We start from the raw sequence: 288,358 nt of genomic DNA, 5'->3' as shown, positions 1-288,358 counted from the left end.
TTTATTCTATTCCCATTTCTCAGCACCCTTGATGAGCGAACTCAGTCTCCCTTTTTCGAAATGCAAAGATGCATACTTCAAATAATCACTGTGAATTCAATTAAATAACTAGGACCTGTATGAGCTACATAAACAAAGCCACAGAGAGAACGTGCTACTCAGTGATTCTCTATAGTGAGAGAGTAACAGTCTGCAATGGCTTATTAATTAATCAAAGCAAAACCAAAGAGGATGAGGGACAGATTGTTGAACATTGCAAGCACTTAACCCCAATCAACTGATCTGGGTTTAATCCATCATCAATCTTTAGCTCACTCCCCTTTGGTTTTGCTTTGTTCGACCTAAGTTGGCAGGGTATGCCCATATGACAGTCCCATGCTCACTTTGCCACTGGATTCAAGCTAGCCTGGCTGATGATGGCTGATTAGGCAGAAACCGGTCCCAGGATGCTTGTTTCCGGTCCAGGGAAGACATACCTTGGCAGTTCGGACTGGACTGTTCCCATGAGGCACAGGGTCAGACTGATTTGCATATGGCCATGTCTGAACTGGGGTGGCGGTGTGAGTTAAAGAATGATGATGGATTAAACCCATATCAGTTGACTGGGGGTGAGTGCTTGCAATGTTCAACACTCCATCCATCATTGCCTTTGGTTTTGCTTCTTAATTAATCAGCCAAAGTGAGCACCTGATGAATGTGATTAGATAGCTGCACCTGCCTAGCAGAAACTAGAAACTGGATCACACAATAGTATACCAATATAATCTTCACTAAACATAACTTACCTCTAGGCATGGGAAGCAAGATATTCTGATTTTCTTTTAGCATTGTAGCGCACAAACACAACAAATAATTAATACTCTCTGAGTCCTGAAATCTCAATACCGAGCAGGTCGAGCAGGTTCTGTTCCCGATCGAAAATATCAGCCCAGCAGTGCCCCAGCTGGTGGGCGGTGTGCCAAACATAGCTGGTATGCTGCATGCACCAGTACACCACCTCCCAGCACTGCCAACACTCCTGCAGTGATTAGCGGCTACCAGGCCTGCCGCCTGCTGCCAGCATAGACGGGAGGTGGTGCCGCACATAAAAAACAAGTGCTGCCACCTCCTCCTCTCTAAAGATAATCCAGGGCTTCACACCTGGGCATCAGGGCCACCGGCATAGAAACCGACCATCTGCCATGGATCTAGGTTGGGAAATAATAAACTAAGAAGGGAAAGCAAAAATAAAAGTGATAGGGAAAGAAGAGGAAATAAACCAAGTAAGACAAAGTCACAAAAACACAAGTAAATGTAAAGAAATATGTACAATACACAAACACAAAGATGCACACTATTGTAAAAAGTAAAAATGACGGGTAAAAAAGTAATACGGGAAGAGGATAACAAAGCTCAAGAAGAGATTAAAATGTAGGCCCAGCACCATAACAGAGAGCAGAAAAACAAGTTGGCCGTGCCATTCAGACTGCTTGGTGGTGTTTGCATGTGATTTAGAAAGTGAGCACACTTCAGAATACATAGTACCGTTCCCACATGATTTTGGAGTAGGCGGATGCACTCCATGTCCCCAATGCAACATGAACGGGCATGCCGGCAAACTCTACCCAAATGTGGAACTCCACGTAGTGCATCAGAGTTTTCTTGTGACTCCAAAGTACTCTGCATAGTAGGATTTCCCGCACTCCATCCACCCCTAGTGAGTAGGTACATAAGTGGATATGTCACTGCGTAAGAGGCTGTGTAAATGTCTGAGTATGGATATATAATTCAGTATATCTGTGGCTGTGTGGGTTAAAGTGGCATCAATTGCTGCCAACATCCAGACCTCATGATTGTGCACTGTGGTGGCAACGACTTAGGCACTATTACTAGGTAGGACTGGAAAAATCCTAAAGAAGGATACCTTTGGTGAATTAATGACACTTTTCCCCCATACTTTCTGTGATGTTCTCCAACATTTGCCAAAGACAAAAAGTGGCAGTGGACCACTGAATTTTGTCCTTAGATAGAAAAAAACAAAAAGCATGTCAATAAAGCTGTTTCTGCATTTCTCCAAGAACACAACATGAGCTCTATATACAATAACAACTTTCCTTTGACATGGATGGACTATATAAAAAAGGCAGAGTCCATTTCACAGACACAGTTCCACAGACACAGACACAGTTCCTCAACAACTTAAAAGACTGCATTCTGTTCTATGTGTAGTTATCATCAACTCACCATAAACACAAAAGATATTTTCAGAGCCAACCCTTTCCCCAAATACTGGTTGTTTTTGTTTTTAAATCCTTCCTTTCAAATTTCTCACTTGGATCCATGGATCCACATTGGATCCTCAGGCAAATAAGGGGTCTGCAAGCTATGTTGCAGGGGGGTCTACAGATCTGTCCCCAACTAAATGCAAACATTCAATTTAAAACAACAACAAATTTAATGGAAACATATCCTATTACAATTTGCATTACTGACTTGGTGCATGGATGTATGAGTAGTTGTTTGGGGGTGTGAGATAGTGTGTGAGTGAGTGATGGGTGGGTATATGAGTGGGGTGTAGTTGTCTGTGTGGGTCTCTGAGTGATATGTGAGTGGTTGCATTGGTGTGTGAGTAGGTGTGTCAGTGGTTTTGCTGTATAGGACAGTGAGAGGGTACATTAGTGGCTATGTGAATGTATATGTGGCAATGTGGGTGAGTGTGTAAGTGCCTGTATGGGTCTGTGAGTAGTTCTCTTGGTCTGTGAGTAGCTGTATGGGTGCTTGATAGGTTGTTTGAGTGACTGTATAGGTGGGAGAGTGTGTGTGAGTGAGTGTATGGATGTGTGAGTAAGTTTGTAAATGGCTGTGTAGGTGTGTGCTCGTGGGTCTGTGAGTGGGTGTATTTTTTATAATTGCGATGTGGATCTGCAGATCCTCTGCAGATTCAAAAAGGCCCATTCTGAGCACCACAATAGATCTGTGGAATGTCATGAGCCAATTTGTTGCCCATGAGGGGTCTTTCAGATACCCCATCATCAGTCGCATGAGGTTAGGATACCACTTTCCGGACCCCTTTTATCCTATTTTTACTGCACTCCCCCCAGGAACCATTTCATGATTGCCAAAATGGCAGCCTCAAATATTCCCTCAGTTTGCGGCTAGCCAATCATGGCATTGCTGTTGGTGCATGCATCCAGGGTGGCACCTCAAATCTGGGTCTCTAGATATACATAAATATTTTTTCTTTAATGACTCCAAAACTACTGGACAGATTAACACCACTTTCCAAAAACAACTCTTTCTGGACCAAGATGTAGCTTTCGGCTAAAGTTGGTGTAATTTCTTTCAACAGTTTGGGATGTAGTTGTCTCTAAAATCTCTATGGGAAATTGCATGGGGAAAATGTATTTTAGGACCTAATTTTTCTCAGCCCCTACCTGGCGAATCACCCAGAAACTTTATAGACAGCATCTGAAGTAAGTGGCAAGCTAGGTTTGTGAAGATTTGTCAAACGGAGCTAAAGTTATCAGGAAAAAAAAACTTAATTGTAAAAATCTCCCATTCTTTTACAGTTTACTACTAGGATTTTCATATCTGGAGAGGTCATGACCTTTGATGGGGCCTCTCTGTTGAACTTTTTCAGATTTTTGTTGTGACTGTAAAGCATTCCTAATGTGAATGGGTCACCATTCAAGGACACCGGTATGGCCAGGAAAGTCCTGGCAATTTCCGCAACCTTATTTTGGACAATCCTCTTAATTTGTTTACCTAGCAGGATGCCCATGCTCCCCTCCTTATAGGGGCCTGAGGAGCAGTACTGCCCAAGGAACCACCTTGTTCTCAAATGACTACAGTCAATTTAGAGGAAGTGGGTCTCTTGCAGGAAGCAGTTGTAAAGTTTAGACTCTGTTAGCAAATTAGGTATTACCAGGCACGTAGCAGGAGTGTTACAGTAAGTTAGATTTTAATTTAGTAACTTAGTCATTTTTGTCACCTGAGTGAGGGGTACAATATCTACCATGCCACATCATCCTATCCATAGAAACCAATACGGTGTAATCACTAATGGGGGTGAGTTAGGTAGTGAAATTGAGAGTGTATGCTTTGAGGGGTTCCCAGTATTAAAACCCAAACTCAAAACAATATGTGAACTGTAGATCAAAATTTTAAATGGTTGTCTCAGAAGTGGTCTAGTGGGATAGAAATGGTTCTTTTATTTTTGAACTTATCATGTGGTGCCTTCCTTCAACCTGACACTATCATGCTAAATATTGATAAGAAGGCTGTAAAAAAAAGTTTATTATTTGGGTGGATGGCAGTCGACATCAAGAAGTGAACTGATTAACATGTTAGGTCCGAGCAAAGGTTTCAATAGTTTAAACCTGGGCTCAACGCCCAGTAGTTATGACACAGAGTAGACAGGCATAACACAACAAAAATGTGGGAAACATTTAAAATTAACATATAGTATCACTGTCTGACAAGGATATTCATTCTCTCCTACTCTCATATGATCCAACACACTCTTCCACCACAACAAACAGGCACCAAATTGAAGCAATCCTTAAGGACCTTTTCAGGGAACCTAGGCTAAACACCAGTGCCTTAAATGTGAACAACCACACTTTCTACCACCCTTGTCTCTAATCCAACACTTAAATGCATGGGGCCCGATTCACATAACTAACTTAAGACAAAATCCTAAACTTACTACTTTTGGTATTCACAGAAGTTAGGATTTTGTCTTAAGTTTGTCTTAAGACAGACTTAAGACAGATTTATGTTAGGATTTTGTCTTAAGTCTGTCTTAAGTTTGTCTTAAGACAAACTTAAGGCAAAATCCTAACTTCTGTGAATACCAAAAGTAGTAAGTTTAGGATTTTGTCTTAAGTTAGTTCTGTGAATCGGGCCCATGCTTCTCAACTGCAGATCCGCAGTAAGACAGTTGCTGACAAAATCTGAGACTAGCGTAAAGACTGTGGAGATCCTGTCCCTCCCTTGAACATCTCAACCAGCTGAGATCCTTAAGAAACATCCATAACAAACGCCTCAGATGTTCAAAAGCCATCTTTTTCAGAAAACAATTAGAACAAGGAAAAAAACGCCTCAAAAAACTGTTCAAGCTCATCAAGCATCAAGCAAACAGTCATTGGGCTGAGGTCCACAGCCTAACTGCGAACAATTAGCTGTTTTCTTCTTGGATAAGACTGCTAAGAATGAAACTGGACTACGGTCAGCCTTGAAACACCTGTTGATCATCCCTCCCAACACCCTCCTTTCTCCCGGGTCAGATCTTGTCCTGCCAGTTCAGCTTTGTCCCCCAAAAACAACACATCTGTGAGCATATTCAAAACCTTGGATGAGAGCAAAATATATAAAATGTAGGTTACTCTAAAACCATCTAAACATTTCAACGACCCCCTGCCATCGAGCCTCTTCTCTGAAATCAGAACCTCTGTACTCCCACTCCGGACTAAGATTGTCAGTGCTTCACTTCTGCAAGGTGTTATCCTGGACTGCCTACAATCTGGGCAAGTTACCCCTATTCTAAACCTTCCACAGATCCTGCTGACCTACACAACTTCCACCCTATTTCTAACATCCCCACGTTGGCAAAGCTCCTGGAGAAATGTGTGCACGTCCAACTGTATAACCACATTGATCAATTCCAACTCTTGGGCCAATTTCATTCCGGTTTCCGCCAGGGTCAGAGTATAGAATCTGCTCTCACTCACATAGTAGATGATGTGCTAAGATTGCTAGACAAAATTAATCTTGCCTACTGATTTTTCTGACCTTTCGTCAGCCTTTGGTACTGTTAAATATGATAACCTAATTGACCTCTTGGAGCATGTAATGGGGCTTTCTGGGCTTGTACTAAACTGGTTCTCCTCATTCCTCCAGTCCTTATCTCATCCTTCTCCGGTCATGCTGGGGGGTCCATAGGGATCTGCGCTCTCACCCACACTCTTCAATCTGGTCATGGAGCCTTTAACAGAAATTCTGAAATCATCCAACATTCACAATCATATGTACGCAGTCAATAGTTTTGGCTGTTACAGAAAAGAAGATTGCCATTCTTAACAGAGGAAGTGGGTAAGCAAAACCATGTGTGTTATACAGTGAGTGAGACCTTCGAAAGCTCTTGTGAATGGAATAGTGTACGTTTGTCAAGGTAATATGCTTCCCAGAAAGGGCCCTCTTCTGCACTGCCCTTAGCCTGCATTACATTCTACGAACCTACTGACAATCTCTGTTGCAGGTCCAGGCGTAATGCTGCATCGGAGGACCTCCCCTTCTCTTAGAAGACGCTCACTCACAGGCACATGTACCCATCCACCACCGTTGGAAAAGGTGATGTAAAAGTGCCAATTGAAAGTGATGGAGGCACTCACAACTATACCATAGTTTTACCCTCTGTCTTGATGTCTGTATCCTTCTGGCCATGGTGCTACCTGAATCTTGTGGAATAACACCAGTGGAACCTCGATTCAACAGTCACAAACTGGGTGGATGCGTCTTCTCTGTCTTTGCTCCCTCAGTATGGAGCTCTCTATTTTTCCTAATGTATTGCCATTACTTTGCTGCTCTGTTCTTTTTGAGCCTTAAAACGTCCCTGTGCACGAGTACTTTAGAGTTGTAAGCAAATGTAACATAACACACAATACCTAAATATAATGGGGCACATTTCTTAAAAAGTCACACAGTGAAGCAAGCCACCTTGTTACACTGTACGACAGAAAAAGGGCAGAAATGTACAGAATTCAACATAATACGGTGCATTTCTATCTTTTCGAGGTACTGACGCACAAAGTGCGGCCCAGTGCCAGCGCAGGAACCCTTGTATCTGCATTGTGAGCAATCCTCTGATGCACAGTGCAGCACAAATAGAATGAGGGAAAAACTAGGAGAAATTACATATTTTTCCCCATCATGACTCACCTGGGGATAAGTAGCATTTTTACACATTCCCAGGTCAACCAGTAATGGAAAATCTGGGAATGCGCCAACATCCATGGATTTTGCACTGGAACACCCATGCATCACCCATGGAACTCGTCTTTGCATTGCATTGCCTTACTCTAGGTTTTTTACAAGCCACTCAGGGTCACGCAACAAGGCCTTGCGTGGCTTGATACATCTTACTTATGAGTTGTGTCGTTGTTGCATGGCACAAGGGCAGCACAACTCGTTGGTAAATATGGCCTAATATTCTTAGATGAGAGATCTCTACCTATGGGGTCAGAGTTTAAATGGAATAGATCTTACTGATTCCTCATGCTTCTTCAGTTTCTTCTTGTGTCCTAAGCAATGAACGGGCTAATCTCAAATAAATCACTGCACCCACATTTCTAGGAGCTGTTCTTAAGTGAAGGTTACATTGTTGCTGATACTTTCAGTGTTTTCATGCATGTATTTCATGACTCTAACCACTGGAGAGCAGTGTCATTAAACAGCTCAAGACCATTTCATTTACTTTGTGATAGTAATTTTCTGTGTCATTGCCCTGTCTCTTTACTGTACTATTTCAAAAAGTTTTTTGTTATATCACCTAATAGAGGATTTCTGAACATCCACACTTTCTTCAGTCAGGGGCGCCGCATAAAACCTCCAGCCACTCGCACAGCAAACAAAAAAGGCTTGACCACCAGACTCATGCCTTGATCATCTGGCCTTGCAGTAACAGGTGGGCTTTATTCTGCAGTAAGCTAACACATAGGGGTATATTCTTAATGGGATTGCATCGCGTTTGCACCATGCAGTGTGGTGCATGTGTGACGCAAGCCCAGAATATGATTTATGAAGTCCCGCATGGCCCTGCATGGCTTCATAAATCTGGAGTAAATCAAAGGAGCGCAGATCACAGTGTTGAATTTCTCTGCCCTGGGAAGGCATTCCATGGGGGTTGCATCGGTGTACCAATGTTTTCTGACTCATTCCCATATTTAGCAAAAGTGGTATTCATTGGAATGCGTGAAAAACATACACCTTCTCAACGGAAGCGTCACGAGGAGACATTTCTTTATTTCTCTATTTCTCATCATTTTGCAGCACACATAGAAAGAGGAATCTGCCTCTCAGGATTGTTTTTATGCATAAAGGTGTCCCTTTCCTGCACAGAAGCTATTCTGCATGCAACACAGGCACCCTTGCAACATGGTGCAAGGATGCCTGTGTTAGGACTGATGCAAAAACAACAGGTGATGGACAGAATGCAGAATAATGTCATACATTCACCCCAGTATAGAGATCTGGGCCTTAATCCATCGTTTTTGCTCACCATGCCATTCCAGTTTGAACACAGCCATATGCAAATCAGTCTAGACCCTGTGCCCCATGGGAACAGTCCAGCCCGAACTGCCAAGCCAGGTCCTCCCTTGACTGGAAACAAGCATCCAAGGACCGGTTTAGGGCTTTCAGCCTTCATCAGCCTGGATAGCTTGATTCCAGTGGCATGGAGAGCACGGGACTCACGTCTGAGCATACCCGTCCCACTCGGGGTGACAAATGCAAAAACAACAGGTGATGGACAGTGTTAAAAATGGGAATTTCTGGTTGGCTAAGGCTTGCGCCAAAGCCAGGCAGAAACCACCACTCTAGTCAGGGCAAGGGAGTTACACGCCAAAGATAACCCCCGCTCACCCCCTTAGTAGCTTGGCACGAGCAGTCAGGCTTATCCCGGAGGCAATGTGTAAAGCGCTTGCGGGCGCACCCAACAACAACACCCAAGGCCCACCACAAAGGAAACTCCACACAAGATTATATATAAATAGCTTTGTATTATACCAAACACATTAGATAATAAACACACAATTTACACTGTGCCCACTGGCACGGGCAGAATTTACTGGGGATTATATGCACAGGACAGGGCTAATTGGACCACTGTCAGGAATAAGCACTTGGTAGAACTAGCACTTCGTAGAAATAACACTTAGCACATAGAATAATTGTAGCACCAAATGTAGCACACAACCAGTAACCACTGGTAAAACACAACCTCCTAAACACAGAAACACATTTAGAGGTATAGGCAAAATAATTGCATAAATCACATTAGGCAAGTAATCACATTTGCGCAGAAGATAACATGAGGCAAAAACATGTACCCTAGCGATGGCACAACACATGAACCTGTCCCCAGGCCAATTTGGCCTCTATGGGGCTGAAACGCCCTGTGTCCAGCAAAGTCAGGGCAAGCTGCGCAGTCAGCAAACTTAAGGGTGCCCAAAGGTTCACGCCTAAACAAAGCAGCTGCCCACTAAGTGCTGGGCAGCTGTAGGAACTGAGCCTGGCACCAGCGTGCCTCCTGGCTCTCTTCTGGGGCTTGAAACAAACAATATGGCCAAAACCACGTGTGAGCCTTGCAGGCTCTGTGACCAAAACAACTGTGCCCCCAGGAGCCTTGTGGGCTCGAACTAACTGTGGGCCCGGGAGCCTTGTGGGCTCTGAAGAACAAATGCCCTCTGGAGCCTTTCGGGGGCTCGACAGAAATGCCCCCGTCATTGGAGTCCCCCCTCGGAACCAATGGAAATACCCAGGAGCCTCACGGGCTCGAATAACAATGCTCCCAAATCCGGTGGAGCCTCGTGGGCTTGAGAAATCAAGGCACCCTTGGATCCTCCTAGGCTTTAAAACAAATATGCCCCCTGGAGCCTCGCAGGCTCTAATTAGCAATGGGCCCGCACCTCAACGTTGGAGCCACGGGGCTCGGAGTCGCCTGAAAATGCGCCCAAACACCGTGAAATGCCCCCGCACCATTGGAGCCTCTCAGGCTCTAGATACCGCACCGGCAGAAGGGGAGGGGCGGGTACCGGCAATGTGCCCCGACGACCCCTCCGCGACACTGAACACTGGCCACTCACCGGCTGCTCCGGGGCTCCTTCTGCTGGTGCTGCTCCTGGGACGGGGACGTCCTGGGAGGCAGGGTGGGCTCCCGTCCTCCCTCGGTACCAAGGACGCTTCTCCTCACCTCCCTTGTCCACCGGAGCGCGGGGTGGGCTCCCGTCAGCTTCCGGTTCTAGCCTCGGGCTGGCAGCCAATCACAGTGCGGCCCGGGGAATGATGTCACGGGGGTGTCCCGGGACGGCGGGGATTTCTCTTTCCTTCCAGATAGGGGGTAGGCTCCCGGAAAACAAATATTGAAGCGGGATGGACAATCTAATTTGGTGAAACAAATACGCATATAGTCCCTGGCGGGGTGGGCACCCGTCAGGGGCACTAGATGGCATCAAGGCAGGGGGATCCCTACACCGGGGACTCCCTCTGTTGGACGGTCGCAGCTCTGTGCTGCAATTTAAAAGCAGAAGCGCTCCCTGAAAAGAAAAACACAGCGCTTCCCAGGCGCTGTAAGGAGGAATAAAGTGCTCCAAGGCACTACAGGGCAAAGTCCTTCAGGAGGTGGGGGGGCAAAGGCTGGGCGCAGGGGCCAGCTCACAGGGCCGTACAGGCCGGGAGGCAGACCCAGTGGCGGTCCTCCTGACGCCCAGCAGCAGCAGCAGGCCCCCCTCAAATTAGGATCAGCAAGAACATTTTGTAAGAGCTCACAGACCCTTTTTATACACAGAAATCCTTTTTCTGTGTCTGTAGGGTAGGGGAAAAATTAATTGCAGCTGATTTTGGAGCACTCTGATGTGCTCAGCCCCTCTCCCCATTCCCTAGTCAGGCTAGGGTCATCAGTCGCACCAGAGGGGGTGGAGCCAGCATTTTGTGGGGAAAGCCCAGCCTTATTCAGGTCCCAGGTGCACTCCTTCCTCACACCTGCACTCCCCACGCATCAGGATCTACCAGGGACACATACATTCCCCATGCATTCCTATGGGAGGGCAGGCCAACCTCACCACATGCACGCACTTTACCCTGGGACACAGTGGTAAAGTGCGCAGAAGCCAAAAATAACTAGCACCACGTCACAATTAAAAGCAAAAAGTTTAGGGGTGAACCTGTCAGAAGGGCCAAGTCCAACACAACCCCTTCCAGCCAAAACGCAGGGTAGACCAATCAACACCGTGATGGGCTTCCCTGATTTGGGCGATAGAACACGGACGCGGGCCCGCAACTGCAGGGACACCCTCCTGTTCTACTCCCCGGTGAACCCATGGGGTTCCTTCTAAAAACACTGTCTGGAATAACTGGGCTACCCCACTGGTACTCCCAAGCTGTCTGCGGCCAGGACCAGGTCCTGGGCCACCCAGGTGCCACTGGTCCTTGCCTATTCACAGAGTGGGGGGTAGTAACCCCTGGCACATAGTAGCCATTCTCCACTCTTCATCTCTGCAGGACAGGGCTAGACTGCAACTGGTTCTCCAGCCTAGGGTCTACACCCTCAGGTGGACCAGGAGTCACAGGGGAGGCTCTCCTCCCTCTACCTCTACTTCTAGGGTTCCTCCTCCTTTGAGAGGTACCCTTAGAACACCATTCTCCCAACCTAGGGCTTAGCCCCTCAGGTTGCACCGGGGTCAGAGGTGGGCTCTGCCACCCTCTGCACCCCCTTCCAGAGTTCTGCACCCTCCCAACTGGAGTGGTACCCCTGGAAGATGAACCTGTCAGGACACTGGTTACAGACGTCCTTCCCTCCAGGTCAGGCAGATCCTGAACCTGGCCTCCCAACCTCTGGTCTAAAATCTTTGGCGGAATACTTGCCTGGCACTCCAGGACTTCTGGGGACTCACAATGAATCCCCCTGAGGCTAACACATGACTCATATGTTGTGTGACCGTCTGTCTGGTGCAGATCTCCCGCCCCCTGTCTATCTGACAGTGAACGAAGATCCCCCAGAACAGAAGTGGTGTCACCTCGGTCACTCCAAGCGAACGTAGCCCAACTGCCTAGTCCCTGACCCCCTGGTTCTTCCACTGGGGAACACATCCCCCATTCACTCCTCACTTCGGACTTCCGTGCCCTCCCAACTGGAGTGGTACTGCTGGACACTAGAACCACGGGAGCACTATTTACAGACACTCCAGGTTCTCTAGACGCTAGGAGATCCTCCTCAAATGGACTAACAGGACAGCCTAGGTCCCCAAGCTGGTGTTCCCTTAAGAAACCATCCAGGTTCTGAGACTGGGTTTCGGGCACCTGGGAACACTCAGTCCCACACTCACTCCTACTCCACTGAGACAGGTCATGAGCCCCTACACCCCTCTCGCTACACTGGGACCTAGCTGGGCTACTCTGAACCTCTTCCACCACTCTGGGCTGGAAGATACTTGAAACTTTTGGGATCACTCACCAATGCCTCTTCGGAACCGAAGGTGCACCACTTGTAGATCATTTCAAATTCGCTGCACATCCCCCTGAAAGTCTTCGATGGGTGGTGTTAGAAAAGGCAGTACTGGGACCCCGTGGGGGCAATATTTCAAACATTCTGAATATACGTGAATTAAAGTGGATGCTCTTTTTTGATTCTATTCTGACAGGTCTGAATTAACATGACAGTTCTTTTTCCCAACTGGCAACTCTGCCCTAAATATCATCCTGGGATACACTATATCTTTAAAATGAATTGGCCTATACCCTCGTGTGAGAGGTATGCCATACCTTCTATATGTTTAACATTGACCAGCAGGGTCATATAATACATTCAATCTGAATTGGCTTATACCCTCATGTGAGAGGTACGCCATACCAGTAATAACCTAATGTATATGTACACGTTCTGAGCGACAATTATTTGCATCCATAAATGTGATTATGTATCTAATCAAGTTACTGACATAATTTCCATTACTGTAAAACATGGTATTAATCTAACAATCCTAAAGTGCTGACTATGCGGCATCATGATTAGTTTCATGTATCCAATACTCAATTGGCTTCCAATGCTATGGTCTTACTATCTTATATTATACCAATACTTATTGTAGATGGTCCTATTATGGCAATCACTTGTATTACCATATGCCCGACTGATATAGTCACATTCCCTTGATCATAATCGTGGTTATCAATAATCCTAAATCCGATGTGTGTACCGCAATAACAAGCACAGTAAACCCCGCAATTTGTGATCTCCAAAATTACCATGAATAATAAATATATACGTGGCAGGAATATGGCAACAAATAGGTCGCCCACTTCGATAGTCTTTCTTCCACATCCATACTTGAGTTTAGTCACGTGAGACTGTCCCCATAGTAACCACCTAACCAGGAAGCTCGGTTCGCCGTTCCAGCAACTAGCGGCACTACACGCCAGATCCATTCGGCACTTGGTAAGTCCATTTTCACTGCGATCCCGGACTCATCCACCTCCGCAAATGTGATCTAATTCGGTGTGCATGACCCAATCTCCGTATGTCTTTTCAGGTCTTACGGAGAAAACCCTTGTGAACCACTACATTCGACCCCTGTGCCTTTGTAAAAAAACGAGGGTAAGCCCTGTTCGATTTGGTAATGATGTAACACACTAATCCCATACGGCCCCTCGGTCCTAACTAAGATACCTGTTTTGTTTTAGACATTGCCATATTCAATATTTGAGCCACATGATGCTTCTACCATAGCAACGGCCCGAACCAGGAAGACCCATTCGCGGCTGTCGACGCAAGCGACAATTCGCATAGCGGATGGTGAGTCATTTCCCCTGATCTTGGCCTTAGATGATTCACATGTTCAATATTTTCAACCATATGTGAACCGCTCTACGTGTTCCTTTCAGACACTACGGAGCGATCCCTTAGACACTACGGAGTGATCCCTTTTAGAATCAATCATACCGTGAGACTACTCTACTTATACTCTGGGTAAGCCCAATTTAACTTGCCGATGTTACAGAATAGATCACTCTCGCATGGCCCCTTATTGTACCTAATAGCATCATCCTGTTTCAGACATTGCCATGCCCATCGATCCCGGACCGGTATCGATCTCCTCCGCGCTATTATTATATCCTTTTTGTAAGTCACTTTTTGAACATATATACTGTCGATGTCAGGCATACCATGCCTTTTAATTAAACAAACAATATGCTCATTCCTCTATTCTCAGACCTTTGGTCTCCACCTACCAAGTGAATTCTTTCCTCCCTTTATTCCATAGAACTAAATAATCTCACGGGCAGGCATATCCTGTCCTCCTTTTATGATAACAGCATTAACCAATTTGGTATGCTTACTATCTGCGCATAATTTTGACTTAAATATAACTTGTGTTGTCATGACCATTTGATAAACGTCTACATGAGCCCCCTCGCGACCATCGCACGCCAACACAACCTCAGCATAATCTCCTACGCCGACGACACCCAGCTGATCCTCTCCCTGACCAACGACCCCGCCACCGCCAGAGCCAACCTGCACGAAGGGATGAGAGATGTAGCCGAATGGATGACGACCAGCCGCCTGAAACTGAACTCGGACAAGACGGAGGTCCTCATCCTGGGCTCCTCGCCCTCCGCCTGGGACGACTCCTGGTGGCCCCCCGCCCTGGGCACCGCACCCAAACCGACGGACCACGCACGCAACCTGGGCTTCATCCTGGACTCCTCCCTCTCCATGACCAGACAAGTCAACGCCGTCTCCTCATCATGCTTCAACATCCTGCGCATGCTACGTAAGATCTTCCGGTGGATCCCCACCGACACGAGGAAGACGGTCACCCAGGCCCTCGTCACCAGCCGACTGGACTACGGCAACGCCCTCTACGCCGGAACCACTGCCAAACTCCAGAAGAGACTCCAGCGGATCCAGAACGCCTCGGCGAGACTCATCCTCGACATCCCCCGACGCAGCCACATCTCCGGACACCTGAGAGATCTGCACTGGCTCCCGGTCAACAAGAGAATCACCTTCCGTCTCCTCACCCACGCGCACAAAGCCCTACACGACCAAGGCCCGAGCTACCTCAACAACAGGATCAACTTCTACACTCCCAAGCGCCTCCTCAGATCAACCAACCACGCCCTCGCCGCCGTCCCCCGCATCCGAAGAGCGACAACAGGAGGAAGATCCTTCTCCCACCTGGCCGCCAAGACCTGGAACTCACTTCCGACCGACCTGCGCCTGACCCAAGACCACCTCTCCTTCAGGAAGAAGCTCAAGACCTGGCTGTTCGAGCAGTAATGGCACCCCCCCCCCACCCAGCGCCTTGAGACCCTACGGGTGAGTAGTGCGCTCTACAAATGACTTGATTGATTGATTGATAAATCATTAAAATAATTCTACTTACAATATACATCGATTAGGTTGCCTGCCCCATACCCTGTCCTGAAGAAGACCCCCCAGCAAGGGTTCAACTAATCCCTGCGATACATTGAGGGTCGAAACGTCGACAACAGCATCCCGTTTGTCAACTTCACACCAATATTTTGACATTAAATGTATTTGTGAAGTATGACATTTGTTTATTTACACGTGGAACCAATGGTCCTTCTATCTTGTGTATGAAAACTTACTTACCAATGCATTCTCGATAATTGGTTGATTTTACTGTCACAATTCCCTTCGATCACACCATCCTCACCTAATCACTCCCTCCCTTCCCCAGGGGCACTGTATAACCTACTATATTGTGCAATTGAATTAGTACTATATTTAATATATCCATCACCATTGTGAATAAAACAATGCAGATTCATTTATTGTGTTTTTTGACTTTTTTCTAATTTGTATATTCGTTGTTTCACCTACGCTGGGAACCCTTCCTCTCAGTACTTCTAGAACCCAGGTCCCAGTGACTATGTTTGGGTAAACCCCCCTATATATACATTTCTTCGGAACCTCTGGGACTTTCCCAGCGTTCTGCTTCCTTTGCAAGGTCCCAAGGATAAAAATAGTCATACCTCAACAGGTGTTGGCGCAACTCCGGCACAAAACTATTGAGCATGTGCTCTCTGATAACCAGGTTGAGCAGTGCATCAAAATCAGGCTCCTCATGAACCTGTATCCAATCACGCAGTGCATCCCGACAATCATCCTCAAAATTCTCCCAATCCTGGTGAGGCAGTTTCCCACTGCCCCTGAACTTCAACCTGTACTTTTCCTCTCGGGAACGAGGTACCATTCTTTAGGGACTGGGAATGGGACTTCCTGCACTGAACTCTATTTTGCTGGCACCCCTGGACTCAACCCTCCCTGGGGAATCCAGAAAACGATAACTGCGCTCAGGGGATAATCTACCCTCCAGAGCTATTTTCTCCTGCACACCCAGCTGCGCTATCTCCTTGGCATGCTCTAACCTGAACTTCTCCAAAGCCAGCTGGTGCTCCCTTTCTTCCCTCCTATCTACCCACTCATCTGGGGACAGGGAAAGGGATGGGGTGCTGCACCGGACACTGGACCCAGGAAGGAACTCCCTTTCTATGGGGTCTTCACTATCTACTGACGTCCATGGCCTGTCATCTTCTTCCTCCTCTTCCTCCTCTTCAGGGCTCCCCTCAGACCCACCACCCTCATGGCATGCGGCCCGGGCCCTCTCTTCCTCACTGCGCTCACGTTCCCAGTCCTCCTTCTGCCATTGGATTAGGTTATCCCTAAGCTTGGACTGGGTATCTGACTCATTCAATGCGATGTCTCTCTCTTCACAAAACTCTACCAACTCATGCATACTGTATCTAAACAGACCACAGAAATGAAAAGTAGACTCCATCTTGGCAGGATGCTCACAGACACGTGCAACCCAGGGGACCTAACAGTCTGAGCTGAAGCAACAGTACACAATCTGAAAATGACACTCTTAGGAGAAATAATAAAACTCAAAAACAATAATCCCCAAACATGTGATTATCTAAATGCAGAGCTTGTAGTGCAACCAGTTGTCACTGTGGTATTGCGCAAACACAAGACCTATCCTCACCGCTGATCACCAATGTTAGAAATGGGAATATCTGGTTGGCTAAGGCTTGCGCCAAAGCCATGCAGAAACCACCACCCTAGTCAGGGCAAGGGAGTTACACGCCAAAGATAACCCCTGCTCACCCCCTTGGTAGCTTGGCACAAGCAGTCAGGCTTATCCCGGAGGCAATGTGTAAAGCATTTGCGAGCGCACCCAGCAACAACACCCAAGGCCCACCACAAAGGAAACTCCAGACAAGATTATATATAATTAGCCTTTGTATTATATCAAACACATTATATAATAAACACACAATTTACACTGTGCCCACTGGCACGGGCAGAATTTACTGGGGATTATATACACAGGACAGGGCCACTTGGACCACTGTCAGGAATAAGAACTTGGTAAAACTAGCACTTCGTAGAAATAGCACTTAGCACATAGAATAATTGTAGCACCAAATAGCAAATGTAGCACACAACCAGTAACCACTGGTAAGAGGTAAGTACACCCTACGCAATCCAAAACACCTTCTGCAAATATCACGCAGGGAACCAGGAACTCACTAGCATAACTATACACAACCTCCTAAACACAGAAACACATTTAGAGGTATAGGCAAAAACATGGCATAAATCACATTAGGCAAGTAATCACATTTGTGCAGAAGATCACATGAGGCAAAAACATGTACCCTAGTGAGGGCACAACACATGAACCTGTTCCCAGGCCAACTTTGCCTCTCAGGGGCTGAAACGCACTGTGTCCAGCAAAGTCAGGGCAAACTGAAGGGTGCGCAAAGGTTCAGGCCTAAACGAAGCAGCTGCCCACTAAGTGCCTGGCAGTTGTAGGAACTGAGCCTGGCACCAGCGTGTCTCCTGGCTCTCTTCTGGGGCTCTGAAACAAACAATAGGGCCAAAACCACGTGTGAGCCTTGCAGGCTCTGTGACCAAAACAACTGTGCCCCCAGGAGCCTCGTCAGCTCGAACTAACTGTGGGCCCGGGAGCCTCGGGGGCTCTGAAGAACATATGGAGCCCCTCGGGGGCTGACAGAAATGCCCCCGTCATTTTAGTCCCCCCTCTGGGGACTCGGAACCAATGGAAATGCCCAGGAGCCTCTCGGGCTTGAACAACAAAGCCCCCAAATCCGGTGGAGCCTCATGGGCTCGAGAAATCAAGGCACCGTTGGAGCCTCCTAGGCTTTAAAACAAATATGCCCCCTGGAGCCTCGCAGGCTCTAATTAGCAATGGGCCCGCACCTCAACGTTGGAGCCATGGGGCTTGGAGTCGCCAGCCAATGCGGCCAAATGCCGTGAAATGCCCCTGCACCGGTGGAGCCTCTCAGGCTCTAGACACCGCACAGGCAGAAGGGGAGGGGCGGGCACCGGCAATGTTCCCCGACCCCCCCCTCCGCGACACTGAACACTGGCCACTCAGCGGCTGGTCTGGGCATCCTTCTGCTGCCGCTGCTCCTGGGCTGGGGACGTCCTGGGAGGCGGGGTGGGCTCCATGCACTCCCCACGCATCAGGAACTACAAGGGAGACATACATTCCCCATGCATTCCTATGGGAGGGCAGGACAACCTCATTACACGCATGCACTGTACCCTGGGACACAGTGGTAAAGTGCGCAAAAGCCAAAAATAACTACGGTGAACACCATACAAGATTAAACCGTTGGTTTCTCTGTCAACTCGCCTGTCTTACTACCATTCTTCAAAAATCTGCTGCCCTTAATTAGTCTTGTTTGTCTTTTTATGAGCTCCCTGTCATTGCTCCTATTTTGATGTAACTATGACCTGCAATTTTGTAGGGGTCTCTTATAGTATTATATTAATCATTGACAAAGCAGCCTTTAGACAGTAAACTCGTGTTGCCTGTTTTTCATCACAAACAATATTTGTGTGTGGATCCATGCACTATTCCCTGTTGGTGTGCTATGTACTGTATACCAATGTTATCTAAGGGTCAATGAGTAATATATTCTATAAGGTAATATATGACAATTGGTACTACATACCTTTGTTATGTATGTTTTTATGAATGCAATCAAATTAAAGTCCGGAAAAAACAGAGGTTATGTACCATGTGGAATCCACCTCCTTAAGAAATTATGAAAAACAAAAGAAGTCCACCCTAAATCCATGGAAAACCTTTTCTCAGGAAACTACTGTCCTTCCAGTGATTACTATAAGTATTACCAAGGAAAGAATGGTAAGCTTCCTTAGGGAAAATTATGAGTTCTCTTAAAATAACACTCACCCACCAAAAGGTCCCTTGGTGGCATGCTTCATCATCGGGTTCTTCCCGCCCTGCTGCAGGACGGGGCGTGCTATGACCAACGAAGACGTGGGAGCACTTTTGTGAAGTAAATACTATGGGGCAGATTTATGAAGGCCTTGCGCCGCCGGTGCGTCACTTTTTCCCATGTTAAAAATGACGCACCGGCGGCGCAAGGCCTTCATAAATCTGCCCCTACGTGTTAGTATGAGAATGGAAGAGTCAGAAGAAAGAGTGAGTCTAAAAAATACCTGGCTACGTGGAAGCTACACTTTATTAATTCCTGTAGCTGGTAACGTTAAAATGGGGGGAGGAGAAATATGCACTATGATGAGTATATTTCTCCCTGGTCCACATGTTTCAAGCCTTCCCTAGGCTTTTCTTCAGGACCAAAGTAAATGATACCTCTAACCACTGCTGTTTAACCTATTCGGTCCCCCGGAATAATGTCACGGTATAAGGTGCACTACAAATGCATGAGTACAATACCCAATATGTATAACGTTTCTATGCAATCCAGAAAGTTAAAGTAAAACATGTCACAGGTTATTATGAGATTATATACACTTCGGATAATTTTATCACCAAATTTGTTGAAGGAAAAAACAAGAAGAAAGTGATATATTTTTCACTCATGCACGACTGCTCATATCAATAATCTCTGAGTGTTGTGCTACCCTTTTTCTATATGTAATAACGAAATTTGACAAACAATACATATAACAGAAATCACCCACTCTATAGGGTTCCACTTCATGGGATATCTCTTGATTCTGAAGTTCTCATGGTGTTACTGATGTCATAAAATCTAGGAGGGACTCAATGTGGCACGGTAATCAAGATACTGAAAAGGATAATAAATAAGACTTTTTGAACCGTACATGTTTGTTGCCTAAATAAGGCCCCATGAGCTTTTCACGGGAGGGTAGAGACACTAGTAGTCAAACACTGTGGAAGAAAGAAAAATACATTGAGATTCTGAGGAAAATAGAAGAGTCGTTTTATAGCCTCTTAGGGAATGCTCATCGCACAGAGTGTGCACTGAATGTGCACTCCTGGCTTGGAAGGGTTATCACCCACACAACACACCTTTACAGATATATTCTTTAATTGAAGAACTAGAAAATAAATGATCAGCAAAGGGCACTAGAATTCTATTTGGGCAATGAGCTGGGATGTTTCATACGATTGTCAATATATCATGATATACAATAGGTCAGAAGCTTTCCACTGAGAACGGAGTTTAGGTTGGCCCGACTGCACAAATTACCAAAATCGAAAATGAAGAAACTGATCTTTGGTCAAAACTTTGTAATTGTGAGTATTAGGAATGTTGTGGACCTCTACAGTGTTCACCTAGGTAATAACATAAGACTTCTGTAAACAATAAAGGAAAATATAAGGGATGAGTCTCTCCAATACCCATCCAATAATGAACATGGAACTGAAGGAACAAAGTACTTGCATCATCCATGTCAGTTTGAAGAACTTGACCCTGGGTGGAGAACAGGAGAAGGCCTGTCCCTCCATCTTCTGTTTTTGACACGTATTTGTCCAGAGTCTGGTAATGTGGCTACTGCTGGACCATCCTTGGACTGCAATCATGCAATCCTGAGGACGGATGCTGTTTGAAATGCCTTGACTCTGAAGACCAGGATTTTTTTGTGGTGGCGATATGTGACTTCTTTTCAATGTACAATTTAAATCTGAAGCTTCTGTTAATGTGCAATCCTAAGATCTATCACTCTCATATAGTAAAACAGCTATTGATGTGCAATTCTAGAAATGTATCACTCTTGGGTAGGCAAGCATTGGAGCTGTTGAGGTTCATGGCAAACTACTTGCTTCAGTGATTGAGTACCAGATACAGCTTGAACCAGGGACAGCTCCACCGCTATGGCGGAGGAGTGGGTCAAAAAGGAAAAAAATCAAATGATAAAAGCTCATAGTATTTATCATTTTATTTTTCCTTCCTTGGTCAGCTGGGTAGGGGCGTGGCTACTCTGCTCACAAAGCAGGACGGGGAGGAGTGGTTTGCGACTCCAAGTGTGCATGATGCTATGGGTGGCCGTCTCAGGCACTTTGCATGTTCTCTCCCCATGCTGCATTACAGCCTTGGTGGGGAACATGCCCAGGCTCCCATTCCCTGGCTGAGCACTGAACCATGGCACGCGGACCAATCACAATGCTACATTGCAGCCCTGTGATTATCTATATGGAGCCTGGGAGCAGGGCACTTCCTGCCCTGGAGTCCCGGAAGTGTGGGTGAAGAGGACTGAGAGGCGGTGGCGGCAGCACACAGGTAAGTGTTTGGTTTATTTTCCCTTCCTTCCCCCAAGCGACCCACATTGAGGCATGGATGTGAAGAGAAAATCCTACAGCCAGGTACTGTCATTGGCTATTCAGAATTTGATGTAAAGTTGCACATCCTTTGTATAATAATGAATTGTAATAGTCTACTTTCCTATAGATATGTGAAGGTGCACTGTTATATGTCACAGATCACTGGGGCACCATTGCAGGAAGTATTGTTGGCTCCCATTTTGGAGGAAAGGGTATAGAGTATATTTTGATACAGGGCAATGTCTCCAGCTTGAAGTATTTCTACGATGGGAAAATAACACAGCTTCATATTGTTCTGTATTCACAGACACACTCGTATGTCTATTGGTCTTGTAAAATAAGATTCTTCTCTTCTCATTCACAGATGAAAGTGGATTTCAAATGATGCTCCACACGGAAAACTAACCCCACAACATTTTCAGAGCTCTCCAGACCAGCATTTGTGTGTGGTTGCTCTGCCAGCCTTGTCAGTCTATTATTGCATTGTATGTGCTCTACTTTGGTTAATGCTGTTCTTGCCATGATGACTGTTGTGTTGCTGAGATAAATGTCAACCCTAATAGCATGATACATAACAGACACGTATGCTTATACATCCAAATCAAAAATAGTTCACATGCCGTGGAATATTGATCCTGTTGATAATATGACATGCATGATTTGTTCTTATTCATACATTGGGCTGCTTGAGCCAGGCGAGTGGCTATACACATATATTTCAGTTCTGCCATTTACAGACCATGGAGCCCAAAAATTGTTCAACCAGTAGCACCATCGTCAACACGTTTCTGCTACTTGGATTCCAGACCTCTCCTGCTCTGAAACCTCTTCTCTTCTTCATCTTCCTCAGTATTTACCTCTTCTCAGTAGTGGGGAATTCTGTGATCTTAGTGGCTATTTCAACTCACAGTCGCCTTCACTCACCCATGTACTTCTTCCTGGGGAATTTATCCTTTTTGGAAATATGGTACATTACATCATTAGTGCCCACCATCCTAGGAGGCCTATTGACACAGGGCACGATTATTTCCTTCACCTGTTGCATTGCACAGTGTTTCTTTGTTGGTTTTATGCTTTCAGCAGAGTGCTGTCTTTTAACAGTGATGTCCTATGACAGATACATCGCCATATGTTGTCCATTACACTATATAACTATTATGTCCAAAAAACTTTGCTTCCAGCTGGCAGGGAGCTCCTGGGTGACCGGCTCAATAATGGCATTGTTGGTCATATTTCCGGTGGGCCACTTACAGTTCTCATATATCAATGTACTGGACCATTACTTCTGTGACTTGGCACCCCTCCTGCAAGCTGCATGTTCAGACACCTCCCTTGTCCAAGTGGATATCATTGTGGTTTCTCTTTTTACCTTTTTCATTCCATTTCCGGTGATTATTGGATCATATTCTGCTATCATTTGCACCATTCTAAGGATTCCATCAGTCACAGAGCGAAACAAGGCCTTCTCTACTTGCAGCTCCCATCTAGTCGTGGTCCTGGCATACTTTAGCTCACTGATTATCACCTACTGCATGCCAAAGACAACCCATTCAGGGAGTCTAAGTAAAGTTTCTTCACTCCTATATACAATGGCCACCCCGGTTCTCAACCCCCTCATCTACACTCTGAGGAACAAGGTTATTAAGGAGGTTTTCAGAACTGGTCTAAATAAATACTTATGCCTGTGAAGGAGTGCAAATGTTATCAATAGGCTATTATTACACACCACCCCAAAAATACAGTCATTTGGTGGCTGTAGTTTAAAAGACATCAGAAAGAGTCAAATCCGAAAATGTGTCTCTGGTCAGCAACAGCAATCCAATTTGATTGAAACCAAAGGCAAAATATTAACATCTTTGAAAATAAACATTTTGGCACAAGAAGACTTCTTTAATAGAAGAAGAAGTTACTTTATTTCGGTTTGTCTGGACCATAAAAAGTACATAGTCCAAATAAAAACATGTTAAAATCTGTAGAATAAAAATCAAATCAATACGATACGTATACAATTAGAATAAGATCTCGATTCCTCACAATGCCTTCCTATTAAGACTAAAACCAAGCGACAAAAAACTTGAGAACAAAAATCGTTAAAATAGGCTTAAACCGGTCTGCTATGTCATCTGCCAAGCACAGTAGGTCTTTTACAGGGATTTACCTTTGACGAAAATGTGACTACAAGGCCTCCCCATCAAAACCCCACCTCTGGGAGTTGACAACCTGATTAATCAGGGGTAATTCTAACAAGAAAACAGTGGTAAGTATTAGACTTGTCCCTCAAGAAATTTCTAATGTGATACATGTTAATTCCATGACCACTTCGCATTCATGTCCTTGGGGTAAGTGACCTCTTTGCATCCCACCCTGACAAAAGCCCAGGACCGTTAAATCGGCCAATAGCGAGGGCTGCAACATATTGGTGTTTACTCTAAGGTCATAGGACCATCAGAAGAAGTGTGGCTCACTGGTTAGAGGAGGCAGACCTGGAAGCAGAGGTCAGCCCGGGACCAGGGTTCAATTCCCGGCTCGGCGGGGTCTTGAGTCCTAAAATGTCCATGGACTCGACAATTCTCGCTCCGGTGCCTACTCGATTCACGGGTTCACACTCTGTGACTCTGGGCAATAGCTTGCTTAATCTCCACAACGGCCCCTCGCGGTGGGATGCCTGGCTTTCACCTTGCGGATACCCTGCCGGGGTTATCTCACAGGGGAATACCAGGACGGGTTCCCTAAGCAAGCGCTTAGAGACCGCTTGGTGATTTGCGCTATATAAATTCCTGTACATTTACATTTACATTTACAAACCTTCGCAACCTACTATAGCCAATTTTTAACCTTCCCTCCCTACCCACCAACAAAGGATACTTAAGGAGCGAGATAGGAATTTTATCTCAATATACACAATAACTTCATAAGTGCTCCCTGAAATGTGATTGAGCCCACCCTGACCTTTAGGAGTTGAAGTGAGCCCTATGATAAAGCATGTCACTATTAGAGTGAGTGTGGGCTATAATAAGAAAGGGGTCTTCCTCCCTTCCCACCCTTTAATCAAGGGGGGTCACTAAACTAGGGATTCACAAACTTTCTAAGGTGAATTTCTCCATTGAAAACCCCTTCCTTTACGAGTTGTTTCTTTCCCCTCTCTTTCTTGTCACAAGGGAGGCTCCTGGTTCCAGGAGGGATATCTATTTGTTACACCAAGTATACATTGGGAGTATACATCCCTTTCCACCCACTCAGTGAGGACCACCCTTTCGGCCCCGAATTTTGTGAAAAAGACTAATCTATCTTCAACCAACTTCTTGAAAGACACTTTCTCGAAGCTACCTCAATGTTCTCTACGTATATGTTATCTTTGTCCGCATGGTTTAACCAAGGGGTAAGGTTTAAACAGGCACTCTGTGGGTAGTGATCACTGAGAGAGATTGAGTTTTTCCTAAAATCAGTAAAGACCTCCTGTGACCTAGACGATGCTAGGATGTAATCAATTATCATTTTGGTACCTCTACCATTAAACCTGCAATTAAAAGGGGAAACGTAATCGCTAGCAAAGGCAGGGTCGTGTTTATATACAATCTCATTCAATTTATTATTATTTATTTAAGAAGGGGCACAGGTAAATATTAAAATCACTGCCCCAAATAACGATAAAATCCTTCCTGATACGGCACAGGGACATAAGATTACTATCCAGATGGCATAGTACCATCAGAATCTCCATGGAAAGGTGCAATATCATAAAAATTAACCAGAACACAATTAAGTTTATGTGATATGTCTACTTGTTAAAAACTAGTAGTAGACCAGAGAGTAATATTGGGAAAGGAAAGGTAATTAGAGATGTAGCTATTGAACCCATCCTTTGCTCCACCAGCATTGGATGCTACCATAGGTTAGTTGAAAGTTGTATAGCCAATGAGGTGAAGGGACTCCACCGCCCATGTTTCCAGGACACACAGGATTTGAAATTTACTTAGAAAGGTGAGCCAGTCTAAGTTGTCAATACTACCACCAGGCCCGCCACATTCCAAAAAAGTACAATGTAACCGGTATAACAAGTCAAAGGTGTAGCTTCCATAACATCAATGAAACAGGTTGATCTATTGCTAGCAGAGAAAGTATGGGTTATTATTACAGCAGACAGTTGTGTTAAGCATTCCACTATGGTTACGTTGATGGGATTTGATGTGAGTGAATCTACTCTCTCAAGGTGCTCTTAAGGTGGGAACAAATTACTAACCGGGATGGGATGGAGTGAATTCTGGGATTGCATGAAGAGGTTCTTGATCAAACACTAGGGTGGGCAACAAGGCACAAAGGACAATAAAAATTGCCAAGCTGCAAAACGGAGATCTGAAAAGGTATGTTCAACAGAATTTGTAAAATTGACATCACTACGGACAGTGACCTAAAACTCAAAACCACACACTGTCCTGGAAGCTTTTAAAAGCTCCTGCCCACCCAGCTCACGCGTCTCACCATCTTAATGTCCCTAAAATGCAGCCCATGTGACCCCATTCTTTAAGCCACCCAATTCAAATCTTTATTTCTTAAAGACTCCCAAGACTCTGTAGACAAAGGAGTTAAGGGAGACATGGATACACATTTAGCCAAGGGCTCATGACCAGGCGAGATACCGGATGTGGATCACCCAAAATCAAGCCATGGTTTCCCTCACTTCTGCCCCTCCTTTTCCCTTGACTTCTTGAAGCATTCAAATTCTGGGTGCCCTGCAGTCTGACAAAAGGAACAATTGTGCTTAAAGAGGCGACTGGCCATTGGCCTCCAGTTGCTTCAGCTTCATACAACGCAACCAGGAATTCACATCAGTCTGATCCCAACACATGGATGGGTTTGTAGCCTTCTTTAGCCTGAATGTCCTATTATACTCTTTCCAAATGGACTCCCCAAATTCTTCGTATGCCCCTACAATCTTGTTGATATAATACACCATCTGCAGGCCCAAATCAGGGAATTTCTCCAGCGGGACAGACTGATAAATGGTGAAACCTTTAATCCAATTCATTATAGTTTCCTCAACTTTAGGTTTCTTCCATTTCTGAGTGCTGTCCTTATTTTCCTTAATGTCCTCTTCAGGTGGTTTCACAATGGTAAGTTTTAAAACATCAACATATGCCCCCTTTTTATCTATGCCCTTAGCTCCTCAGAAAGGTGAAGGCCTAACTGGTCTTTGGGGGAGAGCACCTGGTCATGTGCTCTACCAGATTGGGTCTTATCATTACCGATAGCTGCTGCTGCGGTCACCCATGAGGGCAGGGGAGGGCCCTGTGCAGGATTGATACTACCACCACAACTTCAGTCACATCCCCATTCACGTATGCTACCTCCTGCTGCTTCGATCCAGCTCCCTCAACCAAGCTTCTCACTGTAGCCAATGCCCCATCAATCGCCACCAGCTCTACCTGGGTCCTGCTGCCCAATTTAGACAGCCAAGAAAACACTGTAGCTAAGCTGCTTACTAAGGCCTCCTGGTCGGTCTGCTCGCCCACTGGCCTCTCCCCTAGTGCCCCACTGCTGACACATCTTCAATCACATTGCTGTCTGTGTGCTTGTCTGCTTGTCCTCAAGACTGGTGTTATGGGCTTTCTCCCTCCGAATCCTGGAAGCAGCTTTCTTAGCACACTTTGGGATGGGCGGAAATGCTGCTTTTGGCAGAACCCCAGTCCGTCTAGGAGGCTCCTCCCTATCAGTTAGTGTGCTAGGCAAAACCGGGTAGTCATCTGGTTGCTGATTAACCTCCTTCTGTATCAATGTGGCCAATGCTGGCTGAATGAGGGCAAGCACCCTATCTATGGCATCAAGTCACCCCATAATCGCCTCCATATCATACTCAGGGGAGAGAAGTTGGTCTAACGGCTAGAGTGGTCGACCTCGAATCTGGATAACCAGGCTCGTGTCTCAGCAAAGACGCTGAACATCCTGTGATTCTGGGCAAATCACTTAATCTCCTCATGCCTAACAAAAATTCATGTGCCCTCATGTAACGTAACTGGTGCTATGAAAGGTGCTCTGATACCTGAAACCTTCAGGTCAAGTTTGCGCTACATATAAATCCGTACAATAAAATACAAAAAAAAGGAAAAAAAATGCTTAGCAGGCATTCTTTTCACTAGCACCCTTGACCTCCTAATGTCGTGCCTGTGCACTGACTGGGATATGAGCATTAGAGACATGCACCCACCTAAGATCCCAATAACACCTTGAGATGAACACTGACCTGAATAATACAAATTAGGACATAATAATGTGTTGTTTTAAACCTTCCCACAAAAAGTGCTAGCAATACCCAATTATAAAACAGCTTTGCGAGCAAAAACTCCCACTAAAACATTATTCAGGCAATTGAAACAAGCATTTAGGAAACAAGCATTTGCAACGCAATCGGTCTCGCCTTTGGGACCTCATATGTATTTAGGGAAAACATCCTTTACGACGCAACTTTTACCACGCAGTGCCTTTACAACGCAGGTTTTTCCACGCAAGTCATTACAACGAATTGCACTGGGGGGTGCTCTATGATAGGTAATAGTTTAATTTACTATTCAACACCTTCCCTACTATCCACGGGGACTGGAGTTGGAATAGTAAATTAAACTATTCACTATCCAGCACCCCCCAACGCAAGTCATTGTAACGACTTGCGTTGAAAAACCTGCGTTGTAAAGACATGCGTAGTAAAAGCATGCGTTGTAACAACGTACATCCGTATTTAGCTATGCAGCACATTAGCCTGGGTGCTGAAACATCTCCTGTTCTTTAACATGGATGGAAAGTGAGCACCAAACTGCGTGACACGCCAGGTATGGGACCAAATGGAGAGAAATAGTGGCTTTCAGTATAGTCCAAAACTCTGTTTTTAATATAAAATCAGGGCCTTCGGTGGCCATATCACTTAAAATACAGGATTTTAAAAATATAATATTGTCTAAGGGTGCTTGTGGAAGACAATTTCTATGGACTGGAATCTAGAAAATGCTTACGTCTGCTGGTCATTTTCTATCAAGAAAGTTAAATAGAGGGGGTTCCAGAAAAATAAAACAAATAAAGTCCAACAGCAGAAAGCAATTCTGGTATTTTACTGACCTCTGCTGGCCGTTTGCTATCAAGACAGTTAAATACAGACAGTTGAACAGAAAAAAATTCCTAAGCTGAAGTATACAAGTCCTAGGACGGATCTCCAGAGCCCTCAAAGTACATACACATATAAATATATACTAAAGTAAACAAGCATTTTCAATGCAATAGGTCTCACAATCGCGAGAGTGTGAGCTATTGGCATTGTAAATGACAGTACCTGTTATTTATTTGTTTTAAAAACGACACATACATAAAAGGCATTGTCATTTACAATGCCAATAGATCAAAGTCTTGTAATTGCGAGAGCTATTGCATTGCAAATGCTTGTATGTTTATCCGCCATTTTGAGTTATGATCGAAACTAACTTCTGTTTTTCTCTGCAAAAAGCAGCCTTGGTGATTTTCATTTCCCTCAAGGTTGGGCCTCGCTGTATTAATGAATACACTGTTCTTATGAGCACATACCTTTCCCACTAGATAGAAGCCCAGCGATGGGCACAGGCAGAATGACCTTGGCATATATATGTGTGTGTGTCTAGTCTCAGGATCAAAACGTATCCCTCCATACCTTCTTTGTGTAACTGGCTCCAACTGGAAATTTCCAGTCTGGGAGTGTTTTATTGGTCCTGAATTGTACATAATGTATCGCCATGTGTTCTGATGGCAGTCCTCTCTGCAGCACCCCGAGAGACTAAGAGACTGGGCAGAGGAGAGTCTGCTTGAGTGTATCTGAATAAACATATACTTGGTTAGTATTCTCTACTGTCTGATCGACTCATCATTTCTATGGAAGGCTGACAGGTGGTTGCAAGTGACCCGGTTGGCCCTAATTGGATCACTTCTTTTAGTGTGCACATACTTTCACTCAATCACCAATGCATGCCAATAGCCTCACAATTACGAATAAACCCATGAATACTCACACAAGATAAATATACATGCAAATACAGATAAATACTCTCAGCAAAAAACAATACTCACACATAACGTTAATTACTAATATTCACATGTATACTCATGGAATTATCTCACACACCAATAACAATACGTATCAGTAGACAGACACATACAGAATTATCAGTACCCAACATAAGAATGACATTCACCCAAGTATAGATACCCACACACACAAACAATGACAAATTCTGATAAGCTTAAATACACCTATGGAATTTCCTATCCACTGATATATGTACATGTTTATCAGTACACATATGCACCGGTGCCCTCATAGAATTACCAATGCCCAACATTAGATCAGAAATTAAACCATTACAGATATACACAGACACATACTCTCACACAATTGGCGATGCAGCCACCTAAGCTCAAAAAATGTACAATACAATTATATTCTCACATACTTATCAGTGAAAATACATATATGTACTGGCACAATTATCAAGACAGAAGCCCAATTAGCATTGCACATTACTTCATCCGGGAAAGTAGTCTGACTTTGATTTGACTCTAGCTCCTGCATTGCTAGCACTGGATACAACATCATACAATTTCAGCCCCTGGCACAACAAGAAGATGGCGGCCATATTCATTTTAACGGCCATGGCTGAAGTAAAATCACAGCAATTATCAAAGTGCTTATGTTTTGCGCTCTAGATATGCTTCATTCATTCAAATCTTGTTAAATGCTAGCATTTGCCATTGCTTATTAAACCTATAAATATTCTATTATATTCAATATTATAGATGCACATTTAAATAACATACCTCGGAGCCAAGTATGTTGAAGCTTTCAAAGTTATTATGTAACTCTAGTATCATGATCTTCATCAGAACAAAGAACATATAAAATTCTGTACTGGACAACCAAAAGACCCGCAAGTGTTTTGTCATTAGTCACTCAAACAGGTGCGCAGATGTTCTAAAGTGCACACATAACATAATCAGCGAACTTATACACTACAACTCAAACCCCTCGAGAGCACCAAAAATCCACTGAAGGACATTTGAACGCAATTCATAAATAACTGAACCTAGGTATTTTACTATTGTTAAACGCTTACTCCTTATGGCGTTTTTATTGTTAAACGCTTACTCCTTATGGCGTTTTTATTGTTAAACGCTTACTCCTTGTGGCGTTTTACGGAACCGAGGGGCATATTATCAAGGGGCTTTATCTCCGCTTTTTTGGCTTTAAAAGCCAAGAAAGCGGAGATAAAATTATCTCCCTATTACCAAGCTGTCGCTAACACCAGTTAGCGACAGCTAATAGGAGATAGTGACCATCTTGGGCCCCGCTTTGCATGTCAGTGATATTTATCACTAATGACATGGAAAGTGGGCGTGCCAAGATGTTAGCGACTGAAAACAGTCGCTAACATCGCTATCTCCTATTACCAACTTTTGGAGATATTCGCGCTAAGCGCGAATATCTCCAAAAGCTAACACTTGCCCAGGAGCAGTTCTTAGCCATGTTATCCAATGGGAGGTGGATAACATGGCTAAGAGCATTTGCTCGATAATGCATGAATATCGCGGACTTTTCAGCGATATTCATGCATTGCGGCCGTTTTTTATCGCATTTGCGATAAACCTTGCTAATAGCAAGATTTATCTGCGATAAAAATCGCCGATTTGCGGCGATAATTTTTGTCTCTAAACAAGTTAGAGACAAAAATTATCTCTATTGATAATATGCCCCTGAGTTCGGATTACATGCCCATTCAATACTTGGCTACTTTGCTGAGACTGCCAGCAAGAATAAAGCAAAGTATTATGGCGATGCAGGGCTTAGCGGGATCCTGATGGAGATACTGCTGCAAGCTCCCATAAGTACATACCCCACACATAAAGACATACAGAATGACATGACTCCTGTAGAGATACCTTAGTTCCACACATACACACACACACACACACACACAAACACATCGGACACATACACATACACAAACACAGAGACATGAAAGCAACAACGCTCATTGTTAATGAGCAGTGGATTGGGTTTAAGTTTCAACTACAATTATGTGTGAAATAGAATGACATCAGAACCCGGTAACCTCCAACTCTAGAAGCACCTTTGCCCCTTTCAGACTCAGGCTTGTGTGCTTTGTATGTGCATCCTTAGGGGTGGCAATAAAAGGAGACAGGGTGGTAACAAAAGGAGACAGGGTGGTTACCGAGGTGGGAATAACGAGCCTCATAATGAATCAAATGCCAGCGTTTACCAAGGACAATGACCCCCGCAAATTTCAAATTATGGAGAAGAGTGGGTGAGGCTTCCACAGCACTTCTACATTTAACCCTACTACAGCATGCCTCACAAAGCGAGCAGTGCATGCGCTGCAACACTAGGCTTGACCTAAAGAAATGGTATGACACATTCTTAACCCAGTTTGTGGATATATTATTATAGAGTGCTCAATTACGGATCACTGACATAATATAGAATGAGAAAATATAGACTTACCAAAATATAGTCACCAAAATATAGAATCCAAAAGATCGAATTCCTATCTACAAACAGGTAAGTACAAAAATATCGAATCCAAAATATAGTCTGTAAAAAATATAGTCAGTCAAAATATCGAATTTTTTTAAATGTCTTAAAAGTAATTTAAAATTAATGAAATAATAAATATAATTAACTAAAACATACTTAATAATACTCATATAACCTTAAAATTAAGATATAATTAATTTAAGTTATTAATAAAAAATGTACAATATTTTACCGTAGGATAGCAGGAGAGTAACATTTAATATTATCACTCCAGTGAGTGCAACAGTAGGGAAAGCGTTGGATAGCGTAGGGGTACAAAATACTATTCCCACTCCAGTGAGTGCAACAGTAGGGAAAGCGTTGGTTAGCGTAGGGGTAAAAAATACTATTCCCACTCCAGTGAGTGCAACAGTAGGGAAAGCGTTGGATAGCGTAGGGGTAAAAAATACTATTCCCACTCCAGAGAGTGCAACAGTAGGGAAAGCGTTGGATAGCGTAGGGGTAAAAATACTATTCCCACTCCAGAGAGTGCAACAGTAGGGAAAGCGTTGGATAGCGTAGGGGTAAAAAATACAATTCCCACTCCAGTGAGTGCAACAGTAGGGAAAGCGTTGGATAGCGGGAGTGTGAAAATTACTATTCCCACTCCAGATAGTGCAACAGTAGGGAAAGCTTTGGATAGCGTAGGGGTAAAAATTACTATTCCCACTCCAGAGAGTGCAACAGTAGGGAAAGCGTTGGATAGCGTAGGGGTAAAAAATACTATTCCCACTCCAGAGAGTGCAACAGTAGGGAAAGCGTTGGATAGCGGGAGGGTGAAAATTACTATTCCTACTCCAGTGAGTTTAACAGTAGGGAAAGTAATGATTTAATATATTATAAAAAATAAATTAAATATCAATACCAATAAAACATTAATTGAAATTAATAACCAATTTAATATTATGTAATAATTAATTAGAAATACAACTACATATTAGTTATTAAAAATTTATAACCTATTCATAATTAATTAACAACGAATTAATTTTCAATAACAAAAACTAATTAATAATAAAAATTAATACCAATTAAAAATACACAGTAAATTAATTATTATTTTTAATATGTAATTAATTACAATTACATTACTTCCCACCCTATTCCTCTATAAACCCACATCCCACTACAGAAAATACATTAATACAATTATCATAATTATCAAATATTTAATTAATACAAAATAATTATCAATTAATAAAAATTATTTGCTAATTAATAGAAATTAATTACCAATTAAAAATTAAATAACAATACATTTAAAATCGATACCAATAAATGAAAAAAACTATTTACTTAATTACAATTAAATTACCTCCCACCCTATTCCCCTATAAACCCACAACCCGCTACAGAAAATAAATTTAGAAAATTAACATAATTACCAATTAATCAATTGATACAAATTAATTGGCAATTAATAAAAATTAATTACCAATTAAAAAATAACAATAAATTCAAAATGAATACCAATAAATAAATAAAAATATTTAAGTAATTACAATTAAATTACTTCCCACCCTATTCCCCTATAAACCCACAACCCGCTACAGAACTAAAAAGCAAAATTTAATTTAATTTAATTTCAGAACCAGCGGCAGCTTTTAACTTTCAAGGCACAGCACAGCGGTATTTTGCTCACCTCCTGACCAGCTTTCCAAGCCCACTCTTCGCCGCACCCGCTTCGCGGGTGCCGCTTCACAGGCTGCGGTCACCGGACAAGCAGAGCATCTTTTTGTGGCGGTAAGGCGGCTGTGGGCGCGAGGCGTCAGCGGGGCTGCGAGCGTGCAGGGACTTCATTTCCCAGAAGTCCCTGCTAGACCGACGGAGAGCTTCCGGTCCGCTCTCCCTGCTGGCCCGCCCCCCGCCCCCCCCACGAGGTGCTTAAGAGGAGTTTCCAACCGCCAAAGCATGGGACACCATTTCAGAACCAGCGGCAGCTTTTAACTTTCAAGGCACAGCACAGCGGTATTTTGCTCACCTCCTGACCAGCTTTCCAAGCCCACTCTTCGCCGCACCCGCTTCGCGGGTGCCGCTTCACAGGCTGCGGTCACCGGACAAGCAGAGCATCTTTTTGTGGCGGTAAGGCGGCTGTGGGCGCGAGGCGTCAGCGGGGCTGCGAGCGTGCAGGGACTTCATTTCCCAGAAGTCCCTGCTAGACCGACGGAGAGCTTCCGGTCCGCTCTCCCTGCTGGCCCGCCCCCCCGCCCCCCCACCAGGTGCTTAAGAGGAGTTTCCAACCGCCAAAGCATGGGACACCATTTCAGAACCAGCGGCAGCTTTTAACTTTCAAGGCACAGCACAGCGGTATTTTGCTCACCTCCTGACCAGCTTTCCAAGCCCACTCTTCGCCGCACCCGCTTCGCGGGTGACGCTTCACAGGCTGCGGTCACCGGACAAGCAGAGCATCTTTTTGTGGCGGTAAGGCGGCTGTGGGCGCGAGGCGTCAGCGGGGCTGCGAGCGTGCAGGGACTTCATTTCCCAGAAGTCCCTGCTAGACCGACGGAGAGCTTCCGGTCCGCTCTCCCTGCTGGCCCGCCCCCCGCCCCCCCCACGAGGTGCTTAAGAGGAGTTTCCAACCGCCAAAGCATGGGACACCATTTCAGAACCAGCGGCAGCTTTTAACTTTCAAGGCACAGCACAGCGGTATTTTGCTCACCTCCTGACCAGCTTTCCAAGCCCACTCTTCGCCGCACCCGCTTCGTGGGTGCCGCTTCACAGGCTGCGGTCACCGGACAAGCAGAGCATCTTTTTGTGGCGGTAAGGCGGTTGTGGGCGCGAGGCGTCAGCGGGGCTGCGAGCGTGCAGGGACTTCATTTCCCAGAAGTCCCTGCTAGACCGACGGAGAGCGTCCGGTCCGCTCTCCCTGCTGGCCCGCCCCCCGCCCCCCCCATGAGGTGCTTAAGAGGAGTTTCCAACCGCCAAAGCATGGGACACCATTTCAGAACCAGCGGCAGCTTTTAACTTTCAAGGCACAGCACAGCGGTATTTTGCTCACCTCCTGACCAGCTTTCCAAGCCCACTCTTCGCCGCACCCGCTTCGTGGGTGCCGCTTCACAGGCTGCGGTCACCGGACAAGCAGAGCATCTTTTTGTGGCGGTAAGGCGGCTGTGGGCGCGAGGCGTCAGCGGGGCTGCGAGCGTGCAGGGACTTCATTTCCCAGAAGTCCCTGCTAGACCGACGGAGAGCTTCCGGTCCGCTCTCCCTGCTGGCCCGCCCCCCACGCCCCCTATATTAAACCTTCCGCCTCCCGCAGCGCGGGACGCAGCCCGGGCGAAGACAGGGCAAAGACTGGGCCGTTTGAGGCCGTTCGAGGACGGCCGAGGACTGGACTGGCCTACCCTCTTTCGCCCATTTGGCTATATTGTTAAATTGTGGTTGGTGCTGCTAGTAATATTCATAATCCATAGGAGGTTTTATTTAGGTTTTATTGTCTATAAATATGTCCGTTAGGATAACCCGTAGCAAGACTGGTAAGGGAAACACTTCAATCAGTGGCCCAATGGATGATTTTATTACTCGTACCAACCTGGCCATTGATGAGGAAATTTCTAAACTGCAGACTCGTGTTTCTCTCGAGTTGGCAGCCGCTAGAAGATTATCGGAGGTAATTACTGTCTCAAAAAAATCTTCACTGGGGCATATAGCTACTGCTGTTACCCCGGAGCGACCTGCCATCCTCAAGTCATTAGTCGTGCAGGCAGAGGTTCACCAGGTGCCAACTCTACGACTTGCCTCACAGGTTGTGGAGTCAATTGCTGATGCCGGTGATACGATTCCACCTGTATTGTCTCCTGTGAAGAATGTTAGTTTTAATTTTTCTATCCCAGCAACTGCAAAAACTTTTGCTGACACGCAGGTCACCAGCTCTAATTTCCCCGACCCTGTAATTTTTAACTCATCTAGAATTAATTCAAATTTGGGTAATTTCCCAAAAAGGAAAAAGACCTCCCGGCATACCTATTACGGGAAAAAGGCAAGAGTTGCGGTGGCACAGAAACCAAAACCGCCCCTTGTACAAATCCCCAAAACAACTGAAGGGATAATCCCCAAAGGACAGATACATTTAGAAGGTGCCAAGGGGGGGTCAGTACCCACTCAAACCCTTACCACACTTCAAGAGGGGGGCTTAACTGTTGAGGGCCAGGAGGGGAAGGAAGGGAAGGACGGGGAATTTATAGGCATAGTTTGGGAAACACTCAAGAAACTACTCTCCCCTCTTGCTCATAGACTCTCATCCATTGAAAACAGTCTGTTGGAGATGGAGAAAAGCATTATAGCTTTGGCCACTCTTGGCTTGAGAAGTCTAGAAAATCAGGGCATTGTGGTAGAGGACTCGATTCCACAGGTATCTTCTTTTCCTCCACCTGCATTACCACCGGAACGTCCAGTTCCGAAACCACGAACTGTGGGTGTGAACCAAACTGCTGCATTTGTTAAACCTGTTGTCCCCTCCCGTTCTTGTTCTGTACCCATCCTAAACTCTACTGTAGTCCCTCCTACTAAACCATGCCCCACAGAATCTCGCCAACAGTATTCCCAGGGTACTTCTGTAAAGAATAATTTTAGAGGGGGTTACATTGATCTTCCCCCAGAGGCAAATGACTACGTGGTTGTTTTGACGGGTGTTTCTCAGCCTGAAAATGGCCACCACGAGAACCATTGGTCCCTGAAGAACAAGACAATACACTGGCTCAATGCGAACCGTGCAATTCCTAATGGTAGGAAGAGTAGAGTGCTGATGGTACGACGTGTTCCTTGGGTGGGCCCTACAAAGAAATCTGTGGTTGGAGATTGTGTAGTGGTGACCTTTGAGGACCCACATACAGCACGTTATATTTGTTCTTGTCGCAATGGGGAAGGTTCTTGTGTTATCCCTAGACTTTTGTCTTTTTTTTACCCTCCACCTCCTAAAAAACTACAGCACGATGGTTGGACCCTGGTACAGCGCCATCCTTGGAGGACTTATCCCTCCAATTACCAAGATTCTTTTATGTGCTGGAATGGTCTACCTACCCAGAATAGGTTCGGCAGCCTTGAGGAGGTAGACTGACTTTTAAGGCAACCAACGCCCAATGTAGAATCAATGGCTTCTGCAACTCTGATGGCAGGGCCTCTTGTAAGTCCCCCCGTAATGTCTGATCACAATCATGGACATATGGAAAGCTATCCAACTTCGACCCTAGCACATATTGATAATGTTGAGGATTGCGCTGGTGCTAAGACTAGCCTTTTATCCGGGGTACCAATTATGGACGCAGAAATAAGGTTAGATGACCCACAGCAAGATAGTGTAGCCCCCCCCTCGGCACCAATGTTTCTTACTGCCGAATTTGATTCCCCTGGCAGTGAGTCAATCCCACATCTGCTCTTCCTGTCATGGAACATCGCTGGAGTGGGGAAAAATCTGAAAGACCCAGAATGGGCAGATTATGTCGACACCAGCGATTTTTGCCTATTACAAGAAACTTGGGCATTAGATATCCCGCACAGGATGGGATACAAAACTTTTGGTATCAAGGCCACCCAGTCCGATAGGGGAAGGCCATGTGGGGGTTTGATCATATGGCTTAAAATTACTCTAGCCATAAGAGTTGATCTCATAGATACAGGAACCCCTGACATTTTGGCTCTAAAAATCGTATCGACCAATGGGGGTGAATACTACATTATTAATGTCTATAATAGACCGACAGGGCATTCCAAGGTTTCGTCCACCTTGGAAATCCTGGATACTTTTTTGAAAAGGGTGGTGGGTGAAGTCCCTGTAATACTAGGGGGAGACCTGAATTGTAATTTCGAACCGATCCTTGGGATTTCTGATGTCTTCCAAGATGAGGACCAAGCATATAATATCCCTCAGCTTGAGACCGTTAATTATGTCCCGTGTACCACTCTGGCGGTTCAATTACTGAGGCTAACAGTTGATCATGGATTTAGAGCGTGCAATGGTCGCCTTCCCTCAGATCTCATAAAACAACCTACCTTTGGGAAATCGAAAAGTAGACTAGATTTTATTTTTGTTTCTTTAACTATCTGGCATTTTATGATTGATTTTAAAGTATCATCAAGGGTCGAGAGTGATCATTTTCCCCTGGAACTTTTTATTGATCCTCATATAATTAGAGATACCCACGGTCCCGCCTTATGTGAGGTAGTTGCTGATGTCCAATGTGAGCAGGCACATACAATTAATAATAATAGACGTGCTTTAAAATGGCCACATCTTTTAAGTGAGGGTAAGACCCTGGCTGCAGTTTATTCATTGTTTGACAGGACCTTTACACCCCTTGTACGACAACCTTTGTCTACTGATAATTGTGACCACTTTGTTGAGCTACACAAGGTCTTTTTTAATGAATTAAGAGTCTATATGTCCAAATTGCCGAGGAAGAAACAGCAAAATGTACGCGTGGGATGCCACGGAAAACTTTGGTATGACCATGCTTGTAAAATGGCTAAGAGAAAGCTCCTATATGCGATCAGAAGTAAAACCCAAGATGATGTTAGACTCGCCAGGGAGGAGTATAAGCGAGTCCAAAGGGTATCGCAGAAAACATGGGAAGAGTCAATTTGGGCTGACATGCTGTCTGCTGCAAAACATAACGATAATGTTGGCTTTTGGAGGTTGGTTGCAAATGGGGGGCATGCTGGTAGACCTGTGAGGGACTCGTTCATTGATGAAATGACATGGGTGACGCACTTTTCCAATTTGTACAAACCATATGATAATGGTAAGGAAGAGGAGCTCCCATGTTCACTTTCACTACCTGTATGTCTTGATTTTACTCTGGAAGAAACATATAGGGCAATTAATGAACTAAAAAATAACAAAGCTCCCGGCCCAGATAAAATATCGGGTGACCTCTATAAACATGTACCTGAAGTTTGGGCACCCTATATTAATCGTTTGTTTAATGCTCTGTCCATAAGTTGTAATTTTCCTGATAGTTGGCGTGCAGCAGAAGTTGTCCCGATTTTTAAAAAGGGAAAAAGATCTGTTCCCTCTAATTACAGACCTATTAGTCTAATGGACATTCTGCAAAAACTCTACGCCAAGCATCTACTATTTAGGATAAATGACTGGCTGGAGGAGTCGGCTATACTTTCCAAATTTCAGGCAGGCTTTAGGTCTAAGACCAGTACGATAGACCAGGTCTTTAGATTTTGTTGTCTGTTTTGGAAGTATGTTCACATTCGGAAAGGTCATCTGTATGTAGCCTTTATCGATCTGAGGGCGGCATTCAACCTTGTTCCCCGCAATCTGCTATGGAGATCGTTAAACACAGCCGGTCTGCCAGAAAGTCTCTTGGTCCACATTATTGAATTGCACGCTAGAAATCACGCAAACATCAGGTGGGGTCCGAAAGGTGAACTGACGCGAGATATCCCGATCAAGCGTGGTGTCCGACAGGGATGCGTCCTGGCCCCCACCCTGTTCTCTATTTTTGTCAATGATGTGCCTGATTATCTTAATGCTTGCAATAATGACTCACCACAGCTGAATGGAGAGAGAGTGCCCGCGTTGCTCTTCGCGGATGATACCATCTTAATATCCCAAACCAAGAAGGGCCTCCAGGTACTCTTAAACTCCTTCAGCAGCTACTGTGTGACCAAAGGGCTAGAAATAAATGTTGATAAAACAAAATGTATGGCTTTAAATCCTATTAGACCGGATAGAGGGAACCTGACCCTGAATGGGGAAACTTTAGGTACTGTGGAGAATTTTACTTATCTGGGGGTAGTACTCGATTCTAAGTTAACATGGAAGGCTCAAATCGAAAAAAGTAAGGTGTCATACGCCCATAATGCAAAACCTATAATCTGTAGATTGAATGCTAGTACAAGTAAAAGTATAACTCCCGTACTTGAACTTTTTAAATTTAAAATTCAATCTGCAGCCTTATATGGGGCTGAGATATGGGGACCTTGGGCCAGGGAGAGTTTTCAAGGCCTTGATAACAAATTCATGAGAACAATAGTAAAGGTCCCAACCAGCACACCACTAATACCTCTCCATCTCGATTTGAACTTCAAACGAACCGACCACCTAACTATCATAAGACCACTAATGTTCTGGATAAGGATTTGGTCCACTCCGGAACTGGTAGATTACAGAAATGGTCTTCAAGAAGTATTGAATTTAGACTCTTTCAATTCCCTTCGGTGGTTCGGGCATGTTAAAAAATGGTTTGATAACCTGGGTTTGAGTTCGTTCTGGGAAAACCCAGAGAATTTACCAGCCTTTGCTAAAAATACGGTAAAAAGAGCATATTGGTGCTTTATGAACGACAGACATGTTCATGACAGTAGAATTGGCACCTTAACTAAAAAATTTTTAACCTTCAAAAGCGAACCATGCTTTGAATCCTTCCTGGACGAAATAGAGCCTCCTCTTGCCAAGACTCTCTTCCTGAAGTTCAGGTATGGGAATCTCATGCTGAATTCCAACATTGAGCGTTGGACAAATAAAAAACTGGATTGTCCTAATAGTACAAATGAGAGATGCCCTATGTGCTCAGATTTATGTAAGGAGAATGAGGTCCATATGTTGTTTATATGCAAAGGATACCTGAAAGCTCGAAAAAGATGGCTCAAACCTATGTGTGTTCTTTTAGGAACTAGATCATGTTCTACAGCGTACAGGATCTTAAAAACAAATACTGCACAGTTCATTGTATTTAGTATCAGTAGGTTTCTTCACTCAGTTTTTATTGTCCGAAAGAAATTGGGACAGGTGCTTTGAAGATGGATTGATTTTAAACAGTGAACCTTGCTGCTAAAAATTGTATTTCCTCGCTGAATGAACGATGTTTTTGATTTAACTGGTGAAAATTTATTTTGCATCCTATTATTGAAATTATTGTCTTAAATGATTTGATGCACGTATTCTGTTCTAATATATGAGTTAATGAATGTATATATGTGTGTCTTTTATGGCCGTTGGCCGAAATAAAGAAATAAAAATAAATTAAAAATTAATAATAATTGCTAAAAAATAATATTTAATTTAATATAATTAAATTACTTCACACCCTATTCCCCTATAAACCCACAACCCGCTACAGAATTAAATTACGCAAAAATTAAATAACATAAAATTCATTACTTAAAATACATTAAACATACATTACAAAAATGAATATACACTTTTCACACATATACTAACATACAAAACACTTTTAAAAAATTGATATTATTGAAAAATCGATATATTTAATGCCTATATGTATACTTCGATATTTTGACTTCTATATTTTGAAAATCGATATTACTTACCTTAAATTCGATATTTTTAACCACTATATTGTGTCCATTCGATATTTTGTCCATTCTATATTTTTACTGCGATATTATGTCCATTCTATATTTTGGAATCGATATTATGACTGTTTACCGTCAATTACGTATAGGTACCCTTTGCATGGGGCATAATGAAATGTGAATGAAGAAATCCCTTTGCCTCTGTAAATACCTGTATGACAGTGGCATGCATGAGGTACATTAATAGACAAAAAGGATAATAATGTCTCCCATACGAAAGGTGGTGGTGACCATTATTTATACCCCATAGTGTGACATTTTAAGGACATTAAAAGTCTCATCGATCCACTGAAAATCTCTTCATGGAAGTTTGACATGGTTTCCCATGCACAGACACAGTTGCAGTGCTACAGTGTAGTAGTGAACTACACTGCATGGTCAGCATCTGTGTATGGACAACCACCACCTGATCATTCATGTAGCCATAATGTTTTCTTCAGAGTTTGAATAAAATCTTCTCTGGATAAAAATCCATGAAAGACAGCAGGCATAACTTTGCCCACTCATTTCTGCAACAGCAATGCAATTAGCAAATAGATAGAAGAAAATTCAAGAATGTCTGCTATTCAATAGCTTTCAGCATATGAAAATTGTGGCTGTATTCCAGATTCCCACACGCTGGTCCAGCATTAATACTCTAATTGAAGTTAAGTGAACTATGATCACAAGGACCTCGTTGTACGTATACTCCACCAACATGGCACCAACCCATTGATGTCACTGAGGCTGTCCATCGGCGGATATCCAAGGTGCTGCAGAGACGATGAGAGATGGCCTTTGAGTAATCGACGGAGCCCCTAATGAAAGTGTTTCATTCCCCGGAGATGCTCCTTTCCTGTTTGTGGGCAGTTGCAGTCTCTTGGTGGTAACAGGCCTTGAGAAGTCCTCCTAGTTGCGGGGGCCCTCCGTGGTTGTGTGCGACAGATTGCTGCCTCCCACAACTACAGGCCGCTGTGATTTAATTGGGTCTTGAAACGGCCCCTATGACTGGCGCAATTTGAAATTGGTCCGTTGCTCTTTCTGCGGTTTCACGGAGGCAGCTGGCCATTGTGTGACATCCCTCCCGATTGGTCTCTGACTCAGGCTCTGTGGGGGGAGTCTTCTCCCCACCATGCCAGCAGAAACTGGACCGGCCCGCACCTAGCTCCTGAAGTCCCAAGGTCCAACAGAGCTACCTCGATAGTTCTAAGTGGGGCTGCGCTGCAGGCTATTGTTCAGCCTCAGAAAAAATAAACAGGTAAGGGTTATGCCCTCGCCCCTCCTGACCCATCCTGACTTCAATAGACGCTTTGTGGGCCCAACTCCTCAAATCTGCCTCTCACTCCCCCACAGTCATCTGACCTTGGGCTCTAATCATCCTACACTTGGTGGGTTAACAACACTGAAACCCATTTTGGGCTCCATTGGGGTCCATCCCCTGTCCCACTCCTCAAAATGGCAGCATAAAAATAACCTCATACATGGAAACAGAGGACGGACCAATCACTCCTGACACAGATTCATTGAATGCGACATAGGACTACACATTCACTTCATGCATCTTTCTATAATTCAGGAATTAACATGAGCTAGCACCCCACCCTGCCAATGGAAAGGGACACAGGTCTTCCTCCCAAAAAGAAAAAATACTTGGAAAGAGTTAGAGGATCAACCTCTGTCATAGTCATCATCTTTTAGTTATCTTCATATTTATTGTGTTTTGTTTACCTATTTAATTTGCTCCATATTAGCAATGTAACCTGCTTTTGCTATCTAATCTGCTCCTCTCTTTAATTCCCCGTCTGCTTACCCTACCTCCTTATCCTGCCCCTATTTTAATCATTATATTTAGATGTCTGTTTAACTAATTAATTTGCTCCTTATTTTAATCATTATTTATCGTGTTTGTTTAACTATTTAATTTGCTCCTTATTAGTGACGTAATCTGTTTTACTACCTATTCTGCACCTGATTTTCACTCCTCGCTTATTTACCCTACTTCGATATCCTGCCCCTATTTTTCTACCCTCTACTCTCCCAGCGCCCCTCCCCCCCACTTTTTGGTTACCAATCCTCCTCTCATCCTCTACCCCCAACTCCTTAAATTCCCTGGCTTCACTCTGTCTTCCTCCTTTGTCCGCCCAACATGCCCCAGCACAACACCGACCATCAACCCCTTGACCCTACTCTCTCCAAACATGGCCCCAACTCCTGGACCATTCTTTAACCCCAATCTCTCCAAACATGCAAGGAAAAACATCACAAATAAACTCCTTACCCGTAACCCTGAAACACTCATTGTTGATAACTACCTCAGCCTCACCTCCCCATTATCACCAACTACATCTTTTACTCCAAACGTCCTTCCAAATGGAAGAACATCTTCCTTCAACATCTCCCTATCTCTAAATCAACTAAAATACCATATGGATTCAAAATACCAGCCTTTCATGGTGAAATTGATATATCCTTCTTTAAAACAGGTAACATCCTCATACAAGCCACAGCACCCCACCTTTCCATCTTTGAACACCACTTCAGCACAATGTCTCTCTTCCCTGACCACTCGGTGCCTAACACCCCACCTCCCTAAATGATTTGTACCCCTCATACCACTTCCTCCCCCATTCCCCCTTGCTCTACCTCCACTCTCAACCAAACAGCTAACACCATCCTCCAACAACAGACCTCAACATCACCCTCCTTGGGCCTCTCCACTGCCAATAACATCCCCTATCCCCAATCACCTACCTCCCATTTCCCTCAAATCTCCCTCTCTACCCCTAACCCCCTGAACTCCCACTACTCAGACCCCTTTTTGAACAACAGTAGCCCCCAAATCTGGTCACCCACTCCTCATTTCCCTCCCAGGACCCCCCTTCCCCTTTGCCCCTGATCCCTCAACCTCCCTCCCCCAGACCCAACCACTCACGTACTCTACTGTCCTCTCCCCTCAATCACCTAACACAACACCCTACCCCCCTACTTCTACCCATCACTTCCACCCTCTTCTCCTCCCCATCCTTTCTATCCTCCCCACCAGACCCTACCTACTCCACCTCCCAACCCCTCACCCTAACCCCCGATAAACACGCCAATATATCCGTTGCTCATGCGCTTCATGCCCTTTTATCCTATCCGGCCATTTCTCCTGAAAGTCTGCGCCCCCTGGATAACCTAACCCCTCCCCTCACACATAACAGCTCCGTCACCCTTCACTCTACACCACCCACCCTATCTCCCTCCACACACAGTCGGCCACCATCCGCAACTAATCATGACCACTCCCTTTCCCCAGATAATATTCCTCCCTTCTCCAATGCCCCATCAATGCTTCCCTGTTCCCGGATGGATCCGAAACTACACAACTTCAAACTCAACCTACTGAAGTAATCCTTCAAGAACAAGAAGGTAATCCAAGGAATTGTTTGTAAGGTTATTTATTAAAAGGAGCAGTGAAAAGATACGTCTCTCTGAGCCAGGGCCAACCGCTATAACTGGAGCACTCGGAACACTCTTCATTCCGAGTGTTCCGAGTTCCATACACGAGCGTATGACACGAGGACACACGAGGACATCACACATCTCCCTCCTTAAAAGAAATAAAATATTAAAGAAAACTTTAAAGAACATTACATTTTTGATGAACTGAACAATCACGAATGAAACTAATATATTTTTAGACATCAAAATAAAAATAAAGATTGTACACAGAAATCATAAAATTATTACGACATAACATAGTCTTTGCACCATGCAGGAGAACTCTTTTTCCTCTGACTAAAACTATGTTGATTCCTCCATGTGTGCATGTTCCCATTAGAAAGCGAACTACATTGTGGCACTCTAACACGTGAAGAAATAGGAGAAGAAAAGGTATCCCCCTGACACTGTCGTGAACCAGAAGCATTGTCTGGCCTATGAACCTTCACAACTTTTGAAAGACTCCAAACATTGCAATCAGACAATTCTACTACTTGTCTTCCTACTCTAACAACGAGCAGAGGATCAGAAAAACGAGAATCACCAGATCTAATGAAACCAGATTTCCTAACACGCACCCAATCTCCAATGCTGCAAGGAACATCAATAGCGGAAGATTTCAACTTGGACATAGGTGTCGTGAACTTTCGACTAACCAGATCCCTCATCCATTGTTGGCTCATGTTACATATGCTTTTTCTGCCACGCATTTTCTCAAATGGAGATAAATCGCCATCACTCCTGGGAGTGTTCCTATAATTCCACAAAAGTTTTTTAACAGCGTCATAACAATTTTGACCATTGCATAAAGCTAGTTGTAAGCCTTCCTTCAAAACCCTAATCCACCTCTCAACCATTCCATTTCCCTGGGGATTATTATTATTATTAAAAGGGCTTATAAAGCGCCTGGTGACGCCTCCCGGCGTGTCCCCGCGCGGGATAATACACAGATGAACGTTTGTGAATGATACCATGATTGTTGCAAAATAACTTCATTTCAGCAAACGTGAACTGTGTACCATTATCTGATAACATGGAAATAGGAAAACCTTCTTTTTCAAAAATACTGTTAAGAAAATCAATGACAGTTTTTGAGGAAACATGAGGAACGAATTTCACCTCTGGCCATTGAGAAAATTGATCAATCAAAACAATGGCGTAAATCGGATTATGCCCAAAACTCATGGGACCAGCAATGTCAATTGAAACACATTCCCAAGGCCTAGAAGGTTTAGTGACACTGTCGTGATGATAGTTACAATTCTCTGAGACTTGTCACTAACAGTACATTCCACACAAGACCTGACTTTTCTTTCAATGCACCTATCAATACCAGGCCACCAAAACTCACACCTAATTCTTCTTTTCATACATGTCATTCCAGGGTGACCTTCATGTGCCATATCGAGTACATTTTCTCTAAGATCCTGTGGTACAACTAGTTGTAAACCTCTTAACAAAATGCCATTTTGAACAGACAACTCCTGTACAATCTGAAAATAAGGTAATATATGTTGAGACAACCCAGTTTTGTTGGGCCAACCATTCTTAATAAAAGACAAAACACACTTGTAGTTCTCATCATTACTGCATGCAATCCTCCAATCATCTTCCTTAATACAACCATTAGAAACTTCGCATATAGAGACCACCCTATCAGGATCCTCGTCACAAGCAACAACGTTATCATCAGCAATAGGAAGTCTCGAGAGACAGTCAGCTAAAACATTTTTTACTCCTGGAATATATTCCACATGAAAATGGAAATCTTGTAATTTATATTGCCATCTAGCTATTCTGGCAGTCGCTTTGTTACACCCCTTTGTTGTGAACAAGTCAACAAGTGGGCGATGATCAGTCCTGACAACAAATCTAGACCCATAAACATATTTACGGAAATATTCAATACCCCACCAACAAGCAAGGGCTTCTTACTCCAAAGTGGAGTATTTGTGTTCTGCATCCCGCAATGGCCTAGAAGCAAACGCTATGGTAACTAAACTCTCTTTCTGCTTTTGCATAAGCACAGCACCAATGCCAATATTGCTAGCATCTGAAACAATGACAGAATCACAAGTAGTATCAAATGGAGATAGAGAAGGAGCAGAAGCAATACATTTTTTAAGAAAAGTAAATTCTTCTTTACAATTAGAATCCCAAACAAATAATTGATGGTTTTTCATTAGATTTCTCAAATGTTTTGTTTTGTCAGCAAATGTAGGGATACATTTGGCATAGTACTCAGCTAATCCTAGAAAGGATCTGAGTTGATCCTTATTAATAGGTTCTGGTGCCTGTTCAATAGCTTTTACTAAGCTTTGCTTAGGAGAAATACCTTTGTTACTAATGGAATGACCCAAATAGTCAACTGATTCCATGCCAAATTTACATTTTTTCTTTGTTAAAGTTAAACCATTATCTTGTAACATTGATAACACTTGATAGAGAACCTCAGAGTGCTCTATGTCATTTTTATCAAAAACTAAAATGTCGTCCTGAAAATAAAGAACATTAGGTAGATCCTTAAACAATTTATGCATAATACGTTGAAAAACTGAAGAGGCTGAAACTAGCCCAAAGGGCATTCTTTTGTATCTATACGCTCCTTCAGTAGTAATAAAAGATGTCAGATGTTTCTTCATGCAGTGCTATTTGATGATACGCATTAGATAGATCTAACGTAGTGAATACGGAAGCCTCTTTAAGTTTTGAAAACATCTCCCCAATATTGGGAAGAGGATGTCTGTCTACCCATATGTTAGAATTTAGGTCTCTCATGTCGACACATAATCTTATTTTGCCATTAGGTTTGTGTGCGACGACAACAGGCAAAAGCCATTCAGAGGATTCAATCTCCTCAATAACATCCAGATCACAGAGCCTTTCGAATTCTTTTTTGACAGACTCCCTTACAGATAATGGAATATTACGAACTTTGTGCACTTTGGGAATAGCGTTATGTTTTAGTATGATCTTGTGTTGAAATTTCTTTAATAAACCTAATTTAGGAGAAAAAACATTAGGAAAAAATGTTTCCCATCTATTATCAGTGAGCACATTAACTTGACTGATGATGTCAGAATAACCCAGAACTTGTTGAGGGTGATTGGGATCCAATTTAATCATTAAGTATCTTTGTTGAGGCCAACCTAATAAACATGAGCCCTCTTTAGCAACATAAACCTTAGAATTAATGGTTTTGCCTTTAAAAGAAAGATCTGTGGTAAAATAACCTAAAACATCTATTGGTTTTTTACTATAACCGAGTAACCTTATATCTGAGGGAAGTAATGACACATGAGGAAATTTTTTTAACCATTCATCACCAATTAAAGTGTGTCTAGCACCAGAGTCAGCCATAACTTTTATAAGTTTGGAACCAATTTGTAACATGCAGAAAGGAGCATCTTTTTTTTCTTCACCAATCTCGTATACAGTTAATAAATCATCATATTCATCAATATCAGCATTAACTTCATGAATGTCAGCAGGTTTGGCACTTCTTTTGTCAGAAGAATTGTATTGAAACTTATTCCTGCTTTTGCACATTCTGGCAAAATGTCCCTTGGATCTACAATAATTGCATACTTGACCTATGGCAGGACATCTTTTGTCAGTTGCTACATGACCTGGAAAACCACATTTGAAACATGTTACGTCTTTTTTGAAGTTGAGGCTAGCTGGAAAAGAAGGTCTATTGTAGTTGTTATCAGAAGATTTCATTTTTACCACTTGAACTTCGGAAGTTAATAATTTTTTCTCAGAGGATTCTTTTATTTTGTTGTCAGATAGTTCCTTCATGCCCAATTTCATGTCTTCAAAACGATGTGCGATGTCGAGAGCTTTGGAAAGAGATAAATCTTTTGCGTCTAATAATTTTTCTTGTAACTTGACGTTGGCAACATTGTGAACTAATTGATCTCTTATCATCTGTTCATGAAATTCCTGATAATTGCATTTAGCGGCCAAAATTCTAAGATCTTTTACAAAAGAGTCAATGGATTCGTTAGGCACTTGAAGTCTGCTCAAAAATTTGTGGCGTGCAACAACCTCATTAACCTTCTTAATGTATTGTTTGTCAAGTTGCATTATAGCTTCTTCATATACATCGTTTTCTTCTTCACTAGAATTTTCCATAGCCAAAGGAGGTAGATGACTAAGGACTTGTCTGCCTTCTGCGCCAAGAGAATGCTTTAAAATTGCCAATTTGCGCTTATCAGTATAATTTTCACCTCCTATAGCTTCAAGGTAAGCCTCAAAACCTTCTCTCCATTGTTTCCATTCTAATGGAGGTTCTCCAGGAGAAACTAAAAATGGAGGTGGAGCATTGAAACTCTCCATGATAAAATACAGAAGTGAAAAAATTAAAAGTTTGAATAAAGCTATTGAGATATCATAGCTTTCCAATGCTAATTAGAACACAACTATTGTTAAATCAGGTAGGTATTGTGAGGTCAGAGTCATTGTACAGTCATTGGCAGCAAAAAGTAAAGAAAAGAGTCAAATGCATCATAAACACTAGGTTGCTAGGTTACAGGAATGCACTTGTCGAAGATCCGATGCGTCATAAACACTTAGTCGCAAGGAGACGGAAATGCGCTTCTACGAAGATTCAATGACATGGAGAATTGTGCGCATGCGTTAGGAGAAGTGTCACAAAGGTTAGCTGCGCACGCGCTGAAATATGATGTGCGCGAGGATGCGCATGCGTGAGCTCGCGTTGAGGGAGAGCGTTGGAAACACTCACAAACGTGAAACAGGATGAAAAAGGATTAAAGTCTCACCGCTCACGTTAGAATTGCGGAATTTTCGTGAAAATGTTCCTGGCGTAGTCCGACAGCACAACCGGCAAGGAAAATGTCTCTGGCGGTATTCGTGATCTGCAGATGCAGGGCTCCAGGCTCTGGATTTCAGCTGGTTCTTTACCCGATCGTCGCCAGTGAAGTAATCCTTCAAGAACAAGAAGGTAATCCAAGGAATTGTTTGTAAGGTTATTTATTAAAAGGAGCAGTGAAAAGATACGTCTCTCTGAGCCAGGGCCAACCGCTATAACTGGAGCACTCAGAACACTCTTCATTCCGAGTGTTCCGAGTTCCATACACGAGCGTATGACACGAGGACACACGAGGACATCACACCTACCTAATTTGACTACCGAACCCCTCACTACTCCTAGCCCCATCACCCCACACCTTCTACCCCATCTCCCCCTCACACACTATTCCACCCTCTATAAATAATACAGCCCGCGCCCTCTCTGTACCTCCCCTCACCTTATTTGCCCAGGTCCTACACAACATTTCTAATCTAACTACTGAATTTGCCCGACTCAGGAAATATTTTTTTCTCCTCAGCTCCAAAACCCTCCCTCGCCATAAAATCCCCACCCACCCTCCCTCAAAAGTTCCTTACACCACACACAACTGTTTGAGATCGCTCCTTCACCTCTGCCGTACGCACAGACCTCTCCGTACCTCTTACCATCTCTCCCCGTCCGACCTCGCCGACCTATGCAACTCCTACCTTCTTAATGTACCAACCACCAACCCTCCACTCCCCTACGCCCCCATCCCTGTTATCATAGGGACAAATAGAACCCCCTCCTCCCTCAGACCACCGCCCCAACTCACGTCAATCTACTCTTGCACACTCCATATACAACCCCACACCACTGAAGTGCATGCTCATCATCTGTCGCTCTGCTGTCCTACACGCCACAGAAATTTCGGAAAAAATCCTGAGTGAATCCATCGATATTGCATTCCTCACGGAAACATGGCTCAATGACCACTCAACGAGCACACTTGACCTACTCTCCCCTCCGGGATACTCTATTCTTAGAAAAGATTGACCAGGCAGAGTTCGGAGTGGACTAGCCATTATCTTTAAAAATGAGTTTCAGATATCCCTTGTCACTATCCCAGGCTACTCATCCTGCGAATACCTGGAAGCTGAACTGTTAACTCAAAACTCCCTCCCAATTCGCCTACACAACATCTATCGCCCTCCAGGACCACCACAGCCCTTCATTGAGGACTTATCTGATCTCCTGACGAAATCCGCATTATCCAACTGAGAAAATCTCTTTCTTGGGAATCTAAACCTCCATTGGAATGATAACAATGACCCTACTATTTCCCTCCTCACTACCCTTCTTGAGATCAGTGAACTCAAACTACTCTGCCTATCCCCAACACACACTAAAGGAGCCATACTTTATGTCATTCTGTCTAACAAAGATCTGACCTCCGTGACCAATCTCATCCCCATTGACTGGTCTGACCATCACCTTATACTATTCTCCATTGCTACCTCAGCTAGCCTCCCCGTCTTAAAAAGTAACAGACCTAAGAAGTTGACCAGAAACCTAAAATGTATTCCCCCAGATGTTCTCCATTCTAAACTCCAAGCTCAACTTCTTCTTACTCCCCCCTCACAAAATGCGAATGAGCTCACTGAACTCTTTAATAATACTGTCACTGGTATTCTTGACCAACTGGCCCCGCCTAAACTTAAAAACCAAAGAAACACCCCGTCAAACTCTTGGGTGAATACCGTGATGAATAATGAAAGACGGGCTCTCAGACTGTTGGAAAGGACCTGGAGACACCATCATTCACCCTCACATCTTGCACTTCTCAGACCTGCTAGATCCACTTACAAAAAACACATCCTCAAGGAAAAGGCATCCATCTTCGCACTCAACTTGATCGTTCCAAAAAAAACACCTAGGGAACTCTTCAAAATCATTTGAAACCAAACTTCCCCCGCAACTTCAAACATGACAGCCTCCTCAGCTAGATGTGAAGAAATTGCCCACTTCTTCTCGGAAAAAATTGCTAAAATTGATCAATCCTTCCTTCCCACACCACTACCCTCCAACTCGCTCCCTAACGACCCTTCTTACCCACCCATTTTCCTACCCCCAACCACTCCACTAGCCTCTCCCCCACCACTTCACCGATTACCAACTCCCCTAACTCACATTTAATGAACAATGCCTCCTTGCTCAACTTCCTCCCAGTCACTGAGCTTGAAGTCCTTAAAATAATTGACAATCTTAAACCGTTCTCACACACAAAAGACCCCGTACCCTCTAACCTTGTCCCTACCCTTAAGCACATCATCACGCCATTCTGGACCACAATCATTTACACCTCTCTCTCCACGGGCTGTGTCCCCACCTCCCTTCAACTGGGACAAATCTCGACAAAAATCAAAAACCCCAATGCTGACCCAAATGACCTAAATAATCTCCGCCCCATTACTAACCTCCCCCTGCTGTCGAAGGTCCTTAAAAAATGCATCTTACTACAATTAGACATACATATATAAAACTTCAACCTACTCAACCCCCTTAAATCTGGCTTCAGGAAAGGCTGCAGCACCGAAACCACAATGCTCAATGTCATAGATGACATCCATCAATCACTTGATAATGGCGAGACCTGCATTCTTATCCTTATTGACCTCTCCGCAGCGGTTGATACAGTCAACCATACAGCCCTACTTAATGTTCTTAGGATCCATTTCGGCCTTAAGGGTACCGCCCACAAATGGTGCATCTCTTACCTACAACGCCTAACTCAGCAAATAAAAATTCTAAATTGTCTCACTAACCCCGCTCCTGTCTCCCTTGGAGTCCCCCAAGGATCTATTCTCTCTCCTTCCCTCTTTAACCTCTTTATGGAACCCCTCACCCTCATTCTTCAACAAGCAGGCATCAACTACCACCTCTACTCGGATGACACCCAAATCTATTACAAGATTAAAACTCATGCTGCCATATTACACCTGAACAACACCCTCACCAAGATCCAAACCTGGTTCCACTCAAATCATCTCAAACTTAACCCTAATAAAACTAAAATCATTCTCTTCTCCCCGAAAAATAACCCTCTCCCCATTCAATCATGGATCTCTGACCTTAATGCACTCAACTGCTCACTCACACTGTCCAACTCCGTCATTTCTCTTGGCATTTCTATGGACAATACCCTTACCCTTAACATTCACGTCAAAAACTCTGCCAAAGGAGCCCTCTTCACTCTCCGTCACATCAAGAAAATCAAACCTTTCATACCCACCGATGATTTTTAACTTGTTGTTCAGTCACTTGTTCTTTAACGTATTGATTGTGGTAATGCCAGCTCAACGGAATCCCCAAGGTCCACCTTGCTCCAATCAAAGCTGTGCTCAACCTTGCAGCCAGGCTCATCACAGACTGCAAACGCTTCAATCATATCTCCCTAGCGCTCAAATCTATTAAATGGCTCCCTATCGAAGGCAGGACTGCTTACAAAACTACCTGAATTACTCATAAAGCCCTTCACCAAAACACTCTGAAGTACCTATCCAAGAAACTCCTCATTGCTGGCACCACTCGTACTTTGAGAAGCACCAACACCCTCCTCCTAATCCCACCTCTGCATAAAAAGAAAGCCACACAATCTCGCTCCTTTTCTGGCAATGCCCCTATTATCTGGTGTGGCCTCCCAAAAAATCTGCACTGTAACCCCTCCTATTACAGTTTTAAAAAAAATTCAAAACCCACCTCCTCAATTACTATTGCCTTATACTATCCTAATCATGTAATCATGTAATTATGTAAAGCGCTCTGATACCTCTAGCCAGCACTATATAAAACTTTTAAAATAAAATAAATCAAATATAATCAATAAATATTTTGTATATTTAGAGTCATAGGAACAATGTTGAGGAAGGTTAGAGGAGCTCACACAGAATGCAGAAATGTATATGTGGAATTTGTCATAAGCATTGCATCCTCTAATCAGGCCTTTGTGACACATGTGTGAGAATGTGGGCTGTGGTTTAAGCGGGGTGTTAGCCTTTTTCTAGCAATAGCCACAGTCCTTGTAGGGTGAACGTCAAAAAGTCACTAATTCAACCGGTGCTTAACCCTCTGGAAGCTTGGCACAAAAGCAGTCAGGCATAACTTAGAGGCGATGTGTAAAGTATTTATGCAACACTCAAACAGCAATAAATTGGCAACACAACATAAGAAAAATCGCACATCAATGTGGAAAAATAGAGTAAAGTGTCACAAGGTCAGGTTGACCGTGATGAAGTGCCTGGCCAGATATAGGGATCAAGTTAATCCTGCTGAAAAACATACTTTCTAAAGTCCAAAGTAAAAAGTTCTATTTGAAGTAGAGAAGGCTGCGTGAAGCAGGAAGAGTGTCGCAGATGGTCATTGCTGTAGCACGAAAAGCAGGCTAGACATTGTGAACAGTCATCGCTGTAGCACAAAGTGCAGGCTGGGCATTGAGGATGGTTGTCGCTGTAACGAGAATATCCCATCAGATGTCGCAGATGATTATTGCTGGAGCTTTGCATTGACGGTCACTGCAGGCTGTCAATGCTGTAGCACGAAGTGCAGATCTCGTGTTGCTGGTCGTCGTTGGCCAGAGTCTGGTTTACAGTGGGTCTGCATTGGTGATTGGCGCAGCCACCAAGATCTTGGCATGAATGGGCCAAGTTGCGAGACCCCAAAACCTCAGTATTTCTCCTTTTGTCTAAGGAGGAGTTCATCTGATTCCAGACCAAGGGACCAGACTAGAAGGCACTTCTTGTGGTTCAGGAACTCACTCAAGCAGAGGTCAGCAGGGATTAGGCATGTCCAGTGCAGAATGTCAGCTGGACAATTACAGGGGGTCCTCTGGAGCTTGTTGTGTCACTGTAGCTCAGAATAGAAGGACAGTTAACTAGCTCTTGGAGTCACTAAGGTGGCCTGGGATGAAGGTTTCAGGTCCAGTCTTCCTTCTCAGACAGCAGGGCAGATCTCGGGTAGGAGGGCAGTCCTCTGGCAACAGGTCAGTCCTCCTTCTGTAGCATCCACAGGTACAGAAGTGTATTGAAGTGTGGGCATGAGGGTGCCCTTCTTTTTATACCTGGAGCCTCCTTTGTGGGAAATGCTGCTGGAGTTTTCACTTTACAGAGGTGTTTGGAATTTCCTGCCTCCCTTTCCTGATCCCAGTCTGTGTGGTGGCACAAAAGGCTAATGAGTGGGCTGGGCCAGTTCATTTGAAGTACAAGTGTGGTAGGTGACAGCTCCATCCACCATCAAGTCAGGATGGCCCATCCTGCCAATACCCAGACCGTATATTGTATTAATATTTATTATATTTTTTGTGTTTAATAGAGCGCAAATTTGACCCGTGAGGGTATCAGAGCGCTTTACACCGTATACAGTGGTGGACAAACAAAATGTTTAAAATGCAGAGATATACCAAATCAAACAATCAAAAGGATGGTGAGGTGCCTGGGTGCTGAGAACATAGGGAAAAATAGGATACAGGTGTATGGTTACAATCAAAGTTGGAGTCAGTAAAAAAAAACAATGGTCCCATATATTCTCGGCAGGGAGAATAGGTGATCTGGGGAAGAAGCGATAGTCTTAGATTCATCTGGCACAGTGTGGTGGATGTGGTCAGGCATTTGATGAGGAATTGTGGGAAAGAGTTCCAAATTCATGGTGCTGCTCCAGTGAATGTCCCATTGTAGGTTATTTTTTTCCGAAAGAAGGCAGGTTGGCGTAAGAGGTTTCTAGCGGACCTGGAATTCCTGCTTCCTCCCGATACCACTAGTTTCTGTGCCAGATAAGCAGGGGAGTTTGTGTATAGAGCCTTGTGTGTAATGCAGGCCAGTTTCAACTGAACTCTGGCCTCTAGAGGGAGCCAGTTCAGGTCTATCATAAGTGAGGAGATGTGGTTGAATTTCCTGGTGCCTGTGAATAGTCTGGCGACTGTGTTGAGGCAGGCTTTTAGGGGTGCTAAGGAGATCTTGGGTAGTCCTGTGAGGGTGGAACAACCATATTCCAGTCTAAAGCTTTCTAGTGCTTGCACTGCCATACCCTCTGGGAGGAATACACAAAGGCCAATTGCCAACTACATCTATGCATGTGACACCGGATACAGGCTGCAGGCACCAAATGGTTCAGACAAGAAATTTGCAATGTTCTTAAGGTGGCATATTCAGAATTGTGACTTAAAATTGGACTTTACCATTAAAGACGGTTTTAAATTATAATTCTTCAGACACCAAACCTGACTTCCTATCTTCTCCCAAACAAATGTTATTGCTTATTAAATGTAATTAGGTAACCCAATGTTATCCTATGGGAGAGTTAGGCCTTATAATAGTAAAAAATGAATTTGAGAGTTTTTCACTACCAGGACATGTAAAACTTAAAAGTAATCTCCAACTTTTTAAATATAATGCACCCTGCCAACAGGCTGTTTAGGGCCTGCATTAGGATAATTTAAATGCATTAAAAAGGAAGGTTCAGGCAGGCTGATTGGCAGTTTAAAATTGTACACACAGGTGGCACACAGAGAAATGTTAAAAAGTGATACATAAGTGGTTAGCACAATAAGTGTTGCAGGCCCACTGGTAGCATTTAATTTATAGGCCCTGGGTACATGTAATACCACTTTACTAGGCACTTATAAGTGCATTAAATGTGCCAATTGGGTGTAAGCCAATTGTACTCTCTTTAAAGGAGATAGCAATTAAGCACTAGTTATCAGTGATAAAAGTGCACAGAGTCTGATTGGCTCCTACCAAGATGATATTCGCCTAGGACATTCATATCTATTATCTTAGAAAAGTCTAATATCAGCATCAGTGCACATTTCGCAACATCCCTTTCCCCTGAAACCTGTCCGTGAATATCAAAGAGTTTAAATGAAATTCCCAAACAGCAACTCATTCAGAGGGTTTCACGACACCTGACAGCACAAATCTATCAATATTAAAAATGAAATGTGTCTGCAAATAGCTTCTTGCACCTCTACATTTTTAAACTTCCATGCATTTTCCTGAAGATTAAAAAATAAACTTGTTTTTTTTCCCCATGTAAGATGGCTTGAATTCTACAACTCCCATTCCAGCAACATGGTTTTCGGTGTGTGTCTTACATTTGTCACTAATATAAAATGACAGAGCTCTATTTATGTATGAGAGCCCTGTGGTGAACCTGCAGCAGAACACAATGTAATGTACTAGGAAAGACTGCTGGTGCCATTGGAAATAGTCAGGCATGTATGTTGCTCACATGGATGAGGCCTATCAACCACAATTTAAATGAGAAAATCACAAGAGAAAATGTTTTCTTTCAAAGATGGGTCTTCTGATTTCATCCAGGAATAACGGGGCATATTACCAAGCAATAGCGATAATTATCGCTATTGCTTGGTTAGAGACAAAAGTTTACCGCTGAGCTGCGGCGATTTTTATTGCAAATAAACCTTGGTATTATCAAGGTTTATCGCAAATGCGATTAAAATTCGGCCGCAATGCATGAATATCGCTGAAAAGTCAGCGATATTCATGCATTACCGAGCTAATGCTCTTAGCCATGTTATCCACCTCCCATTGGATAACATGGCTAAGAACTGCTCAGGGCAGGTGTTAGTTTTTGGAGATATTCGCGCTTAGCGTGAATATCTCCAAAAGTTGGTAATAGGAGATAGCGATGTTAGCGACTATTTCCAGTCGCTAACATCTTGGCACGCCCACTTTGCATGTCATTAGTGATAAATATCACTGACATGCAAAGTGGGGCCCAAGATGGTCGCTATCTCCTACTAGCTGTCGCTAACTGGTGTTAGCGACAGCTAGGTAATAGGGAGATAATTTTATCTCCGCTTTCTTGGCTTTTAAAGCCAAAAAAGCGGAGATAAACCCCCTTGATAATATGCCCCTGCATTTTTCGCATAGTGAAGTCACTTTAGAACTCACCATCGTACCTAAAATTAGGATGGCACCACAAGCAAATGTCTGTTGTGACTAAAATGTGGAGTAATGCCTCAGCTTCATTTTTGACACTCTGGTTCCACCCTATCAATAACTTCGTGGGAGTGGACTCTCCCTTCAATAAAATGTCCTGAATCTCAAGTTTTTTAAGTCATATTTAATCCCTCACTCTCTATTATGAATCTGTAGTGAAAGCCGTCTTGCAAATGTGAAGAAATAAAGTCCTATTGAAAATCTTGGGTGCATATTATCAAGAAGGGGCGATAAAATTATCGCCGTTTTAGCGGCAGGAAACTGCCGCTAAAGCGGCGATAATGGGGTTGATAATTTGCTCTTGTGAATTCCCATATCAGCCCAGGTTCTGGTGTTAACCTGGGCTGCTATGGGAATTCACAAGGGCATATTATCAAGCCCATTATCGCCACTTTAGCGACAGTTTCCTGTCGCTAAAACGGCGATAATTTTATCGCCGTTCTTGATAATATGCCCCGAGGATCCTTAGTGCTTCGCTGTGGGTGACATTGCTGCCGGGCAATATGTTTTCGACCTTCCCCGGGCAGCACCTGCTACACAAATTCAAGCGCCATTCTTCAAACTTGTTATATATTGCTATATTTATTGCGCGCACAAGGAACTTATGTGTGTTATTAAGTGAACACACTAAAGTGAAATGTACAACCATGTTCCAATAATAAGGATTTGTAGATTTTTTAATGTTTCTAAATGTTCAATTAATTAATTACATTTGCAAAAAAAATCACCGGTGTCGTCTGATTCTTCCTTTACAAGTTACTTGTGGGACGGGAATGTGGAAGTTACAAATGCGATGGCCCTGCACAACCCAATCAATAGATGCGACATTTGAGACACCGTGACACGATGTATTTCTCACGCCCGAACTGTGCGCAAAGGTTCAGCTATGTATGCCAGGGTATTTGTGTAGTTTTTTTATGTTGAGACAAATTGAATTTTGGCTTATTTCATTCTAAAAGGAAAAGTATTGTTAGTTGTGCTCTGACCTAAGGAAATAATAAATGTGGCAAGGGCGTTTGTCAATTGTTTGGAGCAGTGCTGTTTTAAATCGCGGTCGGTTTGTTTTCAAGTAACCGCAGCAATTTGTAAGCCTTTGTCTTCACATCTGGTGTCAAAAGGACCTCTGCTGGCAGAAAGCAGTATTTATTTTTAATATCTTACACGAGGTTTTCAACTGAAGTTGAGATTTAACGTTTCTGCTAATAAACTCGTGGAATGGCTATATTATGATAGTATGCAATGTTTTCATATTTTCATTCATTTGATGTATACCTGGCAAGCTTAATTGATTTGAAGGACCATTATCTTCTTTGAAATCTTTGAAAGGGGGTATGGAGTCAATACATACACAGCCAAACAGGGAGGGCCCGATTCACAGAACTAACTTAAGACAAAATCCTAAACTTACTACTTTTGGTATTCACAGAAGTTAGGATTTTGTCTTAAGTTTGTCTTAAGACAGACTTAAGACAGACTTAAGACAACATCCTAACTTAAGTCTGTTTTAAGACAAACTTAAGACAAAATCCTAACGTCTGTGAATACCAAAAGTAGTACGTTTAGGATTTTGTCTTAAGTTAGTTCTGTGAATCGGGCCCGGAGAGTTTAGGAACACTTTAAACAAGCACCAGCTGTTGTGGGGACCATCATCCATGGGGTGTGGGTTGCTTAGAAAGTGAAAGCGTGCATGGCAAACGTAAGCACGTCATGATGTACACAGAAATGAGTGCTTACAAGAAGAAATAAACAAGCATTGGTAATGCAATAGGACTCGTATTTACGCGAAAGCTGTTGCATTTAAAACGGACATCAATATCTATGGGGCATATTATCAAGGGGGTTTATCTCCGCTTTTTTGGCTTTAAAAGCCAAGAAAGCGGAGATAAAATGATCTCCCTATTACCTAGCTGTCGCTAACACCAGTTAGCGACAGCTAGTAGGAGATAGCGACCATCTTGGGCCCCACTTTGCATGTCATATTTATCACTAATGACATGCAAAGTGGGCGTGCCAAGATGTTAGCGACTGGAAACAGTCGCTAACATCGCTATCTCCTATTACCAACTTTTGGAGATATTCGCGCTAAGCGCGAATATCTCCAAAAACTAACACCTGCCCTGAGCAGTTCTTAGCCATGTTATCCAATGGGAGGTGGATAACATGGCTAAGAGCATTAGCTCGGTAATGCATGAATATCGCTGACTTTTCAGCGATATTCATGCATTGTGGCCGTTTTTTATCGCATTTGCGATAAACCTTGATAATAGCAAGGTTTATCTGCGATAATTTCTGATGATGCTTAGCGTTAAAAAATTCATTGCTAAGCATCGTTAGCGATAAATATCGCTTAACGTTGGTAATATGCCCCTATGTTTTTGAAACCCAACCCCTTGGTAAGCCCTTTTGACATCAAAGACGGAAACAACACTAAAGTGGGTTTTGGGCCCTGCAGTATTCCAAAGCGAGACATCTTAATGACCAAGTGGGGAATAGTGTGGCAGAACCATAACATGGTTTCCTTTTCTACTGCACATCCATTATTTTTGGCCCATTTTATAGAGTCAACACCATGTTGACTCTTCAACAATACCATTGGTTTGACAGTGGTTGTAAGAACTGTGATGCTTAGGGTGGGTTTCCCAAACGTTTTTGCCTGCCTACCTCCTCTTTCTGCTGTTTCTTTTTGTTGGCCTTATGACTCTGCTAACCAGTGTTAAAGTGCATGTTATTCTCACCTAAATATGGTAAAAAAATGTAAATGTCGGAAATTGTAAAGCGCACAGCTACCTCCACCGGAGGTGTCCCGGCGCTGTCCGTATACCGCTTAGGAACCCTTCCTGGCTTTCCTGGGAAATGTCCACTCCTGGGCACCCCCCCAGGTGCAGCCAGGCATCCCACTCGCTTTTGGGGACGTTGTGGAGACTAAGCAAGCTATTGCCCAGAGTTGCAGCGTGGGACCCATGATCAGAACAGGTACTGAGGCGAGAATATCCAGTCAGGGGAATTAATGAGTCGGAGACCCGCCGAGGTGGGAATCAAACCCTGGTCCCTGGCCAGAGCTCTGCATCAAGGTCTGCCTGCTCTTACCATTGAGCCACAGTTCTCCACAGTGACATTGATATATACCTGACTAGAATATTTAGTTTACATGTAGGTTATTTGTAAAGATGTATACCATATATAGAGGGCCTGTAATCTAAAAGTTCTTATGGGCCTGTAGCACTGGTTGTATTACACACACAAGTAGGCTAATAAACCTGTATCAGGCATGCTATTTCAGTGCCTGTATGTGCAGTATATTGCCACCTCAATTTGGCACTTAAAACCACTTGCCAATCCTTAAGCGCCCCTTTTATTTCACATAGGTAGGCCCTAGGTAGCCCTATTAACAGGTTGCTGTGTAGCTAAAAGGTAGGACAAACAGCTGAATTCATTTTTCAATACTGTGAGGCCTACTCCTCTCATTGGCTTGCATTGTTAAATCGTTGAAACACTTTTAAGGTGTAATTTCTGATTAGAAAGGAGTAGCTAAATCTTGTTTCATATCTTTGGAATGATGATGATAACTCCTCTTTAGTGGTACAGTTAGATTTGGTATTACTGATCCAGCGGCCTATAGGAAATATGTCATAAGCAACGCTACCCAACTTCACAATACTCACCAAAATGTATTCATAAGCCCATAAACTAACATGACATATTTTGAACAACTGAATCATGTGACCTAATTAACCTATGCACAAAATATATACATTTATATACAACTGCAGTAAAACGAATTCATCACACCTTAACAAACCCTATGATTAATTAAGCCACTGTGGCGATAAAATCTGCTATTAGTAACCTAAACTCAATGGAAAAACAAGACCAGCTTGATTTTCAAAGAATGTTTTATTAACTAATATTTAGAAAGTGCATCAGGATCATTTATTAAAGCATTTTTATTAAAATCTTTATAAAAAGTAATGACAGTTTCAAATAATTCAAAAACATAATTCAAAATAGAAAATATCAGTTTGGCATCATCTAAATTCTAAGTTCCTGGCTACACTTGCTCTATTAAAAAAAAAGGGTAAAAGTCTTTAAGCCCTAGGTTCTTACGTGCTCCAAGAGAAGTCCGTCAGCACGACACACCCATCTAAAGATCAGCAAGAAGCAGCAGCCTCTTCCCCGGGGGAAGAGTTTTTTTACCTTTCTACGCTAAACTAATCTATGAAAACTTATATTTTTCTGCTCAAGTCGAAGTCTGATTGGCTGTCAAGTGACAGGCCATCCTGTCATGGCATTTTTCTGAACCTTAGTTCCGTCTCTTTCTTAGAGTCCATTGTCCTTTACTTTTCGAATTGCGAGGCTTCCTCTAGTTTGCAACATTATAATAACAGAATTCATAGCTTCCTCAGCTTGTCATACTCCTCTGCCGGTTCCTGGCCTTGGCCTTGCCTGACTAAAGAACAGTCAGCTCATCACGTTTCATTTTTCATCAAGTCAATGACTTTGGCAGGAGATTCGACCACATTTGGACTCTTGCTTTTCTCCGAGCAGAATTTTTTCTCAATCACGAGTGCACTAGGCCTCAAAAACGCTTTCACGTTAACTAGTATATAAACAAACATAAAAGAATAATTAATGCAAGAAATGAAATTCGTTCTGTTACCCACCCATCATTGCTAATGATTAACCCATTTAGTCTATATTACCTAACAGAAGCAAACAAATAAAGCAGCATTTATATCTACCATTCTTCATTTAGTCCAGCAGAATTCTCCGCATACCTGTTATAAAATAAAAGACACCACGTAGACAAAAGCATACATAAAATAGGCACATGCCATTAATTAAATAGCCGCAATTAATAAGACAAATAGACAAACAAACAAAGTTAATTAATTAGCTTTCAAAAACATACTTGCTGCAACATAAAGCACATAATGTTATACCCATGTGTTCGTGTGTGCAACTTTAATCTAGGTTGAATTAATAAACACACAAAACACATCATTATTAATATTATTAATTATTTATGGAAGTGTAACTTCACGAGCTGAAATGAATGCATTTCTAAAACTCACTCCATCAACTCCCTCATCTGGTGATTTCCAAATCACCACACCACACCCAAAATGTAGCAAATTTTATCTAGAATGAACATGATTTGATTTCACTGTGTTAGTATTTCTAAAGATTTGTTTAAGCTGTTTCTTTGCAACTATCATATTGAGCTCTATGACATTCCTCCAGCTCTATCTCTCTCTCCTGTTCCTTTCTGATTTTGTAAATTCTTCTCTTTTCTTTCATGTACTTCTTTCTCTTGTGTAACATGCAACTGATCTTAATCAAAACTATCACAAAAATTATTACAAACAAAGGTGTTAGAATCTTGCCAAGAACTGAACCACCAATTTCTTGAAACCAGGTTTTTAATAGCCTGAAATCTTTTGGAAAGACGTTCTGAAAAATCATCCTCTTCTAATGGGACTATTTCCGAATGCATCTCTGTGCTGTTCTTAATGTACATTTCAATGTTTCTGCTTTCGTCTAGGATATATGTACAGCAATGCTGGACATGCAAAATGCCACAGACTCCTCCCTCTTTGGCTAGGAGTATGTCCAGGGCAAGACGGTTTTGCATCACCATCGATCTAATTGCAATGACCTCGGTATCCACTAATTGGAAACCACCAGCTGTGTCAGTTGACAATCTGTCAACTATTGTGGACAATTTTCTGATTCTACCTGCATTCAGGGTAATACCTACTAACGGTATCACTGCCTCAAAAATGTCCCCCAAAATTTCTGAGAAACTTTCTCTTTTGTATCTGTTTACATGATTATTGATTTCAAATGAACCCTCTTCATTTCTGTCAACATGAAAAATCTTTGGGAACACAAGACCGACAAAACACGCCCCATACCAATGGTCCGGGAGATTATAATAGGCTTTGTCTCCGCAGACAAAACAAATTCCAGGGAAAATTGGGTCTCTGCCACCTTTGAATCCCCAACCCCCCATGATCTGATAAGTGTCTTCACAATTGCTAGCTCCCACAAAATAATTATCAAAAAGTGTGTTATCTCTTCTAATGCAAAGCTTGCCACTAATTGGTTTGTCTATGTGAATTGCAACATTGTCAAAAGATTTGCCATTAAACTTTTCGTCCTCCTTCTGCCAGAACTTGGATTTAGTCTGTTTGACCATCTCATTTCTTTTATAAATTGCCCTTCTCTCCTCAACAAGATTCAGGAAAGACTTTTCCTCAGCTCTCAATTTGCAAGTTAGATTATTTCTGTAAGCATACTCATAGGTAAGTTCGTTAGTAACCAAAAAGAATTCCCTCATCTGTTTAGCTTGTTTGTGTTTATTTAAAGCTTTCTCAATTTTCAGGTTAGCAAAAATCTCATCGTAATTGGAGTAGTAATACTCTAAACGACCAGTCTGCTAAAATAAGCTAGCTATCACACTGCAAGTCATGCCATAAGTAAGAGGAAGCATATTGTATGTCACTCCCTCAGAAACAGAAGCAGGCAACTTTACACAAATATAGCAATCTTTGACACCCATAACCTTAACATACTCCCCTAAAAGTCTTGAAAATGTATTGCTAGAAAAATCACCAACAGACCTGTCTTGATGAGCCTCTGGTCTGTGATCAATAACCTTGTTAGCTTTGCCTGTTGCACTATGTTTGTCTTGACTAACTAAAGCTTTGCTTGTCATATTGACCTTGTACATCTCCTTATCGATCCCGAAAGGAAAGATGACAGCTAAAACTAACCAGAGCAGAATTAACATGAGCACACACACCAGAGTCATCTTACAGCAATTTTTAAGAATGGAACATTTCGAGGTACTACGCTTCAGAACAACAGGCATTTTCACTAGCCTTATCTCAGAAAAAGAAAACACAATTTTAAAAATATGTCTAAATGTAAAACCTAAAATTTAAACACCCCCCCCTTTTTAATTTTTTTTTTTAAACCCTCTAACAACTTTTCTTCGACCTTGCATCACAAGCTATTTACCAACTAAACACAATTTCTTCGACCTTGTGTCACCTAACACAATTTCTTCAGCCTTATGCCAAAAACAGAAACCTAAATTCTAACAAATTAGTACTTCAATCATTGTCACTGTAGTCCTCAATTTCTTCCTGACTGCTACTATGTATCTCAACTACAGGTGGGATAATTATATAAGCCCACTCAGGAGACTTATATTTTTGATTTGGCCTCAAAATTCTTTGTTTTTCTAGAGACAACTTCTATTTTCTTTCCCACCTCTGCTTTCTTTTCAGGGTCCCCCTGACTAGTAATCTCATTCACCTGTTCTTTTGATCTGTTTATCAATCTGTATCTCAGCCCTCCTTTTTCACCTGGCCAGATATCACCTTTTCTTAGAATTTTCTTCTTTGGCTCAGTCACATTCGATTCGTTTCTCCAAGATCTTTTTCTCAATTTTCCTATTTGAGAATCTTCATCACTTTCTCCAAAGTCACTGTCAGAAATTTCAATTCTTGACTTAGGTATTTCTTTACTGGGCAGCTTCACTCCGTTAGGAACATTACTTCCCTCACTGGTACTCGGCAATTCGTCCTCTTCTTCAATTACCTTCAACTTCCCAGCTTCAGATTTATTGTTCCTGCTTTCAGAGCTTCTTTTCTGCTTTTCAATACTCTCCTGGTCCTGCTTCTGATCCTGATCAGACTCTTCTGCTTCTTCCTCTTCTTTTTCAGATTCTTCTGCTATTTCTCTTTTTAGCAGATCTTCATCATCCTCAGAGTCTACAACAATGACTTCTAAATCTTTTTCAGTCAAATCTCCATTCACAGATGTATTCTCCAGATGTTGACTTTCTTGTCGATCTTCAGAATCTGGATTTTCTTCAGCTTCTTCTTCAGAATCTGAATCATCTGTTGTATCACTTTCTTCATCAGAGTTTTCAGGTGTAGGTATAGGGGTCGTATGACTTGGATGAATCCACCTTTTTATACCTCTACACTTCACTGCATTTGTTGTCACAAGTATCACCTGTCTCGGCTTCTGCCACCTTGGCACCAGACAGTTCCTTCTCCGGTGAACTTTTGTCCTCACCCAATCTCCAGGTCTCAGATCATGCGTTTGCACTTTGTCTCTTGACTGTACTTCAATTCCCACCTGATTAGACACAGAAGTCACGACGTCAGACAGCTTCTTACAGTATTCCAAAATTGCACTGTCATTAATGCTCAACAGTTTTCCCACTGGTATAAATGCTTGTCTCATGACTCTGCCCATTAATATATCATGTGGACTCAAACCTGTCTTTTTATCTGGTGTACTTCTTAGAGTCATCAAAACAAGTGGAAGAGCATCTGCCCATTTTATACCTGTAGCTAGACACATTTTCCCTATTCTGTTTTTGATCGTTCCATTTATTTGCTCTCCAACTCCAGATGCCTCTGGTCTGTATGCACAGTGCAACTTCTGCTCAATGTGTAATGCTTCACAAATCAATTTCAACAATCTGTTATCAAAATGACCTCCTCTATCACTCTCAATAGTCACAGGAAATCCGTATCTCGGTATAATCTCTTTCAAAAGTAACTTTGCTACAGTAATTGAATCACTGTGACGTGTGGGGAATGCCTCTACCCACCTTGAAAACAAACAAACAATTACCAAGACATATTGTAACCTGTTGTGTTTGGGCATCTCAATGAAATCCATCTGCAACCTGGTGAAAGGACCACCCTCCCGTCCTATGGTTCCCGTTCCCACAACCGTCTTTCTGTTTGGGTTCATTTGTTGGCAAGTCAAACACCTCTGACAGAGAGATTCTGAAATCGTTCTAAATTTGGTATTAAACCAAGTTTCTTTGAAAAGCCTAATCATTGAATCTCTTCCAATATGACCTGGACCATGGTACATTCTGGTCATGTCAGCAATCATGCAATTTGGTAAAACTATCCTGCCATCTTTGTAAGTCCAAACTCCATCCTCATCCCGCTGCCTACTTTCTGCTTTCAACCATGTGTTTTTCTCCTCATCATCAGCTTCATCTTGCAAATCTTTGACTTCCTGCCATGTCTCAACTATTGATGTTAACATTAATGAATTCGAAGCATGTTCATTGACCTTTTCTCGATTAAGTGCAAAATTGTTTCTTGCACAGTATTTTGCAATTTCATCTGCATAAGCATTTCCTTTGGTGATAAAATCTTCACCTTTCTGATGAGCAGCACATTTTACTACTGCAATTTCCTTTGGCAACTGTATGCCATCAATCAATCTTTTGATAAATTTTGCTTTTCTGATTGGTGAGCCTGCTGATGTCATGTAGCCTCTCTGAGACCAGAGCTGTCCATAATCATGCACAACTCCATACCCATATTGGCTATCAGTTATTATCGTTATTCTCAAGCCCTTTGCTATTTCACATGCACGAATTAAAGCAATCAACTCAGCTACTTGTGCTGAACGAATTCCTTCAAGACATGATGCTTCCACAACATCTGCAACTGTGCAAACTGAGTAAGCTGCTCTTAAAACACCTCCTTCTGATCTTTAAACAGGAACCATCTACAAAGTAGACATGATCTGAAACAGGCAAAGGAACATCTTTAATGTCCTGCCTTGGCTTGGTACAGTATTCCAGAACATCCAAGCATTCATGATCTGCATCATTTTCATTTCCAATTTCAGTTACAGTACCATCAGGAAACAACGTAGAAGGATTTAAATTCACACATCTTGCTATTGAAACATTATCTGATCCCAGAATAGTTTTCTCATACTTCGTGAGTCTATTGCTAGTCAGGTGTTGCGTTTTGCTCCTTGTAAGGAGAATCTCAACTGAATGAGGTACATAGACCTTCACAGGAAATCCCATTATGATTCCTTCACTTTGCTCCAGACTCACACTAGTTGCTGCAACTGCTTTTAAGCAACCTGGTAATGCCTTTGCAACTGGATCAAGTACTGCTGATAAATATGGAATAGGTTTTCTCAGATTTCCATGTCTCTGTATTAACACAGACAATGCACATCCTTCCCTTTCACTGCAATACAGCTCAAAATCTTTCTCATAGTCTGGCATGCCCAGAGCTGGAGCTTCACATATGCTTCTTTGTAAATTTTCAAAAGCTTCCAACTCAGTTTCCGTAAGGACAATTGGATCTTTTATGTCTGATTTTGTCAATCTCTGCAGTGGTTTTGCAATTACTGAAAATCCACTAATCCATTGACGACAGTAACCAACCATTCCCAGAAACATTCTGACTTGCCTTTGTGTTTTTGGAGGTTGCATTCCCTGAATCATTTTAATTCTCTCAATTGTAACCTGTCTGATTCCTTTCGCAATTCTATGACCAAGATATTTTACTTCTTGTTTGCAAAACTGCAACTTTGCAGGAGACACTTTATGTCCCTCATCTGCCGAATGATTCAAAAGAGTAATTGTATCTGTAACACAGTTTTCTCTTGTTTTTGCTGTCACTAGAAGGTCGTCAATATACTGTACCAAAGTTGATCGACCTGGTAAATCTAGATCTTCCAAAGATTTCTTTAACAACTCATTAAAGATAGAAGGACTCTCTGTATACCCTTGAGGAATTCTACACCATGCGAGGGTCCTACTTCGGAATCTGAATGCAAAGATTTCCTGGCTTTCTGGATGCAATGGAACAGTGAAGAACGCATTGCAAAGATCAATGACAGTATACCATTCTGCATCATGTGGAATTTGGTAAAGAATGACTGCAGGGTTTGGAACAACTGGACAACAAGGAACAACAATTTGGTTAACCTTTCTCAAATCCTGAACAATTCTGTACGTTCCATTTGGCTTTTTGATCCCCATAATCGGTGAGTTACAAGGACTGCTCTCAATTTCTTTTAAAACACCTTGCTTAATGAATTTTTCAGTCACAGGAATGACACCCTCAATTGTTTCAGCTTTCATTTTGTACTGTGGAATGTTTGGAAATTCTATTCCCTGCTTTACTGTAATTTTGACTGGATCAACATGTTTCATCAAACCCATCTCGTTTCCTGTTAAATCCCAAATTTCAGCTTTAACTGTCTCTTTTAATTCATTAGGCAAATTTTCCTTATCAAATACAGGAAATAGTCCTGCTTCTTCTGCTTCAACCATTAACATTGTTAATTTGTACAGCCCATCTTCCTCCATGGTTTGTAATTCAATTCCCTCTGGTGAGCAATATATTCTGCAATTCATCTTGCACAATATATCTCTCCGCAACAAGTTTACTGGACTGCTATCGCAAACTACAAATCTGTGTTTGTCTTTAAAATTGCCAATTTCCACCTTAACAGGTTCTGTCAGATCTGTCTTGATTTGCTGATTACTTACGCCGACTACTTGGATGGACTCCCCAGAGAGAGGCAGGTTTTCAATTTCCACTGATCTAACAGTAGAACGGGTAGCACCAGTGTCCACAAGAAAGGTAATTTCAACATCATTCACCTTTCCATTTACATATGGACCAGACTGGTCAACCTCAAGAGTGGCTCCAATTACACACTCTTCCTCCTCTCTCGGACACCATCAGAAGCAGTCATCACAATCACTTCCTTGGTTTCCTGTTATTAAAAATTGTCCTGATGTATTTTGCACATTTGGTCTTTGAGCTCTTATTACCTGATCACCTCCGCTGAATCCTGTACTTTGGTTATACCTCTGACCACCCCCGCAGTTTGGAAGAGGAGGCTGTGGAATCTGACTCTGCTGATGTACTAACTGTCGCTGTAGCTGTTTCTGAAGACTCAAGTCGTTCAACTGTCGCTGTAGCTGTTGCTGCAGATCTACATCGTTCTGCATCTGTGGATTTAATGTTGCATTTTTAAAATTTCTGGGCGGGTTTTTACACTCGCGCTTCCAGTGTCCAATTTCGCCGCAATTAAAGCAAGGTACTTTCTGTTTTAATTCTTCAATGTTAACATTACATTTTGACTTGTTGAAATTATTTTTAAACTTTCCCTGACCCTGATTTTGGTTCTGAACAAAGTTTACATTTTTATTTTCAAGGCTTGCAATTTGATGTTCTGCTACCTTCACCTGTGCCCACATTGCCTTTTCCTTTAATTTCTTTTGCTTTGCTTCCAATTCATCACTGCAGTATTTTGCCTTTCTCAAAATATCATCAACTGAATTTGATTGCCATCTGACAATATTATTCCTGATCATTTCTCCAATTTCAGGTCTAAGACCATAAACAAATATGTAAATAAAATGGCTCATATCCTTTTCATCTAATTTTTCATAGCCACTGTACTGCTTAAAAACCAGTAGTAACCTTTCATAGAATGAATGAACTGACTCCTTTGGTTCCTGGTTCGTTCTGTCTATTTTTACCCAATCAACTACCTTTGGGGCAATTTTCTTTTTCAACCAGTAAATCCCTTTGTCATACAGATCCATGACCTCAAATGCTGGAGCACCTGTTTCTTTAATTCGCTCCGGTTCCACTTTTGGCCAATTCACAGCAATTTTACATTCTGTCCAAAGATCTGATGGGACAACTATGTCAAAAAATCCATCTAAATCAATCCACAGAACTTTCGAAACCTTGATTAATCTGTCCACCTGCCGATACCATTCCACAGGCTTCTCCCTCAGCCGAGGAAAATCATTTGTAAAAAGCAGAATATCTTGTCTCGACCATGGAACATGAACATATCCACCACCAGCAATTTCCCTCATTGGAAGCTGTATAGATAGTTTTTCTAACCTTTCATCTTCCTTCTTTTTGGGTCCACTTCACTCTCCATTTACTCAGATCACCTAACCTTTTGATGTACACAATCAGCTCTTTTATGTGCATGATTCTTCCCATTGTATTAAAGTTCGCAATGTCTTTCTCAGTAAAATCTAATCTGTAATGTTTTCCAAAATTTTTCTGTTTACTCAAATCAAAATCCAACTCTGCAGCTAATTCTTCCAACTGATCATATTTATTTTTTGTTTTCCATTCAATGCTTTTGCCGATGAACAGAAGTTCATCATCCCGATAATACTTCAAACTGTTAGGACCAATTGTGCCAATAATTAACTCCTCCAAATCTGCTTTTAGTTTTGCCACATCAAGTTTAGAAGTGGATTCTGTCTTTTCCGATGATTCTGTATCTGACTCTGCACCCATTGGTATTCTGTTTAATGAACCTTCATTAAAAGTTAAATCAGGCATTTTTGTTTTCTCACGATGTATTTCAGTTAATTCCGAATAAAAATGTTCAGCTACTTTCTGAATTTCTGCATTTAATGGAATTGTCAAACCTGGTTGTTTAATTTCTCCTTTATGAAAAACATGCTGGACAGGACCAATCGTTACTGGAACTGTCACCGCTTCCATTCCCTTTGATAACTGCGGAATTAATTCCTCTTTCGATCGTAAATAGTCTGATGTGTTTGCAACTTCCTCATCTCTCCCAGTTTCAATTACATTTCTAGGAGCTTCTCTTCTTATGGGAGTTTCAGAAACATTTCTACTCTCATTGTAGACACTAGAAATAGTTCTTGTTTCAAACCTTTCAGGGGTTTCAAAAGATTCGGAATTATTGGGATACAATCTGGATGATTCTTCATTAAGTGGAGGTGCACTTGGTGTGGTTCCTGGAGAAACCATCGGAGTGGACCATGAACAAGCTGGTTTTAATGGGTTCTGCTTTTTATTTGTGGTATAAATTTCTTCTAAAACTGCATCTTCCGATTCACTTTCTACAACAGCATTATTTTTCTTTTGAGTACTCTTTTCACCTGGTGTTCCAGAAACCCTTTCTCTTATTACATAAAGACCCTCACACATGCCTGCCTGTCTCCACACACGCATTCTATCCTCATGTGTTTCTCGTTTGTAAATTGATGTTTTAGGAGGTCTTATTAAGCCATTTGCTTCCTTCTGAAGTTGAAACATCTCATCCTCCCATACAACTAATGCTTCAAATTGTGTCGGTATAGGCTTTGGAACAAGAGCTGTCATTTTTTCTCTTAAGTTTCTCAAAATTCTCATGTTAAATGAACCATCTTCCGGCCAAGCTAAAACTCTGTCATCTTTGGTGTAATATTTCCAAACATCAAACCATAGGCAGGTGTGATAACCATATTCACCTTCCATATACGCTGCAGGTGTTTTGTACTTATGAAGTAATTTTCCACCTCGCGTTTCAATTTTCTTATCGGATGAAATAAAAATTTTAAATTTCTGAAACAACGTAGGCTTTTTCTCAACTTTCTTGTAAAAATAACTCATTTTTAAATCAAGTCCACTCAGTTGAAAACGTTCGTAAATATTTCCTGGTTGTTCCGCAACACCAGCCAATCCGTGCGCGAAACACACCAACAGACCAATGAGGTTCGAGCTACGTCACCACCTTGCTCAACCAATAAGAACAGAGCTTTCCGCAAAAGCCAATCAGCGTCTAGCTCGTCAAAGTCACATGAGCCAATCAAATTACAAGCTGTGACGTATGTTACCCAATCACAGCGCGGACACGTGACGTACACAGCCGCTGCGGTTTCTCGCGTCTCACTCCCAGTGCTCACCCCTCCTTCACAAAAACTTTTCACAGCGCCATTTTAAGAACACTTTTTTTTCAATGAAAACCCAATTAATAACGACAAAAAGAACAAACCATTTGTCTGTTTCTCTAAATTAACTCGCTCCATCATTACTATTTCAGTAATGCCACTTTTAGAAAGTGAAAGACACACAGATGATGGAAGACACACAGATGAAGGACGGAATGCGGAGCAAATCAAACATACTCCCCCAATCAATAGATCTGGGTTAAATCTATTGCTATTTTGCTCACCATGCCACCCCAGTTTAGAACCAGCCATAAGCAAATCAGTCTGGACCTTGTGCCCCATAGGAGCAGTCCAGACAGACTTCAAGCCAGGTCCTCCCTGGACCGGAAACAAGCACCCTGGGACCCGTTTTGCGGCATCGCCCCTCATCAGCAAGGCTAGCTTTTAGCAAGTGGACATTTCTCTGCTCTTCAATTTGATCTGTGCCTGCAGCCTGTCTACAATACACATCTGGGCTGGGTGATCGCTACACCTTTGTCTGCATTCTGGTAACCTTCCTGTGCAGGAAAAGGCAGAGGGAGCTCACACTTACATCTAAATAGGCTGTGTTCTATCCTCACCAAAAGGACTGATTACCCCCACAGATTGCCTGGCCGACAGGGCTGAGATGAAAGGGGATGTATTCACTTCAAGGAACTTCCTTGAAGTCATCTCCCGCTGCAAAGGTACATTTGGGTATGTGTACTGGGGCTCTGCCCCTACCAAATCAGGACACTACTAGACCTGATAAGAACTCTGCTGGAGTAAAGACTTGTGCTGTAAGAATTGCCACTTTCCCTTGATTGACTGTTCTGAGGTACTGCTTCTTTGCTTTGCTGAGCTGCCCTGGTACCTGCTGATCTCAGCCCTGCTGAGAACAGGGACTGGACCCATCTCACTTGACCCAGAGTGGCTCTAAGGGTTTGCTGACTTACCTCATGTATTCTGAAGTGTCAATGACCCAAAAGACTTAATGCATTCCTGTTGATGCTGCTGGACTCTGCCATCTTGAGTCCTACCCTTGCCCGATATGCCATCTCCAGTCCTGTTTAGCTCCAAAACTAGTGTATTGTCACCTTTGTGCCGATTGTGTGCAACATATCACCATCTGACCCCAATGCAGAGGATGTTCGACGACAGCCTGTAATGTCCGATGACGACACTATGCGTGGCTCGATGGCAATTAATTGCCTGCAATTTCAATGGAGCTTGACAACAACACACCAGCCTGACTGTGTGGAAAAGATTGATGCATCATTCACTTAGCATCACACTTTGCTCCATCCAAGGTACTTTTTTATTGGGACCTGTGTGAGTCCCGTAGCTTGCCTGCCCTCCATCGTGGTTGGACTGAACTTTGGTTTTAACCCGCTCCCTCCCAACCTCAATTAACCTTTCAGCACTATTACCTTCTAAGCATTCCTTTTTTATTTATACCTCAAAAATTCCTATATCGACTTCAACTGATTGGATTTAGTGCTGTTTTCATTTTTTTTACTGTGTATGTTTGTATGTGTGTTACACACATTCTTTACACATTACCTTTTAAGTTAAGTCTGTCTGCTTTGTGCCAGGCTATCAGAGAGTAAGCACAAGTTAATTGAAAGTGTTTATCCCCCCAAAAAAAATCGAGAAAGCCTTCTCTTGAAAAAATGTTATGTTATGTTATGTTATTAGTTTATTGAAGCGCAACAGCTGCGCCAGCAAAGAGGCGTCCTGGCACTAGTGAGCGGTGAGGTGGAGTGGATGGAGCAGGCCAGAACTAAGGGCAAAGCCTTAGGGGCAGGAGAACAGAAAGGTCTTTACAGCTTTACGAAAAGCAAGCAGGTTCTCGATGCCACGAATGGCAACCGGAAGGGAATTCCAAAGCCTGGCTCCCAGCACCCGAAAAGAGCATCCACCCATACGGCAGAGCCTGCTCTTAGGGATGATAGCAAGGTGCTGACCGAGGGAGCGTAAATTACGTTGTGGGACATACAGAGTCAAAAGAGGGCGCAGAATGGCCGGGCTCTGAAGTTTAAGGATTTTGAATGCCAGACAAAGTGCCTTAAATTTGATGCGAGATTCCATTGGGAGCCAGTGCAGTTTTTTGATCGTAGCTCTGGCAGAGCATCTTCGGGGAAGGCCAACCAGGGTCCTAGCAGCCGAGTTCTGAACTCTCTGAAAATGGGCAACTTCCGTTTTGATGGCACCTAACAGGAGGACACTGGCATAGTCTAAGCGTGACAGAATGATAGCTTGAACCACATGCTGACGCATAGCGGGTTCAACCCCAAGATGGGACGAAGGATCCTTAATAGGCCTACACAAGTCGCTGCTACTCTCTTGGTGCGGGTCTGGAGGCCCAAAGAGGGATCCATCCAGACACCCAAGTTTTTCACTGAGGCCTTAGGAGAAGGCATCGGACCTAAGGAGGGAGGCCACCAATGTTCGTTCCACAGGGTCGTATTCTTCCCCAACAGCAGAATCTCCGTTTTACCGGCATTCAACTGGAGACAGTTGTTGGTCATCCAGTGCGCAACTGCAGCTATTCCGTCCCTAAATCTTGTAGCATTGACAGATGGACTCTCAGAGAGTGTGACGACTAGCTGAGTATCGTCAGCGTACGATGCCAGCGTCAGGCCCCACTCTCTGGCAATCGCAGCAAGCGGCTGCACATACAGATTAAAAAGGGACGGACTAAGAGCTGAGCCCTGTGGGACACCCTGACCAATATGGTGGAACTTGGATAGAAAGGGGGGGCCGAAACCCTAAAAGATCTGTCCTGAAGGAAAGACCGAAACCATTTCAGGGCACACTCCCTAATACAAAATTCCTCCATGCGGCGGAGCAGGATCCCATGCGACACCGTGTCAAAGGCAGCGCTGAGATCAAGCAGGATCAGCGCTGCACTCTGACCGGCGCCGAGGATCTCTCGAAGGTGTTCGGTAGTGGCCAACACAGCAGACTCTGTGCTGTGACCCGGTCTGAACCCATTTTGGGATGGGTCCAGGATGTCATTTTGGTGCACAAATTGTTCAAGCACAGAGTTGGCATGGGCTTCAGCGAGTTTAGCCACCCAGGGGAGGAGGGAAATTGGCCTGAAGTTCTCCGGTCTGGATGGATCCAGGGTCGGCTTTTTTATAATCGGGGCAAAATCGGGGGAAAAAATTCCAGGGGCACGATGGCATATCTATGGGGATTGGTGGAGAGGAATAAACCTTTATACTTTTTTTCATAATTGTTGCACATCCCACACATCAATATCATTATCCATTGAAGGCCATCTAGATACTGATCTAACTCTTTGCTTCATCATGCTGGCACCCAAATGACCCTCATGTACCAGGTTCCCGTGACTACTGATTGGAGGTATCAACCTATCACCCCTCAACCCAACATGAATTTGCATGGTCAGTTCATCAGCAATTTAAGCAAAAGGTTGAAGCCAAATTGGAACATTTCTCTCTTTAGGCCACCCCCTCTTGATTATTGTTTTACCCCAGAAAGAATCACATCCTCTCCTTCTACACATCTTCTAAGTACGCACTAGATTTGAAAATAACTACAGCTGCTGTAACCCACTTATCTGCATCACCTTCCCCAGAAATAAGTTCAGGGTCATCTATGGAATATCTGGAAAGAAAATCATACCTAAGATTTCCATTTCCAGGTATGTTCTTAACTTTAGAGTTGTATTGTAACAATTTAGTGGCAAGTCCAGAAATGCGTGAAGTAGAGCTCTTTACATTTTGACCATTAAGTATACAATCAAGAGGGCTGTGATATGTCTGAGGAGTAATTGTAATGTCCCACATATAAATACAACATTTTTGTACAGTCCAAAAGCATGATAATAGTTCCTTTGCAATAACTGTTCTTAGGTAATTCAGGCTCTCTTAGGACCCTTGAAGCATAGCATATGTTATTTATTTATTTATTTATTTAAACTTATAAGGCGCACAGCTACCCGCAATGGGTTTCCCGGCGCCAAGGGATAGACTGGAGAAGAAAAAAACTACAAGGCTTCAGAAAGAGCGGGACAAACTAAAAAGACTGTTCTGAGTGAATATTGCTGGAAAAGCCAGGTTTTTAGACCCTTGCGAAACCTGACAAGATCAGTTTCCAACTTCAGCCCAACAGGCAGAGCATTCCAAGCTTTGGTGGCCAGGTGAGAAAATGAGCGACCGCCCATCTTCAACATCCTTACCCAAAACCCATTCCTATGTGTGAGAAAATCACTTAGACCATATTTACTTGCGTCAGTAATAACACACAAAAAACTGGGATGAGAACATTTTAGTTCATTAGTTTTCTCCCTTTTCTCACATTCAAATGTATTAAAAAAAATTGAATCCCAAACAAAATAAACAGACTTTTTCAACATATTGGTCAAACCTTTCATCTTTGTGGCATTATCGGGAATACATTTTGAGTGAAACTCTCACAGCCCCACAAATCAGAGTAAGTCCTCTTTATCAATTGGAAAGGGAAAATCTATCACCGCTCTTCTAAACCCTGTATGGGCATCAAAGCTTCACTCGAAATGAAATTACTTAAAAACTCAAAAACTTTTCTTCTAAAATTCACATTTGTGTTTCTTTGCAATACCTCTTTCCCAAAATAATTTGAGAACATTATCTTGTCATATAGTAAAAGTGCATTGCCATAAATCAGAGCATCGTCTTGGAGAACAGCAACCTCTACTACTGCACAGCTGAAGCAAGGCCAAAAAGAATACAACAGCACTGAAATGTGTGTATAGGGAAATTAAAACCAGTAAAATGCCTGGATGATTCTTCCAACATCACCTACTGATAAGCAGATGCCAGATCAATCTTTGAAAACCATTCAGCGCCACAATTGCTTACTAATAATATCTCAATTTTTCAAGAGAAGATGAGAATCTATCCAAATTTCCCTATTGTGACTACGGAAATCTACACCATTTCATTTGTGAGCCACAGCCAAGAGAGTTAACCACAAAAATGCACAACATGCACCCATTACCTCAAAACCATCTTTCTCTCATAACAACTTAAACTTCTAATCCAAATCCTCTCTCAAAGTAAAAGGCACAGCATTTGTTTTATGCTTAAATTTGAGAATTGTATCTAGGTTGCCAAAAATACACTCAGAATATCCTCAGTAAGTTTGTCAGCAGGTGTTTGGTCATTGGCAACTATGACTTGTTTCCTAGTGCCATGCTGAATAACCCATGTTTGTAACCATCCAAGTATATTAAGACCCTTAACAGTGACATATATCTTACCATCTACTCAGTGTCATTTGAACTTAAGAAAATGTTTATTTTTTAATTTATTATTTATATGGCGCCTGGAAGGCAGACAACATACTTAGAGAGTGATCATTCAAAACCAGGTTATGAGACGGTTCTTAAATTGTGGCAAATTGGGTCATTCTCGCAGATCCTCTGGCAGACTGTTCCAGTGGGCGGGGGTTATATGAGAAAATGCACACCCGCCCATCTTGGATTTCCTGATTCTGCCCGTGCGAAGCAGCTTTTGACTGCTAGATCTCAAGTGGCTCCTTGGAGTATACCATTCAAGTTTTTGGGTTAGATATACCAGGCTAAGAACAAAAATATGTGGGGGGTCCGAGGGGAGATAGTATTTATAGACCTGCTTGTATCTTGTCCCCCAACTGAACAATATACTGACGCACAAGAGATACCAAGGGACTTTTTGAAGACCCTTGGTATCTCTCGTGTGTCGGTATGTTAGATATGATAATGAATGTGAGGCTAGAGGGACTCTAGTCTCATCCCTTGATTGGCACACGCATTCACGATGTTTCTTTTGTTAAAGAAAACTACTTCCATTCAATGTTCATTAAAGTTCTTTAGGTTTATTTGATACTCATTTTGTGATATTTATTCCATTTTTTTTCATGATCAAAAAATCAACTTGAAAATCGGGCATTGATGGCATGCTCTTCATCAGGGAAATAGACACTAGGAACAATGATATATACAAATGTTAATATTAATGGTAATCGGTTTCTAACTTAACTGTTGCAAAACAACCAGCTATCATGCAGTATATGATTCATTATGCGTAATCCAGATACGAGGTCACGTTTAACTGTTAACCGCTAGAGTATGAGGTGATACACAACATGCGTGATATGTATAAAAGTGAGTAAACACAAGATTAAGTAAAATGCAATCGTTCGCTTACATGCCCTTCGTTGTCTTTTATCCTAGGAATCTGGAAAAAACGGGTAGACAAAAGAGGATTTGTCAATGCCTGTGGGCAAAGCGATAATCCATGGGGCATTTTGGTGCGAGTGCTAGTAAACACTAACCTGAATAGTAACGGGTAGAAGGAAGCTATCCAGGACTCATCTCCGAGAAACGCCGGTGAAGCAATGGCTTCCCGCGTTTCACAAGTTCAAAGGATCAGGTGTCACGTGGTAGGTCCCGTGAGATAGAGATGGTGAAAAGACTATGTGAATCGCTTTTACAGTATGGGTTAAAGTCCAAGGCTTGAGTGCTGCATGTTGTAAACGTGCCTTCGTGTTATTTATTTTAAGTAAAAGGTGGTTTCAAAATTGGGTTTTGGAAACAAAAAGTGAAAAAATAAAAAGTGGAAAAATAAACCATAAAAGTTGGGAGATCCTGGGATTGAACCGGGCTGTTGGCAGTGTTAGAATACTACCTGTGCTAATAGGCTTGCTATGGTGGAAGTGGGGCTAAAGCGACTACCTTAAGATGTGTAGTGTCTTGGTAATGAGGGCATACACAATAACAACAAGATCAGTACACAGAGCAAATCATTCATAAATAACAAGAAAATTCAATTCTTTCATTAATCCCCATGGGATTTTGGGTGGATAATTTGTGGATCCAATAGTTCTCACGTCTTAAGAGGAATTTGTTATTGTCTCTCCCTTCTTGTTTCTGTACTGTCTCAAGCACAATAAACTTCATTTGAGAAACATTGTGTTGTTTTTCTGTGAAATGAGCAGACAGTGCTGACTTCATGTTTTTAAGTCTAATGTTAGACTTGTGTTCGGTGAGGCGTATCTTGATGCGGCGCTCAGTTTTACCTATATACATCTTCCCACAGGGGCACTTTATCCCATATATCAGGTTATTGGTGTCACATGTTGCATTCACTTTAAGCTTGATGGGATTGCCTTGACTTGGATGATTCACGGTATTACCCCTGATGATGTTGTTGCAATGTCCGCAATTTAGACAGGGTTTAGTTCCTGCATAGGTTGTACTTTCCTTTGGTTTACCTTGTAAAATTTCTCCCAGGTTTTTCGCTCTGGTATATGCGAATAGAGGTGGTTGACTAAAGGCGTTTCCAAAATCAGGTTCAAGGTTGAGGATTGTCCAATGTCTCATTATGATTTGTTTGAATTTTTTGCTGCTGGTAGAATATTTTGAAACCACTACTATCCGTGATTGCTCAGGTTTAACTGTTGGTGTTAACAGTTTGGATCTGTCTGAATCCTCTATTCTCTTTCTGGTTTCTTGTACCAAGGTTGTTGGATAGCCTCTCTTTCGAAATTTGTCGGACATTTCGTTGAGTCTTACATTAAGAATAGTTTTGTCTGAAGCAATTCTTTTGACTCTTGCCATCTGGGAGTATGGTAAATTGCGTATCAAATTGGGTTCATGGAAGCTGGAGTGTAATAACATGTTATTCCTATCAGTGGGTTTGACGTACAAATCAGTAATAAATCCATTTGGGGTTACGGTAATTTTAACATCTAAGAAATTAACTGATGTATCCGAAATGTCCCACGTGAGTTCGATTCTTTGGTCAATAGAATTAAATTTATTGAGCGCCGTTTTCAATGTCTCTTCAGTGTCTGTCCATATGATGAAAAAATCATCTATGTAACGTAGTATCATTCTCAAATGGTTGGTCCATCCGGTATCTTTCAGGATATGTTGATATACCAGGCCCAGTCCCTGCAATGATTTGAAAACCAAACATAGGAGTTTAAAGACTGATCTTTTCCTAATAGGAAGCCAATGCAGTTGTTGCAACAGGGGTAATGATGAAATTTGTGTGGGCTTATTAAGGGCAAGGCCTGCTGCTGTATTCTGGACGACTTGCAGCCTTGATAACTGATCTTCTCTAATCTCTACCAGTAAAGAGTTTCCATAATCTAGTCTACTGATGAGAAGCGCCCGTGTATGAGGACTGCGAATCATACCAAAGCACTTGCCTGAGAAAGTTTTTACATGCTCCTCCATGGAAAGTCTGTCATCAATCACAATGCCTAAGTTCTTTGCCCGTTTATTTGGCATGGGACTTCCCCCGGTTCTACAGGCCACCTCTCCCCAGTCCATAACTCCTCAGCTATCCTAAACAGCAGAATCTCTGTTGTATTGGAGTTCAACTGTAGGAAGTTCTTGCTCATCCATGCAGCTATTTTTAACATGCAGCTCTTACATTTTTCTCTGAGCTGGGGCCTTATCTATGGGGACTATCACCTGAGTGTCATCCACATAAGATATTGTTTGGAAACCGCAAGATCTAATAATAGGGGCCAGAGAAGACACATAGATATTGAACAAGGTGGGGCTTACGATGAAACCCCCTTATCCACTGCTGTAGTCTGTGACACAAATGTGTCCAATTGTACACATTGTGTTCTTTTGGTCAGAAAGCTATGCATCCATTTTGATGCCGATCCTCTGACACCAATCTCACGCAGCTTACCCAAAAAGATTCTGTGAGAGATGGTGTCAAAGGCTGCCGACAGATCTAGAAGGACTAACATAGTAGGTGTTCCCTTGTCAAGCAACATTCTTATCGCGTCTGTGACCATTGTCAGAGCAGACTCAGTGCTCTGACTGCCAAGGATCGAGCAAGTTATTATGTTCCAGATAACCCGAAAGTTGTTGATTAATCAAGGTGTATTAAAACACAGTACAGCAACTTTCCTTCCTTCTTAGTGAGATGTATCATTTGATCAATAGAGAACAATAGTCTCAAAAGTACAAGTCTCATGTACGAAGTGATATTGAAATACTGGCACTAGTGTCTACTAACAAACATAACGTTTTACATCAACCATAATATTTTCATAGGGGTCAATGCACCCTAAAGGATTCCCGTTGGTAACATCTCCCTTTGAACCTAGCATTACTATTTCCCGTAAATCCTGTCTTAAACATTCAGGGAAGGGATCTGATCTATATCTTCAACAACAGTTGACACCTTGTTGATTAGGAGTAGTTCCACTTGACCGTTTCTCTCTTGGTGTTGATTTATATTTCTAGCCAGCACCGCTTACCATTGTTTGCATTAGATCTGTTGCCACACCTAAAACAATTGTTGTGTAGTTTAAAAAACACTTTTAAACATAATTAGACCCTTTATATTCATACTTACAGGTACTTTATCTTTCTGTGATTCATTTCACTCTTTTCCAGGTATTTGTGGGAGTTCAATACTCTTCTCAACCTTGATGACATCATTTAATGTTGGAACCCCATAGTGAGTAATCGTTTCTGCATATATTTATCAAAACAGTGGCAAATAAACTAGTCTCCAATCAGCTAATTAGTGAAATTTGGGAAACTTGCATAAAACTCTCAGATATGTATCAAAATATTCACCTTGTGCTTGAGATTGCTTGAAGAATTAGTGTCAGTAAAAAATAATAGAATAGGCTTAATGCGACATCCATGTTGCAGTTTCTTTACAACCTCCTGATACTCATACAGTTCTTCTCCATCAAACCAAAACCAGAACTGGGAGATGCTTAAAAATGTTCCTTTATTCAAATCCCAATTAATGTAATAATAATTTTGTATTACTTTCTAGGATGAACGTAGATGCCAATGGTACTCAAAGAAATCGCAAAAGCATGTTACTACTATTTCCCCTGAATAAGGGGCAGCCCTAGTGATTCTAGACATTGTGTAGGTGGATTTTACGGGTTGCGTACTACTAAACTTAATAAGCAAGGTAAAACTGAAGAATGTTAGAAGAGAAAAAAAAACACTTGTTTTGCTAGTGTGTTATCACCCATGTATGACATTCTGTGACACCCCAAAAATATGATTAGGAGTGTGTCATCATGTATAATTTCAAAGACCCCATGAAAAACTGTTCCAAAATGTTACCAGAATGATAATAGTCATGATTCATGAGGGCACTGTGACAACAATGCACTTTACTTCCTGTACAACCCAGTGTCCACAACAGTGTCCTTTCTTCATCCCTGGGAAACTTGCCCAATGTAGCATATGTTCTCGATTCACAGATGCCAAGTTTAGTGTTATAAATGACTTGGCTTGTGTCAGTATTATCACAGTCTCCTCTAGGTTAGGAAGAGGAAATATGCTCCCAAACTCCTTTTCCTCAATGCTCTAAGGTCAAAACAGGGAGGTATCTCACATTTTTTATAACTATAATCAGGGCAAACCATTTGTTGGACTTGAATACCACTATCAAACAACATTCAAATAGCCTTATCATCTCTTTTTTAATTAATCTTGTGACTCATAGAAAACTCCCTAACTTTAGAAATAACTGATTTGGCACCACACTCAAGCTTCATTCTGTGCTTTTTACCCACCAAACATCCTAAATATTTTACAAACACATTCTTAAATTAATCAACCTCCTACCTCAACCATTTCATTAATCTGAACAAGATGTGTAGAATTGGGATTCAACATCACTCCAGGCATGTATTTGCTTAGCCTACCTATCATTTTATCTCATTTTTTTTTAAATTCAGAAAAAAATGTATTAAAGCAATTTAAGACAAAAGAAGCGAAGTAAAACAATAAAGATATTACATAAGATCAGGCAATAATACAAATAAGAAATACAAAATTTCAGTAATAACAATGTCAGTAATGTTGGTTAAAAGTCACAGAGAAAAGGGGAAATCAGGAAAAATCATGAAAAAAAAAGACTTAGGGATACAACTGAACTGAACAGTTGTGTATAGGAGGTGGGGCCTGCTGAGTAGAAGAAGGATAACAGTTCCTCGTAGGGTCTGTTAATGCCCATGTGGCATTCTTGTGGGTTTGAATCCTCACAGTGTCTGCTTAGTTACTAGGAGGGTGAGAGGAACTGAGGAAGGAAGATTAAGAGTACCTTATGGAAACTAGAGTTAATTAATACTAAAGTCTAATTGCACATTCCAGGAGTATTCACAGATTGAGTGTGGAATAATAATTCTGGTGTCTGATTTAATGTAATGTACTGAAAAAGCTAATTGATAATTTGCTTAGTTGAAACAGGTGAACATCTCTGAAAGTGGAACTTTTGACATCTAAATGTAATGTACTGAAAAAGACTAATTGATAATTTGCTTAGTAATTTAGAAGGTATAATTGCTGATTCTAAAAGTAACCTGAAATGTCCTAAGCTATATATTCTGAGAACAAAGAGAATATTATTTTTATAAAGCAGTGCTTATTTTCCTATACTTTGGTGTAGTGTTGTTTTTGGTGTGCTATTGCGTGGATTTACTCTTGGGTGGTCTGCAACCTTAACACTGTGCCCCTGAAATATATGTCTTGCCCTAGGCCAGGCTACCCCAGGTTCTAACAGCCAGCCTCCAACAGATTCAAGGAAATATCATCATTAGAACAGGTGGACTGAGCATCAAACATCTCTGGGAGCTCTGGCAATAATCATGAAAATAATCTCCCTCTTATTAAGACTGTATTTAAAAGGAGGGACACAAATCAGCCCCATTGCTATCACACAATTATGCTGTTAGCATAAAGTACTGGTTAGGGTTATTTTAGCTAAACTGGAAAAATGGGCCACCTCGAATTAGGGGATTATCGGATGCCGCCAGTGTTAGGAACTGTGGAGTAAAGTCTAAGGGCCTGATTTAGATTTCTGTTGATGGGCTATTTCATCATAAAGGTGATGGGTATCCTGTCTGCCAAAATATAAATCCCATTATATCCCGTGGGCTTTATATTTTTGTGGAAGTTGTGACGGAGTATCTCAGGCTTCGAAACCTAAATCAGGCCCTTAATCTGTTTCTTATCACACCAACATTTGTATAGGAAACTAAGGTAATGTACATCTGGCCTCATAGATTTAAATGGTACATTTTATACCGTGTAATGACTGGTCATGGAAAAAATGGGAATAAATAACGCAATTATCCATTTACTTCATAGGCTTCATGTGCATACTACAGCCAAGATTTGAAATAGTAGGTAAGGTAATCTCTCAAATTAAATCAGTTCTGTTGTGGGGATGAGACAAGGCTGTGTATTGACTATGTTTCTTACTGTATTATTTAGCAACAATCTTGAAGACTATTTGTGATCTAGAAGCAACAATATGCCTAAGATTGGCTATTGCTTAGTACTGGTACTTTTGTACGCAGATAATAATGCTTATAGGAAGAACAGCTAATGGATTACACACTTTTAGAAACTTTGAATATGCTTATGGCAGAACCATTTTGTCTGACTGTCCTGCTTTAAATAATGCAATAGACATCCCATGGCTCGATTATGTAATTATGTAAAACTAAGCTTCATAGTTTAGGCCTTGCAGAGCTAATCCCGCTGATTGGTCATCACTTGAAGTTAAAGATCTATTAAACAAATATAGTCAATACTTGCGATTGACCAATTTGGGAAATTGGAATGAGGGACTTTTTAACTGAAATTCAAAGGGGAGCCCATCATCAGCATTGTATCTACAAGTAATAACTAAAGAGCAACAGAAATTTCTATGAACCAAATTTGGCCTAAATTCCCTCCATTTCATGTTGACCTTTCCTTACCAAAGAACATGGTTTTCATCTATTTTTCTGTGCCCCTGTGATGGTAGTACGGCATAAACCACACTACACTTTAATGTAGTTTGCCCGCTATAAATCACACAATTTTCTGCTCCAAGCATTGAGTAAATCCAAAGTAAGACACCACAAGCAGGCATTTGCACACTTACAATATTTAGGATGCCTTGAGACCTGTCCCACTGTGCTAAATTTGATAATAAGTGCTTTGTAAATTCACAATAAATATTGAGAAATTGTATCTGTGTTATTATCAGTATTCTTAAGTAATAAAGAACATATTTTATATTTAGACAACTATGTAATTGTGACATATATTTTAAAATGATGCATTAATATTGCTTTTTGCTGTGAACTATTATGTTCAGTGATATTTCATCAATTTCCTTCCTACAGTCTATCGTTAACTCTACCATTTTCAAAAATGAATTTACATCAGCTTGCAACATGGTTTTGTTTTATGTGACCTGCAATTTTTTATAAAGTCACCACTTTTCCCACATACATTACTCACCAGACTTATGGCCAGGCTTTCTCTTGAATTTGCCATATGCCCAATGTTACCACAAGAAAAACACTAGCCCTTGAATGCCCATTCTATGTCAGTGCCAAACATACCATCAAATCCAGTTACTTTGTTGGTAAGCAGACAAAGAATATCTTTTCTCATATTCCACACCCATTCCAACGTTCTTATTTTTGCTATGTTCGATTTCTCCAACAATTTGTGACATATGTTCGACTAATTTTGCAACAATTATCACTTTACTAAGAGGAGGTTTACTTTTAACCAGAGCTTACTCTAGTTTTATCAGCAAAAATTGATCACAGGTTCTTTCATCAGTTAAGCTCTCTGATTTTCCAAAATGTGTAACATGAACTTCTACTGATTTGTTATAGCTTAAGCCATTAGACAAAAATTATATTTTAGTCATGGTAGGCAAAGGATATCCAGTTTGTTAATGCAGATTACAAACCCATTGAACACTTTTGTTTCCTCAGTTGCAGTATATTTTCCAAGCCTCCTGACCCTGTGAGCATTGAAAATCTAATAGCTCTGATATAATTTAAAAACACAAGTGTTCAATGTAATTGTTGAATCACCTGGTGAAGTGAACAAAATAGATGGGTCAAAGTTCTACAGAGCACCAATAACCATGTTCATCTATAAATAGTTCCAAACATTGATTCCAGTTTTTGCATTTACTGCATTGTCAATTGGCACTCATCACTTAGGGCCTCATTACATTGCCAGTCAGACCAGCTACCTGTCAAAGGGGGTCAGACGGACCACTGGATTACAATGCAGCAAATATATAGAAATCAGTTCACAGCAGTCCTTCCAACTACAACAAGAAATTTGGACAGGGGTACTCCTGAAAAGGACCAATGGATGCAATCGGAAAGTGGAACAGAGAGCAAAGTGCCCACCCTATTATAATGCGCATTTCTGACGAGAAGACCGCGTCGGTCTAATCACCCCTTCAGAGTTGGTAGAAAGTGAGGCGCATAAGGCAGACAACCACCTCCACACAGCTTCACGTGTCCTGTGACGATATGGAGCCTTCCTTACGCATACTTCTGCTGCTGTACCTGCTTGATGGCGATAAAAATCTACAACTACATGGATGCAACTGCCGGTAAGTGACACACTTATCTCTCAAACATTTTCTGAGGGGCTGCAAAGGGTGGTCTGTAGTGAGCCCAGGGACAGCATTGATGGCAGCAGGATGGATGCGGGGCTTTGTGGGTGTTTAAATATTGCAGGAGAGAGGTGTGGCGCCGCGGCCAGGGCGACTGGCGCTGGAATCTGGGGATCAGGGTTCGATCCCCGGCACCGGCGGCAGGTTAGCCCAGCACCATGTGACTCTGGGCAAAAGCTTGCTTAATCTTCCCGACGGCCCCCAGCGCCTAGAGACCCTATGGGTGATTGTGCGCTATACAAATGTGGATTATTATTATACTTCATTAGAACTTTTTTTTAAGTTCAGTTAGCTTGAAATTTAAATATAACCAGTGTAGAGCAGCAATATCCTCAAATCTTAAGAGGAATCCAGTTCAAATGACCACAGTCCATAGGAAAAAACATTGTTTCACTAGAGTCACCTCCATCAGGCCAAGGTCATAAAGTCCCAACGAGACCCCTGACGCTGTATGAAAATAAAAAATAAAAAAATGCAAACAAACTCAGTTTCAGCCATTTTTCCTGCAGGTTCCTACCGGGGTCCACATATGACTTTCCAATGCTCTATGATCCTTTTGTTAACATTAGAAAATGCTCAAAAAAACATGTAACCATCCACTGGGACCCACACAAAACAGCCAACACTCTGGTCCTGAAGAAAGCCTTACGATTAGCATAAAAGGCTGAAACATGTTGACCTTTACCGAAGGGATGTCGAAGTACAATTTTATCTTCACTATATCTCGTCTGCATTTTGAATCATGTCCTAAGACCCATTTAATAAATGTTTTCACTTGGGCACTGGTTAGAGACATTTCTATCCTCATCTCTCGCTGAGTACCCAACTCACAGAGCACTCACTTCACTCATCAAAATCTTCTTCACTATAATCAGGCGTTGTAGCACAGCTGGGTTGTATTCGACAGCCCTACTAGGACCCCAATGATGAAGTATGCCACCAAGTATGTTTATGGGTGACGGGTCTTCTCACAAATCCACTTGATGTCTGTAATCTGCTACTGGATATTGAGTCACCTGAAGTGGTAACATTTTGGTGGGTTCGTCCACGTTGTTTCTACTATTATCTTGGGGAAGAGGACGCAGTACACATCTTTTTCCTTGCTCTCTTGTTCTTAGCTACAATTAAGTATTCCGTCATTCTGCTTCCTGAGGAGAACCCCCAAATTAATTAAGGTTCAAAACACGTCAACATTGTTGCACTCTATATAGCGTTTTGCAAAGGTATTATTGGTGGACAGGGATGGTGGACTATTATGTTCAGTGATATTTCATCAATTTCCTTCCTACAGTCTATCTTTAACTCTACCATTTTCAAAAATGAATTTACATCAGCTTGCAACATGGTTTTGTTTTATGTGATGATTAAATTGTAATGATATAAAGAATGTATCTCTGGTAACCCTGGGCGTAGTTTGCGAAGTAGCGCTACGCATAGCTATGAAAAGTGCACTTCGCACTACGCGAGCTATGTGTAGCACTACGCGAACTGCGTAGTACCCTGTTCGCACTGTGCAAGATGCCATTTTCAATGATTGCACAGTGCGGACAAGCATCCAGCACTGTGCAATCATTGAAAACGGTATCTTGCACAGTGCAAGCTGTAGTTTTCTGCCGTTCGAGTAGTTTTTTACTCGAGCGGCAGCTTTTTCAACGCAGACTGGTCGTTTCTCATCGCGAGCGGACACGAGCATACGTGACTACTCGCAATGAGAAACCTGACCTCCCCGTGTTGAGAATTTTGCCAGGAGTTTTTTTTCCACGCTCGAGATCGGCAACTTGATGTTGCTGATCGCGAACGAGGAAAAAGTCTCGCCGAGATGTCATTTTGCTTGCTCGTGGTCGCCAACTTGACGCTGAGGACTGCGAGCAAGCAAAAAATGACCGCTGCACTACGCTACGCTACACGTGTTTGCACTGTGCTACGTGCATTTCGCGTAGTGCGAAGTAGCGGAAACTTTGCAAACTACGTGAGAGTAGCGTAGTGCTTTTCCCAGGGTTAATCTCTGGCACCATTCATCGTCGTTCCTGGAGGCTCACCATCTTCTCCAGGGACGCCAAGCTGGGTTTCGAGCGCACCACAGCACTGAGTTGGTGATGCTCTCAGTGCTTGATGAGCTTAGAGTTATGGCTGACGGTAAAAAACCCTGCGCCCTGATACTATTAGATAGATTGGCCACGTTGGGTGTACAAGATCTAGCCTACCAATGGCTTAAATCCTTTCTGTCTGGCAGGACACAAAGGATTCAACTGGGGGATGTTACATCTGACCTAGGCTCACTCGACTGTGGAGTTCCCCAGCGTTCTGCATTGTCCCCGCTTATTTTTAATGTTTGTTTGCAGCACCTAATAACAACTCTGGTAAATATGGGCTGCAAAATTTTTAACTATGCGGATGACACTCAGCTCTTGCTTGGCATCGACAACACCGCTCCCACGCAGCTCCTAGCCCAAAACATCCTCAGCTATACAGTGAGTTGGATGACTGCCAACTCACTAAAAATCAACCCTGAAAAATATGAGGTCCTGGTTATCCCTGCAGCAGAATCCCCTTGGAGCGATCTGTTCTGGCCCCAGGACCTAGGTTCCACCCCCAAACCATATTCAACCGTAAAAAGTCTAGGCATAAAAATTGACCATGACCTTTCAATGGCTAGCCAAGTTTCATCAGTGGTGGGGACGTGTACAGGACTCATTAGACAGTTACAAAAACTAGTCCCCCTCCTCTCCACTTCTACGCTCCGTACGATAGTCTCAGCGATTATAATCTCAAGGCTGGACTATGGGAATGCTCTTTATTTGGGCCTTCCACAGGCATTGGTAAGTAGATTGCAGGTGGTCTTAAACGATGCAGCTAGACTGATTTTCAGGCGGCCAAGATGGACCCATGCCTCACCATTGTTGCGTAAACTGCACTGGCATCCCATAAAACAGCGAGTGAAATTCAAGAGCCTTTGTATAGCCCACAAAGCTATACACGGCCTAGCACCGATCTACATAAAAGAATGCCTGGAGGTCTACAATCCTGGATGCTCGTTAAGGTCTTCCGAGGCACAACTGCTGTCCTGCCCTCGGTATAAACTTTCCTCGAAAGGCGGTAGATCTTTCTCAGTGCTGGTTACCGGAACACCTCCGCAAAGAATTCAACCTGTTTTCATTTTGGAAATCACTTAAAACCCTTTTGTTTAAAGAAGCACTAAGTGTAGAGTAACCTTTGAAGATCCGTGCACTTTCCAACCACTCTGCAGCCATTTTCTCTCCCTCAGTTCCAAGCGCTAAGAGACCTGTCGGTGATTTGGCGCTATATAAATCGAAAATAACAATAACAACAATAACAATATTCCGGAGAGTACATAGGGAGGTTTCCTCACTATGGTGGCAGGGTTTGACTTCAAGAATAGCACTTAAAACACTTTAAAGGGGGGTCTTTGAGGGAGGGCTGGGAGACCCAGATGTTAGGATACACCACTGGGCCTCACAATTGCAGGTGGTTAGTGATTGGGCCTTTGCTGACCAGGGGGAGTCAGCCTATCATATGGACAGATGGGTTGATGTGTCAAGGTAAATCTGAACGGTTCCTATAAAATAAAGAAACTATGGGTAATCTTCTGACATAGGCCTGGATGTAGGTGACACATTCCCTGGAATGGACCAATAAAATAACATCCCAAACTCCGATATGACAAAGTGATGCGCTGAGTGAGGTGGGAAGCTTGAAGGGATTCACTAGTTGGGTAATGATTGGCATAGAACATATGGGGGATGTATGGAGAGGACAGTCCTTAATCTTTTGCAGACTTTTGTCAAGAATTAGCATGGCTGAAATTAAATACTTTAAGTATCTGCAATTGGGACATGCCCTTTGAAAATATATAATAAAAGGTGTACAAATACCTGAGGCTGACCCATTAGAAGATCACCTACTTCTGGATCCCATCTCTGAAAAGAGTCTTTCCTTGGTCTATAAGAAATTGCTAAACAACTCCCCGGACCCCCTTGAGAAACAAAGAGTGATATGATATGATAAAATTATTTATTAAGTGCACGTTCACCAACGGTTTCTTGGTGCTAATCGGGAGTGCGTGGACAGGTGCAGCAATTTTTTTTAAATTAAAAGCCTGGGAGAAGAGCCACATCTTGAGAGATTTCCTAAATAGAGGGTAGGAGGGGATTTGGCATAATTTAGGAGGGGAGGGTGTTCCAGAACTGGGGTGCCAAGAGTGACATGAGGAAAAGACCTAGGTGGTTTTTAGGATGAGGAGTGGTGTTGTGTAGTTCCTATAAACCTATATAAGATCTGCGCATTTAGACAACATATACTGTGGGATTGGTGTCCAGACTGATTGCAGACACCCACCATCCGGTATGTTTGTCTGTATACCAGCTAGCTCACAGTGCTACTGTAAAATTTCTTTTACCAAGGAGAGAATAGTTCTTGGCAGTTATCAAACATGACAACCCTGATCCCTCAGAAATGTGGAAACAGTACAGTACTTTTCGCTCAGTCACTCATGCTCACTTTGTCTCGGAGAGGTACACAGAATCAAACAGTAATCAATAAGAATTTATTGAACCAGTACCATTCTATATATGATCACAAGAACCAACAGAGAAAAAGGATGGTAGATTCCTACCATAGTGCTAAAACAATGTCTACAGGCAGGTATATAAATAGATGTGAGTATCAATACGTACTCCTACTATGCAACCCTAAATGTTTGTAGGTCAATAAGAGTATAACATTCCGCCTCCTAACCCGCGCACACAAAGCACTCTACGAACTTGGACCCGAATGCCTCAACACACGACTTTCCTTCTACACCCCCTCCCGTCAACTTCGCTCCTCCAACCAAGCCCTTGCTGCCGTACCTCGCATCAACAAAACCACCATGGGAGGAAGATCCTTCTCCTACCTGGCAGCTAAAACCTGGAATTCACTTCCCATTCACCTTCGCCTCACTCAGAACCACCTAGCATTCAGAAAACAACTTAAAACTTGGATATTCGACGAGTAATTCCCCACCCTTCCTCAAGCGCCTTGAGACCCTCTGGGTATGTAGCGCGCTATATAAATTATTCTGACTTGACTTGACTAGGTGTAGAGCCAAGGCTTTCCCTAAGCTGAAGCCAATCCCATTACCTGAAGTGAGAGACTGTGGGACCCCATCTTTGGCCTTCAGATAGATACCCTGCGAGGGATGTCAGACCACTGCAAGCTGGAGTGTCTGCTTGCAGGAACCTCAGCGTCTTGCGTTATTGTGTCAGCATGGAAGTCCGTTTTCACTTTTCCTACCTCAGCAAATATATGGTGTTTATATACCCAAAGTGGTACCCTCAGGGGATCTACCTTGCTGTGTCATGTCGGACTAGGCTGACGGAAGGCATGACCCTTATACATAGTTACTGTGAAGGAGATGGTAGTCTTCTGAGATTCTAACAATCCTCATGCATAATGAATGACGCTCGTTTTTAGAGAAAACCCCATATCATCATGTAAGCAGTACCATAACTAGGTAAAAGGTCAGTACCAAGAACCGTTAAGTAGTGTAATGGCTGGTGAAATTTACGTGAACGTTTTGGTTACTACCTGAGCCTATTTCGGGGTACCTGAATGAAACATAACAGTGGGTTGAGGCAATACAAAGTTCAAGAGAGGTCTACATCAGATTGCACTTTCATCTGATACAGCTGCACATTCTGCACAGATCGTATTACTCCAGGACAGTTTTGTTCAGGATGGGGAGGGCGGAGTCATTACTATGTGTTTGTGGGTGAAACCAAGACGATACTTTCTTTCATATTCTCTAGGACTGTCCGCATTTTCAAGAATACTGGGCACAGGTGGCGAAAATAATGACACAGGTTGTAATGGGACAGGTCCCACTGGATGCCAAGAAGCTCCTCCAGTGGGAGGACCCATGTCCTAAGTATCAGAATATGGCAGCAATGTTGGTAAAGAGGAATATAGCGAGGGTCTGTGGCCGGGCAGTTCTCCAAACAAGGGAGGAGTGGGAATCTGATATGGACTGGTGTCAGGCAGCAGAATAAGTGGTGTACCAGAGCAGGGGGTGTTCTGTAGAGTGGGAGAAGATTTGGGGTAGTGGCAGGCATACAGCAGTCTCTGAGTTTGAGAGTATCGGAAAAGACTGGAAACGGACAGTAGCGAAGAAGCCTTTTGAGCATTGTCATTGGACCTTCCCCGCCCATCACATATCTCATTGTCGAACAGGCTTAACCATTCAATTAACAATTTGGCCATAAAAGTGCCACTAATGAGATACATGACTAATGCTTGGATATTTGATGTTTGTAACATATATTTAAAGGTTCATAAGCAGTAACACTCTTCCACAAAGGCTATTCTGAAGCCAAGCTCTACACCCCCTCCACCTCATCCACCCTCCATGGTCATCCAGCCCCAATGTGGGGCACGTGGCAGGCCATCTCTCTACAGTTTACAGGTATCTAACTCCAGCCTTCAGCCTTGGATGTCCACCCCTGTTAGAGTTTCCATGAAAATACATTTACTATTCCATTAATACCATTATCACTATTCAAGGAATTTGCTTTATCTGTCAATTGGGGGGCCTACAAATAAGGGTTCCAAACAGACCATTTTCAATTTTAACTCACATAGGTATCCTTTCTCTTTGAATCAAAAGTAACTGCTTAATTAAACTACAACAAACCTGGCATGCAAATTTATTTATTTATTTATTTATTTTTAACACTTATAAAGCGCTGCTTATACCCTTGGGCGTCAAGGCGCTGAAACCAATATTAAAGAAAATGGGGGATGAGAGAATGAACAGATTTGACGGATGAGAAAAAAAAAAAAAAAAAAGATTACTGAGAGAAAAGCCAGGTTTTCAAAAGTTTGCGGAACTGGAACAGAGTAACGCTTTGTCTGATGTTAGGAGGCAAGGTGTTCCAGAGTCTGGGGGCCGCCACCAAAAAGCGTCGGTCACCCCAGGACACTGTTTTGGTGCGAGGGACAACCAGTTGGTTGAGAGTGGCTGATCGTAAAGCTCTTGTAGGTTTGTAAAGTTGAAGTTGGTCTCGTAGAAAATGTGGTCCTTGATTATTGATTGATTTGAAGACTATACAGAGTGCTTTGAAATGAATTCTTTTTTGTACAGTCAGCCAATGAAGATCTTTTATGTTTTTGGCAATGGATTCGAACTTTGTTTTGCCAGTAATGAGGCGGGCTGCTGCATTTTGTATAGTTTGGAGTTTTGCAGTTACTCGGATTTGCGCATTGAGAAATAAACCATTACAATAATCCAGGGATGAGAGGACAAGAGCAGAAACCAGTGTCTTAATAGCAGAGTCCGGAAGAAAAGGACGTATTTTGCGGATCATTTTTAGCTTTAAGTGCGCTGTGGATACTGTTTTGTTGGCGTGATTCATGAAATTAAGTCCATCATCAAAGATAACACCCAAATTCCTGACCCTCGAGGTCGGCGTGGGAGGAGTGCCGAAGGTCTCTGGCCACCAGCAGGTGGACCAGGCTGGGGAGAGTGGACCGAAAATGAGTACCTCAGTTTTTTCTGAGTTTAGCTTTAAGCAGTTTGTCGCCATCCAGTCTCCTATGTCTAGGAGCCCTTTCTTAAATTTTTCAGCTACTTGTTCTCCGTCGCCTTTGATCACCAACACTAGTTGGGTGTCGTCGGCGTACGAGGTAAGGCTCATCCCATGTGCTTTGATGGTCTTAGCTAGGTCCGACACGTAGATGTTAAAAAGTGTCGGACTAAGGGATGAGCCTTGAGGGACTCCGCAGGGCGCGGAGAGTTGGGCTGATTGAAAGGGTCCTAGGATGACAGCCTGCGTTCTATTGGCAAGGAAAGAGGCTATTAGGTTTTTGGCAGTATGACAGATGCCAAGTCCTTGGACACGGTCGACCAAGATGTTGTGGTCGACCGTGTCGAAAGCCGCTGATAAATCTAGCAGAACCAGTATGGCAGTGCCACCCTGGTCCCTGATAACCCTGATATCATCAGCGGCTTTGATCAAGGCTGTCTCGGTCCCGTGATATTTTCGGAACCCGAACTGCGTGTTATCAAGAAGCTGGTGTTCTTCAATAAACTCAGAAATCTGGGTATTCATGATCTTTTCAATTGTCTTTGCCATAAAGGGTAAACTAGCAATTGGTCGGTAATTTTTTAGCTCATTTTTGTCGAGCGAGGGTTTTTTTAACAGCGGTTTTAGTAGTGTATTTTTGAGAGGGTTCGGGTAATAGCCTGACCGCAATATTAAATTGCAGACCTGTGTGAGTGCCGGTATGATGACGTCTATGACTGGTCTGAGGACAGATAGAGGGCAAGGGTCTAGGGGTGAACCTGATTTGATGGTCAGTAGTGTGTTTTTTATTTGATCCTGGGTGACTGGTTGAAAGCACGGGAAGGCATTAGCTGGGGAGGAGGTAACGGATGAAGTTAAAACCGAAGGTGATTTGGAGGAGAATGCTTGGTAAATGTCATCTACTTTAGTGTAGAAAAAAGATGCAAGAGAGTCACACAAAGATTGTGACGGGGGGGCGTGAGATCCGGGGAATTGCCTGATAAAGCTTTGGTGATAGAGAATAGTTGTTTACTGGAGTTCCTGGCCTTCTCAATTTGGTCAGTGTAGTATTCTCTTTTAGCTTCTGCTATCATGTTTTTATATAGTGCTAAGGATTCCTTATAGGCAGACTTACTACCGGCATCATAGTCTTTTCTCCAGGTTCTTTCCTTGCTGCGGTTTATCTGTTTTTGTGTCCTGAGTTTATCGTTATACCAAGGAGCGGTGGGTTTAGCTCTGTTACTGGAGTGTTCCTTGGAAGGGGCTGATTGGTGTGTTGCCTGACCAATCCAGTCATATAATTGCTGGAGAGCTAGATTAGGGTCTGAAGCGAACCCTGGGCAGGTTTGTATGAGTGTAAGCTTCAAGTTTTCTAGATTTATATTTTTCCAGTCTTTAAACGATAGTTTAGGTACAGGTTGGGAATTGTTGTTACAATGATTGCTAGTAACAATATTGGCAAAGATTGCAAAGTGATCTGTCCACGACATGGGCAAAATATTAGTAATAAACTTTTCTGTACTGGGGCGAATGCATGACATTGTTCTGCATTCTGTACATAACTGTTGTTTTTGCATTTGTCACCCCGAGTGGGACAGGTATGCTCACACGTCAGTCCCGTGCTCTCCATGGCACTGGATTCAAGCTATCCTGGCTGATGAGGGCTGAAAGCCCGAAACCGGTCCTAGGATGCTTGTTTCCATTCCAGGATGGCCACTAAGATAAGGCAGTCCATTCGTAAACATTGGAATTTATTATCCAGTAATGATTTCTCAATGCCACCCCCGAGATTTACCTTTAAACGCTCTGGCAATCTAAAGGACAGGCTTTTCCATACCCGGGACCGGGTACCTTCCACAACTGAAACGACAACCATCCCTAATGGGCACTATCCCTGTGGGACATGCTCGGTGTGTCCACTTACTAAGAAATGCATCAGTGTCACATTGTCATCTGGAAAGGAATGGTTTTTAAATCAGTTTAGCAACTGTAACACAACGAATGTGGTGTACAGATTATTATGTAGCTGTGGTTTACAGTATATTGGACTTACTGCGAGAAAAATAAAAGTCTGTGTACAGGAACACCTAAGCACCATAAAAGCTGGAAAGTTGACAACGAAACTGGTTCAACATTGCCATCAGGAGAAACATGGTTTCACATGGACCGTTTTGGAGACAGTAAAGGGTAACCCCAATAACATTGAGGCGGTGTTACTAAGTAAAGAAGCAAGATGGATCTTTAGAGAAAAGAGTGACACACAGGGCCTGAATGAGATTATTGAGTGGAATAGAGTGAAGTAGAACCATCAATTCTCTCTGATAGCGAGTTTATGCTCAGGTGTACCCTCGGGATGTTTTGGGGTAGCTCTGGCTAGGGCCCCTCATTTTCCATTTGGAGTTGTATGCCACGCTTCCACATTTGTTAACATTGTGTCTTATCATTGGCTAAGCACCTGGTACATAATACTTGGAACGATGTAACCCCTTTTTCCATCTGTCATGTGAAGAAGGCTATGTGATGTACATTAGATGGTGTTTCCACTGTTGCCAGAAATGTCTGGTTGTTATACTCACTTATTGACAGTCACTTTGAAACATCACGTTCTTCAAATTGGGGGCGTGTCTGTTGAGGTGAAAGTTAGATCAGACATAATAATAATCTCACCCTTGCACACGTGGCACCATAATATTTTGCCATGGGCGAGTGTAAGGGATATGTAGAAATTGGTAATGCAGAGGACGGCCAATTGTGGGTTCTGGTTAATCTATACAGTATATATAGAAAAAATGGGTTGATCAACCCCGTTCTAAGATGGCGCCCGTAATAGTGGCTCCATCTAGGCATACGTCTAACAAACACAATATCCTTAATTTTTGTTTACGGGCCGCAATAATATGCGTGCAACTGCGAGTATAATACATGTGCAAAAATCATCAATGCAGTGGATGGTCGCTAAAAATTTAGTATTGTGTTTTGGCCTATCCACATAGAAAAAACGGAGATATGAACACCGTTCAAATATGGCGTCCGGAAATTCGGATGGATCTGTGTATTTTTGCTCCATCACGTGATTACGTCGTTTCGTTGTTGGAGAGAAGGAGGCCACTTTAAATGGCGCGTGGTACTCCGCCGCGATGTTCCTGGGATGATTTGACGTCTCGTTGGATCAACTGTATGGTACGGTGAGGAGTCGGGGGCTGTCAGCATGATTTGTGCCTCCGTGCGAGGGCTTAATAGCATATTAGTAAGATCACCTGGTCGCCTACGTGGTATCGGTGGGTAGAAATCCTGTGCTTGTACAATGGTTGTGTATAATGACGAATGCAGATACTTATATCTGTTTTGGAAACCCACATGGAGACCATATGCTGTATATTGAGATACATGGGTACAGACACAGCCACTGTATAACAATCATGTCAAACATCATTTGAGGGGACGATTGGTTATATGTTGTGATGATTAATATAGATACGTGCCTAATTACGGTTGAATAACCTTAGAGATTGATACAACAATCTACATTAGGGCTGAGTTACCCCTCGCCAGCTGGTATGAGAAGATGTGGCTGGTTGAGGGTAAGGGTGCATTTGTATTACATTCCAGCATTTAAAACATTGTGATGCATGCGAGGAGAAGGTTGTTGTGAGTGTTCTTTTATATTGGGCTTTGTTTCAACTCGACAGTTTCCAAAATAAAGATGTCTTGAATTGGTGCGGTGACCGACTATAGAACCCTGATGAATCTGCTAGAAAACAGATAAGGCAGTGAAACATGTTGGTTACAGGTAGTGGTATGCGACAGTAAGCTACCAGCCTTTTTACTTCACCAGCATGCACCAGATTTATTAATAAAGATGTATAATTGGTGTGGCTGTTGATTTTAATCACTGTGTTTGGTTGGTCATATTTTAGCACTTTTTTTGCACTTTTTTGCTTTTGGACATTATTTTCTTTTCGAAAAGGAATGGCAACCGATGATGAGAAAGGGGCATAGAATTGGTAACATCTGCCAAGTTCCCCGAGGGTTGTTCGCCCGTGAGGTGCCTTCCTTTTCACCACACATTTTTTTGTATGATTAATTTTTTTTTTGTCTGATTAATTTTCACTTACATGTGGGTGGATGTATTGTCTTAGTAGGCAGACATCATTGGCTGTGTCGAGTTGAACTTCGCCCTGAACTTCCTATTTTACAGTTCACAAAAATAGTTGTGATGCGGATGGATAGGCATTAGAGGTATTATACCTCACCACGGATATAGAGGGGGTTATTTTGGATGTTAATAATATATCTCCGATTTAGTAGATTCTCATGCCTAACAAATCAACATTAACCATCCCTCGGGGACTGGGATTTGTGTATTGAATCCAGTCCAGGAAGGACCTGGCTTGGCAGTATGGGCTGGACTGTTCCCATGGGGCACAGGGTCAAGACTTATTTTGCATATGGCAAGGTTCAAACTGGAATGGCATAATGAGCAAAAAAACGATAGATTTAGGCCCAGATCTCTGTACTGGGGTCAATGTATGACTTTGTTCTGCATTCTGTCCATCCACTGTTGTTTTTGCATTTGATTGTGTGTACATCAGTTAATTTTTTAGGCATTGGCATTTTAAAAATCTTCCAGTCCGAAGAGGTTAATTTAGTTAAAAATGTTTGGGTGAGTGACCGGTTGTATGAATATCTGTATTCATCTCTCAGTTGGTGTCTAAGTGGTTGTATGAGTGTGTGAGTGGGCATATGAGTTTCTGTATGGGTGAGTGATTGGTTGTCTCAGTACCTCTATGGGTACATGAGTGTCTGTGGGTGATGAGTGAGTGGCTTTGTCAGTGGCTGTATGGGTTGGTGAATGCATGAGGCTGTATGGGTAAGTGAGTATAGGTATAGCTGTGTCAGCGAGTAAGTACATGTGTCAGTGGTGTATGGGTGCGTAACTGGGTATGTGAAAGGCAGTGTGATTGAGTAATGGGTGTATGAGTGACTATATGGGTTAGTGAGTGAATGTGAGAGTGCTGGTAGGGTGAGTGAGTATGCATTAGTATCTGTATAAGCGAGTGTGTATGTGTAACTGTATGAGTGAGTAAATGGCTTTTTGATTTTATCAGGTGCCTGAGTAGGTGTGTGGGTAGCTCTATGAGTTACTGATTCTGTGCGTCGTCAGTGGTTATATGAGTGTATCAGTGGATATGTCAATGCCTATATTAGTGAGTCTACGTATGAGTGGTTGTATGGGTGAGTGAGTGGATGTGTGTGTTGATCTATCTGTGAGTGCCTGTGTTAGTTCTGGATTGCGTGTGTGAATAGATAAGAGAATGGTAGTGTGGAAGTTGGAGTGGCTGTATAAAATATTATATTGGGGATGTGAGTGGGTACGTCAGAGATATTGTGGATGAGGTCTTATGTGCTGTCACTGACCATATCATGAATGATGTAATATGTGATGGCATAAGCAGTGCACGGTTCACAAACTATAATGGCTAAATTTCTCTGGTTTTGCAGTAGGGACACCTGAGCCTAACTATAATGTCTCTGTAACCTTGATTTTTTTCAGCGAATTTTTACGGATTCATTTATCCCATTTCTTAACTATAACATCCCTGTACCCTTTGATTGTCTCCGTAATTTCTTTGTTTTTTAACTTTTAGTCACTTTTGTAGAGTTGGGAGAAATGAGGCAGGGCCTTTGACTACCTCTCAAGAATCCCACTGAGTAGGACTTACAGAAGGTACCAAGATGGCTTCTTTGACCCCAATGTCCCTCAAAACAAAAGAGTACTTCGTCTCCCAACCAGTAGTTTTGGGACACCCCCTGTTTATTGGCCATGCTTGATGGATCACCACCAAATTTTCATGACACCAGCTGAAGTGAGTGGCAAATTAGTTTTGAAAATTTCACGAAGGCAAATGAAAAAATGTCCATCGTATGGAAACTACATCATAATTATAAATAACTATGGTGACTGCCAGTAGGTAAAATATATGAGGTTCAAGGGTGGTGTCGGCAGAACTTACAGAGTTATACACCATGTAATTCTGTGGAATTTCATCAAAACTCTTCAAGATTCCCCAGGATTCTGTGAATAGGCAGAAATTGGCACATTCCACTGCTCCCACAGATCTTTAGCTCGCGGAGCTTGTTGAGCATTGCGAACAGCACCAGGTAGTGTGCCAGAGGGAGCTGTTGTTCAATTCTGTATTGCTGTCCCTCAAGTAGATTGTCTAGTCGAGTGGCAGTTGTGACCACCTGTGTTGGGAAAATCTTGCTGGGTGACCTCCTAGTGCCCGAAAATATCTTAGGAGAGGTGCAATTCTCACTCGCTGTTCTGCATGAGAAAAAACTCCACCACATGGCTGTTGGCACAATTTGACTGGAACTCCACGTTATATATGTAACCTTGAATGGTCAAAACTCCACCATCTCCACCAGCGGAGCGGAATTTATCACCAACGCCTAATAATAGGTTGCATAAAGGCTACAAATTCAGCTATTTTATATGTAGAGCTTTGAATATTGTCCTTGACAGTGTTACATATCGTAGCATAAATGAGGACATCCACCACGGTAGTTTCTCCACATAGCAAAACTGTTCTAAATTTTGTATTGTCCTGTGCATATATAGAGGACCTTTTTCTGATATAGCTCTCTTAAACATAGTATTTTGTATGGTGTGCTCAGCAGTTAGGGGTAGCAAAGGGTTATTTACCAATTCAAGAGCTGGTTAATGCAAGAATGATCTCCAGTTTTCTGATACACTGATCTCCAAGTCCAGCACGTAGTGACAACAGATTTAAACACACTCTGGGGTTTAGATATGTCTAACCAGGTCAGCAGTGTGCTCTTACTTTGATCTCAAGATGAGATATGGTATGCGGGCATTTGGGTTATATCACAATTTGGCATAATTACATTGTGCTACTAAATAGTAGATTTCTCGGTAGAGAATTTCAAACCAACCTCTTGTGTTTGGGGGTTGCTCTATTTGCCCAAATCAGTCCAATCAATTTTGTTCAGAGCGTAGTAAAGAAATATTTCAGGAGTACAATCATTTTGATTAAGACAACTTTGCCTGCTAGTGATAGAGGCAGTTTAAGCCAGGTTACCACCAAAAATGCCAGTTTTTGATTACTGAACAAACATTAAGCTGGATGATTTCCTCTCCTATGGATGATATCCTCTTCGTATAATTATACCGAAAAATGTACCAGAGTCAGTGACCTAATGCATGGGGTATTTCAACTCAAACTGCTTAGTACTAAAAGTTATAGGAAACAGTGCCATCAGTTTATAGAGATGCCAGAATGTTTCCCAAATTGAATGATCGCTCTAATCAAAGGTACCACATTTGCCTCAGGGTTTTTTCACAAATATAAAAATAACATAGGCATACATAGGCAAGAAAAGAAATCAATGGCTAATATGAGGAGTAGAGATGATAAATTGCAACCTTGTCTTGAGCACATTGTAACTTAAAATGTGTCAGATGTGAAAATGCATAATTTCTGGACAGGTCAAGTACACTAAAGCAACAGGCATCCTTGACCAAGCTCAGCATATCAAGTATGCCTGGCAAGGGATACCTATGAACCCAAAATTTACTGTACAGGTCAAGTAGGTCAATACGAAGCTGAATGTCCTTTCCACTGGATTTAGTATCATTATCAATAGAGGCCAAAGACTCAGAAACACTCAGAAATGTTCTAAAGGTTCTAATAAAATGTCTAGATCTGCTTTAAGAGGTATATGCATGAGAAGTGATTGAAGCTTAATGACTACTGGTTTGGCATAGGATTTTAGGTTAATGCAATGTTGGTACTGAGACATAACCCAAGTCCATTAGAAAAAAGCATCAGTAGTATACATCTTCTCCACAAGAAAAAATGTAAACTAATAAAACAGTGTAAATTTCATGAATGTCTAGCTTGATTCTTAAAGTACTTCTGATTTGCCCTCTGAGTAAGTTTGACCCTTTCTTGGCTACATAGACGAAGACCTCCCATTAAATAAAATCTTAATTTGCATCATGTCTTCTGATGGAATGAGCTCACTGTTATGCCAACGAGGATTGATATCTGGGAGCTTCAGCTCATAACTGTCCTCCTCTAAAAGAATAGTGACATATCTGACTAGCCAATAAGGTGAAGAGAGAGCATGCATACGCATGGAGACAAACTTATGATTCTGCTTAATGTCACAACTTGACCGTCTGAGTTTATTTCCAGTTTCACCTAAATTAACTTGGATACTGGATTGATCTTTACACACTTTGGAAAAGTGACCTATCTTTCCCCATTTATGGCAACAAGAATAGATTGGGACAGATTTACAAGCCCCTTGCACCTTCCTGCCCCACCATTGCGTCACTTTTGTGACACAACGGGAGCACAAACTATGCAGCCTATTTACAATGTGACACATCTAGGGAGTATGCACTGTGGGCGTTCCCACGCAGAAAGTCCTCGTAAAAGTGACGCAGTCTACAAGATTTCACTGCGTCACTTTTAGGACACCACTGCATCAAAACCTTATGCCTGCTTGAAGCAGGCATAAGGAGTGACGCAGTACAGTAAGTATAGGCCTCAAAATACATTGTTGGAGTTGCGGCGTGTTGCGACACAACTCCAACAATGCGTGTCTTTTGGGGCAACAGATGCGTCAGAATTACTGACGCATTTGTTAATCCTTGCTCCATGAAGCACTGTATTATAAATACAGCGTATCCTTAGTGGTGCAAGGACTTTTGACGCTGGCGCAAGGAAACTGGTGCATCACTGCAGATGCGTCAGTTCCTTGTAAATCTGCCCCTTAGTTTGGCAACTGGGGTATTTGCAAAATGATTTCTGATCCCACAGTGAACACATTCACTTTTGTCTGTTATGTGTATGTTACAGTGACTAGTTATCTTTCATAGCATGTAAGATGCCTGGCTTTTTTTTATTTTCTTGATAGCATTAAGACCATAATACTAATAAAGTGGTCCTCGAGTTTTCTGAAGGTAGCTTGTAAACCTTCCTACAGTGTTCTCCCTCCATCTGTAAGTGGAATTACATTTGTATTTTCATCTGTTTCATTATGGGTGAGGTGATGCGCAATGCATTTGGTGAGAGAGGTATGATCTGCACAGCTGTTTTGTGAGTTATGGATTGTGGTCCTAGCCCTAACTGGTGAATTTTCAGTTGTTTTAGTTTTCAGTTAGTATTCATAACAACATTTATGTTTCTGTAGTTGAAATACATATACCTACTTGTGCCACACATCATGCTCAAAGCAACACATTTGCAACGTTACAGGAACCAAAAAGACAGTTTAAGATAACAATGTGGTTCAAATGCAGTTGATGCAAGTTAAAGCATGTGTTGTGTGTGCTGAAGACCTTGATTATCAATAGTTTATTGTGTTTGAGGCAAAACTAAATCACTTTTTTAATGAATTTTATTCAATGATTTTGTTCTTATACTTTACTTAATTTTCAACCCCCACTGTACACAGCCTTTGACTGGGCTCAAAAAGAAATGCCCATACCGTCTGGCATGTGGCCAGGCTCTGCTCCTGACCTGCGGCGGCTGTCCATTTCCACTGGGCTAGGCTTTTGTCTATGGGCAGCAGGGTTTAGAAGAGGGCCCTACTGCACCCAACCTACCTTAGTTGCCCAACACCCGCTGCACATGACCTGCAGCCAGACTCTGCACTTAACCTGCAGAAGGTCCTGTGCACTCATTTTAGTATTTGACTTTCGTTGTGCTTTGCTTTTTTTAACAACTGCATAACTTTGCAAGCTGGATCTGACTTGAGAGTCAGGGATAAAAGGATGGTGAGATCCAGAACATAAAATTGGCAGCTGTTGAGTTTTGAAGTTGACTCTGACTCGTAAATTTTGGCCAAAAAGGAGGCACCTTACATTTTTTAACATGAATATCTCAAAAACTATTGAACAAATTTACAACAAAAATAAATAAAAAAACACGAATTATGAGTAAAGCTCTACTTTCCTGCTAAATTGTGGGTAAATCTGTTCATCGTCGTTTTGCTTAATTTTTTAGCAATTGTTTCTATGGTAGCTAAAATGAGAAATCATACACTCATGGACGGATCTCATGAAATATTGTATAGGCCTGATCAAAATGTATATTATGCTGCACAATTTGCACACTTTTGGAAAGTTGGTGTTATGCTTGTTACACGAAATTCCTGAAATACACTATTATGGTGCTTTGCGTAATTGCGCACCATTCACATGAGAAATGCACAGATAACATGACATTCATGGTACACAATGTACAGCAAATGCACTGGCACACCAAAATGTGAGCGTCTGTTGAGAGAGAGAGAGAGAACTCATACACGTTTTAAAAGTGAATATACAAGTAGAGTTACAGTCATATAGATTGTGCATATGTGCTTTGGACATATTATAAAGATTTTTGAGGCCTGCTTGTCAGTAGGAATGTCAGTCATGGCTGAAGTATGAGAGATGCACGTCAAATATTCACTTTCTATTTTACAGTTAAAAACATCAAGATAAACGTTCATCAAATTGACAGTAGCAGGAGAGAGCCTGATAGGTCTCCAAGGATTGAATCTTGAAGTGAAACTGTAAAACTTCATAATGAGTCTCTCTGTGCCTTGTTAGGAAAAACAGAAATACAGCATGTCACAACCAGGGAAAATGAAATGTTTATGTGCACCCTGGGTTCAATTAGCTTCTGCAGCGTAATAACTCTCAGAGACAAACAAGATAATAGTACGGACCTTGAGGGCATTAGACATTGAGGAATTAATTATTATTAATTGCAATCACTAGCATCCTCATTATGCTGCAAATTACAGATTGTGTTACTTAGAAAGATGCACCTTAGAGGCAAATACTTATTAGTTCTCACTTTAGCAACCTGAGAATACATTTGGTAAGAAATCCCAGGTCACGTTTACAGTGTCAGTAAAATGTATGCAGAGAAAAGTTATTTTGCCTTTAAACTGTATACAAAAATATAGTGTTCACTGACCCTATAGAAACGTTTCATTGTTTTCATCCACCTCTCCTTTTCACAATGTAGAGACTATTGGTGATCCCGACTTGTTATGCAATGTTTGCAGTCAAAATACATTGCATCCACTGTAGTGACATAGGGGAGAGGTATATAGCATGTACGCAAAATTTGTCCATAAGAGTCTTAGGGCCCCACGCATAAACCTAAAAACCGTTCGCAAACAGGCAGATTCACAGAATGTGCCCCTTTACTACTGGTATTTTTGCATTTTGGATGCATCATACCAAATCCAAAAATCACTATTAACCCTTTAAGTGCGCTCGTCGGCCAACGGCCGTCGCAAGCCCTACCTCGGTAGTGCTGTGCACATCCGTTGGCCGACGCGGCCCCGCCCACTCAATGGAACGCTCTACACCGCGGCCAAATTGCCGCCGCTGTAAATAGGTTAAAGGAATTGCTAAATTTACGATTATTTAAACTGCTTTTGCATTTAAGGAATCCCGATTTCGCTAATGAGAATCACAAATTACCTCAATCTAAAGTTGATGGTAATTTTCGAAGTCACATATTACATACACTCATGCCCTTTGGGCACGTGTGTGTGCAACATGTGGTTAAAATGTAATTTCAGGGGTGCAACAAGGCATCCTCTTAGAACTCTTGCACCCTTGAAATTGCGTGCGCAATTTGCGAGAACCTATTGGGTACTCGCAAATTGCGCATGCAATTCTCATTGATTCTTCTGGGCCTCTGGGCCCATAGGAATGAATGTGAATCAATTCTTTAATTGTGACTCGCAATTTGCGAGTCGCAATTAAGGAATTTGTAGGAATTGCAAAATGTTATGCGATTCCTACATGCATAGGAAATAGCGATTCTTCAATTGCGATTCCTTAATAATCACACTTAAATAATCGCTATTGTCTATGTTGATGCATGTACCCCTTAGATTGTAATTAATAGAAACCTATAAAACAATGGGTCCTACACACAAACTGCACTTTGTAATAAGTGAAGTAGTACTTCATATAGATGTGAAACTGTGAATTCTGGGGGTGTTTTTTGTACCAAACGGACAAACCTCTCTTTTATTCATGATGTGACACATGCTACGCATATCACCTAAAATCATCTGCCTCTGCTTTCAGCTGATACGCAGGGGCAGAGTAGTAATGTGGAAGCCATACATAACTTGGCCTCTCGGCTCTGCGACCCACCCCACCACTCTGTGCCTTTTATTCCATCTTCTCCAGAAGCTGGGCCCATACTATACAGCACTGCTCTGATAGGCTCCATGAAATCCCTACCACAGCAGCCAGGAATTCCTTTATGACATATCAACAGTGCGTAACAACTTTGGTTAACCACTATTGCTACATCGTGGTGGTTAATCTAGCACTAAAGCTACTTGTTCCCAATCAGAATAATGCACCACAGTATTATTACTCTCTTACTAGAAAAATTATATTTTCTAATTTATAGTGATAGATCTCTGCTTTGGCCTCTCTTATTGTTTCTATTTGGAGATCTCGCTGAAGTCGCAGAGATCCCTGCCATGTCAGCATAATTTTTGTAGTGAAAGTTGTTGGAGATAGGTAGTGGTTGGTAAATGGAGAATAATTACTTCAAAATACACATGGTTTGGGCAGGGGTAAAGGATGGTTTTAGGGAGGGACCTGCAAATAAAACACCAACTCTCAAAAGGGTAAGACCATTGCTTTTCAAAGCGACTGTGGCTATTAACAAAAGTGGCTTACACCTATGAGTAAGTTACATGTGTACATTTACTTTTATACTTTTGAGTAACTACTTTTGACTATACACTATTTACAAGGGTAAAGTTAATGAAACATGTAGACTTACATATCTCCATCCCCTGAATCAGTGGTGGAAACAAATTTACAAGTGTAAGGTACAACAGTCAACAAGCATTAGCAAAGTCAATAGGTCTCACCTATGTAAGATAGCCTTTGTAGGCTTTGGCAATGTGTTTTAGCGAGATTTACTACCAGCATGGCTAAAAGTAACTGTTCTAGAGGGGAGTGGCATGGAGTGGAGCTAATTAGCATAGAGTGGAGCATCGAGGACTGTCTGAGTGAAACAGTGTGCCATAGAGAGTCCTACAATGTCACGGACTGGAGTTTGCTGGTGTGTTGTAGAGTGGAGTAGAGTGGAGTGTCATGAAGAAGGGTGAAGTAGAGTGGTGTAGAGTGGAGTGATGAAGATTGGTTTGTAGTGGTGTTGAGTGGAAGGGTATAGCTTGAAGAGGCATACAAGGAGGGACATAGAAGGGATTAGAGTGTCTTACAGTTTTGTGGCATAGAGTGGAGTAGACTGTTATAGAGCACAGGGGCATAGAGTGAAGGGGCATAGAGTGGAGGAGCACAAAGTGGAATAGAGTGTCATAGAGTAGAGTGCTGTCATAAAGTGAAGTGTCATAGGTTGGAGTGGAGTGTCATAGAATGCTGTAGAGCATCATAAAGTGGCGGATCATAGAGAGATGGTCATGGAGTATTGTAGAGTAGAGTTTTGTAGATTGGATTGTCATACAGTGAAGGGCCGTAGAGTATTGTGGAGTTATGTAGGGTGAATTAGAGTAGAGAGGCATATTGGAGAAGAGAGTGGAATAGAGTGGAGTAGAGTATTGTAGAGTGGGGTGGAGTAAAGTGACATAATGTTCATGGAATAGAGTGGAGTTTCGTAGAGTAATATGTTGTGGAGTGATTTGGAGTGTCATAGATGTTAGAGTCGCATGGGGGGACATTGAGTGGAGGGTTGTAGAGTGGAGAATCATAGAGTGGAGGGTCATGGAGTGACATAGAGTAGAGTAGAATGTTGCAGAGTAAAGTGAAGGGATGCAGAGTGGATCTGAGTAGCGTGTTGTGGCATAGAGTGCATTAGAGTGGAGTAGAGTGGAGTAGGGTAGGGTGAAGTGTCATAGAGTGGAGTGTCATCAAATGGCATAGATTGGAGTGCCAAAGAGTGGAGTGACATACATTGGCACAGAGTGTCATTGGAGTGGAGTAGAGGGTCATAGAGTGGAGTGGCTTAAGTGTTGCATAGGTTAGACAAGAGTGAAATAGAGTATAGTAAAGTGTAGGGGCTGAAGAGGTGTAGAGGATGGTGGGGACCCCCACCATGGAAGTAAATCAGTGCTTCCCAAAGTGTGGGTTGATGCCTATACATTTTGTATTTATTGTGTTACATTTGCTGGGCTTCAAAAACAGAGTTCCAATTTCAGGCAATATCTTCTGCATCTAAATATTTCAAATGGAGACTGGTGTTTATGAACTCCTGTCACTTTGCAGTCAGAAAAGGAAAAATAAAGTGAATTGTGTGACAATCCTGCTGGAGTACAGGAAGTGTAAAAGGAAAAGTGGATGGTGTGATTTTTTCCTAGGACACAAATAAATGGAAACCTGTAAGTGAACTGTGCACATTTAGCAGTTAGGAAAGCAAATTGAAGCTTTTTCTTTGTAATTCACAAGTATTATGGCAGCAAAGATTTTAGTAGGATCAGAACAAATGAAGACACATTACTTGGTCATACAGAAATACCAAATATTCTCTGAAACAAGATGTTTACACATTATCGATTGTGTGTAATATATTATCTACACAATTGCATACCTGTGGACATTTTGTGACTATTTAAATGGAAAATGTGCTCTTTGCAAATAAAAAAAGTGCTACCACACTATTTATTAAATTAAAAAACCATCCACCTCATTTCCAATAAAGCTATGTGAGCTGCAAAAGTGTGTCATACTGAAAGGTTGGTCATGGTTCTATAAAGTTTGGGAAGAACTGGCGTAGAGTGGCATGGTGTACAGTAGAGTGGAGTGGTCTGTCGTAGAGTGGAGTGCTTTAGAGTGGAGTGGAATGAAGTGGCATATGGTAGTATAGAGTGTTCTTGAGTGGAGTGCTGTAGAGTGGAATGACGTTGGGCCACGTGTTGAAAGTTAATCATTTGCAAAAATGGGATGCATTTTTAAAACAATGAAACGTTTTCTTGTAATGTGTAAGAGTAAGCAGTTGTCTGTAGGACTATTGACTTCTCTAAAGAACATGTTTACAAACATGCACAAAGGAGGAGGAGTCCTATTTATAAATGGGTTAACACATGAATTAGGTGGTAAAATGCAACTGTTTGATTGGTCACAAAACATTACACATACCATTTCAATTCATAGTTTGAAGGGGCACCCTAAACACACCCTTTCTTAAACCAAATCTTATTTGTGATTCGGTAATAGGCAACTGAATCACAAATAGGGCTTTGAACACATGCAAAACTGCCCGTTTGCAATCACAAAAAATATTGGTACATGTGGCCCGTACAGTGGAATAGAGTGGAGTACAGTGCAAGAGAGTGAAGTGATGAAGAGTGGAGGTGCATATCATAGAGTGGAGTAAATAGTCATAGAGTGGAGTGCTATATAGTACAGTGGTGGAGTGCTGTAGAGTGGGTGATGTACAGTGGAGTAGAGTGTAGTGGAGTAAAAATGGCATATATTAAATTGGCGTAGGGTAGAGTGTGATGGAGTAGGAAAGAGTGGCATAGCATTCCATAGAGTGGAGTGGCAAAGAGTGGAGAGATGTGGAGTGTTGTGGAGTGGCTTAGAGTCAAGTGGTGCAGATTACCATAATGTAGAGTGGGGTTTAGTGTAGCACAGTGTTATAGAGTGGAGTAGAATTTAATGGAGTAAAGTGTCATAGCATGGACTGTCATAGCATAAAGTGGAGTGTCGTAGAGTGGAGTGTTTCATGGTGGAGAAGAGTTGCAGAGTACAGAAGAGTTGCACAGAGTAGAGTAGAATGGTGCAAAGTGAAATAAAATTGTATAGAGTGGAGTAGAATGGCATAGAATGGAGTAGAGTGGCATAGACTGGAGTAGAGCAGAGTGGCGTAGAGTGGCACAGAGTTGAGTAGAATAAAGTAGAGAGTCCTGGAGTGTTGTTGAGTGTTTTGGAGTTGAGTGTCATAGAGTGGCATTTTCAATTCAAATGAGTATGACATTTGCACAGACATACACTTGTATTGATAAAAGTGTTCCGCATGCAAACAAGGTGACCGCTCAGCCCTCCACAGGGCTTGGTCGCCCCACTCACTGCTGCCGCTCCTGCCTGCCTTTGCCGCCTCCTGCCTGCAGATTCCTTCGCTCGCTGCCCGCTGCTCCTGGGAATTTCCCGCTGCCCGCTGCTTCTTGGAATTTCCCGCCGCTGCCTCCCTGCGGCCCCGCCCCCTGTGATTCCATTCGCCGCCCTGCTCCCGCCACCCAGCTGCTCCTCCCTCCCGGCTCCTTACTCATGACGCCCCCAGAGCGACCGTGCAGCGGACGCGCGCGGCGGGAGCACCGAATGAGCGCCGAAGGTGCGCCAAAGGTAAGCCCGTCTGCGCCCGTTAGCGCCTGGACCGCGCCCAGCGCCAGGACCCCTGGCCCTCCCCGCCGAGGCAAGACGACCCGACTGACCTACGACGCCGCCACTCTCAACGCACTCAATGCCGGACGGACCCACGCCTGCTGCCGAGCCACCCCAAGACGCACCCACGGACCCTTCACCTGCTGCACCTGCAAGTTCACCTGCCTCCGAACCTGCCCCACACCCGCCAAGACAAACACCAGCAGCAACCACCTCAAGTGCATCTTGATCAACACCCGCTCCATCCACAGACACGCCGTGGAACTCTGGAACCTCCTCGACGCTACATCACCGGACGTCGCCTTCCTCACGGAAACCTGGATGAACGCCTCCTCTGCACCCGACATCGCCATCGCCATCCCGGACGGTACAAGATCATCAGGAGGAACCGCATCAACCAGACCGGAGGTGGCATCGCCATCGTCCACAGGAACACCATCTGCATCACGACCGACGCCAACGACTCCTTCGCCGCAGCCGAACATCTCCACTTCCAGATTCACACCGACCCTAAGACGACCCTCAGAGGTACCCTCGTCTACAGACCCCCGGGACCACGCACACAATTCAGCAAAGACATCACAGACTTCATCAGCCCGCACGCCCTCCCCTCCACTGACTACATCCTCCTCGGGGACCTCAACTTCCACCTGGAGAACAGCAAGGACCGCAACACCATCGCCCTGCTGGAAAACCTCGCTAACCTCGGACTCAAGCAACTGGTCAACACCCCCACCCACTACGCCGGCCACACGCTTGATCCCGTCTTCTCTTCCAGCAAGTACATCACCTTCAGCCACGCCACCGGACTCCACTGGACCGACCACAGCTGCGTCCACTTCAGCTTCAAAAGATCCACGACCCACCACCACCCGCAACAGGTACCTCACAGGAATTGGAGCAAGATCACCGCAGACCAGCTCACCACCTCCCTCAGCCAGAGCCCACCCGCCAACACAACAGACCCCAACGAAGCAGCCAGCAACTTCACACAGTGGCTGACCGCCTGCGCCGACGACCTCGCGCCACTAAAGAACCCTTCCAGCAGAACCAGAAGCAAGAAGGGATCCTGGTTCACCGACGACCTCAAGGACTCCAAGAAGACCTGCCGCACCCTCGAGAAAGCCTGGCTCCTCGACCGGACCACCGACAACATGACCGCCCTCAAACACGCTACCCGCAAGCACCACCAGATCATCCGCACCACCAAGAAGAAATCCCTGAAGGAACGACTGGACAACAACGCCCACGACAGCAAAGAGCTCTTCACTATTTCACTATCGTCAAGGAGTTCTCCAACCCCAGCACCAGCACCAACGACATCACTCCGTCACAAGACCTCTGCGACTCCCTCGCCTCGTTCTTCCACCGCAAGATCGCAGACATCCACGACAGCTTCAGCGCCCCACCCACGCACCCAACCATCGAAGCAATGCCCCCCACCGCCACCCTTCGCACCTGGACCACGGTGACCACAGAAGACACAGCCCGCACGATGAACACCATCCACTCCGGATCACCGACCGACCCCTGCCCACACCACGTCTTCAACAAGGCCGACTCCACCATCGCACCCCAACTCCGGAACATCATCAACGCCTCCTTCAACACCGCCACCTTCCCGGAGAGCTGGAAGCACGCCGAGATCAGCGCCCTCCTGAAGAAACCTACAGCGGACCCCACCGATCTCAAAAACTTCCGCCCCATCTCGCTCCTCCCTTTTCCTGCTAAAGTCATAGAGAAGATCGTCAACAGACAGCTGACCGCCTACCTCGAGACGAACGGATCCCTCGACCCCTCGCAGTCCAGCTTCAGAGCCAACCACAGCACCGAGACCGCCCTCATCGCAGCCACCGACGACATCCGGACCCTGCTCGACAAGGGGGAAACAGTGGCCCTCATCCTCCTGGACCTCTCCGCTGCATTCGACACGGTCTGCCACCGCACCCTAGTCCAGCGCCTCAGCAACATCGGTATCCAAGAGAAGGCACTGGAGTGGATCATCTCGTTCCTCGCCGGAAGAACACAAAGAGTCCGCCTCCCCCCGTTTCGCTCCGAGGCCACCGAAGTCATCTGCGGCGTCCCGCAAGGATCTTCACTCAGTCCCACCCTCTTCAACATCTCAGCCCCACCCTCTTCAACATCTACATGAAACCTCTCGCAGCCATCGCACGCCAGCACAACCTCAACATCATCTCTTATGCCGACGACACCCAGCTGATCCTCTCCCTCACCAGAGACCCCGACACCGCCAGAACCTGCCTACACGAAGGGATGAAAGACGTCGCCGAGTGGATGAAGGACAGCCGCCTGGAACTGAACTCGGACAAGACGGAAGTCCTCATCCTGGGATCTTCGCCCTCTGCCTGGGACGACTCCTGGTGGCCCCCAGCCCTGGGCACCCTACCCAAGCCAACTGACCACGCACGCAACCTGGGCTTCATCCTGGACCCCTCCCTCTCGATGACCAGACAAGTCAACGCCGTCTCCTCATCGTGCTTCATCACCCTGCGTATGCTTCGCAAGATCTTCCGCTGGATCCCGACCGAGACGAGGAAGACTGTCACCCAGGCACTCGTCACCAGCCGACTGGACTACGGAAACGCCCTCTACGCCGGAACCACAGCCAAGCTACAGAAAAGACTCCAGCGCATCCAGAACGCCTCCGCCCGACTCATCCTGGATGTGCCCCGACGCAGCCACATCTCCAGCCACCTGAGGAACCTGCACTGGCTCCCCGTCGACAAGAGGATCACGTTCCGGCTCCTCACCCACGCACACAAGTCTCTCCACGACCTGGGCCCCAAGTACCTCAACGACCGCCTGACCTTCTACACGCCCACCCGCCAGCTACGGTCCACCAGCCTCGCCCTCGCAGCCGTACCACGCATTCGAAGAGCCACCGCCGGAGGAAGATCCTTCTCTTACCTGGCTGCCAAGACTTGGAACTCCCTCCCCATCCACCTTCGGCGGACTCAGGACCATCTCGCCTTCAGGAAACAACTCAAGACCTGGCTGTTCGAGCAGTAGCATACCCCTCCCCCCAAGCGCCTTGAGACCCTCCCGGGTGAGTAGTGCGCTATACAAATGGCATGATTGATTGATTGATTGATAATGTGTGGAAATGGCATCACCTAATGTGTTGGTTTGTAATGTTAGAAGCGGCTGTCTCTAGTTGGCAGAGATATACACTTCTGACAAATAGGGACACACCTTTTCTAGTCAGGGCAAGGGGATCACACACTTAGATAACCCCTGCTCACCCCCTTGGTAGCTTGGCACAGCAGACAGGCTTATCTCAGAGGCAGTGCGTTAAGCATTTATGACCACATACAGTAATAAAGTGAATACACTACAAATGGACACGACACAGTAGTATTATAAAAATACGGCTGTTTATATAAGGCTTAGCACAAGACCAAATAACGACAAAAATATACCACAATCTTAATAAATACTCTTGGAAGGAAAAATAATAGTTCAAGTACGGTTTCTTCTTAGCACAAAGTCTTTAGTAACAACAGCAACTCTTCGCACGACGTCGAGGCAAAGTTAATCCAAAGGTTCGGCGTTGACCGCGAGGAGCGCTACGTCGAGTCCGGAGTCGCAACAGACCCCCAGACACAGTACCTTGGAAAAGCGAAGCACACGATGATCAGCGGCGTCGAGATGTCCGGCGTCGCGTCTTCGGCGTCGATCGGGCCTCGGAGTTGGGGCGATCTGCAGCGGCGTCGACAGATGTCAGGCAGGAGCAGCGCTCACCAGGCGAAGCAGGATACGGCGTCGTCGTCGTTGTCGATGATGATGTTGCAAGAGTGAGCGTCGCTACTAGCGTCGATCGGGCCCGGCGGCCGGCATCGAAGGTGCGGGACACGGGAGCTGCAATCACGATGTCGAGCTGGGTTCGGCGGCGTTCGTCGGCGTCGAGATTGCAGGATTCTTCAGAGGTGCTGGATTTTCAGGTTCCAGCAACAAGCACTTTCAGCAAATGATGAAGTCCTTTAACCCTGTGACTTCAACAGGAGGCTGGCACTCTTCCAACCCTTGGAGATTTCATTGGCAAAGCTTGAGAGTACACACTCAGTTCCTCTCTCCTGGTTCCCTGGCAAAAATAAAGAAGCAACTGCAGGATTCCCCCAACAAACAGCACACTGGCAGAAGGGGTAGGCAAGTCCTTAGATCAGCAGGCTTCTTGTCCTTGGTTCAGGTTTCCTTGTCAGAAGTGATCTAAATTCTCAGTTCAGGGGTCCTTCTCTTATACCCCTTTTTGGCTTTGATCCCTTTGTCCATGCAGGGGAATTTCCCCCCATCCTGGGTTTGTTGTGGGTGTTACCAGGCCGAGGCACCTGGCCTATTCACGGTGCAGGGCAGAGTCCTCAGCCGCCCAGCAGGAAGTGGAGCCAGCATTGTCACTGGCAGGGGCAGGGCCATCAGTCACCCGTAGGAGGTGGGGCCAGGATTGTCCCTGGCAGGCACAGAGCCATCAGTCGCCTGGCAGGAGGTGGAGCCAGCATTGTGTCAGCAGGGCAGGCTATCAGGAGCTACTCTTCCCCTACTCTCAATGCAAATGCCCCACTCACCCCACACTGACTCATTCAGACCTCTGGAGCCACCCAGCTCCTGTCACACGCACACCAAACCAGCAGAGACCAGTAGACAGTCAGACAAGAAAATAGCTACTTTCTAAAAGTGCTATTTTCAAACACAGAGTCTAAAAACCATCCACCCAAACGGATGCGTTATTAAACCCTGAGTTCAGGGATACCAAACTCGACATTGCACCATGCTCCCCGAGCCCGCTAGGATTATACCATTAATAATCCTGGCAGCCCATTCTAACTTATGGAGAGCAGGTTACCTTACAATAGTGAAAAACGAATATGGCTGTAATTCACTATTAGGACATGCCAACCTCATCAGGATTGTCCTACCTTATGCTTACAATGCACCCTGCCCGTGGGCCTACCATAGGGGTAACTAACATGAAGTTAAGGGAAGGTTTAGGGACTGGCAAGTAGGGGTACTTGCGCAGCCCGCGTGACAGTCAGACTGCACATAGGTCTAGCAATGGCAGACCAGTAGACATACTTCTACTAGGCCGCTCTTGTGGGTGGCACACACGTGCTGCAAGCCCACGAGTAGCATTTGTATTTACCAGCCCTGGCACTCCTGGTGCACTCTACTAGGGACTGACAGTAAACCAAATAAGCCAAACATGGAATCCAATCAATAAATTAATTTCACATAGGGAGCACTTGCACTGTGGCACTGATCAGCAGTGGCACAGTGCCCAAAGCAATATACCAGCAAAAACATCGTAAACAGAGGAGGCAAACAGAAAAAATGGAGGAGAGACTCATGACAATGATGCCAGGTCTAACACGTGTCCCCTCCAGCTGAAATGTGGGGAGAACTATCCTTACCCTAGGGAGTCCTCATCACTAAGGCGGAAAAATCTGGACAGACCATCAGCATTGGCGTGCTCTGTACCAGGGCGGTGTTCCACCGTGAAGTCCATCCCCTGTAGGGAAATGGACCACCTCAACAGCTTTGGATTCTCACCCCTCATCTGCATCAACCATCTGAGGGGCCTGTGGTCGGTCTGAACCCGGAAGTGAGTCCCAAACAGGTAGGGTCTTAGCTTCTTCAGCGCCCAGACCACAGCAAATGCTTCTCGCTCTATCACACTCCACCTCTGTTCCCTGGGGAGTAACCTCCTACTGATGAAGGCTACAGGTAAGTCTCGTCCCTCTTCATTCACCTGAGCTAGAACAGCCCCCATGCCATGCTCTGAAGCGTCCGTCTGGATAACAAATTCTTTAGAAAAGTCGGGTGCCTGGAGTATGGGTGCTGTGCACATTGCAGTTTTCAGGGTGTCAAAGGCCGTCTGACAGGCGTCAGTCCAGATCACAAGCCTTGGCTGCTTCCTGGAAGTCAGCGAAGTCAAGGGGTGCACAATGTTACCATAATCCTTGACAAACCTCCTGTAGTAACCCGTGAGACCCAAGAAGGCTCTCACCTGAGTCTGGGTTTTGGGCAGTGCCCAAGCCTGGATGGTATCAATCTTGGGTTGCAGGGGGGCCACCTTGCCGCTCCCTACTTGGTTCCCCAAGTACACCACTGAACCCTGCCCAATCTGGCACTTCCTGGCTTTGATTGTGAGGCCTGCTCTGCGCAGGGCCAACAACACTTCCTGGAGGTGGCGCAAGTGTTCCTCCCAGCTGTCGCTGAACACTGCGATGTCGTCCAGGTAGTCGGCACTGAAATCCTCCAGTCCAGCCAATACCTGGTTGACCAACCTCTGGAAGGTGGCAGGGGCATTCTTCATCCCAAAGGGCATAACCCGGAACTGGTAGTGCCCATCTGGTGTGGAGAATGCGGATCTCTCCTTTGCCCCATCAGTCAAGGCTATCTGCCAGTACGCAGACGTTAGATCAAACGTACTAAGGTACCGGGCAGCCCCTAACCGATCTATGAGCTCATCAGCTCTGGGGATGGGGTGCGCGTCAGTCTTGGTGACTGAATTGAGTCCTCGGTAATCCACACAGAACCGAAGTTCTGGTGAAGCACCAGGCGCTGCAGCCTTCGGGACCAAGACCACTGGGCTGGCCCAAGGACTGCTAGAGGACTTAACCACCCCTAAGGCAAACATTTTGGAGACCTCCTCCTTGATGTATGCTCTGACCTTGTCAGTCACTCTGTAAGCCTTGTGCTTCACAGGAGTGCTGTCCCCGGTGTCCACATCATGGACACACCACTGAGTGACACCAGGAATCAAGGAGAACAGATCAGGGAATTGTCCCAACAGTTGGCGAAAATCTTGCTGCTGCTCAGGGGTCAGTGTGTCAGAGAGGACAACACCATCCACTGACCCATCTTGCGCTTTGGCATACAGGAGGTCAGGAAGAGGCTCACTCTCCTCCTCCATTCCAGCATCTGTAGCTAGGAGCATGCCCACTTCGGACCTTTCTAAGTGGGGCTTTAAACGGTTGACATGCAGGACCCGCAAGGGATTGCTGGGAGACTTCAAGTTCACCATGTAGGTGACATCGCTCTTTTTCTCCACAACCTCAAACGGTCCAGTCCACTTGTCCTTGAGTGCACAAGGTTCCACAGGGGACATGACCCAAACTTTCTGACCAGGCTGAAGCTCCACCAGAGTGGCATTCCGGTCGTACAACCGCTTCATCTCTTCCTGGCTGGCCTCCAGATTTGCCTGAGCAAGATCTCTGAAGCGCCTAGTCTGGTTCCTAAAGGCCAGCATGTAACTGTATACATCCTGGGGAGGTTTCCTGGGAGATTGCTCCCAGCCTTCTTTGACCAGACTCAAAGGTCCTCTTACCGGGTGTCCATACAAAAGCTCAAAGGGGCTGAACCCTAGAGACTTCTGTGGCACCTCACGGTAAGCAAACAGCAGGCATGGCAAGAGGACGTCCCATTTATGCCTCATTGGTTCTTCAAGACCCATAATCATGCCTTTAAGGCTACGGTTGAATCTCTCAACTAATCCGTTACCTTGAGGGTGGTAAGGAGTGGTGAACTTGTAGGTTACCCCACACTCCTTCCACAGAGACTTTATATAATTGGAAATGAAGTTGGTGCCCTGGTCTGACACCACCTCTCTGGGGAACCCCATACGGGAGAAAACACCCATCAGTGCCCGTCCCACCACGGGGGCCATCACTGTTCTGAGAGGGATGGCTTCCGGGTACCGTGTGGCATGGTCCACCAAGACCAGGATGAACCTGTTGCCCATGGCTGTCTTGGGGTCCAGGGGCCCGACAATGTCAATCCCCACCCGGTCAAAGGGGGTACTGACCACGGGAAAAGGTTGGAGGGGAGCCTTCTGCTTCCGCCCGCTTTTCCCACTTGCCTGGCAAGTTTGACAGGTTTTACAATGGATATCTGTATCCCTTCTCATCTGAGGCCAATAAAAATGGGTGACAAGCCTGTCATAGGTCTTGTCCTGCCCCAGATGTCCAGCTAAAGGAATGTCATGAGCCAAACCCAGTAGGAAGGATCTGAAGCGCTGGGGTACCACCAGCACACGGGCTGACCTGTGTGCTGACCCAGGCTCAGCAGCCTTAGGCTCGCTATACAGGAGGTCGTTCTCCCAGTAGACCAAATGGGACCCTGACTGATCACCTGTTGTCTGGGCTGAGGGCTGCTGCCTCATACCCACAAGAGAAGGGCACACTTTTTGTTCAGCACAAAATTCTTCCCTGGAGGGACCACCATCCTGCTGCCAGTGGGTCAGCTCGGGCAGGTCTCTCAGTTCAGCAACTTGTTCACCTGTGGGTTCCAGGGCATCCCCCTTAGGGTCTGCCTCCTCCTGGAACACGGTAACTATGGGGGCCGGTTTCCCGCGCCTCCTGCCACTTCGCTTCACAGCTGGGTCCTGGGCCATACTTTCAGGCTCCGGGACCCCATCAACACCCTTACTTGCTGTCATCGATCGAGTGGTTGCACACACCCACTCTGGCACACCCAACATTCTCAAATGTGTCTCCCTCTCCACCCTAGTCCAGGGGGAGTTCTCCAAATCATTGCCCAGGAGACAATCAACAGGCATGGCGGGCCTTACAGCAACCTGAAGAGTACCTGAAACCCCCCCCCCCCATTCAAAGGGAACCTGAGCTACCTCACACTCTCTCTGGGAGTTGTCAGCAGCTATCACGGGGTAGAATGCATGAGGGACCACCTGCTCTCTGGACACCAAGTGACACTTGACAGCTGTTACACTTGCTCCGGTGTCTCGGAGAGCTTCCACCCTATGCCCAATAATGGTCACCCATTGCCTATATTTCTTAGTGTTACTAGGCAGAGGGGGTGTAGGGACCATTTCCATGTCTCCTAAAGAGACCAGGGACATCTCTGCGGGACCCTCCCCACCAGGGGCAACCATCTCCTCCCCTCCCAGGGCTACACTTGCCAACTGACGGGGGGGTGCACGTGGTGGTGCATTAGAGTTCTTCAGGGGACACTGGGGATCATAATAACGGTGTCCCACCTGCTTACAAACATAGCAGGTCATTGGCACCTATGAACAGGTTTACCTGTCGGGCCTCTGGCTTCTTCACATGGGGAGGCTGGGAACCCTTCCCTTGGTTCCCTTGGGGATTACTTTGGGGCCCTTTCTGGAACTCTTTCTGTTTACCCTTGTCCCCCCCACTCTTCTGCTGGGGACCCTGCCCACCTTTGGCTGAGTCTCCCACTGGACCCTTGTTGACCCTGGTACTGACCCAGCGGTCCGCCTCCTCAGCAAGTTTTCTAGGGTTAGATATCTTGCTATCAATAAGGTGCTGGCGCAGCTCTGGAAAGCAGTTATTAGACAAGTGCTCCCAAGCAAACAAATCATAAAGAGCATCCTCACTTTCCACTTTGCTGCCCTTTACCCAACCATCCATGGCTCTGCAAAAAAATGACACATATTCGAACCAAGTATTACCGGGCAATTTCTTACATTCTCTAAAGGCTTGTCTGTACTTTTCTGGGGTTAGGCCATACCTTAACATTAAAGCATCTTTCATATGAGCACAAGACATCCTATCCTCAACAGGCATCTCTAACAGGGTATCTCTCCCCTCATTCACAAAGCGACCCCACAACCCCGCTCCCCAATCCTTCTCAGGGACCCGGTGGGCCAACAATGCTAACTCATATGCTTTAAACCATTGGCCAATATCTTCATTCTTATGAAAATCTTTTATCACATCTTTGGGAAAATAAAAACTACTTTCTGCAGGCACAGATGGGATGCTGCCACCAGAGGGATGCAATTCTAAATTCTTAGCTTTGAGCTCCATTTCCCTCACCATTCTCTCACGCTCAAAAGCCAACTTTTCTCTTTCAAACTCCAACCTTTTGATCTCCATGTCAGATTCCCTCCTGCTTCTTGCTTTTTCTAACTCCAACTGCCCTTCTATCTTAAGTTTTGCCATTTCTAACTGGTAGGCTCGCTCCTTCGCCCTGTCTTCCAATTCTTCAGGAGAAAGACCTTTAGCGGAAACACTGCTGCCGGGAGAGGACCCAAGCCCATTCACGGGCACCTCCTCTTCCCCTTCCCCTGACGGTACCACCACCGGAACAGAGGGATTTCTGGCCTGTAACCAGGCCTCCAATGCTTTGAGAACTTCCTCTTTGGTTTTGCAGCCTGTGGTAGGAACTTTCAACTGCTTGCAAAAATAGTCTAATTGCTTCCTCTTGTAATCTTTGATTTTGCTTCTATCAAATTCCTCCACCACAACAGGGGTAGTGACTCCGGCATCACTCATGGTCAAAACTGGCAGTTTCAAAAATCAAGCTCCAGGAAAGCGGAGAACAAGAATAGAATATCCAACCAAAATAGATTGTGGCTGCGCTATGGTCTGCTTTCACTATGTAGCGCACACTAATCACTGCACATGGGTCATAAATGCAAAGTTCAAATCCTCACCGCTGACCCACCAATGTTATAAGCGGCTGTCTCTAGTTGGCAGAGGTATACACTTCTGACAAATAGGGACACACCTTTTCTAGTCAGGGCAAGGGGATCACACACTTAGATAACCCCTGCTCACCCCCTTGGTAGCTTGACAAAGCAGACAGGCTTATCTCAGAGGCAGTGCATTAAGCATTTATGACCACATACAGTAATAAAGTGAATACACTACAAATAGACACGACACAGTAGTATTATAAAAATACGGCTGTTTATATAAGGCTTAGCACAAGACCAAATAACGACAAAAATATACCACAATCTTAATAAATACTCTTGGAAGGAAAAATAATAGTTCAAGTACGGTTTCTTCTTAGCACAAAGTCTTTAGTAACAAAAGCAACTCTTCTTCTTTAAATCAAATTTCTTGGCAACAATGTAACCCCACAGGAGTCACACGACGTCGAGGCAAAGTTAATCCAAAGGTTCGGCGTCGACCGCAAGGAGCGCTACGTCGAGCCGGAGTCGCAACAGACCCCCAAACGCAGTACCTTGGAAAAGCGAAGCACACGATGATCAGCGGCGTCGAGATGTCCGGCGTCGCGTCTTCGGCGTCTATCGGGCCTCGGAGTTGGGGCGATCTGCAGTGGCGTCGACAGATGTCAGGCAGGAGCAACGCTCACGAGGCGAAGCAGGATACGGCATCGGCGTCGATGTTGATGATGATGTTGCAAGAGTGAGCAGCGCTCACGGCGTCGAGAGGGCTCGGTGTCGAGGCGTCGGTAGCGGCATCGCTACTAGCGTCAATCGGGCCCGGCGGCCGGCGTCGAAGGTGCGGGACACGGGAGCTGCTCTCACGATGTCGAGTTCAGTTCGGCGGCGTCCGTCGGCGTCGAGATTGATGGATTCTTCAGAGGTGCTGGATTTTCAGGTTCCAGCAACAAGTACTTTCAGCAAATTATGAAGTCCTTTAACCCTGTGACTTCAACAGGAGGCTGGCACTCTTCCAACCCTTGGAGATTTCATTGGCAAAGCTTGAGAGTACACACTCAGTTCCTCTCTCCTGGTTCCTTGGCAAAAATAAAGAAGCAACTGCAGGATTCCCCCAACAAACAGCACACTGGCAGAAGGGGTAGGCAAGTCCTTGGATCAGCAGGCTTCTTGTCCTTGGTTCAGGTTTCCTTGTCAGAAGTGATCTAAATTCTCAGTTCAGGGGTCCTTCTCTTATACCCCTTTTTGGCTTTGATCCCTTTGTCCATGCAGGGGAATTTCCCCCATCCTGGGTTTGTTGTGGGTGTTGACAGGCCGAGGCACCTGGCCTATTCACGGTGCAGGGCAGAGTCCTCAGCCGCCCAGCAGGAAGTGGAGCCAGCATTGTCACTGGCAGGGGCAGGGCCATCAGTCGCCCGTAGAAGGTGGGGCCGGGATCGTCCCTGGCAGGCACAGAGCCATCAGTCGCCTGGCAGGAGGTGGAGCCCGAATTGTGTCATGCAGGGCAGGCTATCAGGAGCTACTCTTCCCCTACTCTCAATGCAAATGCCCCACTCACCCCACACTGACTCATTCAGACCTCTGGAGCCACCCAGCTCCTGTCACACGCACACCAAACCAGCAGCGACCAGTAGACAGTCTGACAAGAAAATAGCTACTTTCTAAAAGTGCTATTTTCAAACATAGAGTCTAAAAACCATCCACCCAAACGGATGCGTTATTAAACCCTGAGTTCAGGGATACCAAACTCGACATTGCACCATGCTCCCCGAGCCCGCTAGTATTATACCATTATTAATCCTGGCAGCCCATTCTAACTTATGGAGAGCAGGTTACCTTACAATAGTGAAAAACGAATATGGCTGTAATTCACTATTAGGACATGCCAACCTCATCAGGCTTGTCCTACCTTATGCTTACAATGCACCCTGCCCGTGGGCCTACCATAGGGGTGACTAACATGAAGTTAAGGGAAGGTTTAGGGACTGGCAAGTAGGGGTACTTGCGCAGCCCGCGTGACAGTCAGTAGGTCTAGCAAAGGCAGACCTGTAGACATACTATTACTAGGCCGCTCTTGTGGGTGGCACACACGTGCTGCAAGCCCACGAGCAGCATTTGTATTTACCAGCCCTGGCACTCCTGGTGCACTCTACTAGGGACTGACAGTAAACCAAATAAGCCAAACATGGAATCCAATCAATACATTAATTTCACATAGGGAGCACTTGCACTGTGGCACTGATCAGCAGTGGCACAGTGCCCAAAGCAATATACCAGCAAAAACATCGTAAACAGAGGAGGGAAACAGAAAAAATTGAGGAGAGACTCATGCCAATGATGCCAGGTATAACAGTTTGTTTTAATTGTATTAAAATATTTGTTTTGACGACAAATCATAATTACAAACAAAAGGTGCTTAATTTCCAAATTTTGAGACGTTCTAAAATATTTGCACAGTTCATTTACAGAGATTTTACATTTTGTTATGTGATAGAAAAAATAACATCATACAACCTTCTTCCAGCACACACTCAGCACCCAGCGTGATTGTCACATATATCTTCTCACTTTGAATTCAGTGAAAGTAAAGTAAACACTAATGTCCCTCAGAAGACATAGCCCAGCATTTGATCTCTGTCTTAGAATGCACAGCATATGTGACAAGATAAGAACAACATTTAAAGATGTATTTACAGAAAGTGAACAGTCATGGAAGAATACAATAAAATGGGTATGTTCCACGGGAGGGGCAAAAACATGCTGGACAGCCTAAAACAAATAAAGCCAGCAAATGGAAAGCAAGGAACTGAGGGGCATATAACCAACAAGTAGAGATATTTATCGCTAGAATAGACTTAGCGACGATTTTTTTATCGCTGAGCATCGCCGTAATTTATCGCTGAGATAACGTGCTATTAGCAACGTTTATCTCCAGAGCGATACATTTTCCGGCGATAGCGCCGAAATGCGTGAATATTGCTGAGAATACAGCGATATTCACGCATTAGTGACAAAATGCTCTTAGCCGTGTTATTTTCCTCCCATTGGATAACATGGCTAAGAACTGGTCTGGGCAGGTGTTAGTATTTGAAGATATTCGCGCTTAGCGCGAATGTTTCCATCGCTACGCATGCCTTGCTAATAGGCGATAGCGATGTTAGCGACTGTTTTCAGTCGCTAACAGTTTGGGTACGCCCACTTTGCATGTCATTAGCGATAAATATTGTTAACATACAAAGCGGCGCAAAACCGCTCGCTATCACCTAAAAGCTGTCGCTAACTGCTGTTATCAACAGCTTGCAAATAGGGCGATAAAATTATCGCCGCTTAGCGGCCGAAAATGGCTGTTAAAGCTGCAAAAATTCCCTATTGCCACCCTTGATAATATGCCCCTATGAGCTACAAAACACAAAGCAAATGGTAAGCAATGAGCAAACTGGATTCCCACTTAAGCTTTCGGAATGTCCCCAAGAAGTTTTTGCTAACTAGACAGCTACAATGACTGGTAGGTTTCAACCTATAAGGAGCTGTAACAAGTCCTGCGCCATACATGGTCAACAACTGACACTACAAAACCATCCTAAAGCAAATAATGGAGGCTGGGGTCAAGATCTCACCCCCCCGGTCTGAAAGAAAAACGAAATACACACACAATTAATTTACATAAAACATAATTAAATTAAGTAAATTTAAAGTTTGATTATTTGATATAAATTTTACAATGTTAACAGTTTAACGTTAAAAAGAAATTTGGGCCCAGATGTACTAATATTAGGAATAACAAAGTCCTACTTGCGATTCCCTCCGAATCGCACTTAGGAAACCGGTGTTCCTAATGTATGAAACTCTTTTGAGGTTCATTAGCGATTCCTAGTGGTAACAAATAGACCTACCTCATGCATATTAATGAAGTAGGTCACAATTTGTGACTCATTAGGAATCGCAGCCATCATTGGAATGATGGCCTGCTGAAGTCAGCAGACCACAATGTCTGTGATTACTTTTTAATAAAGTGAAAGCGTAAAAAAAATGAAAGATTTTTTAAGAGTATGTTGTGGTCCCTCCCAAGGTATAGAGTCAAAATATCGAGTTTTTAATATCGACTAGACATAATATCGAATCAAAAATATAGAATGGACATAATATCGACTATACATAATATAGAAAACAAAAATATCGAATTTAAGGTAAGTTAATATTAATTTTTATTTTTTGTGTATTATAATTCAGTAGCGGGGTTGTGGGTTTATAGGGGAATTATAATCAATTAAATATGTTATTTTATTTATTGTTATTTATTTAGAATTAATTGTTAATTAATTATTAATTGGTAATTAATTAAAATATAATTGGTAATTAATTTTAATTGATTAATTGATAAATATGGTAATTTTAGTAATTGATTTTCTGTAGCGGGTTGTGGGTTTATAGGTGAATAGGGTGGGAAGTAATTTAATTATAATTAATTAAATATGGTATTTTATTTATTATTTATTTAGAATTAATTGGTAATTGATTATTAATTGGTAAATAATTAAAATATAAGTGGTAATTAATTTTAATTGATCAATTGATAAATATGTTAATTTTAGTAATTTATTTTCTGTAGCGGGTTGTGGGTTTATAGGGGAATAGGGTGGGAAGTAATTTAATTATAATTAATTAAATGGTATTTTATTTATTGGTATTTATTTAGAATGAATTGTTAATTAATTAATAATTGGTAATTAATTAAAATATAATTGGTAAATAATTTTAATTGATTAATTGATGAATATTTTAATTTTAGTAATTTATTTTCTGTAGCGGGTTGTGGGTTTATAGGGGAAAAGGGTGGGAAGTAATTTAATTATAATTAATTAGATATGTTATTTTAGTTATTGTTATTTATTTAAAATTAATTGTTAATTAATTATTAATTGGTAATTAATTAAAATACAATTTGTAATTTATTGTAATTGATTAATTGATAAATATGTTACTTTTATTACATTATTTTTTGTAGTGGGTTGTGTGTTTCTAGGGGAATAGCTTGGAAAGTAATTTAATTGTAAGTAATTATATTTTTTTAATTTTTGTTTGTATCTAATTTTTATTTATTTTTATATTGTAAATTAATGTATTGGTAATTGGTAAATTATTAGTATTAGTAGGTAATTTTTATTATTAATTTTTATTTGTAATTTTAATTGATTAATTAATATATTTTATAAAATTGTAAAATATTTTAAATATTTTGTAATTGGTATTAATATTTATGTTATTTATATTTATATATGAAGTATTTACTTTCCCTACTATTGCACTCACTGGAGTGGGAATAGTAATTTTTACCCCTACGCTATCCAACGCTTTCCCTACTGTTGCACTCACTGGAGTGGGAATAGTCATTTTTACCCCTACTCTATCCAACGTTTTCCCTACTGTTGCACTCTCTGGAGTTGGAATAGTAAGTTTTACCCCTACGCTATCCAACGCTTTCCCTACTGTTGCATTCACTGGAGTGGGAATAGTAATTCTTACCCCTACGCTATCCAACGCTTTCCCTACTGTTGCACTCTCTGGAGTTGGAATAGTAATTTTTACCCCTACGCTATCCAACGCTTTCCCTACTGTTACACTCACTGGAGTGGGAATAGTAATTTTTATCTCTACGCTATCTAACGCTTTCCCTACTGTTGCACTCTTTGGAGTAGGAATGGTTATTTTTATCCCTACACTATCCAACGCTTTCCCTACTGTTGCACTCACTGGAGTGGGAATAGTAATTTTTACTCCTACGCTATCCAACGCTTTCCCTACTGATGCACTCTCTGGAGTTGGAATAGTAATTTTTACCCCTACGCCATCCAACGCTTTCCCTACTGTTGCACTCACTGGAGTGTGAATAGTAATTTTTATCCTTACGCTATCCAGCTCTTTCCCTACTGTTGCACTCTTTGGATTCGGAATAGTAATTTTTATCCCTACGCTATCCAACGCTTTCCCTACTGTTGCACTCACTGGAGTGGGAATAGTCATTTTTACTCCTACACTATCCAACACATTCCCTACTGTTGCACTCTCTGGAGTGGGAATAGTTATTTTTACCCCTACGCTATCCAATGCTTTCCCTACTGTTGCGCTCTCTGGAATTGGAATAGTAATTTTTACCCCTACGCTATCCAATGCTTTCCCTACTGTTGCTCTCTCTGGAGTGGTAATAGTAATGTTTACCCTCTCACTATCCAACGCTTGCCCTACTGGTGCACTCTCTGGAGTTGGAAGAGTAATTTTTACCCCTACGCTATCCAACGCTTTCCCTACTGTTGCACTCACTGGAGTGGGAATAGTAATTTTTACCACTACGCTATCCAACGCTTTCCCTACTGTTGCGCTCACTGGAGTGGGAATAGTAATTTTTAACCTTACGCTATCCAGCGCTTTCCCTACTGTTGCGCTCTCTGGAGTGGGAATAGTAATTTTTATCCCTACGCTATCCAACGATTTCCCTACTGTTGCGCTCACTGGAGTGGGAATAGTAATTTTTAACCTTACGCTATCCAACGCTTTCCCTACTGTTGCGCTCTCTGGAGTGGGAATAGTAATTTTCATCCCTACGCTATCCAACGCTTTCCCTACTGTTGCACTCTCTGGAGTGTGAATAGTAAATTTAACCCTCTCGCTATCCTACTGAAAAGATATTGTATATGTTGTGTTAATAATGGGGTCGATTCCGATCCGGTAAAATAATCCGGCGTACGAATCGTATCCGGAGCCGTTTCCGTACGACTCGTACAGACGACGTACGACCGGACGATTCCGATACCGATCGGCCGACCCGTACGCGATTCGTACGGTACACGTCGATTCGTACGGAAAAGCGCACGATCACCTACACACCGTACGGCGCGTACCCCCCATGATCGCAGGGGTACGCGGCGTACCCCTCTGGTCATGCGGGGTACGTGCCGTACACCCAGCGTACATGGGGTACGTGCCGTACACCCACTGTACATGGGGTACGGTGCGTACCCCATGTACGCTGGGTGTACGGCACGTACCCCGCATGACCAGAGGGGTACGCCGCGTACCCCTGCGATCATGGGGGGTACGTGCCGTACCCGGGGGGGGCGTTCTGTACCTGTTTCGGTGCGAACTCTGCGTTTACGACTGTTTTCGGCTCCTGTAGGAAAAGGGTCGTACGGCGCGTACCCGACACGAATCGTACTTGCTGGGTCGTAAAAACGTGCCGCGATGTCGCGTACAGCGGGTTCCGAGTGAGATTCGTATGGAGATTTGAGTCGTACGGAGTCCTGTACGACTCGTACGGAGTTCGGCACCTAGTACGGATCGTACTTCATCGTACGTACGGGACGTCTACGGATACGATTCGTACGGGGAAAAAACTCTCCGTACGACCATTAGGAGCGCATTTTACCGGATCGGAATCGACACCAATATGTATATATATATATATATATATATATATATATATATATATATATATATATATATATATATATATATATATATATATATATATATGTTTTAAAAATAGATATATTTTTTTTAGTTACATTACTTATTTATTAATTTTAAGTTTATTTAAGTATTTTAAGTATGTTTAAATTAAATATATTTATTATTATATTACTTTAAAATTACTTTTAAGATATTTAAAAAATTCGATATTTTGACTGTCTATATTTTTTCCTATCGATATTTTGGAGTCGATATTTTTGTACTTACCTGTTTGTAGATAGGAAGTCGATATTCAAATTCTATATTTTTACCTCGATATTTTGGCAAGTCGATATTTTGACTGACGATATTCTGTCAGTGATCCCCCTCCCAAATACTAAATTGTAAACAAAAATTGTTATTCAGTAATGTGTTATCATATCGCAATTGGAATTTTGTAAGTAAGTTAAGGTATTTTTTGCTGTTGGAAATGGCCTGATTGGCTGTTTCCAACTGCAAAAATGCTTCATATCTAAGGCCCCATGTTCCTAATAAAAGTAAAACAAATATCAGTTCATATCATTTAAAGTGATCAATTGATTTAATTTTCAAAAATGTAGTTATCTTAATAAAAATCAATGCTTACATTAATTTTAAATACATACGGTAAACCTATATTAAAATAAGCTAATACATGTTTTGTTTTCAGAAACTTTTTCTAACATTCAATAACATTTATTTATGTTTTAATTAATATCATCTCATTTAGTTTTGCCATACACCCTACGCATTTTATTTTAAACCCTTAACTCCATTATTTTCCATGGGAGAGAACTGTGTGTGGCTCTACACCTATTCGAGGTCTGAGCAAGAGTACAGTTACAGTGGGTCCTTTTTGGTTCATTAGGTCTTGCTAGAGCCAGCGTTAGCGCTGCTCTGGCGAGAAATGTAGTAGCTGGTTTTAAAAGTGCTACCCACAGGCTTTTGCCAATCACCAGCTTGCTATTACCTGCACAAGCGAGCGCTACATGAACAGCTGCCATCTGGCTTGCTGTAAGGGCTCATTAAGCCTTACGTGCTCGTGAATCCCCTCCCAGCTTAATTTTTTTTCCTTTCACTGCCGTGTCACTTTCACAACCCTTTTTTCATTTTTTTCAGCCGCTGATATTTAATACAGACTTTGTGTGTTTCCCGTACTTCAAACAAAGCCCATAAGTATATTTTTTTTCTTCTTCAATCAATCAATCATTTAGTTTGTAAAGCGCACTACTTACCCATAAGGGTTTCAAGGTGCTGGGGGGGGGGGAGGGGTGCTGCTGCTACTGGTCGAAGAGCCAGGTCTTGAGAGTTGTCTCCTGAAAGTCAGCAGGTCTTCGGTTAGTCGTAGGTAGAGGGGGAGGGTGTTCCAGGTCTTGGCGGCGCGGTGGGAGAAGGACCTGCCTCCGGAAGTGGTTCTGCGGATGCGCGGGACAGTGACCAGGGCGTGGTCAGCAGAGTGGAGTTTCCTGTTGGGTACGTTGACGGAGAGTCGACGGTTGCGATAGGCTGGTCCGGTCTTGTGGAGTGCCTTGTGTGTGTGGATCAGTAGTTTGAAGGAGATTCTCCTGTCGACGGGGAGCCAGTGCAGGTTCCTCAGGTAGGCCATGTAGACTTTGAACAGCGTCGGGCTGAGGGAAGATCCTTGTGGGACGCCGCAGATGATCTTGGAGGCCTCGGACTGGAACGGGGGGAGGCGGACTCTCTGAGTTCTGCCGGAGAGGAAGGAGGTGGTCCAGTTCAAGACCTTCTCCCGGATGCCTGTGTCTTGTGCAAAGTGTGCGGTGGCAGACGGTGTCGAAGGCGGCGGAGAGATCAATGAGGATGAGGGCCGCCGTCTCTCCGTTGTCTAGAAGGATCCTGATGTCGTTGGTGGCGGCAATGAGGGCGGTCTCGGTGCTGTGGTTGCTGCGGAATCCTGATTGGGAGGGGTCCAGGAAGTTGTTGTCTTCAAGGTGACGGGTGAGCTGGGTGTTAACTATCTTCTCAATGACCTTTGCTGGGAACGGAAGCAAGGAGATGGGTCGGAAGTTCTTGAGGTCGCTCGGATCCGCCTTGGGATTCTTCAGTAGGGCGTTGATCTCTGCGTGCTTCCAGTTCTCAGGGAAGGTGGCGGTCTTGAAGGAGAGGTTGATGATTTTGTGCGGGTGGGCTGCAATGGAATTGCTGGCTTTGTTGAAGATGTGGTGTGGGATAAGGTCGGACGGGGATCCGAGTGGATTGTGCCCATGGTCTTGATTGTGTCCTCGATGCTCACGTTGGCCCAGGTTGTCAGGGTTTTGTGTGCGGTGGGGTGCGGTGAGTCCGGTGCGGCGAGGTCTGCAGGGGTCGTCCGGGGTTTGAGACTGTCATGGATGTCGGTGATTTTCCGGTGAAATAAGGTGGCGAGGGAGTGGCATAGGGCTCGCGATGGTGGGATGTCGTTGGTGCTGGAGCTGGGGTTGGAGAGTTCCTTCATGATGGTGAAGAGCTTGTTGCTGTTGTGTGTGTTGTTGTCAAGGCGGTCTATGAAAGGAGGTCCTTTTGGCGGTCCTGATGAGGTGGTGGTGGTTGCGGATGGCGTCTTTGTGGGCAGCGCGGCTGTCCTGCGTCTTGTCGCTATGCCATATGTTCTCCAATTTCCAGCAGGTGCACTTTGACTCGAGGAGTTCCGGGGTGAACCAGCTGACTCTTTTGCTACGTTGCTACGGTGTTGACGCAGCCGTTCATCCAGCGTTCTGGGGTGAGTGCACCATCATCGGGGTTGGTGGGGTTGTTCCGAGGGTTGAGTGCGAGGCTTGTCTGTAGTTGTTCTTCAGTGACTTTGCCTCAGCAGCGGCGGGGGGTCTGTAGGGTGCGGTAGTGTGAGGGGTTTTCTGAAGGAGAAGTGGATGCAGTGGTGGTCTGTCCAGGTGATTTCGGAGGCATGGCTGAAGGTGATGTGGGGGCTTGAGGAGAAGATGGCATCTAGCGTGTGACTGGCGGTGTAGGTCAGCGTTGTGACGAGCTGTTTCAGTCCGAGGTTGGCGAGGTTGTTGATCAGGGTGGAGGAGTTGTTGTCGTTGTTGTTCTCCAGATGATAGTTCAGGCCTCTGAGGAGGATGTAGTCAGTGGTGGTCAGCGCGTGGTTGCTGATGAGGTCGGCAATGGGGTCGCAGAATTGAGGCTGGGGTCCTGGCGGTCTGTAGACGAGGGTCCCTCTTAGGGTAGTCTTGGGCTCCATTTGGATCTGGAAGTGCATTTGTTCGGCGGTGCTGAGGGTGTCGTTGTTGTTTGTTGAGACCCTGATGGTGTTTTTGTGGACGATGGCAATTCCTCCTCCGGCCCTGTTGGTGCGGTCTCTGCGGGTGATCTTGTACCCATCTGGGATGGCTATGGCGATGTCTGGCGAGGGGGCTTCGTTCATCCAGGTCTCGGTGAGGAAAGCGACGTCCGGTGATGCGGTGTCGAGTAGGTCACAGAGTTCGACGGCGTGTTTGTATGCCGAGCAGGTGTTGATCAGGATGCATCTAAGCTGGTTGTGTTCCATCGTGGCGGACGTCTCGGCGCTTACGAGGCAGGAGAAGCTGCAGTTCAGGCAGGAGAAGGGACCGTGGGTGCGCTTCGGGGAGGCCTTGCAGCAGGTGTGGGTCCTTCCTGGGTTGAGAGCGACGAGGGTGGTGGTGTGGTAGTGGCGGCGGTCCTCTGGGCTGATGTGGGGGCAGGGGTTCTGGCGCTGGGTGCGGTCCAGGCGTGGACGGGCGCAGATGCAGCGGCTGCCATATATGGGGAGGTGGGGAGGGAGGAGCAGCTTGGAGGCGGGAAGCGAGGGTTGGTTGGAGCGAATGGGTGTGGAGGGGGCGGGCCACAGGGGAAGCAGCGGTGGGGATGGGGGTAAGGAGACAGGCGCGGGGCACGGACTCGGGAAGGGGGCACAGAAGTCAGTACAAGGGGTACAAAATCAAAGGGGCACAGAAGTCACAGAAGGCACAGAAGTCAGTCGGTACAAAGTAAAAGGGGGCACAGAGGTTGGCGAGGGGTACATAATTCAAAAGGGGGCAAAGAAGCAAAGCGGCGCGCGGGGGGGCAGGGGGAACAGAAGAGGAGCGGGCAGACAGATACAGGCACACACAACAAGCGGCAACAAACCTAAGGCCACCACTGGCCACCAGGGATGAGGCGCAAGTGGATGCCTGTGGGTGGTGGAGGGCCTCGTTTTCACCGGCGGCAGTAGAGACAGCGGGGGTGCAGGCGGAGCTGCAGCAGGGGGGAGCGACCTACCAGGGAAGGTCAAGGGTCGCTCTCCTCACCGTGCAGCAGCCGCCATATATGGGGAGGTGGGGAGGGAGGAGCAGCTGGGAGGCGGGAGGCGAGGGTCGGGTGGAGCGAATGGGCGTGGAGGGGGCCGGGGCGCAGGGGAAGCAGCCGGGGGGACAGGGGAAAGGAAACAGGCGCGGGGCACAGACTCGGGAAGGGGGCACAGAAGTCAGTACAAGGGGTACAAAATCAAAGGGGCACAGAATTCACAGAAGGCACAGAAGTCAGTCGGTACAAAGTAAAAGGGGGCACAGAGGTTGGCGAGGGGTACAAAATTCAAAAGGAGGCACAGAAGCAAAGCGGCGAGCGGGGGGGCAGGGGTCACAGAAGAGGAGCGGGCAGACAAATACAGGCACACACAACAAGCAGCAACAAACCTAAGGTCACCACTGGCCACCAGGGATGAGGCGCAGGTGGATGCCTGCGGGTGGTGGAGGGCCTCGTTTTCACCGGCGGCAGTAGAGACAGCGGGGGTGCAGGCGGAGCTGCAGCTGGGGGGAGCGACCTACCAGGGAAGGTCAAGGGTCGCTCTCCTCACCGTGCAGCGGCCGCCATATATGGGGAGGTGGGGAGTGAGGAGCAGCTGGGAGGCAGGAGGCGAGGGACGGGTGGAGCAAATGGGCGTGGAGGGGGTGGGGCCGCAGGGGAAGCAGCCGGGGGGACAGGGGAATGGAAACAGGCGCGGGGCACGGACTCGGGAAGGGGGCACAGAAGTCAGTACAAGAGGTACAAAATCAAAGGGGCACAGAAGTCACAGAAGGCACAGAAGTCAGTCGGTACAAAGTAAAAGGGGGCACAGAGGTGGCGAGGGGTACAGAATTCAAAAGGGGGCACAGAAGCAAAGCAGCGAGCGGGGGGGCAGAGGGCACAGAAGAGGAGTGGGCAGACAGATACAGGCACACAAAACAATTGGCAACGAACCTAATGCCACCACTGGCCACCAGGTGGATGCCTGCGGGTGGTGGAGGGCCTCGATTTCACCGGCAGCAGTAGAGACAGCGGGGGTGCAGGCGGAGCTGCAGGGGTGGGGGAGCGACCTACCAGGGAAGGTCAAGGGTCAAAGGGTAATATAAAGTATTTGCTAATAATTGCAATTGCATATTTTGAGCCGACAGCAAGGCTCGAACACGGGTCCTCAGCTCCCAAGACGGAAGCTCTCACCGCTGACTCACAATATCTCTCTCCCACAATATCTCTCTCCGACAGCAGTATTAATTTTAAATGCTTGTTTGCTTCATTGCAGCTGGTGTTCCCGCAAAATGGCGGATGCTACCGCCGAGCCGTTTGCAGCGCTCGCTTCACGTCATTCATGCTTGTTTGCATTGGCTGTCTTTCAGGGACCAGTGTTTCTGGCAGTTTCTGCCTTCTATGGTGCACTTACAACTGCGCATATCTACTGATCATGGCCGATGTTCTCAATCCAAACTGCTAAATCGTGTGCACCATGCGATGTCATATGATTGAGTGCGCTGTATCTAAATATTCAGGCACCTCATCATCCCTTCAATAACAAAAGAGAGAGTGAGGGAAAATTATTTATGTGAGTTGGGAACTCCTGGTCCCCGGAATTAGTTACAAAAACAATGGAGGAGTATCCACTCAGAAACAGAGAAAAAAAGGTTCTCTGGACATGGGCTTATGTGCTCGATTCAGCACAGTGTGCCCCAACCTGTTTAAGGATAATGCATATCCTTATAGAAGACCCCTCACTCACCAACCTGGTTGGTGATATGCTTCTTCATCGGGGTCCCACCCCATAAGCCGAGTGCCTATAGGGTGTGCTGCGACACCTGACTACAGTGGAGCTGGTTAGTTTTTCTTTTATGTGTTCAGGGCGATCAAACAAGTGAATTTAAAAAGGGCCAAAACTACTCACTGCAAGTATTTATTCTTGAGTGCTTGAACCCTAGTTAAAAAATGTGTAACACCTATGCCTAATTAGGTAGACTTTGGTGTTAGAAGTAGTGTTTGATAAAAATAGCCAAGTGTGCTATGTGAAGTGTGATAAATGCTATTGATTAAAAAGGTCTACATGTTTCAACCATTGTATATATTCATTGGTTTTTGTCAGGACCGTGATATTGAACTGGGTGGTCCACAGGCGCTAAGGTGCATCCTGCCCTAGTCCAAGTTGGAGTGCACAAATTGTGAACTCGTGTAAAAATTAGTGCATTTTCTTTATTCAAATAAAAACCTGTAAAGAAACAGGAAAACAAAAAACAGGGAGGGGTCACATACAGGGGTTGACGAAACACATGTACTACATTTAACGTATATAGCCATTCTTTTCCCCTTTTGAGTCAATAGATGGGGTCGTGCCCATGTTTAAAACAGTGGAATCCATCTATTGCGCAACAGTACTACAGTGCTTTTACCGGACTGTGACTGATAGTTACTCGAACAGTGCCAAAGAAGTGGTGTCGACCTAGTTTTGGCATCTGGAAATAGCTAGTGAAAAGTAAGGGCGGCGTACTATGAGTGAGTGATCATACTGGTGTTGCGAAGTGGACGGCTGCCAAGAGTTGTGAGCAGTCGTGACGTCGCTATTGTGAATTGCGACTGATACATTGCTTTTTGCTTACGCTTCCTTGCGGTGCTGCCACTTCATGGGCACCAGCGCTTCCAAGACGGCAAGAGTCCGTCTCCTGAAAGTCGATAGACAACAAAAAAGAGAGAGATGCCCGGTTTTAGTTTCCTGGCTGTATTTAGCATTTGGTATCGCCAGCGGGCTCATGTGCGAAAAACGGGAGGAAAAATTGTTTCCTCATTCAGATCGGCCACACGTTACTTACTTGCAGCTTCTGATCATCAGACGGTAAACCTACTTGGTTCCGGCTGGCGGTGCCCCGAGGAGTGACCGGGATGTCTGTGAATGCCGGTAAAGTAAAACTCGAAGCGTTTCCTGGTTGGGCGTGGTCTCATCACGTGGTATGGTCACGTGGGTCGCAATAGACCAATCGGGTTCTCGAAGGAGGTGGAGCCCCCGGATGATGTCATAGTTATAGGAAACGAAGGAAAAACATTTTCCTTCGTTTCCTATAACTATGACATCATCCCTTAAGACAATAGCTACTTGAGTAGAAGAGTTTGACACGTGAGCCAACATGCTACTTGGCATTTTCCAAATAACTGGTGCTATGTAAAGCACTCTGACACCCGATTCGGGTCAAGTTTGCGCTATATAAAAGTATGCAAAAAAATATTAGACTGAGTAGGCCTCTTTGACTCAAAGTTCTGACCAAAATGAGATTGAGAGACATAGGCCTCTAGTGTTGATGAACAAGAAGAGCAAAACAATTTGAACAGTTTAATATTTGTGTTAAAGAAAATGACTGATCTCTGAGGAAGCTGAGAAAAAGAAGCTCAGGAAAGGTGTGGACCATGTAAGAAAAATTATAGTGAAGTGAAAGCAAGGCAATTATTCATCTGTCAGCCCCAAACATTACAAATCAAACGTACAAATTGGTTGATCATCCTCCCAGACACCACATGAATCATCATCACTCACTCAATAAATCACTCATGGATGCATTAGTTGCCTGTAACAAGTGTGGTGTAATTATCTTTCCAATGGAGCACAGCTAGTTAATGAAAAAAAGAAGCATAAGGATGGGAGGCAATGTCTTCATGACCTTTAGGAGAATGGGCAGGCTTCTTCTGTGTACATTGGTCCCTCAAACACATATGAATAGATTGGGCTGCATAAGTCAGACACCAACTATATAAATGTTTTCTAGATCAGTTTTTTTCTTTTTTTGTATGCAAATGTGTGAAGGTTCTAAAGTCGCCTACTAGAACTCAGGAGGTTCGCCCAGAAGTTGAAGAGCCAAGACATGTGAGTCTGACCAATCGCCCTCCTACTTAGGAATAGTGTAAACTTGTGGTATGAAGTTTTGGCTCATTTTTATCATGATTAATCTCTCCATGTTTTGAGGAAAGAGACTGGTCTTTCTGACTATGATAACTGCACCAGCTGCACTGAAAACACTGTGTACTAGATAACCAGGATACTTTTTTGCCAGACTAATGAGCTCGAGTTATTGTCACATCTTACCATACCAATAAACTAACAGGTTCTGATCCAGTTAGACATATTTTAGGTCATCCAGATAGTCTTGGACCATCCTCTGAATGGTCATTGATGCTGCATTTGCTCAACATGTTTTACCTTCAACCCTACACTTGACGTTAGCCCTGCCATTTTAAACCAAGCCATTGCACAGGTGGGGTTTGATTCCTCTGTTGCTGGTGCTGCTGGTGATTATGTGAATGGCTTTGAGACACCAGACTGCCCTCTATGAATGTTGCAGGATGTACAGTTGAGTGTATGCCCTGGCCTCTAACTTCTAGCAATTCTTCTTCCAGGTCTCTCTATGGATCAATAATCCAAGTCTTGTTAAGTGAAACACCTCCCTCTAAAAAGGAATTAAAGTGTATAGTATTTTTTGTACTGTGGATTTAGTATTGCGGCATATATGCACTCTTTGGAGGGCACGATCTCTCTTTGCAACTTGGATTAACAGCCAAGTGAAGCGTTGAACTCTGAACCAGCTCACATGCTTCTTTGCTCACAATAGTGAACATTTGCACCACCTTTTTCAGTTGATCATGTAGCAGATGCAAAATGGGATTACTTGGCTCATCGTACTGTCCTCCTTGCTGACTTTCTGTGTGAACACCTCAAAAGGCAGTAGCATTTGTGCTAGGCATTTAGCTAGCCCCTATTTGTCCATCTCTATTGTCATGCTTTTCACAGTTGCATCCCTTCCTCTTTGAGGGACTTTGTTGGTGATTTGTTTTTCTACTCAAACAGACATTGCAACATGTAGTAAGCCGAGTTCCAATGTTTTGGCACCTTCTGTATGAGGGCTTTTACCAGCACTCTGTTACCATGCTGCATGATCCTCAATAGCTTCCAAGCTTTAAAAGAATGACTCAAATGAGAGCAGATTCTTCAGCAGGTGGACAGTATGTTGCTATGTCTTCTTTTTTTAGAAAGTCCTGCACCACGAAATAACCCCTATCATCATGACCGTTACTATATAATTGCCATTGTTCATGGCAACAAATTGAATTCTGAGACCTCTTGGTCGAATCAAAAAACATTGCTGTTTAGGTCTTCCAAGATGTTTGCAGCTGTATTGGATTTCTCCATGGCAAGCATTGCTACTGATGCATGCCGCTAAACATCCTTAAACTTTCTTCAGTGCTGAGACCTGCAGATAGTAGTGCCTAATTCTCACAAAAAGAGATCCTGGGGCATATTTACATGGAGCCTGCTAATTGGCTGCATCACTTTTTTGATGCAGCACTAGCGCAGAGTGCAGAGCTATATTTATGAGGCTGTGCAAAGCCACTTTACATGGCTTGTTATAGCCTCGTATATGTGGAGTAAGGGAAAGCAGGGCAAGACAAATGGGTATTGCAGTTGGTGTTCCCACAAAACATCCATGGATTTTGACACATTTCCAGATTTGCAAGGACTTGTAAACTCGGAATGCATCAAACACCTACACCCTCCCAGGTGAGATGCAATTTACTTTCCTCTTTCTATATGTGCTGCCTTTTGCAATTGTAATGGGGCACAAATTGAAGACCACCACATTAAAATTCATGAGGTAGGTCTATTTGTGACACACTATAAATTGCTAAAGAAACTCAAAAGAGTTTCATAGATTAGGAATAGCGATTTCTAAACTCATGATTCCCAAAGAATCACAATAAGGAAATCGCTATACCTAACTTGCATGCATTTAGCCTTTAAATATGTCCTCACCTTACACAACATAAGCTTCAGTCTGACCCCTCACAGGTACTATTAACTGAATGAATATGCTAAGGAAGTCCATGCTTCACTTGAAAAGTCGAGAGGTAACCCTATTCTCCCCACTTAAGTCTTGATATCCACCTCCTACTGAAGGAATGAAGGCCATGCACTTCCACTCTCTGGGGATGCTGTCATCATCATCATCTATTGTGTGCCATACCAAACTAGGGGAATTAAAAAAAGTATCACACTGGCTTGATGTTAGAAATGGGGTTTCTGGTAGGCCAAGGTATGCTTTTTAGGCAGATACCATCACTCTAGTCACTGTAAGCTAGATATGCCACAAAGATAACTTGTGCTCACCCTCTGGTAGGTTGGTGCAGAACAGAAAGGTTTATCAAAAGAGGCAATGTATAAAGGATTTGTGCAGCACACACTCACAGTAACATAATGAATACACCTCAAAAAGATTCCACAATGGTATAGGAAGATAGTGTATCATATTGTGAACAAAACAAGACGAAAATGACAAAATATATGATAAGTACTTCTCAAGTTATCAATGACTTTAAATAACACAAATTGCAGGAACAATTACACAGCAGCCTGAGAAACACCTTCTCTTCCATGATTCTCTTTATGGTAGATATTCAGTGCAAAAACAATGATGCAGGTTCTCCCTGTAAGGTAATTATGGTAATGTCACACTGGGGAAGAAGAGTACTTAGTCATTCTGGGCTTTGGTGCAGTCTTCCGACCGATCAGTGAGTACCAACACAGCTGAGGAAATAAGGCAAGGCGAGCCAGAGCTGATGCACAAGGCCTCGTTGTTACCACTTCCTCATTGACATTACCCGACCTGGCTGGCATCGCTTGGGAGTGGTACCAGTGAGGCACTGTGTGTCAGCTCTGGATCAACTTGCCTGTATTACTTAGCTGTTTGTGATCATGCCCAGTGAGGCCCTGTGCGGCAGCCCTGGCCTTAGTGATAGTACCTGGTGTGGCTAGCATCTTGAGTTGCCACTCTGACTTATTCTTGGTCTATTGTGATTGAGCTGCGCAGGGTAATGTTTCTTCTGCCAGCCAAGGCCTCGCTCACGGATGACACTGGCAAAGTTGTAGTGTTGCTAGGCAACTCTTTGGCTTCTCGAGGAAGGGCGGGTTGAGACACTGAAGTGCTCCTCATGCGCCGATCTCACAAAGTACAAAGCGCTCAACACGCACTTGTTGTGGGGGAATCACAAAGCATTCAACATGCGCTGCAGAAACACAAAGTTCCCTATGCTGGGTGTTTCAAACTTGGGGGAATGTGGAGCAAGCAACACACGCTGATCTTGACAAAAGTCAAACATCTGCCCGACTCACAATTGACAGAGTCCCACAGCTGGGTGCTTAGGCAAAATCTTTGATGGCCATGAGATTTCAAAACAGTGAGCACTCTAACACAGCCATGGAGAACACAATTAGTGTCCACAGAGCAGAGCTAGCATGCAGCAGGCCAGAACAACGAGGCAGGTCACAAAGTGGCAGTCCATCCTGCAGGGAACACACAGCAGGCCAATGCAGAGGAGCAGTTAGCACAGAGGCAGTCCCTCCTGTCAGCAGAGCAGTTCCTTCAGGCAATGGGCAGATGTACGGCCAGCAATGTCTGGTACAGGTCCAAAAAGTTTGATTTGGTGGGACCAGAACCCAGAACATATACCCAAAAGTGTCTTTGGTGTAGGAGGTCACTTCAAAAGAGCACTCTGAAGTGCACAATAACCCCTTTCAGCCCAGTCCTGTTGGTCGAACATTTGGAGTTTGCTTTAAGACTTGCTTTTCTTCCACAGACTATGTTTCTCTCTACACAAAGAACCCCACCTGTGGTTACTGTGGCTTTAGCAGCACAGCTTTTTTTTGTTACAAGTGTTTTCTTTCTGTGAGGTTCTGGGTTGTATAGCATCATTTAGTGGATAAATAAAAAAGGCTCAGCAATAGCATTGGAAAATGAAGACGTATAGACTGTATATATTGAATTCAGACTGCCGCAGAACTCAGCTGAAGAGTTTGTAGGCAATACTGCGGAATACACACAACTAAGTTTCCTGCTTTAGCCATTTGGTGACTGCAGCCCGTCTCTGCATTTTTGACTGGTTGTAGTGGACAGTTGATCTAGGTGTATTCCTCCTAGATAGCCACACACAATAGCTAGCTGAGATGTCCCTGATTGGACCATCACTGGCAGGGTGGGAGGAAGGAGCTGGGCACAGCCTCACTAACACTTGAATAGGCTGTGTCCTGCCACTACAAAAAGGGCTGCATACCCCCGGTGGTTAGTCTGGAGCCAGGGTATGGAACGAATGCCTTTCGAATCTTATCCACACTTCAAAAGCATAACTGGGTATCAATGCTGGACCTCAAACACTTAGAGCTAGATGTACTAGCATTTGGAATACCGATTTCTACTTACGATTCACTCCGAATCACAAGTAGATAATCAGTAGTCTTAATATATGAAACTACTTTGAGTTTCACTAGGGATGTGTTCAAAAAGAACAGTTTTAACATTGCCTGTTCTTAAAAAATATTAGTATTTACATCCTTGAAAACCGCTTCCCCTTTATGAATGGTTTACCACCAGTTCGAAAGTGGTGGTAAAGTATTACTGTTTTGCAACCAGGTTTTGGTCACAAAACAGTAATATATAACATGCCAATTTGGTATTTTCAATGGACGCCCTAAACACGCCCATTCTAAATACCGAATCGTAGAAGCGATTTGGTAACATTTGAAACTTTGAAAAAGCCTTTTTGCAGTGGAAAATGGCTCACTGGGCCATTTGTGCATGGATAAATGCTTCTACATCTATCCCTCACTATTTAATTCATCTCTGGACCTGTGGCTACTGTGCCATGCAGAAGGACTGCTGTGCTGCTAAAAGGACTGCCACTCTGCTGAACAGCTACTCTGAAATTCTACTGATCTGAGGGACTAAATGGGGTACCGGCCTCCTGCCTTCTGCCTTCTTTCTTGGGTTAGAAGGCCCTGGATCTGCAACTCTGAAGCTAGGACCCCAGAGTGACTCAACGGCTAGTTGGCTGGCCTCCTGATCAGAAGCCTCAGGGACCCAATAGGCTTCCATAAACTTTGTAATCAGCACCTGACTCTGCCATCTGTGAGTTATGCCCTCCCAAGAGGTGCCATCCCAGATCTGGATCTTTGAAAGTGGGCCTTAAACTCCTCTGCCAAGTACAGCTGTGCCACACAGATCCCTGGAACTGATGCAAAATGACACAGACGCCCAGAAAGTCAAAGCACAACTTCATTGGAACTGACTCTGGATGGCACAAAGTCTTGCAAAGCAACTGTGGCCAGTCAGTCAGTCAAAAACACTTTATTCGATTACTTAAAATCATAAAAGCGAATATAAACATTTCATACCTCAAAATACATACAATCATATGTGCAAATTTATCATATAATATACACAGAATAGTAACATTCCCTAATAAAAGTTAAATACAATATTAAAAGAGGATACAATCAGACAAGAAGATTACGAGCCACTGTTCTTTTAACATTATTCCGTACAGCGGCCACCAATAAGCTAGCAACCCCAAAAATTACACGAGTACTACTTAACAGTTGTAAATAGTTGAGGGTGGGCCTAACTTGTACCAACCCAGCCTCTCTTAGTAATGGTACTAAAAACTGTTTCCTAATATCGGCGTAGTGCTCACAAAACATAATAAAGTGCATCGTGTCTTGGATAGAAAAATTATCACAACTACATGGGATGGAAGTTTCAGGTTTGCCCCAAACTGGAAAGTAACCCAAAGATAAATGAATTATATTGAACCTAAATCTAATTAGGAGATGACGATGAAAGGGGATTGTAACAATTTCTAGGTATGGCTCGAGGAGCACTGAAGTTAACAGAATATAATTGGCCCTGACGCAAGGTTTCTTCAGCTCCAATTCCTCCCATTCCCGTGATAACATACCCAAAAAGTTTTTCTTAGCCCAGCTCAAATCCTCCTTTTTAATAAGATCAGGTGACATATAAATTTCTGGGCGTCCAAGTTTTAAAAACATTTCTTTGATATAGACTAACCAGGGAACCCTATCAACCTTTTCCATTAACATACAGTCTCTTAAAATAAGGTGATTTAGTGTAATCTCACGGTTCAACCAAATTTTTACCCAACAAATCAATGGGGCAACTTTCAGTTGATCAATAACGTTGCCCAGCCCCAGTTCAGAGTGCAAAGAGAATGTAGGGGTAGATTGGGGAACCACCAGTAGGGATCTTAAAAATGTATATTCTGCTACCTGTATCTTTCCTTGAGGTAGAAAGCCCCACAGTAAGGCACCATACGAGGCTATAGTCAGACATTTAGATTTATAAACCTTTAAAAGAGCCTCCATAGGTCTCGACCCCAGCCACTTCGCAAAGCCCAATAACGTTGGCGTTGACCTAGCTACGGCGTTACACTTAATTTTCTGCTGAGGTCCCCAAGTTCCTTTTTCGTCAAAAATGACCCCAAGATATGTAAAAACAGGTACCATTGATACCTCCGCGCAGTTACAAAAGAAGAGTTTTAATTTTAGGCCCCTAGGGCGTCTGCCAGCAACCATAACGTGTGACTTTTTGTTGTTTACCTGCAGGTCTAAAGAGCCCAGGCCAGTTCAGGCCAGTAACACTACGTCATCCGCGTAGAGGAGAACTGGGATTACGGAATCTCCAACACGCGGAACGTCTAATGATGCCCCCTCTAAAAACTTATCAAGAGCATTAATATATAAAGTAAAAAGAAGGGGCGCCAGGATGCAACCCTGCCTAACACCCCACTTAGAGTTAAAGTGACTAGTGCAACCCCCCTCCCTAGTAACCCTGACTAATGCTAAAAGCCCCTGGTGAAGAACAGCTAAACAATTAACTAAAGATGGGTGTATACCTATACTCAGTAAAATTACCCACAACTTTGCCCGGTTAACCAGGTCAAAGGGTGATGAATGGTCCATAAAACCCATCTACAGCAATCCTTCCTTTGCCTGAGTGTATTTACTTATTAAAAGATGCAAATTTAGGCATTGATCTAGGGTACTTCTTTTCTCCCTGAACTCGTATTGAAGATTAGAGAGGACCCCTCTCTCCTCCAGCCAATCTGTAAGCTTATGCAGAAGACTCTGCCCAAGATTTTAACAGTGGAGTCAATCAAAGAGATAGGTCTGTAGCAGGAGGGGTCACTCCTCAGGCCCTTTTTAAAAACTGGGATTATTATTGAAGTGGCCCAAGAAGCCGGGAACCCATTAATACTGGACGCATTAAAAATATTTGTTAAAATCTTTGCCCAAAATTTGGGTAAAGTCCCATATAGGTCCGCCGGGACGCCATCCGGGCCTGGAGTGGTATTTTTGGACATCTCCAGGAATCGCTCTTTGGACCTCGTCCTCAATAAATATGAGAGGTGGAGCTGGTTGCGTGGTAATGTGCACCAGCTCTTGGGAGGCACTACCCTCACTGCCATAAATCTCACTAAAATGTGAGAGCCATTTTTCGTCTGGGATCACACAGTCTAGAATTAAATTATCCTGACCTGAGAAAAAGGGATGGTTTATGGTTGCCCAGAATTTGCTACTGTCCCTTAGAACATCAGATGACAGAAGATTGTTCCAGGGCTTAGATTTGATATCCTTTTTCCGATTAGCAATAGCCAATTTGTAGGTCTTCCTTAAGCTGGCAACAAGCTTTCTATATCTGGGTTTGGCCCTTTTCCCCAACCAGGATTCAAGGTACTGTTTTCAGCAGGCCTAACTGGGTCCCTCTTGCCAGCCCATGCTCCATGGCAGGCGGCCTGAACAACACACACTAGGTAGTTTGTGCCTTTAGGTCTTTAATATTTAATATTAAATACCTCTGGTTCTTCTAAATTGATTTTTGTTGTTTTATTTAGTAAAAACTGGTCAATTTTTCTAAACTGGTGTGGGGTTATTTTTGCTGTTGTGCTTTCAGTGTATATCTCCAGCAATCAGAGGGGGGTTCCAATTTTGCCCATAAGAGTTGTTCCGGCAACCATGAAAGCTTTTGAACTAGTTGAATTTAATAGAAGAGATTGCTGTCTTGGTCAGCCATTAGGTGCACCCATTGTGTCAGGGAATAAGAAATATCAAGCAGTTGTTGTTACCTGACTGAGATGAAGCACTCTAGTGGGACTAAAAATTGTCTGTTGAAAAGCAGGCCATAGAGTCATTTGATCAGTTTCTTGTAACAGCCCGCACAAAACAAATGAGAATGTATTGAAGACACTTTATGGAGCCATTTATGTGTCTTTTACATTCATTGAAGGCAATGTTGCAGCTGTAGGTACCTCCCAAAATTTGATCCGGGAAGGTTGTATGTGGTTGAAAGGAACATAAAGGGCATCATGGCACCATCAGCTATGAAATAATCTACTTTAAGTATGCCTATAAGGAGCCGGTCTTGCCATTTGAAGGGCTGAGAGTCAATGGTCACAGCTGCATAATGCCATAGCAGTGTTTTGGTATGTGTAATTCTATATTCTCAGAGGGACTCATGCCTTGATTTCCTGATCTTGTGCCTGATCCTTTCCAGGATGATATGGTTATGGAGGTCAGATGATATTTTGGGATTGGCATGTAAAAGTGGCATACTGTTCACCCCCTGATATAGCCTACATTGTAGCCTAACCCAAAATGTAGTGTCCATGTGATGGTCCAGGTGATAAGCCATCTGAGATATATGATGAGAACTATAGTAGAATTGGAGATGTGGCAGGAGAAGGCTCCCAGATGTCATGGCTGTTTGGAGCTTAGCTGCTGTCAGCCCAGGTGAATTAAAACCACAAACCACTGGATAATTGAAGCAAGCTGTCTCAAGTAACTGGCTGGTGTGTTGAATGCTGAATACATAGTTGAATCTAGGGTTCACCTCCACCGTGATCATTTGAGCCCTGCCCCACAAGGAGTGTTGTAGGGTCGTCCATAACAGCTGCCTTCATCTTGTCTAAAAGTGGGAGGATATTATCTTTGTCCATGGACCGAGAGTCAGTGCCAATCTGTATTTCCAAATACAGATTATTATACAAGTATTCCCTTTGGGGATCCATTTCCATGGCAGCTTTTAAAGTGAAGAACGTGGGTTTTTAGGTGTCTTCTAGAACCAATCTGTTGTGTTCTGCAGTATTTCTTGTGGTAGTAGCATCCCTCATAAGCTATACTCTAATGTATATTTTGCCTGCTGCCCATAATATTTATTTTAAGAGAGCAATTGGACCACTGAGTTTCAGGTATTCCGTGATCCAGGAAAGAAGCTTCCATTTGTCATTTGGCATCGGGAGTTAGAGATGTGTAGGTGGCATGAGAGGGACCACATGGGGATCCTGGGAGATATAGTAATTGAGAAAGGGATGGAGATGTTTACCACTTGGATGGCACATGTATGGAGTTTTGGCAATACAGATGTCATTGTGAGAAGAAGTCCAACCTGGACTCCACACTATGGGCTGGAGATATGTATGTATAGTCTCTGTCTGCAGAGTTCAACAGCACTATGGGGGAAACATCATTTACAATGCAACTTTTACCATGCAGTGCCTTTACGATGCAACTTTTACAACGCAAACCATTACAACGCATTGCGCTGGGGGCGCTCTAGGATAGGGAATACGTTTAATTTACTATCCCACACCTTCCCTAGTTTCCACAGGGACTGGAGTTGGAATAGTAAATTAAACTATTCACTATCCAGCACCCCAAAGCGCTATGTGTTGTAAAGGTTTTCGTTGTAAAAACCGTGTTGTAAAGGGATGCGATGTAAAAGCATGCACTGTAATGTCATACATCCGCACTATGGATCAAGGAAACAGAAATCGGTCTTGATGGCATTCAGGAGTGCCCTATCCCAAGTCCAATGAGGCTTCAGGTCTCCTGAATTCTCAAGCAGTGGATCCATCTCCATGTTCCAGTTGTCACCGATAAAGACATGGTAGGGCCCAAATTCGGTCAAAAGCCTGGTTAGTTGCATTAACCACTGGAGTTTGTTGCATAAACAGAGCCCATCACAAAAGTATAGTCTGAGATACGCAGCTGTACAAGTCTTCAGAACTCTTACCGGCGAATGTATGAAGGAACAACAAGTGCCTTTACCATCCACGCCTTAACAACACAGTTTTTACCATGCACTTACTATGACAATGCACGTTTTCACCACAAAACACATCATCCTTACAGTATCATTACACGCAACATTACCCTGCATACCATTACCACATATCACATTATTGCGAATACTGTTACTATGTGTAATTTTGTCCCATGCAGAAAAGTACTTTGAGTCCAAAAAATTAAAAGGTTTAAAATAATTTCTAAAAAATTAGCAAACTGATCTATTCTAAAACTCATTGCACAAATAAACACAATAGATAAAACATCACTTAACATGCCTATTATTTAAAAAACGTGTTCCCCAGTACACCGTTCAAAACTTAGTCCTACCTTTATTTAACCCCTTGATCTTTCCCAAATTAAAATGGCTGTCTTTGTACAACAGGAAGTGAAATAAATGTTTTCTTTATACAAACAAAATATTAAACTACAGTTCCAAAATTAAACTCACTTGAAAATGTACATTCAAACACATATCTCTTTCATCTATATCATATCATATCATAATTTCATCTATTACACTAAACATGTATAAAATGGACCACCCACCATTTTTGGCCAAACACCCAGTTCTAAAACACTCTCAAACACTGTTGCATGACACATTCTCTAAGGATTTATCTCCTCTTCAATGTTTTTTGTCATCTATTGTGTGGTACAATAAGTTTTTCAAATATAAGGGAAAGTCCTTTTATTTCAAAGAATGGAAAGAAAAGGGTATTTCATTTGTTGATCAATTTTTTTGAATAACTCTATTCTTCCTTTTCATGAAATGCAAACTGTATATCAATTGCCCAATTCTTGTTTGACTGAATATATCAACATAACTACTGCTATACAATCTCACCTATCAACCCTTTCCGTTCCTGATACTCTGCCCTGTTTCTCTCCCTCTACTCCACTTTATCCTTTGTTCTCTCTGCATCAACCTAAAGCTGCCCTTGTATATAAAATATTGTTATCTAATGTTATTGACCGACCCAAATCGCCTACTGAGATTGCATGGGAAACTGATTGGAACGTTTCTTTATCTGTTGATATTTGGGATCGTTTATGATCCAACTTAAAGTTTCTACTGCTGCACGCGTTACTCAATCACTTTTTTTTATTTATCATAGAGCTGTTATCACACCTGTAAGTATTTCTAAGTTTTCGCCATTATCTTCTTCGCTTTGTTGGTCTTGTTATTCAGAAACTGGTACCCTTAAACATCAATTATATGAGTACCCTTCTGTTTTATCCTTTTGGAATTCTGTTTGGAATCTGATCTGTTGACTGGGTGTGAGTGTTTGATTGGTTCAGATGCTCCGTCCATCACCACCCCCTTTTGTACCGCTTTGTTTGCCATAAGTTGGCAGGGTATGCTCAGACGTGAGTCCCTTGCTCACTTTGCCACTGGATTTAAGCAAGCCTGGCTGAAGAGGGCTGTAATGCCAGAAACCGGTCCTAGGAAGCTTGAATCCGGTCCAGGGAAGGCATGGCTTGGCGGTTCAGGCTGGACTGTTCCCATGAGGCACATGGTCAGACTGATTTGCATATGGCCATGTCTGAACTGGGGTGGCAGAGTGGGCTAAAGAACGGTGATGGATCAAACCCAGATCTGTTGACTGGGTGTGAGTGTTTGATTGGTTCAGATGCTCCGTCCATCACCACCCCCTTTTGTACCGCTTTGTTTGCCATAAGTTGGCAGGGTATGCTCAGACGTGATCCCTTGTTCCCTTGTCCACTGGATTTAAGCAAGCCTGGCTAAAGACTGCAGTAATGCCAGAAACCGGTCCTAGGAAGCTTGAATCCGGTCCAGGGAAGGCATGGCTTGGCAGTTCGGGACTGTTCCCATGAGGCACAGGGTCAGACTGATTTGCATGTGGCCATGTCTGAACAGAGTTGGCTAAAGAACGGTGATGGATCTGTTGACTGGGTGTGATTGTTTGGTTGGTTCAGATGCTCCGTCCATCACCACCCCCTTTTGTACCATTTCAAGGGTGGCATCAGTATGAGCCAAAAGGTAACAGCTGGGAAAATGTGCCATGACACTGGCTCAAGAGGGAGCAATGCAGCATTTCCCCTCTTGTGTGCAGCAGAACTGTGTGCACACAGAAAAACTATAACGGTGACAAAATAATGACCTACCAACTTTTGTGATTCACAAAAGGAATTCAGGAGAATTGAAGTCAGTACGTCTAACTGCACTACTCCTCAATGCCAGTTGTGAAAATCGGAGAACGTAAACTCATGACTTACTCTCAGATGACTTACGTGAATCAGGCCCACTGTTCTGCAATATGCAGTTCTCAATGGACCCACAGAAAGACTCCTACTGGCATTACCCGAGGTTCTACCTCCATGCACAGAAACATGTAATTCAATTTAATCTGACACACTTGCACTACGCAGCAAGTGTGCCAAGGTCTGTGCAATGCAGATGTGCTCTGCGCAAGGAGCATGTGAGATGCAGGGCTATGACGCAATCTGTGATACCAGGTGCATGCATCATCTCCATGATGGATAACAGTAGCTACTACAATATCCTCTCAATACCATGTCCCTACCTTGTGTTGTAAATATGCAACAATGTGCTGGCCAACTCCGTGAGTCACACTTAAGATGTACAGCTTCCAAACGACTGCCCCTAGACTAGGCCATAAGTCCTACTTGCCACCCTGTTACACATGGAAGTTTACTGTGCTCACATCTCGGGTATCCTGACACAATCCATCCTGCTAAGTAACATGTCATGACCACACTTACACATTTTTCGTAGGGTTCATTGATGATACGAGATGCATACATGGTAATAAGACACACTCCACCACATCACCCCTGACATAAGTGCAGGCAGAAATCCAAACTAGTAACCATTCATTATAACATTTTAAAATGTATCTCTCTTAAACTAACTATAATCATAACTACAACTAATCTAAAATAAACTAACTAGAATTTGGAGAAAAAGTACTTCAACTATCTACCCTAACTAATCCTAAACACGCAAAACATATCTAAGACAGCAACCCCCCTCCCACCCTTAAGCCACATCACGAGGACAAAGACATCTAAGCTATACATAAACTAACTACACATTTAACCTACACAAAGGAATATTTTTTTCATTTTTTTTTCTCCAAAAAGACATCAACCACCCACCCAAAGGAAAAAGAAACGTATCCCCAAATACTATACAGTAATAAAAATCAAGAACTACCTTAAAATCTAACACTAACTATACCTACACTAAGACTACTCTACCTAACACTTAAAATACTTAACTAACACTACCTAAATAATAATCTAAAACATTGGTGAAAGGGAGAAGAGGGGGATGGGACACAACATTTCCAGAGATTATGGTAGTCCAAGGTGTTTTTTATGCCCTGAAGGTGCCTTGTCTGCTCGGCCATTTCCCGCCTCATCTCGGCCAGCAGCAAGTTGATGTCCATAATGAGCCTCCTGTCCCAGACAGTAAATGTCAACACCTGAGCCTCAAGGGCAGGTGGGATTGTTCCTTGGGTGGGGGTTCTTATAGTGGGGTGGGACACTGATTATCCACACTGGGACCCACCACTTACGCCTGAGGGGCATGGGATGGCCTGTGTGCCACTGCATCTGCCACCTCAGTCACAAATTTCCATGTACCAGCTGACAGGTCCGCCTAGTACCTCTGCGCCATGTTGCAAAACCCCTGTGCGACCTTCTTAATGTGAGGGTACCGCTCCTTCCTCAACTGGAAGGCGTGTGAGTCAGCTGGCATCATGCTTTCTGTAAAATGTGAACAATGGGAAATTGTGAGTCCTTTAGACTATGTCAATGTTCTCCATTCAAATTTATTATACAATGTCACATCAACATGGGAGCCTACACTCTAGCGTAACTATGCAAAGTCAGAGAGTGACCTGGACAACTAAATGTTGAATTCGGGATCACTGACTACATGCTGGGGAGAATGACATGACAGTGCATGGCATGGGACATGTACTGCCATGACATTCCCTAACTGGATGACATGTATAAGGAATCGGCGGAGGGAGGCATTAGCCCTTGGTGTGTAGCCCCACTCTCATCCTCTCGTGTGACACAGTGCTGCATCATATGTAAAATGTTCATGTGCAGCCCTGTGATTCCCGCAGCAACTGTGTGCAGTTCATCAAGTCATCGCTAACACAGGCACTCTTGCACAAGAGTGCAAGGGTGTCTGTGTTTAGGGGGGGTTGTTGATGTGTAGGAAGATTACCTTACTGCACAGGAGCAATACTGGGACAGCCCTACTCACACTTTAATCTGCAGCATGCAGCACCCATGGAAACATGTTGGGTGGCTGAACACTGATTTGTACATGAGGCGCTGTCCCTCTCTCCACCATTACACCATGGGTGACACGTTGCAGCTAGAAAGCGGTAAACTTCCTTTCCTATATATTGTCACTCATGCATGTCTTGGATCCTCTAATATCACTTTGTACTAAAGCCGCGAGTGGCGGAGTGCGATTAATGAAAGGGTTGGTGCTTGCCCCCACTGATGCACAACCAAAGCCCCTGGGGCCATATAGATGTTAAATATAGTAGGTCTCAGAGCTGAGCCCTAGGGGACACCACAACTTATGGGTCTGAACTAAGAAGTGGTTGGGGATATATATACAGCTTATTGTCTTCCAGATAACTAGGAACAGAGCCATTCTAGGACCCTGCCCTTATTCCTATCCAATCTCAGTGAGGATATGATGAGATACTGTATCGAATGCAGCAGAAAGATCTATTAAAATGGCCACTGCCTTTCAAACTAGGTCTAGGTTCATTCTGATGTACTTTTTGATCTCCAGAAGAGTGGATTCCATGTTGAATCCTTCCCGGAACCCATATTGACAGGGTTCGAGACTTTTATTCCACTCAACATAGTTGGTTATTTGGCAATTCAACAAAGATCCCAACATTTTCCCTAAGGAGAGACAGTGATCTATAATTAGTCAGAGTGAGAAGATCAGCTTTAGATTTTGTTAAAAGGGTACGTTCCCAGATAGGAGGCGCTTTATCTCATTCTAAAGAAAGATTAGAAAAGGGCATACATCTGGGGGTTAATTGCAATTGCTGTATTGGATAGTATCCAAGGACACAGATCAAGAGGGGGACCGCACTTCACTTTGTAAATTGTGTATTCTGATTTTGCTAATGAAATTTCTTTATGGAACAAATCTATTTTATGAGACTTTTGAAAGGTGGCTCATTAGTTGTACACAGCCTTCAACTTACGGCCACATGGGCCGGCAGCTACGGACATTACTTGCAAGGCTATACAGTAGGAGCTATAACAGTGGCCATCAACCAGGAGGCAGACATCAAATATAAGCAAGGCTAATTAGTCGAAGATGCCTGTATCATCAGAGAATCTGTGTGGCCCGGAACATGACATTTCTTTAAACGAATCAAGCGATGGTCCTTCTTTTTCATACAGGGAGTAGAAGAGGGGCCTCTGCAAAGGCCGAACAGGAGCCTGTTTGACGTTATCATGGATTTCTTCCACTTTAGTGTGGAAAAAGATAGAAAAATATAGAAAAATCATCGGCAAGCAACTGGGGGTTGGGATGGTCTGTTTGCACACCTCCGGATTTAAAAAGGCTTTAAAAAGGTTAAATGTTGCTCCAGTAGTATTTTGATAAGCATTTATTTGTTTTGCAAAGTAAGCTATTTTGGTTTTCCTAATATTTTCTTAAACTGCTCAAAAACAGTAGGTTAAACCCTTTTTCAGTATCATAACTTAGGGCCTAATTTAGATTGTGGTGGTAATGGTCCAGTCGTCACTTTTTTGATGGCTCCACTGCCCACATATTTGGCGGTCTGCCCACTTAATTTAGATGTTCAGGGGTCGATGGATGAAAGGCGGCCAGATTCCTGCTGTCTCTGTCAAGAATTCTCACCCGCTTCAATGGCGTCATAGGCAAAAGCTGCTATTGGCGGGTGTCCAGCCAAGATGACCTAATCGTAATGTAGCTTTCTGTCGAAGAAAATGTGGTGGGAGAACTTCCTACTTTGAGTTGGCAAAATCAATGGAAATGAGGAGAGAATTTACCTTTTTTTACTGTTTTCCACTTCTGTTTCAGTTTTGAACCCCACTGTACAGGTCTCTTCTTTAGAGCGTCAGCCATGGAATCATTGAGCTGCCCACCTTTTCTATTGCAATGGTTGTGTGTGTGCCACAGCATTTGCATATCCTAAATAAAAAGGGGTGATTGCATTAATGAGTACATTCACCTACTGAGAGGAGTTTTTTTTAGGAAAGGTAAATTAGGGATCCTGACAGGGAGATGGTTTTCTGATTTCTGTGAGGAAAAGATCATCCTCTCAGTTAAGCCAAGTCCTTCCAACATGAAAGAGGTATATGAAAATGTTGAAAGCTAGATAAATGCATTTCCAACACAAGAATCTACTGGTCAATCAAAGAGATGAAAGATATTGCACACTTTCAAAAGCATTGTGCAGGTCACTTCGCTAATAAACAAGTACAAACAAGTACAAATATCTACTTTCTGAAGATACAATTAGGACCACAAGTACAGACTAATATGAAATACCTACAGTCAATGTGAGACAAATAATACTATTTTTGATGTACCAACAATTTTCACCTTGAAAAACCCCCAGGCCTGCGTGCCATTGAGGGGTGAAACACATGTTGGCTGTCTTAGGTTCTCTGCTGCCTCGCAATTAAATAGTGGCTTTCATTTGTTTTTACCTTCATTAAAATAAACGTATGTGATGATTAGTATGTAATCTCTGACCACTATTTTAATAAAGGAATATCAAACCACATGGTTATTATTATAATTATTGATCATTGCTTACTCAACCTTACTTAAATATATTTCTTAGTTGTAGGGGGTATTGCCCTCAAAGGGTAAGCAATCAATACTGCCAACAAGCCAATCTTAGTCAGTGTAACTCTAGAGCTATTACCCACCTTCCTTGATAACTGTGGCCTATCTGTTTAGTCCATGTCGTGACATTTTACCAAGAAGTTCTTGCATTGACTGTGCACATGTCATACTTTATCAATTTGTTTTTAGTAACATTTTGAAAATCTGTACTTTTAGTTGAGGGGGGTGTTGAGGCTTCCTCAAGCACCAGCACAATCCTTGCCAGGGTGAGCCATCAAAGTCCCTAAATTAACCTGTGCTTAACCCTCTGATAGCTTGGCACAAAAGCGGTCTTAGCTTAACTTAGAGGAATTCTGTAAAGGTTCTATGCAGCACCCAAACAGTATTAAAGGGAAAGTTCAACCAAAAGATTTCAGGTATTTATGAAGCCTAAAAGCACAAAGAACCACTTGCAATATTACAAGACCATGTTTAGGCTGACCGCGATGGAACACAGGCTGAATATGGACCAAATCAGTCCAGCTGAAAAGGTTACCTTCTAAAGTTCAGCAAAAAGTGTTCTGTTAGCGGTGGAGGAGGTCTAGAAGAGCATTTAGAAACTCACATATGGTCGTCTATGTGGCAGGAAGAACAGGCAAGGCACTACAGACAGTCGCTGCTGTGGCTGCAAGATCCTTTCAGTGCCGTGTACGGATGTTGCTAGAGATTCATGTTGGCACATTTCTAAATCAGAGAGGGGGTAGAATGACTCACAATGATCTCAATGCCATTCATCTTTTCTTCCATAAATAAAAATTGACCTATACGATAGGAGATAACTTTAACTTACTTAACTTATTCACCATTTTCGACATCCAGATCCTGGTGGAGGTTTTGATGTCACATGTAGAACAGTGTGGCAGATCCTATGTTAATGCTTTTCACCAAACCACACTAAGTGGAGATTATATACATCACAGAATGTGAACATGTGGTTGAGGGTCTCCATTATAAATGTTTGGTGTTTTGAGACTCTGGCATTGAGACCATTGTGCCTCATTAGCCCCCACTCTGATTTGAAATAATTATTGCATGGAAGCTGAGTGGACCTCTACTTTTCCCTCTCTCAATTTTATTTCATTCATACTCATTCATGTTGGTGGTCAAAAATGGGCTCTCAATACTGTACTGAGAAGTATAGATCTTGCATCGTCGGCAGTTGCTTGCGGTCACTGTAGCAGGACGAGTTGTGTTCGGTGAACAACACTTACAACGCAACTTTTACATCACAGAGCCTTTACAACGCAACCATTACAACGAAAACTTTTACAACGCATTGCTCTTGGGGGCGCTCTAGGATAGGGAATAGGTTAATTTACTATCCAATAACCTTCCCTAGTGTCCACGGGGACTGGAGTTGGAATAGTAAATTAAACTATTCACTCTCCAGCCCCCAAAGCACTATGCATTGTAATGGGCTGCGTTGTAATAAATGCGTTGTAAAGGCATGCGATGTAAATGCATGCGTTGTAATGTCATACATCCGTTGTGTTCACCTGGAGCTTTGTGTTGGCAGTGAGCATGGTCGGCAAGATCCTGGCACAGTGGCCCATTCTTGACCGTGATGAGCCCAACATTTCAGGATTTCCAATCATAGGTTCAGAGGGGTGTGTCTGATAGCAGCCAAGGTTTGAAGCACTTGGGAGGCATCACTTGGGGCCCATCACTTGGGGCCCAGGGGCTCTCAATGGGGGAGGTCAGAAAGGCTCAGGCACGTTCAGTTGCAATTCTAGTTAGCATATCAGCTTGCAAGATGCAGGAAGGCCTCTGTAGATTCTTGTGATCCTATAGGTCATAACAGGATGTCGGTCAACTGAGCCCAAAAGTAACTCAGCCTGGGATAAAGGGAGGAGGTCCTGTCTCTCTTATCACTAGGAAACCCCTTAGGCTGTAGTATGCACCGGAGTGTACTGAGATGTGGGTCTGAGGGTCCTCTTTTTATACTTGGTGCCCACTTTGAAGTGGAAAAAACGTCTGGAGTTTCCCCTTCAGAATTGTCTGAAATTTCGTGCCTCTACGTGCCCTGGCCCAATCTGTCCCGTGCTCTCCACACCACAGGAGTCAAGCTATCCCGGCTGATGACGGCTGATAGCCAGAAACCGGTCCTAGGATGCTTGATTCCGGTCCAGGGAAGACATGGCTTGGCAGTTCAGGCTGGACTGTTCCCATGAGGCACAGGGTCAAGGCTGATTTGCATATGGCCATGTCTGAACTGGGGTGGTGTGGAGTGCAAAAAAACGATGGATTTAGGTCCAGATCTCAGTACTGGGGTGAATGTATGACATTGTTCTGCATTCTGTCCATCAACTGTTGTTTTTGCATTTGTCACCCCGAGTGGGACGGGTATACTCAGACGTGAGTCCCGTGCTCTCCACACCACTGGAGTCACGCTATCCTGGCTGATGACGGCTGATAGCCAGAAACTGGTCCTAGGATGCTTGATTCCGGTCCAGGGAAGATATGGCTTGGCAGTTCGGGCTGGACTGTTCCCATGAGGCACAGGGTCAAGGCTGATTCGCATATGGCCATGTCTGAACTGGGGTGGTGTGGAGTGCAAAAAAATTATGGATTTAGGCCCAGATCTCAGTACTGGGGTGAATGTATGACATTGTTCTGCATTCTGTCCATCAACTGTTGTTTTTGCATTTGTCACCCGGAGTGGGACGGGTATGCTCAGACGTGAGTCCCGTGTCCATCAACTGTTGTTTTTGCACCAATCTGTCTGCAGGCATGGCAGGCTAGTGTGAAGTCCTTTGTGTGTGAGCTGAGGAAGATTTCTATTGTGATACTGCGTGGGAGGAATTACACAAAGGACAACTCCCAACTTCACCTAGTCTTGTGACCCAGGAACTAGACCGAAGGCACCTAATGGCTAGGACAAAAGAAAATGTCAGTTTTTAAAAGTTACATTTTCAGAATTGAGACTTAAATTCCAACTTTACCATTAAAGCGCATTTTCATTTAGAATTCCTCTGATACCAAACATGAGAGTTCCACCTGCTCCCAACCATACGTTTTCTCTTATTAAATGTAATAAGATCACTCAGTGTTCTCCAATAGAGAGATATCCCTCACTTAGTAAAAAAGAATGTAGGAATTTTTTCACTACCAAGATAGGTAAAACTTAAAAGTACATGTCCAACTGTTTTAATATGATGCACCCTGCTGTATTCACCTTTTAAGGCATACGATAGGGGTGACATGTGAATTTAAAAGAGAGATTTAAGCCTGGCAAATGGTTTATATTACCCGGGCTCTGTCAGATTGAGTACTACAGGCCTTCTAGCAGCATGCAATTTAGCACCCCAGGGTATATGGCATACTTCTTTAATATGAAAATTAAATATGGCAATTCAGTGTAAAACAATTTGTCATGTTTAAAGGAGAGAGCACAAGCACTTCATTACTAGTTAGAAGTAGTAGAGTCCTAACGCCAACAAAAACGTTGTTCTGCAAAATAGGAGGGGTGAAGGCAAAATGTTTGGGAGTGACCATGCAGAGAGGGCCATGTCCAACACAAATATTCGAATTGAGTTTTATTACACATTTCACTTGATTAATATACAATCACATATAAGAACAAATAGGAGGATTAAACATAGTTTAATTTGGTCTTGCATATTGACCAATATAACTTGCTGGTCCATCGTCGTGAACTACTCTGATGAGAGGATTATTGACATGCCTGTGTGTTTTCTCAGCTTAGTAAACCTTAAAGCAAGCAATGCTGCTTTGATGGCCAAGGGATATTTCATGGTGATCGGCTCATGTCAATTCTTTCATGCACAGTGTGCAGTCCTACCTTGTTTCTATTAATATTATGTGGCTTGTGTTTACAGTTCAGAAACCATTTTCTGGGGTAAAAATATAAATTCTCCAAAGTCTTTTCATCCTTAGTATAGAGTTTGGGACTATGTTGATAATGTGATCAAGTAATCAGTTCAATTGCTGACAGGCTGACATGAACTAGTAGATGATAACTTCAATATTCAATATATTTTGATATTTAAAATATTTTATGAAATGCAGCTGAATGATTATAATAAAGTTACAAAAATGCAAGTCATTACACACAGACTTGCACAAACAATCTGATTGTCAAATCTTATTTTCTCTGTTTATTTGTGCAAGATAATCATGCTGGGAACTGTTCGGTAAAACATGACTAAATTAGTATATCTAAATAATTCTAATTTTGTCTTTTATTTTTTGCTTGACTGCTTGACACAGCGAACAGCAATGCCATGTTGCTTTTAGTGTTGGCAATTACGGTCTATGACCTTCACGTCTCATCGCCAATGTGGGGGGATGTGATATCGGTGTTTGTTTTGCAATAGATCCTATTTATTGGTTGTGATGGCCTCCGGTTCTAATATTTCACACATTGGATTCATAGACCTTGCTATTTGACCAAATGAATTAACATTGCTGTGTAGCCATGCAGCGAGATATGATAAGGAATTGGATCATCATTTTCTTTTATCTAAAAAGGTTTCACATGCCAGGGTATCAAACAAGCAAATACATGAGGCATGCCAGATATACTTCATAACAGAATGTATAACCAAATTATACAGAAAATAAATCTTGAACGCCCTTCTTTTTTTAATAGAATTCTGTTGAGGAAATAATGTTGTTAAGGCAGCAATCAGATGCAAACATGCTCTTTAAGTAATTGGCAATCTAGTCAATCACCAAATAACACGTGTTCCCGTCCCATGGGATACATGAGTGTCAAAGACTGAAGGGCAGATTCCCTAAAGAGCCAAAACAACAATAAAACACCAACCCGATCCACGCTTCAAAGCCAGGTGATACTCCTCACAAAGTAGGCGCAAGGTATGTGATGAGGGCTCTTGTATATCACTCTCCTGCCATTTTTAAGGCCTGCCATGGCTCCAGCCTGTAAGGGTGCCCTCCGACCGCTAGATGTTGTAAGGGGTAAGGCACATAGTAAGTGGACGATCAGCCTTAAGTTGTAACATGCAATAAATAAACCATGAACTTTAGGTTGATCAGTTTCCTCTCAGTGAAGCCCATTGGATAGACCTATTCTTTTGTATGATGCATTTTGCATTTGTTTGGAAAACTATGCTGGAAGACAGGTGCACGTGAGTTAGAAAAGCACATAATGCTGGAAGGCAAGTGCACATGAGTTAGAAAAGCACATAATGCTAGAAGGCATGTGCACGTGAGTTAGAAAACCACATAATGCTGGAAGACAGGTGCACGTGAGTTAGAAAAGCACATAATGCTGGAAGGCAAGTGCACATGAGTTAGAAAAGCACATAATGCTAGAAGGCATGTGCACGTGAGTTAGAAAACCACATAATGCTGGAAGTCATGGGCACGTGAGTTAGAAAAGCATATAATGCTGAAAGGCAGGTGCATGTGAGTTAGAAAAGCACATAATGCTGGAAGACAGGTTCACATGTGTTAGAAAAGCACATTATGCTGGAAGATAGGTGCACATGTGTTAGAAAATCACATAATGCTGGAAGACAGGTGCAGAAAAGCACATAATGCTGGAAAGCAGGTGCACATGAGTTAGAAAAGCACATAATGCTGGAAGGCATGTTCACGTGAGTTAGAAAGCCAAGTCGCTCGAGTGATCTAACGTACCTCCGTGCGACCTCAGTAATCCCTTCCTGGCATTATTGCATTTGCCTCATTGCTTGCTCCCTGCAATTACACTAGGCTAAAATTCCCTCAGGCATGGTTTTTTACGTCCTGATGATGATCCCAATTTTGTTTCTACGGAATCGAAACGTTGTCGACCTTATAGGCACCGTCAAACAATTGAATTAATTACTGATGTGTAACGGTGTCTCCTATTCACATATAGGTGTCTCTCCATATTGTTTTCTTGTTGCACTTCTTTATACAAGTTACAAGTATTTTTTGCCATGCCTGAGCCTTTTTCTGAATTTGTGAATTTCTTTTCATTTGTGTCTTTATTATACATGTTGTGTTGGACGCAGGATTTGTCCCACATTATTGTTGTGTTTTATGTGATTTGATACGTTATAAAATTTTCTGTCCAGCTGGACAGTTTTAATATAGCACTGATTTCAGGCCTATATTCATTGTTTTCTGTGTGAATCTCCCCAGTCAGGGACTATATTGTAATTGTAACGTACTACTACCCAAGTACCCTCACCATTACAATTGGGTTCCATTGTTAATTAAACACTTGAGTTAGAAAAGCACATTATGTAGTGGTGTTTCAAGAGACGGAACACAGAAATTGGAGGTCATGATATTTTTTGGGCCATACAAACACATTACACATTACAGCGTAGCGTCTCTTTGAAAGTCTATGTTACCAGTGAAAAATTAGCAAACATGAGACCCTGATATGGGTGCCTAAAATAGGACGATGTTAACAGATGGTTACAAGCCATTCCAGAGCTTTACCTCTATTCCTTCAAACATTTTTCTGCCCAATTTCATTGTTCCTGTTCTTGACGGAAAATCAGAGTGGAATATTGTATTTTTCATCTGAACAGATAAAGAGTAAACAATTCATGAAGTGTATTGTTTTATATGTACATATAAATTGCCTTTTTGGGTCGTTCCCATTGTTCAACCTTTATTCTGTGTTCTCTCATCTTAACACACAGTATTGTCAATCACACATAACCCACATTATGATGCCACATCATACTAGTTTGGGCATATTTGTATGATGTAATGGAATGTTGATTCAGATTTGAATTGATCTTGGACAGGAGTTGTTCACTTTTCTTCCACCTGCGTCTGGGCCTTGTTCTTGTTATTTATTTCATAAATAACTTATCTACAGTCCGCCTCCGTGTCTCAACAATTTGGCGACAAGTAATTTTGACATGGTCCACAGCAGATACCCTACTACTTACTCTTTGATGAGAAACATTTGTGTTCAGAAATTGTGCAAGTAAGTGTGAAGAGAAAATTAAATGAAGGAAGATTTGAGCATGGAATCTCATTTCATTTAAGGTACTGAATCACTAGCGTTTTCAATTGTATACTTTGCGCATTTACGCTGGTGGAAAATTGAAACAGCATCCGTTACCGTTAATAATTCACCTTTGGACTTTCAGTGCGCCCGTTCTCCTCTTCAAGACAGCCTCGCGTGCAAGCAGCCACTGTGACGAAACATGCATCTTCAGCGTATTTGGAGTTTGAGGTCTGTAACTTCGGAGACACTGTACTAGCGCAGCATGCAGCACACTGCACCTACTCACTGCGGCCATTTTGAATTTTACCTTTTTTGTTCCTTGAGGTGATTTCTCTGGTAACAAATATACGGAGGACACACTCTCTTTGCATAAGCATCTCTCGGTAAGAATCTTTTTGATTTAAATTTCCTGCATATTTCTTATAGGAAAATTGAAAAAATGTAATGGCAACCTAGCATTTTACAGCTCATTAGTGAAATAAAAGTGTTTGAAAGTAGTTAATACAGTCAACATGGCACAAAGCAGTGCAATTTGTGTTCCAGCATTTTTCTTAAGTAAACCAGGAAAACCACCTATGCGCTGAAAGAGTTGGCATAGGGTATTTGAAAACTACTCAGTGGCTTTTGATGGAAAGGAGTATAGTGCTGAAAGAAAAAAACTATTATGTTTGGTTTGCTGGGAAATGCAGGGTAAGACCTTTTTGATAGTTTGCCCGAATTGGAACATGATCCAGGACAATTTATTAGCATGAATGAGTATCAGGAGGCTGTAAAAGGCATGGAAAATCAGTTTTCTAAGGAGCCAAACATTGTGGTTGGCAGACAAATGAAAGGAGAGAATATTGAAGAGTACATTTCAGCTTTGAGTGTACTTGCCACTAAATATGAATACAATGAAATTATGGGCACATATCTAAAAGACCAGTTTGTTTTTCATTTTTTTTTTTTTATTCAAGAACGTTCACTTGCTTTAGAAATCCCACTTTGCAGGAAGTAATAGACATTGCCAAAGGGATTGAGCACAGTTTATTGTCGTCTATTGAAATATCTAAAGAAAGTATTAGTGCCACTAATGTCTCTGCCTTACGGGATAAGAAGAGATATAAACAGAAGTTTGATACAAAGAAGAAAGGAGAAAAGAGTATTGAAGGTACAACATGCTTATGCTACAGTTGTGGAATGAAAAATCGTGTGGCACACTTTCAGGGGTGTCCAGCCATCGGAAACAATTATGTAAATTGTCAAACAATTGGACATTTTGGTTCGTCTTGTAGAAATTTAAAAAGCAACTGTAGAAGCAAAGTAAATGTTAATTCTGTGGAAGTGTTTGACAACGAAATTTGCTCTAACATAGTCCTTTCAATTGATGCACCTGAAATTAGGATCAGATCACCTTTAGGTAGCGCATTAATTGGTGAAGTAGAGTTACAAATTATGGCAGACTCTGGATCACTGATTACTATAATATCTGGAAATATTTGGCAAAATTGTCATTTAAAAGAATCTGATGTTAATCTCAAGGCCTTTGGAGATTTCGAACTAGAAATAGCAGGTTATTTTGAAGACTCAATACATTTTAAGGGAAGAAACATATTTCTTCCCTTAGAAATGGGCGTTATATTAAAACCAGGATCTGACGAACCACTAGTTTTGGATGAGAGTTATGTTGATGCAAGTATTAATAACAAGCAACTTACTTTTGAAGCAGTGTTAAACAATAATAAAGTCATTTTTGATGAGCACATTGGATGTGTTAAGGGATTCGAACATAAGATCAAGTTAAAAGAAAGTGTAATTCCCATCACACACAAAGGGAGGCCAGTGTCATTGTCAGTTTGAACACAAGAATGTATTTAAAAAACTTTGTGAGGAAGGTGTTATAGAGGAAACTGATTCTTCTGAGTGGGTTTCTGCCATCATTGTAACCCAAAAAAGGTCTGGCGATATCAGGTTGTGTGCTGACTTGAGATCATTAACCAAGAACATTGTTGTGGATTGCCTTCTTTACCTAAGATACAGGAGGTTTTGGTATCCGCAACCGGTTCTAAATTGTTTTCTTTGATCAATCTCAAGTCAGCATACCATCACATTAAGCTGGCAGAGGAGTCTAAAGATCTCACTACCTTCGTGGCTCCATTTGGAGTTTACAGGTATGTGAGATTACCCTTTAAACTCACCTCTGCCGCAAGCGTCTTCCAAAAGTTGATGGACATAATTTGTAAAGACATAAAGGGAGTTGAAAAATTCCAGGACAATATTTTAGTGCATGCACATACTATGATAGAACATAACAACATTTAAATGATGTTCTTACTATTCTCAAAGAAAAAGGAATGATTGTAACGAAAAAAAAATTGAAGTTTGCACTAAATAGAATAGAATATTTAGGGCATCAACTTACAGCAGAGGGAATTAAACCTAAAGATGATTTAGTAAAAGCATCAGAGAAGCACCTGAATCAAATGACAAAGAAACTTTACAGTAATTCATGGGGCTGAGTGAATATTATTCACAATTTGTTGAGGGGTACGCTGACAAAGTGGAATCATTACAAACATTTCTACTTAAGGGGGAAAAATATGTGTGGGAAGAAGACCAGCGTTGTGCATTTAAAGTTATCAGAAATCTAGTGTAGATGCACCCACATTATTTCCTTATGATAGAAACAAGAAAAATATCGTATCAGTTGATGCCAGTGCTGTAGGCATTGGTGCTGCCTTTAGTAAAAAAAAAGGGCAATGGAGATTTTAGTATTAGTTTCATTTGAGGACGACTTAAAAATGCAGAGCTATTTTTTAACAGAATTGAGCATGAGCCACTTGCTTGTGTTTTGGCTGTCAAAAAGTTTAAAACATATTTATGGGGTAAATATTTTGAAATCAATACTGACCATAAACCCTTATGGTTGTGCCAGAGGAAATGGAAAGGATTCTTCAAGATTAGTAAGACTCGTCGCTAAGCTACAAGAGTATAATTTTCAACTAAAGCATGTTCCAGGAAACTTAAATTGTCATGCAGGGGGTGTGGTCTGGCCAACAAGGAAGATGGCCGCCTAATGTGAGAGCTCTGATGTGTGACGGACCCCTGAAGGAAGCGGCGCTCTCACCAACGAGCTACAGGTTCAATTAATTCCATTTTTCATCCTAAAGGTTCCAATCTGGTCTTTGTTCCGGCAAGAAACAAGAGCTGCTCTCCCCTCAAATCGGTGACAGAGTGCAGCTCCTTTGGACCTTAACTTGCCTCACGATACTCGCCGTTTGCATCTACTGTGGCTGCGCCTCTCATTCCTGTCGAGGCCGCACACCTTGCGTCTGCCGGCATACAGCAATGCCTCGTATGGGAATTGAAGTTCCCTCATTATGAATGCAGTACCACATACCTCCAGAGCGGTATCTTCATAGTGGTAGGAGGAAACAACCAGTCATTACACCTTATACTCTTGCATCTCTTTATTAACCTCATCTAGTTTCTTTTTATATGCCGTCAATGTTGTTCTGAACTGGTATTCTGTTGTTTGGATTTTGATCACAAATGCGTCAGATAGTCTTTTTGCCGTTTGGATTATCAGTACAATCCAATCCCTGGAGCAGCTCCAGGCAATCTTCGCCCAGTCCCTCCGGAATGCGGCATCATCAAGAAATATTCTTGAGGCATTGGTGACTATTAGCCCCCGTGGAGCTGTGTTCGTTCTCAGGTATTCAGTTAGTATGACCCAATGAAGTATTGTCCTGATGTGATTTCGTTTCATCTCTGTTAAAGTTTCCCAATCCGTACTTTGGGCTATTGTTCTTGCGATGTTCAGGTCTGTCAACAACGGTGGTGCTGCCAATATGTCATTGATTGTATCCTAGGAGAAGGTGAGGCCCATGTTTTCTGCCATGGTGTGTCACTCTGAGTTCAAAATATACTGAATGGTAAGGGCTCATGCAGCTGTGAGCTGCCTATTATTAAAAAAAACAAAAGAAAGAGCTAGGACTGGGCGGCCTACAAAAACAAATGCCTTTGTCATCTAGAGGTTAGACGCAACTACCAGCCTCTCCGAGAAGATCCCACTACCAGACTTGAAACAAAGTAATTATTGATCTGGTAACAGAGGCAGAAGGCCTTGGACACATCAGCAAAATGCAGCCCAATTTTTGACCACCTCTAAAGAGAAAATACCATACTTCTACACTATTCCCAAAGTACATAAAAACAAAATTCCTCCTCCTGGCTGCCCCATAGTATTGGGTATAAGCTCTGTCCTAGAACCTCTTTCCAAGTTCTGCAATTTCTTTTTGCAGACCCTGGTACAGGCTACTACCACCTTTCTAAAAGATACAAAACATATTTTGGGGCAGATCAAAGATCTAACATTCAACCCCAACAGTAGCTTTCTAGTAAGCTTGGATGTAGAAAGTCTCTATACAAGCTTACCACGATGACACCTTGGAGGTTCTAAGAATATCCCTGAACAGCATCACCTGGTCTTACCAAACCCCCAAGTCGTTTGTCTTGAGATGTACTGAGCTAGCGCTAAAAGAAAACTTTTTTGAATTCGAAAGCCAACTGTATTTACAGACATACGGTACTTTGATAGGGAGTACATTCACCCCTAGCGTGGCAGGATTGTACGTCTACAGCTTCGAACAAAAGTTCCTGCTGAGTGCTAACACCCCTCTCACAGCAAACATTTGCTTTTACAGACAGTACATAGATGACGTCCTTCTCATCTGGGAAGGATTAGAAGAGTCATTAGAATCCTTTTTTGTCTGGATCAATACATGTGACCCTAATCTAAGATTTACTCACACCACAAGCAGGAGGAACATGACTTTCTTAGACCTGGACATAACACATAACAATGGGAGACTTGAGACCAAGATCCACTTTAAGCCAACGGCAATCAATCAATCAATCAATCAATCAATCAATCAAAGGCATTTATAGAGCGCACTACTTACCCGTAGGGTCTCAAGGCGCTTGGGGGGGGGGGGGGGGTGCCGTTACTGCTCGAATAGCCAGGTCTTCAGCTTCTTCCTGAAGGAAAGGTGGTCTTGGGTCAGGCGCAGGTCGGTCGGGAGGGAGTTCCAGGTCTTGGCGGCGAGGTAGGAGAAGGACCTTCCTCCTGTTGTCGCTCTTCGGATGCGGGGGACGGCGGCGAGGGCGTGGCTGGCTGATCGGAGGTGGCGTTTCGGGGCATAAAAGTTGATTCGGTTGTTGAGGTAGCTCGGGCCTTGGTCGTGTAGGGCTTTGTGTGCGTGGGTGAGGCGACGGAAGGTGATTCTTTTGTTGACGGGGAGCCAGTGCAGGTCTCTCAGATGTCCGGAGATGTGGCTGTTGCGAGGGATGTCGAGGATGAGTCTGGCTGAGGCGTTCTGGATCCGCTGGAGTCTCTTCTGGAGCTTGGCGGTGGTACCGGCGTAGAGGGCGTTGCCGTAGTCCAGTCGGCTGGTGACGAGGGCCTGGGTGACGGTCTTCCTGGTCTCGGTGGGGATCCACCAGAAGATCTTCCGTAGCATGCGCAGGATGTTGAAGCATGATGAGGAGACGGCGTTGACTTGTCTGGTCATGGAGAGCGAGGAGTCCAGGATGAAGCCCAGGTTGCGTGCGTGGTCTGTCGGTTTGGGTGCGGTGCCCAGGGCGGGGGGCCACCAGGAGTCGTCCCAGGCGGAGGGCGAGGAGCCCAGTATGAGAACCTCCGTCTTGTCTGAGTTCAGTTTCAGGCGGCTGGTCGTCATCCACTCGGCTACATCTTTCATCCCTTCGTGCAGGTTGGCTCTGGCGGCGGCGGGGTCGTTGGTCAGGGACAGGATCAGCTGGGTTTCGTCGGCGTAGGAGATTATGCTGAGGTTGTGTTGGCGTGCGATGGCCGCGAGGGGGCTCATGTAGATGTTGAAGAGGGTGGGGCTCAGAGATGATCCTTGTGGGACGCCGCAGATGACTTCGGTGGCCTCTGACTTGTACGGTGGTAGGCGGACTCTCTGCGTTCTTCCGTCGAAGAAGGAGATGATCCAATCCAGTGCCTTCTCCTGGATTCCGACGTTGCTGAGGTGATGTACTAGGGTGCGGTGGCAGACCGTGTCGAATGCCGCGGAGAGGGCTCGGATGTCGTCGGTGGCAGCGATGAGGGCGGTCTCGGTGCTGTGGTTGGCTCGGAAGCCAGACTGTGAGGGGTCGAGGGATCCATTCGTCTCGAGGAAGGCGGCAAGCTGTTTGTTGATGGTCTTCTCGATGACTCTTGCTGGAAACGGGAGGAGCGAGATGGGGCGGTAGTTCTTGAGGTCGGTGGGGTCCGCTGTGGGTTTCTTGAGTAGAGCGTTGAGTTCGGCGTGCTTCCAGCTCTCGGGGAAGGTGGCGGAGTCGAAGGAGGTGTTGATAATGTCCCGTAGGTGGGGTGCGATGATAGCGTCGGCTTTGTTGAAGACGTGGTGAGGGCAGGGGTCGGTCGGAGATCCGGAGTGGACGGAGTTCATCAAGGAACTCACTTATGCACTACTCTAGTTTTCACCCTCGGTCATTAAGGGAAAATCTTACCTTTGGATAATATCTGCGGTTACGCAGAAATTTTAGTAATCTCAAGGACTTCAAAGACCAGGCACAAATGCTGACTACAAAACAAAAAAATCTCGGATATCCGGATAACATTCCCAAAAAAGCAAAGAAACGCGCATGCAATCAAAACCGTGACAAATCAAGCGGCCAAAATTGTGCAGAAACATTGGTCAATTCTGAATACAGGCAACTTACAATGGGAAAAATCATAATTTTCCTATAAAAAAGGAAAAAGCTTGCAGGACAGTCTGGTACATACAAGACCCCAGTTACAAAGCTGACAAGATAACACAATCCTGAACGCATGGGGCTTACAGAGAGTAATGGGACACTACCCGTGCATTGATTGCAGTGTCTGTCATCTTACAGAACCTACAAAAACACTCAATCTAGAACCAGGCAAAACCTGGGAAATCCACAGACACACAAACTGCAATTCTATGAATGCCATATACCTCATAACCTGACCTTGTAACGTGAGATATGTTTGAATGAATAGTCGTAGAGTAAAAACAAGAATCTGCAAATTTAGACGCAACATTTGTTACAAGTTCAACCTTTCTCGCATGACTAATCATTTTCTAGAACGGGGTCTCACCCCTAATGACATATAATGGGTAGTGATTGAGCAACTGGACCATAACCCCAATAACATCCAACAACAGCTGCTGGACAAAGAGCAAAGATGGGTGTATTGGATGTTCACCCATACCCAAGGGCTGAATGACAACATACCCTGGAACAGTCTCAACCGCTGAAACAATCTGATACAATCTAAACAGTCATATCTTGAAATCAGAAACTACCATACTTTGCACTTGAAAACTAATTAAAACTCGATGGCAACAAGTTATGAATTCACACTAGATTCTAATGTTAACACCAATACTATCCCAGCAGATAGTCCCTTAACATACTAAAGGAATATCAATTACATTGTCCTTGCAAATTATGCAGGTGTCCTTTGTAATCTAATGATTCATGTCAGATTATTTATGTAAGTAAGATCACTGTGGTATATAAAAGATGTTCTTGAGTCATAATATATTTCATGTAGTTTTATTCATAGATAGTTACAGGTCCAGTTCTTAAGGTAATTAATAAGAGACCCCACCAGGAGTGACCTCCTTGTCACTCAGCCTTCCTGCAACTGTCAGTAGGCTTAGGCATTCACTATAACATTCTATGATGTCATTAGGAATTATTACATTGACATCAACAGAGCAACAAGGAAATGTATAGTTAAGAGAAAGAGACAAAGTCCCTGACCTCCTTGTCACTCAGCCTGCCTGCAACTGTCAGTAGGCTTAGGCATTCACTATAACATTATATGATGTCATTAGGAATTATTACATTGACATCAACAGAGCAACAAGGAAATGTATAGTTAAGAGAAAGAGACAAAGTCCCTGTACAACAATCACCTCCTTTCCAGTGTGACTTGTGTTCACATAAGCGCGATTCACGTAAGTGCTATTCAACCACCTTGCAACCGCCATTAGCGGGATAACCCTAGCCAGAGTTAGCATGCTAGACATTAGACATTGTGCATTGCACCACATGTTACGTACGTGATGACTTGTGTTCACATAGGCGCGATTCATGTAAGGGATATTCAACCACCTTGCAAACGCCATTAGCGGGATAACCCTAGCCATAGTTAGCGCGCCAGACATTAGGCATTGAGCATTGCATCATACATTACGTACGTGATGACGCGCACGCCTCTCTCCCGGAAGTCCTTCCACAATCTACCGGAGCCTTCTTAAACAAGCATCGGCCTGCTCCTGAGGACACCGCAATAGGTCATACAGCGGGAGAGCCGTCTTCACCAAGTTAGATCGAACCATTTCCGGGTACAGTCGACTTTTTTCAAACTTCACCGCTGAACCCGTGTTTTTAAATGTCTGTCATGCCAAAACTTTATCGTAATGGATACTAGCCAGGACGTCTTCGCTGATCCTGGATATGCATTTGGAGGGCGGATTGCTTTGTTCTCTGCTAACTGCATTACCGCTTGATCTTTAAGTTGTGGAATCGAACCTGCCTTTTTAAAATACCTGTTCTCGTTTTTAACTTGCATTTTGTTATTCTTTCCGCAACTTTAACTTTTTGCACATCTCTCACCTGACTCACGTTATCGCTGCCATTGTGGTGTGGGTATCGCAATCCTGTTGCCCTCCTCGGTCCACCAAGGGTGACATCCTGGTTGTGTGGAGGGAGCCCCAGGCAACTTCCTGTTTGGCAATGTTAGCAGTCTAGTTGACGTGCACCACCAAACTATAAATCAGATCCCCAGTCCGACTCGCAGCGGACGCGCGTTTGAAGGGCGGATTGCTTTGTTCTCTGCTAACTGCATTACCACTTGTTCTTTAAGTTGTGGAATCGAACCTGCCTTTTTAAAATAACTGTTTTCATTTTTAACTTGCATTTTGTTATTTTTTCTGCAACCTTAACTTTTTGCACATCTCTCACCTGACTCATGCTATCGCTGCCATTGTGGTGTGGGTATCGCCTTCCTATTGCCCTCCCTGGTCCACCACAGGTGACGTCCCGGGTGTGTGGAGGGAGCCCCAGGTAACTTCCGGTTTGGCAAGGTTAGCAGTCTACTTGACGCGCACCACCAAACTATAAATCAGATGCCCAGTCCGACGCGCAGCGGACGCGCATTTAGAGGGTGGATTGCTTTGTTCTCTTCTAACTGCATTACAGCTTACTCTTTAACTTGTGGAATCGAACCTGCCTTTTTAAAATAACTGTTATCGTTTTCAACATGCATTTTGTTATTCTTTCTGCAACCTTAACTTTTTGCACATCTCTCACCTGACTCACGCTATCGCTGCCAATGTGGTGTGGGTATCGTATTCCTGTTGCCCTCCCCGGTCCACCAAGGGGGACATCCCGGTTGTGTGGAGGGAGCCCCAGGCAACTTCCTGTTTGGCAAGGTTAGCAGTCTAGTTGATGTGCACCACCAAACTATAAAGCAGATGCCCAGTCCGACGCGCAGCAGATGCGTTCAGCGGGTGCGACAATGGCCCGCCAAAGGCAAGCCCGTCTGCGTCCGTCCGTGCCTGGCCGGCACCAGGAGCCACTCCCTCTGGTAGTCCTCCTATAAATATAATTTGCTACAGTTCCCACACTTTGCTAAGGTTGGGAGGTCTGCCTAATACAAAGTGTCTACATGCCATGGATATTGTGACTGGGCTCTCCCACTGTGCTCAATGTGACTTTGCCTTCCAAGTACTTGACAATTCTAGGGGACCTGTTTCTGCCCCTTTCCAGGCGAGATTATTCCTTCTAAATTGTAGATCACTTATTAAACATTCCACTGAGCTCGCATTATTACTGGATAACCTAAACCCAGATGTTCTCTTCTAAACTGAGAGCTGGCTTCACAGCGAAGCAGACCCCGTTCTCGTTCAAACTCTCCCCCCGGGTTATTTAATTCTCAGAGCTGATCGTAACATCGGAAAAGGCGGGGGTCTAGCTATTATTTTTAAAGAGACCTTCAACCTTCGCACTACTACAACTTCCCTTATAGACTGTGAGAGCCTGGCCTTTGCCGTAGACCTGGCCCCGACAAACACCTTCTCCGGCCTCTTAATTTACCGTCCCCCTGGGGTAGTAGACAGTTCCTCACAAGTCTCTCTCTTACCATTGCCAACCTGGCCTAAGTCACATCTAATTTTACTATACTTGGAGACCTTAACATACATTTAGATGACCCTGCTCATTGTTCGGCAAAGGAACTATCAATGAATCTACTAGCGTTTCAGTTAACCCAGAAAGGATTCCTACCAACTCATGTCAAAGGTCATCTCCTTGACCCTGTTTTCAGCAACCTACAAGAGCTAGTGATTGGCACCCCTATTCCACTCTCCTGGACACATAATTTTCTGATCCCTTTAATTTGGGAGGTTTGTCAACCTATTCCGTCTTGTAATAAAATACCGGTATTAGAACGGAATTGGTCGAGGCTTTCACCAAGCCTATGGACTTCGGTTCTTGAAGCCACCAGGCCTCCCAGACCTGCCACTAGCGCTAACCTGGTCCAGGCTGTCGATAATTTTAATTCCTGGATTACAAGTTTGCTTGACTCGGTCTTTCCTAAAAGATATGTGGTATGTGGAGTAGTGTGGCTCACTGGTTAGAGGCGGCAGGCCTGAGAGCAGAAGTCAGCCCGGGACCAGGGTTCAATTCCCGACGCGGCAGGGTCGTGAACCTTGGTCAGCGGACTCGATAATTCTCGCTTCGGTGCTTACTATAATCAGGGGTTCCACTCGGCAACTCTGGGCATTAGCTTGCCTAATCTCCACAACGGCCCCACCAATTCCGGGGATGCCTGGCTCCACCTTGGGGACTCCCAGCAAGGGACCATCCCACAGGGAAAGCCAGGACGGGTTCCCCAGAGTTATACAGCGCCTGGACGCCCCGTTGCTGGGGCAGCTGTGCGCTTTACAAGTATATTACATTTACATTTACATATACCCACAAGAAAGGGAAACCTAAGGCGGCACCATGGTTCTCCCCTATTTTAAGAGAGCTTAAGTAACCGATTACAGAGATTCAATCAAAATATAAAAAAGCATCTATTACGAGGAGAAAATCATCTCGGCCTCTAACTCTCCTAAAGAGATTTTTCGTATTGCCAATACTTTAGCAATCCTCCCCCAGAAAGCAATAGCCCAAGAGGGGGCACAAAGCCGTTGTAACAATTTAGCTGAATTCTTCTATCAAAAAATCCAAAATATTTATGTATCTTTTCCAGTTTCCCGGAACGTTTCAAGCTTTTGTCATACCGCAGAGATGGTTGTTGATCTGCAGTCTTCACTAGGGCAAGTCCTTCCCCTAACCTCCACCGCCCTCGATCTGATCATGACTAAAGTAACTTTGGGCTCTCCTATGGGTCCTGCCCCCCCTCAGCAGTTTACCCTGGCCATTGACTCCATTCGCCCTGCCATCTTGGACATTCTAAATCTATCCATTTCCTGCATGGTTCCGTTCTCATGGAAATGTGCGTGAGTGAGGGCTCTTTCAAAGAAACCTACCCTCAACTAGTCCATGTTAACTAGTTATCGCCCTATCTCTCTTCTCCCCTGGGTGAGTAAGTTACTTGAGAAACATGTGAACACTATGCTGGTAGAGTATTTGGCGTCTAACCATCTCCTCCATTGCTCTCAAACAGGTTTCCGTCCCCAGCTAGGGAGGAAGATCGCTCGTGTGTAAGCATGAGCGAAAAATCCGCTCCGATCGCGGATTTTGCAGATTTTCGGTAAATCCGCGATCCGCGAACTCTCGCGAATTTACCGAAAATCCGCAATTCGCGAGCGGCGGATTCCCGGTCAAAAGTTCACGCCTTGCTGCTCTGTAACTGATTTACGATGGCGCCGGCAAGCTGCCAGCGCCATCCTAAAGTTACTTAATTAGCTTCAGCAGGAAGCTCTAATAGATAAGATAAAGCAGAGGCTCGAGCGCCTGCTTTATGTTACCAGTTAGAGCTTCCTGTTGAAGCTAATTTAGTAACTATTTTATGGCGCCATCGTAAATTAGTTACAAAAAAAAACGGTGGTGTCTTCTAGAATAAATATGAAGGGCAGGGTTCATTCTGGCACGACGGTCCTGGCACAAAAATTACACCTCAACAGGAAGCACTTACAGATATCAATACAGCATGTGCCCTAGTTGAAGCTTTAATTCAGTGACTCATTCATCGGCCCAAAACAATCCTGAGCGTTGTGGAGGCTGGGCAGGTGTGCCTTCTTCCCAAATATACCGTCGAAAATCAGCTGTGACGCTGGATACAGGCCTTTGCATCTTTGACCTTCACGAGCGCAACCCCCGTGCTGTTCTGTGACCAGGAGCTTCTGTTTCTACATCTGTTGCTCCGATCAGTCTCTGACCTTTTATACGCACAAGAGGCATGTGCACTCGCATGGAAGCCCCGTCCGTTTGGCCCCGCCCACACACTCGAGGTGTGCACCGTGTTCCCGCCATTTACCCACTATGATGGGCAGATCACTCAAGGGACCCCTGCGCCCTTCAGCGCGATTGCATAGCAACACACACCTGGTCGCTGTTGACAACTCTCGGGCACTTTAGGTAGCTGTAGTGTAGTAAAAGCACTATACATTTACCCAACGAGGTAGCACTTACTGATTATCCAGTAAAGCCCCGCCCCCAAATCCGCCAATCCGCCGATCCGCAAAATCCGCGGATTTTGCGGATCCACGATCCGTGAATCCGCAAATTCGTGAATCGTGGATCCGCAAAATCCGCCCATGCTTACTCGTGTGGCAGTAACTGAGGAGGTGAGGAAGATTCTGGACCAGGGGGGCACGGCAGCAATCTTTCTGCTCGACCTCAGTGCCACTTTCGGCACTGTTAATCCTAACATTCTGATTTGCCGCCTCAAGGACCTTGGAGTGACTGGTACGGCCCTAGCCTGGTTCCAGTCCTTCCTTATGGATCGTTCTTTTCAGGTATTTGAAGGTGATGTAGTGTCCAACCGGCTGCTGCTCAGTTGTGGGGTTCCTCAGGGTTCGTCCATGAACTCCACGCTGTTTAACATCTACATGAGCCCTCTGGCTGAGATTGTCCTTCCGTTTGGAATAAAGATCGTTACCTACGCAGATGACACTCAGCTTGTGGTAGCATTAAACCATCCTGAGAGGTCATCTAGCTCTTTCGGTCCCTGCCTGAAGGCAGTACCTGAATGGATGGAACTCTCATGCCTTAAGCACAATGGGGATAAGACTGAGCTAATGCTTCTCGGTAACTCTCCCTCCTTCAATCCTGCTCTCCTCTGGCCAGCCTGTCTCGGCCCTGCACCAGATCCAAAAGCCCAGATTTAGAGTCTGGGGATGTGGCTTGATATCGCTCTCAATTTCCACTTTTAGGCCACTAAGCTTTCAGCCACCTGTTATGGCTTAATGAGGCTGTTGCGCAAGATCCTTCCCCTTCTTCCTTTTCAGGCGCGAAGGATTGTGGTTCAGGCTCTGATTCTGTCTCGCCTGGATTATGGTAATACCTTATATCTAGAAACCCGCACTTTACTATACAGAAGCTTCAGGTGATCCAAAACTGTGCTGCCCACCTGCTCTTTCAGACCCCCGCAATCAATCTGCAAAACCTGCTTCAAGGAGCCTTCATTGGCTCCCTGTTAGGGCAAGTATCCAATTCAAAGCCATGTGTTTGGCCCGCAAGGCCTTCTGGAGGAAGGGCCTGGACATTGTCCACCCCCTCATTACTCCCTACCATCCGTCGCGGAACCTCCGCTCCAGCTTTTCTTTTCTTGCTGTCTCTACCAAAATACGAAGATCAAGATGGGGTGGACGCTCTTTCTCCTTCAATGCCTCCACTCTCTGGAACTCACTTGCTCTAGACCTCCGGAAGGAGTCAAATCTATTGACGTTCAGGAAACTTTTAAAAACCCATCTCTTTAGGGACTCTCTTTAAGCCTTCCATCTTACTGCCTTGTGCGTTAGTCAGCAGTGCTGGGAGGCCTCAGGGTAGCCTGTGCGATACAGGTTCAATTTCATTCATTCATCCTCTCCCCCCTTTTTTATCTCTTTTTTCTACTATGTGACTTTAAAGGCTCCCCCCTCCCAGGACCAAATGCGTGAGCCAAACATTCATTAGTTTAATTACTGATCGCTAATAATTCCTCTAAAAGTCTCTGTATAATTTACTATTACAAAAATCACGGCACAATTTTGCCGACTACACGCGGTTTACTTAAAACCGTCGTAATGATGACTACCACTTATGTTTTCATAGCCCATTCACTGCCACTGTTCACAACAAACAATAATGCATAATATAAGGCACCTCGAAGCACACCTTAACTATAGTATATGATGGCATGATCACCATATCATACACTAGCATGATATATTGAGTGCATAGTATGTGTATGAATGGTACTGCACATATGTCTGACACAGCTTGCCGCAGTTAGAAAACCATAGTCCACTACTATTGCGGTTAAGGCATAACCTTCTGACGGTACAATTCTTAATGTTAACTGTTGTATTGTGTTGTGTTATGTCTCCTTCCTCTTCAGGTATTAACCCGCATGAGGACCCAAAGTACGGTTTGTCCATCCAGCATATGCAGTACTCCATAGCGCAAGTACTTAAATGCTTTAACATGTGGTTTATTTTTACCACTCACTTTTTGCACTTCACTCACTTTACTTGAGAAGTCCTGAAGAAAGCGCCAATATTTTCCAGTGGGCTGAAATGTCATGACAATCAAAGGACAATAGTAGGTTACACATAGTATCCTTAACACATTATATACTCGCTCATTTTTAACATACCCTGGATCATCAGGAATAACAGTATTTAACAGGTAGTATTCCGGAGGTATTTTTAAATTCCCACTCACTTCATCACATTCACCGACACCTCAAGCCCGCTCCACTGTAAACAGGTGTTGCAGAACAGCTGAGTACCATTCGGCTACTCAGCTGGGACTCGATGATGAAGCATGACACCAACTAGGTTGGTGTGTGAGAGTTTTCTAGACAAACATTTGAGGTGCCAGACACTACTGTGTCAGACAGTCATTTAACGTGGCAGTCTTAGTTGGTTTGTAATTATATCCAGGGACAAGGACGGCCATCCACAAGTCCTAGCTCTCTCTTTTGTTTTTTGTAAAATTAAAAGCCCACCAATTATATCAAGGAATGGGTCTCCCATCCATTGAACACTATTCCCTCGCATAACACATCTCTCAATTCTCTTACGTCTTCCCAGTAATCAAAGATATTCCGCAATGGGTTTATATAAATCCTGACAAAAAGAACATCGTTTATTAGATTCAAACTCACAGTTTCATGTCAAGGCTCCCTTATGGAATAATTCAGGTATTCGTATTAATGGTCATACTTTATCTTGGCCTTTGTGGCAAGTAGTCGGCATCCACTCCCCAGGTCAACTTCTTCATAATGGCGTCTTCAAATCCTTCTCACAATAAAGGGAGGAATTTAATCTTCCCTATACAACATTCTTCTAAATTTCTTCAAATACAACAATGTTTAAAGAAACATTTGTGATCCCCCCTTGGTTGCTTCAAGTATCTCCAATATTATCCTATTTAAATATAAGGGGTAATCATAAAGGTGTAACTTCTGGCCTTTATAAAACCTTTATGCTTCACCTCTTTTCACATACCCTCTCTCATAATCTTCGACCTAAATGGCAATACCGTGTATCTAACTCTTATACAACTACTGAATGGGAACAGATATTGGAGGATTTACATAAAGGAGTCCGTGAAGCAAGGCTTACATTTTATCTATTTAAAATTCTCAATGACTGGCACTGGTCACCGGTTAAACTACATAAAGCTGGTTTACAATCACAAACCAATTGTTGGAGGTGTTCCATCTCTGGTTGTGACACAACTCATATTATTTGTGAGTGCCCAAGAATTCCACCTTTTTGAATCTATGTTGGGAAAACTTTACATTCCACAATGCCCTTGCATCTACCATTCACACCTGCGAACATTATTTTACATGATTTACGTCATTCTCCAAAGCTCTCTAAGCAACAAATCTGTCTCTTCCATATTGCATTGGCTACAGCTAAAATGTGTATTCATCATCTCCACCCTCACAGGAAGAATGGTTAGTGTCAATGCTGCAGACGACTTTACATGAGCGTACGATCTATAAACTTCATTTTACAAAAAGCAACATATTTTGTAACTGGTAAATGGCCATCACTATGTAATTTATTCAATGACATAAAATGTTATCAACAGGTTGCAGATGAACTTACTGTTGCTAATGTATTACTAATGAGACTTGATTTATTTGTTCCGCCTTCTGAACCTAGGAAAAAACCTATATGTCTTGTACATTGTGGCCATTCTGTTTCAACAACGACAAAGAGTATTTAAAGCAATTATTATTGGTGGCCCGGATTAAATTCTGATGAATAAATGCTGATGTAAATAGCTACTGGTTTTTCAGAACCATTCAAATTTTTAGAAAACAATTGTAAATATCTTGTTGTTTTATCTGATTATTAACTAAAGTGGATAAATTACGAATTTATTCTGAAAATAACCAAAGATATCATTATTGACTTTTTAAAATACCTTTTGCTATTGAGGGACAACGCAAGGTGTTAGTGTCTGATAATGGTACTCAATTAGTCTCAGCTAAAAAGCATAATTTCATAACATTTTTAGGCATAAAGGTTGAACGTGTATATAGATTTTTGAAAGAGGGTGTTCAATTGGCCATTGTATCTCATTTGCCAATTATAGAACATATTTGATTTTTTTTTTTTTTAGCTACAATAACATGGAGAAGAAGATTACAGGGCACACTTCATTTTATTTAATGAGAGGGAGAATGTGTAATACCATTCTAACACCTACATTTAAGAATTAGTACAAAGAAGATACTGTAAGCACCAGCCAAATTACTAACAGACAGAAGTTTACTAAAGCATATCATGATGTGAATAACAAAACAAAATAATAAAAACAGGACATTGGGTCATCATCAAAAAACCCCTTAAGGTACATAAGGGTGAGTCTAATTTTACTAGACGTTACAAGGTGGTTAATGTATCTAGTGAATCTGTTAACTTAGATGAAAAGGGATGGTGGAGTGAAAGTGATGTTATATGCTTGAAATATGGTCAAGAAGAAATCCTCCAAAAAGAATAAGACTAGGGAAGAAACAGTTAGTGAAGAGAATAATTAGGAGTATCTTGATCAAGAAGAAGAAACACACAATTGTAACTTTGAGACTGATGAAGGAAAGAATGACATTGTAAATTTACATTCTTCGCAAACTACATCCAATTTGAGAAGTAATGAACCTTATGCCAGTTCAGGTGTACCTAATGTCTCATTCTAAGATCCATTCTGAAAATTCAGTATCTCTGTAGAAATGTGAACCTAATGTGTGTGACATCTGTGACTAACTCAGTTCTTCACACATAAATGAAGATATTACAACTAGATCAATACTCAAAACACCCAAACGTTTTGATGATTTTGTTTTTTATTAATCTTCTTTTCATATCTTTATTGAAAACTAGCAGCTTGCCCCAGCGTTGCCTGGGGCAGAAAGGGGCTGGGGGCAGCATTTGAGGCTTGCGTGCACTAAGGGCTCCCACCCGTACCTCTGTGCACACCCGCTCCTGCCCCGACCCCCTCCCGCCCCGACTCCCTCCTGCCCCGACTCCTCCCGCCCGTCCCTCTGTGCACACCCACTCCCGCCCCGACTCCCTCCCGCCCCGACTCCAATGTGCCTTTACCTTACCTGAGCCGCCGCTCCTTCCCGCGCTCCTCACTTCACCGCCGCTCCATGTCAGCCGCTCCTCTTCGTCATGACGCACCTGAGCCGCCGCTTCTCCCCGCACTCCTCACTTCACCGCCGCTCCATGTCCGCCGCTCCTCCTCGTCATCACGCACTTCGTGGCCAGCGCTACATCGCGGCCAGCGCAGCGTCGCGGTCGGCGCCACTTTCAGGGCACTACTTTTTTTTTAAAGTTATATTTTTAAATGTACATTTATTTTTTATTTTTTATAGCCTATGTCCATCTGCACACCCTGACAATTTCTACAATGTATCGGGTGTGGGGATTGGCGCTGTGGTTCCCAAGTTTACCTGGCTCAAAGGTTTGTGTTCTCTCTTTATAATAGTAGTATAGATAAAGGGAGATGTTGTACATGTACATATAAATTGCTTTTTTGAGTTGTTCAATTTGTACAACCTTTATTCTGTTATCTCTCATCTAAACACACAGTATTGTCCAATCACACAAAACCCACATTATGATGTCACATCATACATGTTTGTGCATATTTATATGTTGTAATTGAATATAGGTTCAGATTTGAATTGATCTTGGACATGAGCAGTTCATTTTTCTTCCTCCTGGGTGTGGGCTTTGTTCATGGTATTTATTTAATAAATAAATTATCTACATTTGATTCCATGTCTCAACATGTAGTAAACTTGAAGTCAGTTCAGCAAAGCTGCAACACCAGAACAGCATTGTACTGCCTTTTTCTGCACACTTGAACTGCTATAAAATACCCCCACAACATTCCAGTTATTACAATTAAAGCATTCTATTGGAAACATGCGACTACTGTCACAATAGCGTTCCCTTCATACGCCAACTAAACCAAACATAGGAACACTACTTACTTCTTCACTTGGGGAAATACAAATTTGAACTTCATCAAGTAAAAAAACTAAAACAAAAAAAAAGAAACATAAAACATAAAAAATGTGAAAACAATACAAACTGTCTACTTATCACCATTAAAATAATCTTAAACCCAACCCCTTATAAAGAGATGGAGTGGATGAAAACGCTCTAAACTGTAATTCTGTACACAGGAAAAGGAACATGAGTACAGAATAAAAAATATAAGAAATCATAAACCACAGGCTATTTCCTGAACCTGAGTGGGACTTGCCTAACTCCACTGCTCCTGTGAATTCGACACTGCGACTTTGATCATCGAGACTGACACTTCTTGTCCTTATTCACCACTCTCAACCCTAGAGAAAGAAACCCCTCAGTGACATCTTCATGCCCAGCTCCACTTGCACTGCTCCCAGCAATAGCATTCAAATTGCTTAACCCGGAACCAACCCTGCATTTCACCACTCTTTCAATAGTTCACCAATTGAAACCAGTAACTCTGGCCACTTTACCACACTCCTTGTCCACCACCACAGGACCACTGACATTTTTACCACCCATTTTCCCATTATAACCAGCCTTCTAGGTGACAACATCACCAATGTGAAACTTGACCACCCTTAGACGGTTACAACTGTCAACCACTTCCTCATGCTTGGATTTGGTTTCTGCTATAATTTGCTTTACCTTTGATTCTAAATCATGCAGTTCTATGCCAAATGTCACCCACTTACTAAATCAACTCAGCCCAAGCTTGGTAACAGGTTTCCTGACTATCAGCAGCTCACATGGAGCCATGCACTCCACATGACCATTAGTTTGGGAATTATATAACAATGTTTTCAATTGCTAAACATCCTCAGATTTTAAAAACCTATCTACTTCCCCATTCACAAATTGTACACCATTATCAGAATATAAAAATTGAGCAAAGCCTGCGCGGAAGAAAATTTCTAATAAGAATTCAATGACACCCTTGGCTCAGCAACAAACTTTACCTCTGACCATTTGGAAATAAAACTTATTTAAAGGTCCAACGAGGCCAATAACAACCTCTTCCCAAGCTTTGGATATGCATTCAATAGGCTGTAATGTTTTTTTTTCATTAACAAACTCTTCTTTGAATTAGCAAACATAATGCACTCCCTAACAAAATGTTCAACCTCTATGTGCATTGAAGATACCACAATGTTTTCCTCAACCACCATTAGATGAAAAAGTGCATCCCAAATGTCCCACGTGAGGTATCTTGATCAAATTAGCCCTCAAACCAACAGCAGATACTAATTTATCTGCTCTGATCAAAAGGCCATCTTTGACTGTAGTAAATCGGAAGTAACTCATGGTAGCCAGAGTCATTGCCTTGCATTTTTCTGTGTTGGGTGTTCCCAGACATCCACCCAGGGGTTTGGGCGCATTGCAAGATTTACTAACACTAATAAACCTTGGAATGCATCATAATGCTATACATTCCCAGTTGAGGAATATGAGGAAAAATATTGTTATTTCTACTAGTTTCTTCCTATTTCTAAGTGTTCTGCATTTTGTCTAGGTTTTGCAGAGATAAAGCTGTCAGTAATACAGTACGGGCAGTGACACTGGAGCACATGGGTGAAACAGACGATGTGTCCAAATGATGCCTCTATTTTACAATCCAACCAATGCATTGGGCACAGTGTCCTTGCTTGCACAAAGGCTAATGGCAGCTTTTCGATTTGAATTATAATTTCCTACTTAATTGTGAAAAAATCTGGAATTGTAAATCAAATGTATATCCAACTCTTAAATGCTTGACCTTTTAAAGAGATGCAGATGTTGTTTAGTTTATCCCCAGGAACAAAGTTTTGTTTGATGTTTAAACTCTCAGGTCTAGATTTACTGATTCTCACACAACATAGGGCAGCAGCCAAAAATGTTGTGCTGTGTTGCGTGAGAAGTAGAGCGCACCATAGCAACAAACATATGGCTCTCTCCTCCCCTCTGCCTATCACAGGTGCAGAGTTATGCTACCTAGCATCAAACGCACTCCTTTGCGCCATACTGCAAGGGTGTGTGCATGAGTCTAGCATAGGTTTAGTACTGGAAAGATATCCTTCCAGTACAAAGTACTATGCAGAGACAACTTTAAAATAATTCTGACGCTGTGTGTGTGCTCTAATGTGCAGCCTCCAAGTGGTGTGAATTTCTGATGCAAAGGCCTGGTTCTAACATTTGGTCAACAGAGTTTTGCATTAAAAAAAGCATGGGTGCTTGAATGGGAACCTCTATTTACATCTCATGTAGCGCCCACCTTGATGTGATTGGTGCTGCACCCTGTTACTTTTAGGCAATTTCCAAGTGCAAAACAAGTTTTGCTTTGGAAAAAAATAACAAAAAAACATTTGTGCTTCTTTGCTTCACTTTGATGACACAAACACAGTGCAACATGTTTGTAAATCTATCCAACCCCTAAGACATTGATAAATAAGTAGAAGGCGACACATATCATGTCATGAGCTAAACAGTACAGTAGATAATTAAATGTAATGCATCGGCTTGCAAGAGATAAATAGACCCATATGATAATGTATAGTTTAAAGGAGGTCAAAGTAAAAATGTTCTCAACCACAATCAAAATAAAACCGAATTATCAAATTAAAAATAAATTACACGCAAACAAAAGATAGGGTACTACAAGATCATACATTATATTCTTTAATACTGCAAATCAGTCCAGCAGTTTATCACTGGGAAGTACCATCTAACAAACAACTCAAAGTCCCATTTATTTATTTATTTGAAGTATTTTATATAACTTAGACTATTACTCTACAAGGAGTGTAAAACAGCTTTAAAAGTAAAATAGAGAGTATACAACCTTTCCTTTCTAGTCATATAAAGGTAAAGGTATCTGTGTCAAAATATATGAATTGGATGGCCGGCGGAGCTCAGGGTAGAGTCGCTAACTATTCAAAGAGAAACATTGTAATTCTAAGAACAACATAGATTTCCATATTCCAGGAGAAACACAGGCCACAAAGTTTTTTGACACATCTAAATTCTTTGAGTTATGGTGTAGATATGTGGGTGTGTTGGAGAGTGACGTGTTCCAGTTTGTTGCTGGATACTTTCAAATATGATTTGTTCTGGTTGTTTATTGTGGAGCCATGGGTCCATGATTATGCAATTGATTTGAAATGCATCTATCTATTCTCTAATTTGTTAAGCTCCATGTATGGGTGATACTTGTTATCATAGTTTGAATGGGCTTCGTCTTCATTGTGTGTTATTGGGCGGCCGACACAACAGCAACCATGAGTACAGGAAAAGGCTCTTTGCTACAAATCGTCTAAGATCCAAGGACTAAAATAAAATACACCAAAAATAGGAAAGACACGTATCTACAAGCTATATGATTATAAAAGCTGATGCTTGGTATGCCAGCCTTCCATCTACATTTCGAAAGAAACTCCCGTTAGTTAGAATAGACTCCAACCATATATAAATGTTGGTGCCCAGACAGGGTATCAATGGATATTGGAGGATACTCCTTGTGATATTTCCATGTTGACTAGCGACACAGAATCTAGTTGAACGAATACTGATCCTATGGCATGATGTCCCCTGGGAAGTGAAAGCTTAATATCTGGAAAGGTCCTGAGGAAGGTGGTCCCTACATATTTAACCCACCGAAACGCGTGTCGACCTAGTGCTGAGTCTCTTGCTTTGCCTTGAGATTCTGTTGTCGGCAGAGTCTCTTGCCATAGATAAACTCTACTGTGTACAGATATTGTATGAGTGCAGTTGGTGTAAGATTGGATGAAGTGGTATGATTGAAGTATGACTGCTTATATTTAATTTAATCCGGGGGTGTTTTGTTGTATATGTTTGTTTTGAAATTTGACTTTATATCTGATTCGGTATAATCATGGTTTAAAAAGAGATGTACTTATGATTGTACAAATCAAGAATTATTTATGAATGTGTTTTTATTAAATACTATAAGAAATAATGTGATAAAAAGAAGAAAACTATTTTTGATATAAAGAAAGGAAATGTTTTGATAAAATAAAAAAAACAATGAGATGATCTTAGTTGTCACTGTTGTACTTTAGAAGTGAATTGAAAAATATATGAACAATGTTGAATGAGAAAGTATAATGGTCCATGAGGGAAAAATATATATTGTTGTATTCATTTCACTCCCCTCTTTTCCCTGCCCTAGAATAGTTTTAGAGGGGGTCCCCTGATTCTTGCCATAGTTTGAATGTATTCATAGAGTGTGGGGCTGATTCACAAAATGCCTTAATACTGGTGGCTGAGAATTCTCATTCAGCAGATTTTGCCCCAAGCGTGGGGACTTCCTCATGGATGTGTGGCCCTCGCCATGAGTACAGAGGCCCTTTGTGAATCAGGACCTAAGTTACTGTGGGAAGGCCATTTAGGAGAAATTGTTGGATGAGTAGATTTGTCATCTCCATTTTGAAGTTTTTGAGAGAGGGATTGATTCTGATTAAAGTGTAAATGTTGTTCCAGATCCTGGGGCCGCATTCAGGGAAAGCTTGTTTTGAGGGTTCTTATTCTTTCCCAGGAATTTGAATGGTTAGCATTTGAGGATGTTGCTAGCTTTCAACTAAGTTTTGACTAGTGGAATTGTTTGACCTGGCCTTTTCTAATGGGTCACACCCAAACATTTTGCCATCCCCCTCCTATTTTTACTACATTTGCTTTTGGTGGCTTTAGGACTCTGGACACTTACCACTACAAAAGTGCATATGCTCACTGCTTAAAACATGGTAACATTGGCATATCCATAGTTGACATATTTCATTTACATATACGTCCCTAGAAAAGTCCACTAAATGTGCCCACCTAAGTAGCCCTTTTAACATGTCTCTTGCAGAGCCTGTGTACTGCCAAGTTGACCTGGCCAACCCTCTTACCAGGCCCATGCATTTCCTTCCAATACAAAATAAGTCAACCCTAGGGAAGGCCCTGGACAGCCCAAGGCTGATGTGCAGTATATTTAAAAAGTAGGGCATGTACTTCAAAGTTTTACATATACTAGTAGTAACAAACTCTTATATTTGTTTTTTCTACTACAACGTCAATCTCTCCCACAGATTAACATTGATATTACCGTACTACATCTTATAAGTTCAATTGGGAAGAGAAGGAACCACCAAACTTGGTGTCTCTGGAATCACTATTTAAAATCCCAACTTATGGGAATTTGGATTTTAAATTATAATTCCGAAAAAGCCACTTTTAGAAAGCTGGTATTTCCTTAATTAAACCATGTTATGCTTTCTACCTGTCACTGACTACATGTCTGTGGTGAGTGACAGCTGGGCTTTGTGCTTTTCCACCAGACAGCCACACACAAAAGGACATCAGGTATGACTGATGGGTCATCCACATCCTGATGGGCCATCCTGGGCAAAATGGGAGGAAAGACCTAACACCTGAATCGGGTTGTGTCCTTTCCCCATGCAAAAGGTTGCATACACCCCTGTAGTGAGTCTAGAGTGAGGTCAGAAAGGGCATGGACTATATGTACTTCAAAGGCCTCTATGTGAAGTCTCCCCCACTTCCCAGGCACAATTGTGTGTATGTACTGGACCACACCGAACCACACCAACACTACCAATTCAGACAGTACTGTACCTGTGAAGAAACTCTGCAGGAGGAAGGACTTCTGTGCTGTTCAAGGACAGCCTTACTACTGGACTTCTGCTCCGTTAAAATTGTTTTTCTCCTGTGCTGCCCTTCTGCCAGTTACCATTTGCCCTGCTGGGAAAGATTCGGACTAACTTATTTGAGCTCAGAGTGATCTACAAGGGCATGTTGGATTGGGGAATGTCCTTTACAACGGAACGTTTACAACGAAGTACCGTTACGACGCAGGTTTAACAACGAAAGTCATTACAACGACTTTCGCTGGAGGGCGCTCTAGGATAGGTAATAGTTTAATTTACTATCCAACACCTTCCCTACTATCCACGGGGACTGGAGTTGGAATATTAAATTAAACTATTCACTATTCAGCGCCCCCCAACGCGAGTCGTTGTAACGACTTGCGTTGTAAAAGCACGCGTTGTACCATCATACATCCGTTGGATTGCCTTCTGTTATAAGACTAAGGGATATCAAAGTCTTATCCCCATGCCCATGTGCCAAGTCCATTAGAAATGGATCCAGGTGCTTGCTCTATTGAAACTGATCCATCCTTCATCTGAAGCACCAGCGCATCACCATTGTTGTGTGGAGAAACTCTACACATCTCCTTGACTTTGGGCTCAACACAGAAGCATCTCTTGACTACACCCTGCGTCTCGCTTTAGCGACCAGGATCAAGGGACTTTTATTCAGTCGGTGCTGCATGGCTCCTGTACACAGCTGACACTCTGTGAATGAATTTTTCTAAATAGGTGTTTAGTTTTGTGTGTTTTCACTGTGTTACTATTTGAAGTGTTGCATTATTACATTATATATTGCCTCTTACGGTAAGCTCAACTGCTCTGTGCTAACCTACCAGAGGGTGAGCACAGGTTAACTTATAGTGTGTATCTGACTCATCCTGACTAGGAATGTAGTTCCTACTTGGACAAGGTGCATACCTCTGCCAACTAGAGATTCAATTTCTAACAGTAATGCTGTTGGGGAGTGAGATCAGTAAAAATGCAGTCGTTTGTGGAATCAGTTTTGGGTGATGTTGGGACATCCATAATTCAATTTTTGAGACTGTCAGGGTGAGGAACTCTATGTCCCTGGTTGAGGTGACTTTTAGGTGCAGCTGTGTGTCATCATCAGAAAAGTGGAATGAGATATTGGAGAGTACCCAGCAGGCCTAGGCAGAGTTTGAAAAGGGTGGGAGAGAGGATAGCGCCTTGGGGTACTCCTTGAGAAAGAGGTGAATTTGTAGAGATGAATTTGAGCACATTTAGAGAGGCTGTCTGGATAGAAGGTGACAGTCACGTTCAGCACCATTCTGATTTCTAATTTTGACATCAGAGTGAGTAGAAGGACTGTGTCAAATGCTGCCAAGAAGTAAAGAGGGGTGAGAAGGCCAGATTTTCCTTTGGAATTTCTGAGTTGAGATGGGGTGATAGAGGACACACCCATACCTGTGTTTTGAGAGATTACACTTTTTGGCATCGGACAGCAAAACAAATACAATTTGAAAAATCAATATTGATTGTGGTAGATTTAGATAAACTATTTACTAAGATAGTTTGCTTTTTCAGTGCGAACTCAAATTGACTGTGCCATGATACAGCTACTTACACTGTTGCTGTTAAAAATACAGCATTTGGCACTCTTGGATTGTTTTGAATTATTTGTTCACCATATGATATTTGAATTCTAATATCCTTTTTTTGTAGATTTGCTTGTGTCTGAACCGATGCTTCAGCTTCTCACTGGATTTGAGGTATTAGAAACCACAGACATCTGAATAACCAAAACCCTTCTCCTTCTGACATCATCAGCAAGAGATCCACAAAGAGGCACAGTTGATTGATACTTACAATGCTTCTCTCCATAGAAGGTGCAAATCTGTCATCCGTAAATGAATTCATTTTCTTGGGGCTCACAGATGAACCAAAACTATATGTTATACTGTTTGTGCTATTCCTCATCATATACGCTATCACACTGACAGGCAACATTGGAATAACAATTTTGATCAACATTGATCCTACCCTCCAGACACCTATGTATTTTTTCCTCAGTAATCTTTCTTGTGTAGATTTATGTTACTCCTCAGCAATTACTCCAAAAATGCTAGCCGGCTTAATTTCTAATGCAAAGTCCATCTCCTTCAATGAATGTGCTGTTCAGCTCTTCTGCTTCTCCTTATGTGGCACCTCTGAATGTCTCTTATTAGCAGCTATGGCCTATGATCGATATGTGGCTATCTGTAACCCACTGCTTTACCCAGTCCTGATAAATCAAAGAACATGCAAGTGGTTGGTGTCTGCAGCATACTGTGGCAGTGCTCTGAATGCTGTAGTTCAAACAACACTTACTTTTAATTTGTCTTTTTGTAGATCCAATGTAATCAATCACTTTTTCTGTGACATGCCACCCTTGCTGAAGCTGTCATGCACTGACACTTACAGTAATGAGCTGGTCATTTTCATAATTTCATTTTCTTTTGGAATAGGATCTTGCAGTATTATCCTGATATCCTATGCTTTCATTATCTCCACAATACTAAGTATCAAGTCTGAAGAAGGGAGAAAAAAGTCATTTTCCACTTGTGCTTCTCATATTGCTGTGGTGTCTTTATTTTACGGGACCATCTTTTCCATGTATCTGAGACCAAATTCGAGTAATTCTGTGATGCAAGATAAAGTGACCTCCATATTTTACACTGTAGTGAATCCCATGCTCAATCCACTGATTTATAGTCTGAGGAACCAAGATGTCAAAAGAGCCTTGAAAAAACTGGCAAAAAATAAGTAAGGCCCATTTTACTTGTTGAATTAGTTAGTCAGACGTTATTAGGATAGAACCCCGTTGTGACTTTACCCATAAAGATTTCGAGTTTTCCTCCATAAACAGCTGACAATATTGACTATATGTTGGGTGGTTTGTTTCTCGTGGTAAAAAGCCTTCTCTTTGTGAGCAGGGATTATGCAGGGCAGAATGTCCCTTCTTAAACTGCTATAGCAGCTGTAAGAATGTACTAGTACTACTCACAATAACGGCTGGAGAAGGGAAATTGAATTACAAGTCTGTGAAAATGAATAAAAAGGTACATTGAGAAAAACTAGGAAACTAGACATTAGCACAGTGTCTCTTCCCATTCAAATTGTCAATATCTAATCTAATGGAGGAAAAACCATCACAATAAATCATGTCATAATGACTAAGAAAAGTACATATATTTTTTAAGATAATATTTTGTTCATTAATCATATCAGTTAACAATGCTGTCTGTATCGAATTCAGTTTTGTTTTGCCACCGAATGGAGGAAAAAGGGTATTAATTCCTCTGGAAAACAGATAAATGTATATTTCATCCACTCTGCCCTCCCACCAAATGGTGGAAGGATTTTTCGCTCTTCAAGTAGAAATTCACAGAGAGCTAAGACAATGTGTGTTAGGTGTTGCCAGAATTTGGTACTACCACTAACACATGCCCATGACTGCTTAATTATTTTGCACCACATCTGCATCTCCCCTAACTGTACATTTTTATATAAAATATAATGTATGTAGGACATTAAATTTGTTTGCAATGAATGAATCCATGTCAAAATATACAGCTGGATTTTCTGGAAATTTGTATTGATCTTAGTAAGATCTCTCAAAATGCAGGTGTTTTATCCTGCAATTATCTTTTTGGGCGACTGTGTGATGGTGGATTTGTAAGGATGGCACCTTTAAAGAGTAGCTTACACTGACTGGTATTGTATTGTTGTATAATAAAGGTTATCATTACAATTATCTATATTACCTATAGCTTATGAAATCCTAACCATTATTGTTCAACCTCATATGTTCAACATCTCGTCAGCACTACTCTGCTCGGAAAATGCCGGATCTCACTCATTTAATATCAGTGCCTACTTAGGGAGTAGGTTTAAAAGTGGGTAAGAAGTATAGACTCTCTCATTAAGCATCACTGCTCACCAGTGAATGAACTGAACTTGAAATTGAAATAAAGCTAGATTAGCGCACTTGAAAAGCAAATGTATTGAATATTCATGCATCGTTCTAGAAAATACCTAGATAGGACACAATCCCAGGAACATTTTGAATTAATCTCTGTAGTTCCGACTACATGTAAAAGCAAACAAAGTCACCCTGTTCCTAATGGCATATGATTTAAAGGCCTCATTGCTGCAATGCTCTACCTCCAGAACAATTCAGCAAAAAAATGACAAAGAAACCACGATACCTAAAGTCCACCGTGTGGACAATTAGAGATAAAGAATGTGGAATGATAATATAAATAATGCAAAAGGTGTGTGTAGTGTCAAAGGGTTTCGTCCTGCATATCTTAGAGGAAACAATGTTGCAAAAAAAGTGACATGAATAAACTGATACTTTTGTGATTTTATACTGATGCTGATGCTTGTTAGACTCCCAAACATAGTCTCATTTCCCCACTTCCCACTCCTCCAATTGCCACATAAAAGTTTTCCAGGACAGACACAAATAATGGTGACTGTAATACCAGACCAATGTGGAATGTATACAGGTATGTGGTAAATGTGCTTCCTATTCATGAATATATGCTGGAACATCACCTACAGCCACACCACTGAGCTCTTCTGGACCGACAACCACGGCGTATATCTTTCCTTCACCACGCCCACCATACACCACTGGTTTGCCCCTCATCTCAGCTGGTACAAGGCCTTCAAAGAATGTCTTGTCAACCTCAAAAGCGCAACCCCTCCACCAACACCAACAAACGCCCACACCGCAGCTTTCACCCTCCACCGATGGATCTCCAGCTAAGCCACAACTCTGCCACCCCTCAAAAAGACACCAGGCAAGCAACACTCCAAGAAACCCAGATTGTTCACTTCCATCCTTCACAAGTCTAGACACACCTGCTGATTTCTCAAAAAGAGATGGAGGAATAACAAAACCCAGAAAACCCAAACAACCTTAAAGTCTGCAAAACAGCAAAGAACTCTTCATCATCGTCAAGGAGTTTGCCAGGCCCAACAGCGAGACTATAGATGTCCCACCCTCCCAAGACCTCTGTAACAAACTCAGCACCTTCTCCCACCAGAATATCAGTCAGCCCTATGACTGCCTTGACACCACACTCATCACCACCACAAGCAACCAGGCAATACCCTAGCAGATCATGGGGATCATCGCCCTTATCAATGAACCCACAAACGCCCAACTTTCACAACTGAATGAAGGCAGTCGCTACCTGGATGCAAGACAGCTGCCTCGAGCTCAACTCAGACCAAAGTACTTATCTTGGGACCCACCCCTCAGCCTTGGACAAATCCTGGTGGCCCACCACACTAGGAACCCCTCCAACCCCTACAGAAAACACACGCAACCTCAGGATCATACTGGACTCCTCGCTCTCAATCAACTGCAAAATCAACACTATACCCTTATCCAGTTTCCACATGCTCCACCTACTTTGAAACACTTTCAGATGGCTCTACACAGAACTCAGAAAGACGGTTATCCATGCAGACATAACCAGTAGACTGGACTACGGTAATGCACAATTTGCCGGCGTCACCCAGAAGCAGCTCAGGAAACTACAGGATGTCTAAAATGTTGCAGCTAGACTGGTCTTCGACATCCCCTACTACAGCCACATGACACAACATCTCTATCAACTCCACTGGCTTCATATCAATATGAGAATCACTTTCAAGCTTCTAACACATGCCTGCAAATCTCTCCATGACACAGATCAGAGTATCGGAACAACCTCCTCACCTTCTACACAACCGCCAGACAACTGCGCTGTGCCCAACATGCCCTGGCCACCACCCCATGGATTGAAAAGACCAGACCTGGAGGAAGATCCTTATCCTATTTCACTGCCAAGACCTGGAAGAACCTGCCCCTCCACCTCAGGCAATCCATGTCATTGAAACAGTTAAGGAAGGACCTCAAGACCTGGCTCTTCGACTGAACCTCCACACCCAGATTGATATGTAGCCCACCCATCCAATCAGCAGCTTGAGACCCTCATGGGTGAGTAGCCACACTCTACAAACCCCTGATTGATTGATTGATTGATTCCAAGGCTAATTGTTTCTCTTCTGCTCTTTGGAATTTGTTCCTCTCCCTCCACCTGCACATGGGTATAGAACTGGAGCTTTTTTCCTTGATTATGATTACAATAATACATATAAAGTTTGTGTTTCTGTATTGATACATGTATGTATGCATGTATGCATGTTTATGTTATCCATGATTTAGCTTACCCTGCAATAGAGTAAGTGCATAATTATTTTTTTTACTTCCAAGCAAATGTATTTCATTGTAAAAAAGTAATTTCAAAGTGGGGTGACAGAGGGTGAGGCCAAGGAGTAAAGTGGGATTAAGACTAAGGGCTGATTATGATGCGGCCTGTAAAGGCTCCAACCAACGGTCGAAGCCTTCCTGGGTGCATCATAATCAGCTGCTTGGTTTACTTTACAGCATTACATAGCTCATGGAATCCATTGACCAGATGGAGCTGGCTCGTAATCCCAAAGGGTGGGCCTTTCCGCCCTTGGGATTACTATACACGGGTTCCAACATAGTTTCAGTGCCCGCCTGTCCGGAAAGCATGTTTAGGGGTCCCCAGCAGGGCTCCCTTGTACTGACAGCCTCTGTTTGAGGGCCAGGAGGACACATACGTTGCCCCCCTGTTGATCCGTGTACCTTGTGGCAGGCACCGTGAGGTACCTACCACGGGATACAGGGATGAACAACACCTCCCATTTCTCAATAGGAGCTTATGTTATGGCCAGTTTATGGCCATAACACAAGCTCCTATTGCGAAATGTGAGTATCGCATTATAATTAGCTGGTCATGACCGCAGATCAGAAGTTGATCGGTCCCAGGACCAAGACTTGTCAGTGGGTGGAAGTCAGCCTGATGTCGTAATCAGGCCCCAAGTGCCTCGCCGTTTGTGTACGGGATAGTCTGTGACGAACATGCCAGATACAAAAGCCTGTTGCTTAATCCTTACCCTGTACTGTAGTGCATCATTTTTCCCACCATCTACTTTCCGCAGACAGGAGAATGTCTGCATGATTGATTTTATAGTACGTCATGTGACAAATATCATTCATAGTATTCATTTGACTTGGAGTCAGGGTAAAATTGAAAGGCCTTTTAGCCAGATCCTGACTTTACGAATAGGGTAATTGTCTATTGCAGCTGCCTATTATGGGACGCGGAGAACGTTGTGGGAGTTTATCGACAAAATGAGGCATTCTTTTCATAAACCCTACTTATTCAGCATTCTGAACATCCGGTTGCCAACCGTGGTGGAAGCATATTATGCCTTTGAAACTAGTGCAACATTAGGATGTTAGAATTATATACCAAGCAATATATACCTCCATATAATCGGTGGACTTCTATCTCCGCTATGGTCTTGTGAAACACCATACAGATCAGCTGAGAGCTTTACCCATATTTCTAGTGATAAAAGTAATAGTTATCACCTTTTATCAACTACTCGATTGTCCTGGTTAAAATTATTGGAATTCTATTTTCGGATACTTGTTCCTTTAGTATATTTGCCTGCATGTCACTTTGCTCTATTTAGACAAGGTCCTGAATAAGGTGGTTCACACCCTGTGTTAGCCCACCGAAATGCGTGTTGACCTTGTGTGTCCAGACCTTGTTTTTTTCATCTTTAAGGAAATGATTTACATCTTTTGTTTCCCTTTATTCCAGATGTGCAGAAGTGTTTCGTATGAATGTGGACATAAGTGAAGTATGTTTGAATAGTAAAAAGACTTGTCATTTAGGGAACCTTCCATACCTTATATAATTCTGCATTATTGGCTATATGTATTTACAAACAAAAGACTATCTTATGAAAAAGACAAAAAAAAGCTTCATATCCATTCATAAAAATGACATCATTGCATTAAGGAAAATGAAATAAAATATTTAGGACAATAACAAATGCAGTTTTTAATAACAAAAATATCCTCATTTAGTGTTATATATACTGATGTTTATTAACTTTGTTTACCCATACTAGATTGAATCGTTTGTTAAAGAAATATAGGTCTAAGGGGAGTGTTCTTTGGTCTTCTTTGGTCTGCTTAGTCCCCCTCTTACTCCCAGACCTTTGTTCTCCAGAGGGGATCCCTTGCTCTTTCATTGTATTGCAGCTGCCTCACCTGCAGACAGTAGCACAGTACCAGGAGCATGACTAGGATCGAAGCTGAGCTAGCATGCCTCCATTTATTTAGCACAAGAATACTGGTGTACTCCATAGTGCATAATGTTCGAAACATTAATCACATCAAACTTGAATAGCCCAAGGATACCAGCAAATGTACTGCTACTGTGACACTACATCATTTATTGCGTTTTGCTAAGAGCATTGTCTACAATTTCACTTTTTTCTTTCTTGATATAGCTGCTCCGTCTGTTCCAAACAGCCAGGAGAGAGCAGCCAGGGTATGGCAGAGGAAACTGAAGGCCAACAGGCCATAGTATCAGTTGCGGGTGTCCCTGGAGGAGGAGAAGGGGGAGGCAGCAGAAGCTGCGGATGCCCAGCTGCCCACCGCATATTCATCACTGCTTCCCCCCTCCCGCAGATAAAGGCATACATGAAAGCCAGGCAGGAATGCACGGAAGCCAGGAAGGAATGAATGCAGAGGCACCTCAAGAAGCTCCTAGTCCTAGCCCACCATTAGTGCCCTCTTCTGCCCCTTCTTTAATAATTTTTTGGGTGGGCTGGACCTGTTGTGGGGAGGTGGTGAGAATGTGGGTGATGGGACAGTTAGATTTCTTTTATGGACAATTTCAATTTGGGACTTACCTGGACACAAATTTCTTTGGAACATTGGTTGGGAAGGGGGAGATATGTATGCAGAGAGGCTTAGGCCATTTGTCGCTTTAGTTTTGTATTGTTAGGGAAATAAATATTTTATAATTTTACATTAGAATTTAAATCTTTTTTGAGGTGTTTTACTGTGCACTGCTGCCTTTGATGCAGCCTGTTTTTAAATCTGCTGATAATGTGTAACAAATTAGTTCTGTAGTACCCTTGTCCTACTACTCTACTAACCTATGCATTCTGCTACTATATTGACCCCTAAGAATTGGAGGGTAGGGAGGTTTATTGTCCATTGCCTGTATTGCAGTACAACACTGTTCCATACTTCTCTTACCTGCTTAGTTGAAGCAAGGGATGCATGGTTTCCCAATGTGCAATGGTGGTGGTAGTAGCATGCTACCACACTATCAGTAAAGGCATCAGTAGCGAGGTCCCGCTCCCTCCTAGGTAAACTCAAACAGTAGGTTAAGGACTATTCATCAGAGGGAACTCAATTGAAATACAAACTGAGTTAATGGGTTATAGCGATTGAGACAGTCACCAGACTAGACTACTAGTATGCAAGAAAACAAAGTGTACCTGATAGATAAAGTATATAATAGGCAAACGGATGATGATGCTGGCATATATTGTTTTTCTGAAAATATGGATCACTGTTTTTATGCATGGTTAGGTAAATGCGGCCAGTGAGGGCTATACTTAGAGCTAAAGATGCTGCACTGAGTCTGTGCTGCTTTTGCCACATCCGCGCCAAAAGATTTGTGATCAATCAATGGTGTAAAATATTGAGTAAGCCCTAGCTAAACCACACAGCCCTCAGGAAGAGTGTTATCGGTCTGTTGAATAAATACATATGTTATAAGAGGAAAGAAAAATAAAGGAATAAATACAGGTAACTGAAATGCAATGTCTGCCTCCAGAGAGACCCAAGTTACAATATATAATTTAATGTTTTGTTACCTAGCTTTGAAAGATAAAACATATATTACAAATTATGTAGGAGCTAGGGGAACAACAGACAGTTCTACATTTTTTTAAAGAAAATAATACTGTATTGCCAAATAAACAGTTTCATCTTTATTCTACTTGGAACTTGGACTGTCGGTCAATCATGGGTGCCCGGGTGATGAGGTCCAGTAAGGTAAGCATGATTGTTATGGTGCTTTTCCAATTTGGGGCAGGATAAGAGAGAGACTGTGGATTGTAAAACAAAAATAATATTGTAGAATATTGATAAGGAGTGCATAAAAAAGACTCACATACAGTTCAAGGGAGAAAAGAAAATCCTTTTTGCACTCCTTCATTTTATGACTGATGTGTGAACAATTGGGTGGGAACAATTTTACAACAATCACACAAAAGAGGCTGCATGTTACTATAAGTATTGGGCTGCTCAAACCTGCAACTGTCATGATCATCGATTCATCATCATTAATCCCAACAATAATATGTGCCCAGCAGCCCATGCATAATGTGATGAGCATTCATGATCAAACGTATTTCTCCAGTTACCTTGAAAAACAGGCCATTTACAGAGCCACTACTTAGCTTCATTCAAATTTGAGCCAGACAGCACTGAGCACACACACCCATCAACTTTGCATTTTCCAACACAAGTAAAATCAACGCATCACTGTCACCAACACTCACATAGATGGGTAAGCCACTTTAAAGTAATCACCAAATTAGTTTGTTTCAGTGAAGTTGAAAACGTCCTTTTTCTAGTGGCAGGTCTCAAAGTAGTTGTGCTAAAACCCTGAGTCCTTCCATCATCCACCTGATTCCGAGTAAGGTATCCAACTCTGCACCGACTGAGTCCTGACTCAAATGCAATTGATTGACCTGTAGTACAATGCTATTGATGCACAAAGAGAGAAATATTGAGTAATTTATTTGTTGACTAGGTTTGTGTTTGTGTTACCTAAAGGGACTGGTCGGGTCTTCAAGGATTGTGAAGCAGAAAACAAAGCAGTGTGGAGTGGATCTGGTGAACAAATCTTGCATAGTCTCAAAGGGGAAGAAAAAAATCAACTTCAGGAAAAGGTTGATCAGCCATCGTTACTTCGGCCACCAACATTGAAAATCATCACAAACACATTCAAGTGTAAGAGCTATAGACAAACAAACACCCAGTGTCACTGTCTGCCTCCAAATGAATCATCTCAACACACCACAAACAACAATCACTCAGGGGTCCATTACGAAGTCAGTCGTAAAATCTGTCTGTCAGTCCGGTTTCTGCCACGGTGTTGGTCCTAGGAAACTCCACCAACATTGAATTAGGCCCTTAAGTGTGCAGTGCATGGCATTCACCTGTTCTTCCAAATCAGGCTTGGTCATGGTGGTACATTTCTGATCCTTTTTTTCATGAAACAGACACTGGCCAGTCTTGTAATACAAGTAATGTAGGGAATTCTGGCTACAGGAATTAAATAGCAATGGATAGATTTGTACAGGTTGAAGGCAGGCACAAATTTGTATCTCCAATATAGTTGAGGGAAATGGGTTAGGGAGAGCTTCTTCACTGCACACTGGTGCAACTCCAATCCTGCAATATAATGTGTCTAAGTTGGTGGGGCTGCATTAGTCAGCCAGAAACAAAGAAATAAAATAAAATGTTTGGATAGCCATCTTTTTTTGGGGGGCGTCAAAGTAGATCAGCAATAGAGAATGTTCTTTGGTTGGTGGCCCAGGCCTAGTAGTCAGGGAAGTAGAGTTTGCCCTCAAACTCGGGTGTTCTCCCAGAAGTAGATCAGCTAACACACTACTTCTGTGGCTTGAGTCTGACAAATCACCCTCATTTTCACCATGCTGTACTTCAGTTTTGCAGTAATTCGTTGATATAAAATGCTGATTCATTTTGAGAATGGTTAAACTCTCCATGTTTTGATGTGAGAGCCCAGTCCTTCACACTGTGACAACTGCACCAGCAGCACTCAAAACATGCTCTATGTAGACACTGGCTACCGGAAATGCCAGATAGTTTATTGCCAGCTAAATAGAGCACTGGCCATTGTTTCCTTTTCCCATACCAATACACCAATGGCTTTTGATCAAGATAGACCGGCCTGGACCTTCTGCTCCTAGGTCATTGGTGCTCCACTTTGCTCAACCTGTTTTGCCTTTGCCTCTGCATTGGAATTAAGCCCTGCCAGTAGAAACCAATCATATACAGATGTTGGGCCTGAAGCTCCTTTCCTGTTGTTGCTGGTGTTTTTGTTTTTGTTTTTGGCGGCTGTGAGCCAACAGTACTTCCCTCAGGCTCTGAAGTTGAAGGCTGTACCACAAACTTGTGCTTTGGAGGAGTGGAAATCTAATTCCCAGCCATTCTTTTTCTAGCACACTGGCTTGCTCAGCAATCTATGTTTTGTAGTCCGCAGAATCCCCATCTGAAAAAGAAATGAAAGTGGTTAGTAATGGTGTAGCATGGATCAGGAATTGTGGCATAGATGTAATGTTTAGATGACACAATGTCTCTTTGCACCCTTGCATTAACAGATAAGCAAAGGATTAAGCTCTACACCAACTCATATGCATATTTTTTTCTTTGACACCTAAGTAAATTTCTGACATCATTTATGCTGTTCCTGTAGCACGTGGAACAACGGGATAGCTTGGCCCATGGTACTGTGTAACCACCTCAAAAGGAAGCAGCATCTCTGTCAGGCAGTTCACTAGTCCCCATTTGTCCATTTCAAAGATCATGCCTCTTACAGTTGCATCCCCTCTTCGCACAGTATTCATTGATCAGTCTTGTCTGCTCAAACAAACGTTGCAACATGTAATAAGTTGAGTTCCAATGTGTTGGAAACTCCTATATGAGAGTTTTAACTGGCATTCTATTATCATGCTGAACGGCCCTTAGCTGCTTTAAATGAATGGCTGAAATTAGTGCAGATCCTTCTTCAGGTGGACAGTAAGTTGATGACTCAGTCTTCTTTTATGTGAAAGTCCTGTACAATGATGTTGATACAGTGCGCCAAACACAGGACCCTGGAATGTCCACTATCTACCATTGCCTTAACTATACTACTGCCATTGTCCATGGGAACAAATTCAATCTTGGTATCAACCATTAAAATTCTTTGTTGTGAAAGTTTAAAAAAATGCTTGCAGCAGTATGGGATTTCTCCATGATGGACATGGCTTCCGTCGCAGGCTTCTGAGTGCCATTAAAAATCTGAGCAGGGTCAACACCTGCAGATATAGTCTCTTTAACCCCCTAAAAAGAGATCCAGTTTGCAGTGCACATGTAATCAACGGCTTGGCCACTGGTCCACATGTCTGTCGTCAGGTGGGTCGGGTGTACAGCACTCTCCTGCAATGCTTGTCCAAGCAATTCCAGCATATTGTGATGTGTTTTTTTTTCTTTCTTTTTTTTAATTGAGAGTTCATGAACGTAATTACAATACATATCAATTTCGCATAAGGTTTCTAATATGCAAAATACAAAATACATATGTGGCAGATTACAAATACTCCGTAATATAAATACAAAATTCTGATTTTATAAAAAGACATTTCTTTAAAGTGCAATGTGCAATCTATCAAATATTATTTAAATTAACCTTACAAAAGACCCTATGCAGTCGAACCAGCCTAGTGCAACCAAGATCTAATCCTAATAAAGTAGAAAATTGAGGAAAAATCCTACCGTAACTAGCATTCAAACACACTCCAATATTTATCATATGTTTTAACTGCCCCCGACCTCAGCGCATATTTTTTTTCCCTCTCCTGTATCCTAGATATTTTGAATTTCCATGCGTTAAAAGTCGGTACTTTGTCTGTTTTCCAGAGTTGCAGGAAAAATGATATCGCTACAAGAGATGCTATGAATACATGGGCAGTGGAGGCAGAGGAGCAGCCAAAGACCGAAATAGATTTGTTGAATGAGATTTGGGCATCTATTGAGTTTCTGAGATATTTTTCAATAGCCTTCCAAAATTCCTGTATTTTAGAGCATTCCCATATGATATGTTTCCAATTGCCCTTTTCCTCACAGCCAAAGCACTTATCCTCTACTTGAGAATACATATTGTGGAGAAACAAAGGTGTTCTATAAATTAGCCATTTAGTAAAGAATTGCATCCGTTTAAAATTAGCTCTTCGGAATATAGATTTATTATATTTATTACCTTTATCCCAGGTGAATCTTTTGATTTCAATTTCTTCTCTTTTTCTCCACCTGTCTCTCACCTTTCCATATAAAGTGACTGATTTGTTCTCGTTAAAGATTTTTATCCAAGTGCTAATCTTCCTCTGTGTTGGGCTGTCTAGTGCTTCACTTATATATGTTTTATGAAATAAGTTACCCATATCTAATTCTCTCAATGAGACGTGAAGGCTGATAAAGGACCATTTTAAAATTGTGTTTAAATGTTGGATCTCCCTTTCTACTTCTTCCCAGGTTTTCCAGCTATTCCCCAGGATGAAATCCTGGATTTTATCAAAACCATTTTCCTTCCAAAGTCTCAGTGTGATTTTATCTAAAGTGCCCATCTCTCCTATATATAAATTCGTTAAGCTAGTTGAGCTATTTGTTCTAAAAGTATCAAAATATTTCAGGAGCTGGGCTCTTTGTTTGAATAGCCGTTGTATAGTCTTGTACTGTACTTTCTTAGGGTACTTGGTCACTCTTCCTCGGTCATTAATCTTAAGTTCAATTAGAATCTTTTTCATAAAAGAATTATCTGCCTTGTGGTCATCTAAAAAAAAACTAAAACTATGGTGTGCAAAAGTCGCGTAGTAATAGTCTCTATTATTTGAGAGAGACAATCCCCCCCTCTGTAATCGGACAATTCAAAGTGCTATGTGTCAACCTCGGTGTCTTATTTGCCCATAGAAAAGAAGAAAACATACTGTCTACTTGCTTAAAAAAAGAAGCCTGCACTAAAGAGGAAGTTAAAAAGTGGTAGAATAGACATTCGAATTAGGGCAGCACGACCCATTATTGATAGTGGGAGTTGATTTCAACAAGCTAATTGAGAGCCAACCCTTTTTAATAATGGCATATAGTTTAACAGGTAGAGATCTTCCAATTTTTATGTTATATAAATTCCTAAATACCTCTTAGGGAGGATATTGTATGTTTGCCTGAATTCCGTTAATAAAGTGTCTACAGTGGAATTACATAAAATAATTGCCGTTTTATTCGTATTTATCTTATGACCTCCTAATTTTTGGAAATTTTAGAAGATTTTCAAGATTTCCAACTGACTGGTGAACTTCGGATTTAAAAAATAATACAATATCGTCGGCGTAGAGTTTTATATTAGTCATTCCAGATACTGGTACCGTATGAGCCATTTTCCCCCTAATTGCAATAGCCAACGGTTCGATAAATAGGGCAAATACAATTGGAGGTAGGGGGCAGCCTTGCCGAGTGCCTCTATTTATGTGACATGACCCTACATTTACCGAATTAATTATGATCTGTGCCTTGGAGTGCTTATAAAGTTGTTTCAAAAGAGATATAAATTCATTTGGTAAATTAAAACTGTGCAAAATCGCAAAGAGGCAGTTCCATGACACAAGGTCAAAAGCCTTTTCGGCGTCTAAAAAACAGATCTGCACTTTCACCTTGTTAACGTCAAAAAAGTCCAAAGCCTCCAATATAAAATTGGTATTAGTATGGAGCTGTCTCCCTGCTATGAAACTGCACTGATCTGGTTCAATAAGTGATCCTACCATTTTATTAAGACGATTCGCAAGGAGTTTGGTAAAAATTTTGTAGTCTGTATTTAATAGACTTATTGGCCTAAATGAGTTCATATTTTCTTTATCTTTTCCTTTCTTTAAAATACTGACTACAACTGCAGTGCGAAAGGATTCTGCCGGTGGCCCCCCTTGTAATAGATAATTAGCCAGTATCAGAAACTCGGTGCGTAAGGTTCCGGAGAATATTTAAAAAAATTCCCTGGGGATACCGTCCACCCCCTTAGCTTTACCGCTAGGCAGGGAACTTATTACCTCATCTAACTCTTCCTTTGTAAACTCCTTAATTAGCAGCTTTTTATAATCTTTTTCTAATATTGGAATTTGTAATTCCTCTAAAAAATCATAAACTATTTCGCTCGTAGCCTGTTCGGTGGTCTGATAAATTCTCTCATAGTATTTAAGGAACATCTCTCCTATTGACGCAGTAGTTTTCGCATGGGTTTTGGTGACTGGGTCATATAAATGGTCGATTCTATTACAAACTAGATTTTCTTTGGCTTGCCAAGCTAGCAGTCACCCTGTATATTCGCTCTCTTCATAGAGCTTCTGAGCGTATAGACTGCTAGCTGCATCGCCTAGTTCATAATAGAATTCCCTCATTTTCTTTGTTGCGTCTAATAGCTTTTGTCTAGTAGATAGAGACCTGATTCTGTAGTGCTCTTGGTTTGCATGTGAGAGATTTATCTGTTGGCAACTTTCTCCTCCCTTTTGGCCTTCTGTTTTGGTATTTCTTTAGAGGTGATTATGATTCTTAATGTGGCCTTAAATGCATCCCCTATTACATTAATTGGGGCAGAGCCTCTATTCAAATTAAAAAAGGCCTGTATCTCCTCCTCAATGTCTGTGCACCATTGTGGTTCCGCAAAAAAACCCATCTTTTAGATCCCTCTTTGTCCTGATTTCCTATATTAATTTCCATTTTAATTATTGGGTGGTTTGAGAATGCATTTTGGGAGATGTTCATAGGTACTGATTTCGAGACCATGAGAGATTAGATAGAAATCCAACATAGATGCTGAGTTATATTTTGCAGAATGGCAAGAGTATTCACGTTTAAATGGGTTTTGAAAACGCCAGCAGTGAAAGATATCCAGATCTGTTTTGCAACTTTGAAGGGCAATGGCTACTTGCGGTTTATTTTGGCACCGTTCTTTTTTAGTTGAGTCAATTGTAGTATTTTGTAAACAATTAAAATTACCCCCCATATTATCTGGCCTGGTATGCGTGTCAATGCTTGTTTCAGTTTCAAAATCGGCAGTGGGTCGTCTATGACTGGTGCGTATATTGTGGTTAGTATTATATTTACCTGATTTATTTTCCCATAGAAAAATGCCCATCTACCACTCAGGTCTGAGTGTGACCCTTCGATTACAAACCTCACATGTTTTCCTATGAGGATACTCACACCCCTCTGCGCCATCCCTGATACTGCCGAAAAACTATAGCCTGCCCAATTTTTTAAAAATGTATCGGAGTCTGCTAAGACTCTATGGTGCATTTCTTGTATATAAATTACGTCTGGAGATTCTTTAGCCAGCATTCTATAGTGTTTCTCTTACGAACATTATTCAACCCATTTGCGTTAAAAGAGAGAAAAGTCAGCTTATTTCTCATTAGTTTTCAAACTTTTGTACAATATAGATGTTTCTGAAGGACAAACATTGAGAGAGAGGTTCCATTAGGCAAATCCCAACTAGATGTGCAAAATACGCAACCATTAGGGTAGAACTCAAACATCCTTCCAGAATATATCTTTGCTATGTGCAAAATACGCAAACATTAGATCTAGAAAAAACAGCAGCAATGTGTGCAAAGTCAACGTTAAAATGCAAATAGCGTAAAATTCAAGCATCTTTCTATGTGCAAAATACGCAACCATTAGATCTAGAAAAAGAAGCAGCAAAACGTACAAAGTCAGCGTTAAAATACAAATAGTAAAAAATTCGAGCATCTTTCCAGAAAATATAACCTCCAGAAGTGCCAAATACGCAATCGTGCAAACAATGTAAATTTAAAGCGTCTATTCAGAGTATATTGAAGATTCTGCTTTCCATATAGATTCTATAAATATTGCACCAAGTTATATAGGCTAAGCATAGTATGACATAAAGTGGTACCGCAAAACCCAATTTTAGTTGGCTTTTGCATATTGTGATGTAGTGATGAAAATATAGGAATGGCTGGAAACCTTCCATTTTAGGCAGATGTCTGCCACAAATTTTAAACCCCCCTTCCACAAAAGAAAAAGGGAGGAGGTCGGGAGCTAACATTTTTGCCAGTTTCGCATTGTACAAATAAGCCATTGCTTGGTTGCCTTCATATGCCCCTCCTGCCTAAACATTTCAGAAATAGTAGCCTTTTTTCTGGTGCATCGGATGCAGGTGACTTCTTGAGAGCAGAAAGTGATTGGCTCAATGTGCATCCTAGCAGGGCACTCACTGCACACTCTTGCCTTGGTGTCTCAACCTGGTTTTTGTGCTATAGTAATGTTGCTGATGTAGTCGATACTACTGCACTACTGGGGACGAGGCTGCTTTTCATAAAGAAATGTCTTCCTCTTCTTCACCTTCCACCCTCTTCACCAATCTCCACTTGCAGTGTTTTTGTTCGCTAAGGTATTCCTCTCGCTGGATTGTGTGGTGTTTTCTTAAACTGGCTGTTTGGTCTCCTGTACCACAGTTTGTACCAAGCTTACCCCAAATAACACTTGCTCCTTCTTGCTAACTTTAAAGAAGTCCCAAACTAGGGAGGTCCACTTTCTTGCACTGGTGTCACTGCCAATGTTGGATTAACTGGTCATAGGTGGGCAACAATAGTTATGCTTTCTAGTCACTGATATCGAAACGCCATCGACCCCCCCTATAACAAGAACTCCTTGTACTTTGTATAAATTGTTTCTAAGGAGTTCCCCAGTGTTTTGTCAATGTAATGTATATATATATATATATATATAAATATATATATTCACTGAAAAAACCATAGGTTATAGACCATATATAGTTAGGAATTAGCATTTACAAAACCTTGAAAATTCACTGAAAAAACCATAGGTTATAGACCATATATAGTTAGGAATTAGCATTTACAAAACCTTGAAAATTCACTGAAAAAACCATAGGTTATAGACCATATATCATTAGGAATTAGCATTTAAAAAACCTTATTTTACCCACACAAAACCATTGAAATTCCATATATAGTTAGTTGCACTAACTATATATCGCGCACCCGCAATCCACTGCTGATGATGTCACATATTACATCATTCATGACATGGTCAGTGACATCACTGATGACATCACTGATGACATCTCAAATGACATCACTGATGACATGACTGACAACAACATCCAGTGATTTTTTGTTTCTGTAAAGTTTAAATATGTCTTACATATTGAAGAATGAGTGGATGTGTAAGTGTCTGGACGAAGGATTTAGTAGGTGCATGACTGACTGTATGACTGAGTGATTAAATGTGTCTCACTGAGTGCATGGGTTAGTGACTAAACTGTCTTAATTTGTGCATCATTATGTCTGTTGTTCTATAAACTGCTGCATGTGTTGATCAGTAGCTATATGAGTAACTATATGGGTTATTGATTGATTGCCCAAGTATTTGTATGGGAGACTGAGTGTGTGTGTGGCTGGCTGGGAGGTGTATGACTCTGTGCAGATCAATGTGTACTTGTATCAATGATTGCATAAGAAGGTAAGTATGTGTTAGTATATGTTTGAAAATGTAAGGTGCTCTATGTTTAACTGTATAGACAAGAAAATGGAAGTGTCATTGATTCTTTACAGGACTGACTAGGTGTGTGAGTAACTCCATGGATGAGTGGCAGACTGTGAGTGTCTGTATAGGTGTATGAGTGCATATGATAGTGTTGTAAAGATGAGTGATTGTATGTATGAATGATTGTATGGGTGAATGAGTGAAGGTGTGTGTAGACGTAGGAATCAGTGAGTGCGTATGCAGTAACTAGTATTGGTGTGTCAATGGTTTCAAAAATTATACTCTGTATTTAACACTGGGTGAAACAGAGGTTATATTAAAATGTGAGGAGATGCATTGTATTGTCACATGAATGATATCATCAGTGATGTGGTCATTGATGTCAAATGAGATGTCATCAGTGATGTCATCAGTGATGTCATTTGAGATGTCATCAGTGATGTCATCAGTGATGTTACTGACCATGTCATGAATGATGTAATATGTGACATCATCAGCAGTGGATTGCGGGTGCGCGATATATAGTTAGTGCAACTAACTATATATGGAATTTCAATGGTTTTGTGTGGGTAAAATAAGGTTTTTTAAATGCTAATTCCTAACGATATATGGTCTATAACCTATGGTTTTTTCAGTGAATTTTCAAGGTTTTGTAAATGCTAATTCCTAACTATATATGGTCTATAACCTATGGTTTTTTCAGTGAATTTTCAAGGTTTTGTAAATGCTAATTCCTAACTATATATGGTCTATAACCTATGGTTTTTTCAGTGAATTTCAATGGTTTTTTATTAGCAAATATCATAAGCTGTCGAATGTCAAGTACGTGGTAAGTAAAAACATTTTCGTGTTTATGCACACTGATCTGCTTTGAATGCTGCCCCCCCCCTCATTTCTATTAGGAGTACTCTCTCTTTGCAGATAGTGAAAGGTAGTTAACGCAGGCCTTTGCCCCCGTTGTAATACGTCGTGCCTGCTTCTCTCTCCATTTGATTGATTGTTATCCAAGCATTTACTGTTTTAGAATTGGTTCTCTTTGGTTCATTCTCTATTTACAAACAAACACAGAGTCGCAATACTCTGTTTAGTCTTTGCAGATAACGAAAAATCGTGTAAAAAAACAAAAGGAATCGAGCAAAATCAGTAGGCCACTAATGGGATCTCTTTTTGACCTCGCTAAAATAGAAACATTAAGTATGTATAAAAACAGCAACATCGCCCGTCCGCGCAGCCCGTCCGCGCAGCGGGCGGGCGCAGCGGGCGCGCCGGCGGCGCGCCAGAGGCGCCCCAGAGGCAAGCCCGTCTGCGCCCGTCCGCGCCCGTCCGCGCCGGGACCGGGCCTAGGGTCACAACCCCTGGCCCACCTCTCTCATACAACCGGAGTACACTGCTGGAGATTGGTCCCTCCTATGCCCCTCTATGTACCAAATACGATTTCTCCACAATGTTACCAGAGATACAAACACAATGCCAACATTGTAATACTACACTCGTATTCTCGAATCCAACCAACCTAGTTCAAAACCGTGGAGCTGAGAAAGACACTCACGTGACCATGGCGCTAATCAACGCGCGTTCCCTGAGCAAGCACTGTCAGGAAATAGCTGATCTTATCAGTGATCTCAATTTAGATGTTCTATACATCACAGAGACCTGGTCGGATGAGGCATCTGCCCCAGATTATGTTACGGCAGTTCCTTCAGGCTTCAGTGCCTATCGGCAGGACAGGCCCACAGGGAAAGGTGGTGGGCTAGCCATTATAGCGCGAGACCATTTGGAAGTTCGTTCCTCGCCTATACCCATTACCTCATGTGAAGCTATGCATTTTAATATAAAGCTGTCCCCTACTTACAACTTCAAGGGAGTGCTCCTCTATAGACCCCCTGGGAACAGATCAGCATTCCTTGATAACCTTAGTAACATCACTGAGTCTATAGTTACAGAAGAATCTACCACAATTATGGGCGACTTCAATTTCCATCTGGAGCTAAGCAGCGATAAGGATACCGTTTCCCTTACATCCGACCTAGAAATAATGGGTCTTAGTCAACTGGTCACGACCTCTACCCATCAGGCAGGTCACACGCTAGATGGAATTTTCTCAAATGTGGAAGGTCTGTGCATAGCCTCAGTTCTCCCCATGACATGGACTGACCACTCAGTCATTCTTAGCAGCCTCACCATCAAAGGCTCGCCGAGAAAAAAGGCTGCTTACACGAACAGTGGTACTTTCAAAGCATGGAAGGACATCAACTCCAATGACCTTACGATGTTGTTAAACAACACCATCCCGGATCTATCCACTGACCCCAATATCGTCACCAACCAATTTCAGAAATGGTTGGCCGAAGCTACCACTCAGTTGGCACCTATCAAATCTCTGTCAAAGAACAGAAACTTGCCTAAAGCTCAGTGGTACACAAAAGACCTGAAAATTCAAAAACAACTAACTAGGAATAGAGAACGGCACTGGCGAAGAACGTATGACAGCGAAAATAAGGAAAAATATAAACGAGCTCTTGCTTCTTATAAAGCTATGATAGTAGCAGCAAAAAAACATTATTTCACCACTAATATAGAGACCGCGAAAAATTCTAGCAGACAGCTATATAACATTGCTAAAACCCTTTCTGGAAATACCCCGGATCTTAACCCCCCCCCATCACAAGCACTATGTGATGCATTATCCGAGTTCTTTTTCAAAAAGGTCAATGACATCTACCAAGCGTTTAACTCTGACCCGGCTAGTAGTCCTGCTACATCCTCAATGATCATACCGAAAAACACCATGACCAACTTTAAACCCCTCACCATGGATCAAATTAAGGGCATAGTAAAATCGATCAAAGCTGGGTCAGCTCTGGATCCTTGCCCAACCTCGGTGATCGCAACCGTACCAGACACAGTCATTCCCATTATTACACATGTCTGTAATACTATACTGACATCCGGAATTTACCCTGACTCATTAAAAAACACGCTGATTAAACCCCTGCTAAAAAAGCCTGGTCTAGATAAAAGTGAATTAAAAAACTATCGCCCTATCGCGAGTCTCCCTTTTCTAGCAAAAGTCACCGAAAAGGCCATGAACCACCAACTCTCAGAATTTATTGAGAGTCATAACCTGCTGGATGATACACAGTTTGGTTTCCGTAAACACCATGGAACGGAAACCGCTCTCATTAAGGCAGCAGATGACATAAGAGTCATCCGTGATCAGGGAGGAACAGCACTGCTCGTCCTCCTGGATCTTTCAGCGGCCTTCGACACGGTCGACCGCAAGATCTTGGTCGACCGTGTCGAAAGGATGGGTATTCAGCTTACAGCTAAGGATCTCCTTGCCTCTTTCCTGGCCAACAGAACCCAGGCTGTCACCATGGGTCCTTTTCAATCAGCGGATCTGTCGTTGCCGTGTGGGGTTCCTCAAGGCTCATCCCTCAGTCCGACACTATTTAATATCTATGTGTCGGACCTTGCTAGTGTCATCAAAGCACACGGGATGGGCCTCACCTCATACGCTGACGACACCCAGCTGGTCTTGGCCATAAAGGGCGATGGACAGGAGGTGGCAGAAAGATTCCAAAGGGGGATGGTTGCTATCGGTGAGTGGATGGCGAGAAATTGCCTGAAGCTCAATTCCGATAAAACTGAGGTGGTGATCTTTGGCAACCTTTTGCCAGCCTGGTCGGCAGCTTGGTGGCCATCGGCTCTTGGTGTCCCTCCTACCCCCACCGCTAAGGTCAGAAACCTAGGAGTCACTTTTGATGACAAGCTTAGTTTCATGGCCCATGCAAATAAGGTGGCAGCTAACGCCCATTTTAAGCTCAAAATAATAAAAAAGATTATCCCTTATTTACCAGATTCAGCAGCCAAGACGTTAGTGACCTCTCTGGTCCTGACATCGTTGGATTACTGCAACGGGCTATTGCTCAAAAGCAGAGTCATGAAAAAACTTCAGACTTTGCAGAATGCAGCGGCACGCGTGCTATCCAAGAAACCCAAGTTTGCCCCCATCTCGGACACCTTGAAAGATTACCACTGGCTATCCATCCAAAATAGGGCTAAATTCAAAGCACTATGCATAGTCTACAAGACCCTGCAGGATCAAGGACCGTGCTTTCTCAAAAAGCTACTAATTCCCTACAACCCGTCCAGAACACTCCGCTCCTCCTCGCTTAACCAACTGGTGGTTCAACGAAGCAGAACAGTCTCATGGGGTGACCGCCGTTTTTCTATCGCAGCCCCCAAAATCTGGAACGCCTTACCGAACCACATTAAAATAAGTTCCACACTCCTCCAGTTCAGAAGGAAACTGAAGACGTGGTTATTTAACCAGTAAACCCAGCCACCAACTTTCTGATCAGGGATAGACAGCATTGCATATCAGCGCCGAGACGCCTACGGGTAATTGCATGCGCTCTACAAATGCCATTAAATAAATAAATAAAAACAACCCCTCATGACAAATACGAAACTAGTGAGATGAACTGAACTCCACACCATGATGGCTGCAATACAGCTCGGCTCCGCCACCCACCCCGCCCAAAATAACGATAAAGAGCGGCTGCCATGATTGCTCGCAGAATGGCCACGACGGAGCTACGAAATGGTGGTGCTCTCATGCTAACCCCAGCTTCAGTCTGAAACATCCAGAAACACTGTAGACTACCAATTCGATCAGTTCCGGTAGCGCCCCAATGTAACCCGGTAGAGAAGAACTAGCCCTCCCCTCTTTGACTGATGGTTCTTGTTGCCTGTCCCTTCTGTTGTCATTTAACAGAACTATTTAGCCTGCTGAAAGGGGTTTTGTTCCGACCGCTGGTTGGTGGAGACATTTTGAATATATTCTGGACCTGCGTTGTCGCGTAATGCGTCATATGACGCGCCGCGTTAGCGCATCCGGAAGTCATCCGGGGCGCGACGCGCAGCGCGTAACGTAAGCATAACAGGTCATGTGACTTGTTAATAAAACTTTTCATTGGTTCATTTTACTTTTCTTATTCTAATGATGAAAGGCTTGGTCATATGACCTAAAAATTACGCTTTTTATTACTTCCGAACATTATTTTTTCTTAAATATATGTTATAATATTCCAGGCTAATGTACTTTCCCGGAAAATTTACAACTGTCCTGCAAGTAAAATATATTCTTTTTTCGAGAAAAAGGGCGTTTCTTCGTCCCATGACGGAGCCGTTGAGCAAAAGAGGGTCGACCTGCTGTCTTAGTCGCCGATACGCCTGAATATGAGATTCTTATCGATCACTTTATGTTGCAGGAGTAGAAAACACAACAGCCCTTGACCATTTATCTTTACTGCGTTCCTGCGTATTATACCTTTTACCCTTCATGTAATTGGTCTGCTTTATTTCACTTGCCTTTTAATGATTCTAAAACAGTGACTATTATTAAAAACTTTACCAATGTATATACTACTACCATGTTTTCTTTTAAAAACCTTTATTGTGAAAATGTCATTATACAAATACGAGCCTATAACCACGTGGGCCGGCCACGGAGCAAACTGTAATCGTATATGATGAGTAGACATTTACACTGTAGAGGAACGTAACGGGCGGGCCATTAGGTTGCAAGAACTAAGGTGTCTAACAGTTGCGGAATCGGTGGACGTACATTTTATAATTAAAATACGACAGGGCCAGTTACAATAAAATTATCTAGATATACATTTGCGGCAAGTACCATGCGTGACGTTAATTCGAACTTTCAATAGTACAGTAATCAATAACACATCAGAACTTAATATCAATAGGGATGTCGAAATACTCAATCAATTCTCGTCCCCGCCCGCCATGTGCTTCAAAACTGCATACGTATCTCGTGATTTCAAGGTTCTGCAACCAGTACACAACAAGGAGTTACGAGTCCCATTTATTCCGGCGCCATTTTGGGCGAGGACGGGCAGGTCCAGGATATAGTCAAAATGTCTCTACCAACCATCGACTATGATGATGTTCATATGCTGTATTTATAGAGTAACACTCATCTGTCCACATGAAATTAATTTGCCACAATCTAAACATGTCATTTTAATCTTTCCAAAGTTCTTCTAAATATTTGGGACCGTTTCCCTTGCCTCTGATGCTGTCAGTGCCACTTCTTTGATGAATGTACTGGCAGGTCGGGGGTTCTCCTCCAAATCTCTCTTTTATGCAGCACTATAATTAATTGGTGCCACCTCTCCATATGACGATGCATGGTATAGTTACCATAACTATATTTTTTTTCGGTTCCTCTGGAGAGTACATCGTGGCAGATGAAGCGTATAACGTACCGGGCATTTACCTTTTTTTGCATGTAGAGGAAAGGAAAAAAAAATCGAGCGTCCGAGTTATAAGGTGTCCCAGGGCCATTTTAGTGGACCAGGCCCAAATCCAAAGAACAGGCCGCCATTTTGAGAGTCCTGTTGCAGCCGCCTGTCGCTGTAGCATCAAGAGCGGCCAAAACTCAGCTGAATGGCAACTGAAACGGTAAAGGGGCGCCCCACTACAGCAGACGAGCCTCCACCTAGGAAGGCCCGTTCACGCCGCCCCCCCCCCTTCGGGCACCCCACACCGTTATTCGGAGCAGTATTGTAGGATGGCCACACCAGTGCAGCAACTTGCTAGACACCACCTCGGTGGTAACCGAATCTCAGCGCCTTGTGGTGTCTTCTATTCAGAAAACATTGTTGTGCTGCCTTCGACCTATTCGCCGCAAGTGCGCACGCAACTCAGCTGCATAGCTTGCTAGACACCACCTCGGTGCTAACCGAATCTCAACGCCTTGTGGTGTCTTCTATTCCAAAAATATTGTTGCGCTGCCTTTGGCCCCATTCGCACATCGGTCCGCTACTGCCGCCATCTCACAGGCCAACGGGGCGCCCCACGCCGACTTTCAGCATTGTAGGTTGGCCACACCAGTGCACCTTACTAGACACCACCTCGGTGCCATCCGGATCTTGGCATCTCAGCGCCTTGTGGTGTCTTCTATTCAGAAAATATTGTTGCGCTGCCTTTGGCCCCATTCGCACATCGGTCCGCTACTGACGCCATCTCACAGGCTAATGGGGCGCCCCACGCCGAGTTTCAGCATTGTAGGATGGCCACACCAGTACAGCAACTTGCTAGACATCACCTCGGTGCCATCCGGATCTTGGCATCTCAGCGCCTTGTGGTGTCTTCTAGTCAGAAAATATTGTTGCGCTGCCTTTGGCCCCATTCGCACATCGGTCCGCTACTGACACCATCTCACAGGCCAACAGGGCGCCCCACGCCGACTTTTACCATTGTAGGATGGCCACACCAGTGCCACAACTTGCTAGACACCACCTCGGTGCCATCCGGATCTTGGCATCTCAGCGCCTTGTGGTGTCTTCTATTCCGAAAATATTGTTGCGCTGCCTTTGGCCCCATTCGCACATCGGTCCGCTACTGACGCCATCTCACAGGCCAACGGGGCGCCCCACGCCGACTTTCAACATTGTAGGATGGCCACACCAGTGCGGCAACTTACTAGACCCCACCTCGGTGCCATCCGGATCTTGGCGCGTTGTGCTGCCTTCGGCCTATTCGCACATCGGTCCGCTACTGACGCGAACTCACAGGCCAACGGGGCGCCCCACGCCGACTTTCAGCATTGTAGGATGGCCACACCAGTGCTGCAACTTGCTGGACACCACCTCGGTGCCATCCGGATCTTGGCGCGTTGTGTTGCCTTCGGCCTATTCGCACATCGGTCCGCTACTGATGCCGCCTCACGTGCCAACGTATTTTCTCCGCATTTTATACCCTATGCCGCATAACAGGTCATGTGACTTGTTTATAAAACTTTTCATTGGTTCATTTTACTTTTGGTTTCCTAATTATGGAAGGCTTGATCATATGACCTAAAAATAACACTTTTCATTGGATGAAAACTTTTTTTTTTCCCAAACGATGAAAGCCCCACCTTGTTTCTGGATGTTTCACACTGAAGCTGGCGTCACCATGAAAGCACCACCATCTCGTGGCTCCGTCGTGGTCATTCCGCGAGCAATCATGGCAGCCGCTCCCCACCAGAAGCCTGCAGGAGTCGGGGGCCCCCAAAACTTTTGTTGAATCCTCAAGGCGGAGGGGACGCTTTCGAGAATGGGGTCCAATACCTAGCAGACAAGCGTCCGATTTCCAAGGTGTCCCAGGGCCATTTCAGTGGACCAGGCCCAAAAAGAAAAGAGCCTGCCGCCATTTTGAGAGTCCTGTGGCAGCCGCCTATCGCTGCACCGCAAGAGTGGGCGCAACTCAGCTGAATTGCGGCTTTTGACACAGTGGACCAAAAGCGGACGGAATGGCAACTGAAACGGTAAAGGGGCGCCCCACTACAACAGACGAGACTCCACCTGGAGAGGCCCGTTCACGCCACCCCCCCCCCCCCCCGGGGCACCCCACGCTGTTATTCGGAGCAGCATTGTAGGATACCAAAACCAGTGCGGCAACTTACTGGACATCACCTTGGTGCCATCGTTCTGCTGCCTTGGAACTATTCGCACAACAGTTTGCTACTGATGACCCACCCCCCGCGACGCCCCACGCCGGATGCCGAAATCAGTGCGGCACCCAGGCAACATCACCTGGGTGCCGTCCAGAAATCTGGACGTTGTGCTGCGTTGGGACTATTCGCACAGCCGACCGCTACTTCGTTGTTTTTCCCTAAAAATGTTTAAATGTTTTTACTGTTTTTGTTTTGTTGTATATATTTATAAGTTATTAAAGTTTTATAATCTTACTACTTTGTTGGAGTGCTATATATTTTTAATGTGACACATAATTGTAAAAACTTTGATGTACAAAGAGTCATCCCTGGAATCTTCCGCTTCAGGCTCGGTCCCCTCCCCAATCACAATACAGGATGGTTTTCAGATAGTAGGAACGCGTGTGCTGTGACGGATCTCATCGAGTGTGGGCCTTGATCTACTATAACTCCTTTGAAGAGGGGTGATTCTTTACAGCTGGGGCCATAAACTACATCTGCAGGGCTAGCTGATAGCCTAGGACCGGCCTGGACAATCGGACACAGAGGAAAAGGAGTGTCAGAGGGTGCGGTAGTGAATAGGGCGAAAGGGAGGTGTCGGGCGGGCACAGGGTGTGATTCTCAGGGAAGAGCAGCGCAGATGGGGGGAGGTTTATTACCCATGCATAAGACAGAGAGCGGGGGTGACCAGTGCCTGGGGGAGATGCTTGCGAGGGTGGGGAGCCATGCTAAGGATCGACAGCGTGCAGAGAGTGGGTCTGGTCAAGGCATCTAAAATGACTGCCGTGCACGACAAAAGTGTGGCATTTGAAAAAAGGCAAGATGGCGCAGACAATGTTTTTCAACACTTCCTGATTTCCTTCTAATCGAACGTTAACAGACGTTGGGGCATATTACCAAAGTTAAGCGATATTTATCCCTAACGATGCTTAGCAACGAATTTTTTACCGCTAAGCATCGTCAGAAATTATCGCAGATAAACCTTGCTATTATCAAGGTTTATCGCAAATGCGATAAAAAACGACCGCAATGCATTAATATCGCTGAAAACTCAGCGATATTCATGCATTACCGAGCTAATGCTCTTAGCCATGTTATCCACCTCCCATTGGATAACATGGCTAAGAACTGCTCAGGGCAGGCGGTAGCTTTTGGAGATATTCGCGCTTAGCGCGAATATCTCCAAAAGTTGGTAATAGGAGATAGCGATGTTAGCGACTGTTTCCAGTCGCTAACATCTTGGCATGCCCACTTTGCATGTCATTAGTGATAAATATCACTGACATGCAAAGTGGGGCCCAAGATGGTCGCTATCTCCTACTAGCGGTCGCTAACTGGTGTTAGCAACAGCTAGGTAATACAGAGATAATTTTATCTCCGTGAAGCGGAGCGCTGTTACAGATATATATCTTTTTTTGAACGTTAATTTCTCAAAATCCACTGAAGCACATATATTGAGACCTAGCAAAGGCACATTGAGCTACCAGTCCCTACAATTTTGCCAAGTTTCGTGCAAATCCATTCAGCCGTTCGATTATTATTATTATTTTTTTTTTTGCCCCGCGGGGCCCTTTTAAAACCTCCACATCAAACCTAGGGGGTCAGGGAGGATCTACTATGCCCCCTTATGGTCATTTGCCCCTTCGCTTTGGCCTCCTCTTGTCTCTCGATCCTACCGAGAGACAAGATGGCGGCCGCTACGGACTGTTTGGAATGTTTACAGACGCCGGAGAACCAATCTGCTTCGCAAAGCTCCGTTACGCGAAAAGTACGCGAAGCGGAGCGCTGTTACAGATATATATCTTTTTTTGAATGTTAATTTCTCAAAATCCACTGGAGCACATATATTGAGACCTAGCAAAGGCACATCGGGCTACCAGTCCCTACAATTTTGCCAAGTTTCGTGCAAATCCATTCAGCCGTTCGATTATTATTATTTTTATTTTTTTTGCCCCGCGGGGCCCTTTTAAAACCTCCACATCAAACCTAGAGGGTCAGGGAGGATCTACTATGCCCCCTTATGGTCATTTGCCCCTTCGCTTTGGCCTCCTCTTGTCTCTCGATCCTACCGAGAGACAAGATGGCGGCCGCTACGGACTGTTTGGAATGTTTACAGATGCCGGAGAACCAATCAGCTTCGCTTCACAAAGCTCCGTAACGCGTAAAGTCCGCGAACCGGAGCGCTGCCTGGTCCGCTGTTACAGATATATATCTTTTTTTGAACGTTAATTTCTCAAAATCCACTGGAGCACATATATTGAGACCTAGCAAAGGCACATCGGGCTACCAGTCCCTACAATTTTGCCAAGTTTCGTGCAAATCCATTCAGCCGTTCGGGCTAAAAGTGAGGCCAACCGCTCTATGGAAAACTCAATGTTAAAAACACGTTTTGGGACCCCCCTTTTTTCTCGGCCCCCCCTTGACGAACCCCCCCAAATTTTCAGGGGCTGCTCAGAAACAAAATGTTCCATCTTCCTAAAAATTTCAGCCAATTCCGTCCACAAACGCCAAAGTTATTAGACATAGAATTTTCAAAAATCCCATAGGGAAAAAATCCTAACTATATATACCTACTGGCGACCGCCAGTAGGTAATATATATATATATATATATATATATATATATATACATATATATTACCTACTGGCGGTCGCCAGTAGGTATATATAGTTAGGATTTTTTCCCTATGGGATTTTTGAAAATTCTATGTCTAATAACTTTGGCGTTTGTGGACGGATATATATACATATATATTACCTACTGGCGGTCGCCAGTAGGTATATATAGTTAGGATTTTTTCCCTTTGGGATTTTTGAAAATTCTATGTCTAATAACTTTGGCGTTTGTGGACGGAATTGGCTGAAATCTTCAGGAAAATGGCACATTTTGTTTCTGAGCAGCCCCTGAAAATTTTGGGGGGGTTCGTCAAGGGGGGGCCGAGAAAAAAGGGGGGTCCCAAAACGCGTTTTTCCCATGTTAATTTCCATAGGGCGGTTGGCCTCACTTTTAGCCCGAACGGCTGAATGGATTTGCACGAAACTTGGCAAAATTGTAGGGACTGGTAGCCCGATGTGCCTTTTGTAGGTCTCAATATATGTGCTCCAGTGGATTTTGAGAAATTAACGTTTAAAAAAAGATATATATCTGTAACAGCGGACTGGGCAGCGGCCCAGGACGCGTACTTGTCGCGCAACGGAGCTTTGTGAAGCGAACCTGATTGGTTCTCCGGCGTCTGTCAACATTCCAAACAGTCCGTAGCGGCCGCCATCTTGTCTCTCGGTAGGATCGAGAGTCAAGAGGAGGTCAAAACAAAGGGGGAAATAACTATAAGGGGGCATAGTAGATCCTCGCTGACCCCCTAGGTTTGATGTGGAGGTTTTAAAAGGGCCCCGCGGGGCAAAAAAAAATAATAATAATAATAATCGAACGGCTGAATGGATTTGCACGAAACTTGGCAAAATATTAGGGACTGGTAGCCCGATGTGCCTTTGCTAGGTCTCAATATATGTGCTCCAGTGGATTTTAAGAAATTAACGTTCAAAAAAAGATATATATCTGTAACAGCGCTCCGCTTCGCGTAACGGAGGTTTGCGAAGCTGATTGGTCATTCTGTCACTGGGCTATAGTTGGGCTACATCTGGCTGATATTTGGGCTACATTTGTTTTTTTGTGTGTCTGGCGGCCATCTTTGGGCTACATTGGGCTACATTTGGGCTCCAACATATATATAGGCCAATGTAGCCCAATATATATTTTTCAAAGTTAATTTTCGTAAAAACCACTGGAGCATATATCTTGAGACATAGCAAAGGCACATCGGGCTACCAGTCCCTACAATTTTGCCAAGTTTCGTGGAAATCCATTGAGCCGTTTGAGCTAAAAGTGAGTCCAACCGCCCTATGGAAATGAAGGAAATGAATGGGTAATTTGTAATTAGCAAATAGCTCATCGCAAACTAGGAATGGTAAAGAATCGCTATTTATTCCTTAAAGTTCGCTATTTAGGAAATGCAAAAAACTTTGATGATATATATGGCGGTTCATCTCTAACAAGATAAGAAGCATAGGGATACATTTATGATGACTGGCGCATCACCAGGGATGTGTTAGTCATTCTGTGCCGCTGTTCCGTCACCTATGGTGTGCTGCATTTACAATGCGGCGCATCATGGGGCAAAAACAGCACAGATGCGTGATGTATCTGTGCCGTAAAGGTGGCGCATTGCTGGAGTTGTATCGCAAGTGTGATGAAGCTCCAGCAAGGGTCGGGGGTGCCCCTGTCGCAGGGTTTCTGTTCTCACACAGAACTGTGGACAGAGGATTGGAACCTCGGCGAATTAGGGTGTCCCAAAACTCACGTTAGTAATCAAAAACTCCTTAGCAAGCTAGGTACAGTGTCACATTGGATATAACAAACTCTCAATGTTTAGACAATCCAGAATATGAACTTATAGTACCTCAGGATACGTGGAACTCATGAACAGTCGGTCGTTATATATTTCTTAGAAACCAGAACATGGAGTTAAGAAGAACACATGTGTATTTGAAATGTTTATTTACTAATGCCGTCTTCACAGGCGTAGTATCTTAGATAATACAAGTACACATATTATCAGTAGCAAAATTACCAGCATAGTTACTAGTACATAAAAAGCGAATGGTGATAGTATGTTAACATGCTGTAAATGAATAAGAGTTAGCAACACTTATAAGCAGCCGCGGGCCGTGGAGGGAGTTACGGTGGGGCAGGGAGGCGGGGAGGGGGAGGGGCAAGGTAGAGAGGGCTCCACCCTGCTTCTCCCCCTCCCCGCCTCCCTGCCTCACCGTAACTCCCTCCACGGCCCGCGGCTGCTTATATCTCACCCTCCCTAATACACATATTATATTATTTGCTAAGAAGGTCTCTTTGTGTTGGTTTAGCATCAACTGTTGTGTATGTGTGTTCGGCAAAGCAATATAAAACCCGCCTCATGCCCAGAATTGGCAGAAGTTGCACTTATGTTATGAGTATGAAGTCGTGGAGATCAGACCTCATAACAATTCTGTATCGTGTTGTTCTTGAAACTTTAGCACTCGCTGTACAGATATAGTTTAACAAGCAAAGCAGATAGTAGAGCAATAACATATTATTCTCATGTAAACCACGATGAACTACTAGGTGGAAAGCTAAAGCAACAACTAAGTGTCGTGTGCAGAAGTTGCAAAAAAGGAAAAATGGCGTTTAAACCGGTAATGAGCCCATGCTAACTTAACACGGTGTAAAGATATCCAGGACCTAGATGACACCTCCCCATGATCCGGAAACGAACTGAATAAGATAATAGAAGTGCCATCTCATGAGAGCAGATTGCAAGTTTATATGTGGACGGTCCGCAAGGTAAAGCATTAAAAACTAGGAAAATTTAATGCTAAAGAAAAATAAAACAGCCAAGTACTTTATCGAGTCTTAAGCCAATAGGCAAGGTAAATAATAAAAACTTGACAAATAAGTCAATGAATTGTCAATGAAATGCTAGTACTCAGCATATCAAACATGAAAAAGGTCTATGACATAACTGTGTATGCAAAATAAGCTGCAACAGCCTCCAATAGGAAGTCACCGTCTTCATCCGAAAACAGTTCAGCCATCCAATTTAAAAGCGGAAAAGAACATACGTGCTCTCCCAGCACCGGATCCTCTATCACCATCAGAGGACAGCTCGGTGGGTTTTCAAGAAAGCTCTGTTCCAAGAAAGACTGTGCTGCCGCCAGTAAATTCCAGGGACCAAGTAGTCCATGCATCAATGCCACAGCCATAATCCTTTCGCCAGGACAAACCAACTCGTGAGTAATGATAGGAGTCATCAGCTGATTAAAGTCGACGTCAGGAGAAACCGGTCCGCAGAGACACAAATCAATGGCCCAATCGAAATCACAGGTCAGGCAGTGAAATACAGGCTGGACACAGGTGAAGTAGGAGAATCGAAAAGATAATCCATATGCCGTGCTTAATATCGCCAACGGCATTGTGCCATAATATTCTAGCATGCGATTGCGGAACAGTGTCAGCAGCTGCAGGGTGGGAGGTTGCATAGGAGGGACATCCATATTTAAAAATGTAAAAAAGCACAAGAGCGTCCGCTGGTAATGCAAGTAAAAATGCCAATCCACGAACCAGAGTGGAGAAAATAGAATGAAAGGAAGCAGGGATAAGTCCAAAGATTTTCTCAAATGAAGTCACGAGACCACTGGTAACAACTTTAAAAAAGTGCGCCAGGGACTTTGCGGAGGATGCGGTAAAGATAGTCGGAACCATCTTGCTGAATTTGAAAGGCAAATCTGAATTGAAAAGTGTGTGCACCTCTGTACGGGTGTTCGCTATGTGAAGCACGAAAGTTTCACGGGCCGAACTCAAGGCCACCTCTCTCTGAGACAAAAGAGCTCTTATTCTTGCCATGCCGTTGAAATCTGTCCCAAGGTTGGTATTTGTGGCCAGATTGAAAACTCCCTATGTTCATGTGTGGGAGGAAATAGAACATTTCTGCAGCAAATAACCCGTTCACTTACTGTTACGATAAAAGGAATACTTTTAATTAACTCAGAACAATCTTCATTATTGAGCATCAAATAACTACCATTTTCCAACAACTTGAACGTGGGGATGATAGCAGGAACTGGCGTGCCTTGCAACACGCAAGCCATATTTGGTCGGTGTTTGTTGCATGAACCGTGTAACTGTATGTGCCTACACATTAGTGAATGATCTGGCGTCTCAGTGCATTCCTCTCCATTCAGATAAACTTCTTGATCATCTTTGAAACATCTGTATGTGTATGGAAGCGACCAGACCTCATGAAGAAAAGCACTACCTAAAGGTTCATAACGACCTATTGGTATATATTTCATACAATTTGAAAACTTATATAAAGCAAAAGGCAGCGTTATTAAACCGTGGATAAGGCACGTTGCCAAAAAACCCGCAATCCTCTGCTGATGATGTCACTGAGCATGTCATGAATGATGTAATATGTGACATCATCAGCAGTGGATTACGGGTAATAGTATCTCTAGTTTACTCCCCTATAGCTGTCTTTCTTTTAACATAAGTGTCTGTTTCCTTCCCTTATACTTACTGTTTTTGGTTCGCTTCCGGTTCGCGTACCGGGGAGCGAACTGGGAAGCGAACTAAGAGAAATAGAGGTTGGCACAGTTCCAAATATTGTACCAATTTTTTAATAACGGGGAGGTAGTTCTGAAAAGAACTTTTTTTTTATTTTTCAGAACATTTTTTTACTTTTTTTGAATTTTTCTGAACAGTTTTATATTTTTTTGGGTTTTTCTTGGAGGGGGCAATGAAAACGATTCATTGTAAAGGGCTCAACAGGAGCAACAAAACAAAAAAAGAAGTATTTATTATTTTGGGCGTTTCGTACAAACTTGCATATGATAGTCAATAGCTCTGTTGATCAGAGTGATGCTTTTTTCTCCGTAGGAAATGAATCCATCGCAAAATACGCAGATGTGTTTTACATCACCAAATCTCATTTGTATATTTGGCACCATCTCCCTGCCCTCTGGTCCCGTTACTTCCGGTACAACAGATCTTCTGGCCATAATAGGGAGATTATCTAGGTCGTTCCGAAACTGTGCAGCACTGTAGTTGTTAGGATGCCACCTAGTCATATGGCGATGCATTGTGTAGTTTCCGAAACTGTATTTTTTGTCGGTCCCTCTGGACAGTCTATCTTGACATATAAGGCAAGTTACGTATCTTGCATTTACTTTTTTCTGACCTTTGGGAATTTTAAAAAATTGCCAAATGAAGTTTTCTTTCCGGTGAGACGTCCTGGGCTGCTTAGGCAAAAACTGCCTCTCTTCGTGCTCGTCCTCCTGTTCCTCTTCTTCCTCTCCTTGTTGAATTATAACTTGAGCAGGTGGTCTACTCTTCCTTGGATGTGGTGGAGGTGGTGGGGAAGCACCAGCTGAAGCTACTAAAGAAGCCATTGCTCAGTGATCACAAAGGGTCTTTCTCTCACAATGATGAAAGTCAGAGTGAGGAAAGAAGGAGGGATTTTCATCATTTGGGAAGAACAAGAGTTCTCAACCAATCAAAAGTGTTCATTTTAGATTATATGACCTAGTCTTACATCATTAGGAAACCAAAAGTGAAATGAACCAATGAAAAGTGTTATTACCAAGTCACATGACTTGCTGTGTTTACGTTAAGCGCTTTGCAGGGCCTCCCGGTTTGCTTCCAGAAACCTGCGCTTTGCGACTCGCTTCGCGTACCAGTTCGCTAACGTTGTACGTCATATGACGTATCACGCGACAACGTGAAACGTCATGCGGACGGGAGGCGTCACGATGTTGTTTTCTAACGCGGCACTTGCGGTAAAGAAACGTTTACCGGCTCGCGGTCTATTTCGCGGCATCAAGGTCAGCTAACGGGAAGCTTCCCGATTCGCGAAGCGGGAACGAAGAAAAAAAAATATTAAAAAAAAAAATTATTCATAAACATATAAAATATATTTTGGGATTTAAAGAAGAATACATTTTACAGCTACAGATATTAGCTGTTAAAAAACCAATGAAATTCACAGAAAAAACCATAGGTTATAGACCATATATAGTTAGGAATTAGCATTTACAAAACCTTGAAAATTCACTGAAAAAACCATAGGTTATAGACCATATATAGTTAGGAATTAGCATTTAGAAAACCTTATTTTACTCACACAAAACCATTGAAATTCCATATATAGTTAGTTGCACTAACTATATATCGCGCACCCGCAATCCACTGCTGATGATGTCACATATTACATCATTCATGACATGGTCAGTGACATCACTGATGACATCACTGATGACATCTCAAATGACATCACTGATGACATCACTGATGACATCTCAAATGACATCACTGATGACATCATGACACACAAATACCAGTTACTACATAAGCACTCACTGATTCCTACGTCTACACGCACATTCACTCATTCACCCATACAATCACTCATACATACAGTCACTTATTATTACAACACTATCATATGCACTCATACACCTATGCAGACAGTCACACACTGCCACTCATCCATGGAGTTACTCACACACCAAGCCAGTCCTGTAAAGAATCAATCACACTTCCATTTCTTCATCTATACAGTTAAACACAGAACACCATACTTCAGTGACATCACTGATGACATCACTAATGACATCTGAAATGACATCACTGATGACATCTCAAATGACATCACTGATGACATCATGACACACCAATACCAGTTACTACATACACACTCACTGATTCGTACGTCTACACACACATTCACTCATTCACCCATACAATTACTCATACATACAGTCACTTATTATTAGAACACTATCATATGCACTCATACACCTAGTCAGTCCTGTGAAGAATCAATCACACTTCGATTTCCTCATCTATAGTTAAACACAGAACACCATACTTTTCACACATATACTAACACATACTTACTCTCTTATACAATCACTGATACAAGTACACATTGATATGCACAGAGTCACACACCTCCCAGCCAGCCACACACACACTCAGTCTTCCATACATCCAGTCATTCTTCAATATGTAAAACGTATTTAAACTTTACAAAAACACACAGACACTAGATGATGTCATCAGTGATGTCATTTGAGATGTCATCAGTGATGTCATCAGTGATGTCACTGACCATGTCATGAATGATGTAATATGTGACATCATCAGCAGTGGATTGCGGGTGCGCGATATATAGTTAGTGCAACTAACTATATATGGAATTTCAATGGTTTTGTGTGAGTAAAATAAGGTTTTCTAAATGCTAATTCCTAACTATATATGGTCTATAACCTATGGTTTTTTCAGTGAATTTTCAAGGTTTTGTAAATGCTAATTCCTAACTATATATGGTCTATAACCTATGGTTTTTTCTGTGAATATATATATATATTTATTTATATTACCTACTGCCGGTCGCCAGTAGGTAGTTATAGTTAGGATTGTTTTCCATAGGGAAATCGCAACATTCTATTGGGAGTAACTTTGGCGCCGGTTGAGGAATCTGCCTGAAATTTTCCTCACATTTGCCTCGCGGTGTTCCGGTCCTTTCCTGAAAGTTTGGGGGGGATTCGTCAAGCGGGGGCGGAGATAAAAGGGGGGTCCCAAAACGTGTTTTCCCCATGTTAATTTCCATAGGGCGGTTGGACTCACTTTTAGCCCGAACGGCTGAATGGATTTCCACCAAACTTGGCAAAATTGTAGGGACTGGGAGCCTGATGTGCCTTTGCTATGTCTCAAGATATGTGCTCCAGTGGATTTTGAGTAATTTAGGTTAAAAAAAAATATATATCTATAAGCGCGACACGGTACGCGCACCGGGGAGCGCGCCGGGCGCGCTACGCGAGTACGCGAGCAGAAAGCTGATTGGCTCTCGGGTGTCTGTCAACATTCCAAACAGTCCGGAGTGGCCGCCATCTTGTGTCTCGGTAGGATCGAGACAAAAACAAAGGGGAAAATGACCATAAGGGGGCAGGGTAGACCCCTCCTGACCCCCTAGGTTTGATGTGGGGGCCATAAAAGGGCCCCGTGGGGGGAGCGCCCAGTACGCGCACCGGGGAGCGTCCTGTGGAGCGTACTTTGGTGAAAAATAGTGAAAAAAGTTAGTGTAAAATAATTATTTTGAGTGATCAGAGGTAGGGTAGCTGAAAAAAGAGCTTTTGGGTTCTGTGGCTGATATAGGTACCTATAAGTACATCCCACACACATCCATATGCACACACCCCACACACACACACACACACACACACTTCACACACCCACACCTCCACTCACACCCAAACACCCCACACACCCACACCCACACACACACCTTACACCCCCACACCCCCACCCACACCCACACACCCCACACACCCATACCCACACACACCTCCCCCCCACACACACACCTCACAGACACACTCCACACATCCCCCACACACACCTTCCCCCCCCACACATGGGGAAAACCCAGTGAAACAGTAAAATAATAATTTAAAGTGCTTAGAGGTAGGGTAGCTCTGAATAGAGTTGTTGTGTTGTGTGGGTGATTTAAGTACCACCATGTAGGTACCAATACAGAGTCTTAAATTCAATGTACACCGTCTCCTCTGTAGATATCTTGCATGTTGTTACAGAAGTTATTGTGGTATATGGAATCTATACCATAGTCTGTCAGGAAAGCAGAAACAACATGGAGGCAGGAGATGAAAAAGAGATGTCAAATACACATTGGAGATAATATAGTGGGAGAAAGGAAGTAACTATGAGCAAACTTACTATGTAACACAAAAAAGTTGCACAGTATACTATAAGTCCCAGTTTATATTATATTCATTTTGGTAGTATTTAATGACTTACATATAAAAATGAACATTTATTGTTGAGATTGTTCATAATTTAATAACACTTCTAACATTACATCATCCGGAATGTCCTCCAAATTTTCATTACATGATTCAAATGATTCAAGACAGTCAATTAGTTGTTGATCCTCAGACTCATCCAGACTCATCCATGAAATCCAAGTCTTCGTTAAGAATATCTTTATCCATAATTTCAAAAGAAATTGTATTGCTTTCCTCTTTACCTTCCATTTTTGCTGTAAATTGCATAAAAAATAACTATATCAGTAGAGTTAGGGCACTGTTGGGTTTAAGTTCAGACAGGTACTTCTGGGTTTTTAACAGTGAAGTTATTTTTGGGCAGTGTATGGTATCAGGCAGGAAGTAGAAATATAAAAAAGTGCATGTGATGAAGCCTAAGTAAATTCATTATTATACCAGAGAAGCCTAACTCAATCTATAACTATAACACTGAAGCCTATCTCAATCTATAACTATAACAGAGGAACAGTAAATAACTATCAGAACATGTTTTGACAAATTAACTTAAAGTGCCCCTTACAAATTAACAACTTACCTTATTAAAAGGTGATGAAGATAAATGGAGAAAATTGTTTCAAGATGTACCTCAGGTAGGTGTAGTCAAAATGGCCGTGTTTTCCTCTCATTTTACATTTATATTCATGTACATAACCAATCAAATGTCAGGAAAAAAAGTAGAAAATGAAAGTAACATTTTAATTGGTTGTAAATCCTAACTCTTCATATGTGTTTTTGTCATGTAATTTACCTCAGGATATTTAGACAGGGCTACAGGGCAAATGGCTCAATGGAATTCCACCAAATTTGGGAAAATGGTAGGGACTTGTATGTAGTATGGCCTATTCTATATTTGGTGAACATCTCTACAGAGATTGTTATGTAAATTAACTTTAAAAAAAAATTGATAGCGCTTACCGGTGCGCGCCCTGGTACGCGTACCGGCAGCCCTACGGGAGTCCTCCATCTTGTGTTTTGGTAGATTTGAGACACAAGATGGAGGACAAACAACGTTGGGAATGGGTAAAAGGGGGCACGGTAGACACTCCCTGACCCCTAGGTTTTCTGAGGGGGGCTTAGGAGACCCATATAGGCCCAAAAAAACATTTTTTCAAAATAAAATCGCGGGGGAAGCGCCCGGTACGCCTGTTACGCGTACCGGGGAGCGTACTTTAGTGAAAAACAGTGAAAAAAGTTAGAGAAAAATAATCATTTTGAGTGATCAGAGGTGGGTAGCCCTGAAAAGAGCTTTTGGGTTCTGTGGCTGATTTAGGTACCTACAAGTAGGTTCCAATGCACAGTCTTATATTCAGGAGGAATATTCTATTCCCCTCATCTTAGAAGTGCACACCATCTCCTCTGTAGATATCTTGCATGTTGTAACGCAAGTTATTGTTGTATATTGAACCCATTCCATAGTCTCTCATGCAAACAAAATTGGTTGGACCACTTCCATTTCTGTCTTTGGCATATATTGGAAAATACCAAAGCAGTTTGAGGAAAAAGTGGCATCAATTGCTCAAAGGTGTCCTTTAAAAGCATTTCCAGACCTACCCCAGTCAAAGTGCCTAAGTCATTTCCACCACAGTGCAGAATTATGAGGTGAGGGTGTGGCAGATGCAAAAAGGTTTTCACCAATGGTATCAATTGATGACATCTCAATACTCTCTGGCCAATCCATTTGATGTCTACATTTGGTAAGTCAAGGTTGTGAAAATTTCTGGTAGCTGCATACCTTTAAGCCCAGTGGATGTAGCTATGTCCAATAATCCAGACAGAATGCATGGTAAGATGAGGTTCTGGTGCAGTCAGATGAAGTGTGGAAATGAAATGGCAGCTGGAACAGTAGGAGTTTGCAAAAAAACTGCTGACTTTCAGTGCTCTTGAATCACAAGCAATGATTGGTGGATTCAGATAGTTGAAAACTGAAAGTTAGGGTGCATGGTTCTGTTTTGTGAAAGAAGCAATTTGAATGGTTAAGAAAAAGTCATTTAAAGAAATATTGCACTGGATAAGCTGGGGTATTGAGAGTTCAAACATCCTTGCTAAGTTCAATTGCAACATTGTAGAATAAACTTTTAAACCTGAGGGCTCAGTGAGGAGGGAGTTGCTATGGTAACAGGTAGAAAGGGCTGACGGGGGGAAGGGTGTTGATTTGAAAATAGAGAGGGAAGAGTTTTGATTGGTTACCATGAGGAATATGTGTGTAGAATTAGAGGTTCTCTGTGCCATTCATGGTTGCCGTGCCTGGAGTACATACCTTTTGCTCTGCTAAAGAAATATTGGTGTGTGTGTCTGACACTGTTCTCAATCTCCTAAAGCATTTGTAAAGGTGAGTAATGATTCATTTAATATAGATAGAGACTTGTATAGTCTATGGAGAAGATTTGGAAGCAAATTGTGGTTTTTTAATGTTGCTTTGTGTCATGCTTTTTGATAATGCTTGGTAAAAAGTTTTTACTGCATAAAGGGATTGTATTTTGTAAAATTGTGAAGTTTCAGTAGTGACATGGAATGCTTGTACATAGGACCTGTGCTGTGTTTCTTAAATGTGATGTCAAAAACGATTTTGGGGAAAATGAATGGCTTTTACATTTTTGAGAAGGAATAAATAGTGTCTGCATGCTTAAAGAAAAAAAATTGACCCTTTCACAATGATGTTACCTGTGTTAACTCAGAGTAGGAAGCACATTGAGTTTCTTTGCTGTTGGTTTGTGTCATGTTTTTTGATAATGGTTGAATTTCAGTAGTGAAATTGAATGCTTGTACATAGGACCTGTGCTGTGTTTCTTAAATGTGATGTCAAAAACGATTTTGGGGAAAATGAATGGCTTTTACATTTTTTAGAAGGAATAAATAATGTCTGCATGCTTAAAGAAATCAATGTGACTCTTTCACAATGATGTTACCTGTGTTAACTCAGTGTAGGAAGCACATTGAGTTTCTTTGCATAGAGGAATTGTATTTTGTAAAATAGTGAGGTTTCAGTAGTGACGTGGAATGCTTGTACATAGGACCTGTGCTGTGTTTCTTAAATGTGATGTCAAAAACGATTTTGGGGAAAATTAATGGCTATTACATTTTTGAAAAGGAATAAATAGTGTCTGCATGCTTAAAGAAATACATTTGACCCTTTCACAATGATGTTACCTGTGTTAACTCAGTGTAGGAAGCACATTGAGTTTCTTTGCATAGAGGAATTGTATTTTGTAAAATTGTGAAGTTCCAGTAGTGACATGGAATGCTTGTACATAGGACCTGTGCTGTGTTTCTTAAATGTGATGTCAAAAACGATTTTGGGGAAAATGAATGGCTTTTACATTTTTGAGAAGGAATAAATAGTGTCTGCATGCTTAAAGAAAAAAATGTGACCCTTTCACAATGATGTTACCTGCGTTAACTCAGAGTAGGAAGCACATTGAGTTTCTTTGCTGTTGGTTTGTGTCATGTTTTTTGATAATGGTTGAATTTCAGTAGTGCAATTGAATGCTTGTACATAGGACCTGTGCTGTGTTTCTTAAATGTGATGTCAAAAACGATTTTGGGGAAAATGAATGGCTTTTACATTTTTTAGAAGGAATAAATAATGTCTGCATGCTTAAAGAAATCAATGTGACTCTTTCACAATGATGTTACCTGTGTTAACTCAGTGTAGGAAGCACATTGAGTTTCTTTGCATAGAGGAATTGTATTTTGTAAAATAGTGAGGTTTCAGTAGTGACGTGGAATGCTTGTACATAGGACCTGTGCTGTGTTTCTTAAATGTGATGTCAAAAACGATTTTGGGGAAAATTAATGGCTATTACATTTTTGAAAAGGAATAAATAGTGTCTGCATGCTTAAAGAAATACATTTGACCCTTTCACAATGATGTTACCTGTGTTAACTCAGTGTAGGAAGCACATTGAGTTTCTTTGCATAGAGGAATTGTATTTTGTAAAATTGTGAAGTTCCAGTAGTGACATGGAATGCTTGTACATAGGACCTGTGCTGTGTTTCTTAAATGTGATGTCAAAAACGATTTTGGGGAAAATGAATGGCTTTTACATTTTTGAGAAGGAATAAATAGTGTCTGCATGCTTAAAGAAAAAAATGTGACCCTTTCACAATGATGTTACCTGCGTTAACTCAGAGTAGGAAGCACATTGAGTTTCTTTGCTGTTGGTTTGTGTCATGTTTTTTGATAATGGTTGAATTTCAGTAGTGCAATTGAATGCTTGTACATAGGACCTGTGCTGTGTTTCTTAAATGTGATGTCAAAAACGATTTTGGGGAAAATGAATGGCTTTTACATTTTTTAGAAGGAATAAATAATGTCTGCATGTTTAAAGAAATAAATGTGACTCTTTCACAATGATGTTACCTGTGTTAACTCAGTGTAGGAAGCACATTGAGTTTCTTTGCATAGAGGAATTGTATTTTGTAAAATAGTGAGGTTTCAGTAGTGACATGGAATGCTTGTACATAGGACCTGTGCTGTGTTTCTTAAATGTGATGTCAAAACCGATTTTGGGGAAAATGAATGGCTTTTACATTTTTGAGAAGGAATACATAGTGTTTGCATGCTTAAAGAAATACATTTGACCCTTTCACAATGATGTTACCTGTGTTAACTCAGTGTAGGAAGCACATTGAGTTTCTTTGCATGGAGGAATTGTTTTTTGTAAAATTGCGAAGTTTCAGTAGTGATATGGAATGCTTGTACATAGTACCTGTGCTGTGTTTCTTAAATGTGATGTCAAAAACGATTTTGGGGAAAATGAATGGCTTTTACATTTTTGAGAAGGAATAAATAGTGTCTGCATGCTTAAAGAAAAAAATGTGACCCTTTCACAATGATGTTACCTGCGTTAACTCAGAGTAGGAAGCACATTGAGTTTCTTTGCTGTTGGTTTGTGTCATGGTTTTTGATAATGGTTGAATTTCAGTAGTGCAATTGAATGCTTGTACATAGGACCTGTGCTGTGTTTCTTAAATGTGATGTCAAAAACGATTTTGGGGAAAATGAATGGCTTTTACATTTTTTAGAAGGAATAAATAATGTCTGCATGTTTAAAGAAATAAATGTGACTCTTTCACAATGATGTTACCTGTGTTAACTCAGTGTAGGAAGCACATTGAGTTTCTTTGCATAGAGGAATTGTATTTTGTAAAATAGTGAGGTTTCAGTAGTGACATGGAATGCTTGTACATAGGACCTGTGCTGTGTTTCTTAAATGTGATGTCAAAACCGATTTTGGGGAAAATGAATGGCTTTTACATTTTTGAGAAGGAATACATAGTGTTTGCATGCTTAAAGAAATACATTTGACCCTTTCACAATGATGTTACCTGTGTTAACTCAGTGTAGGAAGCACATTGAGTTTCTTTGCATGGAGGAATTGTATTTTGTAAAATTGCGAAGTTTCAGTAGTGATATGGAATGCTTGTACATAGGGCCTGTGCTGTGTTTCTTAAATATGATGTCAAAAACGATTTTGGGGAAAATGAATGGCTTTTACATTTTTGAGAAGGGATAAATAGTGTCTGCATGTTTAAAGCAATACATTTGACCCTTTCACAATGATGTCACCTGTGTTACCTCAGATTAGGAAGTATATTGTGCAGATGAGGTGAGGCATGTCCAGAGGGACAGAGGAGGTGAGGTCTGTGTTCAAGACTGTAGTGGGAGAGAGGCCTTTCCTGGGGAGCATAGGTGGTGAGGCCTGTGTCTAAGAGTGCAGTGGACTAGGCTTCATGAAGCCTATCCCCACTGCACTCTTAGACAGAGGCGTCAATTTGACTCTTTCACAATGATGTTACCTGTGTTAACTCAGTGTAGGAAGCACATTGAGTTTCTTTGCATAGAGGAATAGTATTTTGTAAAATAGTGAGGTTTCAGTAGTGACATGGAATGCTTGTACATAGGACCTGTGCTCTGTTTCTTAAATGTGATGTCAACAACGATTTTGGGGAAAATGAATCGCTTTTACATTTTTGAGAAGGAATAAATAGTATTTGCATGCTTAAAGAAATAAATTTGACCCTTTCACAATGATGTTACCTGTGTTAACTCAGTGTAGGAAGCACATTGAGTTTCTTTGCATAGAGGAATTGTATTTTGTAAAATAGTGAGGTTTCAGTAGTGACATGGAATGCTTGTACATAGGACCTGTGCTGTGTTTCCTAAATGTGATGTCAAAAACGATTTTGGGGAAAATGAATGGCTTTTACATTTTTGAGAAGAAATAAATAGTGTCTGCATGCTTAAAGAAATACATTTGACCCTTTCACAATGATGTTACCTGTGTTAACTCAGTGTAGGAAGCACATTGAGTTTCTTTGCATACAGGAATTGTATTTTGTAAAATTGAGAAGTTTCAATAGTGATATGGAATGCTTGTACATAGGACCTGTGCTGTGTTTCCTAAATGTGATGTCAAAAACGATTTTGGGGAAAATGAATGGCTTTTACATTTTTGAGAAGGAATAAATAGTGTCTGCATGCTTAAAGAAAAAAATTTGACCTTTTCACAATGATGTCACCTGTGTTACCTCAGATTAGGAAGTAGATTGTGCAGATGAGGTGAGGCATGTCCAGAGGTACAGAGGAGGTGAGGCCTTTGTTCAAGACTGTAGTGGGAGAGAGGCCTTTCCTGGGGAGCATAGGTGGTGAGGCCTGTGTCTAAGAGTGCAGTGGACTAGGCTTCATGAAGCCTATCCCCCACTGCACTCTTAGACACAGGCGTCACCTCCTCTGCACCCCTGGACAATCCTCACCTCATCTGCAACCGTTAATAGACTTCAACTGATCTGCATCCTTAGACAGGCCTCAGCTTATTTATCCTCCTGGACATGCGTGACCTCATCTGCACCCAGTTACCATCAATTATACCCAATATATTGAGGCCTGTCCAGAGGACACAGATGAGGTAAGGCTTGTCCAAGGGTCAGAGGAGGTCAGTCCTCTCCACTGTACTCATGGAGACTGAATGCTTGTTCATAGGACCTGCGCTTTGTGTCTAAAATGTTATTTTAAGAACGATTTTGGTGCAAATCAATGACTTTTAGATTTTTGAGAAGGAATAAATAGTGTCTGCATGATTAAATAAATATATTTCAACCTTTCACAATAATTTCACCTGTGTTACCTCAGATTAGGAAGTAGATTGTGCAGATAAGGTGAGGCATGTCCAGAGGGACAGAGGAGGTGAGGTCTGTGTTCAAGACTGTAGTGGGAGAGAGGCCTTTCCTGGGGAGCATAGGTGGTTAGGCCTGTGTCTAAGAGTGCAGTGGAGTAGGCTTCTTGAAGCCTATCCCCCACTACACTCTTAGAAACAGACCTCACCTTCTTTGTACCCTTGGACAGACATCTCTTCCACTACACTCTTTAATACAGGCCTCACCTCCTCTGCACCCCTAGACAATCCTCACCTCATCTGCAACCCTGAATAGACTTCAACTAATCTGCATCCTTAGACAGGCCTCAGCTTATTTACACTCTTGGACATGCGTCATCTCATCTGCACCCTGTTACCATCAATTATACTCAATACATTGAGGCCTGTCCAGAGGACACAGATGAGGTAAGGCTTGTCCAAGGGTCAGAGGAGGTCAGTCCTCTCCACTGTACTCATGGAGACTGAATGCTTGTTCATAGGACTTGCGCTGTGTGTCTAAAATGTTATTTAAAAAACTATTTTGGGGTAAATCAATGACTTTTCGATTTTTGAGAAGGAATAAATAGTGTCTGCATGATTAAATAAATATATTTCAACCTTTCACAATGATGTCACCTGTGTTATGTCAGATTAGGAAGTAGATTGTGCAGATGAGGTGAGGCATGTCCAGAGGGACAGAGGAGGTGAGGCCTATGTTCAAGACTGTAGTGGGAGAGAGGCCTTTCCTGGGAAGCATAGGTGGTGAAGCCTGTGTGTAAGAGTGCAGTGGACTAGACTTCATGAAGCCTATCCCCCACTGCACTCTTAGACACAGGTCTCACCTTCTTTGTACCCGTGGACAGACCTCTCTTCCACTACACTCTTCAATACAGGCCTCACCTCTTCTGCACCCCTGGGCAATCCTCACCTGATCTGTAACCCTGAATAGACCGTTTGCTTTTTGTCATTGCTTTGTTGTTTGGTAATAGTGGTCTATAATGTGCTATTTTTTTCTTTATCACAGATTGAAATCAAGATTTCAAGAGTAAGGAAATATGCCCTCAAGGCAGAGAAGAAGGAAAGATGATAAGCGGAAAAAATCAAAAACAGCAACGGAATTACAGCACTTCTCTACAACAAATACTTCAAAAAACAGGAAAAAAGCTCCTGGTAATACAACTAAGTCTTTCTTACGAAACACATGTAGATCAAAAAAAACATGTTGGACAGAATGTAGAAAAAGAGAAGGAGAGAGCAAATTTGAAAAGGAAGGAGAGGCCCTTAAAAAATGTTATTACTGGAGCAGGAGAGAATAATATGTATAGGAATAGAAGGCAGAATCAGTTTAGAGACATTCGTAAACGAATGTTTCGCAATAGGGTGGTTTTAAATTTGTTAAAAAACATTAGGAAAGGTAAACAGAGAGCTGCTTTTTATAAGAAAAAGAAAAGTGTAGAGAAGATTGTTGATCAGGCTTTTGAAGTTGAGATTTTAATAATCAATAGAATTAGAACACTTAACAAGACAATTGATGTTTTCAAATCAAACAGTAGATGGAAAAGAGTAATTAATCGGACTAATTTTTGTAAAGTTTTTTCAGGAGAATGGATGCACAGTTCAAGTTGTGAGCCATTTTTTAATGAGGAGAGTTACTTCCAGGAGAATGATTTAGCGCATGCAGTTGACACCAGTGGTCGAGCATATGAGGTGAAAGACGGTTGTCCGATTGAAAAAGAGAAACTTGTGCCTAGAGAACCAGAAGAGGTGTTAACTGATGAAGTTTTAGGGAGACGTACTAAGGGTCCAGTGTACACTTGGAAGTGTAGTCGTATTTGTAGTGTGCGACAGGAATCAATTGATTTGTTTTGTAATTTCTTACGTACTTATAGTAAGAAAAGTCTAAAACAGAAAATGAAGATGTTGCAAGAGTTAGATCCTTGCAGAGTGAGAGAAAACACAGGTTTGCAAGGGCATTCACTGGCTTGTCTCTCTAGAAAAGTCTGTCAGAGTGTTTTTCATCATTTTAGGATGTTAGCAGTGCATCATAACAAAATGAGGAAATTAGTGAGAAGGTTGTATTATGCAAAAAGTCCAGCACTTAAGCTTAAACAATTAAATAGTGCTCTTTTGCATGGAACTGAATTAGATGTGAAGAAGATTTGTGAAGAAATTGAGATTTGGTATTTTGGTGAAAAAGAGGACAGTGTAGAAATTGACACAGAAATTCAAGGTAATGTGGAAGACAATGTATAGATTTCAAGTACAGAAAAGTTTGACCAGGAAATTACCAGGTTTAAGGTGAAATCAAGTGAAAGGCCGAATTTTACTTGTGTGTGTTGTCGACGAACTCATTATAAGCATCAAACTAGATTAGTTGATTTATACGTAAAAAGTGAAAAGAAAAATAATTATGAGTGGAAGGATTTTGCAACTTATTTGTGGGTGGAGAATTGTTTTGATTTGAGTTCTGATCAGCGTATTTGTAAATATTGTTATGATAAATTAAATCAAAACAGAATGCCTGCTAGAGCTGTTCATAATAATCTGGAGTTGGTAGACATTCCCCCTGAATTGATGGATTTAAATACATATGAGTCGATTTTGATTCAATGTGTCCATCCTTAACAGGCTATTGTTCGCATGGAGCCTAAGATAGGGAAATTGCCTCATTCTGATTTACAGAGAGGATTAAAGGGAAGAGTTGTTTATTTGCCTCTAGATTTGAAGAAAAATATTGATACCATTGGTGTAGAGAAAGTGGAAGAGAAACCTCTGGTTATTCTAGTTAATGGGGTTCCGACAAAGAGTAAGAAAATCTGGCAAGATTTAGTGGATGTTAGGAAAGTCAAAAAGGCAACGTTGTATTTGGTCAAAAACAATGAGTACTATAAACATGTATGTGTTGAAGCAGAGGAAACAGCTGCAGATGAAGACAGTAATTGTTCAGCTGGCCAAATTGAAAAAGTTGATGTGTCTAGAAGTGAAGAAATATATGAACATTATACTGTTCATCCTTTGCATTCCAAAGAAGTGATGGGGAATGCAATCGACTTGTTTCAAATGAAAGCAGCAAAAGGAAGTCCCATTAGTGTATGGGAAGAAAGTTTGGAAGCTCGTTGTTTTCCACATTTATTTCCAACAGGTCGAGGTGGACGATATGATGATCGACCACTTCAAATTCCTGCATCTGAATATCGAACTGTAAAATTATATGCTGAAGATCCAAGGTTTCGTCAATGCATTCCCTATTTGTTTCATCTACTGTATGAAAGTGACTTGTCTGGGCTTTCTTATGCAGTAAACCATATACTGAAAAGTGGAGCACATCTGCAAAATGTTTTGGCGAGGGACTTTATGGAGAAAGTGAATCTGCAAGATAATATTTTGGAATCTCATCTAATCAATCTCATGGCATGTCAGCGTGGTACAAATGAGTATTGGTACCGTCGTCATGGGGAATTGAAATGTATGCTAAGAAACTTAGGAACTCCTACATGGTTCCTTACTCTTAGCTGTGCTGAGTATGCATGGGACGACTTACTTCAATTTCTACGAGAGGCAAATGCAAATATACAAAATATAGAATTCAAAACTGCTGGAGAACTGTGTTCTTTGGATCCAGTGAATATATGCAGATATTTCAATCATAGATTTGAAGCTATGATGTCTTTTATTTCCAACAAAAAAAATCCTCCCCTTGGAGAGGTTTTGGAGTTCTTCTGGAGAAAGGAGTATCAAGCGAGAGGTGCTCCTCACATACATATGTTGTTGTGGGTTAAAGATGCACCCAAATTTGGAACAGATTCGGATGAGACAGTGATGAGGTTCATTGAAGAGTATTCAACATGTGCTGTTCCGAAAACTACTGAAGAAAACAGTTTAAGGCAACAAGTTTTACGCTTTCAATCCTATCGATGTGGAAAGTACTGTCGTCGAAAATTCAGAAACAAGGACAAGTTCTACACAAAATGTCGTTTCGGGTTTCCACGACCAGTGATTTCTAAAGGAAGAGTAAATAATTTGATGTCTTCTCTACGACATACTGTGACGAGGAAATCACCAAAAAATACATACAATTTAAAAAGAAACGAAGAGTCCAAGTACATCAACGACTACAACCCAGTGATTTTGTCCATGTGGAATGCTAACATGGATATTCAATTTGTTGCTGACAACTCTATTGCTGTGGCTCGATATGTGATGTCTTATATCACAAAAAAAAGAAAGACAGAACTGAAGGAAATGTGGGAGGACATTTCACATGAAAAGTGTCTAAGCAAGAAATTATACAGTTACAGTCTGAAGATGTTGTCGCATCAAGAAATTGGAGCATATGAATATTCTGATCGATTGTCATCAGCAAGTCTCTATGCCAAATCTAGAACCATCATTTGGGTGAGTCTAGGTCTTGCTGCAACACAAAACCGAGTTTTGAAATCTGTACAAGAAATAGAGTATTTGGCGTAGAAAGAACCAGAAAGTACAGATATTTTGAAGACAAACATGTTGGATACATACTATCCAAATAGAAGTCCTCACCTTGAGAACGCTTGTCTCTATGAAGTTCTGCAAAGCTATATTTATAAGAGGAACATCAGAGAAGATATCAATAATGGAATATATGCTGTCATTGGATGTGAAGGATGTCTAGTGAAACAGAGAAAAGGTCATTTGATTAATCATCGAAAATTGAGTTGCGAAAGTCCAGACAAAAGGGAATTTTACTATTTGGCTCTTTTGCAACTCTTTAAACCATGGCGTACAGAAGAGGAACTACTTGGAGATTTTCTCTGTTACGAAGATTCTTTTAATGCAACCAAGGATACCATAGAATGTCCTGTTTTTCCAAATTATCTGCAAATGTTGAACGAAGAAATAGAGCAAGAAGCCACAATTGTTGCAGAGATTGCTAGAGACAGTTCTCAAGACAGTCAGAGTTCTACTTCATTGAGTCAGGATCCACTAGGAGGACCAATTATCCAAAATGAAGCCTCCACTGCCATGGATGAGGTGGAAAGAGCTATGGAACAAGCTCAAGATGATGTAGTTAACTTAGAAGATTTGGTGAAAGAACTAAACCTTGAGCAGAAGCAGATATATGACGAAGTCACAAAACAGATTGAACATGGATTCAGTCATGAGAAAAAAGAGTGCTCATGTACATCATTTAAGCCTGTCCAACTGTACGTGAGTGGAGAAGCGGGAACTGGAAAAAGTTTTCTTATTAAAGCAATTGCAACTTATCTGCAGAAAAGGACTGAATCACCGCTATCTTGTGTTGTTACCGCTCCAACTGGGCTGGCAGCACATAATATTAAAGGGATTACTTTACATCGTTTACTGATGCTGCCAGTGGAGCATGATAACAAATTGCAATACCACAAGCTATCTGGAGATGCGTGTTCCGAAGTTTCGAGAGTCCTGAAGAAAATGAAACTTCTTATCATTGATGAAGTAAGCATGGTCTCAAATCTAATGCTTGCTTTTGTGCATTTGAGAATGCAAGAAATTCTTAGAACAGAGTATGATGTGTTATTTGGAGGGAAACACATCATTGTTTTTGGAGATCTACTGCAGTTGACTCCAGTGAAAGGACAACCAGTGTTTAAAATGGTCACGCATGAAGATACCAGGAAGTGCCTAGGAAGCATTGGAAACGTTAGTATATGGTTAAATTTCAAACATGCAGAACTACTCCAAAATATGCGGCAGGCAAAGGATGGAGATTATAAAAATATTCTACAAGATGTAAGAATCGGAAAAGTAAGTCAGCATGGGAAAGAAGCTTTACATGGACGATTAATTTCAAATTTGTACCCAAATAAAAACATTCTTCCAAAGAATATTTTTAAGAAAATTAACGACAACAAATCTAGCATATGTTTGATACCAACTCTGAAAGAATGTTCCATGTTCAACAACAAAATGTTAAAGTTAGAAAATAAAGAGATAGTGAAACTAGAAGCTATAGATAAAATAGAGCATATGGGAGCAACAATTATTTTGTCTGAAAATTTTAAATCAAAATTGGATTCATTAGAGAAGACTATATCTAAAACTGCTGGTTTTGAAAAGACTCTGAATGTGTGTTTAAATTGTTGTATCATTTTGAGAAGGAATTTAAATGTTGAAAGAGGTCTGGTAAATGGAGCAATGGGTCATGTTGTTGGTTTTGTGAATTACAAAAATAGAGATAGAATTGAAATTTTAAAAATTAAATTTGATGGCATTGACGAAATAGAACACATTTGTCGTTGTTCAGCTAGATCTTTGCTTGTGAAAGACTTATATGTTCGCCGAAAACAGTTTCCTGTTTGTTTGGCATATGAGGTGACAATTCCTAAATCTCAAGGTTTAAGTGTAGATAGTGCTTTGGTGAACATTGGAAGTTCTGTGTTTAAAGAGGGTATGGCATATGGGGCATTATCACGAGTCAGAACTTTATCAGGATTGTACTTGATTGAGTGTGATGAAACAAAGATTTGTGCTGATCTAGATTGTGTTAAAGAATACAATAGGTTAAGAAGAGAGTATGCTCCACATTTGCCTCAATATCCTCTGTTTGAAAAACGTGTGGTAGGCCGAAAAAGAAGAAATGAGAATAATTGCAGTGAGGTAGTAGCAAAAAGACAAAAAGTAGATGAAACTGTAATTGTAAGTAGAAAAAAAAAGGATTCTGTTGAAGATGTTGTTGGATTTCAGTTTGAAAACAGTTCTGGTGTCAACTGCTATGCTAATGTAGTGGTTAATGTTGTTTTTTTCTTCAAAATTTACAAGAACTGATTGTTGAAAATCGGGATCAAACATTCTGCTGTTTATTGAATTCTGTGTTTGAGAAATGTAGCAGTGATAGAGCAAAAATAGAAAGTGTTTCAGAACTTAGAAATCTTCTAGACATATGTTCTGGTCAAAAACAATTTTCACAGATTATTCAGCAGGATTGTCAGGAATTTTTAATGTATATGTTTGATGTTTTGGAAGATGAAGGTGTAGATATAAAAAATCTTTTTAGCCTTTCTTATCAATGGCAGCATGACTGCGACAACTGTAGTTTATCAAGTAGTACTAGAATAGACACTGAAAGATTTACATATTTGAGTTTACCAGACTGCAAATCAGTGCCTTTTAATAATCTAGTTAAAGCAGCGGATCACAATATGGTGTGTACCCAATGTAAGTCTGCAATGCTGTCCAAATTATTTTTACAAACTTATGGTAAATATGTGATTTTAATGTTCCAACGATGTAGACCTGATGGAAGTAAATTGTGAACTTCTATTAAAAATGTTGTGGCTTCTCAGTTATCAATTTCAGGAAGAACCTTTGCAACTGTAGCTATTATTTATCATGACGGTCCTTCAACAACATCAGGGCATTACACATGCTATTTAAAAAGTCATAAAGGTTGGACCCATTGTAATGAGACTCATTTGACTTTCAAACAACGTTTGCCTTTTGACTCAAAAAATTCATACCTAGTGTTTTTAGAACCAAAATTTAAGTAAAGGTAATTGGCCTATGAAAACGGGAGCAGTTAATAAAGGTTAGTTTGCTGTTTAAAATTATATTCTGAGTAAAAATGATCAAGATAATATAAAAAATTGACTTGTTATATAGGTACTGTAAGTGGATCTCATAGTAAGTGATATCAGTATTATACAAAATGATGAACATGAGTGAGTCAGAGATGATTTTACGAATATTTAAATATTGTGAATATGTTGTATAAGCCTTTCTTTCAGAACATCGGAAAAACTGTAAATTCACAGTTTCTTTTAATTAATTTGAAAATATACTCATACATCTGACACTATTTAGCCTTAAGGAAAAGTAAAGGAATGAGCAAAGAGTCATGACTGAAAAAAAGGAGTATATGAAAATAATGAAAATTTTTCAGATGTTCTTGGAGCTTTTCTTCTAGAAAGTCGATGAAATTGATTTTTTAATCAACAGCAGAGTACTTTCCAACGAAAAGGACCTTCATGATATACTATTTGGCCTAAAGGAAAAGTAAGTGAATGAAGGATTAGTGTACATTTGTGATTTTTAAGTTTCAAAGGTTTTTTTTAAAACACAATCTTTTAGATTGTGTTTTTTTTCCCGCTGTCATATGATGAGTAGTTTGAACTCACTGTTTTAAGTGAAATTCAATATATTCTGAGAACAACAAAAATAAACTATGTAACATGTTGTACAAGTTATTCTATAGTTTGTATTCTGTAATTTAAATTGTATTCCCATTGTCTCACACTCACTTTCCTTTTTCCACCCTCTTTCAGCTGTTTTTACTCACTTATAATGTCTTTCTCTCACTCTCTTTCACCCTGTTCCTTTACTCTACTTCTTTCACAATCCCTCATTCTCATTTCAAGTGTCTGCATCCCCTCTCTCCCTTGCATAACTATTCAGCATTCACTCTCTCTGCTTTACTTCCCTTTTCCGTGTTTTCCTCCTTTGCTCTTTTAGTAATTCCTCTTTACTCACTCAGCAGTATTGTCGCACTCTGTCACTATAAATCACCCTCTCCCTCGCTTTATCTTTGTTAGCTCCTTTCTTTTGACCTCTTCTCTATATTTTCCGTTCACTACCTCAATGTCCTCAGTCCCTCACTCTCCTTGTGTTATGTTCACTTGTGTTTATCTACCTTCTATCATTTCTCTTACAACAACTTCACTGCTCCTCTCTCATCGTTCTTCAACCCATTTCTTTTAGTCCGGTTCCATTACTACCCCTTGTTTCCTATCTTTCAGTGTCCTTCTCTTTACTTTAATCACCGAATCACTTTCTCTCAATACCACTGCATTAGTCCTCTTCTCCTCTCTTTCCTTCTTTTGCTCCCTTACTCATTTTTCTTCCCTTACTCATTGTACTCCACTTCACTCAGTCCTTCCCTTAGTCTCTCTGTCTACTAACTTAATCACTCCTTTTCCCTCAATCCTTCTATATTATCCTCTCTCCCTTCGTCCCTTCACTGTATGACTCTCCTTCACTTACTCTCAGTTATCTTCCATTCCTCATTCTTCTAAATGCATCCTTAATTAGACTCCTTTCCCTCTCAGTCATTATCTTTTTACTTACTCCTATTTCCTGATTTAGTTCTTTTAGTATCTTTCTTACCTTCAGTTCATTTTTCTCTTCTTCTCTTCCTTTCTGTCAGTGAATCTATATGCCTTACTCTTAGTAATTTACTCTCCTTCATTTCTTTTTCCCTCTTTTTGTCCTTCTACCTTACTTTATTTCCCTTTCTGTGTCCTTCACTCTTACTTTATTTCTAAATACACTGTTATGATTTTTAACCTCTTTATTTGTATCTTTTATTTTAAAATACATATTTTACTAATTATAACTTATTTTTTCTTCTCTCTTTCACAGATACAAAATGTAGTAAAAAAAATGTAATTAAAGTTACATTTATTATATGATAAGTGTGACAAAAAATGTAGTTTGTCATCACCCTTTGCTTTAACCTCACTACTATTTTCTCAACCTACCTCATTCCTGTTTCTTTACTCTGCTTCCCTCACTTATTCATATTCTCCATGTTTACTCCCCTTTCCCTATTTCCCCTCCCACATTCAACTTCTTTCAGTCCCCATTCTTTACTTCCCTTACCCTCTGTTCCCTTCCTTTGCTCCCTCACTCCTTCTCTTTCCCTTAATCATTTACTTCACTCCTACACACACACCTCCCCCCAACACACACACACACACCTCTGACATACACACCACACACACACCTCACACACACACACACAGCCACACACACACTCCTCACACACACACACCCACACATCCCACACACACACACACACTTGACACACATACCCGCCACACCCACACACCCCCATACATATCTCACACACCCACACCTCCACCCATACCCAAACACCCACCACATCCACACCCACACACACACACCTTACACATCCACACCCCCACCTACACCCACTGACTCCCTATAACTCACCCACACTCCCTCACTTACCTTTCTTTGCTGCTTCACTCAGTCCCTTTCAGTCACTCCTTCCTTTACTCTCTCTCTCTTTTCTCTCTGTCACTCCCCATGTCTTACCCTTATTCACTTTTATCCACCCTCTTTCACCTCTCTTTACTTACACTCACTGCTCTTTTCTCACCCTCCCTCACCGTTGTTCATTTATTCCGGTTTCGTCACTACCCCTCATTCCCCATTCTTTACTGTCCTTCCTTTTACTTTCAACACCCACTCACATTCTACCAGTACCTCTACTTTAGTTTTCTTCCTCTCTCTTCCCTTGTTTTGCTCCCTTATTCTTTGTCCTTTTTTCACTTACACCCTATTACACCTTCTCTGTTTTTTACTATGTAATAAACAATCCCTCTGTGTTGCTCCCTCTAGCTCTTTTTCTCTTAACATTACTCTTTCTGTGTTCTTCCCTCATGCTCACTCTTTCTTTATTTTTATTTTTTTGGTGCGCGCCCCGGTGCGCGTCCCGGTGCACGTACCGGTACGCATATCCTGCAGAAAAAAGATTGACAGAGATTCTTTAAAAATATAGGTTTTTGAACAATTTTTACTTTTTTTGGCTTTTCTGAACAGTTTTATATTTTCTTTGTATTTTTTAAGGGGAGAAACAAAAAACAGGGAATTGTAAATGGCTCAACTGGAGCAAAAAAAAAACAGGAAAAATTAGGGTTTTTTTGGGCACTTATGGTTATCACCAGCAACGATGATAAGTTCTATACTTTGCTCACCATAGCAAAGTGTCTTTCCACAATATTTGCACACGATTTTAAAATCGGCAAACTTGGGTTGAATGGTAGGCATTGTGTCTCTTGCCCCCGGACCCGATGGAGTGGGTTGTTTGGATGTTGAGGGTCTGGATGTTGATGGGGGTAGCTTACTGCAGAGGTCCCTTAACTCTGCATTAGAATAGTTGTTTGGATGCAAACGCATCATGTGGCGAATCATGGTATGATTCCCGAAGGAATAGTTTTTGTTAGGGTTCCCCCTGGACAGCTCAGCACCACAAATCAGACAAGTCACCTTTGCAGCGTTTACTTTTTTAAAACCCCTTGGGATTTTGTAGAACTCCCATATAAAGTGCTCTTTTGGTTTGTAGGGCGGTTTATCTTCAGGCAGGAAATGCCTTGTCTGTTCCTCCTCTTCATCATCCTCCTCCACTTCCTCTTGACCACCAATGTAATCTTCTGTTGGTCTTTTTGATGGTGGTGGTGGTGGTGGTGGGGCAGATGCTCCAGCTGCTGCTGCTACTGTAGCCATTTTAAAGTAGAGAAGATTAGAGACAGAACTCCAAACAGGTCTTCCTCAGTCAAAGGACAAAGTCAGAATAAGGAAAAAAGGTGGGGGCTTTCATCATTTGGAAAACAAAACTTTTCTGGACCAATGAAAAGTGTTATTTTCAAGTCACATGATCCAGGCTTTCATCATTTAGAAACCAAAACTGATCTGCACCAATGAAAAGTGTTATTTTCAGCTCACATGACCCGACGCGCTTATGCTACGCGCCCCGGGGCGCGTAGCGAAAGCGCGTCAGGACGTTGCACGATCATATAGGCACGCGTGCTTCCGGGTGCGCTTACGCAGTGCGTCATATGACGCATCACGCAGTTACGCAAAACGTCACAATGTTGTTTTCGTTCGCGAGAATAGCGCTAACGGGACACTCACCGGTACGCGCCCCGGGGCGTGCCGTAGCATTGCGCTTACCTGTGTGTTCACCGGTACGCGCCCCGGGAGCGCTCCAGGGCAAAAAAAAAAAAATATGTATATTACATAATTATACAATATAAAATTCGTTATACAAAATATTACATTTCATACCTATAGAGATTTGCTATTAAAAAACCTTTGAAATTCACTGAAAAAACCATAGGTTTCACACCAGTTATAGTTAGGAATTAGCATTTAAAAAACCTATTAAATTCACTGAAAAAACCATAGGTTTCACACCAGTTATAGTTAGCTGGAAATTTTACTCGCATAAAACCATTGAAATTCCCACGTTATAGTTAGTTGGACTCACTATAACTTGCGCGTGCAATGCACTGCGGATGACGTCACATATTACATCACTCATGACATGGTCAGTGACATCACTCATGACATCACTGATTACACCATCCTTGTGATACAGTGACAGACCTCCTTTCACTGTAATGTAACCCTTAAAACACATATTCAAAAACAGAAACAAAAATTTTCAAAAAAATGGAGATACCCATTTCAATAATTCCACCATCTATATACACATCCACTCATTCACCAACAGTTCTATATAATCACAATATGGATATACATATATATATATATATTTCTTTTTTTTAAAGTCACCCTCACTTATCACATCACATTTCTTTTCACTTTTATTATGTGAGTTCCTGAACTATATTTTTTGTTCAAAATAATCGCATAGTTTTTTCTAATCTACTCTTGTCCCTGTGTATATACTCCATTGCTCCCTCCAGCATTAATTGCCTTCGTACTACTGCCCACTTCCTTGGTAGCACCTTTCTTTAGGGCAATCTTGAAGGTGTCCATTGGAAGTGGCACTTAGCTTCACAAGAGATGTCCATGATGTGTGGTCATGCATCACATCATGCACAGGCCTTCTGTCTGGAAGTACTGTGGGTGATTTTGTCTCTTGTACACCTAAAAGCAAACAAGCAAGAACACCAGTGAAATGTGGCATTGTTGCAGTTCGATTAGTAGTACAAAAATAAACAATATAATTTTGCGTGGTCACAGCTTACTTAAGTTATTATAAATAATTAAGAATACAGTGTATCCACTATCCATTTGTAAAACAATGTCTACATAAGCTTTCATAGCATGTACACTTAGGAGGGAAAAGCAAGAGCAACAACAACATCATCTACAAATAACTGTTTGCTTTCTGGGCAACATGTGGAATGTGGCATTCAGGGAGGTGCACCTGACAAATTATGCCAATGGAATAATTCCTAGACAATGAATGTTGTTGTGCTCCTATAGCAGACATGAGGTTGATTCATTGATGCCAGATGTTATAAAAAATTGTTATTTTTTTCTTTTAATTGAATAAAAAAATGAAAAAGGACATTTTTTGAAAAAATTTGATTACAAAATAAAAAATTAAAAATGTAAATTAAAAACATGCCATTTTTTCATATAAATAAGTGAAATTATCCTCAAGCATATATAGTATGTTAAACTGCTATCTTATTTCTCAACCATCAAAGCAAGCCTAAGGCAAATGGCCGCACTGGTTGGACCTACAAAATGGCTGCAGTGCTACATTATCATCAACAAAAACACTGAGCAAGAAGCCATTGGAAATAAAGAGAAGACATGCAGGCCTACGGCAAACGCACACTGGATGCCTACACAAAATGGCCACTGACCACATGGTCAGAACAACCAGCAAAAAAGGCATGGCCACAACAAAGAAGACATGCAGCATATGGCAAAAACACACTAGTCGGCTACTCAAAATGTCTATCAGCCACATGGTCACAACGAGAAGCAGGAGGCCTGGAAAAAAAAGAACACTTCCAAGTCTGTGGACCTTGACTATACAAAAAGGCATGGGGAACAACGGGTAATGGTGGCCTATGGCAATCACACACACACACTAGCAAGACAAAGAAGGTATGGTAATACATAGAAGGTGAGGTGGAGAAGCTATTGAAGACAGGTAGTGCGGTTAAAGAAAAGGTTGAGGCAGGTTGGGCCTCAGACAATCCCGGGGCCGGTGGGGAGGACGGGGGGGTATGTGAGTAAAGAGGTTGGAAAAAAAGAAAGGGCAAGGACAAGAGTGCACAAAATAGCGCAGTGCGCGTTACCCCATCACTCCGTTCCTTCTTTAAAGTGCTTCCCCAGGTCCTGGCAATTAACCCGGTAAAACTCAGTAATCCGGTAAACCGGATGAGTATGGCTGAGGTTAATCCGCCCAATCCAATTTTGAGTTTAAACGTGGGGGAACCAACAAGTAAGCCTCTTACCCCCGTACTACTCCCGTCTTTACAGGCTCCCTCTCTGGTCGTATCGGCTCTTCCTCCCCCTTCCTCTCTTATCCCTCTTACCTCTACCTTTACCTCTGCCCCCCCCCCGGCAGGATTGCTGTAAACCATGTTCAGGACAAGGGGGACATAAATCTTACGACGGTCACCGACACAGAGGAAGTGGCGGGTGGGGGAGGGGAGGGGGAGTCAAATAGCTCCCTTAAAACCATCTTGATTGCTATGTCAGCTATGAGGGAGGAGATTAGGAGCGATTTCGCAGTGTCTAAGGCAAACCAAAATGATATAAGAGCGGCCTGTGAAACTCTGGAAAAAACAGGTGGATGGATTGTTTGTGAGAACGGAGAGTTTGGAGGGGGCGGTGAGGTCTATAAAAGCGAATTTGGAGGTGGCGGAGTCCAAGATTCAAACCTTACGGAGGGAAGGAGAAGCTATGAAGGAGAGGGTTGAGTCTTTGGAAAACTTTTCACGAAGGAATAATCTTCGGATCCTGAAAGTCCCTGAGGGAAAAGAAGGGGATGATATAAAAGCTTTTGTGGTTGCACTTTTGAAGGACTCCCTAAAATTGGATGAAACAGTCGAGCTACTTGATAGAGATATCCAGCGGATCCATCAAGATCCCTTCCACCTCAACCCTGGGAGAACCAAAGCACAACAAATCTTGGTTAATTTCCAGACATATACACTGAAAGAGAAGATCCTGAACCTCGCACTGAAGGCCAGACACTCAAGGGCATCGACTTCTTATGTGAAGTCAGGTCAGACCATTCAAAAGCCACATTAGATCGGCAATGGGAGTTCGGTCAGAAGATGGAAAAGCTCAGGGCGACTGGGGCCACGGTCCTGATGCGATTCCCCGCCTTTTTGCGGGTAATGTACAATAATAAAATGTACAATATCCGATCTCCCTTTGAAGTAGATGAATTCTTGTGGAAAATGGGGGAGAGTTCAAGGGGGGGGAGCTAAAAGGATAAGTTAGCTGGATGTTTTCACATTCTCAGTAGAAAGATAGTAGGGCATCTCATGGATTAAGGGATTTAAGTATCACCTATTAAAAAAAAATAAAAAAAAATAAAAGGTATAGAAGTTTGATATTAAGGAGACTAAAATATCAGGGGAAGTAATACTGGGTGTTAGGGAAATAAATAAATAAATAATAGATAAAATAGGGAGTGGGAGATAGAGAGATACTTTACACGTTATACTTTATTAGCTGACTTAATAGGTCTACACTAACACCAGCGAATACTAGTAGGGGAGTCTCTTCTCATCTTTGTCTTTTAGCAGTTTCTATAGTAAAATGAGTAAAACCGGCATCTACTATTCACTATTTGAAAAACAGGTTGTACAGCAGGGTACGAGGGGGTGAGATGGGGGTGGGACGTAAAACTGCCCATACATCAGGCTAGCGTAAGTAAGGAGGGGTTTTCCAGGGGTGGGAGGGGAGTAGGGGGGGGGCACAGGGGGCAAGTGGGAAAAATAATAAAATTCATCAGGAGTCAGACCTCGTAAAGGCTAGATGGTTAGTTTGTCTTACAAGCCTCTATCACCAGATAACCGTTATATTTCAGGTTATTTGTAAAGATGTTCTTATGGCAGAGGAAAAAAGTAGGGGGAGAAGGTAAAAAAAAGATGATCCCCATAAAAATGTTATCCTGGAATGTCAATGGCCTGCGAGTGAGGAGTAGAAGGTATAAAATCTTAAAATATTTGAGAGACTCTCCCGCGCAGGTCATCGTCATTCAGGAGACACATCTACTTAAAGTGGAGGTCTGTGAGATGCTAAGGAAACAGAAATGAGTAGATAAGTTTATATGTACGGACCAAACCGCAAATATAAGAGGGATCCTTATAATTTTCAAAAAATCAGCTAAAGCTCAAGTCCTGGAATATAAGGAGGACCGTAGCGGGAGTTGGCTCATTTCGAGAATTTTAGTGGAGGGCATGACTTTCATGCTTGTGGGGTATTATGGGCTGAACTAAGACGACCCCTCTTACTTGAAAGTAATCCAAAACCATCTTACACTTTCGCAGGATCCAGCTATCTGGGTCTGAGATTTTAATATAGTACTTAATCCTCTGTTAGATAAGTCTTCCAAGTCAAGAGCGTTTATACCATCTAGATCAAGGCAGGCTCTGTTAGATATAATGGAACATATGGGTCTAGCGGATGTATGGAGGGAAAGGGCAGGAAACAAAATGGGGGTTTCCTTCCAAAACCTTAAATACAAACACAAGTCAAGAATTGACTACGCTCTCTTTAGTTACTCTTGAAAGGACTCGCTAAAGGGGTTGGTTTACTTTCCCTCACACATGTCGGACCATTCGGCAATCGCATTTGACCTTCAAATGGGTAACCATAAAAAAGACTCTTAGAGGAGGAAATTAATTTTTTGTTATCAGAGGCGAAGTTTTTCTTGGAATCAAACTGGGACTCTGCAGACATTAATATAGTCTGGGATGCCATGAAGGCCTATTTGAGGGGCTGCATAACTAACAGAGCCACGTATAGAAGGAAAGTGTATCGGGAGACAATTAAAAATATTGAGCAGGAGCTGGCCAAAATAGATCAAAAGTTGGGCGGCGCGATGGCATCCGAGGGCGAGGTAGCAAAACAGGCCAATCTGAGAAGTTAGCTCGAAACCATATTACAAGAACGGTTAACTAAAAGGTGGGAGGCGAGTAAAATCTCACACTTTGAATTTGGGGAAGCTGCTGGAAAGGTCCTTGCACGGAAAGTCAAAGCAGACCAGGCAAAAAATCATATTAGAGAGATCAAACGAGAAGGATAGAGCTTTCCCGACTGTAATTAAAAAGGCAGAGGAGTTTGGGCGGATCTCTGGCTACGACATCAATGCTAGTAAAATGGAGATCATGAGCTGGAATGTTCCTAATTTACAACTAAAAGTGGTAACATCCATGAGATATCTGGGAATACGAATTACCCAAGAAATAGGTAATATGGCACAGACTAATCTAGCTCGGGGTGCCAGAGAGTGTAGGAAACTGCTGAAAGCCTGGGCGTTCCTTCCACTTTCTATTCTCGGGAGAACAAATCTAGTTAAAATGTCCATCCTCCCAAAGTTTACTTTTATCTTCAATACCATCCCCTTGATGTTTGATTGTAAAAAATTATAAAAAAGCCAGCGCGAGATTAACTCGTTTATATGGAACTATAAAACAGCCAGGCTGGCCTGGAAGAAGTTGAGAAGGAGGAGGGAGAAGGGAGGGCTGGCATCACCAGATTTGTTATACTATGCTTGGCATTCCAGTTGACTTATTCTAGGATGCCTCTTAAAAACTCCAGTAAGATCATCTTTGGGGATTATGTTCAGGTCCATGTTAGCGGGAGTGGACATGAAATACTTTAAGAAAGTGAGATTAAAGACCTTACAGTCTGCCATAATAAATTGGGTGCAGATCAAAAAGAAAGTCGGCTTACACTACTACTATAATTTTGCCCCGGTATGGGATTCTCCAGGGCAGTCATCATGTATGCAGGACAGTCTGGCAATCCCGTTAAAGGAGGCTGGGATACTCAGATGGGGAGAGCTATTGGTTGATGGGAGGGTACAGGACTGGGAGGTGTTGAGGGACAAGGTGGGCCCGGCTCTTTCTAGGTTTAAATTTATACAGCTGAACAGTTGCGCTCGAGCAGTAAGCAGGAGGGGTCCCCAACTGGGGAAACACAGCTACTTTGAACAACAACTGGTAGAAAAGCGAGAGGGAGATAAAGAGGTGGCAACCTGGTATTGGAATATAGAGGAGGAGGTGGACGGGGATTTAACTTTGCCAGACGAGCTATGGGGAAACGAGTTGGCCCTTCAGTGCGAGGATTTATGGACGAGATCCTTCACTATCCTTTACAGAATAGTGAGGCCAGCCTGGTTAAGGCGCAATCATCTGTTCACTCTGCACCGTGCTTACTTCTCCCCCCTAAGGCTCTCAAAATTTCTCCCGGGAAAGAAGTGTAATAAGTGTAACCTTGCGGCAGCTTCAGACATACACATGTTTAAGGACTGTCCTGTTATTATGCTCTTTTGGGAAGAGGTAAAAGCTACCCTGGAATCGATCTTAAGTATACCATTGAATATCACTCTTCCATTAATAATCTGTGGATTGGAGGAAAGTGTAACCAGCCAGGCAAAGACTTTTCTTTTCTATTCTATCATCCTGGCAAGACGACAAATATGTAAATATTGGGTGGATTCTAATGCTCCATCGCACGCTGCCTGGTTAATGTCGTTGTATGAAACCTCAAAGACAGACTTGGCTAGATCGTGTAGTAAAAAAAAATCTGTCCTTTTGGGATCTGTTAATTAATTGGAGATAGGATTTCCGTTTTTTTTTCTTTTTTTTTTCCCGGGTCCTATGGTTATGCCGACTATGCTCTAGGGACCCTGGGACGTGGCCCCCCTCGAAACAAAATCCCAGGTCCTTCAGGTTAAATACCGTTGGCTGGAGAAAAAGGAGGAAAGTGTAACCGGCCAGGCAAAGACTTTTCTTTTCTATTCTATCATCCTGGCAAGACGACAAATATGTAAATATTGGGTCGATTCTAATACTCCATCGCACGCTGCCTGGTTAATGTCGTTGTATGAAACCTCAAAGACAGACTTGGGTAGATCGTGTAGTAAAAAAAAATCTGTCCTTTTGGGATGGGATCTGTTAATTAATTGGAGATAGGTATTCCGGGTTTTTTTTTTTTGGTTTTTTTTCCCGGGTCCTATGATTATGCCGACTATGCTCTAGGGACCCTGGGACGTGACCCCCCTCGAAACAAAATCCCGGGTCCTTCAGGTTAAATACCGTTGGCTGGAGAAAAAGGGCTTCGCCCATCTCTTTCCGTTTCCAACTTAGAGATTTGGTCTCCCGCCAACTAACAAATCGTGCCTGGGAAAAGACATGGAGGATGAAAGATCTCCATATTTTTCAAGGCAGACACGCATGGTGGTTGTCTTTTCTTTGTGGATGGAGGTTATGGCAAATGCGGACATAAAAGAATAAAAATAAATGGCCACTGACCACAAGGTCAGAACAACCTTAAAATATGTAAGATGTTATGTTATGTGAGTGAGGCCAGCCTGGTTAAGGCGCAATCATCTGTTCACTCTGCACCGTGCTTACTTCTCCCCCCTAAGGCTCTCAAAATTTCTCCCGGGAAAGAAGTGTAATAAGTGTAACCTTGCGGCAGCTTCAGACATACACATGTTTAAGGACTGTCCTGTTATTATGCTCTTTTGGGAAGAGGTAAAAGCTACCCTGGAATTGATCTTAAGTATACCATTGAATATCACTCTTCCATTAATAATCTGTGGATTGGAGGAAAGTGTAACCAGCCAGGCAAAGACTTTTCTTTTCTATTCTATCATCCTGGCAAGACGACAAATATGTAAATATTGGGTGGATTCTAATGCTCCATCGCACGCTGCCTGGTTAATGTCGTTGTATGAAACCTCAAAGACAGACTTGGCTAGATCGTGTAGTAAAAAAAATCTGTCCTTTTGGGATCTGTTAATTAATTGGAGATAGGATTTCCGTTTTTTTTTTCTTTTTTTTTTCCCGGGTCCTATGGTTATGCCGACTATGCTCTAGGGACCCTGGGACGTGGCCCCCCTCGAAACAAAATCCCAGGTCCTTCAGGTTAAATACCGTTGGCTGGAGAAAAAGGAGGAAAGTGTAACCGGCCAGGCAAAGACTTTTCTTTTCTATTCTATCATCCTGGCAAGACGACAAATATGTAAATATTGGGTCGATTCTAATGCTCCATCGCACGCTGCCTGGGTAATGTCGTTGTATGAAACCTCAAAGACAGACTTGGGTAGATCGTGTAGTAAAAAAAAATCTGTCCTTTTGGGATGGGATCTGTTAATTAATTGGAGATAGGATTTCCGGGTTTTTTTTCCCGGGTCCTATGATTATGCCGACTATGCTCTAGGGACCCTGGGACGTGACCCCCCTCGAAACAAAATCCCGGGTCCTTCAGGTTAAATACCGTTGGCTGGAGAAAAAGGGCTTCGCCCATCTCTTTCCGTTTCCAACTTAGAGATTTGGTCTCCCGCCAACTAACAAATCGTGCCTGGGAAAAGACATGGAGGATGAAAGATCTCCATATTTTTCAAGGCAGACACGCATGGTGGTTGTCTTTTCTTTGTGGATGGAGGTTATGGCAAATGCGGACATAAAAGAATAAAAATAAATGGCCACTGACCACAAGGTCAGAACAACCTTAAAATATGTAAGATGTTATGTTATGTGAGTGAGGCCAGCCTGGTTAAGGCGCAATCATCTGTTCACTCTGCACCGTGCTTACTTCTCCCCCCTAAGGCTCTCAAAATTTCTCCCGGGAAAGAAGTGTAATAAGTGTAACCTTGCGGCAGCTTCAGACATACACATGTTTAAGGACTGTCCTGTTATTATGCTCTTTTGGGAAGAGGTAAAAGCTACCCTGGAATCGATCTTAAGTATACCATTGAATATCACTCTTCCATTAATAATCTGTGGATTGGAGGAAAGTGTAACCAGCCAGGCAAAGACTTTTCTTTTCTATTCTATCATCCTGGCAAGACGACAAATATGTAAATATTGGGTGGATTCTAATGCTCCATCGCACGCTGCCTGGTTAATGTCGTTGTATGAAACCTCAAAGACAGACTTGGCTAGATCGTGTAGTAAAAAAAATCTGTCCTTTTGGGATCTGTTAATTAATTGGAGATAGGATTTCCGTTTTTTTTTTCGTTTTTTTTTCCCGGGTCCTATGGTTATGCCGACTATGCTCTAGGGACCCTGGGACGTGGCCCCCCTCGAAACAAAATCCCAGGTCCTTCAGGTTAAATACCGTTGGCTGGAGAAAAAGGAGGAAAGTGTAACCGGCCAGGCAAAGACTTTTCTTTTCTATTCTATCATCCTGGCAAGACGACAAATATGTAAATATTGGGTCGATTCTAATGCTCCATCGCACGCTGCCTGGGTAATGTCGTTGTATGAAACCTCAAAGACAGACTTGGGTAGATCGTGTAGTAAAAAAAAATCTGTCCTTTTGGGATGGGATCTGTTAATTAATTGGAGATAGGATTTCCGGTTTTTTTTTCCCGGGTCCTATGATTATGCCGACTATGCTCTAGGGACCCTGGGACGTGACCCCCCTCGAAACAAAATCCCGGGTCCTTCAGGTTAAATACCGTTGGCTGGAGAAAAAGGGCTTCGCCAATCTCTTTCCGTTTCCAACTTAGAGATTTGGTCTCCCGCCAACTAACAAATCGTGCCTGGGAAAAGACATGGAGGATGAAAGATCTCCATATTTTTCAAGGCAGACACGCATGGTGGTTGTCTTTTCTTTGTGGATGGAGGTTATGGCAAATGCGGACATAAAAGAATAAAAATAAATGGCCACTGACCACAAGGTCAGAACAACCTTAAAATATGTAAGATGTTATGTTATGTTATTGCTTTTTATTGTGCGCACAGCTACTCCAGCTAAGGAGCGTCCTGGCGCATTTGACAAGGAAGTGCATATAAACACATAACACAGCAGGAAGGGAAACCAGGAAAGACCACTCTAAATTAAAAGTACATCACACAGGCTGGGGCTAAGGAAGAGAACTAAAACAAGAATGTTTTCAAGGCTTTCCGAAAAGCCATGAGATCCTCCAACTGGCCGATTTCTACCGGGAGAGAGTTCCAAGCTGATGCCGCTTTAACACCGAAGGAACGTCCCCCCATACGGCAAAGCCTGTATCTGGGGACTACCGCCAAGGCCTGGCCCTGGGAGCGAAGAGTGCGAGTAGGGACATAGAAAGACAAAGAGCAAGCCAGAATTTCAGGGCCTATGCCTCTCAGGATCTTAAAGGCCAGGCAAAGAACCTTGAAAAGAATACGCTTCCTCACTGGAAGCCAGTGTAGGGAGCGAAGAACATTCGCCACCGAGCAGAATCTAGGCAGGCCGACAATCGCCCTAGCTGCAGCATTTTGTACCCGTTGCAATCGGGTAAGCTCAGCCTGATTCGCCCCAGCGAGAAGAGAACTCGCGTAATCCAGGCGAGAGATGATAGTGGCCTGGATTACTAACTGTCTGGTTGGGGCGTCAAAATACTTGAGGACAGGTCTTAAGCCTCTCAACAGACCAAAGCAACAGGCAGCTATTCTTTTAGTGTGTCCTATGAAGGTAAGGCCCGAGTCTAACCAGACTCCCAGGTTTTTCAGCTCCACCACCGGGGTCGGAGATGGTCCCAACTCTGATGGCCATCATTGGTCACCCCAGAGTTCCGCTCCCCGTCCGACAATCATCACCTCTGTCTTAGTGGCATTCAGCTGGAGACAGTTCCCTGTCAACCAGCTAGCCACCGCCTTCAGTCCTTCCTGAAACCTGGGGGCATCTACTTCCGCATCCCCGCTGAGAGTAACCGCCAGCTGTGTGTCGTCGGCATATGAGACCAAGGTGAGGCCCCACTGCCTAGCGACATCAGCCAGCGGTCTCACGTACAGATTAAACAACGTGGGACTCAGCGAGGATCCCTGCGGAACCCCCATGGCCAGTGGCTGTAGGTTGGACTTGAAGGGAGGAATGGAAACACAGAAGGAACGATTGCCAAGGTAGGAGCGGAACCACTGCAAGGCCTGTCCGCCGACACCTATCTCCTCGAGCCGATGCAGGAGGATGCTGTGAGAGACCGTGTCGAAGGCGGCGCTGAGGTCTAACAATACCAGCGCCGCCGTCTGACCAGCATCCAACACCGCACGGAGATGGTCCACCATCACAAGAAGAGCGGTCTCCGTGCTGTGCCCAGCACGGAAGCCGTTTTGCGTGGGGTCGAGGACATTGGTTCGGGCGAGATAGTCAGACAGGGCCACGTTGACATGAGCCTCTGTTATCTTCGCCGGCCAGGGCAGCAGCGAGATGGGGCGATCATTTTCGGACTTCGACGGGTCCAAGGAAGGCTTCTTGATGATAGGGGACACCACCGCCTGCTTCCACTTAGTTGGAACCACCCCCGACTCCAAGGATAGGTTGACCAGGGAGCACACCACAGAGCGCCCCATAAAGGCCTGATCTCTAAACAGAGCCGGTCTAACTGGATCAGATGGAGAGCCAGATTTAACTCGCAAAGCGAGTTTGTCAAATCCTTCCAAGGAGAGGGGGGGAAAGGAGAGCAGGGTGGTAAGATGTAAAGTCCCACTAGAACTTCCCCGGTCAATCCCTGTGCTGGGGAATGCCCGATAGATTGCTTGGACCTTTCCCATAAAGTACAAGGCAAGGGATTCACAGTGGGAGATGGAACTCACCACTGCAGAGGAAGTTTGCTTCGCCACAAGATCCTTCACGGCCTTAAAGATGGTCTTTGACGGGTTTGGGCTACTGCGAATTTCTGCAGCATAATAAGCCGCTCGAGCTCGACAAATAGCCCGATGATACGCCCTGGTAGAAGTAACATATGCAGCTTTTAAATCAGCCCCATATGTCTTTCGCCAGGCTCTTTCTGCCCGTCTGCAGGTTCCCTTCAGAGCACGCAGGGCACTGTCGTACCAGGGGCTCGACTCTCTAGTACTGATTTTACTCGATATGATGGGAATCAGAGCGTCGAGAGCCCTGGTAGTCCAGGAGCAAAAGCGGTCATAGCCCTCTTCCACGTCTTCCAGTGGACCCAGTGGTTCTGCCGCTAAGAGGCGATGAAAATCCTCTAGTCTGAGTTTGTTCCACAGTCTCCTTGGAACGCGCCTCACCGAAGGGATGGAGGGGGCCGTTGGAATGGGACACAAAATGGTCACCAGAAAATGGTCGGTCCATGCTAACGGAGAAATAGATGTGATTTTGGTCTCCGGCAGGTTTGTGAAAAAGGGGTCAAGAGTATGTCCCCCTATGTGGGTCGGCTGTGAGACCAGCTGAACAAGCTGAAAGGCCTCTAGGTCAGCGGAAATGCTACGTACCGTCAAGTTGGAAGGTGTGTCGAAATGTAGGTTCAGATCGCCCAAGATTGAGAAATTGGCATACCCTGTAACCAGAGTGCCAAGGGCGTCCGGGAACGAATTTCTAAACACCACATCACTACCTGGCGGACGGTACACTACCATCCCGGAGAATGTAAACTCGGGGTTGACAGAGATTTTAAAAGAGGCGCTTTCACACCCGGCGATCTTAAGGCCACTCCACACGCACGCAAAGCAGGACCTGACTATAAGCGCTATGCCGCCACCTCTGGAAGATCTGTTCAGAGTGATCATAGAGTAGCCAGGTGGACAAACCAGATTTGGAATAGCTACATCCGTATCCTGGAGCCAGGTTTCAGTGATGGCCAGAACATCCGGGGCACCATCCTCAATTAGATCGTAGATGTTCTGATGATGACTCAAAGCCGATCGCACATTTAAATTCGCAACCCGCAAGAAGGGCGAGGCGCCATTAAGCCGGTGGACCGGAGATGAAGCCTTACAAAGTATAGACCCTGGTGAATCCAGCGCCCAGCCTTCACAGCGACACCGGTACGGCCCACAGAGCGGGTGGACAGGCGGCAGGTTGCACCTCCGACCAGCCTGGCCGATTGTATATAAGCTCTCTCTGGAATAGCTCAGCATGACGACACACCATGACGCCGGCTACTCGCAGCGTCCCGCACGGCCTCGGCGCGGACGGGCACAGACGGGCAGGACTCTGGCACGACTCCGGCCACGCGAAGGCGCGCCCGCTCCGCGAACCCGCTCCGCTAGGGGAGGAGCTTTAAGTAGGCGTTTCCCTCAGGTACTCATGCGCAGTCAAGCGCAGGCGATACACCAGCGCCTCAACCCCACTCCAAGATGGCGCTCAGAGTCCCAGAGACAACTCACCCCAGGTACCGGACCCGCCAAAACGGCGGTGCAGCAACAATTATTATGCAGGTAAGGGGCCACAGTCCAGCAAGTGCACACAAATTAAAATAATCAGGAAAAGTGATTTTAAAAGCGGAAAACGGCAGCGCGAGCGCTCCGACCGCAAATGCGCTACCTTGTGGCCGCTGAATAGGAGCTCTAGGTAAGAGCTCTGGGATTAGGGATTGCCAAAGTATGGAATAAACCCCTGAATAACCCCACTGCGACCCAGGACCTACGAAAACTATCGGAAACAGAAATAAGAAGAAAAGGAGACAAGAAAACACCATACCTTTACAAGAAACTAGGCTGCCTCTCGTCATCCGACTCCAGGACTGGGATGTGTGGTGGACTCGGAGGACCCCAGGCAAAGACTGCACTGGTCGACACGTGGGAGCCATCGGCAGCGCAAGCAGAGAGTTGATGTCTCCCTGGGCGGCGCGAGTCGGGTCCGGTCCGGGAGAAGGCTAAGGCTGCTTCGGCTGTGCCGGGCGAGTCAAGGTACGGGCACTCTCCCTCATACAGCGCCCCTCCCCGATTACTAACCGCAGAAGAGAAAACTCGGGGCACTGTAAATAAGCGAAGAGTAAGAAAGTCTTCAGTCCGCCCCGCCTGATCTTAAAATGGCTGCCAGCGCGGACATGTAGTTTGCGGTAAAACAAGTGACACGAGGGATTATGGCGCAAACACCCTCACCCTCTTGATCCGCTGATGTGCATGAAAGCAGGACATTGAAATTAAATGGGCAGGAAAGCAGGACATTGAAATTAATTAAAGGAGAGGGAGAAAGACTATTTGCTACCCCGCCTGAACCTAAAATGGCGGCCATCGTGGACAATTAGGTCGTTCTCACAACAGTGACACGTAGATTCAGGGTGAAACATCCTTATCCTTCCAGCGCTAGCCCCGCCCCCTACTACCCGCCGGTGGAGAGAATATAAGGGCAATATAGAGGTACTCGAAACATCGAGTAGACAAGATCCCTCCCGCCTGACCTCAAAATGGGGCACATCGTGGACAAAAAGCTCAAACCGACAGCATGGGCTAATATCTTTTAAGGGATCAGGATACCGTAGCTACATCTAAGAAGTCGATAGGGCAGAAAGAAGGTTTCTACCCCCTACTGAAGGCTGAATTTGACCTACAAAGGATGGTAGCACAATAGCAGCAACACAAACAAGACAGCAAGTAGACATGCCCAGCCTGAGACAAAATGGCGGCGGCTGCTGACATCGCCGAGGGACACAAGTACGCTTAACAAGCAAAGCTGGCTGAGAATAACAAGACCCTTGATAAATACATACCACCGGCCATCAACGAGGGAAAAATGGATGATAAAAACTTAAAAGCTGCAGGCAAAAATGCACTTAGCATAAAATACCCATCGTATCTATCCAAAACAGCAGTCAAGAAGAAATTTAAGCACAACCTGTTGAGGAAAAACCCTGACACTCTGATCTCAGACCCCTCGTTTAACCTAAACAAAGGCATAATAGTCAACGATCTGATCTAAATAGCGCACTGCCTTGATAAAGAAACTCAACATAAAAAATATTAAAAATATACCACATGGCACAAACCTATTGAGCACTCCATCACCTAGACTAAGAGCAAACCTCTGTATCACGTTATACAAGAACGGAATAGTGCTTATACAAGCATCCAATGACGATTTAGAGAAATTTGACAATATATTCCCTTCGTTTAAAAAATGGGTAGAGAACCCAAGAGATCAACGACAACAACAACATACTCTGACCGCAAAAGAAGATAGACTAGAAGCCACCCACGCTAACAGCACAGGCATCCCTGGGCCTATGCAAACACAAGAACCACATCCCCGAACATCACAAGAGGAAACAGACATCACGCTATCCAGAGAACCACAGCAATCTCAACACCTAATGCCACTATGTGACACAACTGAGACAGGAGACAGCCCGGATAGAGAGGGTTCAGATAGCACAGAAACACTGGGTCTACTTGCAAACACCGTGCCGGCACAGGCACAGAACGAAGAAAAAGTGTGGCCACGACAAATAATGACACCAGCAAATCTAGCTAAGGGTGAAGATAAAATGATGGAAGAGAATATAGAGAGAAGAGATCCCTCAATAATACCAGAGAATACTAGGACACTACAAGCAAGTAGGGAAGAATCGGAGAATTCTACTACACTACAAGCAAGCGGGGAAGAACCAACGAGGTTCCCACAAGAGATGACCTCGCCTAACAACAGGGCATTAAAGAGGATTACAACACCAAATGATATGGAAGATACCAATGCGCCAGCACTCTCCCTATATACTACAAAAAAACTAGCCAGGAACACACCAAACGTGCCTCACGACCACCCAAAATATGAAGATGAAAATGAGAGAGTGTACACTGTTAATACTTCATATCAGACCAGGACAGACATCAGAGGAATACAGACACAAATTGACAACATGGCACGTGACATCCAAAACATGTTGAAAACAATAGCAAAGATACTAGAAATCACGGCAGGCACACAATCTAAAGTTGAACACATCCAAGAAGTAATGCTGAAAACGCCAAGAAATAGGAAGGAAAGGACCATGCCATTAAAAGATCGGCAAAATAGACCAGACAATAACCTTAGGTACATATCAGAAGAAGAAACACTTGCATTGCTAAAGACATACGAGCCGACAGAATGCGATGGGGGAGAGAAAATCAAAATAGTGCCAATTGACACGAATAGAACAGCGAAACATAAGATAACGAAACCAAACCTTAACAACCTACAACAAGTCTAGCTATCCACCATCATGAGTGAAAGGGACCAGAGCAATACAAATAAACATCTGAAATGCCTACTGCTCAACCGTCGATCCGCAGTAAAACACTCGTCAAACATCGCTGCATTGATAATTAACATGGAAATTGACCTAGCAATCCTAACAGAAACATGGCCGTCGGAATCATCGTCTCCCTGCATGGATCTGCTAGTGCCCCCACACTACAACATAGTGAGACTAGATAGACCAAAGAAGATAGGTGGTGGAATAGCCTGCATCCACCGATCAGACATAGAAATCAAACAAATACAAACTGATTCGCCGGAATCTTGCGAATATCTAGGGCTTAATATAAAATCAATAGACAATGAAAGATGTACTCTACACGCCTAGTATGACCCCCAGGAAATAATGAAACCTTCATAGACCAGCTAATGGAGATTATAACGGATAACAATAACATGCACTCTAACGACATATTCTTGGGCGACTTCAACTTGCACTGGGAAGACAAGAAAGACAAACAGATCATCGCTCTAAAAGACTTCCTGACTGAGCTAAATGTTTCCCAAGCTTGCACACAACCAACACATACAAAAGGAGCAACGCTAGACTGGATATTATCAAGGAACAAGAACATATTGGTCCAGTCCGTTGTGCCATGCGACTGGTCGGATCACCATGTCATCATCTTCCTAATTCCAACATTCTACTCACACCTATAAACAGATCAAACTTTAGACCCCAATGTCGGAGTCCAGTCCCTTCAATCGGCGTGAACAACACACCTCACCTCGGACCAATCGGCATCCCTAGAAGGGAAGATCCGCAAGCTTCATTCACCGAAGACAAATAAGTGGCAATAGTAAGTGCATCCTGCATATCATTGAAAAGGCTTCCCACGCTCAAGGGGAATACATGTTGCTAGCGATCGATGCAGAGAAGGCCTTTGATAGGGTTCATTGGCCCTATCTTAAACAGGTCCTCATGCACTTAAGTTTTGGGTAAAAGTGTAAGGCACAAATCCTTAACTGTTACCATGCACCCATGGCAACGGTCCAGCTTGCCGGCTACACTTCTACCCCCTTTCTGATCAATAGGGGCACATGCCAGGAATGCCCCCTGTCTCCTCTACTCTTCGCTATCTACATGGAGCCAATGGCCAGAGAAGATATGATCACCCTGCAATTACCGGGGTGACATTATGAGGCAACTGTCACTCCATCAGCTTGTACGTAGATGATGTACTAGTGAGACTAGATAGTCTAGCCACAGCTTTGCCTGCCTTCTTGGAGAACTTAAGTCCTTTGGGGGTGCCTCAGTTATCCATATTAAGGCCAGGAAGTCACAGGCACTTAGTGTTTCCTTGACGAATCAGCTAGCGAAACAACTGTCAATCCAGTATCCCATTCAATGAGCTATGGAGGGGATCCCATACCTGGGGATCAACCTTGCCACAATCACGCAAGCAATGGTTGGCAACAACTTTCAAAGATCGTTTAGGCAAATTCGTAAAGACTTTGGGAGGTGGAAACCCCTTCAGATTTCCTGGTAAGGAAAGATCGCAGCAACCAAAATTACTACCCTCCCTAGGAAACTCTACCTCTTTCAGACCCTCCCCTTGCGGCCAACCCCTGGTATGATTGCCAAACTCCAGGAGGAACTTTCACAGTTTATTTGGCAAGACAGAAAACCACGCATGTAGAAGACTTTGAGTTACCTTCTTCCAGAAGCTGGCTATTTGGGTATCCCAGACCTCCATCCATGTTACCAGGTGGCACAGCTACGCTACCTAGCCGAGTGGAGCCAAGCTGAGTCTGAAAGAGACTGCTGTTTCAGGACAGGGCGGTTGCCAGAATGTCACTATAGAAGTTCCCTTTTCTAAAGAAGGCGCACAGACCACAGAATCTATATTTATCACCAATAACAAGGGTGACTATGACAGCCTGGGATCTGACTAGTACTAGACATGGTCAGACTACCTTCCCATCTCCGATAACCCCATTCTTTGATAACCCAGACTTTGCCCTGAGGATGGAGGAAGAGGGTTTGATTAGTGGAGACAATCGACTTACAACTCCATGGGCCACCTATTCAATACTGATGGTGTGCCCTCCTTCTCCCAGATGAGCGAAGAGTATGCCCTTTGGGAGTCGGAGAGGCTACACTACCTACAATTATGACATTGGATTGTACATCCACAAAATAAACCTAATGCACAACAGCACATTACCCAATACGAGTGATTACTTTTTGCTAAAGCTTCAGATAAAGGTCTAATATCCCAATGTCATAAACATTCTTGATACAATATAATAAGCATACACATAATGCTGGACAGTCTAGATGGGAGGATGAAATATCTGAAAAATCTATCCACTCTCAATTGCATACCACATATCATAGACTCTACAAGATCTCTGTGAATAGCACTGGATAAGAACTGAAACATGCAGGGTCACATCAGAGGAGTGAACTTCCAACTGAGAATCCTAAGAAAAATAAAAACCTTCCTTCCCCCTGATGACTTCAAGTCTGCTGTTCAAGTACTAGTCATCTGATAGTTGGAATATACCTTGCAACACTCTGCGGTCTACCTAGGTACAGACTGGCCCCTCTTAGGGCTTCCATGAATACTGCTGCCAGGCTCATCACCGGTTCTAATAACAGCAACCACATCTTTCCAAATTTGAAATCTCTAAATTGGTTACCTTTCGAGTCAAGAGTACAACAAAAACTTGCCTGCATGACCCATAAATCCCTTCATTTCAAGACTCCACTATACCTTACACAAAAGCTAGATCTTTCGGATGAAGCTCAATTCTCCAGGAGCTCCAGTACCCTGTTGCCTAAACCCCCCCAAAAATTCATTAAAAATTAAAACTCATAAACTGACCTTCACTGATATTGCCCAGAGAATCTGGAACTCCCTGCCTATGGAAACCAGACTGAATCCTTCAACTGTGTCCTTCAAAAAGGAAGTGAAATCTTTCCTGTTGAATACGTTGCTGAATTAGAAGTTTAGCCTCAGGCTATTGTCGTGGCAGCCAAGCTCTGGAGGGTCCTCCTAGCTCAATGAAAATGTATCGAAACTGCAGATGATTATATGTTTAGCACCTCAAACATAGTGTCCATAAAATGTTATAGTCCTGTGCCATTACCTTCTGAGACCTGCCGCAGTTGGGTCTCACTGGAAATCCAGAAACATAGATTGAAGAAGAATGGAGGCAGCACCAGGGATGAAGTCACAATAGCCAATGTGATTGTTTTGAATTTCGTTTTTTCTTCTTTAGATTTAAGACAGGACAACAGCTAACACGTTTCGTTCCTTTTATAGGAACTTCATCAGGTCAGAGTACTCTTGTGTAATTCCCGTCCTGCATAGAGTATCAAGGCGATAGTCAGCCCACTCGGTTCTGGAAAGTGTATTATCTGAGTCAGTTCAGAGCGTATAAGTAACCCTAAACAATATTGGCACAATAATATGACTAGAGTCAATTGGCTGTGAATGTTCCCTCACGAGTATTTGACTGAATTTTTTTTAACTGCAATAATAAGTCCATATGTACAGAATTTATATGCCATTAGATGAGTAGCATCCAACAGCTATGTCCTGAGATGGATGTGGTTCTTATGGAGTATGTAGGAAGAATACGTAGCTGCCCACCACACACCAGGACCAAAGAAACTGGGGTTTTTTCAAGGCAATACAGACCGGCCAAACAGGTATGTGACCGCGGTCGAGTATCCACATGCAAAGAGTTGGTATGGTATTCAGCAGGTAACGCACAACAGTAGCCTTCTTGGATAAAAGCAGTTCTTTTTAGAGCCAGCAGCAACAACACATAGCTGCCCACATTATCCCAAGACGAATGAAGCTATGGTACACTTCAGTATAAATAATCACAAATGCCTCGTATTCCGGCGGCCAATGATAAGCCCCGGCAAGCAATGAAAAGGAGCTCAATGGACTGCTCCACATCATCTAATGTTCCGACTCATTTTGTTGTATTCAACACCATGTTCTTCTGCCAACCTTTTCATGTTCTCCTGCTTACCTATGATATCTTGTATTTTTGCTGTACTGATCCCCTTCACTATAATAGAGGTACGTACCTGTATATGTTTTGTCCAGTTTGCTGTCTTTCCACAATAGTCTCCTCTTATTTGTTTCACAATTCTCTGCAAGGAGTTCTGATAACCTCTAGGGTCATGTTAACACTATATAAAACTTTTGAATAAATAAAGAAATTAACCTGGGAGGACATTGAGTGCCAAGGAATGGGGAGAGATATCACCCAGACCTGGACACATGGCTAGCAGCAAGGTTCTCACCAAAACTCTCACAAAAGTATCCACATACTGGTACTGTAACCCAGGTAGACTCCACTGAGTCAAACGCACACAAGGTGCGGAATGCTGATGGGGATGTGGGATGCTGGGAACTTTGATGTACATATTGTGGGAATGCCTCTAGCTCCTGCAGTACTGGTCGCAGGTACTCAGTGATATATATAGCCATCTGGACACCCAATTGCTGCGTTTCCCTGCTTACATACTTCCGGGATTTCCAAATCCGCTCACATACCCTTGAAATCCAGATGTAAGCGGCAAATAGGCATGGCACTGGAAGCTGCAATCCAAAACAGTCTCAGCCATTGGGGCTCTACGCAGATCCCACTCACAGTAGTTGGCTTCATAGGCTATGGCATATCTTGGGGATGGAAAAGATCACACTGACTTTAGCATGGAAGGGAGCTGCATTTGGGGATTTGTGGTGCCCATACATGTCTCTGCTCTCACAGGAATTCCAGGAATAGACATGTCCAACATACCTCCGATTACTACACATACCAGAGACGAACCAGCTGCAACTGAGCAGAATCAAAAATTGTATGTCTCCAGCCTTCCTATGTGGGGGTGAGGTAGGGGTCGAAGGGGGAGTAGTTGGGAGAGTTGGGATATCTGCCAACACGACATTAGCAACATTATGTTAGGCCTTATCAGAGGTTAAGTATTGATTGTTGATTGAGAAAACTGCTGTTGGTACTTTTTGTCTTGTTGAAATGCTAATAAAAAAAGAAGTGAACCACAATGTTATACTGTCACAAAACATATAATATGAAAATCATTTCCATTGTCATGATAATATGATTAGCAAAGCATACTAAAAATCCATTAAAATATCTCGTATCGTATCTCTAACTCTATAGGTCTGTGTAAACTTTCTTTTCATTCAGAACCCCAAAATAACACAGCATAAATGCAAAATGGAGTGTTAGAACAAAGCTCAGAAAGCATACAAACTGCATGTGAACTTAGGTGATTATACAAATAAAATATTTACCACCTATTGGCTGCCACACCTCTTCCACCTTAGTGTGGTGGGCCTTCGAAGCTGCTCTCAGGACCTTCCTGCACAGTGTTGCCTTAATGCGGGCCTAGCAATGAAGGTCCATCTAGCGCTTCTGGCATTCCTTCATTGCCAAAACTAGTCCCACAATGCATTGTTCAGCTGGGAATCTGAAACCCTACGAAGATGAAGGTGGACCCCCTCACAAATAATGTCAATGAGAAGGAGGGCCCCTCTCATCTTGCCCCTGAGTCAAGGTTTGGATGTAAAAGGTAGCCGCAGACTGGAGGAGGATGCTGTTGTGATAGGATGGCTCAGAAAGACCATACAGTGGTTCAGTTCTTCCTGTATGTAATTTTCTTTGCAGTACATTTAAGAGACATCTTTTTCAATCAATCAATAAGGTATTTGTAAATTATGGCTTATCACCTTGGGGGGTATCCAGGTGCTGAGATTATGATGTCCTCTAGTTGAAGATCCAAGTCTTGACTCCTTTTCTGAAGTAAGTGATGGAGGGAGAGGGTTGCAGGTGGGGGGGAAAGGTCAATCCAGGACATGCCATCAAGATAGGACACTTATCAACCTCTGCAGCAGCATTTATAGATGCGTGGGACATGTGGGAGGGTGAGGAAGGTCAGGCGGTGGTTGATGTAGTTGACTCTGATGTTGTGGAGGGCTTAGAATGTGATGGTCAATACCTCAAACTGGCATCTCTTCTGGACTGGGAGCCAGTGGACATTTTCTGGGGTGAGGGGTGATACTGGTCCATTTATTGGTCGAGGATGAGTCCGGCTGCGGTGTTCGGCATAGTCTGGAGATGTTTGCAGAGCTGTGTGGTGGTTCCAGAGATCTAATCCCAACGAAATGCGTTTTACTATGTCTTGTGTTATAAGTCTAACATTAAAAGTGGTAAACTCAATAATCACAACATGTATCTGGAATGAAATTGTAACTAGCATAGGTATGACAACTCTCTATCTCATTCATGGAATAAATATATCAAATGTTGGCACCTGTTTAAGGTTTTCCAAAGTCCTCAGGTAGTTCTTGTTGAAGAAAACAGTACATCCTTTTGATCTTCTCACAGACTGCCAACTTTTAGTTGTATTTGGACTTAAATCTACATAGCTGGCTGCATTGTCAGCTATTATCTAAGTAAGCTCGATTTCATTGCAAGTTTTAGGCACTCACTTAACGTGACACTATCATGTAGGACAGATTGCACGACAACTGGAAGCCTGTGGTATGGAAATGTTAGGCCACTGTGCCTAACGTGAGTAAGAAAGAGAGAAAGCAAGGATGTGTGTGTGTGAGTGCATGTGTGCGTTTTATGCCCCCAGTGGTCTCTGTTCCAGAAAGGCGCTAGCAGCTGAGTAAGTGCCAGGAGGTGCTTAAATTAACGGGGGCTTCCCGCAGTGCGGGAGTCCGAGAAGCATGTGTACTCCAGTCACTGCAACACTAGGAAAGTTTTGGATCATGGAAGAGTAAAATGTAATATTCCCATTTATTTATTTATTTATTTATATATTTATTTATTTTTGAGACTTATAAAGCATGCAAATGCCCTGGGGCATCTCGGCACTGCGGAGAGTGGCAGCGTGATAAGCAGATTATTGATTAATAGTAGGTGCAACAGTAGGGTAAAGGGGGGGCCTGCTACAGGCCCCCAAAGTCAGTTTCAAACAGGCTTTTCATGTCAGACAGACCGAGTCAGAAAGGCTATCAGAAACTGACATCCTAATACGTTGGTCGAAAATGTGGTCCGTAGACCTGTACAATTCGGCTTCGACTAACTCTGAGTTTCCGAATGCTGGTTGTTACCAATTTGGACTGCCTGAACAGTTTACTTTCCGACCGAGAACATCCTAATCAATTGATCAGATATTTTTCCGACTGAGGGGCCAATTGTGATGTCAGTTGGAAACTCTTCCTACTGAATAGGTTTCAGAAATTGAATAATAAAGTTAATAAAAAATTCATTATTAATTTATTATAACTAAATACCTTCCCACTCTGTACCCCTATCAAAACTCTACGGTACTATACATCAGAAATATAAATAAAAGTCAATTTAATAACTACTACCAATTTAACAAATACGTTAAAAACCTAAACAATATTTATACAAAAAATGTACATTGTATACATATAAAATATATAAAAAAATACATACCAATAGCAACAAAAACGATATCATTAACAACTATATTTTTGTAAATTTTACTGAAATACTCAAATTCCATATTACTCACCTCAAAATTGATATTCTTGACAATGATATTCTTACTGACGATATTTCCATCTCACGATATATTGTACACAATATTTTGGTAGGACGATTTTTTAGTTTTGAAAATTTGGCCATAATTACTTTTCAGAATGAAAACTGACCAGTATTTCTATTTGACAAATTTGAATGTGACTCCTCATATGGCAATTGTAAACAAATATATCGCCAACACGTCTTATGCAGTTGCCGGGAAGGGGCTGCCACACATCCCGCATTAGAAAAATGGATGTTTACAAACATCTATGCACTGTGTTCCAGGCACCATGTGATACATGGCAGGCAGGGTTTGGGTGTTTGGAGGGCACATATTAGTGGAGGCCACGGAGAAACTGTGGCCTTCCAGGGACCGCAAAGTCCCATTCCAACAGCTGGTCAATGGAAAGGCTGCCTGAAAGGGAAATTGTAATCCCTACAGCCGTTCCTGAGCAGGCACCGACCCATTGTAGGCTCTTGGAAATTTACTGCATTCACTGCATTCCAACCCCGTCTCGACCAACATCGCTCTTCCTCCGAAGGTATGTTGGAGGATTGGAGGACTAGGCTTTCTCGGGAGGCTGCTCCGTGTATCAGCTTGCCTTGCCAGACTTGTAAATGGCAGCCGTATCGGAATAAAACGAACAGTTAAGGGCTTACACAGGCTTACACAATCATCAGCTGGTTCCCTGGGCACATCAGACAGCTCATCTAGAAATATTCTTGCTTCCAAGGAGTCCTCTATTTGATTGGTTTTGAAGTTACTCTGAAGTGGTGCTGGAGCTTCGCAGAGCTCTGCCTAACCCCATAATGGCGTTCACACACAAGGTGGTGTGATCTGAGCTCCTGGCCCATTTGGAGCCTCTCACTCTTGCTTGTTGGTCCTGCTGGTTCTCATCAGATCTCTACTGTCCCACCCGTTGCCACAACAACCTAGCGCAACATCTATTGTTTACTATGCTGTTGGACTTGCAGTTTCCCATCAAATGTTTAATGGTCCACCTGGGTGCCACAACAATCTGGCACAACAAAATACAATAGTCAAGCACTCCACTCAAAGTAATCAATAGTCATAGTGGCTACAGTTGTGTGATTTGCAAGAAGATTATGAATAAAGAATCTTTATACAAAGACCTGCTGAATGGACTTTAATCCTGTTGATCTTTTCTATTGATTACTTTGAGTGGAGTGCTGGACCATTGTATTTTATTGTAAATTATGGAAATTTCTCATGGAATCTTAGGGGTATTGAGCTTGAGGTCCTTGGCACCCTGAGATTAGGATTATCTATAAAAGATTATCGATAGGTGCAGTCATTATTGCTTTATACCCCATGTTCTTTTGTTGTTTATGCAATCAGGCACAACACCTGCTGTTTTCTGTGCTGTTTGTCTTGCTAGATCCTTTCAGGCCTAAATTGCTCCTCCTGGTTGCCATAACAATTTAGCACATCATCTGCTGTCTGGGGGTCCTGCTATGTACTAGAGGGTCCACAAGAATTTTAATCCCAACCCTATTACTATCACAGACTCTCTTCGAAACTGGCAGCTACTCAGAGCCACTTTAACAGCCTTCCTACTAAAAAACCTGGGCAGACAAAGAGCCTAAACAGAATAACAAGTGCACCAAACCTGATCCACCGTTACCTGATGAAGGGAAGTCTGGGATCTATGATACCATGGGCGTGATCCTTGAGAAAAGTTAGCAGAGGTACATATCCTTGCCAAATCTACCAAAATCAAACACTGACATGATGCAACTGGAATTATTCGCTTTCAGATCTGACATTATCAGTATAAATGCAAGAGCTCAGGAGGCAGAATCTCGTATCAATACCCTGGAAAACAACTCCACTGCTTCAACCAGAATCATAAACATCCTTCTGTCCACCTCCAAATCCCTTCAAAGAGAAGTTTGTAAGTTTACGGACAGAAACCGCAGATGGAATCTGCACATATATTCAACTTACCAGAAAGTTCAGAGGCTTCAGCAGACTCTTGTATTAGCTTTCTGGAGAAGAGGATCCCGCAAATGACAGGCCTTTCTTTTAAAAAGAAGTTTTAGCTGGAAAGAGCACACTGTGCTCTCCCCTTCAAGTCTGCAAACAGAAATAAAAATCGTCAGATTGTCTGCCGTCCAGTAAGATACCAACTTTCAGAACTAATCCTCAGCTATGTACTCAAGAACCACCATATTTTATGTAATGGGAAAAAAATCGTCATCTCGCAAGACTACATCAAACCTTCAATGAGACCAGAAAGGGCTTTCTTGCCCTGCAATCCAGACTGAATAACTCCAACATACAGTTCTCGTTCATCGCTCCGGAAAAAATTCAAAATTCTGGTGGATGGAAGACTCCCTATCTTCAACGACCACAGAGACCTTAAGTCTTCCTAAATGAATGCAAGGGTTCTTCAATTGACATGCACTATGCTCCTTCGACCAATCTAAGTGTTGAAGCAAGCGACTCTTGCTAACTTCATCCATATCCTTTTGTTGTTGCTGTTATATCCACTTCACTCTTGGTTCTTGTTCGGTGCGCTATAGCGTTAAGCTCTGCACTTTATTCTATTGATTTCTTGTCACCCATTGTACTGGTTTTGGGTGTGTTAGTCAACATGTAACAACTGCACTTCCTTGCCTTGCACTCTATAGTGCTCGGTTCTGCCAATTTGCTGTCAACCACATTTCCCTGATTTGCTGTCTTCCATCATATTCTTGGTGGAGTGCTAGTCAATACATAGTAATTCCTGTTCCTGGTTGCACGCTACATAGCGCTCTTTTCCGCTAATCCATGTTAACAACTGTAATCCAATAGAATTCATGCTCTGCGCTTTGTTCTGCTGATTTGTTGTCACCCATTGACTCAATCAACATGTACCAACTACATTTCCTTGCCTTGCGCTTCATAGCGCTTTGTTCCATCAATTATTTGTTAACCACTGTTCTCTGACTTGCTGTCTTCCATGTATTCCTAGTGGATTGGCTTGTCAATACAAAGTCATTACTGTTCCTGGTTGCACAGTATATAGCTCTCTGTTCGCTAATCCATGGTAATCACTGTACTCACATTGAGCTCAGGAGTCATTTGTATTGGTCTCAGGCATACATGGTTTTTAACTTGCTCTACTGGTTTAATATACATTTCAACAACAACCTCTAGGCGACCTCCCCCGGGGTGGGTATCAACTGTCACAATCCCAACCCACAGTCTATGTCCGGATCTTCTCTCCACCTAAGTTTTAAACAAGGCCCTTATCTTGAGCCTTGAGGAGCCTGTGAAATAGATCCTAATTTTGGATCCTTCTCGCTACCAATTATTAAACTGTGATGTGTACCGCGGGGCTAGCTCCACAATGCTTTCGCCATCCTCACACACATGATTTGGGGTGGTTGGAGTAGCAGGGAGGGAGAGTGAGAGGAGGAGTGGGTTCAGGGGGGTTAATTTTCATTCTAAATTGCCTTTGTCTTTGTTTTGTCTTGCTATCTCCGGTGACTTCTTGCTTTTTCCTTTCATGTTTATATGTGATTTGCGTCTATCTTTTCAGACCAGCATTACCTCTTTATCGTAGTTTTTCTGGTCAGTCCTACTGCATTAACATTCCTGCTCTTAGTTTCTGGGTGGCCTCCATTCTACATGGACTTCTTGTGGGACTTTCTTTTATTCACATACATAATGATTTACTCCAGCACTATATCTTCACAGACTCTTTCACTATGAGTATCTATACACACTGATATGAGCCTGAAAATCGCTTCCCTTAAGTTTAGCGGTCTAAATCATCTGGTTAAGTAGAAGAAAATTGAAAATTGCTTGTACAAACTCAAAGCAGATGTGTTCCTCCTTCAGGAAATGAAAGTTTCTAATAAGGAATTGTCCTCACTTGGGAGTACCTGGCTCTTTGAAAACCTTTGCTCACCAGTCATTAATAAAAATGGTGAGGTACTCACACTAATCTGAAAAAAAGTCTGGTCTTTCAGTTGACTCTCACATCACAGACGATAAAGGTAGAGGAATCTTTACAAAACTATCCAGGAATAATGAATGCTTTCACATTCTGAATGTGTCAGGTCAGAAAAATGACAACCCATGTTTCTGGGATTCACTAACCCTGCAGCTAAACAAAATCCACTCTAACTCTCTCATCATCTTAGGTGGTGACCTCAGTCTTCCAATAGACCTAACGTTAGATCAGCAAACCATGTCAGTACTACATTCTCCTAGGTCACATAAAGCATTTCTCAAACTTTACGACAGATTCAATCTCCTTGACCCATGTAGATTATAGCACACAGACACTAGAGACTAAACTTTCTTCTCCAACCCCATGAATTCTACTGATCTCAGATCACTCAACTATCACTTTGTCCCTTATTAGCACTAAGGCAAGGGCTTCTAAAAAAATATGGAGATTCAACAATGAATAAATTAAAGATGGAGCTTCCAGAGTCCCTACTGAAGCAACAATAAATAACTACCGGAAGGAAAACTTGGTGTCAGAGACCTCCCCTACTAACCACTCGGTTCGTTCAAAGCCACGGTTAGAGGCTCCTTGATCAAAATCCAAGCTAAAAGCTCTAGAAGCTGTACTCATCTCTCGCCATGATGCACATACATTTTCCACTCTCGCGAACAAGAAATACGAATACAATAGATTACTGAGCGAGAGAGCCAGGGTCTGGATCAGCAAATACAAGTCTTTAAAACTATGTGAAACTAACAATGCAGGAAGAATTCTGGCCTCATATTTGAAACACAAACAGAATCGTAAGGGTATTAGCGCACTCAAAGACAAGAATAATATCCCACACTCCAACCCCGATAAAATAATTGAGATCCTTAAGGATTTCTACACATCTCTCTGCAAAGAAGACTGTCTTCCCAGCAGAAGAATGTTGATGTTACCTTCGGGAGTCAGTCCTCCTGTTTATCTCAGACCAGGATAAACTACTGCTTAGCCCACCAATATCGTTGGAGGAGGTGAATAGAGCTATCGATCACCTAAACTTAACAAAGCTCCAGGCCCGGACGGTCTCAATGCTGAGTTCTATAAAAACCTTGGCCTCGCACTTTCCTACACATTTCATGTCCTATTCTGGCATTTTAGACCCAGTCTCCATTATACGCTCAACAAGTGAGGCCACCATTGTGGTTATCCCAAAAGAGGGTAAGGATTCACACCTGTTTAAAAACTATAAACACAGAGGATGTTGTTGATGCTAGCTCTATTGGTTTAGGCACAATCCTGGCACAGCACAGAAGACAGCCCAACACTTGATGGCATGTTGTTGCATATGCCAGTAGAGAAAGTCTTTAATCTCAACCCAAAAAGGGTTTTAAATTCACTATGATGTGGTCTTTTGACCATATCCACGTTTTCCCGTAAAAGCCTTTTAATTTGATAACTGATCATCAAGCTTTATTGAACATCTTCGGCAATCCGAAAACCAAGATGCCTCCTTGCATTGAATGGTGAGGACTCTGAATTCAAGAGTATGATTTTACCATTTTACATCATCCAGGGAGGGATCAAAACCCTGCTGACTACTTTTCCAAAGTGCTTATGCAAGATCACAGTACTCCATCCAAGATGGCTGAAGCCTACATTAATTTCATCATGAAGTCAATATGCCAGCTGCCATATCGTTAGCCCAGATCATCACTGCCATGAGCCATGATAGTGCATAATGAAGCTGCAAGATATATTTACACATCAGTCACGGAACCATTATACTAAACCTCTCACCGGTGATGGTGAATAAGATGAACTGTCTATAACTCAGGAAGGAGTCCTACTGTGAGGGTCAAGATATCTGATTGGATTGAGGGGACTCAAAAAGGACATCATGGTATTGTTGCAAACAAAGAACTCCCCTAGATCGAGTCTTGTTTCCATATTCAGATGAGAGGGTTGAAAAGCAACTGAAAGACTATCATCTATTTAACTGCCTCTCTATGAACATTACGAAATTTTCCACACTAATGGTTCACTCAGGTCAGCTCCTCTCATGAAGGTTTCAGGGGAATCGTCAAGTGAGGGGCGAGAAAAAAAGGGGGGTCCACAAACACATTTTCCCCACATTAATTTCCATAGGAGCTTTAAAAACAGCTACAGCCCGAACTGTGAATGGAATTACACCAAATGGGAGATCTTGGTTCAGAAAGTGTGCTTTTATTTTAAATAGTGTACGTCCGTTCAGTTGCTGAGAAATACAAAAAATTAAAATATCGATATCTGAGGGCTGGGGAGGATTTGCGAACTCACCCGAGCACGGGCTTCATTCTGATTGGCTGCCAACACTCCAAACCAGAATGTGTTGGCAGCCATCTTGTGACGCAGTAAAACCGAGTCACAAGAAGTCAGTTATCAAAAGGATGAAAACAAGAAGAGGGGGCAGGGTAGAAACACCCTGACCCCCAAGGTCTGCTCAGGGGTCCCACAAGGACCTCAAGGGCCCAAAAAAGCATGTAACTTTTTTTAAAATCGGGAGAATTTGCGCTGGGTGCGTGAATCCATCCTAATTTTTTTTAACAAAGCATGTACTCCTGCACTTTGTTTCTTTAAGCCCCCAGGTGGGCCAGGTCCCGGGGCAATGTCCCATTATTAAGTGTGGCGCCGGGGGGGCCCCCGAAGCCCCCGAGACAGCCCCCTCCCAGGGACTTATATACATAAAAATGCATGAGGGGCTCCTTCCCCCCCACACTGCCCTGAGGTCTTTCACCTCCCGAGGCTTTACTTTAATAGGGGTGTAAACGTAACAATAAAGTATAGTAAAGAGTGCTCTCAAGGGATACTCCGTGGTACACCAAAAATAAATGCAGATAGAAATTACAATAATCTGACTATATCAATCAATAGACAGGAGGACTTGACCACATGTAGGAGTGTAAAAAACGATGACCAACTCAGAACGCAAACGACAGACCGATAGAATAGAACAAACCAAAAGTCACAAAGATCACCTCAATATTCCTGATGTCCAAAGGGGTGCATCTGAATCCCAAGGATGTGAACAAGTCTCTTCAATTGGTAAAACTGTAACAGCTGCAGCATTCAGTATATCCCACTCTAATCAAAAATTGCATCCCAACCTAAAAATCATCTCGTGGAATGTGGCAGGACTGCCTTAGAAAAAATGCAGGAAGTAGACATTGTATGTCTTCAAGAAACTTGGGCCAGAGACTAAGTACATCTTGAAGGCTATGCTGGTTTTCCTAAACTAGCAACCAAAAACAATCAGTTTGGAAAACCATCTAGGGGTATTTCGATATATGTAAGACACCAAAAACAGATGACAGTAAAAAGAGTGAAAACAGATTCCGACTCTCTACAGGCACTTATAATTGAGGACAACAGGGTTAGTAAAGACAGTGTTCCTATTCTAGTTATAAATTTATATCTTAACGGACAGGGTAAGAATAAACTGTAAGTCACGAAACACATTATAATTCAAATAAAGGAAATCTTATACTCCAATGCACTTTTGGCCAAAGCTATTGTTGTAGATTTTAATCTACATCACTTGGGAACAAACTAGAGTGACAGGCTTGGTCTAACCAGCTCTGAGAAATTTTTTAACACCTTTTTAAAAAATTATGCTCTAAAATCCGCAAAGGTTATACCGAAAACTCCAGATTCCAAGCACTCGAGTACGGCCACATTCAGGAACTGTTCCACATTAGATTACATATTTCTATGCGAGCTGCTAGCCCAGAAAACTGTTAACTTTGAAGTAAAAACTCACGAAACTAGTGACCACAAATATTGCAGGTGGACTTAAATTTCGGCTTATTACAGAGGGAGCAAGCAGTTGCAGTATCACAGTCAACAGGGATAGAAGAACATTCTCTAGTCAAAAGAATAAAATGGAACAAGATCCAAGCAAAGCGACTTAACCTCTGGATAAAAAATCAAAAGAAGTGTTCGGGGACTCTACCCACTTTGGAAAATTGGACATGGTGGATCGTAAACCTAAAAGCCAAGCTTTAATGTACTTTACAAAACATTATAGTAACTCAGTTTTTGCATAGTCGCTTGATCATGAAAGTGGTGTTGTATGGTACTAAAGTGCTTAAGGCTGATAGAGCTTCATAGTTCCTTGCAAGTGGGGTGTGGTGCAGTAAGTTGCGATCCAAGAAAGTGAAAGGTACTCTGTGCTTACAGGCAAGGCCCATATGAACATTTCAGGTTGTCTGGTTGCTGCTTTCATAAACTTCATGACATTTCCAGATAGATGGCATGATTCTCCTTGTAAACAGGCTAGGATGGCCACTCAACATATTCTCACATTTAAAATACAAAATATAGGCCAGAGTTAGCAGCTCAAGGATTTAAGAGCTTAATAGATGATGAAGGCTCTCCCGCTGTGCTGTTGTGATAAATATTTCAGATAACTGAGTCATCTATCTTGCCATGAGATTAACTGGACTAAAGCGGTCTTGTGTCCATACAGCGAGATATAATAAGGAATCGAATCATTATTCAAATTGATTCCCAGGGCTACCATAGCTCGGTGTACTAGGTCACAGAAATAAAGAGCAAGACATGATACACACTGGTACAGTTCAAAGCAGAAAGTTACAGCAAATTTTGCAGAAAATACTCATAAACACCCATCTTACTGGACTAAAAATATGTGGGAAAATAATGTTGTAGCTACTGCAATTAGATGCAAGTATGTTCATTCAGGAACTGGAAATTCAGTTAATTGGCAATTAACATAACCTTCTCTCTCATGAGCTACAAGTTAAAAAAGAGAGATTCCCAAAGGAGCCAATGCAGCTATAAAACACCCACCAGATCGAGGGCATAGTCATCACAAGGTAGGTGCTGTGCCCTTTATCCTGGCAGGTGCTTGTCTACCAGTCTCCTGGCTTTCACTGGCTCATGTTTGTGGGGGTGCTCTCCCTCTGTTGGATACTCTTAGAGGTGCAGCACACGGTAAGCAAAAGATATCAAGAAGCAACGCTAAATTATCACCTCCTTTAAATAAACCCTTGACTTTCGGTTGGTCTATTTCTCACCTTCAAACTCATTTGGTTAGATATGTCCCTCTCAATGACCCATTTCTCACTCATTGCAACAAATATACTGCATGGCAAGTCATATCTGTAGTCTAGTGAAAAGTGGGGTAGAGCAGAGTGCCTTCTGCAGAAGAGGAAAATCATGAAATACAGAAATCTGAAGTTCAAAAAGGGTAAAGTGCCATCACAGTATCTGTGTGGGAATGGGGTGCAAATGAGATGGAAAAACCTATGTAGGAGTTTGGATAGAACATCCAGTTCAAAATATCACGTGGGCAAAATATCTTGCCACGAATAGCGAGGACACGAATATCATGAAGGTAAGTTTTTATGGGAAAGGAAAGGTTCACCATACTTGTTTTATTGTGTACTAGCTTACCCGTCGCGCCTTACTGCGATCTCAGAAGAACGAAAATTCAAGGAAACTCGTTATGATAACATAAAATGTACATTGTGTCATTGTTATTAAAACGTATTCATTTTATTTTTGTAAACATTTCTAAGTGTGGCTTGAGCAGTGCGTCCTCGATTGGCTTCCAATCTTGATTCTGGTTGCTCTCCTGTTTCATTCGAGCGGGCTTGAGCAGTGCGTAATTGATCGTTTTCCAATCTTGATTCTCGTTGCTCTCCTGTTTCCTTTGAGCGGGCTTGAGCAGTGCGTAATCGATCTGTTTCCAATCTTGATTCTCGTTGCTTGTTCGTTTTTTGAAGAAAGGGGCTTGAGCAGTGCATAGTCAATCAGCTTCCAATCTTGATTCTCGTTGCTCGTTCGTTTGAGAATTACGGGCTTGAGCAGTTTGTATTCGAACAGCTTCTAATCTTGCTTGCCGTTGCTCATCTGTTTCTGAAGCTCGTAATGCCTTTTTCTTTCGTGCTTCTGATGTAGATTGACCAATCGATTTCCGTTTGGAGGTCATAACTGTCGAAGATTCTCGCAAATTCGCTGTCTATTTCAGTATTCAAAAGAATATGAGGGCCCTGGGGGGCCAATTTAAAAAAAAAAATTAATAAAAACCTTCATGGGAGTGTACTCAACAACTTCCCAAAGTTTCATGGCGATCGGATGAATGGTGTAGTAATGCATAAAGGAAAAATAGACAGACAGACATACTTTCATTTTTATATATATATAGATTTCCCACTAATATTTAGGATCTATGCGTTTATTGACAACATAAACTTTAGCTGAGGTGTCTAGACTGATTCTGGGCACACCCGCAGGATACGTTATCTGAGAGACCAGCTAGCTCACAGTACCAACACAAGCCCCACCCAACCCAAACAGGGAGCAAATGGTTTCTAGCAACAACTGAGCATTACCCAGCCTGACCCTTCAGGGTTTGTGGTAACAGATATAGAACTCTTACGCTCAGTCACTCAAGCTTACTGGTGCTCAGATAAAAATACAGAGAATACACAGTGGTACGTTTTCAATATATTTATTGAACCATCACTATTCTTGTAAAAAAATACACGTGCTGCGATAATCAGTAGACAGAAGCAGATAATAGTCATTACAAGCACCAAAAGAGTACATTCCAGAAACAGTTCCACCATGGTGATAAGACAGTGTATATATGCAGACATATATTACAAGGTAGCAATCAGGTGTACTCCTACTATGCAAACCCTACTCTGAATATGTCTAGAATGTATTTAGGAGTAGAGCCAGGAATCCCTTCATGAGCTGATCCTACCCCATTGCCTGGTGAGAAAGAATGTAGGCCCCTGTCCTAGTCATGAACGGGACACCCCTCACAGAGCTGCCAGAACGCTGCCAGGTGAAATCTCAGAATGCTGGGACCCTCTGTGTCACCTGAAGTGCCTCCTCCACTAAGCCCTGGAAATGCTTCCTCATTTATAATAAAAAGCCTCCTTGCAGTGCATATGCAGATTATCAGTATTGTGGATATGCAGATAGTCCTGTCGCCCCATGGATGAAGATAGAAGGACATTTGTACATATATTCATAAAATCCTTGTATTCAGTGTTCGAGGCACCATGACAATGTTTTGCGGAGCCAGATGAATAATCAAAGCAGTTTCTGAGAAAAAAATCCAACAGTGTCGTGCACGTGAATATATGCAAAATGTCACAACAAATAATGTTATTGTGCAGAAAAAGGCAATGTAAGACAAAGTGCAGAGTTGCTACATGGGCCTAACTCAGACACTCAACAGTTTGATTGGTATTTGCAGTCGGTGCTTGGGATGAATCTTCATGGCATGTTTGAATAAATGGGTTTCACTTGCGGTGCATCTAATCAAATCAGTATCAGTTTATTTTTCACACAATCAATTTTTTTTACTTTATGGAGTTTGAAGGAAGTGGTTATGCTGGCAGTTATGGCATTAAGCTTTTGTAGGTCAAGAATAGATTTTCAATGTATGCGCCCATAGTAGAAGACCAGAAGACCACTGCACCTCAGGGCTGCTGGGAGTGCTGACCATTACTGACCCACCATGGGTCTCTCTGTAACTCTGTGGCTTCTGAATCAGAGTTTGGTGGACCTGACTCTGGTCGCTAGTGTTAACAATCCATTATGTGTATTGAGTTTACTGCAATTTTTAGCCTAGTTACAGCTAAGTTGTTGGAGTAACGATGATGACCAAGGACTGCCCCTTGTACCTCATGGTGAAGACAGCTAACTGTGCCCTGGAGGTGCAGAACCCCGGGAGAGTTCGGGGTGAGCAACCGCACATGTCCGCGTTCCGGCTACCTCCTGCGTCCATTATATGGGCTTTAGAAGCTGTTGGTTTACACATGTAATGTAGGAGGCGGTAGAGATGTAGCTTGAGACAAGGTGTCCCGCCCATTTGCCAAACTATAGTATACTTTGATGACTTTACACCTGCAGTGCGACCTGCTCATCTAATCCATCGTGGAGGCGTGATAGTGAGGAGAGTTAACATTGCTCTCCAACCTTCAGATTTTAACAAGTGGCCCTGGGGATGAGAGAGCTGATCCCACCTAAACCTGTGTTTCCGTGAACTGGGCAGGGCAGAGTATTGTTTACTGAGAATGAGTGCACCCACACATTTACCCTCCATACTTCCCGGGTTGGTAACAGAGTATTGTTAGATTGGGTAGTAGTAACATACAACACTTGGAAATGTCTGATTTGCAGTACTAAACATCATTAAAAAGCAGGTTATAGAAAACAGTCTGTGTAAAGCAAAAGTTACAGCCACACTTACATTAACAGTTGCAAATGAGCATTTGCACCCACCGACCTATGCAAGAAGACATTATTTGTACCGATCAGTGCTTAAAACTAGGGTCATATTTACAAGCCCCTTGCGCTGCCAGTACGTCACTTTTTGTGTCGCACTGGCAGCGCAGTTCCCTGCCTCATATTTACAAGGACAGGAAAAGCCACCCTGCGCGGCTTTTCCAGTCCCTGTAAATATGGCCCCTTTACACGCAGCACTTTGCGTGACGGGTGCGTTCCATGGGTGTTGCTGTGGGTGTTCACACGCAACACGCATGGAACAAGACAAATTTTCAGATTTAAGAGGAATCGTAAATCTGAACTGTGTCTGATTGCTACTCCGCCGCAGGCGCAACGAGGAGAAATGTATTAATTTCTACTAGTTTTTGTTTCCTGTTTCCATGTGTGCTGCATTATGCAAATAGGAAGTGTTCCCTTCCTGAACAAAAACTATTTCCCCACGATGCAGACATCCTAGCACCATGGTGCAAGGGTGCCTGCGTTGGCGCATGGCAGCAGTTTGTGCACCAGCGCATGGGGAAGCACAGAGATACAACATATTGTTGTAAATATGTTGCATCAATGTGCTTTCCAAACTAACGCAGTGCAGCAAAATTACTTGCGCCCTGCGCCAGTCCTGTGAATGCCTGTGCATGTGTGTGTTTGTGCACCAGAGTCTGCACACAAGACCTTCCTAAACATTGACGCCCACATCAACTTTTTCCGTGAATGTGACAGTCATTTGCCAACGGGTCCCATACAAGGGCATCTGATCTGCAGTTTACACTTAGCAGGAGATGTGTGTCTTTTAAGTAGTAAAATTAGTGACTATAAATACGAGGCTCATCAAAATAATGCCATGAGGCAGATTAAATGCCCTGTCCCAGGTACACATTTTTTAAGTAGCCCACGTCAAAGCGCCGCTTGCCCCACAACACTGCACCGAAGTAACATAACATGACACAAATTAAGGGACCTGTCCTTTGCCACTCTTGAATGTACTAAAGTTCATTTCATAAAGCTTTACAAGAGTGGAGAAAAAGTGGGCTGCAGTGAAAGAGGCTTGTTTTTAGAGGGGCAACCAGCAATTAAGGGATACATTTTAATACATTTACATTTCAAATATCTTGCAAGCCATGCTCCAGGCACAGCCTTTGTGTAGTATGCCCCTCACAGCAGGGTGTCTCCATCCTGGAGCACCCACAACAGAGGCACAAAGAGGTGTGAGGACTTTGCATTGAAGTGTGATTAAGGTAGACAAATGCTTGGCCAGGTAAAGGGTCCCCTTCAATCCGCAGCTTCATCTCTACTCGACCAAAGCTTCTGCAAAAAGGACAGAGCTTCAGGATGTATGACTAGCAGCTAACAAAAGTGTACATTGATTTGTAAATGCAACCCTTGTACCATCCCCTCACTCACGTGGTTGTTTGTATCCCCTGCCTGCAGGTAATACACTTTCACTATCTGGGAACCTGTCCTCATCTTGCTTTGGGTGCCATTGTGAATCAGAGGCATTTCAATGAATCCTATTCTTCTGCATTATTAATACTCTGAGTCAAACCTGAGAATGACCGCCAGAATCTCTTTTTCAAAGTGTTAATTTTTTCCTATTGTAAGTATTTTCTCAACATAGTCATCCAGCCATTATTCTTTTAGCTGCAACCCTTGAGAGGTTGTTTACCTGATTCTAGTGCCTATTAAATATTTGCAATATAGCACAATCTTCGCAGGTAAATAATGTTCACCATTCTTGCATCCTCCATCTGCATGCTGTCTCGAAAACTTTCACTATATTACTTAAATCTGGTATTGAAAACCTGTCCATTAATTAAATTACTGTTTGTCTCATCCCTTTTAATTCTCTTTCAAATATCCCTCTCCTACTCTCCCATCCTCTTCATGCCTCCTCTGTCTGAGCCTAACCTACTCTTACACATGCAACTTTGAATATTCTCTATTTTAGCAAATTCCCCACCACTAATTTACAAGATCACAATCTCGCATCCGTCTGCAAAAAGCTAAACCTATGCAACCTACAAATGCCTAATATCTTCTAATTCCTGTATTAATTCCACCAACCATGTCCTTGAGATATCCCCCCTGACTAATGATTTCAACCAATCACTTTTACTTAGACCACCATAAAAAACTGAAATGCCTGCAGGTTTGCTTTGAGCGCTTCACTCTAATCCCAATACCAAACAGTAAGCAAAAGAAACATTAGTCCTGGGTTCCAGACCAGTGTGCTGCCCGGCATAAAGCGCTTCGATGCCTCGTCAGGGGTAGTAAACCACTTCAGTTGCAATTGCAATCATAACTTGATGATATATATCTCAAATGCGATGTTAAAAATGGTATATCAACACTTGCATCAAAAGAAAGACTGTGCAGCTAGGAGCTATCTGACAACATCACAAGAGTATTTAGGCTTGGATGTACTTTGGGCGGCCCTGGGGTCTGACCACTGCTTCAAACAAACTGTAAATAAGACAGTGAAAACCCTATCCCTAGTAGAAGACAAGGCAGCATTCACAAAAAGTTCCCATGGATGGTTTATTGTCCAAAGCTATGTTTACCTGGGGGTTGGTTTTAACAGGAGGAAGAAAGAAAAATACCTCCACTTTCGAAAGGGCATTCTACCAGTATTGCCGCACCTCCCCCCCTGGAAATGACTGCGGGACCAGACAACTTGTCGTTTATGCGACAAAGCCAATGAAAGTGTAATACACCTACTGTGTATTTGCAGAGAACTACAAGTCGAAAGACGTCGGCTACTGAAGCCCTCTTTTTTAAGTAAGAGGATAAGAATTTGCAGACAAGCAGTGTTGGCATGCCTCGGAGGAGGAGACGTTCAGTTAGCATGCTGCTTCGTGCAATTCATGGAAGTGGCAGGGAAGAAACTCTGTCACCCTTGACCGGCATGCTTTATTGCTACAGCAAAACGTCCTCCTCTAAGGGCGGTCCTCAGAAGGGGATCATCTGGTAACCCGTTTTTTGCACTGAAAGGTTGTAACCCTTTACCACTGTACTGCATTACATGACAACTATGGACAATAGCCAATATAATGTACGGATGTTTTACGAGAAGTGTTTTTTATGTATTTTACCAAAAGTTTGAATAATGATTTATGAGACATGTTTCATCTCAGCTAATATTAGGAATGGGAGTTTATGAAATGTTATTTTTAATCTGTTTAAATTGTGAACCTTGTTGTTATAATTTCTCTTTTATGGATTTGTACAGGTTTTAATTAACCAGACAATAAACTATGATTATTATTGTTAAAAATCCCAATACCCAACAGTAACACAAAAAGCCATTAGTCCTGGGTTCCAGACCAGTGTGCTGCCCGGCATAAAGAGCTTCGTTGCACCTTCAGGGGTAGTAAGCCAATTCAGTTGCAATTGCAATCACATATACATACCTTGATGATATAAAGCTAAAATGCAAAATTAAAAATTGTAAATCTATACTTACTTATTTACACTTATCTTCTCAATATTTTGATTTCAATATTTTTGACACAATATTTACTCTACACGTTACTTTTGTCCTTGAAATTCTGTTAGGGATCCGTATATGGTTATATGCCTGGAGAAGGATTCCGAAAATGGCGGTCATTGATAGTTTTATTTTCCGACATCTCTAAGTGCAAAGTTAAATTCATTGGAATTGTTCCCCAAATCCTTTACACAGATTGCTGTTTTTATTAAATCCGCCCGATCAACCACAGCAGTGGGTCTAGAAAACACCCGATTCAAAGTCCTACAATCAAACCCTGAAGAATGGAGACATTTTTTAACCCCTCTCTTCAATATTGTTTTGAAATTGGGAAAATACCAAAATCCTGGTGGGGGTGCATTGTGGTCCCCTTTTAATAAACAGGCTCCAAATCGAATCCAATAAACTACAGACAAATCACCCTTTTATATGCCACTGGAAATATCTTCGCAGCATGCATATTGGACCACCTAAAAGACTGGGCATTTTTTAATTATGTGATTCCTGTAACACGAGCTGGCTTCCGCCCAAAACATTCAGTTACAGACAATATTGCTACCATCCAGAATGTCCTTTATTAGTATATAGTGTTAAAATCAAAAATAGTTTACTGCGCTTTTATCGATATTTTGACCTCTTTTGATTGCGTGTATAGGCCAACATTATGGAAAAAGCTAGAGGGCCCGATTCACAGAATGAACTTAAGACTCAATCCTAAATTTACTACTATTTTGGTATTCACAGAATGCACTTACTACTTTTGGCATTCAAAGAATGAACTTACTTCTTTTGGTATTCACAGAAGTTAGGATTTTGTCGTAAGTTTGTCTTAAGACAAACTTAAGACAGACTTAAGACAGACTTAAGACAAAATCCTAACTTCTGTGAATACCAAAAGTAGTAAGTTCATTCTGTGAATGCCAAAAGTAGTAAGTACATTCTGTGAATAGCAAAATAGTAGTACGTTTTGGATTGAGTCTTAAATTCATTCTGTGAATTGGGCCCACAGAGTCTAGGGATTCCCCACAATCTCCTTGCAATAACAATTTCTTTGCTTACAGCAACATGGTTTAGAGTCCAAATGGGGGGGTTAACCAGTCCAATTCCCACTATGAATGATTTGAAACAAGGTTGCCTTCTCGCCCCCATGTTATTTTTGCATTTACATGAGTGACCTACTGGGGTACTTTTACCAATTTAAAAATTCTCCACCAAACTTTTCACAAACCCATATCCATAGCCTAACGTATGCTGATGACATTGTTATACTCAATAGTACCCTAATTGGCCTACAGAAAAAGTTAAATGAATTAAATCGCTACGCAAAAGAAAACGTTTTGGTCCCTAACATATCTAAACCAAAATGTTATATTTTAGAGGAAGAAGGAAATATCTGCCTTTCACATGGTCACTGGGAGCCAGCACTGGCTGGATGAAATGTAATCAATGGGCCAGAACACGATTTTTACAAAATGAAACATTAAAAACATTAGATAAATGGTATAGGAGGTCATGGAAATCAGTTTGGGTAGGGAAATGGGTGTACCCAGACACTACATCACATCCCTGAAAAGTTGGCTCCTCTACATCTTGGTACATGCAGCCCACAATGTGCGCTCCCCTCAGTGTTAACTTCAGTGTTACACCAAAGTTTGGAGTAACACTACAGTCAACACTGAGTGAAACAAAAAGTAATAAAGTTAGACTTTTGTCTCAGATTGCCAACAACACACATACTCTTGTATCTTCGTGCAAGGGTGCCTGCATTGGTGTTCGCCTGCAAATTGTGTGCCAGCTGAAAGGACAGAAATGCACCATATTGTGTAAATATGATGCATTACTGCCTGTTCAAATTGACATAGGGCAGTGCAGCAAAAAGACTTGAGGTGCTGACCTAAGCCATTTTATTTTTAAATGAGTCCTTAATTATTTTGCTGTCACCACTATTGGTCCTCTACAATCCAGCGACATGGAGGTGAAAGTAACTACTCTTCTAAGAAGAGACGGGCAACATGGCATGCCCTCCTAACCACAGATCTTCACTTCAGGTCTCATTCTACATCATTCCCATCAAACATACATGAATGCTGTGTTTGATGAAGTGTGTGTCAAAAACACAACAGCTTGCTAATGGAGCTGCAAGACAGGGGTGTGTGCTATTTAGAGATATGCAAGGAACTTTCCTCCTTCCCAATAATGTGCATATGTGTGATGCATATATAAATTATACTTCAAAAAACAAAGATGTTATAATTCGAAAATAGAATTTAAAAAACTTAGAAATCCACTGAAAAAAAACAAGGGTTACAAGAATGTTATAGCTAGGCAAGACTTTACTCGTACAAAACCAGTGAAGTTCAGCAGTTATAGTTATCAGAAATAACTGTAACTTACGCCCCCGTAATGCACTGCTTATGACCTCACATATTACATCACTCATGACATGGTCAGTGACATCACTGATGACATCCTGATGACATCTCAAAATAAATCACTGATGATATCATCAAGTGAGTGTAAGTGTTTTTAAGAGTTTATGCGTGTTAAACATATATACTAACCTGCTATACAAGTTAAATTAGTATATTATGTGCACTTCTACTGAGTGATACTACTTCTAACATATATTAAGTGAGTAGCTGTGTCACTTTATTTATCCTTCTGTGTATGTGTTTGTAATGGGCTGTATGGGTGTATAAGTGGGTGTGTGGGTAACTGTGTGGATGAGTGAGATGCTGTGTGAGCAGTGGTATTGGTAAGTGAGTGGGTGCGTCAGTGAATGTGTGGGGGAGTGAGTGGCAGTGTGAGTGACTTCATGGGTGGGCAACTAGGGGGGTAGTGACTATATGGGTAAGTGAATGGGTTTATGTACAGCTGTATGAGTTAGTAGCTTGGTGTGTTGTGGCTAAGTGAGTGAGTGAGTGGCTGAGTTGGTGTTCGGTTAAGTGACTTGATGTGTGAGTGGCTGTATTGGAAAGTAAGTGTCTGTGTGAATGGCTGTATGGGTGAAGGAGCAGATGTGTGAGTGATTGAATGGTTGTGTGTGAGTGAGCCTTTGAGTGATTTTATGGGTGAGGGAGTGGCTGTGTACAGAGGCTGAATGGGTAAGTGAGTACGTGTGTGAGCAACTGTAGGTAAATACGTGAGGGTGTGAGTAGCTGTATGGTGAATATGTGGCTATGTGAATGGCCATACAAGTGAGTGAGCGAGTGAGTGGGTGTGTAATTGCATCTATGAAGGAGTGAGTGGGTGTGTGAGTACTGGAATGGGTCTGTGAATGGGTATGTAAGTGGCTGTGTGGGAGTGAGCTTGCAAGAGGTTATATGTGGGTGTGGGTGTGTGTGTGTGAGTGGTTCTGTGAATGCTGTCATCAGTGATGCCATTAGTTATGTCATCAGTGATGCCATTTGTGATGTCATTAGTGATGTCATCGGGGCCCGCTGGAAAAAAAGATTCGTTTTTGCTCCTGCGAGGTCCATGCGGGTCACCAAGAGAGGCCTAGGAGGTCAGGGTATTTCTAGCCTGCCCTCTATTCTTTTTCTAAAACTTTTTTTCTGGGATTTGGCCCAATCCAAGTCCCAAGATGACTGCCAACACTGCCTGGTTTGAAGTGTTGCCAGCCATTCAGATCTCAGCAAGAAATCGTGAGGTGTTGCAGATTTATCACGTGCCTATATATAAACTTTTCTATTTTCCCTATTATTTCCAAAACTACTGAACAGATTTATACCAGTTTACAAAAATGACGCTTCGTTGACCAACAGCTACTTTTATTCCAAATTTGCTATTATTCAGTTCAGATATTTAGGCTGTAGCTGAGTTTAAAGTTTCTTATGGAAATTAACATGGGAAAACAAGTTTTGGGATCCAATTTTTTCTCAGCTCTCTCCAAAACTTCCAAGACAGCAGCTAAATTGAGTGTTGAACTAGGCTTTAAAATTTCACAATTTGTAAAACAACTGCAAAGTTCATTGGCAAATTAAAAAAATGTTCTTTCTATGGAAACTAGGTCCTAACTAATGACCGCCAGTAGGAAATATATATATGTATAGTATTTTGTTATCACAAACCTAGCTGAAAGGCAACAAACCTCTATACATGGTCAAAGACTACCTAAAGTAAATGAGTAAGACGGGAGAAAGATAGGTTGTGGACATTCAATGCATTATTAGCTATTGTTCTTCACAGAAATGAGTTTTCAACTCTGTCCTATATTGGAGTAGCGTTGGGGTGGTCCTGATAGATACAAGAATGTTGTTCCAGATTCTGGGTTTCTCGTTGGAAGAGAGCCGTGGTACCAGACAATCATTGCTTTTTAGGCAGTGTGTTCATTTAGGGCAAGGTTGCTCTCAAGGATGAATCCAAGTGACTTGGCATTCAGTGAACGTTGGGGTTTGAAGCCATCAAGGGACATGTTATTGAGGCAGGTTTGTACTGTAGCTAGTTTATTATTCTTGGCAAGTTGCAGGAATTCTCTCTTGGTTGTGTTGAGATTCAGTTTGGCACCAGACATCCACGCAGTGGTGTCTAAGCACTATTAAAGTTATGAGCTGTCTGAAGGAGAGGAGATTTTCAAGTAGAATTATTTATCATCTGCATATGGGTGAATCTCGATGCTGTTGTATGTGAATAGAATGGCTTTGGACGACATGTAAAGACTGAAAGTTACAGGAGACAATATGGAGCCATGGGCAACTCCACAGGTGATTGGCATATTTTTTGACCTGGAGATAAATGTGAACAACTGGTGTCAGTTAGAAAGGTAGAAGGAGAGCCAGTAAAGGGTATTATCTGTGAATCCTATTTGAAACTCCTAGGTGCGTATGAGGGTGGGATGGTTGACCCTGTTGAAGATAGCTAAAACGTCCGGCAATAGCAGGAGACATGGGTCATCATTGGTCAAATAGAGATTGTCTTTGATGTGTAAGGTTGTGGGCTCTGTGCTGCAGTGTGGTCTCATGCCAGAATGACAGTTGTGTGGGAGATGGTTAGCACTGATGTGATCTTTGGGTTGGACATATACTGCTTTTTCAATGATCTTGTTATTAAATGATAGGTGAGTGATGGTCCGTTATTTGTCAAGGTCATCAGAGTCTAGTATAGGTTTCTTTAGAAATGAGATTACTTTTTTGAGAGCATCTGGAAAGATGCCTTTAGAGATGAGTCATTGACAGTGGTAATTAGGTTTACGTGAAGATCTGCAGTGAGAGCTTTGATGAAGGAAGATGGTAAAATTTCATCTGCATAAATAGTGGATTTGAGGGACTTGAGTTTGTTGGCAAGACCTGAGAAATAAATGGATTTGAAAGATTCCATTAGAAGGGGTGGGTATAACCATTGAAACAGGCTTAGTTTTGGCAATGTGGTGATACTTTCACAAACCAAGAGGTTGATAGCATTGCACTATTATGTGGAGTGAATAATAGGTTGGCCAAGCAGGTGTTTGATTATTATTAACCCCTTCGATGCTCATGACGGAATGGTTCCGTCATGAGCATCGGTGCCCCTGTGCACATGACGCGACCATTCCATCATGAGGACAGGGGTAGGAAATCTCTCCGCTGCACACATCAGAGGGATTTCCTTCTCTTCCCTGTGACCTTGGGAGCAGGGGAAGAGCTACCCCAGCTCCCGAGGCCTCTTCCCTGGTTTCTGTGCCATGACGATCAGCGCGCACGTCGCGCTGTCGTCATTGCACAGAAACCGAAACTGAAATGAGCCTTTAGGCTCATTTCAGTTTCACTTTGTATGTGTTCAGGGGGAAGTATCATTGGAAAGGGGAGAATCTCCCCTTTCTAATGGCATCCATCCCGAGTGGATCCCTGCTTAGGGATCTCCCCAGGAGGGCGATACCCAAGCAGGGATCCACCCACTAGACAACAGGGATATGTATTTATTGCCGCCTAATTGATTAGGGTTGGGGCTGCCCATAAAGGGCATGTCCATGCACCCATCCCACAAAATGTACAGCCTTTCTGCCCCCCTGGGGGGCACTTGGGGGCAGTAGCTCCCAATTTGCACCCCCGGGGGGGGGGAAGCCCACTATACACCAGGGATTTGTTTCTTTTATTATAATTAGTGGTGGGGACTGCCCAATATGGGCAGGCCCATGCCCCTCCCACCCCCCACAAAAAACAACCTTTCTG

At 42.8% G+C, this 288,358-nt stretch overlaps 1 protein-coding gene across 1 annotated transcript; it reads left to right on the top strand.

Moving 5' to 3' along the window:
- Nucleotides 1-186,692: 186,692 nt before the first annotated feature.
- On the top strand, nt 186,693-187,674 carry LOC144769262 (olfactory receptor 5AP2-like). The gene has a single exon (XM_078653325.1). The coding sequence runs from the start codon at nt 186,736-186,738 to the stop codon at nt 187,672-187,674; it is 939 nt and encodes a 312-aa protein (XP_078509451.1). The 5' UTR covers nt 186,693-186,735.
- The last annotated feature ends 100,684 nt before the right edge of the window (nt 187,675-288,358 follow it).

The sequence above is a fragment of the Lissotriton helveticus genome, chromosome 1_1, assembly GCF_964261635.1.
Source record: "Lissotriton helveticus chromosome 1_1, aLisHel1.1, whole genome shotgun sequence".
NCBI classification, from domain to species: Eukaryota; Metazoa; Chordata; class Amphibia; order Caudata; family Salamandridae; genus Lissotriton; species Lissotriton helveticus.
The sequence above is the reverse complement of the archived record's forward strand: the minus strand, read 5'-3'. Positions and strand labels throughout refer to the sequence as shown.

What these genes read in the sequence shown, in the direction of transcription:
- LOC144769262 (XM_078653325.1), top strand. Translation starts at nt 186,736, where the DNA reads ATGCTTCTCTCCATAGAAGGTGCAAATCTGTCATCCGTAAATGAATTC.